We start from the raw sequence: 288,358 nt of genomic DNA, 5'->3' as shown, positions 1-288,358 counted from the left end.
GTGCGGAAAACACATCACTCTAAAGAGTGATGAGACAATGGATCTCATGCAATAAATATAGTCTCGTCCAAGGAGTAGATTGTAATCCAGGGGTCCTTGGACTACCATTATGTTCATGTGAACGGTTTTCCCTCTCAATGTTATGGGCACATTGGGAAGGATCCCTAGCGGTCGACTGGTTCCTTTATCAAAACCTGTTAGATTTCTCATCTCAGGAAAAAACGATGGCGAACCAAGCGCTTTCCAAGCAGTTGAGGAAAGGATACTCACAGAAGCCCCCTCATCTATGATGGTACCGGCCATAACCATTCTATATGTTTGAACAATGATTCGGAATGGTATACTAGCTGGTAAACGGGGTCTGCCTAGTTGATTCCAGTCGAAGGAGACAACTAGGTTGCTTGGAGGTGGGACCGAATAGACGGCCGGGTACAACTCTGACGAACTTCCTTCCTGCGATAAAGGAACAGGTAAATTGTCCCCATGTTCGTTGGAGTCTGTGCTTATGAAAAGAATTTGGACGGTGTCATCCTTGTTCTCTTCGGTGATGGTATCATCTGAAGATGGAACCTCTGAAGGCAAGACTGGGTCAACTGCCGCCTCGACCTTTTGATTTTCATCTGGTATGGGTTCATATGGTTTGTCTTCAATGATAGATGCTTCAGCCGACCACCTGAGCGGGCCAGCCAAATTTTCAACTAGTGACGGACTCGGCAAGAGTTTTTTATATCCAAGAGGAAGACGTAACGGTGAAACCGGACGATCGTCCAAAACTATTTTAGCCTCGTCTAAGAAGGGACAACGGTGGATGACATGATCGCCTTCACACAGTTTACAAGGAAATCTATATTTTCCTTTTTGTCCCGGGGCTTCACTTTCACTAGGTGACAGTGTGTTTTCAACATGATCATCAGAGGTTGATGACACCAGGTTGTGCAAACGAGGAGACCAGTCCCTTAAGATCCGAGGGATCCAAGGCCAATCTCCGTGATAGTGGTCTCCTTTGCAAATGACACATGGCGATTTAGGCCTGGTCGATGCAGTGTGTGGATTTTCGCTAGACGACACTCGTTTGCCCCCATTCGCTTTTGGCTCCTTCTTCTTTTTCTCTTTCTTCTTCTTTTCATTCTTCTCGTTAGGTACTTGACTTTTGGCTTTACCAGCCCCATCAAGCGAAGAGGAAGGAGGAGAGGAAGAATTAGAGGAAGTAGAAGGTTGGTGGGTAACTCTGGACTCGTCTAGTTGCTGGTTCGATTGTTCAGGAATTGTGGTGTTCTGAACGACAGAGGTTGAGAAGAGCCATACAGGCAAACCAATTGTCAGTCCTAGAAGTGACAATGTGGCCATATGGGGTGCACCAACATCTCCCCAAGAGGAGAAGGGACTAGGATTTCCTCCAAGGGGAATTCCTTGGTTGGTGGATTCCATTTTCTCAACCCAAGATCAACGTAGGAAAGGGGTAATGAATATTCCGTTTAAAATAAATTTTAGACGCTTTGACACAACTTGTTTTTTCAGTTTTTAAGAGTCGAGAAAAAACAAAAGATGACTCTAGTCTCCTTCGATTTTTAATGAGCCTGAAGTGACAAGTGTTCAGATGGACCTTTTCTGTTAAGGAGTCTGAAAAGGAACGAAAGGGACTGCTCTGGAAATCTAGGTAGAGGGATTACCAAACCAATCGCAAAACTGCAGAATACTTTTTACGGTACGGCAGTCAATCTTCCCGAATGATGTGTTCAGTGCATTGCGATCGATAGGGCGGCAGACACGGCTTCCTATGGATAAAGGATTAAGCCTATTTGGGTCTCCCAAAATATACTCGATGGTACGTGGGAGCACAAGTCCGTACTGGCACTTATCGTCTCAAAGTGGAGGAATCACCCAACCATCAGTGAGGACAACAGTTACCAGGCTTTACGACGCCGGAATACGTCTCTAGCCTAGACTTCTAAATGTTGTGCGTTAAGTTCCAAAGCGTTGTTAGATTCATTGAATTTATTTTAAGTTGATCTTGTTTATGAAGTTTGCCTTTCAGGTTCACCACGAGATGTAGATGTAATTCCTAAAATGCAATCTAAGATGATAAACAAACTTTTTATCTTCTTTGTGCAATGAAAATCCTAGCTACTAGGGAAAAGAAAGACAGAATCTTTTCACAAAGAGCAAAGAGCACACTCTAAATGCACTTTCCTAAATCAAGCCAATCAGACTGTCTATATGCAAATGCACATACATGTATTTAGGGTAGAAATAGTTAGAAGGAATACAATAATAAGACTGCAAAGTCCAAGAAACAAGGGACGGAGTCACTCACTATTCATATGGTGAGGGAATAAATCAAAATCATTTCAAATCTGATTGACGGTCATTGTCGATAGCCGGTTGTCATTGTTCCAAGATCCTTGCCGAGAGACGGGAGGCCTAGCCTGATCATTCCAGGTGTCTAGGAACTCCTGTTCCATATTCGTAAGTGAGGTAGAGGTTCTAGGTAGAGGGTAGAGGTGAAGCTTAAGGGTCGAGGTCAAGGGCCATGGTTGGGTCTAGGATGTTTTCGACTTTCTTAGTATATGAATGCTAAAAAGAAAGTTGATGCACAAATCTGAATTTCTTTTCAAGTGACAAATATCAACAAGTTTCTTTTTGAAATCAAAAAATGGAGACGATCACAACACCTTACGATTTTGAAATGAATACTTGTTCTAAACACTAGAAAATTACAAATTCAGACCAAAAGCAATAGTAACAGGATAATCGACCATCAACAGCAATCAAACTCTTTCCTACGATTGAAATCGACACTTGTGACAGTTTCAAATCAAAGGACGACAGTACGATTACGCTACTTTTGCAAAGGAGAACTGTAAACGACTCAACAAACACACAAAAACATCTACAGTTCTTTTGTACAAAGGAGGTGGAATAACAGCAAGGAAAAAGGGTTTCAAACAGACATATACTGATCACAGGCAGCAAAATTCAAGAATAGAACTGGAAAGAATGAATCACAGAAGCCAACACTGCACAGAGCTAATCTGATCAGCGCACCTGTAACACAGAGAATCTGAAATGTAGCGCGGCTTGTCCACTCGGGAAGTGCGATGAAGTTCAGAATCTCTGAACAGTACCTGCGCTGGGCCAGAAACGAGGCTCTGTTCGGGTTTCGGGTCACAGTTTGCAATTCATTTCTTGGGTTTTGGCCGAGCAAAAAATAATCAGTAATGCAACAATCAGGGGTAGATCTAATGAGGATCTAAGAGCTATCACAAGGGCAATCAGATAGTTTTTGAATCAGTTGTTCAAAATAAACAGATCCAGTGGATGGATTGAAGCAGCAGTTATCTACTTTGAATTTGTTATGGCAAATGTAGTTCGAATGCTACTTGTAAGTTTATGAAACCAACAACAAAGAATGATAAACAAACAAACTAATTATCTCCCCAGCGGAGTCGCCATTTTGTTACAGGGAAAAGTGTCTATATAGAATTGCTCTATCCCACTAAGATGTGACAGCTGCCTTAGAAACAAACAGAGAAAAGCTACTTTCGTTTTTCATTTATGAATTATAGATAGAGAGGAACAGAAAGACCAACCTCTATCTTGCGCTAATCTCCTGATTTGATCCCTCTCTTCTTTGATAGTCTTCAGCTACCTGCTCCCTTGGACGCCCAGCTTCACAAAGTACCTGTAAGATCACAGAAGCATAGCACTATACAAAGACATGGATCTATAATCATAAACAATCTAGGATCAGATGTAAATTGACCATACAAATGTAACAAGCATCAACGACACAAAAGCATGGAGGAAAACTTGAATAGCTTTTATTGATAAATAAGAAAAGAGCCAAGAGGAGTTACAACCAGTTTTTCTGACCCAGCATCAACCTCCCAGCAAAGAAGCCCCTCTTCACCTCAAACAAAGCTTAGATCACCCAACAATCTGATGTTTGTCTCAAGAAACCAACAACAATTCCTTACAATATGCAAAATTCCAGCCTCTGGATCTCTGGGATGAGGGATCCATATATAGATATCTGTAAGGGGGATGAGTCAGCTTGTGATTTGATTAGTGTCTTCTCTCTGATAGTTCTTGCTTCCACTTGGAGACTGATGGCCTCTTACTCATCCTTGGTCGAATTCAGTGAGGCAAGTGTCACAGGAGAAGATTCTGGAAGCTTCCATTGCCTCTCCACCTCGCAGAATGACACTGCCATTTGTCATTTCTCGCCCATCTCACCCCATAGAAGGGATTTTTGAAATGCAACGCACCCACACAGTTCATTTAGGTGAGATGCAACGCACTTAGCCAGTGGAGCAGCTGAAATGATCCTGTTTTGACCAATTCTGAGCAGTTTTTCATGGAGAACTTCTGGGAGAAGTTGTAATCTACTGACCTTGTTCCTTTAGGGGTTAGAACAACACTTTTAGGGACTTAGGAGCCCTTGGTTTATGGACATTTCATGCTTGGGGTTGTAGGGCCCAAAAATGTCTATAACAGTTGGTGAGTTGTGGCATAGGCGAATGGGTTATTTGCATCATGGGGCTTTGAAGATAATGCAACAGATATCTACAGGACTTCCCAAAGGTAAACTTGAGCAAGTTGACACATGCAAAGGTTGTACCTTGGGAAAGTACACCAAGTATTCCTTTCATGATCAAGACAGTCGAGCAGAGGCTATCTTAGAGCGAGTTCATACTAATTTGTGTGGACCATTCTCGACAGCATCCATAGCGAAGCAAAGGTATTATGTGATTTTCATTGATGACTGTTCTCGTATATGTTGGATTTATTTCATGCAGAAGAAGGACCAAACCTTCACAAATTTTTGTGAGTTCAAAGCTTTGGTCGAGAAAGAGTCAGGGAAGAATATCAAGGCCTTGAGAAGCGACAACGATGGAGAATATGTCTCTCAAGAATTTAAGGACTTCTGTGCAGCGGAAGGAATTAAACAAGAGTTGACTGCACCTCATCACCCATAAAAGAATGGGGTGGCCGAGAGGAAGAACATAATTATTGTAGGGGAAGCACGAGCAATGTTGCATGACCAAGGCCTACCACTTCACTTGTGGGCTAAGGCATGCAACACAGCAATCTATTTACATAATAGAAGCCCACATCACATACTTGGGATGAAGACACCAGAGGAAGCTTTCTCTTGTAAGAGACCAGATGTGGGTCACTTCAGGATCTTTGGCTCATCGGTATATTTCCATGTGAAAAAGGATGCACAGAAGAAGCTTGAGCCGATAGCAGAGTTGGGGATATTTATGGGGTACACTGATACACCTCACAAATATCAAGTGTACTTGCCTACCAGTCGGAGGACAGTCGTTTGCAGAGATCTCAAGTTTGATGAGTATAAGGCCATGCGAGTTTCCCTTGAGAGGGAGCTCCAACTACACGTTGTGGAGGAACTGTTGGTTCCTAAGGAGGAGAAGCCTCGGAATGATGCAGAGCAGCCGCATGCAGAGGTTCCAGGAGTTGAGACATCCACTCAAGTAGAGTATTCCAGAGATGGATGGAAGCACACAAGAGAAGCTGACAGATTGTTGGAGGATGTGAGAGAGAATGTGGGAGCACCATCTTCTCAGCGTAGATAGAGGAGGTCACTTGAGAGGTACACTGGATACATGGCCCTTGCCGGGTAATGCGTTGAGACCGAGCCATCTTCCTTTGAGGAAGCAGTGCAACAGCCGATTTGGGTTGATGTTATGGTGGAGGAGTATGACTCCATAGTTCGTAACAGTGTTTGGGACGTGGTTCCGAGACCGGAGAACAAGTCAGTTATGAGTTCTCGTTGGCTTTACAAGGTAAATAAAGCTGTTGATGGTAGTGTGGAGAAGCATAAGGCAAGATTTGTTGCCTGTAGCTTTTCACAGAGCGAGGAGGATCATGTTGCTACAGCATATTTCAACAAAGGAGCAAGATGCTGACATTTTGACAAAGGCATTGTCAAAGTGTAAATTCGAGTTCCATAGAGACAGGATCAGGGTGGAAGATAATCCCTTTCTTGTTGAGAGGGAGTGTTGAAATATGGCAACAAGAATATTCCAATTTAATTTGTCCTTGAATTAAATTGTGAATTAAAATCGAATTTAGTCTTAACAGCTACTTGGAAATAATTAATTTATTTATTTGAAATTAATTAGTTGGAGAAATTCAAGTTAGAAGTCTTTCTGAAGTCGTGCAAGAGTTATCCCTTAAATTAAGGAGATAAGATTGAGTTATATTTGAGTTGTAACTAGTTAACTTAGTTTACTGAGTTAATTCCAGTTAAATTAGTTCCAAATTGTTTGAGGAACTAATAGTGAGTTAATAGTCAGTTGATGCATTAATGCAATCAACTAGTGCTACTCCAGTTAACTGAAGATTCGCTCATTATAAAATCGTGCATGTATATTTTGAGAAAGACCCAGTTGATATTAATGTTCAAGGATAGTGTACTATTAGTTGCATATGTTTTCTCATGGAGAAAACTCATGCATGCAATCAAGGATTCATCCTTGAGGATTGCGCAGTTTTGAAGGCTTGTTTTTCACTTGGTAATAGGAAAATCATCCACAAGGAAATAGGAGCTTGGAGGGAAAAGAGGAAGGCTGGAGAGAAGCCAAGATTACCTGTGGGCATCTGTGAGGATTGTACTGAGAGCTGGCTAGCTGTCAGAGCTAAGGCTTTTTATAATTCCTATGTATTTCCACCATGTATGATAATACAATAGTGTGGGGTTTTTATCTGAGACTTTCCCCAAACTTATTTTCATGTGTATTGTGCCATTGATTCTTCTTCTTCTGGTTATATTGTTCAGCTCGATCTTTAAGCTTCCGCAAATTGATAGTAGAAGTAGGTTATAGTATTATGCTTTGGTTTATATTGCATTATCGGGTTAACCTATCACAAATTTTCTACAGCTACATCATTAGTTGAATAGGTAGACTTCATTGAAATGAAGTGTTCTACCTTTTTCAACCTATCCACCACAACCATGATGGAATCATGTTGTCTAGATGTCCTCAACAAACTTGTGATGAAATCCATAAAAATGACCTCCCATTTCCACTCTGGAATTGGAATCGAATGTAGTAAATGACCTGGATGCTTACACTCTTCTTTTACATGTTGAAAATCCAAACATATAGTCACAAACCCTGCCACTTCCTTCTTCAAATTCATCCAATAGTAGAAATTCTTCACTGATGTTAATGTCTTCTTATAACCCATATGACCTTAATACGGCTTAGCATGAAATTCCCTCAAAATAAGCTTCTTGAGCTCTCTATTGTATGACACATAGGTCATGTTTCTAAATCTGACCAAGCCATCTGTTGTGAGATGATAGTCCACATCCTGATCACCTGTACCCTGTTGTAATCTATACATAAGCTCCCTGTACCTGTCATATTGTTGTCCTTCCTATAATATTTGATCATGTAGATCTGTCTCATAAGAACTCATAGCTTCCATATGATTCACTTGCACTCTTATGCTAAAACATCTGCAACCCTGTTCTCTTTACCTTTAATGTACCTGATTTCGAAATAAAACTTACCAATCATGTCCAACCATCTAGCTTGCATGGCATTAAGATTCAGCCAATCAAACAAGTATCTCAATCCGCTGTGATCACTCATCAATATAAACATCCTGCCAAGAAGATAGTTCCTCCACATATTCAATGCATGGATGATCACTGCCAACTCAAGATCATGTGTCACATAGTCCTTCTCGTGCTCATTCAAATTCCATGATTCATACCATACTACCTATCCTTCCTGCATTAGGACTCCACCAAGTCCTCTCTTTCAAGCATCTGTACATACCACAAACTCATTGTTCGGATCTACAATCTTTAGAACTGGAGCATTTGTCAACAACTTCTTCTACTGCTCAAAACTTGTTGCACATTCCTCTGTGCATTCAAATTTCTTCTCTTTTCATTGCAATGATGTGATAGGATATGCAATACACGAGAATTTCCTAATGAACCTCTTGTAGGTTTAACCTATTAACCCCATAATTGACCTTACCTCATCCATATTCCTAGGAGCTTCCTATTCCATGATATCTCTTATATTTTCCGGATCCATTGTTATGCCTTCCTGGGAGACAACATGTGCCAAGTAATGTAACTTTCTCTGAAAAACTACGCTTTCTAAGCTTGGCATACAAATGATGCTCTCTTAGCAATCTCAACACTGCTACTAAGTGTTTGACATGCTCTTCCTCATTCTTAGAATATATCAATGAACACAATAAGAAACTTTTCCATATAATGGCGCAACACACTATTCATCAAGCACATAAAAGTAGCTGGAGCATTAGCTAAACCAAATGGAACTACAACAAACTCATAATGCCCATACTTGGTCTGAAAAGAAATCTTGTAAATATCCTCTTCTTTGATGTGTACCTGATGGTATCCAGATCTCATATCAATCTTCGATAACACTGTTGCTCCCTTCAACTGATCAAATAAGTCATCAATCCTTGACAACGAATACATGTTCTTGATGGTTACCTTGTTCAACTACCGGTAGTCAATGCACAACCTAGGAATGCCATCCTTATTCTTTACCAACAACATAGGTGCACCTAAAGGTGATACCCTTGGCTTGATGTATCCCTTGTCAAGAATTTCCTTCAACTAAAACTTCAACTCTATTAACTCTGGATGTCCTCATCCTGTATGGTGTCTTTGATGTTGATGCTGCCCCTAGTACCAACTCAATGGAAAAGTCCACTTCCCTGTGAGGTGACAACTCAAAAATATTTGCAAGAAATACATCCTGAAACTACTGTAAAACCGGGTACCTGCTCAATACCTCTACATCCTCAACATTCTTATCTTTATCACTAGAAATATGTACTGCAAATAACACACACCGTTTTCTGCGACTGTGCTTTGCCTGCGAAGCTGTAATGATCCTTACTGATGTAGCCTTCTTACCCTCAAAATTCTTTGTTCTCCATTGTCATCTAAACTTTTAGTAGCCTTGTCATAACAATCTACTTTGGTCCTATGAAGATACAACTAATCCATACCCAAAATCATATTATATGACCCCAACAGAAGTACATTTAGATGCACTGATGTAGGCATACCATTCAACTCAAATGCACAAGCTCTTACCTAATGATGAACTCTTTTTTTGTACCAATATCCAACTGCACTAACCAAGATTATGCATGCACTTCTTTCTTCAAACCACACTTATCCATCAGGTTAGGATTAACATAATTATAATTAGTTCCAAGGTCAATAAAAATAGAAATAACTTGATCACAAAGCTTAGTGTCCATCTCGATAATAGATGTACAGTGATTTGCTTGCCTATTATCCAATGTTGCATAGATCCGAGGGATGCTCGTCCCAACATCCCCAACTGTTTGTGGTTCCTGTGCACTGTAAATCTGAGGCCTACCACCCTGATATTACGGGAAATCTCTCTTGAGATGCTCCTTTCTACATATCCAACATTGTAACTGGCCCTTATCGTCACCTTTATTTGGCTTCCCTCCCGGCTGTGACCCATGTCCTTATCCAACTACATTAAAATTCTTTGAAGGAAAAACATTCTCTTTCTCACCTACACCTTGAGGTCTTGTTCACTTCGATGGCCACTTTCCCTTAACTTTTTCTTTCCCTTTCCAACCTTTTTGATATTTTTTCTTACGCTTTGATTGCTCATAATGGTGCTTCAACTTGCCAATGACTTCTTCAAGTGACCGAGGCTCATCATACTTAATCTGATCTTTAAATTCTAATGGTAATCCATTGACAAACCTCTGAACTTTGGCTTTCTCATCCTTAAGATACGGTACATACCTCAACAACTCCAGGAACTTGGTCATATACTCCTCATCTATCATCGATCCCATATTTATCTCATATAATTCCTTGGATTTAATATCATAACACCTCTTTGACAAATATTTCTTCCTGATAAGTCTCTTGAATTCATGTCAACTCAACTCTTCTATCTTGATGTCTCTAACCCGCTTCACATCTTCCCACCAGATGTTCGCTTTCCCTTTGAGGCTGAAGATAGTTATTATGGCCTTCATGTTCTCTGTGTAATCATGAAACTCAAAGAACTTATTCATACCGAGTAACCATGCTTTTGTTTCTTTCAGCCTCTTCAAATTCCCATCAAAGGTAGGTGGTTTTGCTTTCTTGAACTCATTTGGAAAATATTTCCTGTCATTCTTGCTGTAATGATGATAACAATGATGACCATGGTACCTGTCAGAACCAGAAATAGAATAGAACCTGTGTCCATTACCTCTCCTATTAGGTGTATCCAAGAACCTGCCATCTCTGATTGTGTCATCTCTATCTAACTTGTGTCCACCATGAGACCTACTACCATATGCCCCATTAGTCCTATCCTCCTAGCCATGGTTGATCCTATGCACCTTGTCTTTGAAAGTCTAGTAAACTTTGAAGGATAACTGTGTTAGCCTCTGCTTGTTTCTCCTATGCCTGAATGATTTTGTCATTATCTGCTTTGCAACTTCTTATTTTTTCCTTCAAACTTCTCAACGTGTTTTCTATGTTGGGAGAGTGCCCATCACCATGTTGTTCATATGATCTATAGGGAGAGTGTCGTGAACTATAGTCTACCATCTCGGTACTCATCTTTGATCATCTTCCTACAAGTATACCATGTTAGTTAAACCAAAATATAAACCAAATCAACATATCTCAGTATATCTCAGGGGAGGATATCTTGTCTACAAGATCAACCAGATTAGCACAATACATGTATAATCATAGTCATATCAATATATAGACACCATTTCAACCATTATCCAGTTACCATGCATGACTATACCATAACCATGACAATGCATGCATAAAGACATATAAACACTGACATGTATAACATGCATAACCGACGTGTACTCATGACAACCACATCCAACAACAACACCATCAAATTCCACGTGGTGACACAACTACAACAATGACCACCACTATGCATACACAACAAGCACATAGAACAAAAGCATAAATAACTCATACGCAACTGACATGTATGCATGACAAACACATTCCACCCATTTAGTCCAAGAGGTGAACCTTGGTCAGATACCACTCTGTAACACCCTCCTCCCACATTTACCCAAGCTAACCGGTCCATCGGGGTAAACATGTGATGAAGAGTTACTATGATATGATTCAACTCCCCATGTACAGTTAAGGAAGTGGAACCGACAAGACAATACCAATTTGACCTTCCTCAGGAGCTTCAAAACTTTCAGGATCCAACTAACCCCTCTAGGTGTCCAACCCCTAATCCAACTTGATGTTTTGTTGAACTAGACCCCAAGTTGCTCCCATGACAAGCCTTCCATTCGACTAGTGCCCTCCAGTCTCTCCCATTGCAAGGCATCCATGCGACTGTGGCCCTTTTCAGTCAGTTTTGTGCCAACGACCCTGGATTCTAAGCCACTTTTTCAGGGCTAGGAATCAAGCATTTGCCCAAAACTTCATGAAAATTTTAGATATGATAAATAAAAATGAAATAAGGTTACTAATGAAAACACTTGAACAAGGAATTGACCTAACCCCAACTAGCCATGATAGCCATTTCGTCAAACATATCATAAACATGTAATGTATAGGTCATATAAACATATTTGAACATAGGGGCCTCATACTTATTTGAGATTCGTCAAGAAGGTCTGATGCCCTCTCACAATAGTTGCATTATCGTCTATTAGGTCATACATTCATTAAAAATTCATTTACTAATCAAAACATGATGAGATCCATAACCAAAGTCTGTCATAAACCATGCTTATAACCAACATAATAACAATGATAAAACAACCATTAAAACCACATATTAACAAGTATATTTACACATGGAACACAAGAGGAAAAGAGTTGTTATTAACATATGAAAAAGCCAATCAAGTCAGGGACTTCCACCTACCACCAAACCATAAATTAGGCTAAACCAAATCTTTCTTTCCGCCAATCACCCCCATGCCATATTTTAAGCATGAATGTGGGATTCCCAACATAACCAATCAAGGCTTCCTCGAGCTTTACCGTGTATCCCACCAAGGCATGCTTAAGCCCAAATAATAAACATACACTATAGGCTTTACCGCAATCCCTCCATATACCAGTTAAGGGATCAATAGGCCCTAAGCAAGCATGGATGCCTCTTAATCTCTCCAAATAAACCGTGAGGAATTTGTCTGTTTCTACCCTATATGCTTTACCGTGTATCCCACCATTACCGTTCAAGGAATTCCTAGGCCCAACGAGGGTATTCACAACCAGGATTTACCGTGTATCATGTCATTACCAATCAAGGGATTCCTAGGCCTTGTGATTTTTCCTGAGACCACCCCACTCAGTTTTGAAACCATCCGACAATCTAGCTCAACCAAGTAAAAGAACCTCATCACACCATAGCTATTGGGAAAAGGAAAAGCAAGATTGAAAACCATTTGTCACACCCAGAAAAACCCATGTCAATGACAACAAGAGAACCAAATACACATATGCATGTACCATGCATGCCAAAACTAGCAAGGAAATCATACATTCAACTCGATACCTACAAGTAATTCTATTGTAGCCACTTGATATCACTCTTCCTTGCTTGATCTTTGCTTCCATTTTATTTCTTATCCTTCCTTTGCCTTCCTTCTTCCAATGCTAGAGTGCTCCAAGAATACTCTAAGTGTATGAGAGTATTAGAGAATAGAGTGAATAGAGAGAGAGCTCCAAAACTGAACTGAAAAAATTTTGTGAACTGATCCTTAGAAACCTTTTTATTAATGAGGCCTCAATTTTCTTCATTTTCCATCATTTTCCTCCTCACATGCAACCTTTGACCTTTCACCTTCCTTTCCCTAAATAAAATGTCAATTAATGCCTATTTTCCTTTCCAAAGCCTTTTCCATTTCCTTTGTCAATTCCCTTAGCCATAATAAACTAAATGAACACCCACACTAAGATGTTATGCCCAACATTCAGCTTGGAATACGTGTCCCATGACCTTGGTCTTATTTCTTTTATTAACTATATTACATGGACTTTTAACCTGAGGTTGTTACATGAAAAAAAAAAATTTGACTCAAAGAACCCTAGAAGCATGAAGAACATGCTTGACCTAGATAAAAATTTGACTTGAGCATGAGACCCATGCCTAAAAAATAATAATTCTTTTTCTTTGTTTTCTTTTATAAGAAATATATAATGACACATATATAATGAAAATTATGAAGACCGAACCTATTACATTTTCCAACACTCCCTCTCAACTAGGGAGTTATTCATAATTACATAATTGGCACAAGGACACTCTTAAATTGAAATATTCTCATAAGAAGATTCGAATTGATAAGACAACATCATAACCAACATTGTCAAATTGAAATATAGTAAGGCCTTGACTTGACAAGCTCTAACTTTCCACAAGACTAGACCACAATGCTGGGAGGCATACATATGGACACAAGCACCACATCCTCTTCGATGCTCGTACCCCATCCAGATTTTCACTGGGTATGTCTTTTATAGGACTATTCTTACCCTAGATTCCCAATCCTCAAAGAATATCAGTCCTCTTTTATTACTCTTATCTTGGATACCCTATCAAATCCTTCAAGAGTATCGATCCATGGGGACTACTACATATCTTGGATTCCAAATCCTCAAGTTGTACCAATCTCATATGCTTATCCAATCCTCCATTATCCCTACTAGTGCCTTCACTAGACTGATGATTGTTAGTCCTAGCCTAGTGCATGACACATGGAGAATATTATGTACCACATCACTAGCTCATCAATTAGGGAGGTAGTCCTTACTCCCTTTGAAACAAGGAAAAAATCCCTCACCCCCTCTTAACCATGGAGACATCATCACAATCCTTACCTTGTCTCATCATCAACTACTTATTCTTTCAGGGAGATCTAGATGTAGCTCCAAGGCTCCTATCTCATGTCATCATATCAATCTTGAGCTTCGACCTTCCTTGATTTTATGGAGCCAAACTCTTACGCAATCTATTTTTGTGATAGGGTTCTTGCCATCAATATTTTATATCACTTACCATTAAACATTATTTATAGTATCTTTTTCATCAAAATGTCATTTCAAACCAATCAATGTAGAGCTAATCATAGCTCCCTTTGTCTATCTAGGAAAGTGAAATTCTTCATCAAATCCAACATGACCAATAGTTTATCTCATGACTTGCTACCTTTTCTCCCTTTATGGTGTACACATTTCTACCACATATTTTTCTAAGCCACAATGTTGTCCACTCAATCCACATGTTATTTGAATTGAGTTGAATCAAATAGTTATATATTCAATTGTTATCTTTTTAGTCTATCCTTCTGCAACATGTTCTGATAGGTAGCTAAATCATTTCTCAAACAAATCGTCAATGTCAGAGTTATCAAGTCACGATAACCTCTTATCAAGTTGTTAAATTCTACTAGTATATCCCTCTGAGATCAACATACTTTTCATGGTATATCTTCATACTAGAATCTTTCTTCATGCTTTTCATCTATCAATGTGTTCATGGAACAAACCAATCAACAAGCTTTAATATTGTATCCATCAAGATCTTATGAAGTTATCATTGTTATCTTTTCTTCAAGAGACCATATCAGATGTTGATCAATACCATGCTTCATCTATCATATCTCTAAGTATATCAAATAACAATATGGAAGAGTTCTGACCTTTTCCAATCTTAACCAAAACATGCCATGCTTATGCTTTCAAGCATATTTCTACATCCAACTCTTCCTACAATACTTTTTGAAGACATGAATCTTCTTTCTAATGAAGAGCTCTTTTCTAAAGATATGCATACCTCTTCCTTTCATATAGCCATCTATTTGACTTCCTCTTGAACAAGCTTCTTCTTTCCTTGAAGATGAGACTCCTTTCTTAAGATGAGAATGCTTCAATTATATCTTCTTGATGCAACTTGACTATCTTCATACCTACAAGCTTCTTTGATGCCTACTTCCATAATCTTCTAGTAGAATATGCTTCTTTCATGTTACTATGAATCTAAATAACCTTCTCATAATGATGATTTGGTTATTCTTAGGGATTCTTGTGATACTTTCCTGCTGGAACATTGTTTCTATAACAACATAATGCCAAAAAGTAATTGTATGAAGTGCTAGATGGTCCAAATCCTTCTATCCTTTCCTTGCTAGATGACACTTCCAATAAGATGCAACTGAATTTGTAGACTCTAATCCTTCCAATGCTATATGCTTCTTTCCATGAGGCCATAATTCACAAAAACCAAGACTCTTCTACAAATGTAACTGCATATGCTACTCACTACCATCTAACAAAAGAAAACAAGTTGCTAGTAAACCTGGTAGAGGTGTAGTTCTTCAATAATAGAGATCCTTACGATCTTCATTCTATGTCTTCTTTTCAAGTTCTTAATTTTCTTCAACTATATGATCTCCACTCCTTTCCTTCCTCTTATTGTTATTCTTGTTTGGACATATCTTTTATTCCACATGGTTGGTTTTTGTAATTGTTGTTCTTTCAATGAGTTTGAAACCTTCCAAACTTTCCAGTCTTATTATTTGATCTAGTAACAAAAGCTTAGGACTTTTCATTGGGTTTGGTGTCATATTTGTCTTTCAATCTTGTCTCTTCTAGAATACACAAAGACCACAACTCATCGAAGTTTGGAGTGCCCTTTCTTGAATAGATGCTTGTCACAAAACTACTCCATTCAAAAGGTAAAGCATTGAGTATACAAGTAGTTAATTCATAATCAGAAACAACTTCTCCAAGCCCTTGTAACTGAATATTGGATTGGAGACCATGCATACCCAATTGGTATAGAGAGAGCCTTTCCCTTTTCCTCTGTATGCCCTCAAACCTTTCCTTTTTCTCCACACGCACAATGAATCTAAACTATATTTTGCTTAGATATGGTTATCCCTCCCTATCAGCAGCTCTCCAATCTATTCTCTCATTCTCCAACCAATTATGACTTGCTCGCCTGGTTCGTCAGATGAATGGAATGCTCCGATGATGAAATAAATATGGATAATGGACTCACTTAATTGATCCTTCAACTATGAGACCCTTATAAGATATGATTACAAGTCTTCAACCTTTGATAACCTAGTATTGTAAACTTGATTCCTCAAATATATTTTCCGACCCGTGGTATTGACTGAATAACGGTTTCACCAACTTGTCAAAGACTTCTTCAGATGTGCCCAAATATGCAACAAAGGGGATAAGATTATATTTGATGGATTCAATGAGAATCCTTTGAGCCCTAGCTTATCCTTTAGTGTACTTGGCCCATTCCTAAGTCTTATCCTTCTTTAGTTTTTCAACTTTTCCTAGAACATAGTCCATGAATTCAATTTCTATGAGCACCAAATCTATTATTTTCTTCCATTCTTGAAATTTTGATGACCCATTGAGCTTATTGCCTTCCTTATAAAATGAATTTATTTGATTCGAAGATTGAGACATAGAGAATAATATAGTACTTACTTTTCAAAAGAGTGACCTGCTTGATGATGATGTCTTCAAATATTTTGATGCTTCAACATTTTCCAAGATACTTTAAAGATGTCCTAAAAAGATTACTTCTAGGATGGCTAGTATGTAACAACCCCTCGTTAAAAGTTCATGTAATAAAAGTTAATAAAGGCAAAATAAGACCACATTTAAGGGACATGTACTCCAAGTTGAATGTTAGGCAAAGATATCCTAGTGGGCATCATTGGATGTGTTTATGGCTAAGGGAAATTGGCAATGGCAATGGCTAAGGAATTGAAAAAGGAAAAAAGGTATTTTGTCACATTTATTTATGAAAATAAAGGAAATTAGGAGAAAAGGAAGGTGAAAGGTCACATGTTGCATGTGAGGAGGGAAATGAAGGAAAATAATGGAAATTGAATAAAATAGAGGCTTCATTGATAAAAAGGCTTCTGAGAATCAGTTGGTAAGCTTTTGTCAGTGTTAATATTTTTCTCAACTTTGGAGCAAGGAAGGGAAAAGCAAGCAAAGAAAGGGAAAGGAAAAGAAAGGAAAGAAAAGATCAAGCAAAGAGCAGGAGGATCAAGCAGATTCAACATGAATACTTGCAACTAACATATTGTATGTGTGATTTCCTAGCTGGTTTTGACATGCATGGCTTTGCACGTTTTATATGGTTCTCTTGCTATTGGTGGCATGGTTTTGTCAGGTTATGATAGTGGTTTTCAGCCTTGCCTTGCCTTCTTCCAGATAGCCATGGTGTGATGGGAGTGTTTTCTTGGTTTTGAGCTTTGGAAATACTAGATGGTTTCTAAATCTGGGGCGAAGGTGGTCTCAAGAAAATTCCCAAAGGCCTAGGAATCCCTTGACCGGTTTTGGAAGGATACATGGTAAAGCCTGAGGGTGGAGTCTCGGTTTAGGGTCTAGTGATCCGGTGTGGATTGCGGTAAAGCTTGAGAGATTGGTGTCTTGGTTTAGGGCCTAGTGATCCGTTGTGGATTGTGGTAAATCCTGAGAGAAAAGGAGACAGAAATTTCCTCAAGGATAGTGATGGAGTCTAGATGCATTCCTAGCTCAGTTTGGTTTTGTAATCTCAGTGCTGGTTTTGGCGAGATCATGGTTTGGTGACGGTGGAGGTGGTTTAACTTCTGGATTCCTTTCGTTGTTTTTGGATTGGTTTATCCATGAGGCCCCACATTCATGCTTGGAATATGGCATGGGGGTGAATGGTTGAAAGAAAGATTTGGTTCATCCATGTCTATGGTCGGGTGGTACATGGAAGTCTCGAACCTGGTCGAATCTTACCTATGTTTAATAAAAGCTAAGTTCTCTTGCTTTTGTACTTGTTATTATGTGGCCTTAATATTTTTTATCTCATTGATGTTTACATGGTTTAATGTTCGTTATAAGCATGGTTATATGATTGGTTATTGTTATGGTTATTTCATGTATTTACTTGTAACTAAAAGGATAATGGATGCAAGACCTAATTGATGTCAAAACAGTAAAGAGAAGAGGGTGTTGATCCTTCTTGTCAATTCTCATATGAGTTATCAATCATTTATGATCTATCTTCTATTCATGTCTTGTAGATTGCATTGATACCAAGTGTTTTACAGAATGTTAGTCCTGGTTGGGGATGGTCAGTTCTAATCATGGAATCAGTTTTTGATTTGTAAGTCTTGTCATTATGTAAATTATGGATTTTGAAAGCTACATGGGTTTCTAGGCTTGAAAAGTGGCACAAATCCCGAAGTCGCAGGCACAGGTCTAAGGATAAAAGTCCCCAGACGCACGCATGCCTTGTTGTGCGAGCGTTTGGGGGTTTAACCGTTTAAAACTCAATGGGACCTAGGGGGCTGGTCAGGGGAATGACTAGGATGCATTATGGGAGTCATGTAGCAGGTGCAGAAGGTTTGGCATGGTGTCTTTATGTCAGTTCCACTTCCTTAACTAACACATAGGGAGTTGAATCATATCATAGTAAATTATTGTCACATGTCTACCCCGGTTGTTCGGCTTCTCGAGTAGATGTGAGAGGAAGGTGTTACAGAGTGGTATCAGAGCATGGTTCACCCCTTAGACTGGATGGGCAGTGTGCTGGTTATGCATTCATGTCAGTTGCATATGTGTTTCTTATGCTTGTAGTCCATGTTTTTGTTGTATTTTCATGGTGTTGATCATGGTTGTAGTGATATCTCCATGTGAAAGTTGATGGTGTTGTTGTGGGATGTGTCATCATGAGTGTATGGTTTTATATGCATTTGTTATGCATGTTAATGTCTATATGTTGTTATGCATGCATTTTCATGGTGAAGGTTTTGTGCATGAGTTCATTGCATACAATTAGGTCATCATGATGCTATTGGTATGTCATGATGCTAATGTGTTGGCTAAGACAGAGCAGGAGAAGCAAATCATCAGAATGAGGTTGCAGCATTATAATTTGGGGTAAGAGCCGGTCTCCATATAGGTATTGTACGTTTGGCATGCTAGTATGCTAGTTAATGGATTGTTATATGCATTAGGGTTATATACATGTTTGTCATTTATTGTTGTTATAGTTATGTGTATGCCTTTCATTCTATTGATGTTATAGTTACATACATGATAGATGTTAGTTGATTAGTGTAGTCATATGCACATGTCAGATAGTCATGAATGATAGTAACTTGTGGTTGTAGGAATTGCTATTATTGTTTTATGACAATTAACTTGATGATTATGTTATATGTTGTTGATGAGCCTGCTATATGTTAACTTATTGTTGTTATATGTTAGTTAACTTAATGATTAGGGTTATTGCAACTAAGATCTTGATGTTATATGTATCATGCTAAATTAAATTGGCCTATGCAAATGGTTAGGGTTATGAAATTTAGGTATGACTTAACTTATTTGCGACATTGTGTTGTATTAATCTAGATTGACTGTGCATATGTGATTTCTATGCATGAATGACAAATTTTTATGAGCTTATGATGTGAACATGTTAGCTAGTTATTGTTATGGATATCATGACCTTATTTATGTTGAGTTGATATGTTGTGAAGATATATCTTGCTAATATCGATTGATTGTGCAAAAAAGATAGCCTCCCCTGAGATACATTAAGGTATGGGTTTTCTTATGTCGTCTATTTGGTGTTTGATTTTTTGGTGTATATTATGTCGTCTAATTTATTTATCTAACATGGTACATTTATAGTTTGTTGAATGTTTGATTAATTTCATGATATGAGTATGTGTAGGATTGCATGAAAGAATGATCTTGATTTAAGATGGTTGTACTAACACATATGTGTTGAGCCAACTAATATATACTTGAGTGTAAGTAGGTGTTAGTAGTAGCATTATGTCTAATGACTATGAGTTGACTATGGATTATGACATGATTGTTAGTCTTGGTAAAGGCTGATTTCAAATTAGTAGATATGTTGCCTTGATCCTTGGAACATGTGGTCGACATGTATGAGAAGTTGCAGGGAAACATGCTTGGCGCAACAAGGTAAGATAATTGGTATGTTGTTACATTTATTTATGCACTAACAGTTATGTGTTATGGCAGTATGATACAGAGAACTGCATGGCAAAGAAATCGCCATGGAATCTTGAAGAAGGCTCGGGTTGAGCTTTCCCTTGGAAGCACTGGGAACCCATGGGGATTGAGTCATGGTGTCTATTGTTAGTCTTGTGCTTTTGATCTTTTGAGATTTGTTGAGCTTTATTTGCAGTTTTGTTTATATCTAGTGAAAGGCCTTGACACTTTGTTTGTGGTGTCATATTGTTATTGGTTTTCATGGTTTTCTCTTGCTTTCTTCTTAGTACTGCCTTTTATGTTTTGAGAGTCTTGCTAATTGGTTGGGAAAGAGAAAAGTTAATGGAGCTCGAGAAGATTTGAATGAAACCTAGCAGGTAATGAAAGACATGGATGAAGATGGTGCATGTGTAAGGACATCTAAAGGTAAGAGTATGACAATCAGCTAAGTTGGTTTGGTCCATTAGTGTAAATGGATGGTGCCAGTATAGTCATGAGCAAGGTAATCAGGAAAGGTAATGTGAATGGATGTGAGGCATTCCAATTCCTTGGCTATATAGGGAACGGTTGTTCTCAATGTTGTGCATGTTGTGCAATAATAAAGGAAGTTCTTTTAACCTTGGCCTTATGATATATAGTAATTATGTTGTCATCATGATTGCTTTATGCTAATGTTTATATACATATATGTATATATGTATGTTGTTATCTAACAAGGTCATCGAGGATCATGACTGTTTTATGTTGATGTTTATATGTATACATGTATGTATTATGTCATTGTTTGACAGGGTCACCAGGGATCATTCTTGTGAAGGAATGATTGCTTATGTAGGTGAATGGTATGAAGAGATTCTTAGTTTATGAGGAATCAAATGGGAAGAGTAGACTAAAAAATCCCTGAGGTCAATATCATGTGGATATCAATTGATAATATGTGATTATACTATGTCTATATGATGAGAGATACATCAGCAAAATGAAAACAACGTGATCCACGTCATGCTAGGATACAAATGGATGACAAAGAGACACTGGAAGCAAGGTCACTTGGTAGAGGCAGTGTGGTTTTGGATGTGTGGTACTACTATTGTGTATGGTACAGATAGGGTTGTGTGAATATTGCATATGCAGTGTTGGGTATAGATGGTGCTATGTACATGTCGGATATGTGGTGTTGTGTACATATTGTACTGAGCACACGATGGATATGTAGTGTTGTGTACATAGGGTTCTACGTACATGTTATATATGCAGTGCTATGTACCTATGGTGTTGTGTACATGTTGTACATGTGGTGCTATGTACATATGGTGTTGTGTGCATGATTGTACACGTGGTGTTGTGAGCATGTGGCATCATGTACATGTTGTATATGTGGTGTTGTGAGGAGGTGGTGGTGTGTATATGTCGTGCATATGGTGGTATGCACATGTGGTGTCGTATACATGTGCATGTGGTTTTGTATACGTCTGGCGTTATGTACACGTACAAGTGGTACGATGCACATGTGGCGTTGTGTACACGTTGTGCAGGTGGCGTCATGTACATGTGTTGTTGTGCACGTGGTACTATGTACATGTTATACATATGGTACTAGTGTACATGTAGTATTGTGCACATGTCGTACATGTTGTGTTGTGGACATGCGATACTATGTATGTGCATTGTGTAATTGTGGTATCATGACTTGTGTATTCGTTATGTTGTACTATGTGTATGTATATCTATTGTGTTGTCTTGTACATCAAAAGTAGGTGTATGTGTTGTGTTTTGTTGTACACTGGGTATAGGTGTATGTGTGGTATATCAGGTGTAGGTGCATGTATTGCATGGTGTTGCATCTCTTGTGTGGTTGTATGTGTGTGATGCACACTATGTGTATGTGCACATGGTTGAGGAGAAGGCACTGGGTGTTTGTCAGGTGTGGCAACCGATCTGATGTGCATACGAAATAAGGACAAAGGTAGAAACTAATGATCGATTAAAGCATAAGTATCAGTGTTTTATTTCAATTTTATTATGCACATGATTATGGTCTATGATGATTACATGTGATCTATGAATTTGGTTTATGATGGTTACATGTGATTTATGATTTTGATCTATGATGGTTGTGTTTTGAGCTACCCTAATGTCATATGTTTATACATGACGATTTGGTCAAAGATGATAGCTTGACTTGTTGTGACAAGAAGTAAACAGGATTGCAAGTGTACCTTATTGACGAGCTACCAATGAGGTATGATGTGAATTTATTTCAATTTATTTTAAATCTAATGGAAGTTATGTGCTTGGTACAAGAAGCATGGAAATTCTCAGTTGGGTGGTTGAAACTGAATATAAGAATTAGCAGCGTCAGTGAAAGGAATTGGAACATGCAACAATGTGTTGGTAAAGCACTTCATGAGCAAGGTCATTGTGGGACACTAGTACTCAATAGTGTCCACTGATTTCCATGAGCATGCTATGACTAGTATGACGGTTTTGAGGCAGGTATATGCCTTGTTTGTTTGAACTTTCGATGTGAGGAAGCTTTGCCAAGGGATGGATGGTCCAGTATGTTAGCACCTAAATCTGCCTTAGGCTGAAGGAAGGCAAAATTCAAGGTAACCACAAACCACGCTCAGTCTGGTAGCTAGCCCTACCAGAACAGGAAAGGGGTCTCTCCGAGTCACGCTCAACGAATAAGTAAACGGAATGGTCTGAGATGACTAATAGTGAAATATTGATCTTAGGTTAGTAAGTAAATATGGATACAAGAAGAATTTTTTTATGAATGACTGAGTTTCTGGGATGGTATGGAACCAACGAACAACAATGAGCAGAGAATTTAATACAAAGGCACAGATTATTTCGTGAGGCAAGATAGGCGGAAAGTCTAGCAATTTAGTCTGAAATAACACAGAATGAAGGAATTGCTTAGGAGGGTGAAAAGGGAATAAGTACATGTATCCTTTTCAACAGAAGAAGAACACTGAACATAAAATTTTCCCACAGGAAGAGAAATAAAAATGAATTCTACCTTATCTAACTTAGAAAATTTCACTGGAAATGAATATGAAATGAACTATGAAACATTACGAAATACATATGAAACATAAGAGACACATTTTCTACACTCACAACCACAGGAATCTCATGAAACAGAGCCGCTGCCTTTCATTAATCCTCTGTCAAAATATACAATGAAGAACTGAGTTTCTCTCCCACAGTCTCCCAGAAATTACAAACAAACCAACCCATTAAAAATAGTTTGCATACAATATATAGAATGTTCCATGAAGAGATAGAACGCCCAAGGGTTGGGGAGTTACTCGAATTATTACAAAATGGAGGTGGAAAGCCAACCATTAGCTACAGGTGCAGCGTTACAAACATGACAAATGGCTTGGGTGACTGTTCGCCTTCATTCGCCACTTGGATAGAAACCAATCTAGAGTGAAAATACTTTAAATGCCACCTTAGGTGCTGAAAAAGTGAAATGTATATGAGCGGGCCCACTTAGAGAAGTCGTGAATCGAAATTTCGCGAAACAGAGGTGAAATTGGCCTTTTTCCCTATATGCACCGCACCACTTTGGAGCCTGTTTTTAGGCACTTGCAGGAGTCCAAAATGTGCCCAAGTGTGCTTGTTGGAAAGCCTGGCCTGTCTACTTTCCAACCCAAGTGGAATTTTTGAATTTGGTGCTCATTTACCCCACCAAATATTCATTCTCCCAAGACTGCTTCCTGTGTGTCAAAATAGGGGAAGAGAGGTCATGTTTTGAGTGTTTTTGACCTCCTGGAGACTCAAATCATGTCCAAATTTCTTGTCCAAGCACTAGTAGTCGTAAATTTGCATGCTGAATCCAAAAATGCAAACCATTTGTGATTTGGAGCTCCCAATCCTAAGCGTCGCACCAGTGACATGGCGCACAGGGAGAAAAAACCTGTGTTGTGACCAAAAATTTGCCATGTGACCAAAATTGCCCCAAATTTCTTGAAATTTGGGCTAGAGGTTCTCTATGAAGTGCTATGCTAGGCCAAAGAGGCTTCGGCCAATATCTGAAGTTGATCGAGCTCCCTTTGCCTCTTTTTCTTCTTGATTGCTTTCCTCAATTTAGCCTTCAAATTCCTGATTCGGGCCTTGCATACTTTGTTTCGCGCCATGTAGTGGAAAGCCATGTGTCTCAGCAGTGCATGGTCCTTGTTGGCCTTGTCCAGCAGCCTCTCCAAGTGCATGTTAACTCTCTCGAGGTTGGCCTCCCGATCCTCATTAATCTCTTGCTCCAATGACGTGAGCTCAACTCTTCTCCTTTGTGCAGCTTGGCGATGCTCACGAATGTTTTGTAGCTCCATGATCGCTTGCTGATCCTCCAGCTGTTTGTTCCTCTGCTCTAGATATTTCATGTTCCACTTAGCCCTCTCCAAGTCAAGGGATAAGGCTTCGATCTCTGATTGCTACTCCTGGATGATCTCTTTGAGTTGTGCACTTGTCAATTCTGTATCTGTATCATCAACATGAAGGAGAATGAATTTGGTCTCTCGTTCACCTGATGGCTCACCTGAAGGCCCCTCATCCTGCATTGGCTCCTTACCTCTGTCCTATACCTGTAGTGCTGATGTTGGAAGCGAGGTCCCTTCCACCCCGGGTGGAGATAACACTCGCTTTGCTGCTGCAAACACATGTCTAGCACCCCTCTGATATGTGATGAAAACCGGCACACTACCAGTCTCATGGCACTCATACCGACGAGAAGTTTCACCCTCATGCTTAACCTCTGATAATACCTGTGAAGTGCGGAAGAATTCACGGGAGATGAAGTCATCCCAAGTAATGCCCTGCAATCCCAACTGATGATCCACCAAAATCTTAATAAGAGCAAAGTGATAAGCACTGTTAAGTTGCTACTGAAGGGTCTTATGTTGCATGAAGGTGTTCATCCTCTCTATATTCCTACAAATGAAAAATGGGATGTTCATCATCCGTACCCTGGTAAAGTGCATGAGCAACCTGATGTGATAGGCATATAGACGAGAGAACCTCCCCTCACAGCTGAAATACTTCATGATCAAACTCATGAGTGGAGCATATTCATCTTTCAAATATCTGAATGGAAAGACTCTTGTGAGATGCCTCAAGCAACTAGCCTTAATGTAAAGCTCATAATGTTTCCGATCAACTTTCTGTTTCTTGTGCCATGGTTCTCCAACATTCGGTATACCGGTTGCTAATGAGACAGTTTCGGGTGTCAGTGTGAAGGTGACCCCAGCCAAGATAGAGTGATCTCCATGTAGGTGAAGCACAAAAATATGGGCCAACTCATGATGAACTCGAACATTAGCCACTCTTTGACAAAACTCAAAACATGATGGGTGCTGGAAACATGACATAGCAAGAGGACATGCCTGCAATTCTGCGAGGGTGGTTGGCTCATCCCTAACATGTTTGCCACTCTTGTGATGTCTCCTGGGAGCCTGCTCTTCCGAGGATGAGTCACTTTGTGTCTCCATCTCATACTCTGATGAATGTTGTGATGCCATGACTACTGCGTGTATTGTATTTAGGCTGCCCTTTGATGATGGTGTGAAGCTGGGTGCTTTTGTGATATCTGCCACCAAGGGGAACAATGAAACAAAAGGGAGTATTAGGAGGGGAGTAATGTGATGGGAATAGGGGTTATGGGGAGAAGTTTGTTTAGGGATATGTAGGGGGTTTGGGTATTTGATAGGGTAGGTTTTTGGGGTGTTATGTTGACAAATAAGACGAGGGGAAAGAGAATAGGGTTTGGTAGTGTTTTAGGGTAGGGATAATAGGAAAAATGAGAAAGGGAGGATAGGGAAAAATGGTAGGTGAGGGAAAAATGGTGGGTAAAAATGGAACCTTGGCCTCAATACCACAATTATGCAACCTTAGCAACAATGGCCTTTGGTGTTTTCTTGTGGTTGATTTTATGAGTTTTGTTGCATTTCAAACATAGCCATAAACCACCATATCATTTATAAACTTTGATGAAAAAGTCATGTCATAGAACCTACCTGTCAATTTGGGGGGCTTCACAAAAAATTTGAGGTGATTTGGCATGGTTTTGGCCCTCTGTGGGTGTGCGCCGCGCGCAAAAACCAGTGCGTTGCGCCTGTTATATGTGTCGTGCTCGTTGAAAAATGCACTGAGGGATGGCTTTGTGTGCGCTGCGCCCTCTGTGTGCGCCGTACCCCTGTGTATATGCGTCGCGTCCTGAAAACTGCCTCCAACCTTGCTCCAAACACGCACGATGCACACTCAAACCCTTTGGAATGTTTCCCTATGCACTTGATTTGCACAATGAATTTTATTTTGGTGGAAACTTGTATATAAAGACTTGGAAGTCATGGGTTAAATTTTTGCTTCTTCAAAATCCCATTTTTCTAATGTTATGTTTTGACACTTTTTTCACTGACTTAAAGCAACACTGATTTTCACTTTCCCTTTGAAATTTTAGCTCAAATGATGAAATTTCGGCACTCTTTGCAGGGATTGCATGACAGGACATTTGGCCACAGAAACCATGCCTGCATCTGAAGAAATCAACTGACGACTTTTTTGAAAATTTTATCACCAATGACCCTGTTTGACTTTTCTTCAAAACATAGTTTTGAAGAACAGTCGAAGTTTATCAATATGACGATGAAACTCTCTGAATCATTACTTTGTAAGGGCCTCTCTCTGGCCTGCATGGCTTTACTGGACATATTCAAAGACAAAATTGATTAATCCCTAGACCTAATGATCGAAAATGACTTTTGTCCTTTAAAGGACCAGACCTTGACTGTCATGGAATTTAGTGATCATTGACAAAAGACCTAAGCCAGCAGGAGCCAGACATGAGGGTAAATGACTAGCATGACCTTTTCCGTCAGATTAAGGCATGCTCCTAGTGGAATGCAGCGGGGTAAATGGAGCGGGACTCCTAAAAATGAAATTCATAAAGAGTTTTGATCTCTGACAGAGGACTGACCAAACCGACTCTAACATTGGCTCCAATGGGGGATGGTAGCTCCTTGGAGGTGCCAAGAACAGCAGATCTCTGGAAGAGCTAGACAGTGCCTTCGTGCATTGGGCTATGGAGTCATTTTTTCTACAAACAACATAGGACTCTGACTCATTTATGAAACTAAAATGACCAAAAAAATTGACTCAAACTTGACATTGAAATGACTTGAAGACTAAATTGACAAAATCAAATCAAACTGAAATAAAAATGGTATTTACAATGACAATGGAAGCAACGTTAAAACTCAGAAATGGTACCACTTGAGCAGCAGACCATTGATCGGCCCTCCTGGATAATCCTCCCCGTTCATTTCCTTCAGAAGAAAGGCATTCTGACCCCGATATGCTGCAATCTTGAAAGGACCTTTCCAAAGATTTTCGAACTTACCGTGCTTACCTTTTTCCTCATTCCTTGCATCCCACTTCAGCACCACATCATCCAACTAAAATTTATCCTCCTTTGCTTTTCTGTCATAAATTTTCTTGATCTTCTCCTGCAACTTGGATGTGTTCTTGAAAACTTCTTCTCTGGTCTGTTGCAAGTGGACCATTTGATTCAACCTTCTCTGCATGGGATCTTCTTCACTGCCAGCCTCTTGAAGAAGTTTGACTATCGGGGCAGCGAGAGAGGTAGGAAATACTGTATCAACTCCATAAACAAGCTCAAACGGTGACGTACCAATGGATTTCTTCTGGCTGACCCGATCTACCCAAAGTGCATTGACCAACCTCTTATGCCAGCTCTTCTTATTTATTTCCAGCAGCTTCTTGATGATGTTGACCAATGATTTGTTCGAAGACTCCGCCAATCCATTGCCTTGCAGATGATAGGCAGTTGAGTGACCCAAAATGATGTGATATTTATGACAAAACTCTACCATCCTTTTTGATTTGAAAGTTGCTGCATTATCAGTGATTAACTTATTCGGGCAACCAAAGCGAGACAAGATGTTATTTTCAAGGAATGAAATGATTACTGCATCAGTAGCTTGTCTGGTGGGAATTGCTTCGATCCATTTCGTGAAATAATCTGTCGTTGTGAGGATCCATCTATGCTGACCGGAAGAAGCGAGATGAATTGCACCAATGAAATCCAATCCCCATTGCTGAAAAGGGGCACTCACCTCAATAGGCTTAAGTGGCAAAGGTTGTAACTTCTGCTTTCCTTCGAAAATATGACACTTATGACAGCGCTTGACCATCTTATATACATCAGCAAACAATGTCGTCCAATAGTACCCTGCTCTCAGAATTTTATTTGTTGTTGACTTCCAAAAAAGGTGACCACCACAGTCTCCTTGGTGGCAGTCCTCCATGACCTGCTTTGCTTCTTCTTCCACCAAACAATTCAAAAGAACGCCACCGGGATCTTTCCAATAGAGTGCAGAATTAAGAATGAAAAACTTGGCAGCTTTCAACTTGAGTGTTCTTGCTTTGTTTCTAGTCATGCCGGGCGGTGGTGACAAATTTTTAAGCACATATATAATGTCTGAATACCACGGAGAAAGAGCAAACATTTCCGATACCTGAATTGATGATGCTTCCTCATTCTCATCGGACATAGTAGCGATCAGATTTATGTCCAAGGCGTGCAAGTTCGATTCGACCATTAATTTTGCCAATCCATGTCCTTTAACCAGCTTTGTGGGCTTTATTTCCACATCATATTCTAGCAAGGCTGCAATCCATTTGCCTCGTCTTCCTTCCGGATCGGTCTGCACTAAAACATCTTTGACAGCAGCGTTAGGAACATAGGCCAAAATATGAGAATGTAGAATATATACCCGGAAATCTTTCAATGCCTTCACAAGTGCAAAGGCTTTCTTCTCAATGATGTTGTATTTTAAGGCTGCATCTCTTATAGCTCTGCTGAAGAATGCAATGGGTCTTTCATGATCATCTCTTTTCTGCAATAATACAACTGCCATAGTGTGCTCTGAAGCAAATGAAAACAATATGAAATCCTGAGTGTAGTCCGGGCTGACTAGAACGGGAGCCGAAGAAAGAGCCAATTTGACTAAATTGAAAGATTTTACTGCCTCCTCCGTCCACTTCACTTGGCTATCCTTCTTAAGCATGTTTTTCATCTCTCTTAGGTGCTCAACAAGGTTAGGCACAAAGCGGCATAGAAAATTCATTTTTCCATTGAAATATTGTATCTCTTTCTTATTCCGAGGCAGATTGATTTGTTGAATTGCTTGCACACGTGCTGGGTCAATACGAATGCCATCTTTTGAGATAATGTTCCCGAGTAGTTTTCCTTCCTCCATGGTGAACAAGCTCTTTTTCGGATTTAGTGACAAGCCATATTTTCTACACTTTTGAAAGACAGTTTTTAGATGGTACATGTGCTCTTCATCAGATTTGGAAAACACTGTTAAATCGTCCAGGTACACAACCAAAAAGACATCCTTCTCATTCGCAAAAGCCAAGTCCATTGCACACTGAAATGTGGCACCCGCATTCTTTAAACCGAAAGGCATTTTAACGTAATGAAAGGTTTCTGATGGAGTGGTGAACGTTGTCTTGTCTAGGTCATCTTCATGGACAGAAACTTGGTTATATCCGAAATAACCATCAAGTAGTGACATACGAGATGCTCCCACTACTCGCTGAAGTATATGGTACATTTTGGGCAGCGGATAATTATCTTTCAACGAAACTTTATTGAGATTTATAAAATCAATGCATAAGCGAATCTCACCTGTCTTCTTTCGTACATGCACCAAATTATAGATCCAATCTGAAAATCTGATGGGAACAATGATCCCTGACTTGTACAACCTGTTTATCTCCTTTTCAATAGATGGCAGCAACTTTGGATTAGCCTTTTCAACTTCTGTCTGAATGGTTTTTGATTGGGCTTGATGGGTATAGTGTGTTGAATTATATTGGTATCATACGTCTTTAAGTCAGAATAGTCCCAAGCAAACACATCTGCAAATGAAGCCAGCAAACTGATGTATTTGTCCTTGATCTTTGGTGGCAATGCTTTGGACAATTTTACCAACTTAGGATTAGCAGTTGTTCCGATGTTGACCTCTTCTACACCCTTCTTTGTTGGCTGCAATGTTGGCTTGCGGGCTACATCATCTTGATCAAAAAGTTCTTCTAAAGGTATCAAGCCTTTAGGAATAACGTTATTCTTCAGCTGCAACACATCCATTTCATTGATCTGCACCTCATCTGTACCATTACCTTTACCATCGTCATTTTCTACATCAATTGAGGTCTCTTTGAACTTGCCTTTGTTTTGCAGAAAATCATCAATCTCCTCATCATCTTGGAACACTTGCCAATATCTCTGATTGTCTGGAACAGTTGGACGATGCTTGACATGGATTTCGAATTTATTGCTAGAGTTCATTGGGATCTTCAAACTACTTGCTGCCTTGGCAAGAGCGTCAGCAATACTATTTTGTATACGAGGCACACATGTCAAGGTGTATTTTGAAAATAATTTTAGGATGTCTAGAACTGCATTACGGTAAGCCCGCATCCTAGGATGCTTTGCTTGATACTCACCTCTGACCTGCTTAATTACCAATTCAAAGTCGCCATATACTGAAATCCTCTTAGCATTCAACTTTCTTAGAATCTTTAGGCTAGCAATCAGAGCTTCATACTCAGCTTCATTGTTTGAACACTCAAAAGCCAACTTGTAAGAGCATACCCGCACGTTACTAGGCACTTTGTTTGGGGCGGAGAAAGGACTGCGTACCCAAATTCCAATTCCAGCGCCATCATTTCCCACTGCTCCATCGAAATCCATGGTCCACAAACCTTCTTCCTCCTCTTGCAAGTGCTGGAAATCTGTTTGATGTGCCTTGTCTACTTGTTGTCCATTACTTTCAGCTGATTGCCCAACAATGTTCTGTTGTTCTTGTCCTTATTTCTTTAAAATTTCTCTGAAATTTTCTGTTATTTCCGGAATATCATCTGCTTCAACTAACTGACTATCTATATCATTGAAACTATCTGAATACAAAACAAAAGACTCTAAATCTGTATGTACATAGTTAATTGGATGATTTATTGGTTTCTCCTTGCTTGTGATCATGTATTTCATTTTTTGTTCCCGATACAATTTCCTCATTTGTCCAAACACTAGAATCATTGCATAGGAGAAATCTAGCTGTAGTGTCCCTTTCAATTTTGCTACCCAAGACCTGGAAAGAAGCATGCCAAACCTGGGAGGAATATCTGCTACAACAACATCCATCAAAACATTCTTCATTGGGAGCTGATCCAGACTCACAACCAAGTCTTTGATGAGTCCTATACATCTTACTCTACTGGAATCAAACGAATAGAGATCATGGTATTGCCGGGTGATGTCCAGACCAAGCTTATCCATGATAGCCTTGGGCATGAGATTGTGAGAAGCTCCGGAATCGAACATGGCATTATGTAACACAAAATCATGCAACCTTAAACTGATATAAAAGGGTGGCACATCACTATCAGGAGACTCACCATTCGATGCTGGCCCAAAAATCATTTCAGGTTGATCGTCTTCGACATTCACCATGTCGGACATTGGGTCCAAATTCAACATTTTAGATACTTGCCCTCTATAACTGTTGTTCCTCATTATTTCAGTCAAGGGGATGGATATCTTTAATTTAGAAATCTCATTCTCTAAATTAAAAGCGGGAATCTTTTCTACCTCTTTGACTGGGATTTCTTTCTTTTCCTTTTCTTTCGATGCAACTTGCTGATGTGATTGTTCTGCTGATGGTGATTTGCTGCTCTCCGGACCAACCGCCTCCTTTCCTTTCCTTTGTGTAACTGATGAATCATTATTTGATGCCTCAACATCCTTCCTTTTCTGAATTGGTTTGACCGGCACATCTCTGTTTCTAAGTGAATATCACTGCTGTTGGGCGGACAGAGCATTCATATAGCCTCTTTGGTACTCATCTGATTCTTCCTCCAAGACGGTGTCATTGGCTAGAATGAAATCTACATCTTTGTGTGCAGCCGAACTTTCTGCATACTCCTCCTCCTCAGTGAGATAAATAGGCAAATCATCAGGAGTAAAGAGGTGGTTTTCTTCACCTATTATATTCCCGTCCTCATCTGACTCCGGTCCATGCACAAATTTTTGTTGCAAAGGTGTTTGTACTGGCTGTTGTGCTGTCTGCTCTTGGGCTCGCTGATCTCTCTGTCTTATTCTATATTATGGTTGTTGCTGACCACGAAAGTTAGGATTTCTAACTTATGGCTTCGGCTTGTCAAGTTTCACCCTTTCAAGCATCTGCTCTACCTTCTTGAGTAATTTATCCATCGAGGAAGACTCTTCCTTGACTATGACCTTCTTTTCTGCTTTCGCTCTAGCTCTTTTGGACAGTAGATTTGCTTCAACTCTGACTGCTATCTTCTGCATGTCTTCCATTGTGGCTGATTCTCTCTCTCTTAATTGATAAGCCATGTCAGCATCAAAACCATTTGGGAACTTCACCATGGCTAGTCCCACAGGTGGCCTTAGATGATCTGGAATTTCGTTATAAACTGAATTGTATCTAACGCAATAGTCTTGGACCGACTCACCAACGTTTCGTTTGATTTTCTCATATTCAGCCAGAATTTGAAGAGGATTCTTTTTCACTTCCCATCGGTTTATGAATTGTCTTTGTTGGTTGGCCAAGGTAGCGATATTTGCCACAAGCAAACCTCTGAACCATTTCCTCACTTCACCTGCAAATGTCTGTACAAAGAGTCTCATTGCCACATTCTCCGCATCGATCTCATGAAGTTCATAGAAATCTGCCATTCTGTCCACATGTTGCTGAGCGGTAATGCTGTTAGGAGTGCCATCAAAAAACAGGATTTTGCTTTGATAATTTGAGGGCATATCATCTAGAACTTGAGGCAGAACCAAGGGTGCAAAACGGGCAGCCATCACTCTTGGTGGATTTGGCCTTGGAGGTGTTGGAGGAGTGTGCACAGTTTATAAGGGGCTAGCAATTGGAGTTTGAAGCTGAGCTATAATGTAATTATCAATTGACCGGTTAGCCCTTTCCGTCTCCAAGTCTACAAGGAATTGTGGATTGGGGACAGTATAGTCAACAACCCTTTCGGATTTGGTCTAGAACAACAATAGTTCAAACTGCTCATCAAACTCAAGCTCTTCAAGATACTCAAAAATGTCAGGACATGAATGGGATTTGAACACGGGAGTTATAGTGCTCTCTTGACGAAGGAGTCTTGGAATCAAGTTGGGGTTTTCATAAATATGAGGAGGATCCGGATCTGGATTGGCTCTGGTATATCGTCTCGAAGCCAGCATGCTATTTTCGAAAAAATCAGAAGGACATGAACAACTTACTCAGCCTATCAAATCCTAAACTTATCATCTGGAAGCTTAGAATTATCAAGAAGTAAGGGGATTAATTTCGTCCCCAGTGGAGTCGCCACTATGTTAGCACCTAAATCTGCCTTAGGCTAAAGGAAGGCAAAATTCAGGGTAACCACAAACCACGCTCAGTCTAGTAGCTAGCCCTACCAGAATAGGAGAGGGCTCTCTCCGAGTCACGCTCAGCGAATAAGTAAATGGAATGGTCTGAGATGACTAACAGTGAAATATTGATCTTAGGCTAGTAAGTAAATATGGATACAAGAAGCAATTTTTTATGAATAACTGAGTTTCTGGGATGGTATGGGACCAATGGACAACAATGAGCAGAGGATTTAATACAAAGGCACAGATTATTTCGTGAGGCAAGATAGGCGGAAAGTCTAGCAATTTAGTTTGAAATAACGCGGAATGGAGGAATTGCTTAGGAGGGTGAAAAGGTGTTAAAATTGGAAACCAGGGCAAAACTTCATGTGGGTCATCTTATTCATGGCTAATAATATTTTTATTAGATTCCTATCATTGAAAGGTGTAGGATTGATATAAAGATCATCCAATTCTGATAAGTATTCATGGAGATATGAATTTATTTTGATTATGGAATTATTATCAAGCCGACCTACAACTCATGTAGGCTCAGAAGCCCAACAGTCGCATCTATTCACCCACCAACGTTGTGTATAAATATAAGAGGACTTTTCCTCATTTAGACTCACTCATCTCATCACATCTCTCTCTCTCTACTGCGCAGATATGAGTCTCTTCTCTACTGCGCTAAAATGGGTCTCTCTCTCTCACACATGTGAAGCCGGAAGCTGTTGAATTTGAAGCTACAACTGCAGAAGTAAAGATTGACTTCTGTGGCCTAGAAGATCTCCTCTTTGGAACTGTGCTGTAGGTTCATCTGAACCTCCTCTGAAAGCCGCAACTTTTGGTGGTGGAATGAAGTCAATCCGATGAACGGTTTGCAAGATATCGACTGCCCTAGTTTGAAGCCGGAAACTGTTGAAACTGAAGCTGCAACTGCAGAAGAAAAGATTGACTTGCGTGGCCTAGAAGATCTCCTCATCTGAATTGCGCTATAGGTTCATCTAAACCTCCTCTGGAAGCCGAAACTTTTGGTGGTGGAATGAATTCAATCCGACTGTCGGTTTGTGAGATATGGTCTACCCTAGTTTGATAATGAAGCCGCTAATGCTGATGCTACTGATCTAGAGTTTGCTACTGCTGATATGAATCAGATTTATTGTACTATTTCTCTCTACTGAATTATTGAAGATAAAAGAAGATTTGATCAAAGGGTTTCCCCACACATTGTGGAGTTTGTCCCTGGCTAGCCGCCACATCTTGTGTCTCTTGTCTTGGCTTGTTTTCTGTCGATTATTTAATGTTCTATCTGCACTTTACTTTATGTACATGTGATTGCTAATCGGTGGAATATAATAAGAAAAAGAAGTAAATTGTTATAAGCATAGAACATACCATAACTTAACAAAAGGGCATAAGTACATGTATCCTTATCAACAGAAGAAAAGACTGAACATGGAATTTTCCCACAGGCAGAGCAATAAAAATGAATTCTACCTTATCTAACTTAGAAAATTTCACTGGAAATGAATATGAAATGAACTGTGAAACATTATGAAATACATATGAAACATAAGAGACATATTTGCTACACTCACAACCACATGAATCTCATGAAACAGAGCCATTGCCTTTCATTAATCCTCTGTCAAAATATACAATGAAGAACTGAGTTTCTCTCCCACAATCTCCCAGAAATTACAAGCCAACCAACCCTTTGCAAATAGTTTGCATACAATATATAGAATGCGCCATGAAAAGATAGAACGCCCAAGGGTTGGGGAGTTACTCGAATTATTACAAAATGGAGGTGGAAATCCAACCATTAGCTACAGGTGCAGCGTTACAAACATGACAAATGGCTTGGGTGATTGTTCACCTTCCTTCGCCACTTGGATAGAAACCAATCTGGAGGAAAATACTTTAAATCCCACCTTAGGTGCCGAAAAAGTGAAATATAGATGATCGGGCCCACTTAGAGAAGTCGTGAATCGAAATTTCGCGAAACGGAGGTGAAATTGACATTTTTCCCTATATGCGCCGCACCACTTTCTATATGTGCTGCGCCACTTTGGAGCCTGTTTTGAGGCACTTGCAGGAGTCCAAAATGTGCCCAAGTGTGCTTGTTGGAAATCCTGGCCTATCTACTTTCCAACCCAAGTGGAATTTCTAAATTTGGTGCTCATTTGCCCCTCCAAATCTTCATTCTCCCAAGACTGCTTCCTGTGTGTCAAAATAGGGGCAGAGAGGTCATTTTTTGAGTGTTTTTGACCTCCTGGAGACTCAAATCATGTCCAAATTTCTTGTCCAAGCACCAGTAGTCGTGATTTTTCATGCTGAATCCAAAAATGCAAACCATTTGTGATTTGGAGCTCCCAATCCTAAGCGTCGCGCCGCACAGGGAGAAAAAACCTGTGTTGTGACCAAAAATTTGCCATGTGACCAAAATTGCCCCAAATTTCTTGAAATTTGGGCTGGAGGTTCTCTATGAAGTGCTATGCTGGGCCAAAGAGGCTTCGACCAATATCTAAAGTCGATCGAGCTCCCTTTGCCTCTTTTTCTTCTTGATTCCTTTCCTCAATTTAGCCTTCAAATTCCTAATTTGGACCTTGCATACTTTGTTTCACGCCATGTAGTGGAAGGCCATGTGTCTCAGCAGTGCATGGTCCTTGTCGGCCTTGTCCAGCAGCCTCTACAAGTTCATCTTAACTCTCTCGAGGTTGACCTCCCGATCCTCATTAATCTCTTGCTCCATTGACGTGAGCTCAACTCTTCTCCTTTGTGTAGCTTAGCGATGCTCACGAATGTTTTGTAGCTCCATGATCGCTTTCTGATCCTCCAGCTGTTTGTTCCTCTACTCTAGATATTTCATGTTCCACTTAGCCCTCTCCAAGTCAAGGGATAAGGCTTCGATCTCTGATTGCGGCTCCTGGATGATCTCTTTGAGCTGTGCGCTTGTCAGTTCTGTATCTGTATCATCATCATGAAGGAGAACGAATTCGGTCTCTCGTTCACCTGATGGCTCACCTAAAGGCCCCTCATCCTGCATTGGCTCCTTACCTCTGTCCTGTACCTGTAGTGCTGATGTTGGAAGTGAGGCCCCTTCCACCCTGAGTGGAGAAAACAATCGCTTTGCTACTGCAGACACATGTCTAGCACCCCTCTGATATGTGATGCAAACCGGCACACTAGCAGTCTCATGGCACTCATACCGACGAGAAGTTTCACCCTCATGCTTAACCTCTGATAATACCTGTGAAGTGCGGAAGAAGTCACGGGAGATGAAGTCATCCCAAGTAATGCCCTGCAATCCCAACTGATGATCCACCAAAATCTTAATAAGAGCAAAGTGATAAACATTGTTAAGTTGCTGCTGAAGGGTCTTGTGCTGCATAAAGGTGTTCATCCTCTTTATATTCCTGCAAATGAAAAATGGGATGTTCATCATCCGTACCCTGGTAAAGTTCATGAGCAACCTGATGTGATAGGCATATAGACGAGAGAACCTCCCCTCACAGCTGAAATACTTCATGATCAACCTCATGAGTGGAGCATATTCATCTTTCAAATATCTGAATGGAAAGACTCTTGTGAGATGCCTCAAGCAACTAGCCTTAATGTAAGGCTGATAATGCTGCCGATCAACTTTCTGTTTCTTGTGCCATGGTTCTCCAACATTTGGTATACCAGTTGCTAATGAGACAGTTTCGGGTGTCAGTGTGAAGGTGACCCCGGCCAAGATAGAGTGATCTCCATGTAGGTGAAGCACAAAAAGACGAGCCAACTCATGATGAACTTGAACATTAGACACTCTTTGACAAAACTCAAAACATGATGGGTGCTGGAAACATGACATAGCAAGAGGACATGCCTGCAATTCTGCGAGGGTGGTTGGCTCATCCCTAACATGTTTGCCACTCTTGTGATGTCTCCTGGGAGCCTGCTCTTCCGAGGATGAGTCACTTTGTGTCTCCATCTCATACTCTGATGAATGCTATGATGCCATGGCTGTTGTGTGTACTGTATTTAGGCTGCCCTTTGATGATGGTGTGAAGCTGGGTGCTTTTGTGATATCTGCCACCAAGGGGAACAATGAAACAAAAGGGAGTATTAGGAAGGGAGTAATGTGATGGGAATAGGGGTTATGAGGAGAAGTTTGTTTAGGGATATGTAGGGGGTTTGGGTATTTGATAGGGTAGGTTTTTGGGGTGTTATGTTGACAAATAAGAGGAGGGGAAAGAGAATAGGGTTTGGTAGTGTCTTAGGGTAGGGATAATAGGAAAAATGAGAAAGGGAGGATAGGGAAAAATGGTAGGTGAGGGAAAAATGGTGGGTAAAAATGGAACCTTGGCCTCAATACCACAATTATGCAACCTTAGCAACAATGGCCTTTGGTGTTTTCTTGTGGTTGATTTTATGAGTTTTGTTGCATTTCAAACATAGCCATAAACCACCATATCATTTATAAACTTTGATGAACAAGTCATGTCATAGAGCCTACCTGTCAATTTGAGGGGCTTCACAAAAAATTTGAGGTGATTTGGCACGGTTTTGGCCCTTTGTGGGTGTGCGCCGCGCGCAAAACCCAGTGCGCCGTGCCCGTTATATGCGTCACGCCCATTGAAAAAATGCACTAAGGGATGGCTCTGTGTGTGCTGCGCCCTCTGTGTGCGCCGCGCCCTCTGTGTGCGCCGCGCCCCTATGAATATGCACCGCGCCCTGAAAACTGCCTCCAACCTTGCTCCAAACATGCACGATGCACACTCAAACCCTTTGCGATGTTTCCCTTTGCACTTGATTTTCACAATGACTTTGATTTTGGTGGAAAATTGTATATAAAGACTTGGAAGTCATGGGTTAAATTTTTGCTTCTTCAAAAACCCATTTTTCTAATGTTATGTTTTGACACTTTTTCACTGACTTAAAGCAACACTGATTTTCACTTTCCCTTTGAAATTTTAGCTCAAATGATGAAATTTTCGCCACTCTTTGCAGGGATTGCATGACAGGACATTTGGCCATGGAAACCATGCCTGCATCTGAAGAAATCAATTGACGACTTTTTTGAAAATTTTATCACCAATGACCCTGTTCGACTTTTCTTCAAAACAGAGTTTTGAAGAACAGTCGAAGTTTATCAATATGACGATGAAACTCTCTGAATCATTACTTTGTAAGGGCCTCTCTCTGGCCTGCATGGCTTTACTGGACATATTTAAAGACCAAATTGATCAATCCCTAGACTTAATGATCGAAAACGACTTTTGTCCTTTAAAGGACCAGACATTGACTTTCATGGACTTTAGTGATCATTGACAAAAGACCTAAGCCAGCAGGAGCCAGACATGAGGGGAAATGACTAGCATGACCTTTTCCGTCAGATTATGGCATGCTCCTAGCAGAATGCAGTTGGGAAAATGGAGCGGGACTCCTAAAAATGAAATGCATAAAGAGTTTTGATCTCTAACGGAGGACTGACCAGACCGACTCTAACACAGTATAAGGGATGACGGGGAACTTGGAAGGTGGGTGGCTGCACGGAAGGGGGTGACCGGATTGCCCGAGGGACTATGCAGTAGAGAAGGGAAGGTCAGGGATGGATTTTTTTTTCATTAGAATTGCCAAATGAAATTAGATGCACATTGGGAGTGCTCCTAGAACAATGAGTTGGTAACTGTTCACTGAGAGGACAAGTGGCGCGGGATTATAACACTGATGCAGATTTGACCTTGCAGTGGATTCTAGACTTCGTGGGAAGGAGGTGAATCCTAGTATTACTTTGAGGGTGGAGGTGTGGCCCTCAGGATTCCCTTATTGCAAATGCAGACATTGTATCATTTTATTTGTTGGTTGAGAAAATGTGCATATGTGTATATGTGTGTATTATTGTAAATATTGTATCGAGTTGTATTTATAAAGCTCCATAGATAATATGATTATTTGTTGGGTGAAGCAAATATGTATGTGTGTAAATGTGGTTATTATTGTAAATACCATAATGAGTTGTGTTATAAAGCTCTAGTAAAGGTATGTATGTCATGTTTTAACAGATGGACATTGTAAACACTATAATGAGCTAAGTTATAAAGCTCCATGAACAGTGTGTTTTCTTTTCAGTGGTTTTCCTGAGGTCTTGGTGTGGTTTAACACCAAGGATAGTGTTTCCGAAGGGGAAGGGGTCTGTAACAACACCTAGTTAAAATTTCATGTAATAAAACTTAATAAAGGCAAAATAAAACCACGGTTAAGGGACACATATTCCAAGCTGAATGTTGGGCAAAGATATCCTAGTGGGCATCACTGGATGTGTTTATGGCTAAGGGAAACTGGCAAAGGCAATAGCTAAGGCATTGAAAAAGGAAAAAAGATATTTTAACACATTTATTTATGAAAATAAAGGAAAATAGAAAAAAAGGAAGGTGAAAGGTCACATGTTGCATGTGAAGAGGAAAATGAAGGAAAATAATGAAAAATGAAAAAAGTAGAGGCATCATTAATAAAAGGGCTTCTGAAGTTCAGTTGGTAAGATTTTGTCAGTGTTAAGCTTTTTCTTAGCTTTGGAGTAAGGTGTTATGAAACCAGCTCAAGAAAAGATAGAAAAGATAGATCAACGCCTTAGAATTCAGCCTCTTCGAGGGGGCAACCTCCTTTACATTACATAAATGAACAATTCTTGGATGATTCAAATCACAAAACCTCCTTTCTATATATAAGAGTCTAAGGAGTCACAATATAATCCAGCCGACCTAACAATAATAATATAAAGCCACAAAAGATATTTTAACACATTTATTTATGAAAATAAAGGAAAATAGAAGAAAATGAAGGTGAAAGGTCACATGTTGCATGTGAAGAGGAAAATGAAGGAAAATAATGAAAAATGAAAAAAGTAGAGACATCATTAATAAAAGGGCTTCTGAAGATCAGTTGGTAAGATTTTGTCAGTGTTAAGCTTTTTCTTAGCTTTGGAGTAAGGTGTTATGAAACCAGCTCAAGAAAAGATAGAAAAGATAGATCAACGCCTTAGAATTCAGCCTCTTCGAGGGGGCAACCTCCTTTACATTACATAAATGAACAATTCTTGGATGATTCAAATGACAAAACCTCCTTTCTATATATAGGAGTCTAAGGAGTCACAATATAATCCAGCCGACCTAACAATAATAATATAAAGCCACAAAAATAACAATAGAGGGATTCTATGGGGCACAAAAATAACAATATGGGGGTAATAGGGGCACAACAATATAAATAAGGGGTATAACTACAATAGTAATGGGGTAATCACTAGTATTATAGGGACCCAACATGCCCCTCTCCTTCAAAAAAGTGTTGTCCTCAACGCTTGAGTAGTTCTGGATACTTCTGCATAAAATTCTCATCCTCCCATGTGGAATCTTCAGCGGATAAGTTCTTCCACTTGATAAGATACTCTGAAATTGATCGATTTCGTAGCTGTCGAGTTCTTGTTTCTGTGACTGCTTCCGGTTCCAATATAATTTTTCCTTCCTCGTCAAGTTCTGGCAATATTGTTTGAACTGGGAGCTTGTCGCCTATAACCTTCTTTAAACATGAAACATGGAAAACTGGGTGCAATCGAGAAGCTGCAGGAAGCTCCAATTTGTATGCCATAGTACCAATCTTTTGCAACACCTTGTACGGACCATAATACTTTGGTGATAATTTATTATCCTTCTTAGCTTGCTTTAGGGACATTTGCTTATATGGTTGTAGCCGTAGGAATACCCAATCACCTACATCAAAACTTCTTTCACTGCGATGTTGATCTGCCTGTTGTTTCATTCTATTTTGTGCCAACACGAGGTTATCCTTTAAGAGTTGGAGGACTTGTTGTTGATGTTCGATGTGATGTTCCACTGCCTGAACCTTAGAATTTTCTCTTAAATATGATGTGATGGATGGTGGTTGATACCCATAAAGTGCCATAAATGGGGTCATTTTTGTTGCTGTATGGAAGGAAGTGTTATACCACCATTCAGCCAGAGGCAACCATTTGACCCATTGTGTCTGTTTATCAGATACAAAGCAACGAAGATATCCTTCCAAACATTTGTTTACTATCTCAGTTTGCCCATCAGATTGAGGATGATAAGATGAGCTATGAGCTAACTGAGTACCAAGACAAGAAAATAATTCTGTCCAAAAATTTCCAGTGAAAATGGGATCTCTGTCACTTACAATAATCTTTGGGTTTCCATGTAGCTTTTGAATTGTTTCCATAAATGCAGTAGAAACTGTACTGGCTTTAAATGGATGTGATAATGCACAAAAGTGTGCATACTTGGTAAGTCTGTCAACTACCACCATGATGACACTCTTTCCCTCAGACTTGGGTAAACCTGTGATAAAATCCATTGAAACCTCCTCCCAACGTTGGCTTGGAATGGATAAAGGTTGTAATAGACCCGGTGTCTTAATTGTTTCAACTTTATTTTGTTGGCAAACCAAACATTCCGCCACAAACTTTTGAATATCTGATTTAAGGCCATCCCAAAAAAATTCCTTCTTAACCCTGTGGTAAGTTTTTAAAAATCCTGAGTGCCCTCCTAAGGGAGAAGTGTGCAATTCCATAAGAATCTTTTGTTTTAGCTGGGAATTCTTACAGAGGTATAAGCGATCTTTGTACCATAACGAATCATTTTTCCAGCTAAATGTATCAGACGTACTGGAATCTTGTTGTAGCTTTCGAATAAGTGCCCACACTTCTTCGTCATTCTTCCATTCCTCCCTTGCTTCGTTTATCCAATCTGGTTGGATAATAGAAATGGCGCACAACAATGCTTCCACATCCTCATCCTTTCTTGAGAGTGCATCTGCCACCACATTTTGCTTCCCTTTTTTGTAGATGATTTCAAAGTCATAACCCAACATCTTTGTGACCCACTTTTGTTGCTCTTCAGAGGATAATCTTTGTTCTAAAAAGTATTTAAGGCTATCATGATCCGTTTTTACCTTGAAGTGTCTTCCCATTAGGTAGGGTCGCCATTTCTTAAGTGCATGGAGTATTGCCAACATTTCCTTCTCATAAATAGCTTTGCTTAAAAACTTTCCCTTGATTGGACGACTTTCAAAAGCAATGGGTCTTTCATCTTGCATTAGAACAGCACCAATTCCATTTCCTGAAGCATCACATTCCACAATAAAGGTTTTTGTGAAGTCCGGTGTAGCTAAGACCGGTGCTTGGCACATTGCCTCTTTAAGATGTTCAAAGGCCTTTGTTGCTTCCGGAGTCCATGAAAATGCATCTTTCTTCAATAATGTTGTTAGAGGTGCTGCTATTCTCCCATAATTCTTAACAAACTTGCGATAATACCCTGTCAACCCAAGAAATCCTCGCAGATGCTTTATGGATGTGGGGATTTTCCATTCCTTAATGGCTTTAATTTTGCTAGGGTCTACCTTAACTCCTTCATGAGATACAATATGACCCAAATATTCCACCTCCTGGACTCCAAAGAAACATTTGGATCTTTTTGCATATAATTGTTTCTCCTCCAATAGTTGTAGCACCCTGTCAACATGTTCAACATGATCCTTCCAAGACTTGCTGTAGATTAGTATATCATCAAAAAATACTAACACAAATTTTCTAAGGAATGGTTTGAAAATTGAATTCATCAAACCTTGAAATGTTGAAGGTGCATTGGTAAGGCCAAAAGGCATGACCAAAAATTCATAATGACCCTCATGAGTTCTAAATGCTGTTTTCGGAATGTCTTCAATCTTCATTCTGATTTGATGATATCCCGAACGAAGATCCAACTTGGTGAAGTAAATTGATCCATGCAATTCATCCAGTAATTCATCAATGACAGGAATGGGGAACTTATCTTTAATAGTGAGCTTGTTGAGCTCCCTATAATCCGGACACATGCGCCATGATCCATCCTTCTTGTGCACCAATACTACTGGAGCAGAGAAAGAACTTTGACTCGGTTGAATTATACCAGCCTCTAGCATTTCTGCAACCATACGTTCAATTTCACTTTTTGGACATAGGGATATCTGTACGGCCTGATGTTTGGAGGAACACTTCCTGGAATCAGATGAATAGCATGATCATGATCACGCATAGGTGGGAGACCTTTGGGAGTCTCAAATACCTTGGAATGATTGTCCAGGACTTTTTGGAGATCTGGAGAAATAGATGATTCCGATGTGGAAACATCTAGCGAACATAATTGTGCAATTACACCTCTTTGCTCCTTTTTTAGAAGCTTTGTCATACCATTAGAGCTGATTATCTTTCCTGGTTTCCCTGCAATACCCCTTAATTCAACTTCCTTTCCTTCCGTAGAAAATTTGATGAAAAGTTCTTGAAAATTAAAAGCTATTGTACCCAAGGATTGTAGCCATTGGACTCCTAGTACAACATCAGCACCTCCCATTGGAATGGAAAGCATTGGGCTAGTCAATACATATTCTCCCATGGATAGCTTGATATTATGGCACTTTCCAGAGCAATTTATTGTTCCTCCATTTGCAATCATCACTTGACACTCTGGTGCTGGATATAGGAAGCAATTCAATTCTTTTGCTACCCTACAATGAATAAAATTGTGGGTGCTTCCTGAATCAATCAACACTATTACCTTTTTCTTCTTGATTTGTCCTTCTATCTTGATGGTTTGAGGAGTGGTAATTCCCGCCAATGCATTACAAGATATGGTCGGATTTATTTGTTCTTCATCTAGGCTTTGTTCCTGGAGTATATCCTCTTCTTTTGACCTTTCTTGCTCCTTTTCTTCTTCCTCTTCACAATCTATGTAGAATAATTTCTTCTCAGCACACTTATGACCTTTAGTGTATTTGCTATCACAACTGTAACAAAGCCCTTTTGCTCTTTTTTCTTCCAATTGTTGTGGTGTCAACCTTATAGGTTGTGGAAGACTAGGGGCAACAACACTTCCATCTTTATAGTTGTGAGTGGTATGCTTCCTAGTTGCCATAATTTTGCTTTCCATTTTTCTTGCTAACCTGAATGCCTTCTCTAATGAATCAGGTTCCCAAAGGCGAACATCATGTTGGATATTATCCTTTAAAGACCCTATGAACACATCAATCCTATGCTCCTCTGGAATATCTTTTACCCTTATGTTCAATTTTTGGAACTCCTCAATGTGCTCCATTACTGAACCCTTTTGTTTGAGACTTATCAATTGGCTAAAAAAAGTGTTGCTTTTTGTATCCTCATAATGTGCTATCAATTCTTCCGTAAAAATTGCCCAAGTGATAATTTTTTACGAGAGCAAAGCCATTGATACCATACAAACTGATTTGGTTCCAAATATACAGTTGCCATACGTACCTTTTGTGTGTTTTGCACATTATTGAGATCGAAGAATTGCTCCATCTGTAATATCCATGTGGCAGGATCCTTGCCATCAAACTTCCTCATATCGATTTTTGGAATATGGTGAGTCTTCGATCCAACATTAGCATCTATGGAATCATGATTAACATTTCTTTTGTTCTCATCATGAGTTTCCTTTACTACCCTTTCACCTTAGTGCCCATTTCTTGTAGCAACTTATTCATATTTATCTTCAATTCGTCCATGTCTGTCTTCAAATCTGCCATGTCTTTCTTCAAATCTGTGTTCGAATCATCCATCTTAGCTTCCATGCCCTTTATCTTAGATTCCACACCATTTATCTTAGCTTTTATTAGCTTTTGTGAGCGTGACATTTGTTGCACTTGTTCTTGTAATTTTGATATATCATGTAGCATTTCTTCCTCTTCTTCATGAGTCATGCTAGAGCTTTCAGGTTCCTTACTAGGTGTTTGCATTTTCTTTCCTCGGGGCATCAGTTACCGATAATAATGCTTTACTATGCCCTTTGAATTCCTTCAAACCAAGCTTATGCAAAAATTTAAGAAAAAAACTACACACCTTTTTTCACTTTGTAGAAGCCTGATATTGAATCTGATGTATCTCTGTAATTTCGGATCATTCAATTCTGAAATTTTGACCTGTAGTAGCCTTCTGAGTCCTCTTTCCAATGCCACAAGTCTGACCCAAATTGGTTTCTCCAAGGAAGAGTTATGCGAAATCTCTCACAGTGACTTGCTTATAGACTAGTTCAGTAGAGTAAACTTGTACGACGTGCCACGAGTCATTGTTTCGACCTATGGATCTGAAAAATGCATACAAGAAACTACAGTCCGTCCTCTTTCTGTACCTTCTTACTAAATTTCAATCCGATCTTCATAAAGAAAGTTATGACGATTTTCCCCAGGTCACCTGTTTTGAATGTAATTCAGGAGTCTGCAAAAAGACCAACTTCCTCAGATCATATCTCCGAAAATATCGCGTGAAAAGCTCTGAAATTCGGACCCAAGGTTCAGCGCGATTTCTTCTCAAATGGGTTTTTTTTGCGACTTCTGAAACATCACAGAAAAATAGTTATAGCAAAAATGCCACGATGACCTGTTTGGAGCAGCGAAACCCTAGAATCCAAAGCTCTGATACCAAATGTTATGAAACCAGCTCAAGAAAAGATAGATCAATGCCTTAGAATTCAGCCTCTTCAAGGGGGAAACCTCCTTTACATTACATAAATGAACAATTCTTGGATGATTCAAATGACAAAACCTCCTCTATAATCCAGCCGACCTAACAATAATAATATAAAGCCACAAAAATAACAATAGAGGGATTCTATGGGGCACAGAAATAACAATATGGGGGTAATAGGGGCACAACAATATAAATAAGGGGTATAACTACAATAGTAATGGGGTAATCACTAGTATTATAGGGACCCAACATAAGAAAAGGAAAAGCAAGCAAAGGAAGGACAAGGAAAAAAAAAAAAAGAACAAAGATCAAGCAAAGAGGAGTAGGATCAAGCAACTTGAGTAGGAATACTTGCAGGTAACATATTGAATTTGTGATTTCCTAATTGGTTTTGACATGCGTGGCTTTGCATATTGATATATGGTTTTCTTGTTGTCATTGGCATGGTCTTGAAAATGGTTAAATAATCAACATTTTAAAAAAAAATGTGCATACTTAAGACAGAAGAAAATTTAATGTATAAAAAATATGCCTTAAAAAATGTTGATGTTTTTCAAAATCCGCATGAAAATCACCATCATTTAAAAAAAATCATCCACACTTAATATATTATAAAATTTAAAATGTCAAAAATAAGACCTCTAAAAAAGGGGGTTGATGTTGCATCAACATTTTTCAAAATCAGCATGAAAATCACTAACATTAAAAAAAAATCGTTCATACTTGATACATAAAAAGATTTATATGCTCCAAAAAAAAATGTATTCTGAATCAACACGTTTCAAAATCGGATGAGTTTTTGCTACGTCAAAAAAGAGGTTACTTAATATTGTTCTCGTTTGATAGTTTACATTATGTGTTGCAATTTCATTAGCATAGATATATGTTTTTCAATTCTATCAACATATATTCATCTTAGTTTGGATAGAGGAATTAAATTTCTTGAGGTGCAAACCCCTTTTAGAATGCAAAATTTGAGAAAAGGTTTGCACCTTTGGAGGTTTGATAAATCCGAGGTAAAATAAATTTATGATATATGTAAATATACATGAAATCTATATTTCAACTCTATAAAAAGAATTCCATGTCTCTTTCATTTTGAGCAACACGCTAATAAAATGTTATAACCATAAGAATTATTTTACTTTTAATTGAGTAAAAAGTAAAAGTCAATAAATGTTTTTTTTTAGGAAGGGATTGAACCTATCATTTTTTGGGGAAGGAGAACTCTTAATTTTAATTTTGGAAGTACTAACTGAGAAAATAAAGCATCAAACATAATAACTAATAATCAATTTTTTACTAGTACTAATAGTGTTAAAAAAAAATTGTAAAATAAAAAAATTATGCGTATTGCAATTCTATCAACAGATATTCATCTTAGCTTGAATTGAAGAATTAAATTTCTTGACATGCAAACCTCTTTTAGAAAGCATGTAATAGGATATGTGTGTAAAATACTACATGTCAACTCCATATTAAACATCCAAGGTGAGCATTGAAATATTTTATTTATGGTAACATTAAAATATTTTTTTGCTCTCTCTTTGCAATTGATATTGAAATATTAGTTAATAGGGAGGTTTAAATATTTTATTCAAAGTACACATTGAATAATGGAGGAATTACTCAACTAGCTCATATTGTAAAAGTAAAAATATAAGATTTTTTTAATTTTTTTTCCATTTAATTTATGTATCTCTCTATATAAAGTTTATATAAAATTATGTTACTTAATATGGAAATTGAAATGTTATTGTAAAAATAAAAATATAATTTTTTACATTCATTTTTTTTTTTTGTTATTAATATTTTTTTCAAACACTAATGTTAACTCTATGTTGAGCATGGAATGAATTTCACATCTCTTTTAATATCAAATATTATTCTAAATGTCATGTAATCTCCATGTTGGGTAGTGAAGGAATTATAGATATACCCCATTAAAATGTTGAAAACACTTATGGATGAAATTATAACTTTTTTGCTATTAATTAATTTATCTCCCTATATATAAAGTTGATGTAATTATGTTATTTACTATGAAGATTGAAGTGTTTTGTTTATGGAAACATTGAAATATTTTTTTTTTAATTAATATTTATGTTATTATCTTTTTTTTGTTATTTATTAATATTTTTTTGTTATTAACATTTTTTAATTTTTCAAATATCATTTTATTTCCTTTAATGCAAGGTTACATGACTATTAGTCAAGAGGTTTTCAAAAACTACATGTCATTTGACTAAGAGAGGCCCTCATAAATTAACTACATACCCAGTGTACAAAGGAACTAAACAGAGTGTGCCATGCAACATTGTCAGCTAAGAAATGGATGAAAAAAAAATATGATCATACAACTTCTCATAAAACAGTGCCTTGTAAAATAGTGCTTCTACTTACTCCTTAGAGCTTAAAAGAAGTAAGGAACCATTAGAGGAGCTATAACGTGAACTCCATGGACTTATAAAGAAATTCATAGATCCCAAAAGAGGCAACAAGAAGAGACAAAGTTTTTTTTAAAGCTTGTAAGCTTTCAAGTTTAATTTCATGTAAATATGCCTAAATGAAAGCCAATCAAGGGACATAAAGGATTCCTAAATGATTTGTAAAAGAGGGCCTAGAAAAAAAAAATCCAACGAGGTACTCTTGAAGACCCATTTAATGACTAGCTATGAGTAACCTAACACTTAGAACTTCTTGATACCTTGTGTTTGGCCACCTCAAGCAAAGTCCATAGAACCAATAATTTGCCTTGTTATTGGAACCCCTACAAGGGGCATATCTAACATGGACATAGTGAGATTGAGACAAGAAAAATACCACACCAATCCCATCGAAGAGAGGGTACCATTGGCTTGCATCATCACAAAAACTCCAAGGAATATTTGCAACCAAAGTAGGCATGACCAAAGTCCTTGGCTTCTTGATTTTGAGATGAATCATATACTCCAAAGTCATTCTAATAATCGAACCATCTAATGATCAAACTAACTTTACTTTTGAGAAATGTTTGTAAGGACCCATTCCAAGGTCCTCAAACTTCGATAAATTTCCATAATTTCACAACAAATAAAGAAAAATAACATATCTAATAACAAAATTGACAATACATAATTAAAAATTCATTTATGGGTATTTTACATAATTAAAACAAGAAAAATACCTAGTTACAGTGGCTCATTTTTAGTTGTCACATTGGGACCACCAAACTGAATATGTCAGCTCGCCAACTAGGAAGGCCTATCAGCGTTCCTAGCCCAGGGAACCTCCATAGCTTCTTCAACCCTCTGAGCCCAAGTCCAAAACACAATTATAATGTGTTTGAGTTCCCTGTGTCAACACCCCTATGGTGTCCAACAACAATAGCCACCACTCTCTATGACACCTCCAAAATCCTATCCAACTCCCAAGTTCCTAAAACCCTAAATCATTCCCCCTCCCCCTCCAAGTTTTCCCAAAATCCATCGAACTAATGGTCCCCCTCTCCCAAGATTCCCTGCACTTATCCTCCCCAAATCCCTTGGTATACCCCCACACCCCCAACCCCCCATCAAAGCCACCAACCTCCATTCCCTTCTCAAACCCACAAACCCTCATTCATCACTCCAACCACCCCAACCTATCCTCTTATCCTTAAAATAATTTGGAGGTCAAACTTTTCAAGCCATAAAGAAATGATAAAATAATAATAATAATATTTACTTTAAGGGTCAATCATATCAAAATGGATTCTTGAGAATCCTAATTAATTCAATATTGAATTATTTATAATAATTATAAACCATTGTTTAATTATTAATCAATATTAATGGTTAATCAATTAATCAATTAATCAACCACTAATTAAACTTAACTATTTATCAAGCTTAATACTAATCATAGGATACTAATGTATCTATGTGAGGTGTGGGTATGTTGCTCACATACACATACCTCATATGTATACTACTAATACTTGTAAGAATTAGTCACAGATGTAAATCACTCAACGAATGATTTAATAACCTAACATAAGATAATAGGACCAAGGATTGGGCATTACATACACCCCTCATTCAGAAAAATTCATCCTGAAATTAGAGTTAAGAGGATACAATCAATCATAAAGCAATTTGACAATCAGACATAACAAAATAGTGATAAAGTTGTAGTACCCAAAATTTAAGTAAATCAAACAAGAATATCACTTCCCATATAATTTTTCGACTAACGTATAACCTCCTATCCTCCCTAACCTACTTTTTCCCCCATCCTATCTATCCTCTGTTGTAACTTCCCCAGTAAGCAACTGGAAATCACCATCACATGTTTAGGGGAGTGTGTCCATCACCAACCTCCCACGATTCTAGGCTTGGAGGTCACATGGTGGGAAACACCTCCACCCCTCCTTAAGTACTAAGATGAACACCCTTTTATGGACCACACTACAAAGTTAATTTGGATGCTTGTCATCGAATAATTCAATTGTCTAGGATCATCCTGATTACAATAGATTATTGGACACATGGATGAGATTCTTTCATGGATTCCTGAAAGTAGAACTACTTGAAAGTATCGATATGGAAATCTTATTGCAATAACGAAGCTAAAGAATTACAAGGGGTATCATTTCCCAAGTGAACCATATACAAGGTGTGAAAAAGATGATTGTCCAAATGAATTAGGCCAAATCAAACAGAGTGCAAGTAATAGTTGTTATGAAAATGTCAATACAGGTAAACATGCAAGTAATAACAAGATTAATGGGCAAGTTGGACATAGTAGTGGTGAAGTACTGCCATTGTCACATGAATGAATGGAGAAAGTGGGATTGTTAATATGATGCCTACTACAACCATAAGTAGGCTACATTTGAAAAGTTAGACGACTCTTTGTTGTCAACCCTATCTTGTTTACATGGAGACATGCATATGTGTAGACATGGGGGATCTGTTGAGTCGCCAATTTGACATCTTTTTCAACATCCAAAACACCCATTTTATGTCATTTTATCTCGCTTCTTTACTTGTCTATTACCATTCTTAATGCATTTCTTCGTAATTATACCATGACAATCTTACAAATGTTAATAGCATTATTTTCCTTCATTTTTAATGAATTAGAGATGATTATGCTTAGTTTTACTAATGAAGGTTTTGTCTAGCTCTATTCATGTAGCTTCTATGTAGTTCTTTTAACCAACCTCTAATATATGTAGCTCTAGGGGGGGATTCTGCAACATGGGATTTGTTTCTAGGAACAATTACATGGTTTCATGTTATCTACATTGCACCTAGGTCGATTCTAGAAGCCTCCAAGTTATGACCCACATTTCAGTGAGTTTGTGCCAAGAAGAAATGAGTAACAAACTTTGGACACGATTTCTAAAGCAATAAAGAAAAATCTAGAAAATCCACGACATGGGTTTTCTTTAAAATAACCCCAATTAGGTGACAAACTGACATACTCTCCAAAAAGTGTGTGAATTAGAAGATACACACAATTCTTTCAAGGATATATTTCTTGTTACGGACATTTCCAAATTGTATCCCAAACAAAACAACTAGCCAACAAAACAAACCAAATCAAGCTATTCTTAGATGGTTTTAGGTTAGATGAATCACATGTAATATGATGTTAAGTTGTTTTTGTTGGAAAATGTAACTAGTTTCGGTCTTCATAATTATCATTGTAGTTACATTGTCAATATGTATATCTTATGTTACAAGAAAAAGAAGAAAGAAAAATATCAATTTTAAGCATGGGATTTAAGCTTATTTTGATTGGTCTTCTAGGTAAAGCATGTTAATCAAGCTTTTAGGGTTTGTCATGTCATAATCTTTATTGTCATGAGTCAAGAGAGTCAATATCATTTGTACAAGACCCTATTGGGCAATATGTAACTTGTAAAAGAATTTATTTTGAGTCTAGAAAGTCCTATGAGCCTCTAAGCACAAGTCGGCCTAGGAGAGGTTATTCAACCTCATGGAAAGCCTATAAATACAAGCAGCTTCGACCTCATTTGTCACCAATTTGACCTACACAAGAACAAAGTTCGATTTGAAGCTGGAAACAAGAAGGAACCAAGAGCGAAGGTCTAGAATAAGAGAACATCCCAAAGAGAAACCAAATTTTGATTTTTGTGACTATCTTTCTCTCACACATGCAAAGATCTAAGGGTTTTGTTGCAGCTACAAGGTAGAAATTGCATATATTGTTGCAGGTCCGAAACTTTGTAAAAATGTCAACACTTGAAGCTAGAAGTCTACAAGAAAGAGAGCAAACTAAAGTGAAGGAAGGAGACCTATATTTGATCTCTTCTACCCACACATGTGGTAGGGTTTTTGCAACTAATACAGGGCTAAAGATTGCAGGTTGAAGTTGTAGACTTGAAGCTAGGCGCTGAAGTTGAAGTTGGAAGTTGATTTAAGAAGAATTAACCCTTGTTGAATTGGTTGATCTTCGATCTAATTGGAAGGGATTCTTGGAGGGTTGACTTGGTGCTTTAAGGAGGACTTGGTCTAGGGTTTTCAGTCTTGGTTTTCTCATTTAAAGCAGATTCTATAAGAAGAGTAGATTCTTTCTAGGTTTTCCTCCTAGAGGGGTTTGCCCTGATTTTGAACCTACTTCTTGCATCTATTGTCCTTACTATTTTTTCTCTTGATAATTGTTTGATGAAAAGATCTAATAAAGAAGCATAAGAAGATGAACAAAGTTCACAAGCAATTATTAAAGGAGAATTTGAATTAATAGTTTCCCTACTACATTCTCCAACAGTTTCCAACCAAGATATACTAAAAACATAGAAAGGGTATTTTGTAAATTTGTCCAAGATTGATAGTCCAGATTTGGAAGAATTAGTTCCAATTCATCCCCTCCCTCTTTTGAGTAAATGTATGGTCAGATAGCAAGTTTAGCGGAGGAGAGGTCAATCTGTAATGTCATTATTGTGACTCAGTTTCGATCAATCCAATCATTAGGGATTTGTTTACACTCTATTGATATGTAATTTTTTGAGGCAAGCTAATGATATGCAATGCATTGGTGTTATCTTGAGTATGTTCTTTATGTAGATCCATGCATGGTGTAGCTCTTTAGAATAGGTGATATAATTGGTTAAGGGGGTCACCAATCCAACTATGTTTTCCTTATATTATATCACTTGTTAATTTCTTGTGTATGCATGGTAATACCCTATTCTTATGCTCAATTTTGATTTGATTCTAATAATAGTTATATGCATGGTTATCTGACTTTCTACATGTTTCTTATATCATTATTGTTTTGTATGAGTATGTACTAATGATTTTGTGCTTGCAGGTATATGATGTCAACACTTTATCTTTTCCAAACATAGTACAAGTGTGTATAACCAAACTATGTATGATCTTTGTAGTGAAACCTTGGTCAAGCCTCTCTTTTCCCATGCATGGATAGATAGGTTTACTTTCCTTGGGAAATTTGGTGTTACTTCAAGTTACATAGGATTCCATTTAAAATTGCAAAGTGTGAAGTGTACGCACTGAGGGAATTATCAAGCTTTGCTTCCCTCACGGTTGTACAATGGCCTTCTAGCCCAATCAGTGTGAGATAGAGATCGTGTCAATTAGGGACATCATAGGCAACCCTTGTGACCTCGGTAGATTTAGGATCGTCTCCCTTTCCCTACCTTGTTTGGTGTGAATCTAAGGACCTTTAGCTTCCACAGTGAATTGAATTCATTTGAGATTGAGTTTAAGGTTATGTGAATGAGATATGCATCCAACTCTGGATCCACACAATACGATTGTCTCGTGCAATACATATAACAATATTCCTTAAACTGACTTTCCAAAGGGGGAGTTGTTTGTGGCTTTATTTTTCGCAAAAGTGTTTTTATATAGTTGCTACTATTGGGCTAGGTCTCATTAAGGATAGGGTTTGAGCTTGCTACAACGAGGTACAATGTAATTGCCCAAAAGATCTTGTGAAATCTATATAACAATCTTCCTTAAGCTTATTTCCTATTGTAGCCTTGGTTGGAATGTTGCTCAGTTTTATTTATATTATGCAACGATTAGTTACAAAGACTAGAAATTCTCTAAACTCTGCACATATAATGTAGCATCTCTAAGTTTACGAACTCCTGGTTAAAAATTTAATATCGAACATTTAAGCAATTAAATCATCAGGCATTATTCATATGCAACATATTTTTGTTGGACATTGGATAAACCAATGCTCCCCATGTGTTTAGCGACATTGACTAATCGCCTCTCATGGATCCTTGTCTCTAGCGATGCGATCATTGACTAACACTTGCGAGTTTTGGTCTAACAACAATCGTGATTCCCAACAATTGGTATCAAAGTGTAGGTCACGAGTTTAATACATACCTGGATCGCGTTTGGGGGGTATTGTTGGACATTGGATAAACCAATGCTCCCTGTGTGTTTCACGACATGGACTAACCGCCTCTCATGGATCCTTATCTCTGGCTATACTGATCCGAATTGGATCCTAAAACACTCTCTAAGTTTTCATGAACTCTGTAAAATTCATGCCAAAGTTTCAAAGTCTTACAAAGAACGAGCTTATCAGAAATATCCTCGAAACAGTTGTAATTTGTGAACAACGTGGAGCAACGAGGACCCTCAGTGAAGCGCATAGACCATTGGCCCATGGTAACGCGCGTTGTCACGAATTGGCAAAACGGGAGGTCATTTTGAGAAACGGGGATGGTTTTTGATATGTGATTAGCGACAAGTCGTTAATCGCATATCGTCGGGCAAACCCCTTAGAGAAGGAAAAGCCCCGAGCGACCCAGACCCGAAAAGTTATAAAACATAACAGATATCGCATCGATTCCGTCAGAGGCGAGGTCGCACAAAACCGACAGGATATCGGAAGGGCTTCGAGGTGGTAAGTGGTTTCAACCAAGTCCCGCCTGATGCCACACAGCGAGTGACACACGTCTGGCAGAAGAGAGAGAAAAACCGCTCACATCGGACAGGAAAATGTCGTGTTACTTACCCGCCCGATATGAACAACGACCGTAGGATCTGGAGGCTCCAGATCGACGGCGGAGACGCAATCCGATGGATGACTGGATTCAACGGGGTAATCAGTCAAAGTCGTATAAGATTTGAAGTCCGACGTGGACGATGCTTTGGCAAAAGATCGTGTTCGCGGGCATTCTTGGAGTTAACGGTAAAAACGGTCGTTTCAATGACGTCCAAAAGAACTGACACTCAGTTCATTATGAAACAAGTGGCCACCTCCCTGTGAGGCATTATACAGTGATGATGACGCATAACAGAGGAATTCAAACGGACAGAGGCAGGGGAACCGGAAAGTCGGGAAGCGGAAACGAACAGTCGAAAAACAAAGTGGCTTTAAAGCCACAGACTGACAGAGAAAGAAGGAAGCGAGTTAGCGAGAGTTAGTTAGATGCAAAAAGCTGAGAGCAGAGAGAAGAAGCCAAGCTGACCTGCAAAAGCAAAGGTAGTATCGAGCCAGACAGAGATAGAGAGAGTCAAAGAGTCTGTGTGCTCCAGAGAAGGCTTGAGAGGTTCAAGCGAACTCCTCTGTATATGCCTGTCATGTGTGAGTCTCAGATTGGGCTCATACTACGGTGACCAATAGAGGTCAAGTTTTAGTAAGGAGAGTTTATGTACTCCAGAGACTTGGGGAATCCAAGTACAGTCTTACTTAATTGAATCTGCTATGTGAGACTCAAATTGAGCTCACTGTTGTAAAAACTCTGCTTTTGAAAACATAATAGAGAGGCCACCACTGAAGGTTGGACCAGGAGACGTAGCCCAGGAGTGTTGGTTGAACTCCTTATTAAACTTGTTGTGTTTACATGTTTGCCTGTTATGTTTTTTCTAACTGCTTCAGTGCCTGTGTATTTCGCAATCTTATCGATTCGTTGCATAAAATAACATAGGCACATCCATGCACATGAGTCTGTAATACCTTAATTGTTTATCTTCGATCAATTTCAGATCAAGTGGTATCAGAGCTCTAGGTTACTAAGGTTAGACAAGCTTGTGCTGGATTCTTTTGTTGAATGATAACTAAATCAAAGCTTAAATTAGGAGGAGTGTTGGTCGAAACTAACCCATAAATCAGGAGAGTCTATCCTACGAGGAAAATGTCAGAAGAAAGTCCCTTGGAATCAGACTCCCAATTCATGGATAGTTTCATGACCATGAGAGCCATGGTTGAAGAAATGTATAGGGAATTTAAGAAAGGTAGAGGTGAAGATTCATCAACCTCCAAACAAGATAAAGGAGTAGAAGAACCTCTTCTAGTTGCCCACCCAGAAGGCAAAGGAAAAGAAGAGAAAACCTCTCCACCATCTCCCCCATCATCACCTTCATCGTCCTCTTCTTCACACAAAGAAAGCCTTGAAAAGAAAAAGAAGAAATCTTCTTTGATTAAATTTGATGTGAAGTTTGATTTGCCAATTTATGACGGAGAATTGAATGCAAAAAAGCTAGATAACTGGATTAGACAAATTGATGTATATTTCAGAGTGCGGAACATCGATTTAGAAAGGAGAAAGATTCAGCTGGCTAGCCTACGCCATGGTATGGTGGGAAAGCAGGACACAAGCTGATCTAAAGAAACATGGTAAAATTCTTTCTACCTGGAATGAATTTGTTTTTTCAATTAAAAAACAATTCTATCCACTAGCTTATATGCAGCAAGCTATGATGAGTTGGCAAACTCTTCGCCAATTGAAAGGGCAAAGTGTACAAAGTTACACCCAAGAATTTAGGAAAAGAGCTTTGATTCTAGGCATTTCTTTAGACTCACCTGAAACTTTGCTGAAGTATATAGGTGGTCTACATAGTTATTTAAGACATACCATTCTCATGTTTAATCCCACTAGCATAGATGAGGTATCTATTCAGGCTACACATCTAGAGGCTAGAGGCAAGAATGTGAACCCAGAAGTTGGGGGATCATCAAAACCCACTGAAAGCAAAAGCAAGGAAAAGAGAAAACAAAAATGGAAAGAGAGGAAGACAAATGTTGTGCAAAAGACCAAGCTTTCATGCACTCACTGCAAGAAGGATGGACATGATGATAAACACTGTTGGATTCTGCATCCAGAGCTGAGACCCAAGAAGTTCGATGGCAAAAAGAAGAAGATTGTTGCAGCTATTCAAAAGGATTTGGGGTCAGGCTCAGGAGATGAAACAACAATCGCAACCACAGGTATAAAAGGTAAAATTTTTGAAGCATCTACTAGTAATTTTTCACAAGCTACTGATAATGAAGAAAACGAGAGGAAAATACATGAGCTTTTTCATATTCGAGTTATTTCCAAGCATCAAAAGATTGATACTTTGTTTGATAGTAGCTCACAAGTAAATTTAATTTCTAAAGCAATTGTAAAGAAGCTGGGATTACTAACCACACCTCACAAGAAGCCATATCCATTGGGTTGGTTATGTGATAAAGCAAAGCTACAAGTGACTAGACAATGTAAACTTAAGTTTTCTTTTGGGTCAGCATTTGTAGATGAGGTTGAGTTAGATATAGTTCATTTAGATATATGTGGAATTGTTTTAGGAAGTCCTTACTTGTATGATAGGAAAGCTATTTTATATAGAGATGAAAACAAGTATCAATTCGTTAAAGATGGAATCGAATATATTGTAAGAGCTCATAAACTCAAAAATAATTATACTCTCATAAACTCAGGGCAGATGAAAATAATTGTAAATTCATGCAAACAATTTTTACTGATGGTTGTAAAGGAAAAGAAACCTGATAAAACCAGTGCATTTGAGAGCTGTAATGCTAAACAGCAAGCTAATTTAGAAAAAGTTGTTTTAGAATATGATATACTATTTCAAGAACCTAAAAGTCTGCCACCCCAAAAGGAAATAGTACATGATATTAATTTGCAGCAAGATGCTCCATTGCCTAACATCGAAATGAACAGGTTGTCCGCTTTAGAGAACGCAGAAATCAAGAAGCATGTACAGGAGCTACTCGAGAAAGAGTTTATAAGACCTAGCACAACACCTTGTGGGTCTCTAATTGTCTTGGTGAGAAAGAAAGATGGCTCATGGAGAATGTGCATTGATTACCGAGCACTGAATAAGATAACGATCAAAAATCGTTATCCCCTTCCTCGCATAGATGATCTATTAGATCAATTAAAAGAATTTGTTTACTTTTCCAAGTTGGACTTACATAGTGGCTACCATCAAGTCAGAGTTGTAGAACAAGATGCATGGAAGATTGCTTTCAAAACAAAGCAGGAATTGTATGGGTGGTTAGTTATGCCTTTTGGCTTAACTAATGCTCCTGCTACTTTCATGAGAGTAATGAATGATGTACTCAGGCCTTTTATTGATGATTTTGTCATTGTATATTTAGATGGCATTCTTATATTTAGTAAAACATGGGAAGAACATTTGAAGCATGTCACGCAGACTCTAGATGTTTTGAAAAGAGAAAATCTCTATGTTAAGCTCTCAAAATGTGAATTTGGCAAAACATCTTTGAATTATTTGGGTCATATTGTAGGGGGTGGTAAATTGAAGATAGATCCCTCTAAGATTGCAGTCATTGTAAATTAGCCTAAACCCAAATCTGCTACAGAAGTTAGAAGCCTCTTAGGAGCAGCACAATATTGGAGAAAGTTTATTGCTAACTTTTCTTTGATTGCAGCTCCCTTACATGCTTTAACAGGATTGAACAAGATATTTCAGTGGGGAGACAAACAGCAGAAATCTTCGACAACTTAAAAGAAAAGATTAGTATAGCACCAGTACTAGCACTGTCCGATCTTCAAAGACCATTTGAGATTGAAACGGATGCAAGTGACTATGCCATGGGAGCAGTGTTGATGCAACACGATAAACCCATATGTTATCATTTTGAGACATTTAATTCTGCAGTAGTTAATTATCCCACATATGATAAGGAATTGTATGCATTAGTACAGAGTGTGAAAAAGTGGAAACGTTATTTAATGGGAAAAGAGACAGTTATACATACTGATCATCAACCACTTCAATATTTACACTCACAAACTAAGTTGCAGCAATCAAGACACTATAGGTGGATGGGTTTTCTACAACAGTTTCATCTTGTCATCAGATATAAAAAGGGCATACACAATAAAGTTGCAGATATGTTGTCCAGACCAATCATAAATGCATCTACTATACTTGAGCATAATTCAGTATTGCATGAAAGCTACATTGAACAATATGCTCAAGATATAGATTTTAAAGATGTATACGCAACTTTAAGTCATGGCAAACAAGTAGAAGAATTGGATTATCATGTTAAGGACCAACTCTTGTATCATTTGGGAAAGTTATGCATTCCTCAAACTGAAAGAGTAAAGATAATTCGAGAAACACACACTTCTCTAATATCAAGTCATTTTGGTGTATGTAAAACAACTGCACAGCTACAAAAATTTTGTTATTGGCCAAAAATGAATGAGACAGTTTCTAGATATGTAAGAGGATGTACTATGTGTGCTAAAAGCAAGCCCAGCAATAGAAAACTAAGCTTACACACTCCATTACCAGTTCCTTCGCATCCTTGGGAAAGTATTTCCATGGACTTTGTTGGGGGACTGCCTAAATCTAGAAAATGTCATGACTATTTATATGTTATTGTGCTTAGGTTCAGCAAAATGTGTATTTTAATACCTTGTAACAAACATATTACAGTTGAACAAACAGTAAAGTTGTTCATTCAGCATGTATGGGTTCATTTTGGATTACCCACTTCCATTGTATCCGATCGAGATACCTGATTTGTTGGGAAATTTTGGTCGAGTCTGTGGGAATTGATGGACACCAGACTAAAGAAGAGCACAAATTTTCATCCGCAAACAGATGGCCAAACAGAGGTGGTCAATAGGACAGTGATCCAGTTGCTCAGAGGATATTGCAGCAAACATCCCAAGCTTTGGGATAAACATTTATGTTATGTGCAGCATGCTTACAACCGTGCTAAACATTCCTCTACACAGAGATCTCCTTTTGAGACCTGTTTTGGTTTCATACCAAGGTCTCCCTTGGATTTTGTCTTTGGTAAAGACATAACAGTTGATGGACACAGTGATGTGGACAAGGCAACCAAGTTCATTGAACAAATCCAAGAGATTCACCAGGCAGTACAGGAACAGCTGGAAAAGAGCCAAGCCAAGTACAAGGCAAGGCATGATAAGCATCGGACTGAGCATAGTTTCCAAGTTGGTGATCAAGTATGGCTGTATATCAGCAAAGATAGAATGCAAGGTGAAGGTGAGAAGCTAAAGCCAATAAGGTATGGACCTTTCAAGATACTTGAGAAAATCGGTGAGAATGCTTTTCGCCTTGATTTACCAGCTTACATGCACATCTACTCAGTTGTCAATGCAGATAGCTTGAGACTATTTGAACCTTCATTGATTGAAGATCCTGAAGAGCAGAGTCAGTTGCCTTCTATTGATGATCTGTTGCCTGAATATCTCAATGAGTTGCAGGAAGATATAGTTCTGGACAAGAAGATGAGAACTACTCGCAGAGGGGGCGTTGAATACCTTAGGATTGGGCTCAAAGGTTCAAAACCAAGCAGTGCAAAATGGATAGAAATTGGGCAAGAGAAGAATCTATACCCTCACTTGATTGATGCTTAAAAACCAACTTTTGGTGGTCGAAAAGCTTTTTCAGTAGGAAGGCAGTGATCCGAATTGGATCCTAAAACACTCAAAGTTTTCATGAACTCTATAAAATTCATGCCAAAGTTTCAAAGTTTTACAAAAAACGAGCTTATTAGAAATATCCTCGAAACAGTTGTAATTTGTGAACAGCGCGGAGCAACGAGGCCCCTTGGTCAAGCACACAGACCGTTGGCCCATGGTAACGCGCGTTGTCACGAATTGGAAAAACGGGAGGTCCTTTTGAGAAACGAGGGTGGCTTCTGATATGCAATTAGCAACAAGTCGCTAATCGCATATCATCGGGCAAACCCCTTAGAAAAGGAAAAGCCCCGAGTGACCTAGACCCAAAAAGTTATAAAACATAATAGATATCGCGTCGATTCTGTCAGAGGCAGGGTCCCACAAAACCGACAGGATATCGGAAGGGCTTCGAGGCGGTAAGTGGTTTCAACCAAGTCCCACCCGATGCCACACAGCGAGTGACACGCGTCCGACGGAAGAGAGAGAAAACCGCTCACATCGGACGGGTAAACGTCGTGTTACTTACCCGCCCGATATGAATGATGACCGTAGGATCTGGAGGCTCCAGATCGACGGTGGAGACGCAATCCGATGGATGACTAGATTCAACGGGGTAAACAGGCAGAGTTGTATAAGATTTGAAGTCCGACATGGACGATGCGTTGGCAGAGGATCATGTTCGTGGGCATTCTTGGAGTTAACAGTAAAAACGGTTGTTTCAAAGACTTCCAAAAGAACTGACACTCAGTTCATTATGAAAGAGGTAACCACCTCCCTATGAGGCATTATACAGTGATGATGACGCAAAACAAAGGAATTTGAACGGACAGAGGCAGGGGAACCGAAAAGCCAGGAAGCGGAAACGAACAGTCGGAAAGCAGAGTGGCTTTAAAGCCACACACTGACAGAGAAAGAAGGAAGCGAGTTAGCAAGAGTTAGTTAGACGCAGAACGCTGATAGCAGAGGAAAGAAGCCGAGTTGACCTGCAGAAGCAAAGACAATATCGAGCCAGACAGAGACAGAGAGAGTCAGAGAGTCTGTGTGCTCCAGAGATGGCTTGAGAGATTCAAGCGAACTCCTCTTTATATATCTTCCATGTGTGAGTCTCAGACTGGTCTCATACTACAATGACCAATAGAGGTCAAGTTTCAATAAGGAGAGTCGGTGTACTCCAGAGACTTGGGGAATCCAAGTACAGTCCTACTGAATTGAATCTGCTGTGTGAGACTCAAATTGAGCTCACTGTTGTAAAAAATCTTCTTTTGAAAACATAATAGAGAGGCCACCACTGAACGCTGGACCAGGAGACGTAGCCCAGGAGTGTTGGGTGAACTCCTTATTAAACTTGTTGTGTTTACATGTTTGCCTGTTATGTTTTCTCTAACTGCTTCAGTGCCTGTGTATTTCGCAATCTTATCGATCCATTGCATAAAATAACATAGGCACATCCATGCACATGAGTCTGTAATACCTTAATTGTTTATCTTCGATCAATTTCAGATCATATATGATAGTTGACTAACACCTGCAGGTTTTGGTCTAACAACAATCGTGATTCCCAACATCTGGTATCATAGTGTAGGTCACGACTTCGATACACAACCAGTTCGCGTTGTGGGGGACATTGTTGGACATTGGATAAACCAACGCTCCCTGTGTGTTTCGCAACATGGATTAACCGCCTCTCATGGATCCTTATCTCTAGTGATGTGATCGTTGACTAACACCTGCGGGTTTTGATCTAACAACAATCGTGATTCCCAACAATTTCTTGCTAGCTATAGCTCCAAGTAAGAAATCTTTAACAAATTTCATCTTATTAAATATAAATTTCCTTACCTAGATTATTTAAGTAACTTGTGAACTAACTGCATAATCCTTTGGGATATGATAAGGATATTGTTGTAATTTAGTTATTATATTACTTATTTATACTAAAAAATTATTGACGTTCCCAAAAAAAAATGAATGTGGAAAGAAAAACCAAACATGAATCTATGTTAGCATTTTCAACTACTTTTAATTGATTTTAAAGAATTTGATATTTGTTTTGAGTTGTCCCATCTTGCAACAAAAAATGTATAATAAAATTCAAATATTACTTAAACAAAAAGACTAATATGAAGAGCATCCCTTAAACAAAGAAACTCCTCATAAGATTCAAGATAAAATACATTGAATAATGCAAACAACATTAAGGAAATTCTAATGTGCAAAGAATAAATTATCAAGTTTATAAAATATGTAAGCCATATAGGCATTACCTTTCCTTGAATGGGTAAAATAAATAAGAAGATGTATGTATAAACTAAGAGCTAAATGTCATACACCTCATAAAGTATCTTCTCATTAACAATATATTTGGTTATTTAATTCAATGCATCTTAAACTTTCAACAAAGTATTCAACATTGTACATACAAATATTTTGAGAAGTTTTGTATAGTATTAAAGAGAGCAACTATTATTTAGTAGTCAATGTCTTTGCAAAAACATATAGCTTCTCTTTGCGTAATTTCATTTATTTTGAAAATCATATCAATAAAATGATAATGTAATAGAACATGTACCATAAGTTGATGTGTATGTCTCAAAATAGATTTCAATAAACTGGGTTAACAAATTTGAAAATTATACAAGTTTTATATTTCAGAAGTAAAGATGGCTCTATATTGGGATATGAAGAGATGCATTCAAGAATACTTAGGAGAGAACATTCCACCAAGTTTTCGAGACAAGGAGATGTAGAAACAAGGAGATGCACAAAGGGACATATAAGAGCACCCCCCAAATTTTAAGGAAATTCAGGGAGACGTAAGAATGGGGAGACACATAGGGGAGATGTGTGAGCACCCCTAAATTTTAGGGAGATTTTAAAATTTTACCAATAAAATGATAATGTAATGAACATGTACCATGAATTGATATGAGTATGACACAAGACAGATTTGAACAAAATGGGTTGACAAACTTGAAAATTATTCAAGTTTTATATTTTAGAAGCAAAGATGGCTCTATAGTTGGATATGAAGAGATGCATTCAAGAATCCTTTGGAGAGAATATTCCACAAAGCTTTCGAGACGAGATGTAGAAATGTGGACCCCTAACTTTTAAGGAAATTCAGGGAGATGCATGAATTGGGACACACACAGGGGAGACGTGTGGGAGCACCCCTAAATTTCGAGGTGTGTGTGTGTGTTAAAAACATCATTCAAATTCAAATTCAATAATGAACTACATGATTCATACATCATAAATGTTTCAATGATATAGAAATAGTAAATTGTATGCATTGATTTAAATTCATCATTCATTATTCTAGAATCTGATTAGTAATAAGAAAATAAGTAAATATTAAAGTCTGAAGAATGGAATAGTAAATTGAAATTATTAAAACTCAAAAATAGTAAAGAGTAACGAGTCAATGACTCAGTGTGAGGCCTTCAGTATCTAGTGTCAAAACTCAAAAGTTAAAATTGAAATTAACAATGGACAATGAACTAATGTTATCAGAACTACACCGGTCATCAAACTAGTCAATGCCAAAATAGGAACTGGAAAAAAACTAGAACTAGACTGGTCATCGAACTAGTCAACACCAAAACTAGGAACTGGAAAGAAACTAGAACTAGACTGGTCATCGAAGTAGTCAACGCCAAAACTAGGAACTGAAAAAAAAACCAGAACAAAAACCCAGTGGACCAATAAATACATAAATATTCATGCGCATTCATATGTATCCAAACCATTATACACAAATACACAAATTTTCTCATGTATATAGCAAGGGTGCATATAACCAAAATAGCATAAAGTACAATCCATCTTTGAAACAAAAAAATTACATCAACAAAGAGGTTCTCGATGACCTCTATAGTCCAAAAAAAAATCATGCTACAACAAATATTTATATATCATCAAAACCATTGCCTATATTGGGATCCTTATCATCAATATCACCCTCTAAGCATTAAAATAAGATAGAAAATTCCTAACAAGTCAAATTGAGATTTTACTTAAGTGAGAGGTACATTTTTACTAAGGTCACCCTCTAAGCATTAAAATAAGATAGAAAATTCCTAACATATCAAATTGAGATTTTACTTTTCGTTTCATAAAAGCGTATGCACTCTCTGTTCTGCTAATGGATTCTAAGCAGTTCCTAACCACTATTTTGTCATTTTATTTTTGATCGAATGCTTAAAAAATCATTAGATGGTTGCATGTTAGACTTTAAACTCACGTATTGTGGTTTTCAAAGGAAAGGGAAGTCAAAACCCAAGTTCCGTGCAGTCTGCCTTATCTCTCTCGCTGTCGATTTTGCCACTGCTACATGGGGTTCATCTTCTTCCACGCCAATTATGTTTGCACAGAAATCTATCCCAAGACTTCTCGTAGCTGCATTTGCAGCTATTAGCCCAGAGACATAAGATTTCTCCTGAGACAATCCTCGAGCTCCATGTGAACCCGGGCCTTGCTTCAGCCAATCACCCGCAATAAATAGATTTGAGAAACTCGTCTTAGTAGATGCCATATACTGGTGTGAACCAGGCCCAAAAAGAGTAACAGCTTCTTTGTATCGAAGCACACTACTGTCCACAATTTGAGTGTCCCCAAAACGTTCGTCACATTGACTCAAATACTTCATGATCTGGACACAGAAGATGAGTTATAACTATCTCAGCAAGAGTCGTGAATTACATTATTTAATAGACCGAATGCATCAGAAAAGGGAAGAACGGAATTCTATACCTTCTCAATAACCACCTTATCTGACAAAGGCATAAATGGATTTGCATGATACAGATCAACCTCCAGGACACTTCCCATTTCTTTTGCAAACTCTTCCTGACAAATGCAATACTCAAGTGGCATGCATATCATATATGCAGCGTAGTAATGAGGCATTCAGTTAGTTCTCAATAAGGGGTGAAGTTCGAACAATGTCATTTTCTTTTAAATACTAAGATTTCTAACAGATTACTGTTTTCATATTTTTAACTAAATTTTGCTTAATACTGCAAAGTAGAAAGAGAAACCCCAGTTTGGTACCTGCAAAGTATTAAGGTCAAATAATGTGGCACCAATACCAGGTCCAATGCCAGAAAGAACATTAGAAGGATTTTTAAGTTGAATAAATGAATCCAACCATAATCGAATAGCCATTACATCTACTGTCCCAATATTTGTGGTTGAAGAAAACTCATGACGAGCTGCTAAAGCACCTGATGAGGCCACAATTTTCTGCATGATGACATGGCAAATTAATTAGAAGCACTCTCCTGCAGCTCTGTGCATGGTTATCATATTATAATTTCCCTTTTCTGTAACTCACTTCTATACATCGAGATCACTTTGTGAGTTAATTTTTGTGTGATTCAAAAGTACAGTAACCACAAAGAAATGAAATGAACCGCTGCATGGGAACATATGGTCAACCACCTACGTTGCAAGTTCAAATCTTTAAAAATAGCATCTTCTGGATTCTGTGTTTGATTTTCCAACTGTATTTTTATTCCTGTTCATGACCTGTAGATGGATTGCAAGAAGCCATGTTTTGGTGACAAATATCTCTTGCTATTTTTCTTTTCTAAGCTTATCACTTAGATATCTTTCTGTATTTTTTGAAAATCACACCCTTACTCCTAGTGTCAAATATAATACATAAAGAAAGTACAAAAATATGTAAACAGTACAATTAGATGCATCTGTATTGACAGTTTCATTGCCCAGGAAACTCGTAGCTTGTTTTATGCAGGATCATGCACTCAGCAGCAATGTTACGATAATCGCGATCGGGATTAAATTGGCGAGGGTCCAGAAAAAGAAAAAAGGGTAAAAATCGGGATAAAATCAGTAAAAATCAGTAAAAAAATCGGCAAAATTTAAAAAAATACAAAAATTAGGAGTCCTTTTTACAACTTTTACTGATTTTATCAGCAGTCACGGCCTTTTCTTTAGGAGTTTTAGCCCTTGAGAGTCTTGAAATTTGAAATTCTGAATGAAAGTCAAGTCCTTTTGGTAACTGCCCTCTTAATGATGGAAATGGACAGTTAACAGTTGCACATGCATGGGTTCCTCCACTAGATAGCTCTAATAGGTAACGGGTCATTGTTCATTAACTACTCATCCCATAAACCTTTTCTAGTAGATGTTCTTTCAGCATCCAACACACTTACGCACCCAAAAAATGATCCACAATACATTTCCAGGATGCTGGAAAGGCTCTGCCTGTTTTTGGCTGTTTCGAACCACTTGAACCGTTTCTTGGTTGCTTCTAGAAACAACCAGAAGCTGCTAGGCATTTCCAGCAACCTTCTTTTTCAGTTAGAGAAAATGTATCTAACCTAACCCAAAAAGGCTATTCTAACCCTAACCAATGAAAATAAAGGCCTTTTAAGCCAAAAAAATGTCTCAAAAAGGAGAGGACAGATTTCTGATTTCACAAAAAATAAAAAATAAAAAAGCAGTTGACAAGCAAACAAGAGTGCTCAACCAGGTTTTTGGGTAGAATTTTCAATTTTCATAGAAAGAAAAAAAGAAGGGCATAATCCTCTCAACAAAGGGTTTAGGAATCAAATGCATCAGATTATTATCTAATTTCAGAAGGGAAAAGTATGAACCAAGGAACACCATTGATGAAATTTGTGACCAAGGTGACCATAAGGCCAAGAATACAAGGGGCACCAACTTGTATAGGTGTACTTGTATAGGTGTAAGTCTTGAAACGAGGAATTTCAAGGAAGCTATACAAGACTAAAAAACCCATTTGATACATGAAAAAGGGTTTGTACTCTGGAATTAAAGCTTCTGAGAAGATTCCTCAAGGACAAGTGCTAGGAAACATCATGCAAGATTACCTATTGCACAACAATAATTTTGAGTATGTAACTAGGTTCAGTCTTCATAATGTCCAATGTAATCTTGATTTTATGTACTTGATGTAAAGAGAAAGAAAATTTATTATTATTATTTTGTAGCATGGGTTTCATGCTCAAGGTCATTTTATTTATAGGTCAAGCACCCATTGAGTGCTTCTAGGGCTTTCTCATAAGGTCTAGGAGTCAAAGAGTCATTGTAATATGTAAAGACCCGATTGGGCATCATTTATGAAGTCAAAGAAATTTATTTGTGTCACAAAGACCCTCCAAGATCAAGTCGGCCTACAAGAGATGTCAAGCCGGCCTATTTAGGGCTCCCTAGAAGCCTATTTATTAGAAGCACTCGACCTCATTGATAGCTAATCCAATAAACTCGTTGAAAAACAAGGAAGATATCTAGAAGAAGAGCGAAGAAGAGGAGAATAAAGAGAAGATAAGACCGAAGTTTTAGAGGACCGTTTTGGACTATTCCTACCACACGTGTGAAGATAATTAGGGCATTTTTTAGTGGCAGCAAGACCGAATTGCAGTCACATAAAAGGAGCGAAAATAAGGTGTCAAGAAGATCAGTTTGCAAGCCGAGTTACCTAGGGAAGAGGATCAAGCCAAGTGAATGAGAAAAGGAACATAATTCTGCCCTAAACCACTCACATGTGCGAAATTACATAGATTGTAGGAGGGCCGAAAAATGCAGACTTGAAGCAGTGACCCTAAAACTGAAGAAGAGGCTGAAATCTGAAGTGTGAAGCTAGTTTGACTTGGGTTGACTTTGTGGAAGAGAAGTTTCATCTAAGGAGACGCTGACTTGGTCTTGGAGGGGTCATTATCAAGGGTTTTAGGTCTTGGAATTCGTCATTTGAATATTCTATAAGAAGAGAAGAATTCTTGTGGGTTTTCCTCTCAAGAGGAAAGGTTTTGGACTTGGCTATCAGCCTATATCTTGTGTCCTCTTGTCTCATTGATGACAATTGTTTGGTAGTTGTTTGATGATAAAAGAACACTATAATAATCAAGATAATAATAAGTTAACTACAAGTACATCAAGTAAAAGAACATCACAAGCAGTGATCAAAGTAAGAGAAATCACCCTAATCTAGCTGCCCTTGATTTCTCAACATGGTATCAAAGCTAAGGTGACAAGAAGAAGAGGCAGCTTCAAGATCATCCAATCAAAGAAGAATACATAAAGGCCGAGCATCAAGGAAATCAACAAGAAGAAGAGCATCAAGGAGGACTATCCACCACATCACAAGGATCATCACAAAAGAAGAAGAAGACCTCAAGGACCCTACCTCTATTCAAGAAAGAAGAACTCTACACTTAAAGTCTTCCTGGAACCCTCCACATGCTACAATCATCAACCAAAGGAAGCAAGAAGAGCACTTCAACATCATCAAAGAAAATCAATGAGATCTCCCTCTTATTCCTCTTATTGAAGAAAGGATCTCATCTCAAACATCTTTGAAGAAGTTCATCTCCTCTTTATCTTGAGTAAGGAGCATTGCCATCTTTGAAGAAGGAAGACATCATCAAGGAAGCAACTAGTGGAAGAAAACATGAAGGAGGTATCTTCATTTGAAAAGTAAGTACTTTATATTTTATGTCTCAACCTACAAACCAAATGACTTCTTTCTACAAGGAGAACAACAAACTTGTTGGGACATCAAATTACTTTGCATGGAAGAAGAGAATAGATTGAATTCTCATGGAGAATGAAGTTATTGAATATCTAAAGGGTTCAATCACCAAACCATCACAAGAGCAATCTCAAGCACTATCAAAGTACATGAAAGGAGAAATAAGGGCTCAAAGGATCCTCATAGAGTCAATCAAGGATTCTCTCATACCTTATGTAGCAAAGTTGAAGAAAGCGAAAGATATCTATGAAAAATTGGTGGAATTGTTCTCTGTAAGAAGAAATTATATCATTAAGAACCAAACTATACAAGATGAAGGTATCAAAGGAAGAAGGGGTAGCCTCATACCTTATGAGGGTATCTCAAATAAGAGATCAACTACAAGAGCTAGGAGAAGTAATGTTTGATCGAGAGATGACCACCATTGTGCTCAATGCACTACCTAATGAATGGGGCAACTTTGTATCAAGTATCTATGAAAAGAAGGAAACTACCCCATTCAATGATCTATGGTCATTATGCAAAATTGAAGAAACCAGATTGAAGGCAAAGAACGACATTGGATCAAGTGATCAAACTCAAGCATATGTAGTGTTAAATTTATGAGGCAACTTAGGGAAGAATTTCCCTTGATTCCCTAAAGTGAATTCTATTTGATTGACAAAGTTTTGAATTTAAATTATTAACATCTCCAGCCTAAAATATGCAAAGTCATCTTCAATATGTAATTGGAGGGAAATCTTTTAATTTTAAAATTCAAATTTAAAGGTCAGCTTCAAGATCAGCTCACCCAAGGGTTGTGACCTTTCATCTATAACAAATCGTTATATATACCCCATTAGGGTGCTCCCTAAAAGTGCGAATTTGAATTTGCAATTTCGGATATCTACCTCAGAAATTTTGGGTGACTCTTTTATGTGCATACCTCTGTAATTTCGGATGGCAATCTTTGTGGTTCAATAATTCTAAGGGTTTGATAGCTTCCTCAGAGCTTGAATGACTCTGATATTTTTTATGACTTCTTTGGACCTCGCTTCCTACAGTATCATGACCTGTTCTTCGCATTCTCCTCTGTCACGAACTCCATAGTGTCTCGACATCTCAGGCTACTCGCATTCTATGAAAAGCTTTCTCGCTCTCTATAAATGGTCTAATATATTTATTGTGTTGATTTATGTAGCATTGGATGTGCTCTAGCCTCGAGAATTTGCAAAGAGGCTCAGACACATGCATTCTCCAAGGCCCAGAAATCATTTGGGAAAATTCCACCTAGAGATGGTTTAATTAAAATAATTAATCATTTTTAACATATTCCTAAGTTTAAACTTAGGAAATGTGATTAATTAAAGGATATTAATTACATCTAGTGCGAATCTTCTAGAAGAAGACAAGGATCAACTCTCAGTTAATATTAGCCTTTGATTATGTTTTAATCTTGGCCATTGAAGCCTCAACGAGAGATTATAAGAAGGATCTTGATGGGCACTTGGAGAACACACTGAGATAGTGAGATCTAGAAATCAAATTTCTCAAGAGTAGCAGCGCCGAGTTGCTAGAGAGAGATTGAGTGATCTTCTTGTAGTGAGGGGCAGGGATAGTAGACCAGAGGGGCTTTTTCCAATTTCGGATAGTGCAAGGCAGAGAAGGCATTGAGAGGTTCAGAGAGGCCGCGCAGTGCCACGCAGAGGCAGTGCAATGCTTCAAAGGGAGTTTGTACTTTTGCTGGGAGCAATCGAGATCTAGTGTCAAAAACTAGGGTGTGAGACCAAAGGGTCAGAGAGTCAAGTTCCAACCAGCAAATCAATCAGCTAGAAGGGTGACGCAGCTCCTAGAAGTTGTGACGCAGAGGCAGCGTAAGCCCATGCAGAGACTACACAAAGATAGTGTGGGGCTAGCCATCCAGAGCCTGGATCAGATTCAGATCGCCTGTAATAGTGTGAGAATATTTCTCACTACCTCTTTGCCAATTTATTCTCTATATTCGATTGCTAGTTTGGGCATCTAAAGATTTGTACTCAGAAATCACTACATAATAATAAAACCCTCGACTGTTGCACCAACTTTCCCACATTGGGTTTTTCTGGGGACATTGGTCCAAAAACAATGGTGTAATTGTGTGTGTGTGTGTATTTCTCTCCTATGCAGTGTTTTGTTTCCATAGTATTTTATGTTTTGAAGGCTGCAGTAGATTTTATTTCGATGTTTACTGTGTAACACTATAAATAATTTGATTCAAAAATTAACAAGTAGGAGAAATTTAATCAATTTTGCAATAGGAAATCGGGTCACAGATTTTTCACATGGTATTAGAGCACAAATCGTAAGCAGGAGAGCTCAGCGCAGAAGGAAGGAGGCAGTTCAAATTTCTGCATAGGCAGCAATTCGAAACCCTCAAGGATAGCATATTTCTTTGGCCAAGAGGGTCAGTTTTTCATGGAAATGTTACTTCTCTGAGTGAGTCGACAAAGAATAAAATTTTCCAGATTGAAGAGTACCAGAGGCAGAGGGAGTAGCAGCGGTTTCCTTGCATAGCAGATCTTCAGCTAGGATGCAAATTTTTGCACCAGTTTGCTAGTGCAAAGAGCATCTGGAGGAAAGAAGAGCACACACTGAGGGAATTCTTTCCTCAAGGGACTTCTAACCAAGAAGTTCGATTTTTCCAAGCAAAGCAGCAGTAGCTATGTGCGGGATTTCTCACTCCAGAAGGGACTGTGAATAGTTGGGCAACAGCTGCGCAGAGGAGAAGAGGAGGAATTCAACATTTTCAGAGAGATGGCATCAATTGGGTTGAGAGATCAAGATCAGTTGGACAGAACCTCCAACTATGTGATCTGGAAGGCTAGAATTTCTTGCCTTCTAGATGAGCATGATCTCAAAACTTATATCGATAGTTTGGTAGCTGTACTCGCAATACAAATATACTTAAGAAAGACACCAAGGAGATGGCGAAAGTTAAGAGGTTGATTCTCGATGGGGTTCGAGATCACATGGTATCTCACATAGCTAACAAAGATACCGCCCGATAGATGTGGGAAGCACTAGCTACACTATACGAAGGCTCTTCCGAGCAGCGGAGGATGTATCTTGATGAGACGCTGAGATGCACGAGGATGCAAAAAGGGGAGCGTATAGACGCCTTCCTTACTAGGCTTCAGGATGTCCAAGATTAGCTGGCTTCAGTAGGGACAACGCCCCAGCCTACAGAGTTTGTACAATTAGCTCTGAACAGCGTTTCCGAAGAATGGCAAGTTTTCGTCCAGAGTATTCTGGGCAAAGAGAAACTGCCATATGGGCTGATCTGCAGCAAGAGGAGATGAGGCGAGATTTGGTGAAGAGCACCATCAGTGGTGCTAGCAGCAACAATGGGATGAACCAAGTAAAGGAAGAGGAAGACGTGGCCCTCGCATCTAAGGGGCAACAGAAGCAACACAGGAGGAAGAAGGACATTTCAAAGATCAAGTGTTTTAGGTGTGGTGAGCTTGGCCACTACAACACTCAATGTCTTCTCAGAAAGAAGGACAAGGAGGAGAAGCAGGATCAGCAGGTTGCATCTATTGAGATCGACAGGCTGTCCTCCAGATGGGAGGACTAGTTTGTCATGATCATCGAGTTACCTCCAAGGGTGAGGTGGGGTGATTTCGAGTTGTAGCCCCAAAGAGCTACAAGATGGTCAGGATTCTTGAGGAGGTCCACTTCATGAATCAATACCTTGCTATAGGAACCCATAGTATGCAGTAGCAGGGTGGATCAGTGGCAGTTGATGCAGTCAAGTGCCAGAGTGATAGATGCAATAGCTAGTACCCGACCAGAGATTGAGCAGCGCAAAGCAAAGTTGGCAGCAATGAAGATGGCACAGAGTAGAGTCAGCAACAACGCAGACGCTTCTATGACAGTGCAGTGTCTAGCAGCAATTAGGACTCAAGTGATAAATGCATCGTACTGATCACATTTGGTTCAATATTTTGGATGATTTTCCGTTGCAGTTGCAGTAGCAACAGATGGAGAGAGAGTTACAGTGTAGATGCAGTGTTGGCAGCAGTTCAACAAGGCCAGGAGCAGTACAGATGCAACATTTATCAGAGTTGCGTAGTAGTTGATGGGCAGCAGAGCCAGACATCAACAGCGCAACAGGAGATGGTGCAAAGACAGAGTGATGCTTCAGTGGGTTGCAACACTAGAGCACATTCCTCGCTAAGAGGAAGTGTTGATTTTTGTAGCATCGGATGTGCTCTAACCTCGAGATTCTGCAGAGAGGCTAAGACACATGCATTCTCAAAGACCCAGAAATCATTTGGGAAAATTCCACCTAGATATGGTTTAATTAAAATAATTAATCATTTTTAATGAATTCCTAAGTCTAAACTTAGGAAATGTGATTAAGTAAAGGGTGTTAATTAAATCTGGTGCGAATCTTCTAGAAGAAGACAAGGATCAACTCCCAGTTAATCTTAGCCTTTGATTATGTTTTAATCTTGGTCGTTGAAAACTCAATGAGAGATTATAAGAAGAAGCTTGATGGGCGCTTGGAGAACACACTGAGATAGTGAGATCTAGAGATTGAATTTCTCAAGAGTAGCAACGCTGAGTTGCCGGAGAGAAATCGAGTGATCTTCTTGCAGTGAGGGGCAGGGATAGTAGACTGGAGGGGATTTTTCCAGTTCCGGGGAGTGCAAGGCAAAGAAGGCATCGAGAGGTTCAAAGAGGCAGCGCAGTGCCACGTAGTGTGAGAATTCGATTACTCGAATCACCACTGCAGCAACTGATTTATTTTACCTACTTATTCTTCAATAAGTTATTTACGAAATCCCTTCAATAAATATTAAAATAAATTCTACTGCAAATATCACACCATTATACAAAAAGAAATACATGCACAAGAATCAAACACATCAGCACAGTAATTTTTGGACGATTGTCCCTGGAAAAACCCAATGCGGGAAAACTAGTGCAACAGAGGAGTATTTTATTAATCAACTTTTCTTGAGTACAACTAGGGTGCCAAATTGGCTCACCCATCAGAGATAAATTCTTCAGCGCCTTCGTTAGGCTCAGCATCAATACAGCTAGCCTCCACGCAGATCCTAGTCCCTTTGCATCAGCACTCTGCCTCTCTACGTCAGCACTTGGCCTCTCTGCATCACCCATACAGGCCCTCCAATGACTGTGCAATCCTGCTGCCTCTGCGTCTCCCTGAGTGGCTCCCCGTCTGCCTCTCTGATCTCTGTCTAGTCCTCCAGCACTGTCCCTGCCTTTCTGTTACATACTCGCTACCTCTTGCTGCAATCTAGTCTTCTAGTTCGAAATTCTCAGCAAGCCCCGCTTCAGAAATCGAACTAACTGGTCTCCCTTAGTGTATCTCCAACTGACCCTCAAGTCTTCTCTTATACTTTTCCTGTTGATGAATCAACGGCCGAGATTAAGTCCCTAATAAACGGCTAAGATTAAAATAGACTTGATCTTCGTCTCTTAGAAGCTTCTCATCCTTATCTTTATTAATACCCATTAATATTTTTATTTTCCTAAGTTTAGACTTAGGAACCCATTAAAAATATTAATTATTTTAATAACTCTTCATTCGGATGGAATTTTCCAAAATGATTTCTGGGTCTTGGAGATCTCATGTGCTTTAGCCTCTCCACCAATTTTCATGGCTAGAGCACATCCGATGTTACCCCAAATCAACACTCCCTCTTAGCAAGGAATGTGCTCTGGTAATACTCCACCACTGAGCATCACCCTGATTATATGACACCGGTTCCTGTGTTGATGTTCGGCTTTCCTGCCCAACATCCTCTGCATTGTTGCATCCTGTACTGCTGCCCATGGCTCTACCACTGCCACTGCTACATCTGTACTGCAACTCCCTCTGTATCCGTGCTGCTGCTGGTCCTTCCTCCCAACACTGCAACTCCCTCTACATTCGTGCTGTTGCTGGTCCTTTCCAACACTGCATCTGCACTGCAACATCATGCCCATTTCTTCTACTAAAATGGATTCTTTATCATCCCCATCTTCTCCCTGAAATAAGCAAACTTTGTTCTTCCAAGGGCCTTGGTAAGGATGTCTGCCACCTGTTTTCTTGTAGGAGTGTAGCTCAACTGTACAGCTCCTCATTGGACACAGTCTCTAACAAAGTGACATCGAATATCAATGTGCTTTGACCGATCATGAAATACAGGATGCTCAGAGAGCTTGATGCAACTCTGATTATCACACATGATCCTGGTCGCTTCCATTCTTCTTCTGAATAGGTTCACAAGTAGTTTTCTAAGCCATATGGCTTTGCACGAAGTTGTGCTAGTAGCCATATATTCTGTTTCAACTGAGCTCAGAGCTACGGATTTATGTTTCCTACTGCACCAGGAGGTCATTCCCGAGCCAATGTTGAAACAGTACCCAAAGGTACTTCTCCGATCCACTGAAATTCTAGCCCAATCTACATCAGTAAATCCACTCAATCTGATATCCTTACTCCTGGTGTACAAGAGTCCATAGTCGACTGTTCCCTGTATATATCTGAGAACATGTTTGGTTGTTGCCAACGACCCTACGAGATGCCTATATAAGGTGGGATCAACATCCTTGTCTTCTGATGCATCAATTTTCTTCCAGCTGGTGATCATTAGAGTAGCCATAGTCCTAAAGCCCTGCATCCTAAATCTCTTCAAAATTTCTGTAGCATATCTCCCTTGTCCAAAGAAGATCTCCCCCTTCTACTGCCAAACTTCCAAGCCTAGGAAAAAGTGCATCTGTCCCGAATCCTTCATGTCGAATTATGTGGCTAGATTCTTCTTGCAGTCCTCGATGAGCTTGGATGATCCTGTCGTGAAGAGATCATCCACATATAATACTAGGATTAGAGGTTCATTCTCTACAACCAAATAGTAGAGATTTGGATCTACGTTACTCTTGACGAACCCCATCTTCTGCAAGTAGCCATCAATTCGACCATACCACACTCTCGGTGCCTGTTTGAGCCCATACAAGGCTTTCTTTAATTTGCACACATGAGACTTCTTCTCATGTGTCTCAAATCCTTATGGTTGTTCAATGTATACTTCCTCTTCTATTACTCCGTTCAAGAATGTCGTTTTAACATCCATCTAATGAATTTCCCATCCCATCTGAGCTGCAAGATATATCACAGTTCTAATAGATGGATACCTGGCTACTGGGGCGAAGGTATCTTCGTAGTCAATTCCTTCCTTTTGAGCATACCCCTTAGCCACAAACCTGGCTTTGTATTTTTCCACACTGTCGTTTGCAGTGTATTTAATCTTGTACATCCATCTCGAACCTACCACCGATCTGTCTTGAGGCCTAGACACTACTTCCCAGAGATCATTCACCATTATAGAGTTGTATTCCTCTACCATCGCATCCATCCAAACTTGATGTTGAGCGGCCTCCTTAAAACGGGAAGGCTCCCCATCCTGAGCTACTAAGGCCTGATATCTATCTGGCTGTTTTCACTCCCTTTTATTGTTTCTCAATGAAATCTTCTGCATCCAGTCTGTCGAAGTTCCCGACTCGTTCTTCCTCTGATAGCAAGTGCATCTGTTATCTCCTCCTCTTCTTGTGATTCTTCCCGTTCTGAGGGAGAATTCTTGGCTTCCGCTGGTTGAAGTGGTTTGACCAATGGCTCATATTTTGACTACTCCTCGGAAGGCATTTCTCGAGATTTTCTGAAGGCCCTATCTTTCATGAACTTCACATCTCGTTGAACTACTACCTTCCTGCTCCCTGGAAGATAGATTCTATATGCCTTAGCGTTCTCGCTATATCCCACTAGATATCCTTTCTCTGTAGTTTGATCTAACTTCTTCCTTTTCTCCTCGGGTATATGGCAATATGCTAAACTCCCAAATATCCTGAAATGGCTAACTTCAGGTGTCTTTCCGGTGAAGACATTATCCGGAGTAATCTTGCCCAATGCCCTATGAGGATTTCTATTCTGGACATAGACTGTTGTGTTGCATGCTTCTGGCCACAGGAATTTTGGCATATCTTGACCATACATCATGGCCCTAGTTGCTTCCACGATAGTCCTGTTCTTCCTCTCTGCTACTCCATTCTGCTCCGAATTGTAAGGAGATGTCCACTCTCTTCTGATGCCTTCCCTAGCGCAAAAATCAGTGAAGTCCTTATCGACATATTCTCCACCATTGTCTGAGTGCAAAACTTTTATTTTCTTCCCTTTCAAATTCTCTACCAGAGCCTTGAACTCTTTGAATCGACAGAAAACCACATCCTTGGTTTTAAAAAAATAAATCCAAGTTCTCCTGGAGTGATCATCAATGAAGGTGACGAAGTACTCGGCACCACTAAGAGCTTTAGTGGACATTGGTCCGCAGATATCTGTGTATCAATCCTAGTACATTCTTGGCCCTGTTTTTACTCCTAGGAAAATCTATTTTGGCACACTTGCCCAGAGCACATCCTCTGCATACATCATCTCGTTCTGTACTAAGATCTGGAGCTCCTGTTACAGTTTTCTTGAGAATTCTCAAAGCCCCATGGTGCAAATGTCCCATTCTTTTGTGCCATAGTTCATTCAAATCCTTGTCTCCATTACTGCCTATCAGTGCCATTGGTGATTCTAGTTGTAACTTGTACAACCTGTTACTTCTGATTTCGATCTGCACTTTCTTTTTCCAACTTGGGCGTTTGATGTATACTTTCTCTTTGATAAAGAAAATGTCATAGCCCTTGCCTTGAAGTTGTGATACGGAAAGTAAGTTCATCCCCAATCCTGCCACATGCAACACATTGGTAGCACAAAACCGCTCTCTTGTTTCTGTTTGAAAAACTATGGTACCCTTCCCTATTGGAGTACACTTTGCCTTATTCCCCATGATGATCTGAAAATTCATCCTTTCCTCCTGATAAGCTGAGAAACATTCCCAGATTCCTGTCATATGCCAGGAGGCTCCACTGTCTATATACCATACCTCTGATGATGCAGAGCTTGTCACACAAGCAACTTCTGCTTCCAATCTGGAAGCCAGCGTAGAGAAATAATAATCATTATCTCTTGTGCAATTTTCTGAAAATCTGCACGAGTCTCCTAACGTAGATGCCTCTGCAACATGATCTCGACCCATAATTGATTTTCCCTTCCTGTCTGTGATTCCTTCCGCTCTGATACCATGTGAGAATTCGATTACCCGAATCACCACTGCAGCAACTGATTTATTTTACCTACTTAGTCTTCAATAAGTTATTTATGAAATCCCTTCAGTAAATATTAAAATAAATTCTATTGCAGATATCACACCATTATACAGAAAGAAATACATGCACAAGAATCAAACATATCAAAACAGTAATTTTTGGACAATTGTTCCCGCAAAAACCCAATGCGGCAAAACCGGTACAGCAGGGGAGGATTTTATTAATCCGCTTTTCTTGAGTACAACTAGGGTGCCAAACTGGCTCACTGTTGGGTCCCCATAATACTAGTGATTACCCCATTACTATTGTAGTTATACCCCTTATTAATATTGTTGTGCCCCTATTGCCCCCATATTGTTATTACTGTGCCCCATAGAATCCCTCTATTGTTATTTTTGTGGCTTTATATTATTATTGTTAGGTCGCCTGGAATATATTGTGACTCCTTAGACTCCTATATATAGAAAGGAGGTTTTGTCATTTGAATCATCCAAGAATTGTTCATTTATGTAATGTAAAGGAGGTTGCGCCCTCGAAGAGGCTGAATTCTAAGGCGTTGATCTATCTTTTCTATCTTTTCTTGAGCTGGTTTCATAACATTTGGTATCAGAGCTTTGGATTCTAAGGTTTCGCTGCTCCAAACAGGTCATCATGGCATTTTCGCTATAACCTTTTTTCTGCGACGTTTCAGAAGTTGCAAAAAAAACCCATTTGAGAAGAAATCGTGTTAAACCTCGGGTCTGAATTTCAGAGTTTTTCGCGCTATATTTGCGGAGATATGATCTGAGGAAGTTGGTCTTTTTGCAGACTCCTGAATTACATTCCAAACAGGTGACCTGGGGAAAATCGTCATAACTTTCTTTCTGAGCATCGGATTGAAATTTCGCAAGAAGGTACAAAAAGAGGACAGACTGTAGTTTTCTTGTATATATTTTTCAGAGTCAAAGGTCGAAACAGTGACACGTGGCACTTCATACAAGTTCGCTCTACTGAACTAGTCTACAATCAGGTCACTGCGGGAGATTGTGCATAACTCTTTCTTGGAGAATCCAATTTGGATCAGACTAGTGGCATTGGAAAGAAGACACAGAAGGCTACTATAGGTCACAATTTCAGAACTGGATGATTCGAAATTACAGAGATACATCAGATTCAATATCAGGTTTCTACAAAGTGAAAAAAGGTGTGTAGTTTTTTTTTAAATTTTTGCGTAAGCTTGGTTTGAAGGAATTCAAAGGGCATAGTAAAGCATTATTATCGGTAATTGATGCCCCAAGGAAAGAAAATGCAAACACCTAGTAAGCAACCTGAAAGCTCTAGCATGACTTATGAAGAAGAGGAAGAAATGCAACATGATATAGCAAAATTACGAGACCAAGTGCAACAAGTGTCACTTGCACAAAAAGGAACAAAATCTAAGATGGATGGTTTAAAGAAAGATGTAGAAGCTAAGATGGATGGTTTAAAGAAAGGCGTAGAAGCTAAGATGGACGATTTGAAGATAGATTTGAAGACAGACATGGAAGAATTGAAGAAGTTGCTACAAGAAAGGGTCACTAATAGTGAAAGGGTAGTAAAGGAAACTCATGATGAGAACAAAAGAAATGTTAATTATGATTCCATAGACTCTAATGTTGGATCGAAGACCCACCATATTCCAAAAATCGATATGAGGAAGTTTGATGGCAAGGATCCCGCAACATGGATATTACAGATGGAGCAATTCTTCGATCTCAATAATGTGCAAAACACACAAAAAGTACGTATGGCAACTTTATATTTGGAACCAAATCAGTTTGTATGGTATCAATGGCTTAGCTCTCATAAACAATTTATCACTTGGGCAATTTTTACGCAAGAATTGATAGCACATTATGAGGATACAAAAAGCAACACTTTTTTTAGCCAATTGATAAGTCTCAAACAAAAGCATTCAATAATGGAGCACATTGAGGAGTTCCAAAAATTGAACATAAGGGTAAAAGATATTCCAGAGGAGCATAGGATTGATGTGTTCATAGGGTCTTTAAAGGATAATATCCAACATGATGTTTGCCTTTGGGAACCTGATTCATTAGAGAAGGCATTCAGGTTAGCAAGAAAAATGGAAAGCAAAATTATGGCAACCAGGAAGCATACCACTCACAACTATAAAGACGGAAGTGTTGTTGCCCCTAGTCTTCCACAACCTATAAGGTTGACACCACAACAATTGGAAGAAAAAAGAGCAAAAGGGCTTTGTTACAGTTGTGATAGCAAATACACTAAAGGTCATAAGAGTGCTGAGAAGAAATTATTCTACATAGATTGTGAAGAGGAAGAAGAAAAGGAGCAAGAAAGGTCAAAAGAAGAGGATATACTCCAGGAACAAAGCCTAGATGAAGAACAAATAAATCCAACCATATCTTGTAATGCATTGGCGGGAATTACCACTCCTCAAACCATCAAGATAGAAGGACAAATCAAGAAGAAAAAGGTAATAGTGTTGATTGATTCAGGAAGCACCCACAATTTTATTCATTGTAAGGTAGCAAAAGAATTGAATTGCTTCCTATATCCAGCACCAGAGTGTCAAGTGATGATTGCAAATGGAGGAACAATAAATTGCTCTGGAAAGTGCCATAATATCAAGCTATCCATGGGAGAATATGTATTGACTAGCCCAATGCTTTCCATTCCAATGGGAGGTGCTGATGTTGTACTAGGAGTCCAATGGCTACAATCCTTGGGTACAATAGCTTTTAATTTTCAAGAACTTTTCATCAAATTTTCTACGGAAGGAAAGGAAGTTGAATTAAGGGGTATTGCAGGGAAACCAGGAAAGATAATCAGCTCTAATGGTATGACAAAGCTTCTAAAAAAGGAGCAAAGAGGTGTAATTGCACAATTATGTTCGCTAGATGTTTCCACATCGGAATCATCTATTTCTCCAGATCTCCAAAAAGTCCTAGACAATCATTCCAAGGTATTTGAGACTCCCAAAGGTCTCCCACCTATGCGTGATCATGATCATGCTATTCATCTGATTCCAGGAAGTGTTCCTCCAAACATCAGGCCGTACAAATATCCCTATGTCCAAAAGAGTGAAATTGAACGTATGGTTGCAGAAATGCTAGAGGCTGGTATAATTCAACCGAGTCAAAGTTCTTTCTCTGCTCCAGTAGTATTGGTGCACAAGAAGGATGGATCATGGCGCATGTGTCCGGATTATAGGGAGCTCAACAAGCTCACTATTAAAGATAAGTTCCCCATTCCTGTCATTGATGAATTACTGGATGAATTGCATGGATCAATTTACTTCACCAAGTTGGATCTTCGTTCAGGATATCATCAAATCAGAATGAAGATTGAAGACATTCCGAAAACAGCATTTAGAACTCATGAGGGTCATTATGAATTTTTGGTCATGCCTTTTGGCCTTACCAATGCACCTTCAACATTTCAAGGTTTGATGAATTCAATTTTCAAACCATTCCTTAGAAAATTTGTGTTAGTATTTTTTGATGATATACTAATCTACAACAAGTCTTGGAAGGATCATGTTGAACATGTTGACAGAGTGCTACAACTATTGGAGGAGAAACAATTATATGCAAAAAGATCCAAATGTTTCTTTGGAGTCCAGGAGGTGGAATATCTGGGTCATATTGTATCTCATGAAGGAGTTAAGGTAGACCCTAGCAAAATTAAAGCCATTAAGGAATGGAAAATCCCCACATCCATAAAGCATTTGTGAGGATTTCTCGGGTTGACAGGGTATTATCGCAAGTTTGTTAAGAATTATGGGAGAATAGCAGCACCTCTAACAACATTATTGCAGAAAGATGCATTTTCATGGACTCCGGAAGCAACAAAGGCCTTTGAACATCTTAAAGAGGCAATGTGCCAAGCACCGGTCTTAGCTACACCGGACTTCACAAAAACCTTTATTGTGGAATGTGATGCTTCAGGAAATGGAATTGGTGCTGTTCTAATGCAAGATGAAAGACCCATTGCTTTTGAAAGTCGTCCAATCAAAGGAAAGTTTTTAAGCAAAGCTATTTATGAGAAGGAAATGTTGGCAATACTCCATGCACTTAAGAAATGGCGACCCTACCTAATGGGAAGACACTTCAAGGTAAAAAAGGATCATGATAGCCTTAAATACTTTTTAGAACAAAGATTATCCTCTGAAGAGCAACAAAAGTGGGTCACAAAGATGTTGGGTTATGACTTTGAAATCATCTACAAAAAAGGGAAGCAAAATGTGGTGGCAGATGCACTCTCAAGAAAGGATGAGGATGTGGAAGCATTGTTGTGCGCCATTTCTATTATCCAACCAGATTGGATAGATGAAGCAAGGGAGGAGTGGAAGAATAACGAAGAAGTGTGGGCACTTATTCGAAAGTCACAACAAGATTCCAGTACGTCTGATACATTTAGCTGGAAAAATGATTCGTTATGGTACTGTTGACCACTACCGGTCAACTGCCCATAGCAGTACACCCCCTTTTTTCGCAAAAGGGATAGCGCTTGATCGACATGTTCGTGCCATTCTGCAGTCATCAACAGTTTGATCAATTTATTTGTAAACCCAGTCTGCATGTATAAATTTGTAAATAATCTTAGCAGATGTGAGTCATGTATGTAAATTGCCTAGGTGGACCTAATTTTCTAGGTGATAATCTACGTCCCGGAAGGTTTTTCGTCTCACCGATCCATGATCGGCAGAGTTTTCCTTCAGCGTAACCCCAAAGCCGGGATGGATTTTGTCACTAGAATCTTAGGAGAATCCTAGTGAGTTAATCTGCTAGATTATAGTTATGTCGCAAAACTGGGTGGTTTATGAGGGTCTATGTCAAATGGGTTTTCCCCCCTTGGGATGTAAAGTTGTAAAAGTCATGATGTAAAGTGTCTTGAGGGTTGGAAAATGTTTTAAATCCCCTCATGAGTCCTAAGTCCTAGGTCCTAGGTGATTTTTCCAAAGGCTAAGTTCGAGGATCCATTTAAAAATAAATAAAAATAAATAAATAAATAACTAAAAAATAAAATAATAAATAATAAAATAAAGCAAAAACCCTAAAAATAATAAAATAAAGCAAAAACCCTAAAAATAATAAAATAATAATATTTTGAGTAAATACATGCAAAATATCATTTTTTTAATAATTAACAAATTCGACGGATGAGATTAAGAGATGTCTTGATCCTCATCGACAGTGGAGATCATTTCGCCATGGATCACTCGAACTAGCCGTTGGGATCTTTTCCTTTAAATAGGGTGCTAGGGGTCATTTGAGATCATTGGATCTGTGAGTCTTGTGCTGAAGAAGCTCTCTTGTAGTTCATTTTTTTGTGCAATAAAGAAGACTTTGGGGTTAAAAATCTTGCTGGTGTTACTCTTCTGAAAATGTTGTAAGATTGTTCTATTTGTTCTGCATAATTTTATTTTCAGCCATTAATGATAGCTTAATGAAGATTGATCTAGGCACAGGTATCTTGTCTAATCTTTGGGGTTTGAATGATAGTTTAGATTCTGAAATATATTGGCAGGGATCTCCATTTGATCAGGGTTTCACTATTGTTTTCTCCTTCTACGTTGATGGTTGATTTTAAGCTGTGCAGGAAATCCTTTTTTCAGATTACCGGGCGTTAGGGGAAGTTCTCGGTTGAACCAGCCAACTCCCGAGTTGTGTTTTCTGAAAGAGCCTAGCCAGTTCTTGATCCCGGGCTTATCATTCGAAATATTTTCCTTATGAATGCATGCAGGGTTTTCTGAAGCATTTTACATTTAAATTAAATTTTGATAATATTACTGTGATTATTGATAAATCCGGCTGTTAAAGGGCCAAAATCTGTAAATTACTAAGCTGATCTGGGGTTTCAAATTTTTTGCTTTATACAGTTTTCATTAGGCTTTTGTTGTCTATTTGCAAGTTACAGGCCTGAGATAAGATCTGGAGGAAAAATTAAGTTTTGCGGGGTTATCATTTCGCTGTCCAGGGTTTTGCAGGTCTGGAAAAATTTTCAAATCAATTCATTTGCTGCGAAATCTTCCATTCAAACCCTCTTCCTCCCCAGCTCAGCCATCCACAAACTGTCTATCGATTTCCCCTGCCCAGTAATTACGCTCAAAACAAAGGGAAATGCAATGAAATTAAACGTTGTTCAAAAGAGGAGCACAGCTGCATAAATTAAATCGATATCCTTGATATTTCAAATCTGCCTAGACCTGCGTATTTTACGCCCATCAAATTCATTTTAAAATTTGCTGATCTACCCACCAGCTTTCGTTGGTTTCAAATCTGCATTTTCATTACAGAGAAGAAGCGTCCTTTTGATACACACTGTCCAGTTTTCTGAGCCATCATTTCATGCATCGGTGCGTTGGCTGTGCAAAGATAAACACGTTTATTTCACCAGCGTGAAGCAGCATTAGGCATTTTTACACGAAAACCAGTTGACGTGAGGCATCGATTTTCATTTTCCATTCGTGGGTATGACTGCGTGTGATGCCAGGCTGCTTGAAAATTTTCCGGCGTGAAATATTCCGCTCCAGGTAAGAAACCCGGTCTCAAGCAACTCGTTCCAGCCAGAAACTCTCAGGTAACAACTGCAATCTGTCCGCCGTCTTCACTCTCGGGCCAGGTAATGACTGCGTATCATTTTTCTTATTTGTCTCAACGTGAGTAAGTCGCATTTCAGTCCAGGGTTTCGATTTCGTTTTGATGATAAGCGTTCAGTGTTTTGGTAGATCTATTCTTAAATCTGACGTTATGATATTTTATTGCATAGTTTGTAGTTTAGCAAATATTTACTTGCTTAGATTGTAGTTTAGCATTAGAAAGGTTTTCCCTTCCCTTTTTTTTTTTAATTTAGGATTCGATTTAGGTTTATTTTAGTTTCTCTTTAGTTCTAATTTAAATTTTAGATTTATTACAATAATTTTGTATTAGCTTTTAGACGTTAATATTAGGTTTTAGTTTGTTTTTTTTTTAATTTTAGCAATTAATTTTAGCTTAGTTTAAAAAATTAAATTTTATTATTTGTTAAGTTTCAACTTTTTTTTTAGATTTTATAATTTCAAAAAAAAAAAAAAATCTTTAAGTATAGATTTAGATTTAGCATAAAAAAATATTGTGGGAAATTTTGTCAGATTCACTGTTTCTCGGGAAATTATCACGTCATATTTTTTCACGCTGAGATTCAAATTTATTGATGTGGAATGAATTTTTATCATTTTAGACAAGTCTGTACATGAATGATCATCTTAAAGATTAGCTGCATATGATATCTGGTTAATGATTCATAATTGCGTGGTTGCTTAAAGCATTGATCTTTCTCCAAATTTTTAATTGCTGGATATCGTTATTAAGATTTGGTCATTATAAGAGCTTCGTGGATATCTTGCACTGTTCTAAGTTATTTGATGACAAATGATTGCTGTTCATGGTTTATATTTCTATATCATCTAACAAGTAATCGTTTAAATATCAATCTCTTAAGGCACTGGTCCATTTACTTCTAAATCAATTAAGTGCTTGTTCCCTATCGTGTCTCCCAACCCAACTGGTCGACAGTTGGCCTTCATCACCTCATAGGGTCTACCCCCCTTAGCCGCAGGAGAAAGGCTTAAACGGAGAGATCGGGGATCAGAGTGATAGCCCCCGGTCTGAGCGTTGTCGTGTCAATCTGTGCGACAACAGGTACAAAGATCGCTTATACCTCTGTAAGAATTCCCAGCTAAAACAAAAGATTCTTATGGAATTGCACACTTTTCCCTTAGGAGGGCACTCAGGATTTTTAAAAACTTACCACAGGGTTAAGAAGGAATTTTTTTGGGATGGCCTTAAATCAGATATTCAAAAGTTTGTGGCGGAATGTTTGGTTTGCCAACAAAATAAAGTTGAAACAATTAAGACACCGAGTCTATTACAACCTTTATCCATTCCAAGCCAACGTTGGGAGGAGGTTTCAATGGATTTTATCACAGGTTTACCCAAGTCTGAGGAAAAGAGTGTCATCATGGTGGTAGTTGACAGACTTACCAAGTATGCACACTTTTGTGCATTACCACATCCATTTAAAGCCAATACAGTTTCTACTGCATTTATGGAAACAATTCAAAAGCTACATGGAAACCCAAAGATTATTGTAAGTGACAGAGATCCCATTTTCACTGGAAATTTTTGGACAGAATTATTTTCTTGTCTTGGTACTCAGTTAACTCATAGCTCATCTTATCATCCTCAATCTGATGGGCAAACTGAGATAGTAAACAAATGTTTGGAAGGATATCTTCGTTGCTTTGTATTTGATAAACAGACACAATGGGTCAAATGGTTGTCTCTCGCTGAATGGTGGTATAACACTTCCTTCCATACAGCAACAAAAATGACCCCATTTATGGCACTTTATGGGTATCAACCACCATCCATCACATCATATTTAAGAGAAAATTCTAAGGTTCAGGCTGTGGAACATCACATTGAACATCAACAACAAGTCCTCCAACTCTTAAAGGATAACCTCGTGTTGGCACAGAATAGAATGAAACAACAGGCAGATCAACATCGCAGTGAAAGAAGTTTTGATGTAGGTGATTGGGTATTCCTATGGCTACAACCATATAAGCAAATGTCCCTCAAACAAGCTAAGAAGGATAATAAATTATCACCAAAGTATTATAGTCCGTACAAGGTGTTGCAAAAGATTGGTACTATGGCATACAAATTGGAGCTTCCTGCAGCTTCTCGATTGCACCCAGTTTTCCATGTTTCATGTTTAAAGAAGGTTATAGGCGACAAGCTCCCAATTCAAACAATAGTGCCAAAACTTGACGAGGAAGGAAAAATTATATTGGAACCGGAAGCAGTCACAGAAACAAGAACTCGACAGCTACGAAATCGATCAATTTCAGAGTATCTTATCAAGTGGAAGAACTTATCCGCTGAAGATTCCACACGGGAGGATGAGAATTTTATGCAGAAGTATCCAGAACTACTCAAGCGTTGAGGACAACACTTTTTTGAAGGAGAGGGGCATGTTGGGTCCCCATAATACTAGTGATTACCCCATTACTATTGTAGTTATACCCCTTATTAATATTGTTGTGCCCCTATTGTCCCCATATTGTTATTACTATGCCCCATAGAATCCCTCTATTGTTATTTTTGTGGCTTTATATTATTATTGTTAGGTCGGCTGGATTATATTATGACTCAGACTCCTATATACAGAAAGGAGGTTTTGTCATTTGAATCATCCAAGAATTGTTCATTTATGTAATGTAAAGGAGGTTGCCCCCTCGAAGAGGCTGAATTCTAAGGCGTTGATCTATCTTTTCTATCTTTTCTTGAGTTGGTTTCATAACACTCACCCAATAGAGATAAATTTTCCGGGGCCTCCCCTAGGCTCAGCGTCAGTCCAGCTAGCCTCTGCGCAGCTCCTAGACCCTCTGCGTCAGCACTCTGCCTCTCTGCGTCAGCACTTGGCCTCTCTGTGTCACCCACACAGGCCCTCCAGTAATTGTGCAGTCCTGCTGCCTCTACGTCTTCCTGAATGGCTCTGCGTCTACCTCTCTGATCTTTGCCTGGTCCTCCGGCACTGTCCCTGCCTCTCTGTTACGTACTCACTACCTCTTGCTGCAATCCAGTCTTCTATTTCGAATTTCTCAACAAGCCCTGCTCCACAAATCGAGCTGACTAGTCTCCCTCAGTGTCTCTCCAATTGACCCTCAAGTCTTCTCTTATACTTTTCCTGTTGATGAATCAACGGCCAAGATTAAGTCCCTAATCAACGGCTAAGATTAAAATAGACTTGATCTTCGTCTCTTAGAAGCTTCTCATCCTTATCTTTATTAATACCCATTAATATTTTTATTTTCATATGTTTAGACTTAGGAACCCATTAAAGATATTAATTATTTTAATAACTCTTCATCCGAATGGAATTTTCCAAAACGATTTCTACGTCTTGGAGATCTCATGTGCTTTAGCCTCTCCAGCAATTTTCATGGCTAGAGCACATCTGATGCTACCCCAAATCAACACGTTGAGGTAGCGCAGTGCTTCAAAGGGAGTCCGTAATTTTGTTTGGAGCAGTCGAGATCTAGTGTCAGAAGACGGGCTGTGAGACCAAAGGGCTAGATAGTCGAGTTCCAGCCAGCAAATCAATCAGCTGGATGGGTGATGCAACTCCTCAAAGCTGTGACGCAGAGGCAGTGTGGGGCTAGCCATCCAAAGCCTGGATCAGATTTAGATCACCCGTAATAGTGTGAGAATATTTCTCACTACCTCTTTGGCAATTTATTCTCTGTATCAAATTCCCAGTTTGGGCATTTAAAGATTTGTACTCATAAACTACTGCATAATATTAAAACCCTTAGCTGCTACACTGGTTTTCCCACACTGGGTTTTCTAGGGACATTGATCCAAAAACAATAGTGTAATTGTGTGTGTGTTTATTTCTATCTTGTGCAGTATTTTGTTTTGCAGTATTTTATGTTGTGAAGGTTGCAATAGATTTTATTTCGATGTTTACTGTGTAACACTGTAAATAACTTGATTCAGAAATTAACAAGTAGGATAAATTTAATCAGTCGCTACAGTAGGGAATTGGGTCACAGATTTTTCACATATCGATCTTTCTGCATCGCAGTTACCTCAGTAAGGCATCTACGTCATGGCATCGATGGCTCTCATTTAGACATATGCTTTGTAATTTCAGTTTGTTGTCTCTGTGTTATGATCACAGTGATATTTATATAGAGGTCTCAATCTACAAATCTCTGCTACACATATATACATACAATAGTAAATATGGTTGGCGTTACTCTATTGTATAGCTTTGTCTCGACAACATCACTATTATATGAATTGGTCTCAGCTCTAGATGAGTCATGGATTTGCTTTATATAGACTGTATGTATGGGATGATCAATCACATAAGCATCACAGACGTATGATATTAGTATAGTATATATGGCTCAGTTATATATGTGTCTCAGTTCGGTTGTGTGGATAAGCAACATTGGTTTTTCATTCATTTTCATCGCAATTATAATGTATGTGTGGCTCTATTGTCATCTATTAGCATTTTAGTTCAAGAATATATATGGGATCGTTCAGTCTAGAGGCAATGATGGTGCTACTACCGTAATATCAGTATGGCAGTGGAGAGTAACAATATTCTCGATAATACTTTTTCACAAACATAGTTGTGAACAAGTCTCATATAGGTCTTGAGCAACCCTATGATGATATTTGCACTTTGTATCTCTTTGTTGAACTTTCTATGACAATCTAATTGAAGAAGAAGAATTTGCAATGGGTTTTCCCCCTTGTGAGGTTTTTCCCTAGTCTCTGACCAACTCATGGTGTCCTCTTTGTGCATGTTTTTCTTCGTATGAACTTTTATGTTCTACTGCTATGATATCATTGTTCTTTCTATATAATTGCTAATGGTGACTAAATGTTATGGGGTGAATATGATCTAAAATAATGATATGCAATTATCCCAAGTCACATGACACGAGGACATGAGACACGGAGGACACGTAAATACGACTATTCAATACGAAACACAGCGACCCGGAAACAGGACACGAGGGACACGTTTTATATATATATATACCAAAATATAGTTTTTGATCCATATTAAATTGCAAGCTGCAGCTTATCTAATCAAATTAAAATATAATTACTTCAAAGTTCATAGTTCATTTTAAAAAAATAAATAGAATCGGAATTTACTATTTAGAAATTAGAATGTGATATGCTTGGTCTTGATTCTTGAATATTCAATGTTCATTGAGGAAGATTTGATGAATCTGGGAGAACTGGGAAGATGACTGCCGCCTTCAATGCCACTTTTATAGCCCTAATCTTAAATCTGATGATACACAAGTACACAAGTAGAAATTTGTTTTACTCGAATTATAGGTGAGAAAGTCAAGAAGTTTGCATTTTATGATATTATAATCATACATTACTCACAAAATAAAATTACCATAGAAGTTCCCAAATCTTAAAAGATGACAAGATGGGCAACTACTTGAATTCACACTTCATACACGCTGCAAGCATTAGGAAAGAATTCTTCTTCTGTCCATTCTAAGATGTATTTTGTTTTACGACCGAGCAATTACAAAGTTATAATTACAAACCACATTTATGAATTGCCCATCTCGAAGAATAGTCTGATAGACTGACACAAGTTTTCGAAGCGCATTTCTTTAAGGCTTAAATGTCTTTTAGTGATAGCACATTCAATCCATTAGAAATAATAATCATTCACATTCACCAAAAAGATAGAGAAATAACTGAACCATCTAGAGTGATATCAAGCTACCTAAAAGAAAACCTGTGTGAGAGCCAGCATCGCTTCTAAAGCAACTAACACAATTTCTGTAAGCAAACACGTCACGATGAATATACAATAACGGACCACGGTTTACCTAAACGTTGTAGCCTGCCAAGTTGCCAAACCTCACACATGCTATGACCAAACAGCTCCACGAGTCCACAGAGATGACTCAGTCCACACTCAGCTCCACACGACAAATATACAGCGACAAAGAGCGACAGCAGAGGAAAACGGCAGAGGAAAATAGGAAAAGAACCCCGAAAAAATAATTGCGTGGGCTTTAAACCAGTGATTTCGTGGGGTACGTATTCAATCGGAGAAAAAACGTTAGGGCAACGTATTCTAGACACCGAATACTCGTTTTCCTGGAGTAGGACATGACTAAAACGCCCGAATACGTTTTACGTTTTATAGGACACGATAAAAAACATTTTCGACACGTTTTAGGGCCGTTTTCGTGTCCGGCACGTTAAATACGGGACACGGGACCTTGGAGGATGTGTCATGTGACTTAGTAATTATCTAAAGCAAAGAACAATTTGGCTCCTGAAAAATTAACATGGTATTAGAGAAAGGATGAAGAAAAGTTATTGACATCACCCCTATAAGGACACCTGTGAATAAAGGGAGGACTAAGACCTAAAAGAATGCCAAGGTTTGAAGAAAACCGTAGGCACCCTTGGAAGAAGTATGGTTTGGATGATCAGGGAAAAATTTGTGATACATTTTGTATGTTTGATTGGTTGTTGGTCATTGAAATTTCTCCTCCTATGTCAATACTTGTGATACCACATGATTATAAAGGAAAGGACTTGGAACAAGGATTCTGCGAATGATTGCATCTCCTCTGAAGACCCTTGGTGACAGGTTTAAGAGGGAGTTGATCACTCCCTTCAAAGATAAGTACCTTCTACACATTATTATCTCTTTATGACACTACTCTCATATAAAATTATCACTTAGATTATTCCTGCATGATTATTCCTGCATGAATATTTGAATGTTGCTAAGATCCTTCTAAAGGGTCATTTGGATGCTAAAATTGTTAGTGCAGGAAAAGGAAGCTAGAGCAGTATGCAAGCTCTATAACTGTCCATGACAAACCATATATCCGAGGGCTACAAGTGGTGTAAGGTTACAAGGTATGAAGTTATAATTTAGCCCTGAAGAATGCCAACCACATTCATATGAAAGACTTTTGATGAAAACAATTACACAACGAGATTTGATATGGAGATACACTTATTGCATGATATTAACCCTTCATGAATGATTGATGCTATGTATGAAGTCAAACTGAATAGTTGATGATGACTCGTCATGACAATGATACTTATGTGAAACTGATATTGTATGATTTGATATATAATAGTCTTGTATGAACTAATATGGATATGACGTGAAGCAAATTATGATCTTAAAGCAATAATGATGACTGAAGAGATTCCAAAGGGAGTTGACTATCAAATTCGTGAGTTGAGAGTATCATGCAAGGATCTTTCAAATTGTCCAAGATGTTGTAGTGCCAAATGAGATTTTAGCTCCCCTTGCCCTGATGCATTATTGCCAGATATATGTGAAGTGAGTTTCCTTCATGCACTCAAGAAAGATGTTCAAGACTATGTGGTACATAAGAGACTCATGATTTCTGACTTAGATTGACGACCATCTGCTTCAGACTCCAATCTCTCCAAGGTTACAAGTATGACCTTGTCATTTGATTTTATATACTGACTATTTGTTTCTGACAGGATTGGATCCCCTCAGCATTCAGTGCCATAGGGAGTTATCTTGTGATTGGAACTACTGAGATCTTCCTTGTTAAAGGAAATATGCTAAAGTAGTTGATAAAGACTCCTCTTTAGTTTGAGAATAGATGGAAACCATGATGAGCTAGCAGTAAAATGATTCTTTCTTTGCAGTTGTGCAAGATAGAATGATCATGGACACAAACTGTCGAATTCTTGATGGGTACCTTGATATTGACACCATTATTGACAAGAAAGCACATCAGGGTGCAGATCGGCCTTGATCTCTAAGAAAGCTGGGACACAAATATAGTTGCTAGCATGATTAGCCATGAGACTGTGTGTTTGGACAGCTTTGCATGGGCATGTACTGAACTTCATAATGACATACTGTGGGTTTCAGCATACATGGCAGGTCCTCACATCACCATATTTGGCAACTGATTCAGGGGGAGCTATGGTTCAGCTATAATGATTGGTTTGTGAAGATGCAAGTATTGATGATGTTTGTCCAACAGATGATGATCCTCTCATTTATCAACACAAGAGAGATTTGACTTTTAAAGTCAAGATGAAAGACCTAACCTTGATACAATATCCTAAGCTTAAAGGTATGATAAAATGGAAAAGATGTTGATCCATATTTAGACAATTTATGGGGGACCTAGTGTTATTTTTGGTAGCATAGGATGTGTTCTAGCCACGAAATTTAGGGGAGAGACTAGAATACATGTATTCTCCAAAACCCAGAAATCGTTTCTGGAAATTCCACCTAGAAACGACTTAATTAAAATAATTAATCATTTTTTAATGTTTCCTAAGTCTAAACTTAGGAAATATGATTAATTAAAGGGTATTAAGAAACGTTCATTATTAATTTGTTATCAATGACTGGTGTTTCAGTCAAAGTCAAACCCAGTCAAACCCTAGCGTTGACATCAATGACAACACCATCCAACAATTCCCCCTTCATCATTAATGGCAACATACATACTCCTGCTGCAATTATAACTCCTAAATTCATGCTTCCAACTTCTTCTCATGGCTCCGATCTTCTTCTCATGATTTCTCTCCCCCTTTGACATCAATGGCAAAGAGTGACCCCCCTTAACAATCTTCTTGCTTCCTGTGTGTTGTCGCACAAAGTGTCTAGGCACCACGACAACACTCAGAGTAAGGATTGTCACTCTTAATCCTTACTCACTTCGTTTAGACTCTCTCCTAGACAAGTCAAGGGGGGTAGTCCCTAAGGTAAATGGGCGAGGATAGCCTGTGAAATACAAGCTCTAGGAGACTTAAAGATGGACAACTTGACAAATGTAAATGAATCTCGACTAACTCAGATGAATAGATTAAACACTAATGTAACCAAGACACGACCACTAGATACAAATGATTATAGACCAGTGCCGTTAATTTGAATTAACCATAGATTAAGTAAAAAAAAATTATCCAGAACAATTTTCCAATATGTGACAAATAGTGACAATCATGAATGATCAATGTAAACGCCCAAAACTCTATCATGCAAGAGATTCCAGATTTAAAATGATTTTCGTTAGGAATTGAGATCTAGAACATTTAACTTTCTCCTATAGCCAATATGATTTAAAACATTTATCGCACCTTGACCATAGAAAAATCATGAAAATTGCACCAAATGACACCAAGGAAATTTAAATTTGCATTTCAATTTAGCCAATTGCTTTAATGTGAAAAATAAATAAGTAAAACAAATCAACGAGTTAATAAATCGAATTTTTAATGGGCCACAGGCCACATTAAAAAATTTTAATGTTTAAGCACAAATCCCTTAATTTATTTCATTCTTAATTCTCACGTCACCAAGAATTTAAAAAAAATTAAATTTTTTAATTTTTTAGATTTTTTAGATTTTTAGATTTTTCAAAATTTTTTTGATTTTCTAAAAGTTTTAGATTTTTTAATGTTTTTTAAATAAAAATAAGAAAAATCAAAATAAAAAATCAAACAAAAATAAAAATCAAATCAAAATAAGCAAATCGAAAAAGAGAAATATAATGAAATGATTTAATGAGAAACCTAAAAAATAAAATAAAAATCTAACTCATAACAAACAAAAGAAACCAAATCGAAATTAAAAAAAAAATGGATCTGACTAACGTAAAGAATAAAAATCAAATATCAAACCAACCTCAATCTAGACTAATTCATAACAATGAAAATAAAAAGAATAATCAATACGCTAACCCTAACCAATTAAAAGATAAAAGGTGAATAAAATGAAACAAATCGAAATGTTTTGTTGTTTGTTGTTGCAGGTGAGACAGAGGTGAGCGCTGCAGCGAAGGGTTAATGGTGGGTAGTATTGAAGGAAAGAAGTTGTGTGGAGAGGAAGAGAGGGAGCCGCAGGTGATGGTTGAGGAATGGAGGACAGCGAGGGCAAGGACGAATTGCGGCTACAGGGAGAAGGGCTGCAGGAGAAAACGCAGATCAAGTTAGACGCAAGTTTGAGGAGCGATAGCAGCAAGGAGGGAAGTGAAACCACATGGAGGTGCAGCAATGGATGGGCAGGGAAAAACGCAGGAGAAAGGAACCTGTTTTGCATACTAAGGGCAACGCATGAGAGGGATCCGTTAGCGGATGAGGGAGCTATAGGTGGGTATGCAGAGAGCAGCGAAACGCTGGCCAGAGTGAGGAGGAGATGCAGCAGAAAACGAAAAACCCTAGGTAGCGAAAATACTTCGAAAATTTTTCAGAGAAAAAAAAGTTTCGAATCCAGCAGATGATAGCTCAAAGAATCCTTAAAAACTTTCCAAGAAACCCCTGATTTAGTTGATTTGTTCTGCTTCAGATTTATCAATAAAACCCTTATAAGATTTTATCCAGAAATAATAAAAAAAAAATTAAAAACCTTGGACTACAAAATCTTTTAAATAATCTCCTTGCAAAATTATGCAAATAAAAACCCCAGAGATCCAGATCTTACTCTCCAGGGCCTAGATCTGTACTCTACACAGATTTCCTCCTCAGATCTATAGCTGCAAGGCAAAAAAAAACACCCAAACAATATATACAATGATAAAACTAAAACCCAAAACAAAACCCAAGTCAGAAAACCAAAAATAATTACAGATCTATGTACAGGAATGACAGATCTATCAGATCTGAGGAGTGTGAGTCCAACTCCGCTTCCAGATCTAATAATCTAAGGCTCTCAACAACTAGATTTATCAAATTCGCACAAAAAAAATTAAAATTTTTTAATTTTAAAGGAGGTGCTTAGCTCAAAACCCTTCATGCATCACCACTAAAAATCTTATGATAAGCCCGAGATCAAATTAAGCTGGGCTCTTCAGAAAACACAGATCGGGAGTTGGTTAGTCCAACTAAAAACTTCCCCGAACGCTCAATGATCTAAAAATCAAGACTTTCCTGCAAAACTCAATTCAGCCATCAACATAGAACACGAAAACAATAATAAAACTCAAACAAATAGAGATACCTGCTATTACGTTCAGAATTTAGATTATTATTCAAACCCCAGCGACTGAGCAAGATACCTTTACTCAAATCACTCTTCAAAAGCTATTATCAATGGCTAAAAAAACTTTATGCATGAAAAACAACACATCTTACAGTATTTCCATGAAGAGTAACACCGGCGAAAATTAACCCCAAAGTCTTTCTTTATTATCCGAATAAAAATTACACGAGAGTTTTTCACTTAGCACACGACTCAAACCCCGGATGAATGGACTGACAAATGACTTCCCATTTAAAGATAAATCCTCCAATGACTAGTTCGAGCGATCCTCGTCAAAGCAATCTCGACCGTTGATGAGGATCAAAATTTCTTTTAATCTCATCTATCGAAATTTTAAATTCTTGAGGAAATTCGAATTTTTCAATTAAATGCATTTTAATTAATTTAAAAATTAAATTTTTGAATTAATTTCCTCAAAATTTTAACTTTGACTTAAACCCAGGGATCAAACGCTTAAAATTTATCAAAATAATTAATTTACCTTAGTCCCTGGTACTCATAAAATTTAATTTTTAATAACCAACGAATTTTGCCTTCGGAGAATTTAAATTTACCTAGGACCTAGAATTAATTAAATTTTTGGCTTAGGTTTTTAATTAATTTTTTGCCAGAAAAATTAATTAATTAACCTATGAGAGGATAAATTATTTTTCCAACCCTCGAAACACTTTACATCATAATTTTCATATTTTTTACATCTCAAGGGGGAAAACCCATTTATAAAAGACCTTCATAGACTACCCATTTTGCGACACAAATATAATCTAGCAAACCAAGCAATTTGTAATAAAATAACCTAACCAAATAGTCAGGATTATTCCCAAATCACTTTTACATACACTCGACCTAGAACACTAAGACTCAACTAAGATTCCAATGACAAAATCTATTCTGGATTTAGGGTAAGGCTGAAGGAAAACTCTGCCGACCATTCGAGAATGGATCGATGAGACAAAAAACCTCCCGGAATGTAGATCATCACCAGAAAAGTAGGTTTACCTAGGCAATTATATACACGACATGGATGTGCTGAAATTATTTACATCATATACATGCAGAATGGATTTACATTATAACATGTGATCGGCCGATGATTATAGCTGGACGACACGAACACATCGATCAAGTGCTATCCCTTTTGCGAAAAAAAGGGGTGTACTGCTATGGGTCGTTGACACGTAGTGGTCAACATCTGGCGCTACCTAGAGACACGTTGCTGCACTGGAGGAATGTGAGAATCCAGAATTTGCATCCACGCAACACACAATATAACATAAGTAGTGTCCATTCAAAAATCATCATATACCATTAAGCACATAAAAGATATAAGCTCTTCATTTATTAACGATCCTAATAACATGAAAAACACAAATCTAACTACAAATGAAATACTGAAATAACAGGGTATAAAGTTAGAAATACAATACAAAGATGCCCCATGGCATCAGATGCGTCCAATATAGTGCATACTGAGCATTTGCCTGCTTTCAAGCAAATCTGTCGACTATTTCTCAAATGTGCCCTGTCTAATCTTGCACATGGTAGGACTTCTTCGTATCCGAAAATCAAGCTGCTCGCGACCATTAGATGCATCAAACCGCTTTCTCATTCTCTTTCTCTTGCGTCTTTTCTTTGTGGCAGGCTGTATCACTGATGATGTGGAACATTCTGCTTCAAAACTCTTAGATGAAGTATGTAAGATATGCATGACATGCCTTTCTTCATTCTGATTCTTATTAATTTCCATTTTATCCGAGTGTTGTAGCGGCTACAACCACCCTCCAAAATTTTTCCTTAGCCTGTTTTGGAGCCTACCTACCAACCTTACATAGCACTTTGTCTTTCTTCGTCAAGTACTCAAGCTTCAGTGTTTTCCTCGCACAAAGGCAGCCTGTCAATCACAGTTGATCCATTCCCCTCACAAGCTGCTCACCCGGACTTGGTCCAGCTGCAGGCAGAGCAGCTTCCCCCTGCAAATTGCGCATTTCTGTAGGGCAACCATCCTTCCCTCTAAGAATTGCGCAATCCTCTCTGACATCCTACTGGGCTCCAGGATTACGCAATCCTGCCAGCCAGCCCTCCCAGCAGGATTTGCACAAATTTTCCCAACAGCAGGCTGTTCAGCCCAAGATTTGCGCAAATCTGGGTAGCAGTCAGCTGCTTTGCCCAGAAATTGCGCAAATCTCCTAGGCAGCTAGCCCAGCTCCCAGCCAGAAATGCGCATTTTTCTCCAGCAGTCGAGCAGTCGCTTGCATGTGCAGCTAAGTTGACTGGTTCCCTCAGGGATCGAGCAAAACAGACTTGCATGCATAGGCTGCCTCTCCCAAGGTAGCATGCAAAGGCATCCCTTCTTTTATGGATCTATGTTTAGCAGTTGGAGGTTACATGCAAGGCGCAATTTAGAAACCTCCCACCAAGTGTCGCTTCCCCTAGATTTGTGGCATGCGCGTCACAACCTCGATGTTATCAAAACTCATTAACGGTACGGTGCAGAGCTCATTCCTCACATCAACCTTGCAAATCTGACATCCCACATCACATCTAGGAGCAGTCGACACATTCAGCTCAGCTGTTTTGGCATAAGCCCACTTCCCACGCTTTGTGTTGCATTTCTGTCGCTTTTTGGGTTTTCGCCTGTATGAGTATTGTTTGCTTGATTTCTTTGAACGTTGGCTGTCGTTTACATGTATACTAGCTTGTTCTAGCTCAGTTTCAGTTTTCGTTGTTATCTCACTGTTGTCGCATGCATGAAATTGTTTTGCACAGACGTTCACCCAACTGGCGAACTACCTCACCCACATGCATGTTGATCTATTTGCCGAATCTTTCATTCATGTTTTGCATGCACTGTTAATCTCTTCTGCTATCACTTAGTGTCGCCATGCATTCATTGATTTACTTGCTTTCAGTTGCCCGTCGGCGAGTCGGGCCAACCTTGGCCCGGGCTCTGCCTTCACCAAGACTGCATTACACAATCTGGGAAAGGAAGGCTCACCTTCCTCTCCAGATTTGCGCATTCCTGCCCAACACCAGACTTCAGGACTGTTTTGCGCATTTTTGGAGAACAGTGGCTGCTTGGCCCAAGAAATTGTGCAAATCTGTCTCTGGGCCAACAGTTCTTCCCAGCTGGAATTGCGCATTGCGCAATCCTAGCAGTCAACAGCCAGACTGGATTGTGCATTGCGCAGTTCCAGTGACCCAGACTGTGCCCTATGCAGTCTTGGCAGTCGGTCTCCCAACCTCCCAACGGAAATTGTGCAACCTTCATGATCATTCACCCAGGTATGTTGCAAGTCAGTGCTCATGTTCATTTTGGTTTTCGACTAACAGATTGCTTGCTATGAGTGTTGCCATGTCTCCAGGTATCACAAGTGTTCATATGCCTCTAAGTAGTACATGTACAATGGTTTCCAAGAGAGTAGAGACGAAGACACCGTTCAAAGCACGCTTGGGGATGCAATCGATCAAGTGTCCATGGGCTTACCTACTCACGAAGACATCAAGTTGTTCATGGACAAGGACATCAAGCATCATCATGAACAACAACTGAAGGCAGCATACTGAATGCAGTGAACGCAAGAGGAAGGTTGTTGACAACATAGAGGCAGAGCAAAGTTGCAAGATCAAGCAGATCCATTGATAATGAAAGCAACTTTGGAGACTCAGGTTATGAAGTGACGGCGCGACATGAAGATCGCGCGAAGGCAGAAGATGGAACAAAGGAGTTGCATGTGTTGAAGAAACAACTCAGGAAGAACATGAAGCTGCACAAACAGTCCAATGAGTTGCAGCAGGAACAAGAACAACAGTGGGCGCAACATGCACTCGTGGATGAAACTGCGCCAGTATGAGTTAAGGATCTATCCCAGCAACTGACACAGAGCAAACATGGTGAGCAATGTTGTTGATCGCATGCAAGGGATCCAGCAGCATGCATGCCGTTGAGCGTACACATGCAATCCAACCCATTCAACACACTCACCAAGGCGAAGACACGAAGCAAGTCCAACTGGGGCTGAACATGTACTTCAGCAAGTTGATGCGCATGACCACCATCACACACTTGAAGATCAGCACGGACACTATGCATCAATGTGTTGTCGGTTCAACCATACCCAAGAAGACCATGCGCATGTTAGCAGACGAGTTGGATGAAGGGGCCGAACCAATGCACAGGTTGCAAGGAAGGCAAAAGTTCAATTCAGCAAGATGTCACCATGAGGTGGATGCACATCATCACAGACAACCAAGCTTAGCATCAGCTCACCACCTTCACCATCACAAGCATGTCAAAGAGTTGGTCTCATCACAGCAGATCGAGTGTCAATGATGCCTTGCAAGGCTTGCTCAAGCCATGTTGTCTCACATGAGTACATGTGCATTGTAATGTTGAGTCATGTCAAGTGTAAGTCGAGTGTCAACAATTGGATGTAACAGTCATAGAGTAGGTGAAGAGTCATGAGGGTAGTTGAACTGTCACAAAGGGGAATGTCAAGGGTCACCCCACCCTTTGCTATAAATAATCCCTCATAACTCATTGTATAGGCTTTTGGTCAGCCAAGCTTCTACTAAGACTATCTTGAAGAAGACTTGGACAGTATTGTAACGTGCCTTGGCTTCTCCACTACACGGAGCTAGTACATCTCTTTGGAGGAGCAGGCAGATGTGGCTGTAACATTCCACTGTTGGGGCTAGCAGGTTTACATGGTGTATTGTATGATTGTGACTTACACTTCTTTAATAATAAGAGCCAACACATTTTCATGCATATGTTGTTATTGTAGTTGGACTGTTCTGGTTGCCTTAATGATATATGTTGTTTAACTTACGTACTTGTATATGAATTGATTTATATGCAATTATATGAATCTTGTTGTTAATGTGTTGCATATGTTGTTAATGTTGTCACCGTCCGTGTCGACTGCTCTGTCGGACATCAGACAAACCTTTCTCATGAACCTTGCTATATCAACCGTCACACTCATCTCGAACTGATCTGTGAGTGTTGTTCGTGTTATCTTACCTTGTTGTTGTGACTGTCGCATCCAAGTGGACTACTCCGCCGAAAGTTGTGCATGTCCTTTGTGTGGTGTGTTCCTAGCCGAGTTGGGACTGATCCCTTTCAACCTGGAACTCACCTTCACCTTCCTCTCCCTTCAAAGTGTTGAAACTTCTCGTACACATTCCTTGACTCTCTGCATCAGTCACACCCTTGCTACTAACAAAGCTATCTTACTTGCCTCTGTGTGACATCGCGGTCAAGGCATTACCTTACGACCCACTGCTAGGACTCCTACACCAAACAGTCTGAGGTCTAATTGGGACTTCTTACTGGGGAGATCCCCTTGACATGTTGGCGAGTCTAGCACCGTCAACATTTTTGGTGCTAGAAGGAGGGCCTAATGACAAGCAGTGTCCTCTCATCCAGTTTTGAACCTTTGCATATCTTTCATGGAGTCTTGCATTCTTCTTCCCCCAAGGTGTTTTTCGAATCGTGAAGATGTCTCCATCTCGGGGAAGTTGTTTGATCTCTTGTCCACTCACACGTATGATGGTGAAGGTGAAGTGGCCTGGCCTGAGCACTTACATAACTTTCTTTCCATGATTTATGAGGAAGATGAGTTTACTGACGAACAGGCCGGGTTGTTGCTCGCATACACACTTCATGAATCTCCATTTCGTTGGGTGCTCAGCCTACCGGCTGACACCGTGCACTCATGTGAGCACTTCTGTGATCTTATTGAAGACACGTTCTATCATTTTGATCTAGACCATCTTGACCGGAAACTGTTACAGCAACGGAAGGCTCCACATGAATCCGTTATTGATTTTTGGCAACGCTTCTGTGACTTGCAGTTTCAAGCTCCGAGGAGCCAGATGAAGTTCGCTTATCTTTGGGACCAGTTCAAGTACTGTCTTAAGAAATTTGCCCATCCCAAGAGGAAGCTTGATGTCAAGCCTCACTCAACCTTCTTCGTTGATGGAACTGCGCAATCCCATGTGGGAGCAGGCACTGTCTCAACGAACTATCCACCTCCCTCTCATTCTACAGTTCCGCCATCGCCCAGTGATGCTGAGGATCATGTTCGCACATTTGTTCATTCTTCACACGCTCCCAACATCACTCCACTCCATTTTTGCGCAGTGTTGGTTCTGAGTCCTTCAAGTTCCCATATGCATTCTTTTCTTCGACCTCCGTCTTCGCACTCAGGTGTTCCTCCGGATGATGTTGTCTTGTGTTCGTCCATTCTGGACTCTTCACTTATTGTGAACGAGGAACAATCCACTAATGGAGTTGGTGTTGCACAACCAACATGCGCTGTCATTCATGAAGAGTATGAGTGGGAGCTTGAACATCAACACTTAGTGAAGGATGACTCCCTTCCGTCCGAGCCCCCTCCGTTCTTTCCTAGCTTCTTTGGTGAACCTGCCATCCATGATTTTGCATGTGTGTCTTCATCCACAGATGCACCCATTGTTGATCACTCGCAGGACTCACCGAATGCTAGTCCATCATTCGACAACAGAGAGGATAAGTTATTCATTGAAGATCCACTTGATCCTTCATTTGTCTTTTCCGGAAACACAGAGGATGAGTTCATTCACTTTTCATCTACCCCTCTGTTTGATTCATCTGATCATGAGGATGCCGAAGAATTCATTGATTTTTCTGATCGTGGCAGTCGTGATCCATTTGCTTCCATTTTTTATCACAATCATGAATCTATCGCAGTTGATCTTTCGAAGCCACCGGTTTATGATGATCTACCTGATGATGAAGTTGAGATTATTAATCAAGGTTGTCATTGATGTCAATATGGCATTGTCGAGATGGAAAATATTCTTGTGATACATAACCCAAACCCTAGATGTTGTGTGAACCCCAAGTGAGCAAAACCTAAATCCTGAATACATGAAATCAGGACATTGATGAAATAATATTTCTTGAACATGAGCCTAATTAAAGATTTTCCCTTAACCCTATTTCATAAAATCCCTAACCTTGTCAAAATCCTAAAGTCTTAATCCCTAAGCCCTAACCATACTTTTACCTAAAATACATTACATTATCTTATGCTACCATACATCACCTTACATTAAACTAAGATACATTATTAAAAAAAAAATTGTTTTATAAAGTCACATAATACCTATGTACATGCACATAAATTCCTTCCAACATATACTATTATATTCCTAAAAAAAATTCACTCATTATGTTGTCCTTTCCACTGACATGTCGATTATCCTTTCCACTCATATCTCGACTATCCACTCACACACAAATTCGTATATAAATTCTTTCAACTCATATCTCGACTATCCACTCACACACAAATTCGTATATAAATTCTTTCAACTCATATCTCGACTATCCACTCACACACAAATAAGTATATAAATTAACTTAAGAGAATTCAATAAATGCATTGAATATACTTCATAGCATTTGATCATAAAGTGTTTTGGTCAAACAAATTCACAAAACAAATTACACGTTGTATGTTGGATGTACATGTTTCAAATTAACATTGACTGTTGGATGTATTATTTATTTAATACTAGTCGACTCCACTAATTCATAAGTGGGCTCCTATCAAAGAATGTGATTGTTCAACTTGAAAATGCGTATATATACATGACCTGGGATCATTCGATAAAACACACATTTCCAAGTTAATCAAGCAATCATTGGAGATACAGTGCAAAAGGAATCTCAGTAATAGAATGAAGACCATCTGAACAACAATTCATAACTCGTAAACTCAAGAGGATATGTTGGTTAGATTATACTTCTATTCTGGTTAGATTTTAACTAAAGTCAACAATACGAATACTTGGTCCTATTGAAGAAGCCTTTGATTTGTTAAATAAATAAATCTCAGACCTATTGAAAAAGTCTCGAACCTGTCTCGAATCTGTTGAAGATCTCTCAAACCTGATGTTTTCAGATTTGTTGCTACACTCCTAGAAATATCAACCTGTGGAATTGCAGACTTTGAAGCAGTATTTGTCGGGCATACATCTATGGTGGTTCCACACCTCAAATAGTGATGGTAATCTATAGTATTTTAGACCAGTAATAAGGAGCAGACATGGAGGATTGAACAAAGAATTAGAAGCTCAGTTTTAAGGCTTGAAAATGTATCCTCGAATTGTTTGCATAGTGGATGGATCTGTCACTTGGAAGCTCTGATACCAATTGTCGGAAATACTGAAAGGTGGGGTGAACCAGTATTTCTTTTCAATTGTTACTTTTACTAGTTAGATCACTTATATTTAGAACACAAAATGAACAATAGAAATAACTGCTTTTATTAATATAATATTTACAATGAATCAAGTACAATATAGGTAGGGCTCCAACCCTTGATGAAGACACCCAGGCTCCAACTTGGGATGTGCCAAGCACCTACTTGGACTTTAGTGAGGCTCCGACCTCTAAGGCTTTGATCCTATCTTATCCAAGGCACCAACCTTGATTTTAGTAGCACCAACTCCAAGGACATCAATCCTATATTTTCCAAGCACCAACTTGGACTTTCCAAGGCACCAACCTTGTCAATTCTGAGGCACTAACCCCAAGGGCTCCAACCCTATAGCTTCACTTTGTCAAGGTATGCTTGGCTATAACTTGTACTTCACGGATCCCAAGGTATTTTTCAACAAGTACAAGGAGCTGAGAAGCAAATGAAAGCTTTGGCATTCATAGAAGGACAAGTTGATGAAGCAAGAAAAAAAAGAAATACGGTGACATGTCAACTAAAAGAAAAGGATGAAGAGATTTTCCTACTAAAATCAAATGTTATCTCTCTAAAAATCGAAGCACATGAAGTAACAAGGATGACGGAAGAAATGAAAAAACAACTAGTTATGAAAGATGAAGATTGTGAAAAGTTGAAAGAAGAAATTGTCTTTCTTAAAAAGTAAGTTGACTTGCTAAATAAGAACTTGAAAAGTTCTCAAACCCTAGATGACATTCTAAGTCATCAAAGGTCTCCCCTTGATAAATCAAGTCTTGGCTATGCAGGTGAATCCTCAAGCAAGAATGATGCAAACCCTAATGCTTCAAACAACAAGGATGTGAGGAAGCTAGAAAGAAATGTTGATGCTCCCAGTTCCAGCAAAGGCAAGAGTCGAGACAACTATGGAAGAAACCCTCCTCCAAGAAGAAATGTAGATGGTGTCAAGGATGCAAGAAGCAATGGTTATCATCAAAGGATCCCAAGGCAAAAAGACTTCAAAAGTACATCAAGGAAACCTTGTTCTCCCAGGTACCAAAGTATATTTCTTGGTTATTACTACTCTTGTACAAACTTTGGGCACATGGCAAAAGATTGTAGGGCATATCACAAAGATAAATATAATGGTCTCTGTCAATCTCCGAGAAGCAATTTTGCAAGAAGTCATGAATTCTTATTCATGAACAACATAGAGTGCTTCAAGTGTCATAACATTGGACATATGGCACGTAATTGTAACTTGACTTGGGCACTTACTCAAGCTAGAACTATGCCAGAAAAGAAAGTTATACAAGTATGGAGAAGGAAGCAAACACAACCCGAAAATATCTTGAACTCTCTAGCCAACAACACGTGTTGTTGACCTGATCCTTGATAATCTAAGTATTTGATGGGGAGACTCTGTTAGAAAGAATACCACACATACAGTTAGGGGGAGCTTATGATGATTAATCATTCTTGCAGAAGCTAGTCATGGATGAATCCTATGACAACCTTAATGAGTCACACTTGCACAATCATCCGTTGCTAGATCATCTCTCGGGAGTAGCTCCATTGAAGAACATGATCTCTTATCTATTTGATGGATTGTTGTTAAGATGTATTCCACTTGATCAACTAAGCAGGTAATCTTTCCTGAGCCAGAGGAGGTTGTGCAGGCAGAAGAAGTTGGTTCATCACATGAAGAAATGCAAACACAATTATGATGGACCATATTGCCAGAAATAAAAAGCACCATGATAGGGGGTGTAACATACCTATGAAGAACTACTATTGATAAAGAAAAAAAGCAGCGTGACAGGGGGAGTACTTGGCACCCCATTTGCCATTGATGTCAAAGGGGGAGAGAATGTTGAAAGGGCAAGAACATTGCCATCAATGACAAAGGGGGAGATTGTTAATCAAGGTTGTCATTGATGTCAATATGGCATTGTCGAGATGGCAAATATTCTTGTGATACATAACCCAAACCCTAGATGTTGTGCGAACCCCAAGTGAGTAAAACCTAAATCCTGAATAGATGAAATCGTGACATTGATGAAATAATATTTCTTGAACATGAGCCTAACTAAAGATTTATCCTTAACCCTATTTCATAAAAACCCTAACCTTGTCAAAATCCTAAAGTCTTAATCCCTAAACCCTAACCATACATTTACCTAGCATACATTACATTATCTTATGCTACCATACATCACCTTACATTAAACTAAGATACATTATTAAAAAAAAAAATGTTTTATAAACTCACATAATACCTATACCTATGTACATGCACATAAATTCCTTCCAGCATATACTATTATATTCCTAAAAAAAATCACTCATTATGTTGCCCTTTCCACTGACATGTCGATTATCCTTTCCACTCATATCTCGACTATCCACTCACACACAAATTCATATATATATTCTTTCCACTCATATCTCGACTATCCACTCACACACAAATAAGTATATAAATTAACTTAAGAGAATTCAATAAATGCATTGAATATACTTCATAGCATTTGATCATAAAGTGTTTTGGTCAAACAAATTCACAGAACAAATTACACGTTGTACGTTGGATGTACATGTTTCATATTAACGTTGACCATTGGACGTATTATTTATTTAATACTAGTCGGCTCCACTAATTCATAAGTGGGCTCCTATCAAAGAATGTGATTGTTCAACTTGAAAATGCATATATATACATGACCCGGGATCATTCGATAAAACACACATTTCCGAGTTAATCAAGCAATCATTGGAGATACAGTGCGAAAGGAATCTCAGTAATAGAATGAAGACTATCCGAACAACAATTCATAACTCGTACACTCAAGAGGATATGTTGGTTCGATTATACTTCTATTCTGGTTAGATTTTAACTGAAGTCAACAATACGAATCCTTGGTCATGTCGAAGAAGCCTTTGATCTGTTAAATAAATAAATCTCAGACCTATTGAAGAAGTCTCGGACCTATCTCGAATCTATTGAAGATCTCTCGGACCTAATGTTTTCGGATTTGTTGCTACACTCCTAGAAATATCGACCTGTGGAATTGCAGCCTTTGAAGCAATATTTGTCGGGTATACATCTATGGTGGTTCCACACCTCAGATAGTGATGGTATTCTATAGTATTTTAGACCAGTAATAAGGAGCAGACTTGGAGGATTGAACAAAGAATTTGAAGCTCGATTTTAAGGCTTGAACTTGTAACCTCAGATTGTTTGCATAGTGGATGGATCTGTCACTTGGAAGCTCGGATACCTTGTGGAGGATTTGACAGTGACAAATAAAAGCTCGGATTTGGTGCAGACAGAGAACAAGTTTAAGAGCTCGGACCCTTGGATTGGTCACCTATGTAGCTTAGTTTGTTGACCTGTAAGGGCTTAACACTTGTGCATCGAACCTATAGCAAAGAACCTATGGCATATCTCTCTATTGCAGGAATTAAGGAGCACCCATTGAAGGATTATTGAAGTACTATTTGAGGGAAGCCTTGAAAATCACTACTGGAGTCAATTCTGGAAAGCATCTTGAAGTACTATTGAAGGGTGTCTTGAAAGCATCTTGTGAAGAAAATCTATAGACACCTCCAAGAAAGCATCCTTGAAGAAAATCCTTGGAGCCTTGCCAACCTATTTGGAGTCAACCCTTGAAGTTGTTGTTGAAGAATAAGTGCAGAACTTGGGACAGCCATTTTAAGACATTTTGTTAAAAAGCCCTGACTAATCTTGGAGATAGTATTGAAGACCATGATGCATCGTTGATGTCATCATGAGGTGACTTGGAGAAATTGATTGGGTAATATGAAGAACAATGGAGACACTTTCACGTGAAGAACAAGGTTGTCATTGATGATGTGATGTGGAGACTAAGTGAAGGGATAGCTGAAGACTGACAAGTCTTGTTGAAAAAGACCTTGGGATCTGTGAAGTACAAGTTACAACCAAACATACCTTGAAAAAGTGAAGCTATAGGGTTGGTGCCTCAGAATTGACAAGGTTGGTGCCTTGGAAAGTCCAAGTTGGTGCTTGGCAAATATAAGATTGGTGTCCTTGGAGTTGGTTCTCGTAAACTCAAGGTTGGTGCCTTGGATAAGATAGGGTCGAAGCCCTAGAGGTCGGAGCCTCACTAAAGTCCAAGTAGGTGCTTGGCACATCCCAGGTTGGAGCTTGGGTGTCTTCATCAAGGGTTGGAGCCCTACCTATATTGTACTTGATTCATTGTAAATATTATATTAATAAAAGCAGTTATTTCTATTGTTCATTTTGTGTTCTAAATATAAGTGATCTAACTGGTAAAAGTAGCAATTGAAAATAAATGTTGATTCACCCCCCCCAGTATTTCCAACAGAGACACCCAAGACTGTCGAGGCACTTCAGCTCGAGTTGATGGTTATGTCAAGCCCTCGCTCTCTTGGGGTTAGTCTCACTTTCTATCATGAAACTGTTCAATCACCTAAGGCTCCTCATCACTTGTCTGTATGCATTGAAGAGCCATCTCACACACAGATCACACTTCTTCCACTCGAACTGCACGATCCCATTACTCATGCTTTGGAGGAGTCTTACATTGCAAGCACTCGTTCGCGACACAAGTTATCTTTGTTTCTTTCGTTTGCTTGCATGTCTCAGTCAAGAGTGTGCTTTTGCTTCAAAGTTGCACGTAGTGTCACACAGCACCATGATAAGTCCACGGATTGTCTGTCATGCACATGCACTCACTTATGTCCCGTGGACACTTTGAAACACGAAGTGTGCCTGTCTTCACTATTATATCTTTCTTGTATGCTGGTCCGCACAACTGGGTTACTTGCGGACCAAGCCTTCACCCACATGGGTCTACCAATGCGCTGGTGGCTGCATTGGAAGTATCACTTCACGTGATCAGGCCCATGCATCATTAGTGTAGGAGTAGGAGTAGTGTTTGCTTTCAGTTGTTTGCTTGCATGCTTGTTTGCTTTCATGCTTTGATTGCTTGATTGTTTGCTTGCTTGTTTGTTTGCTTGCTTTGCTTTCACTTTTTCTTCTGCTTTTGCTTGGCTTTGTTGTTAGTTCATTCGTTTGTTTCGTTCATAGGTTAGTTCGCATGAAACCATGTGTGACTCATGAAACGAGCTAGGTAAAGTACAAGAGGGTTTGTACAGCTATCGCTACTTGGTTATCTGTCATCTTGCCTCTGTATGATGAACTTGTTACTCTTAGTCCATGATACGTCGAAGGAAAATACATACTCTTCGAAGTGAACCTTGGTGTAAACACAACGCTCGCGCGCTAACCAATGTCACCTTCTCTTGTCGATTGTTTTGAATTAACCCTTGTCAGCTCAATCAAGTAGAGTAAGGTGAGGGGGAAAACCTTAACAGGCACGTCAGAGATATAATAAACTACTTCTCTGCTGGAATAACCTCCTCTGCTCTCAATAAGTCGAGATCCCTCTACTGCCTCTAAAATGAATAAGTGTTATGCACAGTGAAAATGAAAAATGAAAAAAAAAATGAAAAGTCAAAAATTCAAAATGAAAATGAATAAGGCGAAAGAAGAGAAAGGCTTCCTGCGAAGGGAGGCAATGCAAGTAACTCCGCCGAGGTACTGACCAGGCTCACTGGCAACGAAGCCATGCTCGTGTTCCTATGTGACTCCACCGGGATACTGTCTAGGCCTGCTAGCAGTGGAGCAACACCAGAGATGAAACTAAGACTCTGACGACTATACTGCTTGTGCACTTATATACCCCTCAACCCCAATCGAAACATTTGTGTTGCCTTAGCTTGGAATGTGTGTCAATCAACCAAGAGTCTGGCAGATGCTACATTTTACATAAAGCTAGTGTGAAGCCAAGATGAGCTAAGAACTGAACAATACTTCCGGAGGTGTTAGACTCGTTTTTCACGAACAAGGTCCATTCAGAGAGCTGGAGTTCTACCAGTGTGTCGCCAAGTGTTGTAGCGGCTACAACCACCCTCCAAAATTTTGCCTTAGCCTATTTTGGAGCCTCCCTACCAACCTTGCACAACACTTTGTCTTGCTTCGTCAAGTACTCAAGCTTCAGTGTTTTCCTTGCACAAAGGCAGTCTGTTGATCACAGTTGATCCATTCCCCTCACAAGCTGCTCACCCGGACTTGGTCCAACTGCAGGCTGAGCAGCTTCCCCTTGAAAATTGCGCATTTCTAGAGGGCAACCAGCCTTCCCTCCATGAATTGCGCAATCCTCTTTGACAACTTGCTACGCTCTAGGATTGCGCAATCCTGCCAGCCAACCCTCCCAGCAAGATTTGCACAAATTTTCACAGCAGCAAGCTTTTCAGCCCAGGATTTGCGCAAATCTGGGCAGTAGTCAACTGCTCTACCCAAAAATTGCGCAAATCTCCTGGGCAGCCAACCCAGCTCCCAACCAAAAATGCGCATTTTTCTCCCGTAGTCGAGTAGTCGCTTGCATGTGCAGCTGAGTTGACCGGTTCCCTCCGAGACCAAGCAAAACAAACTTGCATGCATAGGTTGCTTCTCCCAAGGCAGCATGCAAAGGCATCCCTTGTTTCAGGGATCTATGTTTAGCAGTTGGAGGTTACATGCAAGGAAAAATTCAGAAACCTCCCACCAAGTGTCGCTTCCCCTAGATTGGTGGCATGCGCGTCACAACCTCGATGTTATTAAAACTCATCAACCGGATGCTGCAGAGCTCATTCCTCACATCAACCTTGCAGCTCTGACATCTGACATCACATCTAGGAGCAGTCGACACATTCAGCTCAGTTGTTTTGGGGTAAGCCCGCTTCCCACGCCTTATGTTGCATTTTTGTCGCTTTTTGGGTTTCCGCTTGTATGAGTATTGTTTGTTTGATTTCTTTGAACGCTTGTTGTCGTTTACATGTATACTAGCTTGTTCTAGCTCTGTTTCAGTTTTCGTTGTTATCTCACTATTGTCGCATGCATGAAACTGTTTTGCACGACGTTCGCCCAACCGGCGAACTACCTCACCCACATGCATGTTGATCTGTTTGCCGAATCTTTCATTCATGTATTGCATGCACTGTTAATCTCTTCTGCTGTCACTTAGTGTCGCCATGCATTCATTGACTTGCTTTCAATTGCCCGTTGGCGGGTCGGACCAACCTTAGCCTGGGCTCTGCCTTCAAGAAGGCTGCATTGCGCAATCTGGGAAAGGAAGGCTCACCTTCCTCTCCAAATTTGCGCATTCCTGCCCAGCACTGGACTCCAGGATTGTTTTGCGCATTTCTGGAGGACAGTGGCTACTTGGCCCAAGAAATTGCGCAAATTTGTCCCTGGGCCAGCAGTCCTTCCCAGCTGGAATTGCGCATTGCGCAATCCCAATAGTCAGCAGCCAAACTGAACTGTGCATTACGCGGTTCCAGCAATCAATGAGTCTCCCAGTGGCCCAAACTGTGCCCTATGCAGTCTTGGCAGTCGATCTCCCGACCTCCCAGCCAAAATTGCGCAACCTTCATGATCATTCACCCAGGTATATTGCAAGTCAGTTCTCATGTTCATTTTGGTTTTCGACTGACAGATTGCTTGCTATGAGTGTTGCCATGTCTCCAGATATCACAGGGGTTCATCTGCCTCTCAGCAGTACATGTACAATGGTTTCCAAGAGAGCAAAGACGAAGATACCGTTTAAAGCATGCTTGGGGATGCAGTCGATCAAGTGTCCATGGGCTTACCTACTCACGAAGACATCAAGTTGTTCATGGACAAGGACATCAAGCAGCAGCATCACAGCAAGCAACATCATGAACAACAGCTGAAGGCAGCATACCGAATGCAGTGAATGCAAGAGGAAGGTTGTTGATAACATAGAGGCGGAGCAAAGTTGCAAGATCAAGCAGATCCATTGATAATGAAAGCAACTTTGGAGACTCAGGTTATGAAGCGACAGCGCGACATGAAGATCGAACGAAGGCAGAAAATGGAACAAAGAAGGAGTTGCATGTGTTGAAGAAACAACTCAGGAAGAACATGAAGCTGCACAGACAGTCCAATGAGTTGCAGCAGGAACAAGAACAACAATGGGCGCAACATGCACTCGCGGATGAAACTGCGCCAGTACGAGTTAAGGATCTATCCCAGCAGCTGACACAGAGAAAACATGGTGAGCAATGTTGTTGATCGCATGCAAGGGATCCAGCAACATGCATGTCGTTGAGCGCACACATGCAATCCAACCCATTCAAAACACACACCAAGGCGAAGACACGAAGCAAGTCCAACTGGGGCTGAACATGTACTTCGGCAAGTTGATGTGCATAACCACCAACAAACACTTGAAGATCAGCATAGACACTATGCATCAGTATGTTGCCAGTTCAACCATACCCAAGAAGACCATGTGCATGTTAGCAGACGAGTTGGATGAAGGGGCTGAACCAATGCACCGGTTGCAATGGAGGCAAGAGTTCGCTTAAGCAAGATGTCACCATGAGCTGCACGCACATGATCACAGACGACAAAACTTAGCATCAACTCACCCCGTTCACCATCACAAGCATGTCAAAGAGTTGGTCTCATCACAGCAGACCGAGTGTCAGTGATGTCTTGCAAAGCTTGCTCAAGCCATGTTGTCTCACATGAGTACATGTAAATTGTAATGTTGAGTCATGTCAAGTGTAAGTCGAGTGTCAACAGTTGGATGTAATAGTCATAGAGTAGGTGAAGAATCATGAGGGTAGTTGAACTGTCACAAAGGGGAATGTCAAGGGTCACCCCACCCTTTGCTATAAATAGTCCCTCATAACTCATTGTATAGGCTTTTGGTCAGCCAAGCTTCTACTAAGACTATCTTGAAGAAGACTTGGACAGTATTGTAACGCGCCTTGGCTTCTCCACTGCACGGAGCTAGTACATCTCTTTGGAGGAGCAGGCGAATGTGGCTGTAACGTTCCACTGTTGGGGCTAGCAGGTTTACATGGTGTATTGTATTATTGTGACTTACACTTCTTTAATAATAAGAGCCAGCACATTTTCATGCATATGTTGTTATTGTAGTTGGACTGTTTCAGTTGCCTTAATGATATATGTTGTTTAACTTATGTACTTGTATATGAACTGATTTGTATGCAATTATATGAATCTTGTTGTTAATGTGTTGCATATGTTGTTAATGTTGTCACCGTCTATGTCGACTGCTCTGCCAGACATCAGACAGACCTTTCTCATGAACCTTGCTATATCAACCATCACACTCATCTCGGACTGATCCGTCCGTCTATGTCGACTGCTCTGCCAGACATCAGACAGACCTTTCTCATGAACCTTGCTATATCAACCATCACACTCATCTCGGACTGATCCGTGAGTGCTGTTCGTGTTATCTTACCTTGTTGTTGTGACTGCCGCATCCGAGTGGACTGCTCCGCCGGAAGCTGTGCATGTCCTTTGTGTGGTGTGTTCCTAGCCGAGTTGGGACTGATCCCTTTCAACCTGGAACTCACCTTCACCTTCCTCTCCCTTCGAAGTGTTGGAACCTCTCATACACATTCCTTGACTCTCTGCATCAGTCACACCCTTGCTACTGACAGAGTTATCTTACTTGCCTCTGTGCGACATCGCGGTCAAGGCATTACCTTATGACCCACTGCTGGGACTCCTACACCAAACAGTCTAAGGTCTAATTGGGACTTCTTATCGGGGAGATCCCCTTGACATGTTGGCGGGTCCAGCACCGTCAACACGGGTCACCTTCAATTAGCCACTTTTCAATGGAACAAATGACCTCCTCATAATAAGATGGAGCTTGCTGCAGCAGACAAGGAGGCTTATGATCTGTTGATGTTTCCTTGTTTCTTTCATCCTCTCACTGATGCTGAAATTTTTGTACCTGTATTGTTATGGCATTCATCTGGTTAGAGTGTTCAACCTTCATAGCACTGACTTCCTTGGCATGGTTTTCTTCCATGGTCAATAACTTATTCTGAAGACATATTTGACCAACTTCCATATCTTTTATTACTTTGTCATTGTCTGCTTTTATGGTCATCAGGCAATTTTGCATAAAGCTCATTTCTCTATCATGATTAGCTTTCATGGTTTCCATTTCCATAGCACGCTAACTCTACATGTCGGTCCTCATAGCCTCCATATTCTGAGCACACTTTTCTACTACGGTGGCTACGTGATCGGAGTGTTTAATTTTCATGATTTCCATCTCCTCATCATGTTTTTCCAGTTGAGTGTACAAAGTTCTCATATCCTTGACGTAATCAGTTATAATTTTTTCTTGATTAAGCTCCATATTTTTTACCAGCTGTGTTTCAGTGAACTCCATGTCTTAAACCAATTGCTTTAGTTTTTCTATAAGATGCTTATCATTTTCCCTTTCATTGTCAACATTGATTTGACAACTTGTTTCTGCTTTTCCACTATCATGGATTCATCTTGCAACAGTACAAGTGGATTCATCATGAGAACATTCACAATGCGTGCAATATGATGCATTTTGATATGGAGAATTGTCTTGAAGTATTTCATTGACAGTTGGATCCTTTACAAGATCACTTTCATCCTGTTGCATAATATTAGGGGCACAAGGCGAGCTACTTTGATCTTCATACTTATCTTTAAAAGCATTGATGATGTCTTGTAAAGAAGCGAAAGAACCTTCAGGACAATTATGAAACCAATTCAAAGCATCACCTTCTAAAGAAAAGGCAAATAGACGCATCTTGACATCTTCATGTTTATATTTGGAAGAACTACAATATCTGATTATTGTATGAGTAACCCTGCATAGATGCTTTCTAGCAGTGGTTGAATCACCACCTGAAAACAAAGGCAATTTATGAATGGCATCTTCCGGCATATCATGGAGAAAGTCAGTAAAATGACACGAGGTAAACAAATCATCCATGATGACTTGCTTGAAGGGATAAGGAGGGACCAAATGGATGCTAGAGAGAGACCCCTGCTCAAGAAAATCAAGAGATCCACAAGAAGCGAGCTTCTAGTAGAAATTCTTGTAAGAAATGAAAGAAGTGGAGTTGCCACTTGAACATGAATCTAGCTCTAAGATCCAAAAGGAAAACAACTAGATATAAGGGAGGTTTTCTTGTCTAAGAAATAATAAAAGAATAAGTGGAGTCGCCACCCAAACAAGAAACAAACCGATATGTCCAGGTGCTAAAAGTGCAGATGAAACGATTAATGAGATGACGAAAGATGAAGCGATGAAAAGATCAAATGACGCCAAAAAATGTTGTGCCGCTTGACAAGCTAATGAATGGCAGAAAAGATGAGATGATTAAAACGATGTCGAGGAAACCAAGGACAGAAAAACTCTATCCCCGTCAACGGCGCCAAAAATTGTTGGCGTTGCCGGCTAAAATGAATCATAGAAAGACGAAAGATGAATGTCGTAGAGCCAAGGCCCAATAAATCGGTCCCCGGCAACGGCGCCAAAAAATGTTGTGCCGCTTGACAGGCTAATGAATGACGGAAATGATGAGATGATTAAAACGATGTCGAGGAGACCAAGGACAGAAAAACTCTATCCCTGGCAATGGCGCCCAAAAATGTTGGTGTTGCCGGCTCGAATGAGAGATGAGAAATGAGAAGAATGACGAGGAAATGCCGATGAAACGCCGAGAATAAAATATCCCCAGCAACGGCGCCAAAAAATATTGTCGCACAAAGTGTCTAGGCATCGCGACAACGCTCAGAGTAAGGGCTGTCACTCTTAATCTTTACTCTGTTTAGACTCTCTCCTAGACAAGTCAAGGGGGGTAGTCCCTAAGGTAAATGGGTGAGGATAGCCTAAAAAATACAGGCTCTAGGAGACTTACAGATGGACAACTTGACGAATGTAAATGAATCTCGATTAACTCAGATGAATAGATTAAACGCTAATGTAACCAAGACACGACCACTAGATAGAAATGATTATAGACCAGTTCCTTTAATTTGAATTAACCATAGATTAAGTAAAAAAAAAATTATCTAGAACAATTTTCCAATATGTGACGAATAGTGACAATCATGAATGATTAATGTAAACACCCAAAATTGTATCATGCAAGAGATTCCAAATTTGAAATGATTTTCGTTAGGAATTCAGATCTAGAACATTTAACTTTCTCCTATAGCCAATATGATTTAAAACATTTACGCACCTTGACCATAGAAAAATCATGAAAATTGCACCAAATGACACCAAGGAAATTTAAATTTGCTTTTTAATTTAAGCAATTGCTTTAATGTGAAAATAAAGAAGTAAAACAAATCAGCGGGTTAATAAATCGCATTTTTAATGGGCCATTGGCCACATTAAAAAATTATAATGTTTAAGAACAAATCCCTTAATTTATTTCATTCTTAATTCTCACATCACCAAGAATTAAAAAAATTTAAAATTTGTTTGATTTATAAGATTTTTAGATTTTTCAAAAATTTATGATTTTCTAAATGTTTTAGATTTTTTTATGTTTTTAAAATAAAAATAAGAGAAAGCAAAATAAAAATAAAAAATAAAAAGTAAAACAAAAAATAAAAATCAAATCAAAATAAACAAATCGACAAAGAGAAATATAATGAAATGATTTAATGAGAAACCTAAAAAATAAAATAAAAATTTAACTCAACAAACAAAAGAAACCAAATCGAAATTTCAAAAAAATGAATCTGACTAACATAAAGAATAAAAATCAAATATCAAACTAACGTAAATCTAGACTAATTCATAACAATGAAAATAAAAAGAATAATCAATACGTTAACCCTAACCAATTAAAACATAAAAGGTGAATAAAATGAAACAAATCGAAATGTTTTGTTCTTTGTTGTTGCAGGTGAGAAGCAGGTGAGTGCAGTGATGGCGGAGATGAGAGCTGTAGCGAAGGGTTAATGGTGGGCAGCGTTGAAGGAAAGAAGTTGCGTGGAGAGGAAGAGAGGGAGCCGTGGGTGATGGTTGAGGAATGGAGGACAGCGAGGGCAAGGACAGATTGCATCCGCGGGGAGAAGCACTACAGGAGAAAACGCAGGTCAAGTTAGATGCAGGTTTGAGGAGCGATAGCAGCAAGGAGGGAAGAGAAACCACGTGGAGGTGTAGCAATGGATGGGTAAGGAAAAACGCAGGAGAAAGTACCCTGTTTTGCAGGCTGAGGTCAATGCATGAGAGGGATCCGTTAGTGGATGAGGGAGCTACAGGTGGCTATGCAGAGAGCAGTAGAACGCAAGCCAGAGTGAGGAGGAGGAGATGCAGCAGAAAACGGAAAACCCCAGGCAACGAAAATACTTCAAAAATTTTTCAGAGAAAAAGAAGTTTCGAATCCAGCAGATGATAGCTCAAAGAACCCTTAAAAACTTTCCGAGAAACCCATGATTTAGTTGATTTGTTCTGCTTCAGATTTATCAATAAAACCCTTATAAGATTTTTTCCAGAAATAATAAATAAATAAAAATTTAAAAACCCTGGACCGCAAAATCTTTTGAATGATCTCCTTGCAAAATTATGCAAATAAAATCCCCAGAGATCCAGATCTTACCCTCCAGAGCCTAGATCTGGACTCTACACAGATTTCCTCCTTAGATCTATAGCTGCAAGGCAACAAAAAACACTCAAACGATATATACAATGATAAAACTAAAACCCAAAAAAAACCCAAGTCAGAAAACCAAAAATAATTACAGATCTATGTACAGGAATGACAGATCTATTAGATCTGAGGAGTGTGAGTCCAACTCCACTCTCAGATCTGATAATCTAAGGCTCTCAACAACAAGATTTATCAATTTCGCACAAAAAAAAAAAAACAATTTTAAAAGAGATGCTTAGCTCAAAACCCTTCATGCATCACCACAAAAAATCTTATGATAAGCCCGGGATTAAATTAAGCTGGGTTGTTCAGAAAACACAGATCGGGAATTGGTTGGTCCAACTAAAAATTTCCCCAAACGCCCGATGATCTAAAAATCAAGACTTTCCTACAAAACTCAATTCAGCCATCAACATAGAGCGAGAAAACAATAATAAAACTCAGACAAATAGAGATACCTGCTATTACGTTCAGAATTTAGATTATTATTCAAACCCCAGCGACTGAGCAAGATACCTTTACTCAAATCACTCTTCAAAAGCTATTATCAATGGCTAAAAAAAATTATGCATGAAAAATGACACATTTTACAGTATTTCCATGAAGAGTAATACCGACGAAAATTAACCCCAAAGTTTTTCTTTATTATCTGAATAAAAATTACACGAGGGTTTTTCGCTTAGCACACGACTCAAAGGTCGAATGAATGGAATGACAAATGACTTCATATTTAAAGATAAATCCTCCAACAGCTAGTTCAAGTGATCCTCGTCAAAGCAATCTCGACTGTTGATGAGGATAAAAAAATCTTTTAATCTCATCCGTCGAAATTTTAAATTCTTGAGGAAATTCGAATTTTTCAATTAAATGCATTTTAATTAATTTAAAAATTAATTTTTTGAATTAATCTCCTCAAAATTTTGACTTTGACTTAACCCCAGGGATCAAAGGCTTAAAATTTATCAAAATAATTAATTTACCTTAGTCCCTGGTCCTCTTAAAATTTAATTTTTAAGGACTGAAGAATTTTTCGTTTGGAGAATTTAAATTTACCTAGGACCTAGAATTAATTAAATTTTTGGCTTAGGATTTTAATTGATTTTTGGCCAGAAAATTTAATTAATTAACCTATGAAGGGATAAATTATTTTTCCAACCCTCAAGACACTTTACATCATAATTTTCATATTTTTTACATCTCAAGGGGGAAAACCCGTTTATAAAAGACCCTCATAGACTACCCATTTTTGCGACACAGATATAATCCAGCAGACCAAACAATTTATAATAAAATAACCTAACCAAATAGTTAAGATTATTCCCAAATCACTTTTACATAGACTCGATCTAGAACACTAGGATTCGCCTAAGATCCCAGTGACAAAATCCATTCCGTCTTTGGGGTAAGGCTGAAGGAAAAGTCTGTCGACCATTCGAGAATGGATCGGTGAGACAAAAAACCTCTCGGAATGTAGATCATCACTAGAAAAGTAGGTTTACCTAGACAATTACAAACACAAGACGAATTTGCTAAGATTATTTACATCATATACATGCAGAATGGGTTTACATTATAACATGATGATCAGCTGATGATGATAGCTTGACGGCGCAAACACATCGATCAAGCGCTATCCCTTTTGCGAAAAAAGGGGGTGTATTGCTATGGGTCGTTGACACGTAGTGGTCAACACTGTGGACCTATAACTTGCTATTTCTCCCCCTGACAGGAAGCCTTCCTCTGTCTTACTTCAAAGTACTTTCCTCAATCCTTACTGCACTGACCTATCTCCCCCTGTCATAGATTGGGTTTGGTGAATATGGATGACCATCTATTATTTTGTATTGTTAACCTATTATCAAATGCTAATGACTCTAATGAGTTAATGATCGATCATTGTGGACCTAAAATCCTTTAACTGCTCTTTTTCCCTAAACCTGTTATGGATTTGACACATTTGTCTTGAAGTTTCTATTCTGTCCATAATGCTTTCTTATTTTTCAGCGGTAGAGCTATGCCACATACTATTGCATAGTCACCCCGTTTTTAAAATTTAGGGAGTCAATAAGTCGAGGTCTTTAAAATAATGTATCACCCAACTCTTCAGTTGGACCTTCTTGGCTCATGTCATCATCTAATGTATTTGTTGCTTCATCATGATCTTTTGCATTTACAAAACTTGAAAGCATGAGTGTCAAGAACTTTTTATCTGATTAATCTTCCTATACCTAGGTTTCTTCTCTAAACTTTCTCATACCCGCAATCTCAAGGTATGCGTACATAGTTATGACACTTGTAGCATTCACTGTTGAGGTCATACTTGCACGCTCAAGCTACGTGCCCATAATTATGACATTTGAAGCATTCAATGTCATCCATAGAAGATTCCATCTGATATCTACAATCGCAAGCTATATGGCCATAGTTATGGCATTTGAAAAATTCAATATTTAGCCCATCTGGCTCGTACACTCTGCTGACAAAACCATCGTGAAACCTGTCTCGTGATCTTGCACACATGCTTCTAGGGTTTTGCAGATGATAATGGTATCTGCCAAATGTAAGAATTTACAAGGTATGTTCCTCAGATAGAGCACCAAAGGACACTGCTCACAAATAGATCACAGATCAATACACCAGTATTCTTGACGTGGTTAAAACCCTTAAAGAGGGAAACAGTCCACGGCCTAAGCCAACGTAGCCACTTCAGGCAATTTATTAATAAAAGAAAGAAAATTTACATAAGCTTCTCTCATGAACGGTCACCCTACAAATGACCCTCCATGCTCTTTAAATAGAGATTATGGACCAATCGAGTGTGAAGCCATGGATCAAGTGTCGGTAATACCGAGGAGAGAATGAATTGTCGGATCACTTCATGTCTAGAATAGATCGTGACCGTCGGACTGTAAGTTACAAATGTACATAGTAGAGAAACACACTTTACCTAACTCTACACTAGACCAAGTTATAATTAACTACTTCCTATGTGTCAAAATATCCTAACATCCCCCCTTAAGAACAACTTGGGATAGGATTGAAGGATGTACAAATATGACACAATAGGAGAAGGAAGGAGGCATTAGAACCTATCCCCCCTTAGTGACAACTTCCTGAACTCCAACCATAAATCGAAGTTTAGTAAACTTCGCCTCTGTGAGAGCCTTTGTAAAGATGTCTGCAACTTGATCATCGGTTGAACAATATTGCACTTCAAGAACATGGTCATGAATGAGCTTTCTGATGAAGTGCATGTGTAGTTCAATGTGTTTGCTGCGCTAATGTTGGACTGGATCTTTGCATAGTTGAATGGCACTTTGATTATCACACCAAAGTGTAGTCAGATGTTGCCGCTGAAAGCCAAACTTTGACAGGATCTGACGAAGTCACAGGGCTTCCTTACTAGCTTCTATGGTGCCACGATACTCTGTTTCTGCTGAAAAAAGAGAAATGGCACTTTGTTTCTTGCAAGCCCACGTAATAGATCCAGAACCATGAGTGAAGACATAACCTGCAGTAGACTTCCGATCATCAAGGTCACTAGCCCAATCAAAATCAGTGAAACCAACCAATAGAGGAGATTATTCTACACTATAATGAATCCCAAACTACACTGTACCTCAAACATAACGAAGTATTCTTTTAGCTGCTTTCCAATGACTTTCATGTGGGTTTTGCATAGACCGAGCAATAAGGCCAACAACAAAGGAAAAGTCTGGATGGGTATGGGTCAGATACAAAATTTTTCCTACAAGCTTTCAGCAGCCGCATCCGACTACACTTTGGTGTGATAATCAAAGTGTCATTCAACTATGCAAAGATCCAGTCCAACATCAACGCAGCAAACACATTGAACTACACATGCACTTCATCAGAAAGCTCATTCATGACCATGTTCTTTAAGTGCAATATTGTTCAACCAATAATCAAGTTGCAGACATCTTTACAAAGGCTCTCACAGAGGCGAAGTTTACTAAACTTCGATTTATGGTTGGAGTTCAGGAAGTTGTCACTAAGGGGGGTAGGTTCTAATACCTCATTCCTTCTCTTATTGTGTCATATTTGTACATCCTTCAATCCTATCCCAAGTTGTTCTTAAGGGGGGATGTTAGGATATTCCGACACATAGGAAGTAGTTAAGTATAACTTGGTCTAGTGTAGAGTTAGGTAAAGTGTGTTTCCCTACTATGTACATTTGTAACTTTCAATCCAACGGTCACAATATGTTCTAGACATGAAGTGATCCGACGGTTCATTCTCTCCTCGATATTACCGACACCTGATCCGTGGCTTAACACCCGATTGGTCCATGATCTATATTTAAAGAGCATGGAGGGTCATTTCTAGGGTGACCGTTCATGAGAGAAGCTTATGTAAATTTTCTTTCTTTTATTAATAAATTGTCTGAAGTGGCCGCATTGGCTCGGGCCATGGACTATTTCCCTCTTTGAGGGTTTTAACCACGTCAAGAATACTTGTGTATTTATCTGTGATCTGTTTGTGAGCAGTGTCCTTTGGTGTTATATTTGAGGAACTTACCCTGTAAGTTCATTTTGGCAACAAAGGAGAAGGTTTCAGTATAGTCAATGCCTTCAACTTGTGAGAAACCGTTAGCAACAAGACAAGCTTTATGTTTATCAACTTTTCCATCTGGTTCATACTTGGTTCTGTAAACCCATTTACATCTAACAAGTTTTCGTCCCTTTGGAAGAGGAACAAAATCCCATGTATCATTTGCCAATAATGAACGATATTCTTCATTCATAGTTGCGTCCCAATCTGGATGGCCTAAAGCTTCTGCAAAGGTGTCAAGATCATAATTCGTTGAAGCTTGAGCCAGTAAAGAAGAGGCTCTATCGAACTGAGAATGTGTACGTCGTTGATCTGTAGGATCACCTACAAGAGCACCTGCTACATCCCGAGTAGCACGGACCCATTTTGGAAGCTGAGGAGCTGAAGGAGGATCCTGAGAAGGTGGGGGAGGATTGTCATCCTCGTTGTCATCATCTGAAGAAGAAATATTTTCAGAAGTAGAAGGGATAGAGAGAGGTGGCACATCCGCCGAACTAGACTCGTAGGCCGATATATTTTCAGCAAACTTTACATCCCTTCTAATGATAACATTTTTGGACTTAAGTGGAATAAGTCTATATCTTTTGACATCTTCAGAATATCCAACAAAAATACATTTTTCACTCTTAGGTTCTAAGGCTTTATGTTTCTCATCGGGAATATGGGCCCATGCATCACTTCCAAAAACACGAAAGTGACTTACATCTAGTTTAATTGAGCTCCATGCTTCTTTTGGAGTGATATTCTTTAAAACCTTAGTAGGAGTGCGATTTACTACGTAAATCCACAGTTAATTACTTCTGCCCAAAAATTAAGACTAAGTCCTTTAGATTGAAGCATACAATTAGCCATTTCCTTTAAGGTGTGATTCTTTCTTTCAGCGACACCATTTTGTTGTGGAATATATGCAACAGTATGTTGCATTTGCATTCCATGCTTAGTGCAAAACTTGATGAATTTGTTGTTAACATATTCTCCGTCATTATCAGATATTAGCTTAAGAATTTGATGTCCAGATTGTTTCTCAACAAAGGCCTTAAGGCCAAGAACATGTTAATGTTGAAGTTTCTAAGTTTACTTAGTTTAGAAACCCTTCATGCACTTTTCCTGATTTATTCCTACCTACTTGTTATTTTTCTTTAACAAGTTATTTACAAAGTAAATACTGAAAATAAACACCAATGTATGCTTAACATATTACAGATCAGCGACTAAAAGAAACAAGAACAAACACACCACATGACACCATTATTTTTGAACCAATGCCCCCGGAAAAACCCAATGTGGGAAAACCGGTGCAGCTATCTGAGGGTTTTCTTATTAAGCAATATCAGAGTACAATCTGGGTGCCAAAACTAGCCTACACAACAGAGAATTTCCTTAGCAGCTATACCTCACAGTTTGAGAGAAATCTCCTGGCTGAAACCCCAAAAAACCCTTCCAACAATTCCTTAGCACAAAACTGCTCTGCAACCCCAGCGTTTGCCCAATTTGGTCTACATCAGCCTCTCCTAGCCCAGAGTCGGCCCTGCGTCAACCTTCCTTGGCCTGCGTCAGCCACGCTGGCCCCTCTGGTTCTCTGTGCAACACTTGGCTGCCTCTGTGTGGCCTTGCGTGAGCCCTTGCTGGCTCTACGTCACCCTCCCTGGTTGTTGCGCTGCTCTGCCAGCACAATCTCTGCCTTCTCTGTTCCTCTATACTCAATGCCCCTCAGTTGCTCTCCCGATCACTGATACTATCTCTCTTAGCAACCTTGCTCTAGAGAATAGAATGACTGATCATTTGGTGTTCTCTCCAAGTGACCCTCAAGCCTCCTCTTATACTTTTCCTATTGGCATCTCAATGACCGAGATTAAATCTCTAATCAACGGCTAAGATTAGATCTAGATTGATCCATGTCTTTTGGACCACTCCAACACAGATTCATATTAATACACATTAATATTTTATTTTCCACAAGTTTAGACTTAGGGACTCCATTAAAAATATTAATTATTTTAATATCTCTTGATCTGTTTAGAATTTTCCCAAACCCTTTTTGGGTATTAAAGATCTCATGTGCCCCAACCTCTCCACCAAATTTCGTGGCTAGAGCACATCCAATGCTACCCCAAATCAACACTCCCTCTTAGTGAGGACTGTGCTCTAGCAATACTCCTTACTGAGTATTACTCTGATCATCCGGCTCTGAGTATTACCCTAAATCAACACTCCCTCTGAGCGAGGATTGCGCTCAATCTCCCTCTGCATCCGTGCTACTGCTGGTCCTTTCTCCCAACACTGCATCCGCACTGCATCTCCTCTCATCATGCTACATCGTGCTACCCACTGCTGCACTGCAACTCAGTTACTGAGAAGTAAGTAACTGATCTCCCAACCGACCTCCCAGTTGGGCTAGAGACACCCACTGATGCTGAAGCTCCCTCTGCCACTGACAAGTGCTCCCTCTCTCTAACCTCTGCGCTACTGCAACAACTCCCTGCATCTCGCACCGTTGCACACCTTGTTGTGCCTTCCTGCACTAGTGCAACACTCCTGTGCCTCTCGCACTACTGCAGCCTGCTAGCTTTGTGCTATCTTGGGACTCCTGCACTGTAGCTCTCTTTGTCGCTCCATCCGCATCCGTCTCTACCCACCCAGCAAGTCCGGCTACACCTCGTCGGGGCTCCCGTAGCAAGGTCTAATCCAAGAGGTTGGGTACCTCAAGGATCCTACCCCTCATCGCCTGTAGTCCGCCTGACTACAGCTCGATGTCTCCACGTTTCCGCTCAAGTGATGCATGTGCACTCATGGCACAGTCATCGTCTGTCAAAACTTCCTTCTCTGCCCGTGCTGGCACTGCCTTAGTCTCGGAAGACTCTCCCTTACTCTTCTTCCTTGGGCATTGGATCGCATAATGACCCATCTCCCCACAGTGGAAGCACTTGATCTTGGAGAGATCTTCTTCCGCTTCTCCTGCTTTCCCTCAGATGCTAGGGCCACATCCTCCTCCTCCTGCTTGACCTTGATCCCTTCGCTGCTGCTACCTGTCTTTGACTGTTGTCTGATCTCTTCCTGGCGAAGAGTTGCCCACATCTCGTCCCAAGGTAGGAGAGTCCCTCTGCCCAGGATGCTCTGGACAAGCACTTCCCACACTTCTGAGGCAGCATTCAGAATTGTCCTCACCATAAGCTCCTGATTCGGTGTCACTCCCATAGAATTCAACTGATCTCAGATCTCATTCAGTCCTCCGAGGAAAGATTCAATCGTTTGACCCTTCTTCATCTGATACAACCTCATCTGGTTCTCGAGCAGCATTTTTCTCCGCACAGAAGTATGCTGGTACAGCTTCTTGAGAGCCTCCCACATCTCAACTGTCATTTCCTTCCCGACTATATGTGGTACCACATGATCCTTGACCCCGTCAAGGATAATGCACTTGGCCCTCACCATCGCCTCTTCGTACTTGTCATTATCATTTGGGTCGACTGGGATAGCTATTGTCTTCAAGGCGAAGTTCTTAACACAATTCCTGTCAAGCACTGATAAGATTTTGGCCTTCCAGACTGCGAAGTTCGATGCTCCATCCAGTCTATCCTGGTCTCTTACCCCGTGTAGTGCCATGACGCTCCTCTACTTCCCTCATGGAAGTTCTCTGTTCGACTCCTTTGAGTCTCTACTTCCCGTCTGGAAGTTCTCTTCTGGACTCCCTCTGAGTCCTAATTTCCCTCCTGGAAATCCTTTGCCGCTTGTCGAGATGCCCCCTACTCTAATCATCTTATGCAACTGCACTGCTGATCCAGGTTCCTCGGCTAGAAACCCTCGGTAACAACTCTTCTGGCCTTGCTCTGTTAGGTACTGTTCTGACTACAGTACCTCACCAGCGCCACTCTGCAATATTCCTGCAGCCTTCTAGACTCCAACAACTACCTCTCTATGAACTGCGTTAGCCCCTCTCTGCCCCACACTGGCTCTGCGTCACCCCGGATGGGTCTGCGTCAGCCCTGGGATGCCCTACGTCAGCCCTCTGGCCCTCTGCGTCAGCAACGCTGGCCTCTCTCAGGCTCTGCGCAGATCCCAGCTTCTTTTGCGTGGCTCTAGCTAGCTCTGCGTCACACTTCTTGGCTTTTGCGTTGCTGGGAATAGCTTCTATCACCTCAGGACAGTTGTTTTCTGCTGCTATTGCTCCGCTCAGCTGATGTCTTTTAGTCTTCCTGTGATCTGCACTCACGCTCTGATACCATGTTGAAGTTTCTAAGTTTACTTAGTTTAGAGACCCTTCATGCACTTTTCCTGATTTATTCCTACCTACTTGTTATTTTTCTTTAACAAGCTATTTATAAAGTAAATACTGAAAATAAACACCACTGCATGCTCAACATATTACAGATTAGCAACTAAAAGAAACAAGAACAAACACACCACATGACACCATTATTTTTGGACCAATGTCCTCGGAAAAACCCAATGTGGGAAAACCAGTGTAGCTATCTAAAGGTTTTCTTATTAAGCAATATCAGAGTACAATCTGGGTGTCGAAACTGGCCTACCCAACAAAGAATTTCCTTAGCAGCTATACCTCACAGTTTGAGAGAAATCCCCTGGCTGAAACCCCAGAAAACCCTTCCGGCAGTTCCTTAGCACAAAACTACTCTGCAACCTCAGCGTTTGCCCAATATGCACTGTATCAGCCTCTCCTAGCTCCCGTTTTCGCTCCCGCTCCCTGCTTTTGCTTCCGCTCCCAAGTAACATTGTTCCTGATGATATGGGTCTGAACACCACTGTTGAGTTGGCATTGGCCAACATGGATCTCAATGATCCAGTGCTAGAGCCTGTTAGATTTGATGACTTAGAGGGGTCAACCTCCATACCAGCAGATGCAGAGGCGACTATGGATACAGGGGAGGAGGAGGATGCAGAGGAGAGCAGTGGGGACCATGATGATGGGGACAGCGATGCTGATTGATGCCTTGAGGCTTGTATACCTATAGTTGTTTTATATTTTCTATTTCTATTTGCCATTGGCATTGCACCAATACTATCTATGTAACACATTTTGATTTGATGACTTAATGAGAAAACTACAATTGTCTTAAAATTTGTGTAAGAAATATGATAATATCTAATTTTTAATATATATATATATATATATATATATATATATATATATATATATAGTTTAATAAAATAATATATAACGTGTCCTGTTCCGGGGGGTTAGCGTGTCTGAATCCGACACCACGAATCTCGAATCCCACGTGTCCCGAATCCCCGTGTCAGGTGACTTAGGTTATTTGATATACAGATAGAAGGTTGCAGGATAAAGTTGGAACACAAAATACATCATTAAATTGACCATTGTCTAGATGAATAGTTCCAATCCCTACAACACTAAGAGATCTATCATCACCAACGTATATACTTTTGGCGTTACAATCATTTAAAGAAGAAAACATGGCTTTGTTTTTGGCCATGTGATAAGAAGCTCCAGAATCAATGAGCCACTCATGAGAATGAGAAGAAGAAGATACATTTAGTGCATAACCAAACCGAGATGCTTGACAACCACATGCAGAAAATGTTATTCCTAATGATGAAGTTGAAGTTGAAGAATGCTCCAAATGGATGTTATGCTTCTTCATTGTTGCTTCTAGGGCTTCCATCTTCTTAAAGCATTTGGATTCTAAGTGGCCATCTCGATTACAAAAGTTGCAATATAGATCAATCTTCTTCCCATTGTTTTTATTTGCCTTATCATTTTGTTGAATTGATTTTCCATTTTGAGACTGAAATTGCTTAGGACCCTTGTTTGGTTTAGGACCATTCTTTTTAGGACACTGCTTCTTAGGATTCTTTGAATTTGGTTGTTGTTGGGCGGCTAAGGCTTTCTTAGAAGAGTTTCCAAGATTAAGAAGACCAAGATGTAAGAGTTTTTCTTGTTCTCTTATTAAAGAATCACAAAAGGCATCAAAAGAAGGGGACTTGTAGTCTTGTCCTTGAGAAATGAAAGCTTCTCTAGTAGAATGGAAGGTGGAAACAAACACAGAGTAGGCTGGTCCCAACTTAGTAAGAATGGAATAGATAAGGCTACTATCTTCTTTCTTAACCTTAACACCTTCCAAGAGAAGTCTAAGGGTCTTGAACTTGGACAAAAAATCTTCAATGGAAGAAAAATTATTGGGGTCCAACGTAAGCAACTCATTTTCGAGTTGATGGGCTCTAATTTCATTTTTAATTCCAAAAACTTTAGTGAGTTGTTTCATTGCTTCATTAGCGATATCAAGTTTTGCGATATGGAATCTAAGGTCTAGAGAAATAGACATCCCTATTAACCCACGTGCTTGATCTTGCCTATTTTCCCATTTGGCTGCCTTATCTTCATCTTTAGGTTTAGTTTCTTGGCCTGAGGCTATTCTGTAAAGACCTTTACTTCTAAGTAAATCCACAATGTAGGACCACCATTGGAAGTAGTTGGTGCTGTCAAGAATAACTTGGCATGGACTTTCCATTTTAACATAAACTGAAATTGTAGATGCTGAAACTAAGTGTTCCAATGGAAAGATCTCAAAAAATTAGGCCGATTCAAAAAAAATGGCTTCCGGATGAAGAAGTTATGGCTTTTTGAAGAAAAGTTGTTGAAGATGCCGACGAAGTGCGTGAATGTGCAGAAGTGAATGATAATGTTATATTTAAAAAAAAAATCCCCCCTTTTCCAAACTTAATCTAATTAGCTCACTTTAAAAAAAAAATTATGTGACCCACTTTTATAAATAAGTGAAAGTCACTTTTACAATGGTACTTTATGAGCTACCCACTAAATTGTAACTTAAATAAAAGATAAAAAGACTTTAGAATTATAAGTGACTCACTTTTTATAATGGTGAGAACACTTTTACATAAAGTAACTTTAAAACATAGGTTACATGTGCTTTTTGAAGAAGTAACTCAACAAAAAGAAAGACTTGAACTCAAGACCTCTATTCTCATAAAGTAACTTTGAACCAAGTGAGCTAGTTGAAAAGGTTAGTAATTTTTGGAAAAGAGGAAGGGGTTTCTTTTTTTTTTAATCACTAAAGCTTTGGGGTGCATGCTTACTTGAAAAAACTATTTTTGCCTACAAAACAAAAAACCACACAACCCAACACGGACATACAAAAAAAACCAAACCTTATGGCTTGAAATTAGCTTTCGCCAAAAACTAAATATTTTCCTCAATGTTTCTGATTTTCCGAGATCACACTAAGGCGCGGTGGAAAATAGCATACGCATGAGAAAAATCCTTCATTTTTGTTTCTGATTTTCCCAGATCGCACAGAGTCATGGGGCAAAGAGCATACGCAGAAATGAAAGGTATAGATCCGGTAATAAAAAAAACAGAGAGCTAAATAAACCGAAATAAATAGAGAGATGAATAACTAAAACTACAAATAAAGACTATATACCTCCAGATCTTAAAAATGATGTAGCTAGGGCTACTGGAAACCTTTTCGCGTGAAACGAAAGGGGTTCCTCACTGGAACAAATGCTCCTAACACAATAGAGCAGTCCTCTCGGCCCAAAAGCAGTCAGAAACAGTAGATCTAGGAAACAACGGTCGCATGCACTTGTACCGGTTTCGGATTTGGATCACCAATGGATGCGGCCCTCAAATAGCTCTGATACCATGTAGGAATTTACAGAGTAAGTTCCTCAGATAGAACACCAAAGGACACTGCTCAAAAACAGATCATAGATCAATACACCAGTATTTTTGATGTGGTTAAAACTTAAAACCCTCAAAGAGGGAAACAGTCCACGGCCTGAGCCAACGCGACCACTTCAGGCAATTTATTAATAAAAGAAAGAAAATTTACATAAGCTTCTCTCATGAACGATCACGCTACAAATGACCCTCCATGCTCTTTAAATAGAGATCATGGACCAATCGGGTGTTAAGCCACGGATCAAGTGTCGGTAATACCGAGGAGAGAATGAACCATCGGATCACTTCATGTCTAGAACATATCGTGACCTTCAAATTGTAAGTGACAAATGTACATAGTAAAGAAACACGCTTTACCTAACTCTACACTAGACCAAGTTATACTTAACTACTTCCTATGTGTTGGAATATCCTAACACCAAATACTTCACAATCCCTAGCCATGTGTCCATAGTTATTACATAAAAAACAATAACCATTAAATGAACATGCATACCTAGATGATTCATTCAGAGGCAGTGGTCTTTGATAATTGTACTTGTCAACAACTTTACAGTCCCTAGCCATATGTCCAAAGTTAGTACATGAAAAACAATAACCATGAAATGAACAAACGTACCTAGATGAGTTATCTAGTCTAGAGTCTAGACAATTCATTCTTCTTCAAAGGCGGTGTAGTCTTTTGTCCTTTGTCTTTGACTACTTTGGCATCATTCTTCGGAGTTGCAACGTTCTTCTTTGGTTCAATCTTCTTCTCAATCTGACTTTGCGAAGATATGGAGCTTGTACCTTCATCAAGGCGAGCCTTACCTGCTCTTTTTGTCAATTCTTTATCTATCTTCTCCATAACCTGTAGATGGTCTTTTTGCATTTCCTTGAGCTTGTTAATCTCATTAAGCACTGCATCAAGTTCTCCTTGCTTTTGAGCAAGGTCTTCCTAAAAATTGTCTTTCAATAAGCTTCTTCTACTTGTATCTTCAGAAGAGTGATCTTCTATGATTCTTTGTTGAGGATCTGTACTATTCTTTTTGCTTGTCATTCTCTTTCCTGAGTTTGTCTAATTCTGCAACAGTTATATCCAATTTATTTTGCTTCTTATCAACTTCAATTTCATGCCTCTGACTAGTTTCCTTTAATTGGCTTGCCAGTCTTTCTTTTCAATTTTTGTTTCTTGCACTTGGAGTTTCAATAGAGCAACTTCTTCTTTGAGTGTACAATTCTCTGACTCTTCGACTTTTCTGGCTTATTCTAACTGGATTCTAAGACTACTGATAATTTCCTTAGATTTTTCATTCTTCTTATAAAGTCTTCCGACATGTCATTTCTTTATCTTCAGTTCTTCTTCCAAAAATTTAGCCCTTTCCTTTTCACTCTTGAGTTCCTTTATAACTCTGATAACTTCATTTTGAAATTTGATTTCACTCATTTCTTCAACTTCTTCACTATCATCATTGTTTGATTCCTTGATATCAGGATCTACATGATTATCACCATCTATATCTTGACCTACATTTTTCTTTGGGTAGAGATTATGGAGCCTTTCCCAAAGAATTTTGGCTGTCAATCATTGACCAACTTTTTCTTTCATGGGATCTAGTAGAACATTAAAAATGACATTCATGGCTTTTGTATTGTACTTTTTAGCTTCGTCGGTAGATGTGTTTCTAGAAACAATAGATTGCCATACATCATGAGCTTCTAGATGGACTTTCATTCTAGATTCCCATATCCAATAATTATCTTCATCAAATTCGGGAGTTGGTGTACAAAACTGATTTTCTTCAGATTTGGAGATTGTTACAGTACTTGAAACTTCCTTTGAATGTTTGGCGGCTTTCTTCTTCGATTTTCCCATCTCTATATAAAATTTGCCTTCCAGCTGTTAAGTTGCTACTAAAGGAAACCTACTCTAATACCAATTGTTGGAAATACTGAGAGGGGGCTGAATCAGTATTTCTTAGCAATTAGCACTTTATTAATCCTTTTTAGTGCATTAGTTAATCTTCGGGAATATTATTATTATTCAGTATCATATAGCAAAACCAGTAAACAACACCATACAACAATGCAAAAAGATAAAGATAGTAGACACAAGATTTTTAGGTGGAAAACCCCCTCCGAGTCAAAAACCATCGAACGCTTCTTAGTAATTGTCTTCTCCCTTTTAAAAGAAAATACTTACATCAAGTTTTCAACTATAACTGAAGGAGGCTTCAATCCCCTGAGTTTTAGGCTACAACTTGTACGACGCTACTACACCCTAATAACCTGTTGCAACCGGAAGGACAGCCCAACACCCTGTAAGTCAAGCCACAACCTGACAAGTGCCCAAAACTTTGTTTACCAACTGTTGTCAGAAAGATGCTTCGTCGCCTTGTAATTTATCAGCCCCAACTGAAAGGATGCCACAATGCCTTGTGCAAGCCACGCCTTGAGCAGGCCACGACCTGCCCTAGCACCACCCTACCACCCTGAAATGTTCTTAGGCCACAACTGAAGGTGACTCCAATCACCTTGAAGAGTCGGTGGGCCACGTTTCACAATTTTCAGACTGGATCCCCCTGCGCTCTGAATCAATATAAGAAAGTTGTAATAAAAATAACATTGCTTTGCATACGCTGCACAAAACTACTTAAACTGGCCACTGCTAACTGCTCAAACTAACCACTGCATATCATTGCTCAAACTGACCACTAACCACTATGCAAATGAAGCCACTGAACAAGATACACATCAAATGTTGTCACATCAACTGTCAACTACTCAAATTGACCACTGACCATTGTACTACTCAAACTGATCACTGCATACACTGTCATTGCACTGTACTGCTCATGAATGAATAAGCATAAAGAGCTCATAAGCATACAACCCACATTACTATACCAAACTGCCTGTCCTACTGGAAGTATCTAACGCAAGTGTTTGATAACGGCACAATCCAAGATGCCTCAAGTCATCCCTATGACCTACTTCCAATGCTCTCAAACACTGCCCACGGAGAGCTACTAGCATATGTCTTATTACTTTTATTGTTGATCACAAGTCATACACTGTTGTCCATGTCTTATGTCAATGAGCTTAGGGCCAAAGTTCAAAACCATAGGAAGTGGCCAAAAAAAACTTAGAGACTCCATAGGTCCAAGCCTAAGATAAGTTGCCTTTCAATACCTTAGAACTTCGCTCCTGCAAAAGACTGCAGAACCATAATCGAGCCCTAACTCCTGACTTTTTCGTTGTCCTTACCTCAGATAGGTCGAACAATTTCAGAGGTCTGAAATAATAAGATAAATGTGTTGAGAATGTTATGGCTTGAGGTTAGATTAAGTCTTATTTTAGAGATCAATGTAGGGGCTTCTAAAAAATGAACGTTGGAGGGGAATAAGGATCCTAGACTTCTTTTAATAATATTATCTTATTTAATTAGAATATTAATAATTAGTTACCTTGATCATAAGTTAATTTAATGTTTGGCTATCTTCTTTGATGTGATTTAGGAGGATTGAAACACTTTAATCATTTTTACTTGTTTTATTTACATCACCAAAGAGTTAACTAAAGCCCTAAACAAGGTCTACTTGCCCTATAATGAGGGAATTAGGTTGGCTAAGAGGTTGACTTCACAAGGTATGATGAGGAACCCTTAAGTTTTCCACAAGACATAATTAGGAACCCATTTTGCTTGAGTTTTGATGCCCACAACCAATAAAATTATGCCATGTCACGCCCCTTTGGGTTTTATCCCACCAACTGGGGTCATCATCTTCAAATTCAATTTTCTCTCAAACCAGGAGGAACTACGGGGCGTACCACATACGACCAGAAACATCAATCAAAGGAGAATCCAATGACGTGGATCTCCAAGACAAACTCAATAATTTTCCACTTCAAAAACCCTTGACAAAGTCGGGGTATGTCCTTAGTCCAACGAACCCAAACCCTAAGACATGAGTTTTCAACCATCCAACACTCGAGCTGCCAACTTGATGTAATCCAAACAATTATTAAGAAGCATTCATTATTAATTTGTCATCAATGATTGTTGTTTCAATCAAAGTCAAACCCAGTCAAACCCCAGGGTTGACATCAATTACAACACCATTCAACACTTGTTAATGACTTCTTGAAAATAGTGAGCATGATGGAAAGAGGGAATTGTAAGGACCCTAATGAATATGATGTGTTCATAGGAACACATTGATGATATGAAGATAAAGCATGGCATTGTGATAGTAAAATTGGAGTCTACATTATCAAGTTACTTAATCATCTAGCTCTCAAGATTAAGAAAATTGGGACCATATTGCATATTATTGTTCATCCAAATATTTTCTAACATCATGTTAGAGGGAGTCATTTTGCAAAGAAGGATCATAAAGATCCTATAAGAATCATCATTTTGGAAGATTTTTGGTAGTAGCATTATGATTAGTATATATTCCATCTAGTATGCAATCAATACTCTTGAAGGATGAAGGAATGCAAAGTTCCAAGTTCAAGAAGCAAGCTCATTCAGAAGGGATGGCTAAATGATTGTATGAAAAGCAAAGGTATGCATATTGTAAGTAACTCTTAAGGAAAAGGTTCATATCTATCAGAATGTTGCAAGAAGTGTTGGATATAAAATGTGCTCGGTAAGCTTTTCACTTGGATGCGTGATGTCTGAAAGAAGATATACTTTGGTATGGAAAGAGATCAAGGCTCTCTCACAAGATTGCATGGTATAAATATAACAATGTTGATCAACATCAAGTATAGTCTCCGGAAGAAAAGAAGGAAGATGTTACAGCTTGGTAATCAAGCTTGATCCATAGGCACTCTAATTAAAATAAATGCATGAAGAAAGATGCATGTGGAGATGGATCATGCGAAAGGATGTTGATCTCGAAGAACTCAAGTAAATTGATGCTTCCATGAGAAGGCCATCCTAATAAGGTAAGTCTGATGTCAATATTTTTTTAAAGGTTATCTGATTTCCTCAAAATCAACCCTCTTGGTAGGCATTCACTTCAATTTTATCTATGAACTTTCTTGCCCTAGTTGTTTTCCCTAGGTAACCCCTAGTTTGGTGTTGCTTCAACTTAGGGGCTTACTAGATGTAATATTCCTAACCCAGAATATTCCTCAAACCCCAGCAAAACTCCAACCAAATATGTGCAAATGATATAATAACCCAGAAGTGATAAAATAACAGTGGAACAGCATATAATAATGTAAACTGGAAATATAAGCAGATACACAAGAAATGCAGCGAGAAATGCTAAGCCATTTTATTATACTGAGCAATAAAATGAGTACAAGAGGTGATTAGACAGATGGCACCTCGACTTGCACAAGGCAAGTGAAGAAATACTCTCAGAATGACAAGAATGGCCTCTCTGCGTGGATGTTGTTGTTGTGCTGCTGCTGCTGCTAGAAAACAAATGATGATTTGGGGCTACTCCCCTCCTCAGAAAAAGCTGAAACTCTGGATTCAGGCTCTACTCAAGAAACCCAGAAAAACCCAGAAAGCTTTCCTAGAATGGCCGACCCCCGAAAAACACCCTCTTGGGGTTCTGCGCAGTTCCTCAATGCCCTGCGCTGCCACTGAAGAAAACCCCTCTAAACTCTGCCTGAAACCCTGCCAAAATCCTCCAATGAGACAAGAGCTAGACCCCTGCTCAATCTCCCCACATAACTTCACCTGCAAAACCCCAATCCAACACTACCACCAAAAAGAACTATGTCCCTCTCCAAGTGTTGCGCAATCCTCCAAAATGCTGATGAGACTGTTGTTGAAATGCTGATAGAACTACTGCTGAAATACCGATAGAAATACCTTGCCCGAGCAGGCACTCGAAGTCCCCTGGGGCTAAGGGTGAGATCTCCGAACGGAGACACTCAATGCACTAAACAGTGCTGCAGACTAGCTAAACAGCCAGCGTGCTCTAAGTCGAAATGACTATCACAAATGCACATAACTGAATGATCCAAAATGAGGGGGCTCCTCTCTATTTTATAGCCTCTTCCTCTCACAATCCCTAGGCTCACCTCCTCCTGCGTGCTCCTCCTCTTGCCACGTGTTTTTCCCTTCTGCGCAGTCTCTCCATGTGTCTACATGGGCTCCATTTTTGCGTCGCCCTTTGGCCCCCTTGGCTCCCCTTTAAGTCACAACATTGTGCTACCTAGGAAGTGACTTTTTATTCTAAAGTGAGTTATGTCCCCCTTCCTCACTTTTTATTTACAAATAACTATAGAAGGCAAAAATTAAACAAAATCGAATATTCCAATTAGCCATAGCCAATTAGGAATATCACAGTCTCCCCCAGCAAAATGTTGCTTGTCCTCAAGCAACTGAAGTGATGGATGTTGCAAGATCCTCTCACTCTCCCAAGTGGCATCCTCATCCGGCAAATTCTTCCACCTCACCAAGAATTCCGGACCGTCTTGCTACATAACTGCCTCTCCCTAGTATCAATGATAGCCTCCGGCTGCAATACCAAATGCCCCTTGTCCTTCCATGGGTGGTAGCTCATCTGTCACTGTCACCTGCTGCCCCAATGCCTTTTTTAGGCATGATACATGAAAAACGTTATGAATTTTGCTGCCTTGGGGCAGCTCCAGCTCATATGCAACCTGTCCAACCCTGCGTATCACCCTGTACAGCCCATAAAAGGCTTGAGCTTCTCAGCCCCCTTCTGCTTTAGTGACAACTGTCGGTATGGCTGTAATCGTAGGTAGACCATGTCCCCTACCTCGAACTGTCTCTCCACCCGACCCCTGTCGGCATACAGCTTCTGCTAACTCTGTGCTGTAGCCATGTTATCCTTTAGAGCTCGGAGAATATCCTGACTCTCTTGGATCCAAATCTTGGCTCTAGGAGCCTTGCTATCACCAAAAATCACGTCAGCAGAAGATAAAGGATGATACCTATATAAAGCATAGAATGGTGACATACCAATGGACATGTGATGTGAAGTATTGTAGCAGTACTCCCCTAGATGTAGCCACCTCGACCATGCTTGCTGCTGCCCACTGACATAGTTACGCAAGTAGCCCTCTAGCCACTTGTTAACTATCTCTGTTTGCCCATCCGTCTATGGGTGATAACTGGTACTCCGTGTCAACTCCGTCCCCACCAACCGAAAAAGCTCCTGCCAAAACCCGCCCATGAAACGGTTGTCCCTATCACTGACGATGGTCTTAGGAAGACCATGTAGCCTGAAGATCTCTCTAAAGAACAGCTCGGCCACCTGTGCTGCTGTATAATGTGCGGATATGGCAAAAAAATGTGCGTACTTCGTCAACCGATCAACGACGAAAAAGATACAATCCTTGCCCTGTACCATGGGCAACCCTGTGATGAAGTCCATCGAAATACGCTCCCATTTCCCCTCCGGAATGGGAAGAGGCTGCAATAATCCCACGGGATGGCTCATCTCCCCCTTGTTCCTCTGGCAAACATCGCACTCCCTGACATGTTGGAGTACATCCTCATTGAGGCCCTTCCATGAGAACCTCTCTCTGATGGCCCTGTAGGTTTTGGTAAACCCCTGATGGCCTGCCAATGGTGAGTCATGTGATGCCTGGAGTTTCTTCTTCTTGAGCTGAGACCCCTTAGTCAAAAAGATCCAATCCCTGTAATAGATGATCTCATCGATCACCCTATACCTGTCATCTGCCACCTATCCGTCCAGAATCTCACATGCTACCTGTCCTTGGAGTGCTCTACTAAGAGTCGAGCCCTCCAGTCTGTATCCAGGCTCGTAAGAGACAATGTGGCTGGTCTACGTGAAAGGGCATCTGCTACCACGTTATTCTTACCCTTGACATACTCAATGTCAAAGTCATATGCTTGGATCTTGCTGATCCACTTCTGCTGTCTCTCTTGTAGCTACTTCTGCTCCAAAAAGAACTTGAGGCTGTTGTGATCAGTCCTCACCCTGAACCTGTTACCCACTAGATATTGCTGGTACTTAGCCAATGCATGCATGATGGCTAGCATCTACTTGTCGTATATAGAATACAACCTCTCGTGCGGAAGGTGTTTCCGGCTCTCGAAGGCTATAGGGTGACCTCCCTGCATCAATACTGCGCCGATCCCCTCTCCCGACGCATCACACTCCAAAACAAAAGGCTACGCAAAATCTGGCAACGCAAGCACTGGGCAGCTGCTCATAACCTCCTTGAGCCTGTCAAAGGCTCGCTGCACTATATCTGACCAACTAAATGCCCCCTTCCTCGTCAAATTTGTCAGGGGTGCAACAAGCTGCGAGAAACCTTTGACGAACTTCCGGTAGTAAGTACAAATGCCAATGAATCCTCGAAGTTCTGTCACATTTCTCGGCTCCGACCATTCTCTGATGGCCCTGATCTTCTCCTCGTGGACCCTCACTCCGTCCACCCCTATGATGTGTCCCAGATACAACATCTCTGTCAACCCAAACTCACACTTGGAGAGTTTGGCATAGAACTGCTGCTCCTGTAAGATACACAATACTGTCTCAATGTGCTGGAGATGCTCCTCCCAAGTCCTGCTGTAAATGAGAATGTCATCAAAGAATACCAACACAAACTTCCTCAAGTGACTACGGAAGATGTGATTCATGCAGGACTGAAATGTAGCTAGGGTGTTGGTTAGCCCAAAAGGCATCACCAAGAACTCAAAGTGCCCATAGTGACACCTGAAGGCGGTCTTGGGAATGTCCTGCTCCCTCACGCGAATCTGATGGTACCCAGATCTCAAATCAATCTTTGAGAAGAAACGTGCCCCTCTCAACTCGTCCATCAACTCATCGATCCTGGGTATGGGGTACCTGTTCTTCAGGGTCTTCTTGTTCAGGGCCCTGTAGTCAATGCACATCCTCAATGTACTGTCCTTCTTCTTCACCAACACCACAGAAGAAGCAAAAGGACTCGTGCTCGGTCAGATATGCCCAAGAGCCAGCAACTCCTGGATAGCCCGCTCAATCTCATCCCGATAGGCCTTGGGGTGCCTATAGGGGGTGGTGATCACGGCCTATATGCCCTGCTCAAGCTCGATGGTGTGCTCAAACCCCCAATCCGGCGGCTGTCCTGGTGGAATCTCCCCAAACACTATGGCATATCGATCAAGGATAGACTGTATCTCTGGATGTACCGTCTTCCCTGAAGTCCCTGCCTCTGATGCACGCAACTCCACTGCCCACTCTATGTCCCCCTTTCGGAAGACTACCTCCATCCGATGAGTCGAAACAGTCTGAGGCGGATATGTGTGATGTCCCTGTATCTTCTCATGCCTCCCTGTCTTTTCATCATCCCACTCCATCTCTAGGGTCTTCCAATCTGTCGTGACCTTCCCTAGAGTGATAAGCCACTGAACACCCAGTATCATGTTGGTGTCCAGAATATCGACCACGAAAAAGTGTTCAATCAACATGTAGGGGCCCATCGTCACTGAAAGCTTTGGAACATATCGAGCACACGTCATGGTCTGATCTCCTTGGACCAAGACTGAAAACCCATCGAAGTTCTCTGTCGGTATACCTCTCCGCTCAAGCATCTGGGCATTGATGAAGTTGTGGGTCGCCCCACTGTCCACCAAAACTGATACTCGTTGGCCAGGTACTGTCCCCCGTATGCGTAGCATCAGATATTTGGGTACTCCTCGCAATGCTGCAAGGGCCCCTCTAGTAGGTGCAAATGATGCACCTCCTGCTGCTGCTGGTGGAGGTGGTAAAGGTCCCTGTATGGCATGGCTATCTCTTGCCTCCCCATCATCCTCGTCATCCTCTTCTCCACTGCTCTTGGAGAAGACCTCAATAAAATGTGCTTTACCAGCAGCACATCTATGTCCCGGTGCCCACGGCTCCTGACATGTGAAGCACAACCGCTTCTTCTTCAGCTCCCTCCTGGCATTATCATGAAGCTGTACTCGTCCTGGATTCCCCTTTGGAGGTGGAATCCTCACCTCCTTCCCCTTAGACTAGAAAGTCTGTCTTTGGGGGTAAGGTGTTCGAGTCCTAGGTAAGACATCCTGTAAGTCCCGAGTCCTATTGATAGCGTCCTGGAGTGTGTCTGGTCTAGTGGATCGGACTAGACCCCGAAGTGGCTCTGCTAACCCCTCAACATACATATAGACCCTTCGTGTCGTGGATAAGTCTGGCACCATCACGGAGACCCTCAAGAAATTTGCAATGTAGGTCTCTGGGCTCCCTCTCTGTTTGAGCCTCGTCAACTCAACGAAATGCTGCTCTAGATCCCTCCGATCAAACCGCTCCATCAATCTCCTGGTAAACTCGGCATATGTGGTCACTGTGGAGTGCCCCAGTGTAACCATCCCATGAAACCACCAATCCTGGGCCTCGCCATCCAAATGCAATGTTGCCAGCTTGATGGCCTCTGCCTTCGACATCTAGTTAAGCTAGAAATAAATGTCCAACTTCTCCACCCAAGACTTTGACGAACTGTTTGATGAGCCATCAAACGTAGGCAAGTGGAATCTACTCGCTGCACGGTGGGTGTCGCCATCATGGTAATGTCGGTACCCTCTGTGATGGTCGCGGGGTCTACTATCCCGCTGGAGCTGAACAAAATCTCTGAATGAGAGGGCTTCCCTGAACTCCTGCCCATAGGCCTGGTACTTTGCAAAATAATCGCCCATATGTCCGGGCTCTGCCTCCTGCTGAGCTACGGCCCCCGTGTCTGCTCCTAAGAAAGTGGGCATGGTAGGGCGTGTAGGGGCATGTGAAGCCACCTGCTACGCAGTATCACGATGCTCTGGAAAGTGATGGGATGCACCTGATCCCTCACCAATCTGAAAAACTCATGCGCTCTCACGCTGTCTGGCCTCAACTGCCGTGAATCTCTGCCCCATCACCTCAATCTGCCTCGACAGATCCTACACTGATTTGAGGAGCCTATTCGCAAATCTCTTCCCATCCTCATCAGCCATCTGTTCTGCGTCCACTACTGGCTCTCTCTGTTCTACGTCTACCACAGGCTCCACCTGTTCTGCGTCCACCACAGGAACATAGTCTCCCTCCCCGTAAGTATTCTCCAACCTACGTCCAGTGTCTCTGTACCTCCTACTTCTGTAACAAATGTAGAGTTTTTCCCCTGGTGTCATAGATTGCTAGCTCCACAGGCTGAGCCAGATCTATGCTCTGATACCACTGTAATATTCCTAACCCAGAATATTCCTCAAACCCCAGCAAAACTCCAACCAAATATGTGCAAATGATATAATAACCCAGAAGTGATAAAATAACAGTGGAACAACATATAATAATGTAAACTGGAAATATAAGCAGATACACAAGAAATGCTAAGCCATTTTATTATACTGAGCAATAAAATGAGTACAAGAGGTGATTAGACAGATGGCACCTCGACTTGCACAAGGCAAGTGAAGAAATACTCTCAGAATGACAAGAATGGCCTCTCTGCGTGGATGTTGCTGTTGTTGCTGCTAGAAAACAAATGATGATTTGGGGCTGCTCCCCTCCTCGGAAAAAGCTGAAACTCTGGATTTGGGCTCTACTCAAGAAACCCAGAAAAACCCAGAAAGCTTTCCTGGAATGGTTGACCCCCAAAAAACACCCTCTTGGGGTTCTACGCAGTTCCTCAATGCCCTGCGCTGCCACTGAAGAAAACCCCTCTAAACTCTGCCTGAACACCACCTGAAACCCTGCCAAAATCATCCAATGAGACAAGAGCTAGACCCCTACTCAATCTCCCCACATAACTTCACCTGCAAAACCCCAATCCAACACTACTACCAAAAAGAACTGCTTCCCTCTCCAAGTGTTGCGCAGTCCTCCAAAATGCCGATGAGACTGCTACTGAAATGTTGATAGAACTACTGCTGAAATACCGATAGAAATACCTTGCCCGAGCAAGCACTCGAAGTCCCCCAGGGCTAAGGGTGAGATCTCCGAACGGAGACACTCAATGCAATAAACAGTGTTGCAGACTAGCTAAACAGCCAACGTGCTCTAAGTCGAAATGACTATCACAAATGTACATAACTGAATGATCCAAAATGAGGGGGCTCCTCTCTATTTTATAGCCTCTTCCTCTCACAATCCCTAGGCTCACCTCCCCCTGCGTGCTCCTCCTCTTGCCACGTGTTTTTCCCTCCTGCGCAATCTCTCCATGTGTCTACGTGGGCTCCATTTCTGCGTCCCCCTTTGGCACCCTTGGCTCCCCTTTAAGTCACAACGTTGTGCTACCTAGGAAGTGACTTTTTATTCTAAAGTGAGTTATGTCCCCCTTCCTCACTTTTTATTTACAAATAATTATAGAAGGCAAAAATTGAACAAAATCGAATATTCCAATTAGCCATAGCTAATTAGGAATATCACACTAAAGGGTTTCATATGCCTTGGTCTTGTTGAAAATCATTGTTGGAAACTCTTTCTCCTTGCCTTGACCTTTGGCCATCCCAACACTCAACCTATTAATCAAGCCTTAGGTCTTGTGCCTCATAAATTCGGCCTATCTTGGAAAACCATTTTGCCTTTGTTAGTTTTTGTAGCATCAGATGGTGTTCTAGTCTCAAATTTTGTGGAGAGGCTAAAACACACAAGTTCTTCAAAACACCAAAATCGTTTCAAGAAATTCCACCTAGAGACAGCTCAATTAAATTAATTAGTCGATAATTAATTATTTCCTAAGTCAAACTTAGGAAAGTCAATTAATTAATAGGAATTAACTGAGACATATGAGAATTCTCTAGAAACTCACATGGATGAACTCAGAGATGATCTAAGTCGTTGATGAGGATTTAATCATGGTCGTTGGTTCCCCAACGAGAGATTATAAGAGGAGGTTAATGGGGTAGATGGAGAAGACAACAATTGCAAATAATCAGTGATCAAGGCAATTTGATTTTCCAGTAGCAGGTGACTCAACAGTGAGATTGAGCCAAAGATCGAGTAGGAGGTGACACAGGAGTAAGGCAGCACTCCGGTGGAGGGTTCCAGTGTCAGAAGAGTCAAATTGAGGGAGTGTGAGTTTGCCCAAAGGAACTGCGCAGGTAACAATAGCAAAGCAGTTCGATCTAGTTGGAGGAGCAATCAATTCAGTAGCGGGTGGCCGAAATTTTGATCAAGAGAGCTAGTGAATCAGTACCAGAGCTAGAGAGAAGCAGAGTTGCAGATTTCAAGAGTTTCCAAAGGCAACAACAACAAAGCATGCGCAAGCACTATGTTGGACACCTAATCCTCAATGGGTTAGTGTGGAAGCTGAATAAACAAAGTAGTCCAAGAGACCTTGGGATGTGGAACCCAACGGTCACATATTTTACTATAAATGTAAATCATTTGTTAATAAAAATTGCACTCATGTTTTATCTTTCATATTTTCTCTTGCTGTCCATGTGTGTTTAACATGGTATCAGAGCGGGCGATTGCTGGTCCTGCTCCAATTTGAGCCACTTGTTTTGTGGTCTCTATATATATGTCAGTTCTGCGTTACCTGACCTCTGACTCTACGTTATTCCCCTCAAATCTGAAATAACCTGCCTCTGCCAGCACTGCACATCTGTCCATACTGTCAATTTATTATAGCACTGTCATTTCCTGTTTTAGCGCTGAGGCCTGACGGTGCCACTGCAGAGATTCGCCACCATCGATGAAGGTCCAGCTCCTGTTGAATGCGTTATGTTCGAAGTTTGAATGCGTTATGGTTCGAAGTTGAATGGTATGCGTATGGTTTTTTGAATATTAACGATGTTGAATGAATGCGTTATGTTCGAAGTTGAATGCGTATTAACGTTGTCCATAACAGTTGAATGCGTTTGAATATTAACGTTGTTGAATGGTAGTTGAATGAGTTTGAAACGCTGTGGTATTGAATGCGTTATTGAATGGTAGTTGAATGCGTTTGAGTATTAACGCTGTGGGTTTACTCACTGAAAAACCATGGATTCCACGGCTCTCTTAATCTGGAATCGAGTTTTCTTGTTCAAGAATTCGTTACAATCGTGATCTCATCGTCCTTGTATGGCACTACGCCCTTCCGTTGCGCCAAGAGCGCTTCAAGCGTCTGCGACAAACTCTGTTTCAGTGCCCGTCCAAATCTGTATATGCGTTGAACTATACAGCGCTCTGTTGGTGGTGCATTCATCCCTGTCTGTTAAACAAAGACTGAGTTGTGTGGTGAGCATGGACTCTGGCATGTGCGTTGAAGTTGTTTTATGGTGTTAAAAACCATGTTGGTGAATTAATATATGATCTCTCTATTGTTCCTTCGTCATATCGACCACCATACCACTGCATACCACTTATCCCCGTTGAATCCCACATCACCGCACACTGTTACCATACGTTGAATGGTATGTTGAATGGTACATTGTAACATATCGTGTGACAATACACTGGATGTAAAGCTCCAGTCATACGCAAACCACCATACATTGAATCTCGTAGTCAATACCTCCCCTCTCATTATAATACCTCCCACCGCTTCGGTCCACTGCAATATAATACCACCATACCACTCGCCCTTGCAGTTCGACTACCACTGTTGTACATCCACACCTTTTGACGTTGCCATACCACTGGTTTTCATATATTATTGTGTGTTTAACATATTTCCACCACTATATAACGCCTACAAATGTGTCGTGGAATAATGAAGGAGGAGAAAATGAGAGATGCACAAGTCTTGGGAATATATCGAAGGAAACTCCCTATGGTTTTTTCAGTTCTCTCACAACAACGGCGCCTCTGATAAAAGACACAGTGTAATATGCACATGGGGAAACTCTTAGCGTGGAAGCCGAGGAAAGCAGTTTGTATATGACTGTGTTAGTTTGGTCTCAACCTATTCAGATCACCCATAAAATCAGACCAGAGTAAGTGGCTCCTATATGGCATACGTTCAACAAATAGTGCGCATATAATTGTGGCCTCTAATCATGGATCTATTCTTAAGCAGAAGAGTTGTTTTAAATTTTATTATTCATTGTTGTTAACATATTGGATAGATTTGTACGGAAGGTGTTTAGTTCCATGACAACCAATAGTGGAGAAGATGCAGAGTTCAAAAGAGCATTAAAACAACGTTGTTCCATTTGATGAGTTCATTGATGCACTAAGAGCTGAACAAGAAACAATCAAGAGAAAATGGGCGTTGATGATTAACAGCCTCAATAACGTCGCCATATTTTGAAGGAGTCAAAAACACTATTGGGCAGAAGTCTGGTTGGGAAATCCTTCACTGTGCATTCAAATCCTACTTTAATTTATGGTGATGTGTTAATTGATTTCCATGTAAAATGCATTAAAATAATTCGGTTGTGCATTCTCTTTTGGAGGTTGAGCGTTGGAGTCACTAATCATAATATATGTGCATCTATTAAATATTGTGCATACACATTCGATGCAATGAAATTATATGTAATATGGAATATAGTTAGTGCAGCTTTATGAGTTGTGATGGGTATGCGTTGATATTAAATGCCCATGACATGGTGTTATAATTATTGAAGTTCTGATAGCCATCATTTTTGAAGTACTTGAAGGATCCAAGCAAGTTTGCAGTTGCTGCTACCCCAATTGTGGCATTATCCATTATAGTTTCTGTCTACATATATATGCATTGATTCCCTGATTCATTTGTTGCACATTTATACAAGATATTGTTGTGTACTGTGAGTGGATATTACTTTTCTGCATTAAGTAATAATTGTGATCAGTTTTTAAGGTGTAAATCTGACATTGAAGAAAAATGGCTAGAATCAGTGAAGTATTAGAGTTCATGAAAACTCTTATACAATCTACTGTTGATGACACATTACAAATCAGCATAGGATCTCTCTCAGAAATTCAGACATGTCTACAAAATGCACAGGAAAAGATTGATTTTTTGCAGCTTGAATCACAGCTACAGCAAGAAGAGCTACATCAAAATAGACATCATTTTGAACCTGTTTTTGTTCAGAACATTGAGACAACCACCCATCAGCAACAAGTCAATAATGTTACAGTTCATTCAAATAAAGCAGCAATTGTACATGCAAATGCAAAAACTCAGTCTGCACTTCACAAGCCCATCATCAGACCTTGGGAACAACTTGTCCACAACAAGCACAAAACTGGTCTTGGATATGACAAGGACTTGTCCTTTCATATTCCAGACTACTCAAAGCCCATTCAATTTCAGAGTGTTGGATTTATTCATGACAGTTCCCCTGCTCCTCATGACAGTTCACCTCCAGCGGTTCCAGATTCTACTCCTCTTCCACTGCAACAACAACAACAACAGATTTATGAAATGCCAACACTGTGACCGAGTTGGCCATTTGAAAGATCATTGTTTTGATCTTCATCTATGTAAGCACTGTCATAAAACCAATCATTCTTCACACAGATGCTTCAGAAACAAACGCCCTGCAAGAACAAAGATTCATCTTGGATGGATTGCTTCTTGGCAATGGGCATCAACAGCCAAGAAGATATTCCAAACACATGTCAGAACTTGTTCCAGAGTATTGAACAATCTTGCAGTTGAGTTTTCTCCATCATCTCACCTTGTATCTGACAGGGGGGGAAATGATGGTCATCTACAAGCTTCAACGCCACATCAAGCGAGCCTGAGCCACAACCTGCCACACCAGTTTCAGAGTTGTTGCCAGAAACAAAGATGCCCGTGAACATGCCTTCAGTTGGCAATCTGGGACACTTCCTCTAGCAGAAGACTTCAGCTTCTTGCCAGTTTTGGAAGAATTCCAGGAACACAATTGAGAACACTTCCTCTAACAGAAGACACCAGCTTCTTGCCAGATTTGGAAGAGTTCCAGGAATTGCATTAAGCATTCCAGAGTTGTTGGTCATCCTTAAACCATCACAGGTTGAGACTTCCCTTTTCAGGTTGAAGTTCTCCCTTTTATGCGGGGTGAAACCTCCCTTTATTGGTTGAAGGTTTCCCTCTTCAAAACAATAGGAGCACTTCCTCTAGCAGAAGACTTCAGCTTCTTGCCAGTTTTGGAAGAGTTCCGGGAACTGCACTAAGCGTTCCAGTGTTGGTGGTCATCCTTAAACCACCGCCTTTTATACCAACATTTCAGAGAGCACATTCAGCCTAGTGCTGCCATGCATTTTTGCACATTTTGTATTACAGCTCTCTTCTTGGACTCATACATAACCCTTCGGATTAAGGGGGGAATGTTGGACACCTAATCCTCAATGGGTTAGTGTGGAAGCTGAATAGACAAAGTAGTCCAAGAGACCTTGGGATGTGGAACCCAACGGTCACATATTGTACTATAAATGTAAATCATTTGTTAATAAAAATTGCACTCTCATGTTTTATCTTTCATATTTTCTCTTGCTGTCCATGTGTGTTTAACACACTACCTAGAGGTTGTCGCAGAAGGAAGTGCGAATTGTTGAGAGCTAGTTTCGGGAGCTGAGATCAACTGTGGGGTGAGGAAAAATCCTCACAAAGGATTTTTCCAGTGATACTCTCAAATTGGATTTCCAGTTTAGCATCCAAATTATTGTACTCAGATTTAATGTTGCATAATAATGAAATCCTCATCTACAGCACCGTTTTCCCACATTGTGTTTTTCCAGGGACAATTGTCCAAAAAGAACGGTGTTAATTTGTGTGTGTGATTGCTCTAAATTTCTCAGTTCCACAAATTTTATTTCCACAACATAATTTTTATTTGTGAAGAATTGCAGTGTGAATTATTCGTTGTTTGTCGTAGAAAATAAACTGCTTAATAATTAACCAGTCAGAAGAATAATTTCCCATTGCTGCATTTCAAGGAATTTTCACAGCCTCCATTTGGTGATTGGAACCTTATAATTAAGTTGATCTTTTCCCTTAGAATCCCATTGGTCATCATATTCCTTTGTACTTAGAATTTCCATCATAGGTGACCACATATCGGGACTCCTCCCATTAGTGAAAGTCCATAAAGAACTAGGGATTTTCGTTGTGGCAAAAGTGGGCCATTACCCCATTGTTGTCTCCTAGTCTAGTAATAGCCTTGTAGGGTACCCCTCTCCAAGGCCTGCTAGATTTTGCAGCAACAAAATCATGTTGCAAATCATATCTTGTGATGAATATCACAAGATTTATCCTCATGACATATAAGGGATAACGCATCAATAGATCCATGCTTAGGCTAAAGGAGAAGTGTCCTTCTAGGTATAAAACCTTTACAATAACTTAGCACAACTTCACAAATGGTTAAGTGCAAAACCTAAGGAATCTCTAAGCCATGTGTCCCAACAAACCCATCTCAAGACCCCCACACACCTACAATGATCATAAATGATCTTTGTAAGATGTTTAGAACAAGCCATAACGGCAAGACTAGCCTTGAAATGGAATCTGAAGGATGGACCATGACCAACCACAAGGGTATAAAGAAACCATCTAAGTAAAAAACACTTTAAATAGATCGTTGGGCATGGTCTAATGAAAATACAAATGTTACACTGTCACAACTTTTGGATCATCATTATACATTACAAAGGTCCTCATACAAGAACAAGTGATCATGGAACATTGGGCTTGGACATCATTTCAAAATGTGTATAGGATCAACTTAGTTGTTGGAGCAATTTGGCAAAGAAAATGTCAACACCCGGAGCACCCCAAGCATGGTGTAAACACTGTTTGAGTATCCCAAAATCTATCAAAAACCTTACATTGAACTCGTCCCTTGACATCATATTCCAAAAGATATTCAACTAAGCTTGGTGGGGAACTCCCGCAATCCCAACCATTCCTTTAGCAAATGAATCCCACCCCTATTTATATCCTTTAGATTTGTTGGACACCTAATCCTCTAAGGGTTGGTGTGGAAGCTGAATGGTCTAAGGAAGTCCAAGAGACCTTGGAATACGAAACCAAAGGTCATATGAATGTACTATAAATGTATATTCTTGTCAATAATAGATACACACTCATATTTATCATCTACACTTTGTGTTTGCCATGTATGTGTCTAACATGGTATCAGAGCGAGCGATTGTTGAGCCTGCTCAAATTTGAGCCACTAGTTTTGTGGCCTCCACCTAGGTATGCATGTTCTGAATTTCAGTCTTGCCATTCTGATCCTATCCTAATTCTCTGCCATATTCTCTGCACATTTAATGCCCTCTGCTATTTTTCCAAGAATCTACTACACTAATGCTCCCTCATGAAATACGTTGGTCCTAATTTGAACAACGTTGTGTATTCTGACCTCTTGCGTGAGAATCGATACCGGATTCTGCCTTGAAGAGTGATTGGTCTAATATCTACGCACTGACCTATAAACAAAATTTTTATATGCCCAGTGTATTTGCAACGGTTTATCTGACTTTGCCTGGAATCTCCTCAGCGCTGTCCTCGATAGTTTCTCTGTTGGTGGAATGAGCGCGGTAGTTTCATATTGATTTTGTGGCATCTCTCATGTCAGTTATGCCCTTTCTGTTGCTTGTCAGAACTAGAGCGTTTTATTCTTCACTGTGGGCCTGCTCATCAGAACTATCACGTCAGTTCTGCCCTTTCCACTGCTTGTAAGAACTTGAGCGTTTTATTCTTCACTGTGCGCCTGCTCATTAGAACTATTATCTTACGCGGAGTTAATCTCTCTCTCTCAACAAGTTCCCCGCATTTTCTTTGGTATATTCCATCACCAAGCTTTGTTTCTCTACCACGCTCATGCATAATATTTGTTCTACACATCAAAATTGTCTATAAAAAAAAGCAAAGGTGGCATGGGTCAGGCATGTGCTCTTCAAGGTTTATCTACAAATTGAATGTACCAATTCAACCAGATCGTAGAGTCACCCAACCAATCCCGGTTAATTTAGCTAAGGAAGTTCTTGAGCCACACAGTTTTCTGAGAGGAAATGTTTGCTTTGGAAAACTGTAAATGGATAGGTAATGAATGAAGCCTCACAAGCAAGCCGTGGAACTTCAGATTTCCGAACTGGATCGGTTGGCTTAGGAAGCCTCACAGATAAGGCATGGAGGAGGAGAAATGGTGTGTAGATATTCAGAGAGGAGCGTTTGAAATATTTTGTCGAGATGTCGTTGACCCGGATTATACGCACTGATCCAATCGACTTGGAGCCTTATTTTCTTACCTTAAAGTGTCTAAGAGGCATTGGGGGCCTTGCAAATGTTGAAGTTTCTAAGTTTACTTAGTTAGAAACCCTCCATGCACTTTATCTGATTTATTCCTACCTACTTGTTATCTTCTTTAACAAGTTATTTACAATGTAAACACTGAAAATAAACACTAATGCATGCTCAACATATTACAGATCATCAACTAAAAGAAACAAGAACAAACACACCACATGACACCATTATTTTTTGGACTAATGTCCCCGGAAAAACCCAATGTGGGAAAACCGGTGCAACTATCTGAGGGTTTTCTTATTAAGCAATATCAGAGTACAATCTAGGTGCCGAAACTGGCCTACCCAACAGAGAATTTCCTTAGCAGTAATACCTCTCGGTTTCTAACAAATCTACTGGCTGAAACCCCGGATAATCCTTCCGACAGCTACTCAACACCAATCTGCCCCAGAAACCCCAACGTCTGCCCAATCTGGACTGCGTCAGCCTCTCCTAGCTCAGTGTTGGCACTGCGTCAGCCTATCTTGGCTCGCATCAGCCCCAGGAGGCCCTGTGTCAACTCTCTGAGCCTCTGCGTCAGCTACGCTGGCCCCTCTGGTGCTCTACGCAGCACTTAGCTGCCTCTGCGTGGCCCTACATGAGCACTGGCTGCTCCTGCATCTCTCTCTTTGGCTTCTCTGCTGCTATCCCGGCACTATCTCTGCCTCTTAGTGTCTCTGTACTCAATGCCCCTCAGTTGCTCTCTCGATCACTGATTCTATCTCTCTTAGCAAACCCCACTCTAGAGAATAAAATGACTGATCACTCTGGTGTATTCTCCAAGTGACCCTCAAGCCTTCTCTTATACTTTTCCTGTTGACATCTCAACGGCCGAGATTAAGTCCCTAATCAATGGCTAAGATTAGATCTGGCTTGATCCATGTCTTTTGGACCATTCTAACACAGATTCATATTAATACACATTAATATTTTATTTTCCCTAAGTTTAGACTTAGGGACTCCATTAAAAATATTAATTATTTTAATATCTCCTTATCTATTTAGAATCTACCCAAACCCTTTCTGGGTATTGGAGATTCGATGCTACCACAAATCAACACTCCCTCTTAGCGAGGATTGTGCTCTAGCAATACTCCTCACTGAGTATTACTCTGATCATCTGGCATCGGTACCTATGCTGATGCTAGGCCTTCCTGCCCAACATCCTCTGCACTGTTGCCTCCTGTACTGCTACCCATGGTTCTGCCACTGCCACTGCTGCATCTGTACAACAGCTCCCTCTGCATCCGTGCTACTGCTGGTCCTTCCTCCCAGCACTGCATCTGCACTGCACCTCCTCTCATCATGTTGCATCGTGTTGCCCACTGTTGCACTGCAACTCAGTTACTGAGAAGTAAGTAACTAATCTCCCAACTGACCTCCCTGTTGAGCTAGAAACACCCACTGATGCTGAAGCTCCCTCTGTCGCTGACAAGTGCTCCCACTCTCTAACCTCTGCGCTGCTGCAACAACTCTCTGCATCTCACACCATTGCACACCTCTCTGTGCCATCCTGCACTGGTGCAACACTCTTGTGCCTCTCGCACCGCTGCAGCCTGCTAGCCTCGCGCTGTCTCGGGACTCCTGTGCTGTAGCTCTCTTAGTCGCTCCATCTGCATCCGTCTCTACCCACATCAACGAGTCTTGCTACTTCTCGTCGGGGCTCTCGTAGCAAGGTCTAATCCAACAGGCTGGGTACCTCAAAGATCCAGCCCCTCATCGCCTGTAGTCCGCCTGACTACAGCTCTATGTCTCCCCACTTCCTCTCAAGTGGTGAGTGTGCACTCATGGCACAGTCATCATCTGTCAAAACTTCCTTCTCTGCCCATGCTGGCACTGCCTTAGTCTCGGAAGACTCTCCCTTACTCTTCTTTCTTGGACACTGGGTCGCATAGTGACCCAGCTCCCCACAGTGGAAGCACTTGATCTTGGAGAGATCTTTCTTCTTCCACTTTTGTTGCTTTCCCTCAGATGCTAAGGCCACATCCTCCTCCTCCTGCTTGACCTTGATCCCTTTGCAGCTGCTACCTGTCTTCGACTGTTGTCTGATCTCTTCCTGGCGAAGAGCTGCCCACATCTTGTCCCAAGGTGGGAGAGTCCCTTTGCCCAGGATACTCTGGACAAATACTTCCCAATCTTATGAGACAGTATTCAGGGTTGTCCTCACCATAAGCTTCTAATCTGGTGTCGCTCCTATAGCAGTCAACTGGTCTCCGATCTCGTTCAGTCCTCTGAGGAAGGAGTCAATCGTTTGACCCTTCTTCATCTGATACGACCTCATCTGGTTCTCAAACAACATTCTTCTCTGCACAGAAGTATGCTAGTACAGCTTCTTGAGAGCCTCCCACATCTCAAATGTCATTTCCTTCTCAGCTATATGTGGTACCACATGATCCTTGACCCCGTCAAGGATAATGCACTTGGCCCTCGCCATCGCCTCTTCGTACCTGTCATTATCATTGGGGTCGACTAGGACAGTTATTACCTTCAAGGCGAAGTTCTTGACACGATTCCTGTCAAGCATTGATAAGATTCTGGACTTCCAGATTGCGAAGTTCGATGCTTCGTCCAGTCTATCCTGGTCTCTTACCCCGTGTAGTGCCACGATGCTCCTTTACTTCCCTCTTAGAAGTTCTCTATTCGACTCTTCTGAGTGTCTACTTCCCGTCTGGAAGTTCTCTTTTGGACTCCCTCTGAGTCTTCATTTCCCTCCTGGAAATGCTTTTGTCGCTTGTCGAGATGCCCCCTACTCTGATCGTCTTGTGCAACTGCACTACCGATCCGGGTTCCTCGGCTAGAAACCCTCGGTAACAACTCCTTTGGCTCTGCTCTGTCAGGTATTGTTCTGACTACAGTTCCTCACCAGCTCCACTCTGCAATATTCCTACAGTCTTCTAGACCCCAGCAACTGCCTCTCTATGAACCGCGTCAACCCCTCTCTGCCTCACGCTGGCTCTACGTCAGCCCTGGGATGCCCTGCGTCAGCCCTATGGCATTCTATGTCAGCAACGATGGCCTTTTTGGGGCTCTGCGTAGCTCCCGGCTTCCTCTGCGTCACATTCCTTGGCTTTTGCATTGCTAGAAACAACTTTTGTCACCTTGGGACAACTGTTTTCTGCTGCTATTGCTCTGCTCGGCTGATGTCTTTTAGTCCTCCTGTGATCTGCAACCTCACTCTGATACCATGTTGAAGTTTCTAAGTTTACTTAGTTAGAAACCCTCCATGCACTTTATCTGATTTATTCCTACCTACTTGTTATCTTCCTTAACAAGTTATTTACAATTTAAATTTTAAAAATAAACACTAGTGCATGCTCAACATATTACAGATCAGCAACTAAAAGAAACAAGAACAAACACACCACATGACACCATTATTTTTTGGACTAATGTCCCCAGAAAAACCCAATGTGGGAAAACCGGTGCAGCTATCTGAGGGTTTTCTTATTAGGCAATATTAGAGTACAATCTGGGTGCCGAAACTGACCTACCCAACAGAGAATTTCCTTAGCAGTGATACCTCTCAGTTTCTGATAAGTCTACTGGCTGAAACCCTAGATAATCCTTCCGGCAGCTACTCAGCACCAATCTGCCCCAGAAACCCCAGCGTATGCCCAATCTGGACTGCGTGAGCCTCTCCTAGCTCAGTGTTGGCACTGCGTCAGCCTATCTTGGCCTGCATCAGCCCCAAGAGGCCCTGTGTCAGCTCTCTGAGCCTCTGCGTCAGCTACACTGGCCCCTCTGATGCTCTGCGCAGCACTTAGCTGCCTCTGCATGGCCCTGTGTGAGCACTAGTTGCTCCTGCGTCTCTCTCTCTAGCTGCTTTGCTGCTATCCCTGCACTATCTCTGCCTCTCTGTGTCTCTGTACTCAATGCCCCTCAGTTGCTCTCCTGATCACTGATTCTATCTCTCTTAGCAAACCCCGCTCTAGAGAATAGAATGACTTATCACTCTGGTGTATTCTCCAAGTGACCCTCAAGCCTCCTCTTATACTTTTCCTATTGACATCGCAACGGCCAAGATTAAGTCCCTAATCAATAGGTAAAATTAGATCTGGCTTGATCCATGTCTTTTGGACCATTCTAACACAGCTTCATATTAATACACATTAATATTTTATTTTCCCTCAGTTTAGACTTAGGGACTCCACTAAAAATATCAATTATTTTAATATCTCCTGATTTGTTTAGAATTTGCCCAAACCCTTTCTGGGTATTGGAGATCTCATGTGCCCCAACCTCTCCACCAAATTTTGTGGCTAGAGCACATCCGATGCTACCCAAAATCAACAGCAAAGAGAAGGAATGAGAAGCGGATGTCAGTAACTTCTGGAAATACTATTCTATACTCGAAATTTGATGTTTTCTGGACACAACATTGACAACATCGGTTGCTGGGGCTTTGTGACCTATGTCTCTGATGGTGGCAAATTCTACCCCATGATCGGATCTTTCATCTACATGATGTTGGCGTTGATGCAGTGATCGTTGTCACTTATCTTGCAGTGTCACTAACGCCGGCCATGAAATACATGAATCTGTGTCGATTCATTCCTTTCTATTGCAGCGTCTCTCCCTACCTGTTATATACACTGCTCCCATATACACTACTCCCAATACGTTGTACGTTGCTCCTCAGATATCCATTCGTTGCTCCTGTTATAAAAATTCGCAGCACTGCCCCTCCATACAAATGCGCTCAGGCATAACATTTGCAGCGCTGCCCCTCAATGTGTCCACACTCATGTTTTGAATATCAAAGTGACCACTAGGTAAAGTTGCAATATTTGGCATAGTTTCTAGATTTTCAACAAGTTCCTTGGGCAAGTCCTTGGATTTGCTTAGTTGATGCCTGTTCTGAGAACCCAGTTTATCCTCATCCTCTTCTTTAGCATTGTCACCAGAGGAAGGTTGATCTGGGCGAAGCAAGTCATTCATGGCAGTGGTTTTCTTTGACCCTTGCCTAGTTTTTTCCTACTCTGTGGCTCATTTGATGTAGTAATAATAGCCTGAGAACGCCTAAGTGCACAATGGAGTTTGCAGCATAGTATTAGGCGAGAGAGCGCAGAGAATAGAATAGATGGACAGTAACTATCATATTGGTCTGAAGATTGGAGTTAGAGAGTTTCAATGTTGCCATTTATTGCTCCCTATCTGACCTGCATTCAATTCATGTGCAGAATTTGATTTATTAGGTCGCTATATTCAACATGAAGTTCCAAATCGATGTAAGCAAATCTTAATGCTAGTTGAGGCATATTCATGTTGATTCTTCATTAAGATTCATTACAATGTTTGAGTAGTCGTATTAAAAAAATAAAAAAAAAGAGTTATAGTGATTGCAGTTATAGTCCATTTGGTCTTCAAACTTGCAAATTCTCATTTAATCAACCAGTTTTGTGTAAATTCTAGCCTAAGGTATTAATAGTATAGTTGGAGAAAATGGCTAGATTTGATGATGCATTAGAGTTACTGAATACACTAATACATTCCACTATTGGTGGGATGGTAAATGTCAGCAAAGACACTCTCACAGATATTCAAACCTCTCTGCAAAATGCACAAGAACAGATTGATTTTTTGCAGCTTGAATCTCAACTGCAACGGGAAGAATTACAACAATGGAGTCATCATTCTCAACTTGTCTCTGTTCAGAGCATTGAAACAGACACCCTTAAGCAACAAATCAATAATGTTGCAGTTGATTCAGATCTATTTCCCAATGAAGCAACAAAATTGCATGCACAAGCAAAAGTTCAGTTTTCACTTCCCAAGCCCATCATCAGACCTTGGGAAGATCTTGTCCACAACAAGCACATAACTGGTCTTGGATATGACAAGGACGTGTCATTTCATATTCCAGATTACTCAAAGCCCATCCAGTTTCAAAGTGTTGGATTCCTTCATGACCGTTCACCTTCAGTTGTTCCAGATTCTGCTCCTCTTCCACATCAACAACAACAGATTGTGAAATGCCAACACTGTGACCGAGTTGGCCATATGAAAGATCATTGTTTTGATCTTCACCCATGTAAGCACTGTCATAAAACCAGTCATTCTTCAAACAAATGCTTCAGAAACAAACCTCTTGCAAGAACAAAGATTCATCTTGGATGGATCGCTTCTTGGCAATGGGCTTCAACAGCCAAGAAGATATTTCGTTCATACAACAAGATTTGTTCTCGAATATTGAAAAGTCTTGCAGTTGAGATCTCTCCATCATCTCACCTTGTATCTGACAGGGGGGAAATGATGGTCATCTACAAGCTTCAAAGCCACATCAAGCGAGCCTAAGCCACAACCTGCCATACAAGATTCAGAGTTGTAGCCAGAGACAAAGATGCCCCTGAGCATGCCTTCAGTCAGTGATACCTCTTCAAAGAATTGGGGACACTTCCTCTAGCAAAAGACTTCAGCTTCTTGCCAATTTTGGAAGAGTTCCAGGAATTGCATTAAGCATTCCAGAGTTGTTGGTCATCCTTAAACCATCACAGGTTGAGACCTCCCTTTTCAAGTTGAGGTTCTCTCTTTTATGTTGGGTGAGACCTCCCTTTCATGGTTGATGGTTTCCCTCTTCAAAACATCAGGAGCACTTCCTCTAGCGGAAGACCTGAGCTTCATGCCAGACTTGGAAGAATTCTGGGAACTGCACTAAGCGTTCCAGTGTTGGTGGTCATCCTTAAACCACCGCCCTTATACCAACATTTCAGAGAGCACATTCAGCGTAGTGTTGCCATGCAATTTTTCACATTTTGTATTAAAACTCTCTTCTTGGACTCATACATACCCCTTCGGATTAAGGGGGGTAATGTTAGACACCTAATCCTCTAAGGGTTGGTGTGGAAGCTGAATAGTCCAAGGAAGTCCAAGAGACCTTGGAATACGAAACCAAAGGTCATATGAATGTACTATAAATGTATATTCTTATCAATAATAGACACACACTCATATTTATCATTTACACTTTGTGTTTGCCATGTATGTGTCTAACAAGATCAAACCCTAATTCATAAAATAATATTTATTTTTAGATTTCCCTCAAATCCTCCTTGAGTTTTCCTTTTGAGTGAATAAAATAGGCCCATGTTGCCACTTTTCATCTTTCTATTTCATGATATCCTTTTAAAACATGCATTTATTATTGATTTGAAGGTTTAACCATGTCGACAATGCCAGATGGAATCTCCTCATACAAAAATCTCTCCTCCAAATATGTAGAAAATGCCTCAAACAAAGTGTTCCCAACCCAAAGCCATCCTCAAAGGTGAAATGCACCTCTAAATATGTGTAAATGACCTTGAACAATGTATGTTTACCCTTAAATATCTCAAAAAGCGACAAATGCCTCTAGATATGTGAAAATGGATTAAACAATTTGTCCTTACCCCCAAAAGCTATCCAAAAAGGGGAACATGCCTCCAAATACATGGAATATGCTTCAAATAATTCATAATGCCCCATAAATTCACTTTATTATGTTTTTTAAATGTCTTCTTGTATAAAATGTACCTCTTAAAGGAGGTACATTCATCATCAAACAACCAAATGCTTTTTTCCCATGAGTGGGATACTCCATATTAAAAGAGCTTTATTTGACCATCCAAATGCCTTCAACATCACATGTCATGATTCTAAGCAAGGCCTTCAATCTTTTTCTTTGTTCACCATGTATCATGCCCCAAGCTTCCTCCAAGGTGGATCATTTGCTCCTCTAGGTTTTTTCTTGACACAAGTCATCCTTTGAACCTCCTACAATGTAGGGCGTGCCCTTTCTGGGGTTGTATTTGGTCCTTATTGTGAAAATTTTTGAATCTAATAAACCAAAAATCCTACTGCAGTAAACCGATGTCATGTCCCTTCTCAAATACATTTGTAACAGGGTGCTGCTACACAATTTTGCACAATTTTGGCTAAGGGAGAGAACCCATTATTTTTGACTTAGGGACTTAGGAAGCAATTCGACTTTATTTGACTACTAGAGGAATGTTGGGACCACCCACATGAGAATTCGAACTGGGCCATTCGAATGGCTTAGAAGGATGTCAAAGAGGTGGATGGAGGGGCCCACATGAGGCAAGGGAGGCCAAAGGAGTTATAAGGAGGAAGCAGTTCTCATTTTGGCTTCATTCTTACATCTTGCTCTCATTTTGGCTTCACTCTTACATCTTGCAATCAAACTTACTTGATTGTTCGCTCTGTTGTTTAGCTGAGTCAAACGATTGTTTAGCCACGAATCTCTCAAGAGAGAGATTCAACCTCTACTTCGGGGGACCTTTCGTGGCCGCCCTACAGAGGCGGTTCCATAAGTATTTCAGGAGTTCTGGGAGTGCGTTACAACACTACCATTCAGCGATAACAGGAAGTGTGTATTTTTGGCTACCTGGAGAATACGCAGGGGGAGTTTGGAGCCATCAGTGATCAAGCATTTGCCAGGAGAGTCAGAGAATTAGGAGAGCAGCAAAAAGCCAACCTTTCTAGGGAGTTCTGGACCCAGCAGAGCCAGCATCCCAACGGTTCGAATTGTTGGGCTTGGGGACTGCGCAAAGGGCCAGTCCAGCACTTTCGTGGAGCTAAGGAGCAGGCGCCATAGGCCAGGAGCCCATCTAGGAAGTCAGGGGATTGATAGCAGAGGTCAACCCAACACTTTGGGGACCATTTCCGGGAGGATTTACAGGCAGATTCCAGCAGGTCGAGTTTAACAGTTGCAGCCGAAGTTGGGCTCCAAGGGGGTCGAATTTCATAAGTCTAAACCAGCCAAAATCCTTCGTGGGTTTCTTTGGGTTTAGGCCAAGGAGTCCAGGCTTAAACGCATATAATATTCTGGGCATAGGAAGTGGACCTTTCAGCCATTTGAACTTCAACTCAGCCAGATTGGGCAGCGCGGTGCAGATTGGTGCAGCAGTTGAACAACCTTCAGTTTGTTGAATTTTCTAACTCTACTTTAGTTTAGAAACCCTTCATGCACTTTTTCTGATTTATTCCTACCTACTTGTTATTTTTCTTTAACAAGTTATTTACAAGGTAAATACTGAAAATAAATACCAGTGCATGCTCAACATATTATAGATCAGCAACTAAAAGAAACAAGAACAAACACACCACATGACACCATTATTTTTGGACCAATGTCCCTGGAAAAACCCAATGTGGGAAAACCGGTGCAGCTATCTGAGGGTTTTCTTATTAAGCAATATCAGAGTACAATCTAGGTGCCGAAACTGGCCTACCCAACAGAGAATTTCCTTAGCAGCTATACCTCACAGTTTGAGAGAAATCTCCTGGCTGAAACCTCGGAAAACCCTTTCGGCAGCTCCTCAACACAAAACTGCTCCTACAACCCCAGCGTCTGCCCAATCTGGATTGCGTCAGCCTCTCCTAGCCCAACGCTGGCCCTGTGTCAGCCTCTCCTAGCCCAGCACTGGCCCTGCGTCAACCTCTCCTAGCCCAGCGCTGGCCCTGCGTCAACCTTCCTTGGCCTGCGTCAGCCCCAGGAGGCCCTGCGTCAGCTCTGGGAGCCTCTGCGTCAGCCACGCTGGCCCCTCTGGTGCTCTGCGCAGCACTTGGCTGCCTCTGTGTGGCCCTGCATGAGCCCTTGCTGGCTCTGTGTCACCCTCCTTGGTTGTTGCGCTGCTCTCCCGGCACAATCTCTGCCTTCTCTGTTCCTCTATACTCAATGCCCCTCAGCTGCTCTCCCAATCACTGATTCTATCTCTCTTAGCAACCCCACTCTAGAGAATAGAATGACTGATCATCTGGTGTGCTCTCCAAGTGACCCTCAAGCCTCCTCTTATACTTTTCCTGTTGACATCTCAACGGCCGAGATTAAATCTCTAATCAACGGCTAAGATTAGATCTGGCTTGATCCATGTCTTTTGGACCACTCTAACACAGATTCATATTAATACACATTAATATTTTATTTTCCCTAAGTTTAGACTTAGGGACTCCATTAAAAATATTAATTATTTTAATATCTCCTGATCTATTTAGAATCTGCCCAAATCCTTTTTAGGTATCGGAGATCTCATGTGCCCCAACCTCTCCACCAAATTTCGTGGCTAGAGCACATCCGATGCGACCCCAAATCAACACAGTTCAGCCATTTTCTCACCTGGGTTTGGTCATGCTTGTCCATTGATACAAGCCCAGGTGCACCATCTTATTATCCATTGTATTTTTCCTTCAGAAAAGTAATAAAATGGCTCAGCGATTCCTTATTTGCAGCATTTTCATGGATGTTTAATGTGTATTTCGTTTTTATATTCTTCTCCATAGATTATTTGCTTTATATCACATGTATTCCTATTTAGGATCATTACTACTGATTTACACTACCTACTTGTATTCTTCATTTAACAAGTTATTTTCGGAAATATTCAGAAAATATAAATGTAAATACACTGCAGCCTACACCTCTATACAGATCAAGTACTGAAAAATAAATGAGACAATCATGCAAAGGACACTTATTTTTGGACTAAATGTCCCCGGAAAAACCCAATGCGGGAAAACCGGTGCAGCAACTCTGAGGGTTTTCTATTATTAAGCAGAAGTTCTGAATACAAATGTTGGTTGCCCTCCTGACAAACCAGTGACAGAGAAATACAATGGTGGAGAACCTGAGTGAGTTTTACCTCACTTCACCCAGCAGAATCTAGCTGATCCGGCAACAAATCTGGCTGGCCCCGGCTACAACTTCGCTGCCCCTTCGCAGTAACTGCGTGGGCCTGTGTGGAGCTCTCTGAGGCTCTGCGTCAACTTTCCTGGCAGTTTCCGACAGCTCCCTGTCTTTCTGCGTGGAAGGCAGCTCTTCCTCTGCGCTGGCCCTCCTAGCTCTGCATCAAGGCTGCGTGGGCCCACACTAGCCCAGCGTCAGCTCTCCCGGCTACTGCGCTGCCTCCACAAGTTTCTCTCCACCTCTCTGTCTGTATTCCCGAACTATCACTACCCCTCAGCTGCAAGATATCCCCAATCGATTTCCCTCCTGAGAACTTCTCACCTCAGAAAATCGATTTCATCAATCTCTGTCAATCTGTGTGTGTGTGTTCTCCCACTGACCCCAAGCCTCCTTTTATAATTTTCCTGTTGAGAAATCAACGGTCGTGATCTAATCTCTAGTCGATGGCTAAGATTAAATTAGACTTGATTCTCGTCTCTTAGAAGCTTCTCACCCATATTTTATTAATACCCATTAATATTTTAATTTTCCTAAGTTTAAACTTAGGAACCCCATTAAAAATATTAATTATTTTAATAAAATACAATCCGGGTGGAATTTCACCAAACAATTTCTGGGTCTTGGAGCTAGAGCACATCCGATACTACCCAAAAATCAACACTCCCTCTTAGCGAGGAATGTGCTCTAGCAATACTTCCCAGCAGAAGTATCACACTGATCCACGGCATCAGTCCTCTACGTTGTTGATGCTCGGCCTGCTACCCTTCATCCACTACGCTGCTGCAATCTGTATTGTTGCCCATGACACTGCTACATCTATACTGCAGTGTTGATTTGGGGTAGCATCAGATGTCCTCTAGCCACGACAATTGGTGGAGATGCTAAGGCACATGAGATCTCCAATACTCAGAAAGGGTTTGCGCGGATTCTAAACAGTTTGGGAGATATTAAAATAATTAATATTTTTAATGGAGTCTAGACTTAGGGAAAATAAAATATTAATGTGAATTAATATAAAACTGTGTTAGAATGGTCCAAAAGACATGGATCAAGCCAGATCTAATCTTAGTCGTTGATTAGGGACTTAATCTCGACCGTTGATTTGTCAACAAGAAAAGTATAAGAGGAGGCTTGAGGGTCACTTAGAGAATACACCAAGAGATCAAGATTTCGAATTTTTGTAGCTGGGTTTGCTGAGAAAGTTGAGAGAGTGATCAGAGTTGCCGCTGAGGGGCAATGAATACAGAAGCAGAGAGGCAGAAATAGCACCGGGAGGATCAGCGCAGTAGCCAGAGAGAGGGACGCAAAAGCAGACAAGGGTTCACGCAGAGCCAGCCAGGAGCTGCGCAGTGCCTCAGAGGGCCAGTGTGGGTGACGCAGAGGGCCAGAGGACTGACGCAGTGCCTCCAGAGGTTGACACAGGCCAAGCCAGAGTGACGCTGGGCCAGAGAGAGGCTGACGCAGTCCCTAGAGGCTGACGCTAGGGTTTCGTGGGGCAGATTGGAGCTGTGGAGCTGCCGGAGTGTTTATCCGAGGTTTCAGCCGGAATATCTGCTTCCGAGTAGAGAGGTACTACTGCCGAGATTTTTCTCTGTTGGGTGAGCCGGATTTGGCACCCAGATTGTATTCTGAAACTGCTTAATAAATCAAACTCTCAGATAGTTGCACCGATTTTCCCGCATTGGGTTTTTCCGGGGACATTAGTCCAAAAACAACAATGTCACTTGTGTGCTTGTTTTTGTTTCCTTCAGTTGATGATCTATAATGTGTTGAGCATGTACTTGTATTTATTTCCAATATTTACATGGTAAATAACTTGTTAATTAACAGAACAAGTAGGTAGGAATAAATCAGTAAAGTACATGAAGGGTTTCTAACAGTTAGGCTTAGAAATTCCAACATGGTATCAGAGGGTGGTTGCAGATCATAGGAGAACTGAGGACATCAGTCGAGTAGAGCAGCAACAGCAGAAAACAGTTGTCCCGAGTGACAGAAGTTGTTCCTAGCAGCAAGGAAGGGGTGACGCAGTGCCTGCGTCATCAAGTTCGAGCCAAGAAGAGGCAGCGCAAAGGCTGAGAAAGGCAAAGACAGCCTCACGCAGAGCCCAGGAGGGCTAACACAGCTGGCTGAGGAGGCTGATTTGCCGATGCCTGGATTGCTCAGAGCCTAGGAGCTCTAATGTTCAGTTTGCTTGGGTTTAGGAGGCTGTGGGTAAGTTTCAAAGTGGCACTAGTGGGGTACTGTAGTCAGAACAGTACCTAACAAAGCAAGGCCAAGGAAGAGGGAGTTGCTAGCGAGGATTTCTAGCCGAGAAATCCGGATCAGTGGTGCAGCTGCACTAACGATCGAAGTGGGGGCATCTTGACATTGGCAGAGGGATTTCCAGGAGGGAAACCGAGGCTTAGAAGGAGTCACATCGAGAACTTCCAGGAGGGAAGTAGAGGAGCAGCGAGATGGGAGTGAACGAGGTAAGAGACCATGACAGACTGGACAGAGCCTCAAATTTCGTAGTCTGGAAGGCCAGAATCTTATCTGTTCTAGACAGGAATCGTGTCAAGCACTTCGCCTTAAGGACGATAGCTATCCCAGTTGACCCAGCTGATAACGACAAGTATGAGGAGGCAATGGCGAGGGCCAAGAGCATCATTCTTGACGGGGTCAAGGACCATGTAGTACCACATATTGCCGAAAAGGACACTGCAAATGAGATGTGGGAGGCCCTAAAGAAATTGTACCAGCGTATTTTTGTGCAGAGAAGGATGTTACTAGAAAATCAGCTGCGATCATACCAGATGCAGAAGGGAGAACAGATCGACCCCTTCCTTGGTCGATTGAAGGAGATCCGGGATCAGCTGACTTCCATAGGGGCCACGTCGGATCAAGAATTGATGGTGAGAACAGCCCTAAACGTAGTCTCAGAAGACTGGGAGGTGTTTGTCTAGAGCATACTGGGCAGGGCGACCCTTCCAGATTGGGAGGAAATGTGCACTGCTCTTCACCAAGAAGAGATCAGAAGGCTGAGCAAGGCAGGAAGCAGCGGCAAGGGGATCAGAATCAAGAAGGAGGAGGAGGTGGATGCTGCCCTAGCATCTGAGGGAAAGCAAGAGAAACGGAAGAAAAAGGACCTCTCAAAGGTCAAATGCTTCCACTGTGGGGAGTTGGGTCATTATGTGACCCAGTGTCCAAGGAAGAAGAGCAAGGGAGAGGCCTCCGAGACCAAGGCTGCACCAGCAAGAGCGGAGAAGGAAGTGGAGACAGATGATAACTATGTCATGAGTGCTCACACGCCACTTGAACGAAAGTGGGGAGACATCGAGCTGTAGTCAGACGGACTACAGGCGATGAGGGGTAGGATCCTCGAGGTACCCAGCCTCTTGGATTATACCTTGCTACGGGAGCCCCAAAGAGAAGTAGTAGTACTGGCGGATGTTAGTAGAGATGGATGCGGATGGAGCAACAGAGGGAGCTATAGTGCAAGATTCCCAGGACAGCGTGAGGCAACAGTGCGAGAAGCACGGGAGTGTTGCACCAGTGCAAGATGGCACAGAGAGGTGTGCAACGGTGCGAGATGCATGGAATAGTTGCAGCAGCACAGAGGTCAGAGAGGGAGCACTTGTCAGTGACAGAGGGAGCTTCAGCATCATGGGTGTCTCTAGCCTGACAGAGATGTCAGAGTTGGGAGATTAGTCACTTCTCAATAACTGAGTTGCAATGCAGCAGTTAGCAGTGGCAGTGCTATGGGCAGCATGATGAGAGGGCTTGCAAAGCAGATGCAGCAGTGATAGTGGCAAAGCCATAAGCAACAACATGGATGCAGAGGGAGCTGCAATACGGATGCAGCAGTGGCAGTGGCAGGGCCATGGGTAGCAGTACAGGATGCAGCAGTGCAGATGATGGGCAGCAGGCCTAGCATCAGCACAGGGACCGATGCCGGATGATCAGGGTGATACTCAGTGAGGAGTATTGCTAGAGCACAGTCCTCGCTAAGAGGGAGTGTTGATTTGGGGTAGCATCGGATGTGCTCTAGCCACGAAAATTGGTGGAAAGGCTAAGGTACATGAGATCTCCAATACCCATAAAGAATTTGGGCAGATTCTAAACAGTTTGGGAGATATTAAAATAATTAATATTTTTAATGGATTCCCTAAGTCTAAACTTAGGGAAAATAAAATATTAATGTGAATTAATATAAAATTGTGTTAGAATGGTCCAAAAGACATGGATCAAGCCAAATGTAATCTTAGTCGTTGATTAGGGACTTAATCTCGATCGTTGATTTGTCAACGAGAAAAGTATAAGAGGAGGCTTGAGGGTCACTTGGAGAATACACCAAGAGATCAAGATTTCGACTTTCTGGGGCTGGGTTTGCTAAGAAAGTTGAGAGAATTATCAGAGTTGCAGCTGAGGGGCAGTGAATATAGAAGCAGAGAGGCAGAGATAGCACCGGGAGGACCAATGCAGTAGCTGGAGAGAGGGACGCGGAAGCAGACAAGGGTTCACGCAGAGCCAACCAGGTGCTGCGCAGTGCCTCAGAGGGCCAACGTGCGTGATGCAGAGGGCCAGAGGACTGATGCAGTGCCTCTAGAGGCTAACGCAAGCCAAGCCAGAGTGACGTTGGGCTAACGCTGGGCCAGAGAGAGGCTGACGCAGTCCCTAGAGGCTGACGATGGGGTTTCGTGGGGTAGATTGGAGCTGTGGAGTTGTGGAGCTGTTTATCCGGGGTTTCAGCCGGAATATCTGCTTCCGAGTAGAGAGGTACTACTGCCAAGATTTTTCTCTATTGGGTGAGCTGAATTTGGCACCCAGATTGTATTCTGAAACTGCTTAATAAATCAAACCCTCAGATAGTTGCACCTGTTTTCCCGCATTGGGTTTTTTCCGGGGACATTAGTCCAAAAACAATGGTGTCACTTGTGTGCTTGTTTTTGTTTCCTTCAGTTGATGATCTGTAATGTGTTGAGCATGTACTTGTATTTATTTCCAGTATTTACATGGTAAATAACTTGTTAATTAACAGAACAAGTAGGTAGGAATAAATCAGTAAAGTACATGAAGGATTTCTAACAGTTAGTCTTAGAAATTCCAACATGCAACTCCCTCTCAATATGCTGCATCATGCTGCCCATAATGCTGCGACTGCTAACTGTTGCATTGCAACTCAGTCGCTGAGAAGTAAGCAACTAGAAATCCACCCAAAAGCTGACGTGCTGGTTAGTCTAGATGCCCTGTGCTGCTGAAGCTACTTTTGCTGCTAATCTGTGCTGACCCTCTGATGCTACTGCGTTGATGTTGTATTTGCTTTGTGCCCCCCGCACTACTACAACACTCCACTACGCTGCTTCAAACTTTGGCACTCTAGCTCTGCCACTGTCGCTCCATCATCCCTCGCACCCACTGACTCTCGTCAATCTGCTATTGTCATTAAGGGCACCCGTAGCCATAGGTGATGCAAGAGTTTGGGCACCTGAAGGATCCTGCCTCCATGTAGTCCTCTCGACTACAGCTCAATATCACCCCACCTCTTCTCTAGAGGTGCATGAGCACTCATGGCACAATCCTCATCATCATCCTCTTTGTCATCTTTCGCTAAAGCAGCCTTTGAGTCAGACTTCTCTTCCTTGCCCTTCTTCCAAGGGCACTAAGTGGCGAAATGACCCAGTTCTCCACATCTGAAGCATCTGACTTTGGATATATCTTTCTTTTTCCTCTTTTGTTGCCTTGTTGTCCCGCTAATGCGAGAGCTACACCCTCCTCTTCCTCCATTCTTGACTCTGATCCCTTTGTTGCTGCTTCCTGCCTTGGTCAACCGTCTAATCTCTTCTTGTCGAAGAGTTTCCCACATCTCCTCCCAACTGGGGAGAGAAGCCCTACCCAAGATGCTTTGGACAAAGGTTTCTTAGTCTTCAGTGACTGCATTCAAAACTGTCCTAACCATGAATTCAAGATCTGGTGTAGACGCTACAAAAGTTAGCTGGTATCGGATCCCTTGCAACCTAAGAAGGAAGGGATCAATTTCTTCTCCCTTTTGCACTTGATACTGTCTCAGCTAACTCTCAAGCAACATCTTTTGTTGAACAGAAGTTCCCTCGTACAAAGTGGTCAAGGCCTCCCACATTTCCCTTGTTGTGTCCTTCTCAGCAATATGTGGGATCACATGATCCTTGACCCCATCTAAGATCATGCACTTTGCTTTTGCCTGAGCCTCCTTGTACTTCTTGAGAGGATCAACATCAACCATAATAGCAACCGTCTTAATCCTAGATGTGATTTTTGTCCAAAACTGTGAGGGATCCTAGCCTGCCAGATGAAAAAGTTGGATGCTCCATCCAACTTGTCTTGATCCCTCAATCCATTAACTGCCATCTCTGCTCAAATGAGTGTCGAACAGGTTCTCTTCTCCCTCTTTCGTTGCTGCCCCAGCAAAACTCGGATCTGGATTTCTTTGGTGCTAGAAATCCTCTAAGGAACAAGCTCCCTCTGAAATTCGATTTCCTTCACGGAAATCCTTCTGCCAACAACTGTCGAACCACCCCTCTGATCTCTCTTTGCTGTTGCTCAGCACTGGATCTAGATTTCTTGGCAAGAAATATTCTGAGGAATTGATTCCCTCTACTTTGCTTCTACCCCACTAGGTATTGTTCTGCACCAACAGAATCAACACCCCACCAACAACTCTAGATGAAATATGCGCTGCACCTCTAGCCCCGACAACTGGAAAACCGAGACTCAACAGTCTCTGCGCTGGCCCAGCAATCACTGTGTTGCTCTCTGCAGCTACAGCGTCACACAAACAGGCTGACGCAGGCTCTGCATGAGCCTCCCTTGGTGACTGTGTCACCCCTCCTTTGCTCTCTCGGCTAAAAACTGCGTTGTCTCTCAGGACAACTGTCTTCAACACAGATTATCCTTTGTCCTTTTGTTGATGGCTTCAATCCTCCTTGATTTGCAATTGCTTTGATACCATGTGAAAATTTCTGAATCTAATAAACCAGAAATCCTACTGCAGTAAACTGATTTACATTACCTACTTGTATTCTTCATTTAACAAGTTATTTTCAGAAATATTCAGAAAATATAAATGTAAATACACTGCAGCCTACACCTTTATATAGATCAAGTACTGAATACGAATGTTGGTTTCCCTCCCGACAAACCAGTGACAAAGGAATACAATGGTGGAGAACCTGAGTGAGTTTTACCTCACTTCACCGAACAGAATTCGGCTGATCCGGCAACAAATCTGGTTGTCCCCGCTACAACTTCGTTGCCCCTTCGCAGTAACTGTGTGGCCCTGCGTGGAGCTCTCTAAGGCTCTGCGTCAGCGTTACTGCACACTGTGTCAGCTTTCCCAGCGGTTCCAACAATTTTCGGCAACTCCCCGGATTTCTACATGGAAGGCAGCTCTTCCTCTGTGTTGGCCCTCCTAGCTCTGCGTCAAGGCTACGTCAGCCCAGACTGGCCCAGCGTCAAGGCTGCGTGGGCCTAGACTGGCCCAGTGTCAGCGCTCCCGGCTACTACGCTGCCTCCACAAGTTTCTCTCTGCTCCTCTGTCTGTATTCTCGAACTATCACTGCCCCTCAACTGCAAGATCTCCCCAATCGATTTCCCTCCTAAGAACTTCTCACCTCAGAAAATCGATTTCCTCAATCTCTCTGTGTGTGTTCTCCAACTGACCCCAAGCCTCCTTTTATACTTTTCCTGTTGAGAAATCAACGGTCGTGATCTAATCTCTAATCAACGGCTAAGATTAAATTAGACTTGATCCTCATCTCTTAGAAGTTTGTCACCCATATTTTTATTAATACCCATTAATATTTTAATTTTCCTAAGTTTAGACTTAGGAACCCCATTAAAAATATTAATTATTTTAATAAAATACAATCTGGGTGGAATTTCACCAAACGATTTTTGGGTCTTGGAGATCTCATGTGCTCTAGCCCCTCCACAAAATTTCAGAACTAGAACACATCTGATGCTACCCAAAAATAAACACTTACCTCACCATAAATCATAGCTTGGACACTCGTTGAGATAGGGTGTTCATCCTCTAGGCTTTGCTTGCTCGCTTGCATTCTCTATCTATGTGGTCTACCGTCCTAAGTGTAACCAGAGAACAAGGCTCATCAAAAATGATGTAGCAAACAATCTTGCAAGCCACATAACTATGCCTGCAAATCAATGTCAAATGTACCTGCATGGAACCTCATGGTGAAGCATCTCTAGAAAAGTCTCCATTAGTACCAATTTGGATTTATAAAACAAGCCATTTGTATTAGTTTATTTTTTGAGACATCCATTCAAGGAGACCCTCAATAGAAGATGGCGTACAAAGGATCATGAAAAAGAAATGAATCATATAGTTAAACCATAGGATGGGAGAATAAGGCCTCTTGCTAGGAAAGGATCTTTGCTTGGACATTTGTCTAGGTCTAACAATCAAGGCTTGGTTTTCTAAGGCTAGCCACACAAATGCATATTGTAGGCATAGAGGCATTGAGATAGTTCAACACATATATTGGAATTGTGGGAGTGTTAGAGCTTCTTGGGATTTGATTCGAACCTTCTTGAACCATATGATTTAGAAGAATTTTATGCGATAGGATGCTTTGCTAGGGAACTTTGATGCAGTTGCATTGCATTAGAATAGCGTGTTTAGACTCTGTTTGGAGGCTGAAAAACGTAATTTTGTTTTCAATAGCTCACAGTTTTCCTTAAATTCTTTTTGTGACTCGATGCATGTTGATCTCAAGACCCAACTTAAGAAGGATTTATGAAAATTGGATTAGTACATCTGGGTCCATCTAGAGGGATTGCCTCTAATGCTGTGACGGGCCAATTTAATAAAACATGCCTTTTATATCAGTTTTCTCTTTTAAGACATCCATTCAAGGAGATCCTCAACAGAAGATGGAGTGCAGAGGATGAAGAAAGGAAATGAACTGTACAGTTATGCACAACATTCGATAATACAGTCTCTTACTGGTTGAGGACCTTCAATGGATGTTGTTCTACTAAGGTCTAGCATTGAAGGCAAGGTTTGCTAAGGCTAGCCATACAAATGCATATTGTCCACATTGTGGACTCGTTGAGATAGTTCATGTCATTTTAATGGATGTTGTTCTACCAAGGTCTAGCATTGAAGGCTAGGTTTGCTAAGGCTAGCCACACAAATGCATATTGTCCACATTGTGGACTTGTTGAGATAGTTCATGTCATTTTTTGAAAGTGCAGATGCACTAGAGAATGTGGGGATTTTATTTGCACCTCCTACAGCCATATCCTTTACAGGCTTTTTATGTGGAAGGATGCTTTGTTAGGGGATTTTGAAGTGGTCGTTCCATCTCACTTTCAAGGAGTCTGGATTGCAATAGACTAGTTTTTTGATACTCCATTTATAGGCAGAGATGTAACACTGTTTTCAATAGTTTGCAGTTTTCTTTAGATGATTTTCATGAGTTGATGTATACTGATCTTAAGCCCCAGTTTATAGCTAAGGGTGCTCATCTTAGAAAATATGCTAAGGATTGTGACTGTCAATCCCAATCTCTCGTAGGGACCTTCGTGCTGTCCTTTAAATAGATATGCGCTGATTGGTGCTCTGTATTTTATTGTTCATATAAGCTGCCTTATTTCAAAAATAAAAGTAGGTACTAAAAACTTTAACCATAAACATCACTATACAAAAATTAATGAACAAAAATAGCAACTACTGGTTAAATCTTCAAGATTTTATTCCTATACAATTTCAACCTCTCTAACACTATCAATCCAAACTTCTGATAGCTATGAAGACAAAGATGTGTGCACAAGCACATGCTTGTAGCACAGTATAATGGGAGGGAAGAGGACCTGAAGGGCTTTGACTCCCACAGCAAAAACTACCACATCTGCCTCGTACAGCTCTGTATCTCCATGTTCATTCACTGCATTTTCCAAGCAGATTTGAAGATTCATATCAGCTCAATGAAAAGAAAATTCTTCCAGCATTTCAGATGTCGTATCACCAAAAAAGAGCAGTGTATCTTCATACTCAACACTTCATGTAAAGAAGGTCTTTTACATAGAATAAAATTTAAATACTTTCCAACAATTAAATAACGGCCAAAGTGAAATAATGTGTATTGTTGTCTTTTATAGATTCAAACTGAGTGGCCAATGCCTAGCCTAGTTGGCCAAGCATTCCACTGTTTTTGGGTACTATTTGCCATGTCATATCCTGTTATATGCTCTATTAGCTCCATGTGTCCAAATCTCTGCCACATCACCCTGGTCAAAACCCCATAATCATGGTCAAACTAAGGATCTCTAGCACCCTTGAGGAAGTGCAAAAACCAAAACATGGGTTTGTTCCTCTCATTAAGTAGACCATTTGATTGTAATTCATGTCCAAAACACCTCAACACTCCACCTGTTTGTCCCTTGGAAACATGTGCCACTTGTTTGACAAGCTTTGTCCAATTAGATCTTGAGCATGCCACCTCTAATTGGAAAAATTCCATGTGGCATGTCATCCTCTCACCAAGCTCTGTAATCTGAGACCATGTTGACTTTTTTATTTCTAGGACCACTTTGCATTGGAAAACATAAATTACCTTGGGAAGTGCGAAATGTTGCTGACTATGAGACCGCAATGTCTAAGAAGCATCCAATAATACTATACCAAAGCCAAGGCTACCTACGAACTCAATAGACTCATAACCATGTGGAAAGACATAAGCGCACCTAACATGGGTTGGACTGGCCCCTACAAAGTGAAGGCTCCTCTCGAACCATGAGTCCTCATATAAGCCCATCAAATGTCCCCAATCCTATCGAAGATGAAGGAAACATCAATAAACTCAAAGGGACCAACCATAATCGCAAGCTCTCATACAAATTGATATGTGCAGGAGTCAGATAAAAATGTGGAATCCTCACACACAAGGAAGTTGAAGAATGCAACTACAAAAGAGACTGCCACAATTGTACATGTAATCTACTTATTACGTATAAGTACAAAATTAATGGAGAGTGATTGTCATTGACCAAATCTTCTGTGCGATGCACAAATAAATAATACAAAGTTAAGTGAGTGATCATCTTTAAGCAGGTCACCTATGATATACTTTACAACCAGGCAGGTGAGAGAAAAAATACAAAAGGATAAAATACAAATATAATACACATAAATTAATGGAGAGTGATTGTCATTGACCAAATCTTCTGTGCGATGCACAAATAAATAATACAAAGTTAAGTGAGTGATCATCTTTAAGCAGGTCACCTATGATATACTTTACAACGAGGCAGGTGAGAGAAAAAATACAAAAGGATAAAATACAAATATAATACACATTTGGATGGGAATAAAACAAAGTCTCAACAATAATGTCAAATGTTTGGCATTAAAACAACCTTGGAAACGTAACATTCATATGCAATGCTATTTGTAGCCACAAGTTATGATGAGGTGCTGGCAGCTGCATGTTCAGAAAGCAGGAAGGATTCAAGGAAAAGATATTAGAATGCAACAGAATCAAAAAGTATTTTGTTGTAAAAAATGAAGTAACTGAGAACATACTTGCACACAATGTATTTAAACAACACAAGCATATTTTCTACACAAGATAAAGTACACATTACACAATAAATATCAAGATACCTGCTGAAACAGATGTGACTCTGTTAGAATCGCTGCACAGTACTACATCCTGTACATACTTTCCCCCAAGTATTCTTCCGCCTAATTTTTCAATTGCTTGAATCCAAGGCATAAATATGAGTTCTGCAACAGGCCCCTTGCACCAGCAAACATCAAAATCTTGTTGGTGGCCTAATGCATAATAATATAAAGTTCCCAAAGCTGCCGCAGCTGCAAACAACAAAATTGCACCTATTTAAACCATGTAGCTCAAAGAAAGCTAAATGGGGGAGATGTCAACTACCCTCCATAGCTGTCTCCATGAATATCAATAATATTTGATGTGTTTTTGATATACCTGAGAGGTGTTCTGGAGGAGCAAATAAAGTAACCAAAAGAAATGGCTCCAAAAAGTCACAATAAAGTTGTCTTGATATGCCTCCCTCACGAAGAAGTTGTCTTGCAGTCATTAGGTCATATGACATGTAAGCATTCTCATCCTGAGTAACATTTAGGAATGCTCCAATCATCAAGATAATAATGGTAATAAAAAATACCTCAGCATCATCTCTTCCATATGAAAAACCATGTTATGAAAATGTCAAGACTCGAGACTCCCTTGAAAAAGGCTTGTACAATTGGATTTCAGTGAAATCCTCACCATGAATTCAAAGAAAAGAGAATTTGAACTTTTAGCGGTGTTCATAATGTCAAGCAGACCATGGAACCCATAAAAATTGATTAGAAAAAATGAAATTATATTAAAGAAGTTTTAAACATAAATGAAATGAAGGAAGAAAAAGAGGAAAGTTAAATCATGACAGCTAACATTACGAAAGAGAAGAAAGAGAATAACTAAAGGAAACCAAAGAAAGACACATTAGTCCTTCAGATATTTGAGAAAGACAAAAAATAAAAGACATCTTACCACATCATATTCTACAAGTGCTTTGACAAGTGGGAAAGCTGAGAGACGGTCCAACAATGAAAGAGACCTAATTAAAAATGCAAGGCAATGAGTGAATTTCCATCTCATCTAGCTACAGTCAAGAATCAAGATCAATATCCAGAGTGTAACTACATATTTGGCATCTTTGCATTCACTTTGGAAAAATATGAAATTAGTTGTCACTTCAGAAACTTAAAAAGAACTGCTTGCAAACAAATTATTAAATAATTCACATTCGCCTTTAATTACTATAGCATACACATGATTTCCAAGAGCAACTGTTAGAGTGCAGTCTTATTATAAACATAATGGAATGGTAATAAAGGGTATTTAGAGAATCAAAAGTCAGTAATGTACATTTCAAGTGCATATCATACAAAACAGTTTATCAATTGGCTAGGCTATAAAGCACAGAGTGCCTTTCAAGTAACTTTCCTACCTGAAGGGTTCCAAGAAATTCTTGTCAATTTAGCAAGAAGATTGACATTGTATTTTCCAGTTGTCTTACATATCTGGAGAATAAGATTCTCTAACTGCCAAGATAATATCAAAAGATGCTATGTTATCCATCTTTAAAAGATGGATAAGGAAAGACGTTGGGAAGGAGGGAGTGAGTCTGTCTATATGCATGCGAATCCGTAAATATGAAGAGCATGCCGCAAAAGTATGATGTCCAGTCCTTCCTTGCACTAGGAAGCGCAAGCCCCTCCGGGACCTTTCCGGGACACAAAGAGAAGTACCTAGCCCATCATGGTGAACCTTGAACACAATTGGCGATTTACCAAAATAACCAAAGATTTATTTAAGCTTTTGTGCAAAATACATGTCTAGCATAAATTGCAAGAAATAGAGGTCAAGAAAGAAATATAACAAGGTATAATCAACTCTCGCAATATGGATTTCAAACCTCCATTAGGAGGCAGTTAGCCACTTATCCTAATTGCTTAACTATGACCAAGGCTTCAGATAACTAGTTAAGGAGGTGGAAAGGAAATGTTCAATGGCAAGCCCATTAAAAAACATTCAATATCTTATCAAGAAGGTCCACCTACACCTTTGAATAAGCTCTATTTACACTATGTCTTTACTTTGATGATGGGTATTTGACTTGGAACTAATGCACCCTTGCTGTTTTTGGAGATTCCTTGCATGGTTCAAGATTTGCATGGAGAGGTACCACTTTGCATAAAGGACATAGGGAGTTGGGGTGGCTGCAAGATATTGTTCATGAGTGCAAACGAATAACCAAGTATATTTATAACCATGCTTGGTGACTAAACCTTATGACAAAGTTCACATAGGGTGAGCCTAATTACCCCATTGTCACATGCTTTGCCATAAACTTTCTCTCCCTCCAAAGCATTCTAAATGAAAATCAAGCATTGAGACGAACTTTTTACAATCAGCAATGCCTATTTGGAAAGACAACAGAACCAAATGCAATTGCTATGAAAGTGTGTCTCCTTAAGATAATTTATGGAAGAAAGTCACTAAGGCTATTAGCATGATTGAGGCCCTTGTGAAAGTGTTGAGGATCATGGACGGAGACAAGCCTCCAATGGGATATGTTACCTCTGAGAGTTGTGCATTAAAATGGTGAAAGCTCCAAACCAAGTTGCACAATCTAAGTGGAAACTGGGTAGGTCACCCATTATCACCTCAACAACCTACCTTGCCTCTTTAGGTCGGTGCTTCACTAGCTTTGAGGGGTGCTCCCCTACTAAACACTAGGGTTTAGACCTAAGTTGCACGAAATGTGGAAACATCTCTCTCTCTCTCTCTCACACACACAAACATATATATATATATCAATCACAATATTCAAAACCAGCTGGTCTGAACCATAAACCGGTCAAATCGGCCAGTTCATTAGCAAAGGCCATCGGACCGGTTGAAAAACCGAGTTAACTCGCCCTCCACACAAGTTTTTTGGTCAAACTGAGCATAAATTGGCTGGTTTATGATGGAACTAGTCGTTTTTCCTATAAATCAAATGGTTTTGTCACAAACCATCATGTTTATGATGGAACCGGTCGATTTTCCCATAAATCAAACAGTTCTGTCATACACTGGTCGGTTTATTGCGAGGTCTGCTGCAAACCCCACAGAAGACTCTTTCACAATTTTTCAAGTGGTTTTGAGGGAAACTAGGGGTTACTTTCCTCCAAAAACAGCCCCTCCAAGCCTTTAAGAGGATGTCTCCCCTCTCATTTGCCTCACACATCTCATTTGGAGTTTTTGTGAGCTTGGAGAGTGTTGAGTTTTTGTTGTAGTGGAACTACAAAGAGTTTGGGCTAAGTAGTAGCCCCCATGCCTCCAAAAGCCAAGGATATTGCATGGGCTCATTGTGATATGATTGATGGCAAAATGATCTGCAAATATTTCCAAAAGTCTATTAAAGGAGGGGGTATATTAACAGGCTCGAGCAACACTTGGCTAGGATAGGACTGATAGTTTTTGGCAGCATCGGATGTGCTCTAGCCATGAAAATTGGTGGAGAGACTAAGGCACATGAGTTCTAAAGAACCCAGAAACCATTTGGTGAAATTCCACCCGAATTGTATTTTATTAAAATAATTAATACTTTTAATGGGCTTCCTACGTCTAAACTTAGGAAAATTAAAGTATTAATGGGTATTAATCAAAATATGGGTGAGAATGTTCTAGAAAGCGGATCAAGTCAAGTTTTTAATCTTAGCCGTTGATTAGAGACTTAATCTCGGTCATTGAAGTCTCAACAAGAAAAGTATAAGAAGGAGGCTTGGGGTTCATTCAGAAACACACCGAGAGAACAAATTGATCTAGAGTTCGAAATTTCTAGGGCTAGGAAGCTGAGAAGTTCGAACTAAGTGATCATTCTGCAGCAGAGGGGCAGGGATAGTTCAGGAATACTGGGCAGAGAGGTGGAGAGCCACTAGTGGAGGCAGCGCAGCACCTAGAGGGATTGACGCTAGGCCAGTCTGGGCCCACGCAGGCCTGACGTTGAACCAGGGAGAGCCAATGCAGAGAAGTTGCCCTCACGCAGAAATCTGGAACTGTCGAGGAGCTACCAGAACAGCCGGGGAAGGTTGACGCAGAAGCTCCAGGAGTCAAAAGACACAGCGCAGAGTTGACATAGAGCCTATGAGGCTGACACAAGGCCTACATAGGGCCAACGCAAAGATAGTCAAGGTTAGCCAGTTCTACTGCCGGAAACTGTCGGGTGAAGTGAGGTAATCTCACTCAGTTTTCCACCATTATATTTTTCTCTGTAACTGGATTGTCGGGAGGGCATCCAGCATTGTATTCAGAACTACTGCTTAATAATATAAAACCCTCAAAGTTGTTGCACCGGTTTTCCTGCATTGGGTTTTTCCAGGGACTATTTTGTCCAAAAATAACGGTGTCCTATGTATCTTGTTCTTTGCTCAGTTTCTTGTTTCATGTAATCAAATTAAATTGGTGTAGGCTGCAGAAGTAATTTACTTCAGTATTTTTCAGAAAATAACTTGATAATGTATATTAAAATCAAGTAGGAGAAGTAAATTCAGTTTTGTTGCAGTAGGGGTTCCTTGAGTGTAGGAATTTTCACAAGGATGCCATGTAAAGCCATGTAGAGCACCAAATGATGTAATAGGGCATATTATTGCAGAATACCTTCAAAAGTTTCAGACTCAAGTCACTCAAACAACTGAGAAGTTTGTGACTCAAACAGTTGAAAAGTTTGAAAATCGAGACTTAACCAACTGAGTTTGATCATGATGAGAAGCGATAATGTTGATCACTGATATGTAGACTTATAGTATGCCAATGGCCCCATAGCTTGTAGCAATGTTTCTGGACTCTAGAGGCCATTTAGAGCCTCATTGATTATGTATTTTGTTGGTTATATGTATTGCACTCAGTGCCATTTTGATATATTCACCTTTACATGGTATATAGATGAGCAAACTCATATTTTGTCTCTGTTGGTTTGGAATCATGGTTTTAAATCTTGAAAATAGTTTTTTTCCTTAAAAATTAGTTATTTCATGTGTTTTTTTTTAAACTAGTTCATTGAGATCTAACCAATCCCAGTTTGACTAGTTCCGATTTTGAATACTGTGATATATATATATATATATATATATATATATATATATTCCCTACCTCATTCTTGGGCTTGTCTGGCCCAAAGTAAATGTTAACCCTCATCACCTGAGGTGAGGACTCCTACTTTTGGGCATATTCAATTGACTTTTTTATGCAACAGATACAAACGGGAACCCCTATGGTCAGTAGGTTTTTCCCAATGCGCCTCCCGCCAGAGTAGTCTCGTGTTAAGGTCTTTGGGAACAAAACCTCGAAACGCTAGCCAAGATAACTGAATTCATCCCAAGTTCCCTGCCTAACACGTGAGTCCTACCTTCCAACAGACCGATATTAGAATCAAACCCATTATTATTGCAGCTAGGAAGGTGTCATCTAATGGCCTAAGGGCCATTTCAACAGACCGCAACATAGTATCTCACCCTAAAGACTAACGCGGATGGATCAACAATATATATATATATATATATATGAGTTAATAACACACACACACACACATTTATGTCCATGTGTCATTAACTCATTTATAAAGAAAATTATAGATGATTACATGATGCAAAAATCCAAAATTAGCCTTTATAGATGAGGCTTTACATCCAAGGCTCTGTTACCGACCATTTTGTGGGTGATATCCCTAGGCAAAAAAAAAAATCTCCAAGATGGTGTTGGTAGCCAGCAGCCACCAGCTAGCTCATTGTGTCATTTCTCTGCCACCTGAGTCAGCCATGTGGTCCCTCGCCCATTTCCCTGATCATATGTTTGAAGGTGGGCCTCCCGAACCTAAAATTATGCCTTGTCATTTGGTAATTGAGTATTGTAGTTTGCTTATCATGGACACTTCTGGGCATGGATTAGTGGGGGGCTTCGGCGGAGAGAATGGATTAGGTTTGTGCCCTTGTCCCCTAGACCCCTTTTGGATATTAACCTTGCATTCTAGTCCCGTGGGATCTCTTTTACTTGTGAAGTTTTTATCACTGCAGCAACTGATTTATTTTTCCTACTTATTCCACAATAGGTTATTTATGAAATTACTTCAGTAAACATTAAAATAAATACTACTGCAGATATCACATCGTAATACAGAAACAAACATATGCACAAGAATTAACACATTGACACAGATATTTTGGACAACAATCCGCGGAAAAACCCAATGTGGGAAAACCGGTGCAGTAAGGAGGATTTTATTGTTCAGCAATTCTTCTATACAACAGGGTGCCAAACTGGCTTACCCACATAGAGAAATAATTCTCCATCACTTCTCCCAATCCCAGCGTCAGCCCAACTGACTTCTGCGTGTCTCTCAAACCCTCTGCGTCAGCCCTGGGCCTCTCTGTGTCACTCACACAGGCCTAGCAAGTGACTGCGCAGTCTTCTGTTGCCTCTGTGTCTGCCTGAAAAGCCCTGTGTCTACCTCTCCTCCCTCTGCGCTGACCTCCAATGGTTAATCCCACCTCTCTGCTCCATACTTGTTGCCTCTTCACTGCTCACCAGACCACTGGTTCAATTTCTCAGCTAACCCCGCTCTAGAAATTGAATTGACTGGTCTCCCTCAGTGTGTTCTCCAAGTGACCCTCAAGCCTCCTCTTATACTTTTCTCGTTGACAAATAAACAGTCGAGATTAAGTCCCTAATCAATAGCTAAGATTAGATCTGGCTTGATCCATGACTTTTGGACCATTCTAACATAGTTTTATATTAATACACATTAATATTTTATTTTCCCTAAGTTTAGACTTATGGACTCCATTAAAAATATTAATTATTTTAATATCTCCCAAACTGTTTATAATCTGCCCAAACCCTTTCTGCGTATTGGAGATCTCATGTGCCTTAGCCTCTCCACCAATTTTTGTGGCTAAAGCACATCCGATGCCACCCCAAATCAACGTTACTAACCATTTGGCTCTAGGGATGTTATTTCATGGGAAGCCCTGATTTTGGTTTCGTGATCCCACTCCCTTACTCGCTTATATTACCCTCTTTCCACTCATTATTACCCATTCATCATTTCTCCCACCTGGGTCCACATTCCTCCACTAGATCCACATAGGGTCAAGTTGTCCCTTCCCCTTACACCTTGGGTTGTGGCTTGGAATGATGCTCAGAGGTTAATGCAGCGAAAAAGAAAGATGAAAGCATATTTGGCCACATTTAACAGTAAATTGTACCACAAAATGCAAAAGATGGTCAGGACAAACAGGTTTAGCATGTGGCCAAAAACCAATACATGAGTTGTTGATTTCTGGTACCATCAGATGTGCTCTAAGCCTCAAAATTTGCAAGGACGTTAGGACACATGTATTCCAGAATACCCAGAAATCGTTTTGGGAAATTCCACCCGGAGACAGTTTTATTAAAATAATTAATTATTTTTAATGGATGCCTAAGTCTAAACTTAGGAAATTAAAATAATTAAAGGGTATTAATTAAACTGGGGGTGAAACTTCTAGAAGAACACAAGGACCAAGTCAAAATTATCCAAGCCATTGATTAGAATCTAATCTGGGTTGTTGATTGATCAACGAGAGGATTATAAGAAGGACTTTGATGCACATTTGGAAAGCACACCAGGCAGATACTCAGTGGCCCAAGTAGATCGATTTTCTCACTGGCTAAAGTTCGGCAAGAGGAAATCGAATCAGAGGGTGAGTTGCAGGTGAGAGGGAGAGGGTATCAGCAATAGTCGAGAGTGTAGGAAACGGCAGGAAGAAGCAGCGCAGAAGAGGGACGCAGATCACCCACGTAGAGGCAGTGACGCAGGGATAGTGCAGTCACTACACAGATGCTGACGCAATGTGGCCAACGTGAGGGCAACAGGGTCTCTCAAGTGTCAGAAATTCACTGTAGAGTGGAGAAATTTGTTTGTAAAATTTCTCTCAGTAATTCTTCTTCTATTCTGCTATTCGTAGATTGTACAAGAGATTTTGCTGAAGAATAATAAATGAAACCCTCATCTACTGCACCGGTTTTCCCACATTAGGTATTTCCAAGGACAATTGTCCAAAAACAACTGTGTCAATGTGTTATTATTGTGCTAGTATTTTCCTTACATTTATTTTCTCGCAGAAATTAATTTTTGAATACTGCAGTGTATGTATTTCAATATTTTCCGTAGACAACTGCAAATAATTTGTTTCAGTAAATTAACAAATAGAAGAAATATTATCAGTTGTTGTAGTAGGATTTGGAATTTCCAAATTTTCACATGGTATCAGAGCGAAGGTAAAGCAAGAGAGCAGACCGAAAGAGCCCAGCATTGAAGAGAAGAAGGGAGATCGAAGTGTTGCATAGGCAACAAATCGAATCCCCGGAGGGATTGCGCAGTCCAAGCCAGGAGGGCAAGATTCTCGAGGAAAATCTCTCTTTGAGTGAGTTGACAGAGAGGTAAGATTTCCAGTTCGTGATTTGCCAGACGCAGAGGGAGCAGCGCAGCAATAGATCCAGTGCAGAGCAGTCTTCAGGTGGGACGCAGTTTTCTGCCGCAGATGCTGGGGCAAAAAAACAATGTTCCACCGAGTTTCCGGGACAGGGAAACGCGGGAGCAAGGATACACACAAGGGGGATGTATATAAGCAACCCCAAATTTTAGGGGTTTTTGGGGGAACCGGGGGGACGTCATAGTCATAAAGATTATAAATTATTAAAAAAATTAATATATAAAAATAAAAAAATAAAATCCCAAAAATATGTCAATAACTAAATAGAAAATCTTAATAATTATGAAATGTACATCTAAAGACTAAATATGATCATCATTACATATTAGACTATTATCATTTATGAATTATCATTTGACATTTCTGCATTGTAAATCTAAAAGTAAATTACTAAATTGAATCCATCAGTTGATGTTATGCAATGTTCCTTCTACTCATCATTTGGCGTGATGCAAGGCACATCTAAATTAAATTAATAAATTCATCATTTGAGAATTGAAATTATGCAATGCACATCAAATTTTCAAAAATGATAAAAAGTAAATTCATCATATGACAATGACATTGACATTATGTTGAAGTCTAAAATAGCCATAAAATACTAAACTAAAAGTAAACAAAGCAAGCACTGAGCAATGAAATACAAGTAAATTTCTCAAAAAATACTAAATAATATTAATAAATACTAAGTCTTAAGTTTTAATATACTTTAAGTTTTTTATTTTTGTTATTGTTTTTATTTTATTTTTTAAGTTTTAAATTTTAATATAATTTTATTTATTTATTTATTTAAAAAACAAAAAATTAAGTTTTAACAAGTTTTAAGTTTTAATATAGTTTCATTTTTTTTATTTTTCTTAAATTTTTTCATATATTTAAATTTGTATTTTTTTTAATTTTTAATGTTTTATAAAAATTATTAGACAAAAAAATGGGGGGACGCATATGCATCCCCCCGTCCCACTCAATGTTTTACAACTCGGACTCGGACTCGGACTCGGCCGAGGATCGACTCCGACTCGGACTCCGACTCGGTAATGACTCGGCCGGCTCGATTTCAATGACTCGGTCGTTGTAAAAAATACATTAAATATTTATTTTTTTTTATAAAAAAACATAATTTTAAATATTTTAAACATAATTTTAAAGATTTTCATTCAAGTTTCCAAACACACAACATTATAATATACATGGAAGACAACATATGATCAAAGTAGGCTCATGAACCAATCCATTATATCAAAATGGTACGGTGGTACCCAATGGCAATAGTAAATACATAGTCAACTGTAGTCTGTCATACATGATCAAAGACTCAAGAGTCAAAACAAAATACAAATAACCAAGGAGGCTAGTAGCTACTGCCAGAGGAGCCAAGATCATCTCGACCAATCTCTGGATCATCATCATCAGAGTCAGACAAGGGGCCCCATCAATGACCAGTACTGGCTACTGCTAGAGTTGCCAACATCATCTAGCTCAGTGTTACTTGGGAGCAGGAGCGGAAATGGGGAGCGAGAGCGAAAACGGGAGCAGAAGCGACATTTTCAGAAGCTCCAGGTTTGAGAGCGAATCCCAGAGGAGTTCAACAACCAATGTCACTAACATCAAGGTACATAGAGGGATTGGTGCTCTTGATTAAATACGAGTTCCATACCCTAATACATGACAAAATTCAATGGAAACATTGCAATCCTCCAATCCTAAAACCCTGAAAAAATGATAAGTCTGCTGGATTTTGAATGAAATCTAAAATTCTACTTTCTCCATATGAAATCCAATGAGGTTGGAACCACTCTTAAACATCCTGAGTCATTTCATGGTAATGTTAAAAATTTAAGTAAAAGGATGAAAATGAAGATTAAGGAGAATGTCACTTTTACTTTAAGAATTTAACATTACCATGAAATTTGAACATCATATCAATACTAGGAGAGGGGAATGGACCCCAAATAGCACTTAACCAATTTAGAAAACACCTTGGAGTCCCCAACAATCAGCCAAATGTTAAAAAGTTAAAAAAAAAATAGAAAAATCGTTGTTTCTTTGGGTGACTGGCTGAATTTAATGACTCGGCCGAGTAGATGTGCAAAACGGCCGGGTTGACCGAGTCATGACTGACTCGGCCGAGTCATGCAATAACTCGGCCGAGTCAGTCATGACTCGGCCTCCCGGACTGGTTTTTCTACCGGGTCACTCCTCAAGGCTTCAACTCGGTTCGACTCGGCCGTTTCGGTTTCGAAACGGCCGGTTTGTAAAACAATGGTCCCACTTGCGTCCCCCCGGCATCCCCCTTGCATCCCCCCGTCCCCCCGACATCCCCCCTGGAAAGGAGTCGCGTTTCGCCGCCAAAAAAACATCCCCCCAGAGTTTCCCCGAGTTTCCCCAAAAAGGGGACGTGGGGGAAACGTTTCCCCAAGAGTTTCCCCATCCCCGGAGCGTGGGGGAGCGTCGGGGCGCGTCCCCCACCCTAGGGGACACGTCCCCGTGCAACACTGAAAAAAACGTCAAGAGAAGGAGAATAGCACAGAACAACATGAATAGTCACGATATATTATCTTCCAGATTGGAAGAAGAATTCGCATGCTTGTCAAGTTCAGCAACAACATGTGTTTGGTATATTGATAATGGAGCTTCAGCTCACATGACTAGAGTACGAGAATACTTCTCTAGCTATCAAGAAGAGCAAATGGACTTCCAGATCACTATGGCAAACAAAATGAAGTACACTCCAGTAGGGAGAGGCACCATAGTGTTTCAGACGAAAGTAGTAACCAGCGTAAGAACCACTAATGTACTGCATGTGTCGGGATTAGGAATGAATATAATTTTAGTGTCCCAACTAAAGGACAAAGGGTACGATGTATACTTCATTGGAAGGAAAGTGTATGTCAAACATCCCAGCTAGAAGAAGAAGAGATTGTATAGATTGGAGCTCGAAGCAAGAGATTGTATAGATTGCAGCTCGAGTCTCCAATGGCACTGATAGGCAGTAATCATAATGGGGAAAAGGAACTAAATGAACTATGGCGCAGGCGAATGGGACACTTACACCATGGAACATTGAGAATGCTCAGAGAGACTGTTACAAGGGTTCCACTCAGATATTTGTGGCCTGATGTCGACGAAAGCTCTTAGCGATGGCGAGTACTTTGCCACCCTTATTGATGACCACTCTAGAAAAACCTGGATCTATTTCTTAAAGACCAAGGATGAGGTCTTTGATCGGTTTAGAGAGTTTAAGGCTCTCATAGAAAACATGACAAGAAAAAAAGATAAAGGTATTGCGCTCAAATAATGGTGGAGAATATACAGATAAAAACTTCACAGATTTTCGCACAAAGGAAGGCATCAAAAGAGAGTTGACACCTCCATATAATCCACAGCAAAATGGAGTAGCGGAGCGGAAGAATAGAACAATTGTCAGGGCAACAAAGGCTATGTTATATGACCAAGAGTTGCCTAGATTCTTATGGGCAGAGGCATGCAACACAACAATATATATCCAGAATCAGTTTCGAAAAAGTCCCGAAAAAATCGCGATTTATGGAAAAAAATCGCGATTTATTCCTAAAATCACGATTTTTTTGGCAAAAGGATTAAATCGCGCGACTTTTTGGCGATTTTTTCGTTTACAAAAAAATCGCTATGTAATCGAAAGAATCCCGATTTAATCGGGAGTCGATGGAAAAAATCGGCTTCCATTTTTTATGCGTGGATAAAATGCCACAAAGGGTGATTTCGGTTCATTTTCGCTGTCCGTTTTCACTGTTTTGGCTGCTATGGAGAATCAAGGGTTACATTCCAACTTCCGTTTGCAACTTTGCCATTGCGTGGAGAGGAGCCGACAAGGTATGTTAAACAGTTAATGTTTCAGTCAAGGACCAAGGTTAATGTTAATGTTTCAGATTTCCTGTAAATGTTAAACGTTGTTAAAAATTATTAAATCTTACATTTCAGCGGATTGTCAATGGTCATTGTATGGTAATATATGTCTACGACTCTACCAATGTGAAACCTTGTAGGTTGTAGCTACTACAAGACAGTATTATAAATTTAATAATTTATAACAAAACCCTTAACTCGCTGACAGAAAAACCCTTGTAGCAAAACTGCAATCATCAATTCATGGTTAATGAACAGTCAATCAAGATATTTTAACGCCAATATACAAAGCAATCTGCTACAATAAGAAAATACTCATGTTTTGTTGATAATTCGATCACTAGTTAGGGGCCAGGGCTTCTGAAATTTACTCAGAAAACAGTTTTGGTCACAAATAATTTTACAACAATACGCAAGTCCACAATGAACAGGACTGATTTGTCCAAGAAAACCAGTAATATACCAATTCAATACTGTATGTAAAATGAACCAGATTCACTGCCTTAATTCCTACTAACAGCTACAAAGTCTGAGCTTCTTTCTTGGCCTACTGTCAATAGTTTAGAGTAAGCTCCTGCTACAAATCTGTAGGGAACAAAGACTTGCAAAAACCCTACTGTGCTCTATGTCAAATATAGCCAAATAGGATCAACAAACATACTTTGTTTGAGTGATCTGTTTCAGGACATCATTTAGGACTATTTTGATGGATCATTGCTACATAAACGTTACTCCTATTGTTGGTCCAAGGGAATGTCGAATAGCTTTAAGCCTTGTACCAAACCAAAACAATCTTGCACTTAGTTTCTTTGTTGATTAGAAATTTAGAATTATAGCCTCTTTAAGACATGCAGACTCTATATTATATATTATATATTATATATTATATATTATATATTATATATTATATATTATATTAGAATTATAGACTCTAAGATCTGCAGAGTCCAGACTCTATATTTATTATTTCATAATCATAAATGAATCAATGATAAAAGTTTTATGTACTATAAATTTGTTTTATGTTAAATTTACTAATTTGTTTCTAAATTCTGAGTGCAATACAAATTATATTTTGTTGATTTGAAGGCTAAAGCAATTTAATTTGTTTCAATTTTTTTTGTGCCCAAGTTTAAACTTTAAATTCAAGCTCAAAGTTTAAAACAAAATGCCAAGGATTTTGAACACTGTGGGAATTTGGTGAGCCTGATACTACACCCGAAACTAGGGGGGTCAAAAGAATGTATTTGACTTGCAAGTTGTGTGGCAAGCATATGTCAGGAGGGATCAATAGATTAAAATTCCATTTGGGGCAAAATGTTGAACTTTGCACAAATACAACTCCAGAAATCATCCGACGGGCCATTCAATCATTGATGGATAAAGAGGACGGAAAAGACACCAGGGCAGCACTAAAAAACCAACTTGTAGGGGGCTCAAGAGTAGGGGGAATTGAGAGTGGCAGTGCTTCTTCAGCAACATCACCTTCCTCACCCATGGGTACTCATCCTTCTATCTCATCTTTTTTTGTTCCTAGAACAACAGCTGGTTCACAACCTGGGATCAAATCAGCAATGAAAAAAAAGGAAAAGGCAGAAGCTGACAGGTTGGTCAGTAAGTGTCTTCTATGGAGTGATGTTCCTTTCAACATTGCCAAGACAAACCCATTCTACCAACCTATGTTTGATGTTGTTGCTATTGTTGGCCCGGGGTACAAAGCCCCCACCTTTGCAGAATTGAGAGGGCCTCTTCTTCAAGATGAAAAGATTGATTGCACTGCTAGATTGGCGGAGTTTAGGGCATCATGGGAACACACTAGATGCACAGTTATGTCAGATGGTTGGACTGAACAGAAGGGTAGGACCCTTCTTAACTTCTTGGTTAGTTGTCCCAAGGGAACAATGTTTATGAAATCTGTTGAAGCATCTGCACACATTAAAGATGCACGTACATTATGTGAGTTGTTGGACCTCTTCATTCAGAAAGTAGGCCCAAGCAATGTTGTCCAAGTCATAATGGACAACGTTGCAAATTATGTTGCAGCTGGCAAGATGCTTATGGAGAGGTATCCTAACTTTTTTTTGACACCATGTGCTGCTCATTGCATTGACATGATGTTGGAGGATATAGGTAATATTCCTACTGTGAGGGATATTGTTGAATCATCCAAGAGCATAACAAAATTTATATATAATAATGCATTTGTGCTTATCTTGATGAGAAGATTCACCAACAACAAAGAGTTGGTGCGTCCTGCCATTACACGATTTGCCACTACTTTCATATCTCTTCAGTCTCTGTTGAATTCTATGTGGGATGTGCAGAGCATGTTTCTCTCAGCGGATTGGCGTTCTTTATCTATTAGCCGCAAACTGGAGGGAGAGGGCATATGCATACTAGTTTCATATGATCAGAGCTTTTGGGCAGGAGTAGAGGAGGTGTGTGCCATTTCAGAACCTTTGGTAAGGGTTCTTCGGTTGGTTGATGGAGACAAGCCCGCAATGGGCTACTTGTATGAGGCCATGGGTAGGGCCAAAGAAGCAATTCATGCTTATTATGCAGATAAGGGAGACGAGGGGTTAGAGAAACAACATGTCATATGGAGAGTGATTGATCAGCGATGGAACAATACCCTCCATCGCCCCATTCATTCTGCAGGTGTCTACCTCAAACCTGCATTTTCTTACGCTTGTGGTTTCAGATTTGATGCCGAGGTGATGGATGGATTCTTCACTTATGTTGAGAGGATGGTGTCATCTGAGCAAGAACGTGAGGAGATTTCTAAAGAAATGGAGGTCTATAGGATGGGAGGTGGCACATTTGGTTTTAACATGGCTATTAAGAATAGGACGACCAAAATGCCAGGTAAGCTTTAGTTTGTTTCAAACTTTCAAGTTTAGAATTTCAATGTTTTTTTTATGTTTTTCATTTTTCTTTTAACTTGTAGATGCTTGTGGACAAGCTATGGTGCCAGAGTACCCCATCTCCAAAAGCTTGCCATTCAAGTGCTCAGCCAAACATGCAGTTCCTCTGGGTGTGAGCACAACTGGAGTGTATACACTCCAAAAAGCGTAACAAGTAAAAAGATTTCAAATTAAATTTTTTGAATTCATTTGATTAATTTTAATATTTAAATTTTCTAAGTACTAATTTACAATCTATGACCCTAATACAGATTGGAGTCCCAACACCTCAATGACATGGTCTACGTCTACTACAATCTTCAATTGTGGATGAGACAGCTTCAGAAACCTACTGATGTGGAAGCCATCTCATTGGACAATATTGATACCACCTCTTCATGGAGAGTCAAGACTGAGAGGCCGATCGTGGACTCGATCCCGGATTGGTTAGGTGTGGATCTAGAGGATGTAGCAGTTGCAGAGGAGGGAGAGCCAGAGATAGAGGAGGAGGAGCAACATCAAGGTCAAGAGGCAGTAGCAGAGCTGGATGAGGATGCTGAGGAGGAGGTGACACCATCTAGGATGGGCAGCAACAGCAACATAGCACAGAGGCCACCTCTTCCATCGGCTTCTAGAGGACGATTGAGTCCATTTGATTTTGTATCCCCAGGGGCAGGGCCTTCTTCCTCTAGAGGAAAAGGCAAAGCCATTCCCTATTCCCGTAAAAGGGGAAGAGGATCTCAGTGACTGATTACTTGATGACTTTTAGATGACTCATGATATACATTTATTATATTTTTTGTTGATATTTTGACTCTTGAGAGTTGAGACTCAGACAGGACTCAAAATTCAGGAGTTGATTCACTATTTTGATATGTGATGTAGCACTATACTTCATATACATATTATATATTATCTTTCTTTACATGTTTATGTGGAAATGCATTTATTTGATGTTGTGGATACTCTAGATGTTAAAAAAAAATAAAAAATAAAATGAATAATTTTGTGTTTTTTTAATTTTGCCGACTTTTTGCCAACTTTTTCAAAAAACTCTCGACTTTGCCGAGTTTTTCAACTTTTGGACCCTTGACGAATTAATCCCGACTTCGACTTTTTCCACATTGTCCAGAATAGAACTCCTCACAGAGCATTGGGGAAGAAAACTCCTTAAGGAGTCTTCACAGGGAAGAAGTCGGAGGTGAGTCACCTTAGGATATTCGGAAGTGTAGCATATTGTCACATTCCAGACGAGAAGCGTAGTAAGCTGGATCAGACTGCAAAAAGGGGGTACCTAGTAGGGTATAACGAGATCTCAAAAGCATACAGAATCTACATTCCAAGCAATAGGAAAATTGTAGTAAGACGATATGTAAAGTCCATGGAAAATAGAGCTTTCAAAAAATCTCGAGAGATGCCAGCAAAAGATCAGTTAGCAGATGTTCCATTAGTCCAACAACAACAGGGACAGCAAGAAGGACAAGTAGGAGGAGAGATATCAAGATCGAGTACCGTAACTAGCACCAATATTTCCTCAAGAGTAGGAAATCCAGGCAATTCTTAGCAGATGGAACACCTGGAACAGAAGGAGGATTTGATTGAGCCTCCCACCACCAGTGGTAGAACCAGCAAGGAAGTACGGCAGACGTTGAGGGACGCAAAGGAGTTTGTCAGAGCTCCTAGAACCGAGAAGAGGCAACGTAGACAACCTGACAAGTACCAAGCCTTGGTAGCACAGGTTGAAGAACCCTCCAGCTTTCAAGAAGTCGTACAACACCAAGTTTGGGTGGATGCCATGGTAGAAGAGTATAGTTCTATCATGACAAATGATGTCTAGGAAGTGGTACCTAGACCAGAGGATAGATCAGTTGTAGGATCAAGGTGGATCTACAAGATCAAGTATGTTGCAGATGGTAGTATAGAGAAGTACAAGGCTAGGTTCGTGGCAAAGGGGTACGCACAAAAGGAAGGAATAGACTATGAGGAGACCTTCGCCCCAGTAGCTAGATATACCTCTATCAGATCTGTTATATCCCTAGCAGCTCAAATGGGATGGGAGATTCACTAGATGGATGTCAAGACATCGTTCTTGAACGAAGTGATAGAAGAAGAGGTGTATATAGAACAACCCGAAGGCTTCGAAACTCATGAAAAGAAAACTCATGTATGCAAATTAAAGAAAGCCCTGTATGGGCTCAAGCAGACACCCAGAGCATGGTATGGTCAAATTGATAGTTACTTGTAGCAGTTGGGATTCGTCAAGAGTGATGTTGATCCCAATCTCTACTATCTAGTGGTGGAGAATGAGCCACTTATTCTGGTATTATATGTGGATGACTTATTTCTAACAAGGTGATCTAGGCTCATAAAGGACTGCAAGAAGAATCTTGAAGCAGAATTCGACATGAAGGATATGGGGTTAATGCATTATGTTCTAGGGTTGGAAGTTTAGCAGAAGAATGGGGAGATATTCCTTGGGCAAGGAAGATATGCTACAGAGATTCTGAAGAGATTCCTAATGCAGGATTGCTAGCCCAAGGCTACGCCTATGATCACCAACTGGAAGAAAATAGATGCATCAAGAGACAAGGAAGTGGACCCAACCTTGTACAAACAACTCATTGGGTTGCTCATGTATCTGGTTAACACTAGGCCAAACATTTGCTTTGTTGTCAACACTCTTAGTCAGTTCATGGTGGAACCAAAAAAGGTGCATTGGGCAGCAGCTAGGTACATTCTTAGATATGTGCGTGGAACAGTGAAATATGGGTTGAAATACACCCGAGGAGATGGCGTCAGATTGAACAGATTCACAGATGCAGATTGGGCAGGTAGTTCAGTAGACCGAAAAAGTACCTTTGGGTATTGCTTTAACGTTGGATCAGGAATGATCTCTTGGTGCAGCAGGAAGCAGAAGTCAGTAGCTCTGAGCTCAACAGAAGCAGAATATATGGCAGCCAACACAGATATGTGCGAAGCTATATGGCTTAGAAAACTGCTTGTGAGTTTGTTCAGGAAGAGGATGGAAGCGACCAGTATTTTTTGCGATAATTAGAGTTGTATCAAAATCTTGGAGAGTCCAGTATATCATGATCGGTCGAAAAACATTGATATCAAATGTCACTTTATCAAAGACTGTGTCCAGCATGGGGCAGTATAGCTGCAGTATGTCCCCCCAGGAGATCAAGTAGCAGACATACTCACAAAGGAAGAACTAATTTCATCCAGTTCAGGGAGAAAATGGGTATGGTAGAGAACTCGTTTCAATAGCAGAAACAGATGGTTTCTCAGTTGCAGAAGCAGAAGACGAGAGGGAGTTGCAGTGCAGATACAGTGGTTGGCAACAGTATGTAGGGTCAAGAGCAGCACAGATGCAGCATTTGCATAGTAGTTGGTGGGCAGTAATGTCAGACATCAGCAGCGCAGAGGGAGATGTTACAGAGTCAAGATAATGCTTCAGCAGGTTGCATTACTAGAGCACATTCCTCACTAAGAGGGAGTGTTGATTTCTGGTAGCATCAGATGTGCTCTAAGCCTCAAAATTTGCAGGGAGGCTAGGACACATGTATTCCAAAATACCCAGAAATCGTTTTGGGAAATTCCACCCGAAGACAGTTTTATTAAAATAATTAATTATTTTTAATGGATGCCTAAGTCTAAACTTAGGAAATTAAAATAATTAAAGGGTATTAATTAAACTGGGGGTGAAACTTCTAGAAGAAGACGAGGATCAAGTCAAAATGATCTGAGCCATTGATTAGAATCTAATCTGGGTCGTTGATTGATCAACAAGAGGATTATAAGGACTTCGATGGGCATTTGGAAAACACACCAGGCAGATACTTAGTGGCCCAAGTAGATCGATTTTCTCACTGGCTGAAGTTCGGCAAGAGGAAATCGAATCAGAGGGTGAGTTGCAGGTGAGAGGGAGAGGGTATCAGCAATAGTCGAGAGTGCAGGAAACGGCAAGAAGAGGCAACGCAAAAGAGGGACGCAGATCACCCACGCAGAGGCAGTGACGTAGGGGCAGCGCAGTCACTGTGCAAAGGCTGACGCAGTGTGGCCAGCGTGAGGGCAGCAGGTCCTCTCAGGTGTCAGAAATTCACTGTGGAGTGGTGAAATGTGTTCATAAAATTTTTCTCAGTGATTCTTCTATTCTGCTATTTGTAGATGGTACATGAGATTTTGCTACAGAATAATAAAATAAACCCTCATCTGCTGCACTGGTTTTCCCACATCGAGTTTTTCTGGGGACAATTGCCCAGAAACAACTGTGTTAATGTGTTATTATTGTGCTAGTATTTTCCTTACATTTATTTTCCGAATAAATTAATTTGTGAAGACTACAGTGCATATATTTCAATATTTGTCGTAGACAACTACAAATAATTTGTTTCAGTAAATTAACAAATAGAAGAAATATTATCAGTTGTTGCAGTAGGATTTGGAATTTCTAGATTTTCGCATGAGCTCTACCCCATCATCATGGTTGTCACCTTGGTTTCTATAGGTTCTATGAACCTCCTTCATCATATAGGAACCCATGATTGTCCCAACCCCTGGTGGGCAATGAACCACCCTACCTTAAAAGGGGGTATTCACTGCTATATCTTATACATCATGCTCTTACCCCTTGAGCCCCGAGCAGTTAATCAAAGAAAATCATAAAAAGGCAAAAGGCATATAAAGAAGGGTGGAAAAATCAAGGTCAGGGCACCTCATGTACCACGATTGCTCCCTCCTATACATTATAAACCCAAGTGTGAGCTTCCCTCTTATTAGCTACCCTTGTACCCTAGCATGTGACCGAGGGTTGCCCTTCTCATCCGCTATTTCATTCACCTATCTATCACATGCCACCGCCTTTTGAAGGATGTACTTTGAATATATTATCTCCTTTAGAAGTAGAAACCACCTAATAGGATTCTTGGTTAATCCCATTTGGAGTTTAGGAAACATTGGCATATCTCGAAGCCCATTATGGAAGGGCAGGCCACTAAGTCACAAGACACGTCCTCCAAGGTCCCGTGTCCCGTATTTTACGTGTCGGACACGAAAACGGCCCTAAAACGTGTCGAAAACGTTTTTCATCGTGTCCTGTAAAATGTAAAACGTATTCGTCGGTTTTCATCGTGTCCTGCATCTGGAAAACGCGTATTCCATTGATAGAAAACGTTGCCTGCATAAGCTACAATTTTTTTTGAAAGAAACAAATAATTTTTGAGTGGGGCAGCTTAATGATCAAGTCTAGGCCCTAGTATTGATATGTTATTCATGGTAATGTTAAATTCTTAGAGTAAAAGTGACATTCTCCTTAATCTTCATTTTCATCCTTTTACTTAAATGTTTAACATTACCATGAAATGACTCAGGATGTTTGAAAGTGGTTCCAGCCTAATTGGATTTCATATGTAGAAAGTAGAATTTTAGATTTCATTCAAAATGCAGCAGACTTATTAGGTTTTCAGGATTTCAGGATTGGGAGATTGTAATGTTTCCAGGTGACACCACCTGCCGGGGATACCCCTGCCACCAGTAGAGGACGTGGTCTACCTCCTATAGCTCCTACTTCTAGTTCTTCAGCTTCTAGAGCATAGCAAACTCCACTGCCAACTCCACCAGCACCAGCATCTACATCTAGAGGGAAAGGGAAAGCTGTGGCATTTTCTCGCAAGAGGGGCAGAGGAAATCAATAGGATTAGACTTTAGTTATTTTCTTATGTGCTTGTAAGTTGTACATGAACAATGAAAATTGAATATTCAAGAATCAAGACCAAGCATATCACATTCTAATTTCTAAATAGTAAATTTTGATTCTATTTATTTTTTTTAAGTGAACTATGAACTTTGAGAAGTAATTATATTTTAATTTGATTAGATAAGCTGCAACCTGCAATTTAATATGGATAAAAAACTATATTTCAGTATATATATATTTTTGTTATTAAATATATATAAAACGTGTCCCCCGTGTCCTGTTTCCAGGTCACTGCGTTTCGTATTGAATACTCATATTTACGTGTCCTCGTGTCATGTGACTTAGGCAGGCCATTATGAAGTCCCCACATGTGGTACATGGTTGGTAAGCTCATTTACTCGATTTCTCTAATGACTTCTTGTACTGGAAGGCTAGAAGACGCATTGGATCATATGCAGGATTGTATATGGTCTCCATCTTAGGTTTGGTCTCCCTATACGGGGTCATAATCCTCAAGAGGGCTACATTGGCACATGTAGGGTGTGCGTTAAGAGCCATGGGCCTCCACAACAGCAGACAACACTCCATGGATCCCCACAACCATTCAGAGATTGCTCGTGGTTCACTTATTGGACGAGGAAGATGCACCTGATCCATCATGCCCAGCTGGCCCTAGATTTGCACCATACACTTGGTAGATGATCCAAGACTTGCACGATGATGTGGCATCACCTACACCATCATCTTAGCCCTTGCAAATGATCTACAGGCATCTTCAATTTGTTAGGAGACCCATGAAGACAATTGTGTGCCCCCACATGTTATTTGGAGCACCACAGGTTATTACAAGGGGCTAACCCTTTGTCCACTGCTTTTGAGGGTCCTACTCTTCATTATGGCAGCCATGGACCTCATTAGACCTCTTAGAGGGCCCTACAACATGCATGGATTATTATTTGACCTCTTGAGAGGCTTATTAATTCATTTATGAGCTAGTTTGGTGGGCTTGTCACAAAAATTTGGATTATTAGAACATTATTTTATTTTTGGGGCTTATGTAGGCCAAAGAGGCTAATTCGAACTCCTAATTAGCGTATAAATACAAATGAGATGAGTTCATTTGCTCATCATCACTTTGGATTGGATCTTTTCTCCCTCTTGAGAATTTCGCACCTTTTTTAGAGGACGAATTGGAGCTTTATGGATGAATTTTGATGTGTGGATATTGGTTTATCTTATCTTGGAGCTTCTCTCTTGTCAATTGTGGATGGTTGGACATATTCTGTTACATGTAAGTACATGCTTTTAATGTTATTCTTGTTTTACTTTGTCATGTAAATTGGACTGGGATTTTTGCTATTTTAGGGCTAATTGTTGCATGCATTTATCGCTTTAAATTGTGGAATTTTGTCTCTATTGTAGCATCTCTCAATGTATGGGTCATGTAATGCGTCGAAATCTCCTAGGACTAATTCTAACAGCGAATTGACCTTATAAGTCATCTCCTTTGTGCATCGAAGTATAAAAGCTACAAGATTGCTTCTCTTTGACCTAGTAGGCTAGCGAAGTAGTCTTGAGGCCTACTTGACCAAGAACCAAAGGTCCTCACTCATATTCATCATAGACTCCATTCTCCCAAGACTAAGGCGCTAATCTACAAAGAGGTGGTAACCTAAAATCATATCCTTTCACCTTTTCCAGGTCTAGCCAAGTTGGGTCACCTAGGGCATCATTTTCCTAGCAAACAACCAATCCAAAAAGTTCAATCTCTTAGGGTCTCCTGCACTGGTGTTTCCTCAAGACCTCCTCCGAATTTGAGGCCATTCCGATGGTGGAGTTGTGATAGAATCCAATCCCTCGCTTCGGGATCAAAATTTTCCCTAACATCCCCAAAGGCTAGTACCTTAATGGATCAATTCAAACCTTTAAGTGGATATTCTTTCTTTGATCCATTTCCATACCTTGTCCAAGTTAGGGACAATCATTGGTTTTCATACTCTTCTCTCCTACCCTAGACTGGGTCCACATGGTCCCGTGTGGTCTCGCTCCTTTGCAAAGACAATTCTTCAAGAACCATCCAGGGTATCAATTTCAATAAGGATTTTAGGGATTGGGAAATTCCTTCACAAGTCATATCACATAAACCTAACCCTCAAATCTTCCCTTCATTTCCCTAGAAGACATTGTACCTTGCTTAGAAAGCAAGAAAGCTCTATCTTTCTAACTCTTCCGAGAAAGGGATTATTTGGGTTACTCCACATCCTTTCATTGATTTATCCTTCATCAGTGACTCCATACTATATTGGGTCTCCTCCCATTAGTGAAAGTCTATAAATAGATAGGAGCCTTAGTTGAGGTGACAGTGGGCTAAGTCTCCATTTGTTGCCCTTGGCCTAGCATTTGCCCTTTAGATATCCCCCTTAGGTCCCCTGCTAGTTTGAGCAGTTACAGGCTCCAAAATCATCTTTTATATGTGAAGCTATATGTGTTAAAACTAAAATAAAAAATGATTTAAAACAATTATTAGCTACATCAACATATCATTAATCATAAAAATCCTCATCCTCATCAACAAAGATAGAACACGATCCTTGTTCAGCAAAAGAGGCAACTCTACTAGTAGTTCCACTTGCACTTGCATCACCACTGGCACTAATATCAAAAGCAGAAAGCAAGAGCTCTAAGTCTAGACATTCTACTTCCACATCCCAACCATTATGAGGTCCACTTGTATATTCCTCACCCTTATGAGACACAAGGAGTAGGTTTGAATGCACATATACAAGGTCCTCCGCCTTTTGCGATCCCAACCTATTGCACTTCACCTTATGAATGAAACTGTAGGTGCTCCAATTCCATCCTGCTGATGAATGTTTAGTTTTCGAGTGTGATAGATACAAGCACAATATTTCTCAAATACTGGTAATTACTTCTAATGATATATGTCTTCTTTTAAAAATTCTAGTTTATCATTAAGCAACCATACTTCAGAAATTCAACCTTAAACAATAAAGACAATAGAGATCACAATGCACAAAGATAACAAAAGATTTACCCTAGGAAAAACCACTTGGGGGAAAACCCAACAACCTTCTTCTTACAAAAATTCTTCAGTTCAACAAGAGAAACATCTAATGCAGCTACTCGACTATGAGGTCAAACTAACCAACAAAGCCTATGGTCAAACTTGGTCCACAACCCTTAAGTCAAGCCCTTAAACTGCCCTGCAACTCAACCCTACAATTTCGCCATGCAACTTCGACCCTGCAACTTCGTCCCTACAACTTAGCCCTGCAACTTTGACCCTGAAATATGGCCCTGCAACTCGGCTTGCCCCAAAAACTGCTAACCAAAATTCACACGTGCGAGGTATAGAAAGAGAAATGTGAGCTAGAGAGAGAGATATCTTCTTCCTTCTCCTTCGTCCTTCTTGTACTTCTTATCCTTCGATGCCCAGAAACTTCTTTCTTGTGTGAGGTCGAATGGTGCCTTTGTAGAGGAGATTGAATGCCTTTATATAGTGTTTTGCCTTCGTGAATGGGTGTGTCCCTTCACTGGGGCCGACTTGACTATTTTGTTGCCAAAAATTCAAATTTCGAAATTTTCTCCTTTAAATCCGACATGAAGAACATTTCTTACAAATTCTTTATACATTACAAGGGCTAAAATATAAATTATGAACACCATCCATAACTACAAAATTCAACAATTAAGAGCTTGCCTCTTGTGATAGAATACGAGTGGCAAGACTTTGCAAATAAACACCACTTTCCCCATGACAAGTCCACCACTTAACCAAGTTCATGGTCCTCCTCTCTTCCAAAGTTGATATGTCTACAAAATCCTCTAATCCAGTAGCAAAATAGGAAAATTTCGCCCTTACATCAGCTTGTAAAGAAGCTAGAAACAACCTCTGAAAGGCTTTCTTCACTCCATTGACCACCTCCTTGTCCTTATGTGGGGCCATATTCTTCCCATTACTTTTAGCGATGAATTCTTCATCATAAAATTTTGGATTCAGAGCATGTGCCAAAGTGTGCAATGGAGTGTTGAAGTCATTCCACCTCGTAACAATGATGGACCTCACTTGTTCAGCAAAATCAAAATCCACAAAAGGAAGAGTAGGAGCCTCTTGTGTAATAATTTCCATGGTTTTTTCAACCATGGTATCCATGGCATCATAAACCTCTCCTAGGAAAGGTTTCTCTATGTCTGCATCTCGAAGAAGATCAAATGCAGGTAATGTAAACTTGAGCAAATATTCAATCTTGCTCCACCAATCTTCATCAATCAACACCCTCCTCACCATACTTCCCTTCTCTAAATTTGTGTCTCCACTCAACCCGAGTTGAACCCACCACCATACTCATTAATGCTATTTTAACTTCAACAAGGCAACACAACACGATGAAGTTTGAGGTATAACTTGTCTCAGCAACTTTTAGTAACTCCAATTTGGAGTATTCTCGATATATTGCTTGAGATTGGTGGTGATTGGTAATGAATTTTATAATCTTCTAACTTGCCCTATGACCTCCTTAATCCATTATGTTTTTGTCGCAATCTCTTTTAAAATCATATTCAAATTGTGGACAAAGAAAGGAGTCCAAAATATGTGGTTGTATCGACTCTCAACAATTAAGCCTGCAGCTTTGCAAACAGGTGCATTATCTATAATAAATTGCACCACATTTTCTAGCCCTCCTTGTTCGATAGCAGAAATTAAAATTTCCGTAATGAACTTACTATCCTTTACCTCACCTGAACAATCTTTTGCTTTGACAAACATGGCTCGTTTTGTTGATGATGCAATGACATTAATCAAATGCCTGTGTCTTGTATCAATCCAACCATCTAAGATAATGGAAATCCCTGTACTACCCAATGAGTTACAAATTGGTTTCAAAATATCATCAAAAATTTGCCTCTTTTTCTTCAGCAAAATTTTTTTGACTTTTTCATAGTTTGGCCCATTATAACCTTGAGGGGCTTTGTTAATCGCTCTCACCAAATCCTGCTAATATGGGGATTGAACCACATTAAAAGGAATACCACAAGCAAAGATGGCCCTCGCCACTCTTGAGTCAACGTTTTCTCCCTTGACTATCAATCATTTTCAACAATCTATTGTCTTTAATTAGATTTGTTGGCTTAGATAACTCTTCTTCTACTACTAGCGCCCTCCTCTTTCTTGCTTCATGAACAACCCTTGGCTCAATGCTATCACTCATGAGGATTGGTAGTGCCTGTTGCTGCCTCACTTTCACACCTTGGTTAATGTTGGAAATATATTCAACCCCACTAGGTGTGGCCTTGATGGCAAAGCTCAGAGAAGGGGTTGTCACCTAATCCCAACTTTCTCCGTCTAGGCTCTCTCTTAGCTAAAGCCAAGGGGAGCGAAACCTAAGGAAGGTTTCGAAAGGAAAAACTTGTTGAAAACAACAAGTTCTAAGAGACTAAGGGCAAGGTAATCACTTCTCAATGCAACTTGATTTAAAATTAGCACGTACAAGAGTTAGTGAGCAATGTAAAAGATAAATTGGATTAATATCTATATGCCATTTAACAACGTAAAGATGAGAAACCAATGCCTTATAAAACAATGCTCAAGTAAAGATTATTTACTTGCAAAACGAAAATAACACTTCAAGTTACAATGATAAGCAATGCTGCAAGACAAGTGTTAGTACAAGAGATATTGAAATATGAGCCGTAAGATCCAACTTGAAAAAATAAATGAAGCTTGTACTTTTACACCAACAATATGTTTAAATGAAATGGGATAATATCAAAAGACAATGAGCAAAAATTTCGATAACAAGTACAAGATAGGTACAATATAATGTTGCAAGTAATATAAAATGCCCACAAATCAACTTGATGCAAAATGAGATGATGCCAAATTAGACTATGTGAAATGCAAGTTATCTTCGTTGACTTTAATTAAATGCCTAATCTATGGTGAGAAATCTCCCTTCAATTTCTTACAACTAGGTAAATATTGGGGTGAGTTGCAAGGAGGATGGCACGGGGGCTTCACTCAATGAACCTCTGACATATCACATGCATTCGTGACATATTAAACAATACCCTTAATTTGACTACATATTAGAAAATACCTCTAAAAATCACATTATTTAACCCCCTACCAATATGAACCCAATACACCTTCCCAATTTAAAAACCCCTACTTTTACTAGATATTGTAGGTATCCATTTTTCATTAACATTTTTTGATACCCCTTTATATTTTTTCATTAACTTTAAGCTCCATTTTTATACCTGCCAATATAAAAACTCTTTACCCCCTATATATCCCCCAATATATTATGTCATTTTTTCCTCAATATATATCTCCCAATATGAATGCACGTGGTATGATATTTCTCCCCTAGTGGAGGATGGATTGAGGAGGCACAATTCCTTCATTAATGATACCCTTCCCAAGATCCTTGCAATCCACGAGCCTTTGCTCCTGTTGGAATTTCTAAGTCTAACCTGTTAGAAATTCTTCTTGTACTATCTAGTTTATTTCACCTACTTGTTTAATTACTTAACAAGTTATTTACCATGTAAATACTGAAAATAAGCACAAGTACAGTATCAACATCTACAGATCATCAACTGAAAGAAAACAAGCACACAAGTGATACCATTATTTTTGAACCAATGTCCCCAAAAAAACCCAATGCGGGAAAACCGATGCAGCTATTCAGAGGATTATATTATTATGCAGTTTATCTGAGTGCAACTAGGTGCCTAAACCGGCTCACCCGACAAAGAAAAATATACAGAAGCAATACCTCTATATCCGGCAGCAATACCTCTATATCTGGAAATAGGTATTCAAAAAACCTGTCCCACAAAACCCTCTCCGACACAACTGAAGCTCAACGTTGGCCCTTCTGGCCACTACATCAGCCCCAGGACCCTCTGCATCAGCCCTTTGAGGCACTACGCAGCCTCTGGGACCCTCTGCATCACTCCCTCTGCCCTCTGCGTGTATGACGCAGTCTCTCTGGGCTCTGTGTAGCCTAGACTGACTACTACTCTCGCTCTCTCCGCTTTTGTGTTGGTCTCCTAGTATTGTCTCTGCCCCTCTGCCTCGTACTCACTGCCCCTCGCTGTTGATCACTGATTCAACTTTACTTAGCAACCCCGCTCTAGCAAAATGAATGACTAATCACTTTGGTGTGTTATCCAACTGACCCTCAAGCCTCCTCTTATACTTTTCTCGTTGGTCCATCAACAGCCGAAATTAGATCTCTAATCAATGGCTAAGATTAGATTTGGCTTAATCCATGACTTTGGGAACCTTCTAACCCAGTTTTATATTAATACCCATTAATATTTTATTTTTCCTAAGTTTAGACTTAGGAACTCCATTAAAAATATTAATTATTTTAATATCTCCCAAACCAGTTAGAATCTACCCAAACCATTTCTAGGTCTTGGAGATCTCATGTGCTTTAGCCTCTCCACTAATTTTCATGGATAGAGCACATCCGATGCTACCCCAAATCAACAGTTCTTACAAGGGCTCGGCTACAAGAGAACTGCAAGGTCACGTGTTTTAACCTTACTCCGTACACAAATAAAAGAAAATCAAAAAGATTTGTCCTAAAGTTTCTATTCAACCAAGCTTATGCTTACAGGTGGATTTAAAAAATGCAACTCTAAAATTTATATGTAAATGAGATGCCTAAATGTTAGTGAAATGTCTTCAAAGAGATATATTAATAACAATGTGCTTCAAATAAAGAGATAGAAAATAAAATTTGTGACCAAGATTACACTAAGCACAATATGACATAAGCTTGTCATGATGTTGAATGAAACATGTATCAATTACTCAATGAAAGCAAATGAAAGAAAATTAGCTCAATGATTAAAATACCAACTCAAATGCCTTGGATTGAAAAACGCATCTTCACTGTATCATAAAGCATGAGAAAATTTGGAGGCTAATGAGTTGCTCAAATTTGTAAATGGAATGTAAGTTGAGAAAATGAACCAAAATAGACAATTAGATTGTTCAAGTTGGTCTGCAAATAAATGAAACTTGCAAAAAATGCTCCAAGTGTAGAGATGTGCTCAAAGTAAGATTCCAAAGGAAACAAGTTGCAAGTAAACTAAACCAAATTGAGCATAAAACTATAAAGTAAGTGAATGAATGAAAACTATATTGTCACGAAATTTGCAACAAGATGAAAATGTGATGAGAGCTACAATGGAAATCTTATTAAATGAACAATTAGCATGTGTTAAGCTTGATAAATGGAAAGATAGAAGCATAAACAAATTAAAACAAACTTCAAGGAAAAAATTGAAAACTAGTCAAACACCAAGCAAGAAGAAGGTCTTCTCTCAAAAGAGAGAAGGGGATGGTTCCCAAAGCTCCAAATAAGAATGTCATTTTATTATTATGGTGTTACAAGATAAGAGAGCCCTTTTGTTAGTGAGGAAGCCTCAAGTCCTCAAGGGAGGATTTTACAATGATAATGAAATTCTACCCTCCTCAACTACAAAAGAGTGAGACAGCCTTCTAATGCCTCAAGGGCTACAAGATACCACAGAGATGTATTTGAATACAACTTCAAATTTGTTGCAGACTCTGTTTGAATCGCAGCACCTTAGGGTGATGAAAATCATGCCAAGGAAGGATGATGATCCTCCTAAGTGCACACGGCCAGATGATGTGAGAGTGTAGCCCTCACAGGCTGGCTACTTTGACGGAGAAGAACAGTGACCTCCTTGCTGACAAGATACCAAAGAGATGTATTTGAAAACAACTTCAAATTTGTAGCAGACTTCTATTTAAATCGCAGCCCCTCGGTATGATGAAAATTGTGCCAAGGAAGGATGATGATCCTCATAAGTGCCCATCTCCAGATGATGTGAGAGTGCAGCCCTCAAAGGCTGGCTGCTTTAACAAAGAACAACAGTGACCTACTCGTCCTTGAATGAGAGGGACAACAGCCTTTTATCTGCTCATGGCTAGTGAAGGAGCTGCAAACAAATTTAGAAATAGCTTCCAGCCCTTTGACTCTTGTGTTCCTGCCAAAAGAATGTGAGATAACCACTCAACTATGCTCTTATTTCTCTACAGTACAGACCCAAGAATTAGTGAATGATAAGAAGAGAAAAATGCAGAATCATATACAACTAATATACAAGAGCTACACCAAAGAATGGGAACATAGCTCCTCTCTTTGACTAGCCCAAAAATTTTGCTCTATCTTAGCAGATCTTTTCAAGTAGAGGCACAATATTTAGAACAATTGTATTGAAATGAATTATGCCACAAGCCATGGCCAAGGAAACCCCTGCAAAATAAATCAAATGTTAAGATGGGAAAAAACAATGTCAGTTCTTCCACTTTTATCCTCAAGAGTGGGCTAGTCCAACCGAGAACATCCCCTCACACTTGAGATCTGATTTAAAAGAAGTTCTACACAAGCTCAAGATGAATTGTTAGATCCATTGAGGTTAGATAATATAATAAAAAAATAATTCTAGCAATTTAACCAAAAATTAACTAAAATGTCCAATTCTAAAATAATTCTCCAACCCAAATACTAGTGCAAGGTAACTAAACACTAGTAAATCTATGATGGAAATGACAATAGAAATTATAGTAAATATAACATAAGCACATAACCAGAAATCATACCATGTCTATGGAAGAAAAACACCACATATGTACCCCAAAGTCTTGTTATCACATCAAAATGTAAGTATAAAAAGAAAGATAATCTTCCCAAGCACAAGAGCTTGTTTTTTCATGAGAGCATAGGAGCCAATGGCTCATTTACATAGGAGAATGGGAGCAAATCCCAAGAGAAAACTCATATGACAAGTGGAGAAGGAGACAATCCCAAGAAGGCAAGTTGAATTCGAAGTGTGAAGCTGATATGACACGTGCAAACAAGCAAGTTGAAATCCTCTAGTTGGCCCAGCATATTTCTCATGTGTAGAATTCAAACTGCCACGTGTGAGGATTTGTTGGTGAAGAAGGAGCCAAATCCTCATCAAATCTCATCAATAGGTAACTCAAGTATTGACACCTGGCAGCTCGTGTTCGTCACCTGCTGTGATAACTGTTGTTAAGGATTGCATGGAAGCTGCCATGAAGAAATAAGTGGAGCTGGACTGAAAGTAGATGTACAAGTGTGAGGGAAGGTGGAGTTGTAGTGGAGACAAGACTCCACTAAACTCTCAACAAAATATCCAATCAAATATTCCCTATCATGTGTTCATCTTCAAGGTACCTCAAACTGCCATGTCATCAAATCAAATCTCTCAATTTGGCCCAGAAACTCGACTTCTTGGAGTGAAATAAATCCCAGTTGATGTCATGTGCCTTATCATCATTTGAATACCTTTGGACTTTCCTTTTGACTTGAGAGAAGTTCCAAGTCATTTCCACATCATTTTGTCACATGGAGTTTTTTGTATTTTTCTCCATTTTATTTATTTCTGGATTATTTTATTGCCACATTTTCCCCTAGACTTAGGAAAAGTGGGTTTTGAGGGTCTATAAGTGATTTCTAACCCCTCATAGTGTGTCATAGTAAAAATTTAAGGAGTAGAGGTTCAATTTCGACTACTCATACCCCCTACAACTTCTCTAGACATCACTTATTACAATTTACATAGAAAATTTATTAAAAATCTTGTTTTGCAGGAAATTTTAATAATTTAAAAAATGATACCTAGACCTAATCAAATTCCGTGAAATTTTACAAGTAATATAACATGGTAATATACATTGACTCTAGACACTAGGACTCACTTAAGGCCTCACAATCAAGCCGCACTCTAGCTTTGGGGTTATAACTGGGAGAAAAAACTCAATTAATAATTAAGCGTTGAAAAACGCAAATAATTAATTAAGTGAAAAAAAAAACTCCCTAAAGTGAACTCACTTGATAGCAAAGTCCTAAGCTACCTAGGCCTTGTTACCCACCACCTGTGGGTAGTATCCATAGGAGAATTTTTTTCTCCTAGATGGTCCTCAATCAACAAACAGCAGCCCCTTGCAGCGACTAGATAGCACGATGTGCCACTATCTCCACCACCTGAACCAGCCATGTGGTCCCTCACCCATCTATTATGATCGTATGTTTGAAGGTGGGTCTCCCGACCCCGAAGGTATGGCTTTTCATTGTGTAGTTGGTTAATGTTGTTTACTTATCATGGACACTTTTGGGCTTGGTTTGGTGGGGGGATTCCGCAGAAAGAGTGGGTTTGGTTTGTACTATTGTATCCTCTGTCCAATTTGATGGTTAGCCTTATATCCTAGTCCCGTGGGATCTCTTTTATTGGCTACTAGCTCAATGGGTGGCACGACATGGGAAATCTTGATTTTGGTTGTGTGGTCCCGCTGCCTGACACCATATACATCGCACTGCTCTGCTCATTAAAACCCCATTCACCATATTTCCCATCCGGGTCCACATTGGTCCATTGGGTCCATAAGGAGTTAGCCTTCCCCTCCCCTTGTCCACACTGTGGGTCGAGCCTGGAACGATGCCCTGGAGGTTGATACAACTAAAAAAAAAAAAGCATAATTTGACCACTCTCAATAGCAAAAGTACCATAAAATGCAAAAGATGGTCAAGACATACACATTTAGCACGTGGGAAAAAGCCAAACATGAGCTCTACCCTTTCATTATGGCCATCACCCTGGTTCCTAGGGTCCCTCATATTGACCCCTTTCATCATCAAGGAACCCATGATTGTCCCAACCCCTGGTGGGCGATGAACTGCCCCACCTTAAAGGGGTATCACTACTATATCCTACACATCATGCTCTCATCCCCTGAAGCCCCAAGCAGTTATAAAAGAAAAATCAATAAAAGGCAAAAGGCATATGAAGAAGGGTGGAAAAACAAAGGTCGAGGTAACTCATGTACCACAATTGCTCCCTCCTACATTCATACACCCAAGTGTGGGCTTCCCTTATTATGGCTACCCTTGTACTGTGGCATGTGGCTTGGAGCCTTCCCCTAATGCCCCATTTCGTTCCACCATTATATCACATGCCACCTACTGTTTGATGGATGTACCATGGACATGTCACCCCCTTTAGAGGTAGAAACCACTTAATAGGGTCCTTGGTTAACCCCCTTATTGAGCTTGGAGACACCTGTACATGCTAAAGCCCACTATGGAAGGGCATGCCACTATGAAGTGTCCATTTGATTCCATGATTTGTAAGCTCTTTTACTCAATTACTCTAATGATTTGTTGTACTAGAAGGAGAGTGGACGCATTAGATCATATACATGATTGCAGGTGGGTCTCCATTTGGGGTTTGGTCTCCCTATACGAGGTCCAAGCCCTCCACGGGGTCATATTAACACTCCAAAGGTGAGCTTTGAGAGCCATGGGCCTCCACCATAGCAGAGAGCAGATTTCCACTTCATGGATCCCTCGGCACCATTCATTGATTGCTCGTGTTCCACCTTTTTGGATGAGGATGATGCACCTGGACCACCATGCCCAGCCGGCTTCACACTTGCACCACACACTTGGCAGATGTTCCAAGGCCCAGATGAGGATATGTCTCACCATGGGAGACAGAGGGAGGGCTTATGTCATCATTCTAGCCCTTATAGATGGTATACAGGCATTATCGATCCACTTGGAGACCCATGAGGATGTCATTGTGCCCCCACACCCATTTGGGGACACCACATTTGATTTTCTTGGATATCAAGGGGCCACCCCCTTGGTCACTATGTTTGGAGCCTATTCTCTCACCTTGGCACACTTTGGACTCCACTAGGCCTCTTCAAGGGCCCAACGACTCATTGTATTTACTATTTTGCCCTCTTGAGTGGCTTATCTTTGTGTTATGGAGCTATCTTGGTGGGCTTGTCACCAAGTCATGTCATTATTGTACATTATTTTATTATTTGGGGCTTAATTAGGCCTAATTAGGCAAATCGAACTCTTTAGGAAGGATATAAATTGATGAGAGCTCATTTGAATCTCATCATCACTTGGATTTGGATCATTTGTTTCTTTTGGAAATTTCACTGGGCCTTTTGATGGATGAATTGGAGATTTAATGCATTTTGATGTTTGGAAGAGCTTAATTTCTTGTCTTGGAGCTTTGATTTCTTTGCATCTTGATGATTGGAATAATTTCGCTATACTTGTGAGTACCTTTTTCATGCTTATTTGTAATTTTGTCTCATAAAATTGTCTATGGAATATTTTCGTTCATGAAGTTGGTGTAGCTGCTCTTTAGCTTATGCAAAGTTGTTGGGCTTGTCTTTGTGAGGGATTTTTCATACGATCATTTGAAGTATGGTGAATTATTGTCCTAGGGGTACATGAATGTTCATGAATTGCCTTGATAAGTCATCATTTGCAATATAAAGAAGTATAAATTTCCCTTTGTAACCTAGTTGTTGCTAAGGCCATACGAAGTTGTTGGGGAACTCCTTGATTGGAATTAAGCCTATCTAAACATTGATTTCATTTGACTCCATTCTCCCAATTGGCTAGGCACTAGTCTAGTCCTAAGGTGATCACAAAAGAATATTCTTCTCACCTTCTCTTCCTCTTTCTAAGCCCTAACCTAGTAGGCCTCCTAGGGCATCATCTTAAAATCATTTTTAACCATTGAAAATCCTTGAAAATTGGTCCACTACTGTGTTGGGGTCTTCTTGAGAGGTCCTCCAAATTTGAGGTCAATCCCACGATGGAATCTCGAGATATTCCAAGCCCTCGCTTGAAGAGCATTCTCTTCCTTAGGTGTCCTTTGGTTAGTGGCTTCACTAGGATCATTGCAGTCAAATTCCACGAAGAATTCAATTCTTTTGATCCTATTCTCCCCCTTAACTTGGTCAAGATCATCCATCTGTTGTTCCAATCCAACCCCTTGACCTCGTTCAGGCCCACTTGGGCTTTTTTGTGGTTCCACTACATTATAACTTCAATTTCACAAAGGTCACTTAGAAACCCTAATCTTCTAAGATTCCTTGATCTTGGACCCCTCTTTCAAGTAACACTCCTCAAACCCTAGGTCTAGGCATCTTCTTAGCCCTTCTAAGAGAGCCACCCGGCTTGCTTCTATAACAAGCAAACCCATTATTTGAGCCTCTTGTGAATATGCTTCAAGAATCACCCCACATCCTATCATTGATTCATCCATTCTAGTGATTCCTCTCATACTAGGACTCATCCCATCAGTGAAAGTCCGTAAAGAGCAAAGAGCAAAGAGCTTTAGCTGAGGTGACAGTGGGTTATTGCTCCATTGTTTCCACTTGACCTAGTAGTTGCTCTATAGGATCCCCTCCTAGGACCCTCGCTAGTTGGAGTGGTAACAGGCCTGTTACATGACTCTATTTCATCATGCTAGCATCACTTTAGAATATCCCCGTAGGGTTGCAGAATTTGAGTACAAAGAAGAGGAAAGAGAAGAAGGGGCTTAGAAGCCTAGATGATATCTGGAACTTCGTAAGTGTGGGAATGCTCTGACATATCCTTGGGCACGGAGTCTTCAAGTGTACTTCAATGGTCAACATTTGGCTCCACATGTGGATGTGTGCTAGATAAAACATGAGAGCATGCAAGAACCTGGAATCTGCATCCACAAAAGGTATATATCAGTAGTGTTCGCTCAAGAAATCATCATATAAAATCAAGTACTAAAATCAAATACTAATCTAACATGCTGAAATAAAAAACTACTCTAATAACATGAAATGGAAACTAATCTAATAGCATAAAATGAAAACTAATCTAAGAACAGAACTGACAAAGAGTAGGGTAAGAGATATAATACAAAGATGCCCTATGGCATCAGATGTTTTCCTTGTAGAACAATTTTAGCATTTGGCCATTCACTGGAAACTCAAATGGTTCTCCATCCAAAGTGCTCAAGTGATAGGAATTATGCCTCGTTGCTCCTCTGATGATGTAAAGTCTAAGCCATAAGCTGTCAAGCTTACAATGGTTACATGGATTCTCCTTCCTGCGATCCCACAACAAAATCATATCCCCATGTTAAAAAGGCCAAACTCTAAATGATTTATCAAAATTCTTTTTAACCTTTCTCTGATTCCTACAACTATGCTCAATGGCCCTTCTCTTGGTTTCACTAATCAATTCTATGTTGCACAACATCCTTTTCAAATATAAATTTTGGAGGAGTTGGTAAGTGAGAACCCTAAGGTGCACACGTAAGGTTGCATTCAAGCCATACACTAGTTCATAGGGACTCTTTCCAGTAGAACTCTTCTTTGTTATTCTGTTTTCCCACAGCGCATACTTGATTTTGTTATCCCAAACCTGTTACCCACTATTTGTGGGTGGTATCATAGGAGATAGAATTTTCTCCTAGATGGTCCTCAACCGACAACTAGCAACCCCTTGTAGTCACCAAATAGCTCGAAGTGCCACTATCTCTGCCACTTGAGCCACCCAAGTGGTCCCTCACCCATCTATTATGATCATATGTTTGGAGGTGGGCCTCTTGACCACGAAAATATGGCTTTTCATTAGTATAGTTGAGTAATTTTGTTCACTTATGATCAACACTTTTGGGCATGGATTGGTGGGGGGGTTCGATAGAAAGAGTGGGCTAGGTCTGTACTCTTGTCTCCTCTGCCTGATTTGATGATTAGCCTTGTATCCTAGTCCCGTGGGATCTCCTTTGGTTGTGTGGTACTGCTTCCCGACACCATATACATCACTCACCTCCACGCATTACAACCCCATTCACCATATTTCCCCATCCGGGTACACGTGTCCACTGGGTCCACGAGGAGTTAGTCTCCCCCTCCCCTTGTCCACACCTTGGGCCGAGCCTAGAATGATACACCAGAGGTTGATGCAGCTAAAACAAAAGAAAAAACATACTTGGCCACTCTCAATAAGAAAATTGTACCATAAAATGCAAAAAATGGTCAAGACATACACATTTAGCACGTGAGTAAAATCCAAGCATAAGCTCTACCCCTCATCTGTGGCCATCACCCTAGTTCCTATGGGCCCTAGACGAGCCCCCTTGCACATTAAGGAACCCATGACTATCCGAACCAGTAGTGGGCGATAAAATGCCCCACATTAAAGGGGGTATCTATTGTTGTATCTTGCACATCATGCTCTCATTCCCTGGAGCCCCGAGCAGTTATGAACAAAAATCAATCAAAGACAAAAGGCATATGAAGAAGGTGGAAAAACAAAGGTCAGGGTAACTTTTGTACCATGATTGCTCCCTCCTACACTCATATACCTAAGTGTGGGCTTCCCTATTATAGTCTATTGAAGTAGAGGCAATCAATGGATCTCAGAAGAAGGGACGTACAGATCATGCTATCTTGACTCCTATGCCTCTAAGGCAAGTAGTTCAATCTGCTCATTCAATCAATGGGACGAGGTAACGGAATCCACCCTTGCTAACTCCATCTCATAACCTTGTACGATGGCATGTGGCTTAGAGCTTTTCCCTTGATCCCAACTCATTCCATCATTATATCGCATGCAACCTACCACTTGATGGATGTACCATGGACATGTCACCCCCTTTAAAGGTTGAAACCACCTAATAGGGTCCTTGGTTAACCCCCTTATTAAGCTTAGAGACATGTGTACATGCCAAAGCCCACTATGGAAGGGCATGTCATTATTAAGTGCCCATTTGATTCCATGATTTGTAAACTCTTTTACTTGATTACTCTAATGATTTGTTGTACTAGAGGGCAAGGGGATGCATTAGATCTTATACAGGAATGCGAGTGGGTCTCCATTTGGGGTTTGGTCTCCCTATACAGAGTCCAAGCACTCCAGAGGGTCACATTGGCACTTGTAGAGTGAGTGTTGAGATCCATGGAACTCCACCATCGCAACGAGAACTTCATGGATTCCCAACACCATTCAATGATTTCTCGTGTTCCACCTTTTCGATCAGGATGATGCACCTGGATCACCATGCCCAACCGACTTCACACTTGCACCATACACTTGGCAGATGTTCCAAGGTCCAGATGAGGATGTGTCTCACTGCGGGAGACAAAGGGAGGGCTTATGTCATCATCCTAGCCCTTACAGATGGTTTACAGGCATTATCAATCCACTTGGAGACCCATGAGGATGTCATTGTGCCCCCACACCCACTTAGGGACACCACATGTGACATGCTTGGATATCAAGGGGCCAACCCCTTATTCACTATGTTTGGAGTCTATTCTCTCACCTTGGCACACTTTGGACTCCACTAGGCCTTCTCAATGGCCCAACGACTCATCATGTTTACTATTTTGCCCTCTTGAGAGGCTTATTTTTCTATTTTGAGCTATCTTGGTGGGCTTGTCACCAAGGAATGTTATTGTTGCACATTATTTTATTATTTGGGGTTTAATTAAGTCTAATTAGGCAAATAGAACTCTTTAAAGACGATATAAATTGGTGAGAGGCTCATTCATTCCTCTCGTCATCACTTGCATAGGATTAGTGGCTCCTGTGAGAATTTTGCATTCCCCTTTGGAGGACAAGTTTGGTTTCATGGATGAATTTTGATGTTTGGATACTATTCTCTTGATCATGAAGTTTCAAAATCATGTTGATTTGATGATTGGATATACTCATTGTACATGTAAGTGCTCTTTTTCATGTCTATCTTTATGTTTCTCTTGTCACATGATTAATGTATGGGATTTTCGCTCTCTAGGTCTAAAATTGCCTTTAATTTATGCGAAATTGTGGAATTTTTTTATCTCTTGAGGTGTTGCATATATTACATGTGTCATGTATGATGTGTGTATGTTCCTAGAGGTTTGATTTCATTAAATGCACCTTGATAAGTCATCAATTCATGCACACTGAAGTATAAATTCCTTTGTAGTTGCTTGCATGCCCTAATTTGTCGTGCGATGTTGCCTAAAGGTCTCCTTGATTGGGTAAAGTCTCTCAAAATCACAAAATCACCTTGACTCCACCTCTCCCAAAGGCAAGGCATTGATCTAACCATTGATGGTCACCTAAACAAATATTTTTCTCGCCTTTTTCCTCTCCTTCTAGGCCTAACCTTAGTAGGTCACCTAGGGCATCAAGTAAATTTCATTGTATCCATCCAAAATACTTGATTTTTGGTCCACTACTGTGTTGGAGTTTGCTCAAGAGGTCCTCCAAGTTTGAAGCAAATCTGACAGTGGAATCCCGAAATATACCAAGCCCTAGCCAAGAGACCATTCCTTTTCCTAGGTTGATTTGGGCTAGTGTCTTCGCTTGGATAATTGCTTTCAAATCTCAAAAGAAAATGTCCTTTGATCCTATTCTTTTCCTGAATTAGGTCAAGCCTCTCTTTGGTCGATCAACTCCATACCCTTCACCTAGTCTGGGTCCGCTTAGGCTCTTTGTGGTCTCGCAACTCTATAACTCAAATTCCACAAGGATTCCATAGAATACATTTCTCCACAAGGATTCTTAGGTCTAGGAAGCCCCTTGTCAAGGTTTATCCTCCAAACCTATGTTAGTATTTTGTAGCATCGAATGTGCTCTAGCCATGAAAATTGGTGGAGAAGCTAAGGCACATGAGTTCTAAAGAACCCAGAAATCGTTTGGTGAAATTTCACCCGGATTGTATTTTATTAAAATAATTAATATTTTTAATGGGGTTCCTAAGTCTAAATTTAGGAAAATTAAAGTATTAATGGGTATTAATCAAAATATGGGTGAAAATGTTCTAGAAAGCAGATCAAGTCAAGTTTTTAATCTTAGCCGTTGATTAGAGACTTAATCTCGGTTGTTGAAGTCTCAATGAGAAAAGTATAAAAAGGAGGCTTGGGGTTCATTCAGAAACACACGGAGAGAACAAATTGATCTAGAGTTCAAAATTTCTGGGGCTAGGAAGTTGAGAAGTTCGAACTAAGTGATCATTCTGCAACAGAGGGACAGGGATAGTTCGGGAATACTGAGCAGAGAGGCAGAGAGCCACTAGTGGAGGCAGTGTAGCACCTAGAGGGACTTACGCTAGGCCAGTTTGGGCCCACGCAAACCTGACGCTGAACCAGGGAGAGCCAACGCAGAGGAGAAGTTGCCCTCACGCAGAAACCCGGAACTGCCAGGGAGCTGTCGGAACAGTCGGGGAAGGTTGACGTAGAAGCTCCAAGAGGCAGAAGACACAGCGCAGAGCTGACGCAAAGCCTGTAAGGCTGACGCAGGGCCTACACAGGGCCAACGCAGAGATAGTCGGGGTTACCCAGTTCTGCTACCAGATCAGCCGGAATCTACTGGGTCAAGTGAGGTAATCTCACTTAGTTTTCCGCCATTATATTTTTCTCTGTAACTGGATTTCCAAGAGGGCATACAGCATTGTATTCAGAACTATTGCTTAATAATATAAAACCCTAAGAGGTGCTGCACCAGTTTTCCCGCATTGGGTTTCCAGGGTTATTTTCTACAAAAATAATGGTGTCCTATGTATCTTGTTCTTTGCTCAGTTTCTTGTTTCATGTAATCAAATTAAATTGGTGTAGGCTGCAGAAGTAATTTACTTCAATGTTATTCAGAAAATAACTTGATAACGTATATTAAAATCAAGTAGGAGAAGTAAATTCAGATTTGCTGCAGTAGGGGTTCCTTAAGTATAGGAATTTTCACAACCTAGGCCCAATTGTCCTCTTAGCCCTTCCTAGAGAGTCTATCACCTTTGCTTCTCAAACAAGTAAGCTAGTAAATTGAGTCTCTCATGTGAATAAGCTCTAGGAATCACTCTCTATCCATTCATTGATCCATTCATCCTCGTTATTCCTCGTATGTCGAGCCTCCTCCCATCAGTGAAAATCCGTAAAGAGCAAGGAGCCTAAGTTGAGGTGACAGTGGGCTTTCACTCCATTGTTGCCACTTGACCTAGTAGTTGCTCTATAGGAAACCCTCCTAGGACCCCTGCTCGTTTGAGCGATAACATTTTGGCGTCGTTTATGGGGAGGAAGCATGTCTACCACCTTAGTGAATCATTGAGGAATTGATTCATAAACGACAATTCAAATATTCCTATGGAAACTCCATTCATTTTCCAATCCCCTAGTCTACTTGGAGGTGACAACATTCCTCCTTTAATGAGGGTCGTTGCAAGAAGGGGAGAACGAACTCCATCACCTGTTAGAAATAGCCTTCTCCCTAAATTTGAAAAGGTTGGTGATCACACCCCCAAGATGGCAACCGACTCTACTACCGACCTAAACCAAGACCAACCAAAAATGTCACGAAGTGAGAGGCATTTGATTAGTATCTTTGCCCCTCTAAACTTGAGTAATGATTCCAAGCCTTTACCCTAAGAATATAAAAATTGGCTACCCAAGTTCAAGGGTGATGCTACTATAAGTGCTCGTGACCATGTTGAAGAGTTCTATTGGAACATTTCTCCTAGATTGGTATTCGATGAAGATAGGATCATGATGCTTTTTGCATTATCCCTTGAGGGGCAAGCTAGGGAATGGTACCTGAGTCTTCCCCCAGGATGCGTAGAAAACTCTGACCAATTTGAGGATATGTTCATGAGAAGATGGTCATGTGATGCATAGGGAACTTTCAACATTAAAAAAATTTACCAAAGAAGTAGGGGAAGGGAAGATATCAAAGAATTTATCCAAAAATTTGATAGGCTAGTTAGGGATATCCCTGACCATTTAAGACCCCCTTATACTAGTATACTTGACAAATTCATTAAAGTTGTGGGTGGTAATCTGACATGCATTAAGGGATAAGAAACCTAAGACCTTGGCTGAGGGTAAGGAATTAGTAATGGAAGTTGAAAAAAACCTGTTATTGCTAAAACTAGCAAGGATCCTAGGAGGGGATCCGATAGAGGAATTACTAGGTCAAGAGGCAACAACGAAGCAATAGCCCACTGTCACCTCCGCTAAGGCTCCTTGCTCTTTATGAAGTTTCACCGATTGGAGGAGTCCCGGTATGAGAGGAATCAGGGGGATGAATGGACCAACGAATGGATAGACAGTGATTCCAAGAGCCTATTCACAAGAGAGACTCAATTAAATAGCTTGCTTGCTTGAAAAGCAAGGTGATGGGCTCTCTAAGAAGGCTAAGAGGACACTTGGGCCTAGGGATGGAGGATATGCCTTGACAAGGAGCTTTCTAGGCTTAAGGATCCTTGAGAGGAAATGGATTCTATGTAATCCTTGTGGAATTTGAGTTGTAGAGTTGTGGGACCACAAAGAACCCAAGTGGACCCAAACTAGGTCAAGGGTGTGGGGTTGATCAACCAAGGAGGGTCTTAACCTAATGAGGGAAGAGAATGGGATCAAAGGAGCAAATTTCTTTTGAGAGTTGAATGTAATGATCCAAATAAGGACACTAACCCAAATCAACCTAGGGCAAGAATTGGTCTTGTAGCTAGGGCTTTCTATACTTCAAGATTCCATTGTTGGATTTGCTTGAAACTTGGAGGCAGTGTAGCACCACCCGCATAAGACCCGCGAGTACCCGCGGGTCTTGGCAAGTTCTATAGAGAGTCGGGTCACCCACATAGAACTCGCGCTTAAGACCCAGACTCGGCGAGTATTTCATTAAACCCGTCTACCCGTATAAGACTCGCAAGTTTGGCATAAGACCCGCATCGGACCCTTATAAGACTCGTCGACCCTTAGAAGGCAAATTTTTTTTTATTTTTCTTTTCTTTTTTGGAAATGAGGTGGAGGGAAAGTGAAATTGGAGGAAATAAAATGTTTTATAAGCACCTCTCTCCCTTCCATTTGTCATTCACTTGTCATTTGAGTGTTTGGCTCATTTCTATGAGTGTTGAACGACTCCATTGCATAGTGAAGGAGCTGTTGGAGGAGGCTAAAGGAGGCTTCATTAGATCAAACCCAACTTCAAGGAGGCTTAATGAACCTTGTTTGAATGTTTTCCATGTAATTTTTTTTATTTTTTGTATTCAATTTAATTTTTTTTCGTTTTCATTTTCTTTTTAATTTGCAATTTTTTTTGGGCCTATGGTTGAGTTTCTCAGCCACACAGGGCCCGTGTATCGCTGAGAAACTCAGCCACAAGACTTGCGGATTGAGGGTGCAGTCCTCCTCAGCCCGCAGACACTATGGCTGAGTTTCTCAGCCACGCACGAGCCCTGTGTGACTGAGAAACTCTGCCTCCTCAACCCACAGGCCCTGTGGCTAAGTTTATCAACCACACACGGGTCCTATGTGGGTAAGAAACTCAACCACAAGGCCCAAAAAAAATTGTAAATTAAAAACCAAAAACAAAAATAAAAAACAAAAAAAATATCAATTAAATTTTAAAAAATTATTTTTTTCTTTCAGATTTTGTCACCATGCCATCAAAGGGTTCTAGAAAGTCTCGTGATTTGGCATGGACACATGCTCAACGAATCATTGTCGGTAATAACCACCATGTCAAGTGCAATTATTGCAATGCCACAATTCATGCAGGCATAAACAAGCTAAAATACCACCTAGCTAGAATTCCTGGGAATGGTGTGGGATGTTGTCAAAAATTAAAATTGCCCTGATGAAGTCACTATTGAAATGGCAATTGCTTTGGAAGCCAGTAAAAAGGAAGGATGAGATTGTTGGGATAGGTAGATCTTCATCTCAAAGTGAAACACAGATTCAAAGTCCATGTATTGGTAACTCCTCTGCAAGTTTTGTGGCAAACAGGAGTATAACCTCTTCTTTCTTCAGTCCTCGTACAACTCCAGCATCTCAACCAACCTTGGATAGTTTTAATGAAAAAAAGAGGAAGGAGGCAGATATGGCAATGAGGAAGTTTTGGTACCATAACAGTGCTTCATTCAACTATGCAGATTCTTATTTTTATCAACCCATGGTGGATGTCATTGCAAGTGCTAGCCCTAGATACAAAGCCCCATCTTATAATGCACTAAGGGGGGGAGAGTTAGATGAGGAGCTTGAGTGTGTCAGGGAACAATTGGAGAGCATTAAAAGCTCATGGAAATTTACAGCTTGTACAATTATGTCTGATGGGTGGACAAATCAAAGGGGTAGAACAATAATAAATTTTGTTGTAGCTTGCCCTAAAGGAACCATGTTCCAAAAATCCATTGATGCCTCTGCACATGTAAAAGATGCACATTTGATTTTTACATTGTTCGCTGATGTGGTGGAGGAAGTTGGGGTTGCAAATGTTGTCCAAGTAATCACGGACAATGCATAAAATTATGTGGCAGCTGGAAGGTTGCTTTGTGCCAAATATCCCACCATTTTTTGGACTCCATGCGCTACCCATTGCATAGACTTAATACTAGGACATTGGGAATTTGGAGTTGGTGCAAGATGTTGTGCAGGAATGCAAGCAAATTACCAAGTATATTTATAATCACGCTTGGGTGTTGAACCTTATGAGGTAATTCACACAGGGTGAGCTTAGTCGCCCAGCTATCACACGGTTTGCCACAACCTTTCTTTCCCTCCAAAGCCTTTTGTATGAGTACCGAGTCATGCGAAGAATTTTTTGTAGCCAGCAATGGGTATTTTGGAAAGATAGCTCAAAACTAAAAGCATTGTCTATGAAAGCATTTGCCTTTGGTGATAGTTTGTGGGACAAAGTCACTGAGATTGTCAACTTCATTGAGCCCCTTGTGAAAGTCTTGAGATTGATGAATAGAGAGAAACCTGCAATAGGATATATTTATGAGGGAATGGCAGGGCCAAAGAGGCCATCAAGACCTTCTATAAGGGAAATGAATCTAAATATCTCTCGATATGGAAAATTAATGATTCTAGGTGGGACAGGAAACTACATTCACCATTGCATACAGCAGGAGCATATCTCAATCTGAACTTATTCTATAATGAGGGGTCTAATATTCAAAGAGATCCCGAGGTGATGAGAGGTGTCATGATATGCATTGAGAAGATGTTCCCAAATCAAGATATTCAAGACAAAATCAACATACAATGAGATATGTACAAGGAAGCATCAGGCATGTTTGGATTCAGCGCAAGCCAATGTCTCCAGGACAAGAAAATGCCTTGAAAGTGCAAATTGTTAGAACTTGGCTTCTAATTTTACTAGTTCTCTTTTATATGTTCAACTTGCAAACTGATAATCTTTGTTGTTATTTTTTTACAACTCATTGGTGGATAGATTGTGGCACTGAGGCACCACAATTACAAGAATTTGCCATCAGAGTTCTGAGTCAACCCTGCAGTGCTTCTTCTTGTGAGCGCAATTGGTCAGCGTTTGAGCACATCCACAGCAAAAAGAGAAACAGGTTGGAGCATGAGAGGTTCGAGAATTTGGTTTTCATCTACTACAACCTTCGAATGCTCACAAAACAAGTGCAACCAAAAGATACAGATCCAATTTTATTGGATACTATTGATTTTGATTTTGATTAGGTTGTGGAGGAGTCGTCCTCTAATTTGAGTTGGCTTGATGAAGAGACTGAGGATCTCTCTAGTTTGCCATCTCAAATGGAGACTCCAAATACATCTGCCTCATAGTTGCTTCAACCTTCCGATGTTAGCACTAGTTCCACGAGGACTTATTGTAGGCACAGTCATCCATGTTGGAATTTCTAAGTCTAACTCGTTAGAAACCCTTCATGTACTTTCTGATTTATTCCTACCTACTTGTTCTATTAATTAACAAGTTATTTACCATGTAAATACTAGAAATAAATACAAGTACATGCTCAACACATTACATATCATCAACTGAAGGAAACAAAACAAGCACACAATTGACACCGTTGCTTTTGGACCAATGTCCCCGGAAAATCCCAATGCGGGAAAATCGATGCGGATATATGACGGTTTTATTATTATGCAGTTTCTGAATACAATTTGGGTGCCAAAACTGGCTCACTTAACAGAGAATAATCTCGGCAGTAGTACCTCTCCTTCGGAGACAGATGCTCTGGCTAAAACCCCAGATAAACACTCCGGTAGCTCCTCGGCTCCAATCTGCCCCACGAAAAACCCCAACGTCAGCCTCTTCTGCCCTCTGTGTCAGTGTTCCCGGCAGTTCCAGTTGTTACCAGAAGTTCCGGCTTTTGCCCTTTGCGTCAGCTTTCCCGGCTGTTCTGGCAGTTCCCAGCAATTCTGGCTCATCCTGGAAGTTCCGGCTTTTGCCCTCTGCGTCAGCTTTCCCAGCTATTCCAGCAGTTTTGGATGGTCCCGACAATTTCGCTTTTGCCCTTTGCGTCAACTATCCCAACAGTTCCAGCTTCTGCTCTCTGCGTCAGCTTTCCCGACTGTTCCGGCAATTCCGACTTCTGCCCTCTCTGCTTCTGTATTCACTGCCCCTCAGTTGCAACTCTGATCACTCTCTCGCCTTCTTCAGCAAACCTTGCCCCAGAAAGTCGAAATCTTGATCAACTCGGTGTGTTCTCCAAGTGACCCTCAAGCCTCCTCTTATACTTTTCTTGTTGACAAACCAACGGCCGAGATTAAGTCCCTAATCAACGGCTAAGATTAGATCTGGTTTGATCCATGACTTTTGAACCATTCTAACACAGTTTTATATTAATTCACATTAATATTTTATTTTCCCTAAGTTTAGACTTATGGACTCCATTAAAAATATTAATTATTTTAATATCTCCCAAACTGTTTAGAATCTGCCCAAACCTTTTCCGGGTATTGGAGATCTCATGTGCCTTAGCCTCTCCACCAAATTTCGTGGCTATAGCACATCCAATGCTACCCCAAATCAACACTCCCTCTTAGCGAGGACTATACTCTAGCAATACTCCTCACTGAGAATTACTCTGATCATCCGGCATCTGTCCCTGATGATAGGCCTGTTGCCCATCATCTGCACTACTGTATCTCGTACTGCCACCCATGGCTCTGCCACTATCACTGCTGCATTTGTATGACAACTCCCTCTGCATCTGTGTTGTTGCCCATGGCCCTACACTACCACTGTTGCGTCTGCACTGCATCCCCTCTCATCATGTTGTATCGTGCTACCCATAGCATCGCCACTGCTAACTGTTGCACTGCAACTCAGTTACTAAGAAGTAAGTAACTAATCTCCCAACTCTGACATCTCTGTCAGGCTAGAGACACTCCCGATGTTGAAGCTCCCTCTGTCACTAACAAGTGCTCCCTCTCTAACCTCTGCGCTGCTGCAACAACTCCCTACATCTCGCACCGTTGCACACCTCTCTGTGCCATCCTGCACTGGTGCAACACTCCCGTGCCTCTCGCACTGTTGCAACCTGCTAGCCTCGCGTTGTCCTAGGAATCCTGCACTGTCGCTCCCTCTGTTGCTCCATCCTCATTCGTCTCTACCGACATCTGCCAATACTATTACTCCTTATCGAGGCTCACGTAGCAAGGTATAATCCAAGAGGTTGGGTACCTCGAGGATCCTGCCCCTCGTCGTCTGTAGTCTGCTTGACTACAGCTCGATGTCTCCCCACTTCTTTTGAAGTGGCACATGAGTACTCATGGCACAATCGCCATCCCTCAAGGCGAACACCTTGATACGATGTTTATCTAGAATGGACAGGATCCTGGCCTTCCAGACCACAAAGTTGGACACTCTGTTCAGCCTATCCTGATCCCTCATCCCATTCATGGCCATCTCTCTACTCTTCTCTGTCGACTCCTCTGAGTCTCTCTACTTCCCGCCTGGAAGTTCTTGGTTCGACTCCTACTAAGTCTCTCTACTTCCCATCTAGAAGTTATTTGTTCAACTCCTCCGAGTCTCTCTACTTCCCGTCTGGAATTTCTCTTCTAGACTCCCTCTGAGTCCTGATTTCCCTCCTGGAAATCCTTCTGCCAACCGTCAAGTTGCCCCTCTCTGATCATCTGTGCAACTGCACCACTGATCTGGATTCCTTGGCTAGAAATCCGCCTCGGCAACAACTCCCTCCCCTTGGTCTTGCCCTATTAGGTACTGTTCTGACTACAGTACCCCACCAGCTTCACTTTGCAACTTACCCACAACCTCCTATACCCCAGCAACTGAAGGATTGAGCCACTTGGCTCTGCGCAATCCCGGCACCGGCAAATCAGCTCCCCCAGCCCACTGCATCAACCCTCGTGACCTCTGCGTGGCTCTGCGTAAGCCTGATTCTGCGTCCCTTAGCCTCTGCACTGTCACTCCTTCCTCTGTCACCTTCTGCAAGGATCATCTCTGTCACTCGAGACTGCTGATTTCTGTTGCTGCTACTCTGCTCGGATGAGGTCCTCAGTTCTCCTGTGATCTGCAACCACCCTCTGCTACGATGTTGGAATTTCTAAGTCTAACCTGTTAGAAACCCTTCATGTACTTTCTGATTTACTCCTACCTACTTGTTTTGTTAATTAACAAGTTATTTACCATGTAAATACTAGAAATAAATGCAAGTACATGCTCGACACATTACATATCATCAACTGAAGGAAACAAAACAAGCACACAATTGACACCGTTGTTTTTGGACCAATGTCCCCGGGAAAACCCAATGCGGGAAAACCGGTGCGACTATCTGAGGGTTTTAATATTATGCAGTTTTTGAATACAATCTAGGTGCCAAAACTAGCTTACCCAACAGAGAATAATCTTCGGAGACAAATGCTCTAGCTAAAACCCCGGATAAACACTTTGGCAGCTCCTCAGCTACAATCTACCCCACGAAAAACCCCAGCGTCAGCCTCTTCTGCCCCCTGCGTCAGCTTTCCCGACAGTTCCAGTTGTTCCCGGCAATTCCGATTGTTCCCGGCAGTTCCGGCTTCTACCCTCTGCGTCAGCTTTCCTGGCTGTTCCGACAGTTCCCAGCGGTTCTGGTTATTCCCGGCAATTCTGGCTTCTACCCTCTGCGTCAGCTTTCCCAACTATTCTGGCAATTCCCAGCAACTCTGGTTGTTCCCTACAGTTTCGCTTCTACCCTCTGCGTCAGCTTTCTCGGCAGTTCCGGCTTCTGCTCTCTGCGTCAGCTTTCCCGGCAGTTCCGACTGTTCCCGGAAGTTCTGGCTTCTGCCCTCTCTGCTTCTGTATTCACTGCCCCTCCGTTGCAACTCTGATCACTCTCTCGACTTCCTCAGCAAACCCTACCCCAGAAAGTCGAAATCTTGATCAACTCGATGTGTTCTCCAAGTGGCCCTCAAGCCTCCTCTTATACTTTTCTCGTTGACAAATCAACGACCAAGATTAAGTCCCTAATCAACGGCTAAGATTAAATCTGACTTGATCCATGACTTTTGGACCATTCTAACACAGTTTTATATTAATTCACATTAATATTTTATTTTCCCTAAGTTTAGACTTAGGGACTCCATTAAAAATATTAATTATTTTAATATCTCCCAAACTATTTAGAATATGCCCAAACCCTTTCTGGGTATTGGAGATCTCATGTGCCTTAGCCTCTCCACCATATTTCGTGGCTATAGCACATCCGATGCTACCCCAAATCAACAATCCATGAGTGATGAGACTCAAGATTGTTATGAGACAATCATTTATCATTTATGACATATGTATTTGAATTTTGAACCTGGCGACATTTTTTATTTTAATTATGGAATCGTGAGTCCTTTTCTTATTCAATATAGAAATGTCTTGCTTACAAAAAGCGAATAAGTTACGTTGTACTTTTATAGATATGAGATGATGTTATGAATTATTGCATACATTTTGGTTTTTATAACTTATAAGGATTGGAATTGTCATTAGTTTCTTTTTTGCACTTAAAATTTACCATATTTTAAGTTTTTTTTTTTTGTATTTTGACGAGTCTTAAACGAGTCTTATGTGGGTCGTTCCCGAGTCTTATACGGGTTGACGAGACTTATACGAGTACGAGTCGTGCAACATTGCTTGGAGGACCTCTAGAGAAAACCCCAACGCAGTAGTGGGCCCAAAATTGAGGTGTTTGGATGGCTAGAAAGGAATTTGATTGATGCCCTAAATGACCTATTAGGGTTAGGCCTAGAAGTAGAGGAAAAAGGCAAGAAAAATAATCTTTTAAGTCCACACCATTGGTTGGATCAATTCCTTGCCTTGGGAGAGAGATGGAGTCAAGGTGAAATTGTGAATTGGGAAAACTATACCCAATCAAGGAGACTTCTAGGCAACTTCACATACCAATTAGGGCATGAGAGCAGCCAGAAGATTTTAAACTTCGACACGCAAGAATTGATGACTTATAAAGGTGTATTCAATGGAAATTAACCTCTAGGAACATTCATTCATTATGCGTGACACATGTAACATATGCATCACTATAATAGATCAAAAATTCCACAATTTCGCATAAATTAGAGGCAATTTCAGACCTGGATAGCAAAAATCCCAACAAAATTCATGTGACAAGATAAAACTAAAGAACAAACATGAAAAGAGCACTTACATGTACAACGAGTATATCCAATCATCAAATCAAGACAAATTTGAAGCTCCAAAATCAAGAGAATAGTATCGAAACATAAAAATTCATCAATGAAACCAAACTCGTCCTCCAAAAAGGAATGTGAATCCTCACAAGAGCTACTAATCCGAAACAAGTGATGATGAGGGGAATGAATGAACCTCTCATCAATATATATCCTCTTTAAAAAGTTTGTTTTCCCTAATTAGGCCTAATTAAACCCCAAAATAATAAAATAATGTGCAATAATAACATCCCTTGGTGACCTAGCCCCAAGGGATAGCTCAATTGGTCGAGTTCACGTTGCTAAGTACCTTTCCAATTGGGAGGTCACGAGGTCAAATCTCCTCGATGCCCTTGGGGTTAGGCCCGACCAGATAAGACAGCGGATAGATCCCTTCGTGTGGATCTACCTGGATTATTACCTGTAGATGTAGCATCCACTCAGTGACCATGAACCACAATTTTAAAGAAAACATCCCTTGGTAACAAGCCCACCAAGATAGCTCAATAACATAAAAGAAGCCTCCCAAGAGGGCAGAATAATCAACATAATGAGTTGCCGGATCATTGATAAGGCCTAGTGGAGTCCAAAGTGTGCCATCGTGAGAGAATGGACTCAAAACATAATGGACAAGGGGTTGGCTCCTTGATATCTAAGGAAGTCATAAGTGGTATCACCAAGTGGGTGGGAGGGCAGTATGACATCCTCATGGGTATCTAAGTGGATCGATGATGCCCATAAACCATCTGTAAGGGATAGGATGATGACATAAGCCCTTCCTCTATCTCCTGCAGTGAGACACATCCTCATCTAGACCCTAGAACATCTGCCAAGTGTATGGTACAAGTGTGAAGCCAGCTGGGAATGGCAATCTAGGTGCATCATCCTCATCCAAAAGGTGGAACACGAGCAATCAATGAATGGCGGTGGGGATACATGAAGCACTCTCTGTTATGGTGGAGGCCCATGGCTCTCAACACTCACCCTACAAGTGCCATTGTGGCCCATTGGAGGGCTTGGACCCTATATAGAGAGACCAAACCCCAAAAAGAGACCCATCTGTAATCCTACATAAGATCCAATTCGTCCCCTTGCCCTCCAATACACCAAATCATTAGAATCAAGTAAAAGAGTTTACAAAATCATGGAATCAAATGGGCACTTCATAATGGCATGCACTATCATAGTGGGCTTTGGCATGTACAAGTGTCTCCAAGATTAATAAGGGGGTTAACCAAGAAACTTATTAGGTGGTTTCGCCCTTTAAAGGGGGTGACATGTCCATAGTACATCCATCTAATGGTAGGTGGCATGTGATATAATATTGGAATGGAGTGGGGATCAAACGTAAAAACTCCAAGTCACATGTCATGGTACAAGGGTAGCTATAATAGAGGAAGCCCACACTTGGGTATATGAGTGTAGGAGGGAGCAATTGTGGTACATGAGTTACCCCAACCTTTGTTTTTCCACCCTTCTTCATATGCTTTTTGCCTTTAATTACTTTTTCTTCATAACTGCTCGGGGCTCCAGGGAACACGAGCGTGATGCATAGCATGTAACAATAGATACCCCCTTTAAGGTGGGGCAGTTCATCGCCCACCGAGGGTTGCGACAATCATGGGTCCCTAAATGTGGAGGGGGCTCATCTAGGGCCCATAGGAACCAAGGTGATGGCCATAGATAAGGGGTAGAGCTCATGTGTTTCGTTTTGCCCACATGCTAAATTTGTATGTCACGACCATCTTTTGCATTTTGTGGTACATTTCTTATTGAGAGTGGACAAATATGTTTTTTCTTTTCTTTCTTAGCTGCATCAACCTCCACGGCATCATTCCAGGCCCTGTTGCCACTCAAACCAACAAGAGACCTAAAGGGGTTCCTAAGAGGGCAACTGCAGAAGCTTAGCTCACTGTCGCCACAGCTAAGTCTCCCTGCTCTTTAGGGCCTTTCACCAATGGGAGGAGTCCCGGTAGGGTAGGGATTCACTTGTAAAGTATATGTCAAAGGATAGGTGAGAAGTGACCCCGAAAACCCTTTACCAAGGATGGATTGAAGAATGGAGCTTGCTTGCTCTTTAAGCAAGAGACTTGGTCCGCCAGGGATAAGGAGTGAGGATTGGAGGGTTGAGGGAGAAAGGATAGGCTTATGAACAAGTTCATCAATCCCTATAATCCTTGCGAAACTTGGATTCCGAAATGGTCCTTAACAAATAGTCTTTATTGAGAAGTGGGACCACACGGGGACAAGTGGACCCAGCCAGGTTCGGGGATGAAATGTAGCAACCAATGATGTTCCTATACTGGACAAGGTGAGGGGAAAGGAACAAACAAGAGTACATTCTTCAAAAGGTTGAATTGATCCTATCGAGGTCTAGCCTTGGGGATGCCTAGGCACAATTCGATCCTAGGGCTAGGGCTTGAGATTCCCGGAAATTCGATCATTAGAATTGCCTCAAATTTGGAGGAGAGGGAAGGGACCCACCAGCGCAGTAGCCTACAGGAGATCGAATTTTTTCCTTGGGTCAATTCCCAGGAAATTGATGCCCTAGGTGACCTAATGGGGCTAGACTTGGGGAAAAAGGGGAAAATGGTTAAAAGAGGGTTGAAATGATCACCCTTTTGGAAGGATCAGTGCCTAGTTCACTTGGGGATATGGAGTCAAGGATAATGATTAGTAAGAACTTCGTTTCCTAATCAAGGAGGCACAAAAAGTCAACTTCGTCCAATGTTGAGAGAAAGAAAAGAAAAGTGACCTTCAAGCATTTATACTTCAAAGCAAATGATGCAAGATTCTCGAGATAAATAAATCTCTAAGACATTTCATTCATATAACATTGGCCCATACATTAAATTAGCTAAAACATGCTCAATTCTGCATTTCGACAATGCAGCAACTAGCCCCTAATTTTAGCAGTATGCAGCAACAAGAATAATAGCATCAAAATTTAATTACAATGTTATAGAGTATATCCAACCAGCATTTCATTTGCTCAATAAAGCTCCAATACAAGAGAAATAGCCCAAATCCATACATCAAAATTCATCCATCTCCAAAAATATCCACCAAGGAAAAAGTGCAAAAATGCTCCATGATTAGAGAAATTCCAAGTCAAGTGATGATACAAATGAATGTAGCTAACATCAATATATAGCCTCCTCAGGAGTTCGAATTAGCCTATGGGCCTACACTAGCCCCTAATGATAAAATAATGTGCAAATAAAACCCCTATTGGTGACAAGCCCACCAAACTAGCTCATAAGTTTAGAAACAAGCCTCACAAGGGGCCAAATAATGATATGTGCATGTTGTAGGGCCCTCTAAAGGCTCAATAATATCCTGACCTGCCCTATTGAGGAATAAATTCCTTGGAATATGATGGACAAAGGGGTGGCCCCTTGTTCTCCAAGTAGTAGACCTGTGGTGCTCCCATTTGGTATGAGGGCACATAGATGACCCCATGGGTCTCAATATGAATCGGAGACCCTCTACAAGGGTCCAAGTGGTAGAATGAATGTTGTCATGACATCGTACAAGTCCTGGGACACCTGTCAAGAGTGTGGGGCTCCTGTGGGGGGGCTGCTAGGCATAATGTACCAAGCATATCATCATCATCCCAAAAGTGGATCACTAGTAATCTCTAACCATCCATGAAGATCCGTGGAGTGTTGTCTACTATTGTGGAGGCACATGGCTCTCTATGCGCACACTACATGTGCCAATATAGACCTCTGGGGGTTAGAATCCCATATAGATATACCAAACCCAAATGGAAACCACCTGTAATCCTGCATAAGATCCAATGCGTCCCCTAGGCTTCCAGTACAACTAGTGATTAAAATAATTAGGTAAAAAGCTTACAAATCATGGATAACAATGTGGGCACTTCATAATAGCATGCCCTTACGTAGTGGGCTTTGACATGTGCTAGTGTCTCCAAGCTCCTAAGGGGGTTAGCCATGTACCTTATTAGGTGGTTTCAGCCCTTAAAGGGGATAGTATGTCCAAAGTACATCCCTCTAATGGCGGTGGCAAGTGACAAATAAGTGAAATGGGATAGGGAATGAGAGGGGCAACCCTGGGCCACATAGTGGGGTATAGGGGTAGCTAGATAAGGGGAAGCCCACACCTGGGTATGTAATGTATAGGAGGGAGCAATCGTGGTACATGAGGTGCCCCAACTTTGATTTTTCCACCCTTCTTCATAAATGTTTTGTCTTTTATGAATTTTCTTTAATTAACTGCTCGGAGCTCAAAGGAAAAGAGTATGATGTGTAAGATATAGCAGTGATTACCCCCTTTTAGGTAGGGCGATTCATTGCCCTCCAGGGGTTGGGACAATCATGGGTTCCTGAATGATAAAGGAGGCTCATCTAGGGCCTATGGAACTAGGGTGATGGCCAATGATTGGGGTAGAGCTCATGTAATGGCTTTTGCCCACGTGCTAATTATTTTTGTCCCGGCCATCTTTTGCATTTTGTGGTACAATTTCCTGTTAAATGTGGCCATTTATGCTTTTCACTTTTTCTTTTAATTGCTTCAACCTCTGAGGCATCATTCTAGGCCTGACCCAAGGTGGGGGCAAGGGGATAGGGAGGCTAGCCCTATGTGGACCCAGAATGGGAATGTGGACCCAGGTGGGAGAAAAGATGAATGGGGGTATAGTGAGTGGATAGGGAGTAATATGTGCAGATAAAGGAGCGGGACCACACACCCAAAGTCAGGGTTTCCCAAGTACTACCACCCTAGAACCAAATGGTTAATAAAGGAGATCCCACGGAACTAAGATCCAAGGGTAACAACCAAAAAAGATCAAGGGGACAAGAGCACAAACTAAGCCTGCTCTTCCGCCAAATCCCCCCATCAATCCATTCCCAGAAGTATCCATGATAAGTAAACCCAATAATCAATTACCAAATGACAAGACATACCTTTAGATTCGGGAGGTCGACCTTCAAACATACGATCAATACAGGTGGGTGATGGACCACATGGCTAGCTCAGGTGGCAAAGAAATGGCACAACGAGCTGGTAGGAGGCATCAAGGGGTTGTTGGTTTGGGCTCATCGTGCAGAAAAATTTCTCCTAGGGATATCACCCACAAAGTGGTGGGTAACATCTGGCTCCAACTAGGACACGATCTCTCGAAGAAGTGGACGAGGTTGCTCGAACGAGAGGTCACGAGAACTCCAACAATCTCTTGGTCACCGTAGACCTGTTATCTGCACATGTCAAAGATCAAAGCCACGGGGCAACATTTTTTTCACAGTGTCTAATGATCACCCATGCTTAATGTTAACCCACAAACCAATAAAATATGCAATTTTTTTTTCCTTTTTTTTATATCCATGTAATCTAATCTATCATGAGAAACATCATATGCAATTAGTTCTAATGCAAAAATAGTCATGCAATGCATCCTACCCTAACATGCATATGGTGATGTTAATACTAAGTGTATTCATAAAGCCAGTGCAACCAACATATCATCACATCAATATACATATGCCTGCCAATATGATTACTTATGTAGCAACCCCCAAATCGAATGTGGACATAGTCACATGGCGGATGAGGCGGGAAAATATGATCTCCATTCGAGGTAGAGGGAGGTCCTTGGAGAAAGAAAACTGGTCATTCTGGAGGTCCAAGGCTCCCCTTCTAGGTACAAAATGGAGGAATGAATGATTACTCTCGAGAACTCCTCATCACAATCATTGCTTGCAATATCATGCTTTGAGGATGTCACATGGTTGTGATGAGAGGGGAACGAAGGGTGAGAGAAAGAAGGAATGCAACAAATAGGTCTCTCAATGTGATGGTCACAGCGAGGAGGGGAGGACGCGGAGTGATCATAATCCTGAGGATGGGTCAAAGGGGATAAGGTATATTCAATGAAGGGTTCCTCCTTGACACCATATTCAAAAAAGGGAAAAGGGGCATGGTCACTCGAGGTGATACCAAAAGGGATGAGGGACGTACTTGAGAAAGACTCAAGGTGATGAACAAGAGGGAAAGGCAAAGGGGAGGGTGAAGTGTCATATTCAACGGGATTTCCTTCCCACAACCTAAAGGCTCAAGTGATTTGAATACATAATCATAAGGTGGGTTGGTAAGAGCCTCGTTGCTTTCCTCATTATAAATATTAAAGATTGGGCCTTCATCAAAAGGAGAGTCAAAGATTGGGCTTTCATTAAAAGGAGAGTCAATCACTTTCATCAAAGGTTGTCCTTCTTTATGCAAGGGAAAGTAACAATTCTCCTTCCCAAGGGTATCAATGAGTATGTCATCATAAATAGTGCCTGAGGGGAAGGAAAGACCAATCTCATCCTCATCCTCCTTCTCGGTGTCATAAATGGGAGCACAATCAAATTGAGGACCAACAATTTCCCATTTCTCCCTTTCAATGTGGAAATAATCTTCAATGTCATTTTTCAAGGGGCTAATGGGGTCATCTCTCTCAAGGTTTTCAAAAGAGGATTCATCAGGAGTAATATCCTTGAGAAAGGTAGGGTTGGTCTCAATAAATTCATCCTTCCCAACACAGGTGTCCTCAAAATCATCCTGCCCGTCTTGCAGTCCCCACGAGGACTCATCTTCCTGCTCATCACCGAGGTCCTTGAGGTCATCTTCATCTAGGTTGGTTGACAAGCGGGACCTCTCTTCTTCTCTCTTCTCTTGAAGAACAATGGCTAAGGTATTTGTTACATGATTCTGGTAGTATGCTTCTAGGAGGAGAGCATTAGTAGGGTTCTCTTTATATTCACATTTCATCTTATGAAGCTTCACTTCTTCATCATATAAGCAGGAGAAAACTTCATTAAAATTATATTCCCTTACTACCTCTCTGCATGACCTACTATATTCATCCATTCTTTCTTGCGTGATTTGGAAGCTTGCGGGGTCCAACTCTTCGTCATCCTTAGAGGAGGTATTCCTATTGTTATTGATGAGGTTATCCAAAATATTCACAGCACAGGTTATGTGAGCAAGGTCACAGAGACGACTAGGATCCTCTTCATAAGCATGCCTTATTATGTCAAGTTGTACTTCTTGTGACCTATTTCCATCCAAGCTCTCCAACATATCTTGAAAGGATTCTTCATATTCCACCACTTTCCTTTGCAGCTCTTGAATCTCTTGTTTATTGAGCTTTTCAAATATAGGACCGAGAGAAATCTCCATCTTCTACGATTTTGCATATTAAGATTATAATGGAGTCGCCAGGGTGAATTGAGGTGCCTTGATAGATGCTTGCTTCACCCTACAAGCATTAATTTTAATGCTCAATGAAGAACTAGGGCTTCATTCTTCTAGTGGAGTCGCCAATAATGATATGTCAATATGTCATATGGGGAACAAAACACACGCTTCGTGTCCCCAGCAACGGCGCCAGAAATGTTACCACTCAAACCAGCAAGGGACCTAAAGGGGTTCCTAAGAGGGCAACTGCTAGGTTAAGGACAACCGTGGAGGCTTAGCCCTCTGTCACCACAACTAAGTCTCCCTACTCTTTACGAACTTTCACCGACGGAAGGAGTCTCGGTAGTGTAGGGATTCACTTGTAAAGTATATGTCAAAGGATAGGTGAGAAGTGACCCCGAAAACCCTTTCCCAAGGATGGAGTGAAGAATGGTGCTTGCTTGCTCTTTAGGCAAGGGACTTGGGCCGCCAGGGATAAGGGGCGAGGATTGGAGGATTGAGGGAGAAAGGATAGGCTTATGAACAAGTTTCTCAATCCCTATAATCCTTGGGAAACTTGGGTTCCCAAATGGTCCTTGACAAATAGTCTTTATTGAGAAGTGCGACCACACGGGGCCAAGTGGACCCAGCCCAAGTTTGGGGATGGAATGTAGGAACCAATGATGTTCCTATCCTGGAAAAGGTGAGGGGAAAGGACCAAACAAGAATACTTTCTTCAAAAGTTTGAATTGATCCTATTGAGGTCTAGCCTTGGGGATGCCTAGGCCCAATTCAATCCTAGAGCTAGGGCTTGAGATTCACCGAGATTCCACTGTTAGAATTGCCTCAAATTTGGAGGAGAGGGAAGGGACCCACCAGCGCAGTAGCCTATAGGAGATCGAATTTTTTCCTTGGGTCAATTCCTGGGAAATTGATACCCTAGGTGACCTAATGGGGCTCGACTTGGGGAAAAAGGAGAAAATGGTTAAAAGAGGGTTAAAATGATCACCCTTTTTGAGGGATCAGTGCCTAGTTCAATTGGGGATATGGAGTCAAGGATAATGATGAGTAAGAACTTGGTTTCTCGATCAAGCAGGCCCAGAAACTTGAAATTCAACTTTGTCGAATGTTGAGAGAAAGATAATAAAAGCGACCTTCAAGCATTTATACTTCAAAGCAAATGACGCAAGATTCTCGAGATAAATAAATCGCTAGGACATTTCATTCATATAACATTGGCCCATACATTAAATTAGCTAAAACATGATCAATTCCGCATTTCGACAATGCAGCAACTAGCCCTAATTTTAGCAGTATGCAGAAACAAGAATAATAGTATATCCAACCAGCATTTTGTTAGCTCAATAAAGCTCCAAGACAAGAGAAATAGCCCAAACCCATAAATCAAAATTCATCCATCTCCAAAAATATCCACCAAGGAAAAAGTGTGAAAATTCTCTATCATTAGAGAAATCCCAAATCAATATACAAATATAGAGAAATATACAAATGAATGTATTTAACATCAATATATAGCCTCCTAAGGAGTTCGAATTAGCCAATGGGCCTACATTAGCCCCTAATGATAAAATAATGTGCAAATAAAACCCCTATTGGTGACAAGCCCACCAAACTAGCTCATAAGTTTAAAAACAAGCCTCACAAGGGGCCAAATAATGATATGTGCATGTCGTAGGGCCCTCTAAAGGCTCAATAATATCCTGAAGTGCCATATTGAGGAATAAATTCCTCGGAATATGATGGACAAGGGGGTGACCCCTTGTTCTCCAAGTAATAGACCTGTGGTGCTCCCATTTGGTATGAGGGCACATAGATGACCCCATGGGTCTCCATATGAATCGGAGATCCTCTGCAAGGGTCCAAGTGGTGGAATGAATGCTGCCATGACATCGTACAAGTCCTGGGACACCTGTCAAGAGTGTGGGGCTCCTGTGGGGGCCTATTGGGCATAATGTACCAAGCATATCATCATCATCCCAAAAGTGGATCGCTAGTAATCTTTGAGAATCCATGAAGATCCGTGGAGTGTTGTCTGCTACTGTGGAGGCCCATGGCTCTATATGCACACCTTACATGTGCCAATGTAGACATCTGGGGGTTAGAATCCCATATAGAAAAACCAAACCCAAATCGAAACCAACTGTAATCCTGCATAAGATCCAATGCGTCTGTTAGGGTCCAACCCTAACCCCCTTATTTATGTAATAAGCCCAATGGGCCAAGTCATAGTCATAGTTAGTTAGAGAGTAAATAAAGCTCGCATTAATAATTGTAAGTGGTTGACCCGCATTAGAGAAAAGGGACCACAGTTAGTTGTAAACGGGCCATAGTTAATAAATAAAGTGGTTAACCCGAGTTATGCAAGGGACCACTAGTAGTTAGGGTTTTGGATGTCATTTAGCTATAAATAGTCTTAGTAAAGGAAAGATCATCGAGTCTTATTGTAATTGAGCTCTGCTCTGCTGGAGGTTGCCCCCTCGAAGAGGCAAGTGAACATTGAATCTATTTTTGAATAATAAAATACTTGCTATTTTTCTCATTTTATTCTGTGTTCTAGGTTATATTTCTTCGCATTTCTGGTATTCTAGCATTTCTCGCAGGTCAAGAGCATAACAAGTGGTATCAGAGCACTTTCCAAGGCCAGTTGTACCTCCATATTTCGCAGAATTGTTTCTAGGCTAGAGACGTGTTCCAACGTCTTTAAACCACGGGATCTATCATTGAGTGCATAAACCTACGAATTTGGGGAGGCATGCACAGAGGAACTACAAGAGGTGGTCACGCTTGTTGGACTCCCTTGTAACTCCTATGGGTACCCCTTCAAGTAGTGGCGCATTAAACAGTATCGCGCGTGGACTGCGCTTCCACGTATCCTTGGGTATATCGGAAACCCCCTAGGCTCCCCTAAAACCTAGCCTTAGATCAGTTGTCGATCGTCTTGCTGCTACAGTACACTGAGAACAGCACTCAGGGAGATTACTCGCGCGTACGATAGGGTAGTCGAGTAGTACGACTAAGGGTATGGTCGATCCTCCTTAGTTAGCGCCCTGAAAGATTGGGCCGAGTACTATTGTTGGACCCTTGTGTATATTGCGATCTGTAGCACCTGACACTCCTTTGTGACCATAGTTCCCTCTGCTATCTGAAGATCGCCCACTACCTTATCTTCCAGATCAGATCCAGCAGTTGGGGTTCTGCCACCACAATGCAAATTAGATCCAACAATTGGGGTTCTTCCACCGCCATACAAATCAGATCCAACAATTGGGGTTCTGCCGCCGCCGTGCAACTCACATTCAGCAGTTGGGGTTTCACAGTGCCAATCAGACTCTTTGTGCAGTGAGGCTTGCTGCTACTATAGTTCGGGCCCTATTTTTGCAGGACATTGGGCAGGATCAAGTTTTCTGGAATTCGACCACTGCAGTATTGATCAACGGGGAGTAAAACTCCTTTTGGAGTTAAAAAAAAAGTCTGAGACCATCTCGGGACGCTTGCAAGAGACTTAGCCCATAAGCTTCAGGACGATGAGTTGATCGCAGTGGTACCATTCACTTGTCAGCCTCAATTTTCCGGTGGTCCCAAATTTTTCCGAAGTGACTTCAAGTGATCCCTGCCAATAGATTCCTGAGCTCGCCTTCTTTCCAAGAAGACTACTCTTAAGTAATTGACCGGGGTTTGTGTATGGTAGGTACCAGATCTCAAGTCATGGCCTATGAGAAGATCGAGAGCCTTGAAAAAAGGTTGGATGAGTTTCAGGGCAATATGGAACAAATTACCTCACAGCTTTCACTGCTCACCAATATGATGCAGAGGCCTCATTGGGAGGAGCATAGTGTTGATGAACACCTCGAAGGAGAATCTAGCCATCATATTCACTTCCATGGAAATCACCAACATTCCCACCCTCGGCCACCCAAGCTAGACATGTACAAATTTGATGGCTCTAATCCTACAGTATGGGTAGCACAAATGGAACAATATTTCTCCCTTAATGATATCTATGAAGATCAAACTAAACTACGTGTGGGAGCCCTTTACTTAGACAAAGAGAGATGGAAATGGTCGCAGTGGCATCAAAAAATTTATCCCGGGAACATAATTTGCCACGTGTTCTCAAAAGCCCTATGTGACCGCTTTGACAGGGAATCTAATTTTTTGGGTCGTCTCACTAAGCTTCGGCAGACAGGCACAGTAAAAGACTACATTGCAACCTTTGAGACATTGGCCATCAGAACTGACAGTCTAGGAGATGACTTCTACTTGGAGTGTTTCATCAGTGGTCTCAAAGAATCCATCCAAGCCCATGTCCGGATGCACCACCCAGCTACGTGGATGGACGCCTGCAAAAAGGCCATCGAGGTGGAACTCGCCTTAGCTGCCCAATCCACTCATCCAAATTTCGTAGCCAAGGGGCGTCCCACCCAGGCTCAGGGCCCTACCCAAACACTTAAGGTTCAAAAGGTGTCTCCAGCAGAAATGGCTGAAAGAAGAAAACAAGGATTGTGCTACTATTGTGATGACAAATACTCCCCGAGGCATAAATGCAAGGAACCAAAATTCTTTCAAATTGATGCTACTGATAACAGCTCATCTGAGGAAGCCCCAACCCTTGGTGGGCCCGAGGACAAAGTTGAGGAAACCCATCCTGACAATGATCTCACAGCTATGCCAGATGAACCAGTTATCTCACTACATGCTTTGGCAGAAATTTCTTCGCCTCAAACTCTCAAAATCCAAGGCTTTCTTAAACATCGACCAGTAGTGGTATTGATTGATAGTGGCAGCACTCATAACTTTATCCATAAGCAAGTCGTCGAAGCTGTTCATTGTTTTGTGCGGGTAGTCTCTAATTTCCAAGTCCTTATTGCTGATGGGGGGACCATGAAATGTGAAGGCTGCTGTGAAAATATTAAACTTCAGATGGGAGACTACCACCTAAAGACCCACATGTTTTCTATTGAAATGGGTGGTTGTGACATTGTCTTGGGTGTTGAATGGCTTCGCACATTGGGCCCGATCACAATGGATTTCCAAGAGTTATATATGAGCTTTAAGTAGAACGACCACATTCATACATTACGTGGACTCCAGGCAAGTGCTCCTACTATCATCAGCTCGCATCGAATGGAAAAGCTTTTGAAAAAGGGCCATCACAGAGTCATCGCCCAATTTAATTCCATCCAGGCCATTGACTCCACTACTCCTCATATTCATCCTGAGATGCAACAGGTCTTAGACTGCCACCAGCAGGTATTTGACAAACCTAAAGGGCTTCCACCCTCTAGGGGTGAACATGATCATAACATCCCTTTGGTCCCGGGGGCCCAACTGCCTAATGTGCGCCCATACCAATATCCTTTCGCCCAAAAGAATGAAATTGAAAAAATCATCAAGGAACTCCTCGAAGCCAGTGTTATTCGTCCCAACATCAATCCTTATTCATCACCAGTGGTCATGGTGCTAAAGAAAGATGGTGAATGGTGCATGTGTCCGGACTTTCGGGCCCTCAACAAGCTCACTATCAAAGACAAATTTCCTATTCTGGTTGTTGATGATCTTCTTGATGAACTACATGGTGCTCAATTCTTTACCAAGCTAGATCTTCGCTTTGGCTATCACCAAATACGCATGAAGGAAGTAGACATTCCCAAGGCTGCCTTCCGAACTCATGAAGGCCATTATGAATTCTTGGTCATGCCATTTGGTCTCTGTAATGCTCCATCTACTTTTCAAAGCCTCATGAACCACCTGCTGAAACCATATCTCTGAAAATTTGTCCTCGTCTTCTTTGATGACATTCTCATATATAGCGTAACCTGGGACAAACATCTTCAGCATGTAGACTTGATCTTGCAACTGCTCCAGAATCAAAAATTATTTGTCAAATTGTCCAAGTGCTCTTTTGGCGTGGAAGAAGTCGAGTATTTGGGACACATTGTGGGTCGTGAAGGAGTGAGGGTTGATCCAAAAAAGATACAAGCAATGCAAGATTGGCCCCAACCAAAAACCTTGAAGAGTTTGAGGGGATTCTTGGGTCTCACTGGCTACTATCGCAAATTTGTCCGCAATTATGGTCACATTGCTAGACCCCTCACTAATCTTCTCAAGAAAAAATCATTTCTCTGGACTGATGCAACTCAGCAGGCATTCGTGGCTCTCAAACAAGCCATGTGCTCCACTCCTATATTGGCCCTACCAGACTTCACCAAATCTTTTGTGATTGAATGTGATGCTTCTGGTACTGGTATTGGTGTTGTATTAATGCAAGAAGGTCGACCATTGGCCTTCACCAGCCAACAACTGAGTGGAAAACATCTGGGTCAATCTACCTATGAGAAAGAAATGATGGCCATCTTACATGCAGTAGACACCTGGCGACCATACTTGTTGGGGTGACGTTTCCAAATCTGCACGGACCATCAAAGCCTAAAATATTTTTTGGAGCAACGTCTATCATCGCCACAACAAAATAAATGGCTGACCAAAATGTTGGGATATGATTATGAGATAATTTACAAGAAAGGGTGTGACAATGTAGTAGTTAATGCTTTATCACGCCAATTTGAGGATGAAAGTAACCTGCTATCAATCCCTCTTCCCATACCAAATTGGATTGAAGAGGCCCGCAAGGAATGGTTATCACACCTGTCTCCCTCCCAACTTATTAATAACTTGAGTGAAGATCCTAATTCCTCAGCCGACTACACTTGGAAGGATGATATTTTTTGCTACAAGGATTGAGTAGTTATATCACTGGCATCCATCCTCAAAACCTGCATTTTGGAAGAGTCGCACTCATCTCCAACTGCAGGGCATTCCGGCTTTCAAAAGACTTATGCTCGTGCTCGTCGTTCTTTCTTTTGGACTGGCATGAAAAACGAAATTCTTACTTTTGTAGTTGAATGTGATGTGTGTCAACGCAACAAAGGAGAAACAGTCAAGTTACCGGGAACCTTACAACCATTGCCACTCCCTACCTCTGTCTGGACAGATGTTTCCATGGATTTCATCATTGGTCTCCCAAAGTCGGGCAACAAATCCGTCATCATGGTGGTTGTGGATAGAGTTTCTAAATATGCTCATTTTTGCGCTCTACCCCACCCATTTACCCCCACTTTGGTGGCTCAAGCTTTCATGGACCAGATTTTCAAACTGCATGGCATGCTGACTTCCATTGTGTCTGATCGCGACCCCACTTTCACCAACAAATTTTGGAAAGAACATTTCAAGCTACAAGGCACGCAACTCCAACTAAGTATCACCTATCATCCCCAAACCGATGGTCAAACAGAAGCAGTCAAAAAATGTTTGGAGACATATCTAAGGTGCTTCACTTCTGAAAAGTAGCATCAATGGGTACAGTGGCTACCTTTAGCTGAATGGTGGTATAATACTAACTATCATGAAGCCACCAAGATGACTCCATACGAGGCAGTGTATGGCCAACTCCCACCTTCACCTATTTCTTATATCCCTGGATGTTCTAAGGTGTAGGCAGTTGATCAACTCCTACAGAACCGTGCCGCCATGATAGCTCATCTCAAAGATAATCTACATCAAGCTCATAATCGAATGAAGCAACAGGCAGACCAGCATCATTCCGAGCACACATTTCAAGAAGGGGATCAGGTATTCCTGCAACTGCAACCATATAAGCAAACATCTCTCAAAGAAAAGGGTTGCCAAAAACTAGCAACAAAATTCTATGGACCTTATCAGATACTTCAGCGCATTGGAGCAGTTGCCTACAAATTGACCTTGCCACCAACTTCAAAAATCCATCCGGTCTTCCATGTATTATGCCTCAAGAAAGTGGTGGGGAACAATTGCAAAATTCAAACTAGTCTATGCGAATTGGATGAGGAAGGCTCACTCTGGCTCCACCTACAACAAGTCCTCGATGCCCGTGATAGACATCTCCGCGGCCATACGATCAAGGAAGTCCTCATCAAGTGGAAAGACACCTCACCAGAAGATGCGACCTAGAAACCAGCCACTATTCTTCAGCATTTTCTGCAACTTCAACCTTGAGGACAAGGTTACTTTTGATGGGGGAGGGCATGTTAGGGTCCAACCCTAACCCCTTTATTTATGTAATAAGCCCAATGGGCCGAGTCATAGTCATAGTTAGTTAGAGAGTAAATAAAGCCCGCATTAATAATTGTAAGTGGTTGACCTGCATTAGAGAAAAGGGACCACAGTTAGTTGTAAATGGGCCATAGTTAATAAATAAAGTGGTTAACCCGAGTTATGCAAGGGACCACTAGTAGTTAGGGTTTTAGATGTCATTTAGCTATAAATAGTCTTAGTTAGTAAAGGAAAGATCATCGATTCTTATTGTAATCAAGCTCTACTCTGCTGGAGGTTGCCCCCTCGAAGAAACAAGTGAACATTGAATCTATTTCTGAATAATAAACTACATAGTGTTTTTCCCATTTTATTTTGTGTTATAGGCTATATTTCTTCGTATTTCTGGTACTCTGGCATTTCTCACAGGTCAAGAGCATAACAGCGTCCCCTAGGCTTCCAGTACAACCAATCATTAAAATAATCAGGTAAAACACTTACAAATCATGGATAACAATGTGTTGATTTGGGGTAGCATCGGATGTGCTCTAGCCATGCAAATTGGTGGAGAGGCTAAAGCACATGAGATCTCCAAGACTCAGAAATGCTTTGGGTAGGTTCTAACTGGTTTGGGAGATATTAAAATAATTAATATTTTTAATGGAGTTCCTAAGTCTAAAATTAGGAAAAATAAAATATTAATGGGTATTAATATAAAACTGGGTTAGAAGGGCTCAAAAGTCATGGATCAAGCCAATCTAATCTTAGTCGTTGATTAGAGATTTAATCTCGACCGTTGATGGACCAACGAGAAAAGTATAAGAAGAGGCTTGAGCGTCAGTTGGAGAACGCACTGAGGGAGACTAGTCAATTCGATTTCTGGAGCGGGGTTCGCTGAGAAATTCGAACTAGTGGTCTGGAAAGCAGCAGGAGGCAGCAAGTACAGAACAGAGAGTCGGGAACGGCACCAGAAGAACAGTGCAGAGGTTGGAGAGGCAGAGGCAGCAGCAAACTACGCAGTCACTGGAGGGCCTACGTGGGTGACGAAGAGAGGGCTAGTGCTGACGCAAAGAGGCAGGGGCTAACGCAGAGTGTCTGGGAGCTACGCAGAGGTCAGCGAGGCTGACGCAGAGACTGGGAGAAGTGTTGGAGAATTTTTTCTCTCTGTTGGGTAAGCCAGTTTGGCACCCTGTTGTATTGAAGAATTGCTTAATAATAAAAATCCTCCCTTGTTGCACCGATTTTCCCACTTTGGGTTTTTCCGGGGACTATTGTCCAAAATATCTATGTCGATGTGTTGATTCTTGTGCATGTGTTTTGTTTCTGTATTATGGTGTGATATCTGCAATAGAATTTATTTTAATGTTTATTGAAGGAATTTCATAAATAACTTATTGGAAAATAAGTAGGTAAAGTAAATCAGTTGTTGCAGTGATAGAATTTTCACATGGTATCAGAGCAAGTAATCAGAGACAGGAAGGGAAAATCAATTATGGTTCAAGACCATGATGCAGAGGCATCTACATCAGGAGACTCGCACAGATTTTCAGACAATTGCACAAGAGAAAGTGATTTCAATTTTTCAATGTTGGCTTCCAAGCTGGAAGAAGAAGTGGCTTGTATGACTAGTTCTGCATCATCAGAGGTATGGTATATAGACAGTGGAGCCTCTTGGCATATGACGGGAATCCGAGAATGTTTCTCAGATTATTGGGAGGAGAAGATGAACTTTCAGATCACCATGGGGAACAAGGCAAAGTGTACTCCAGTAGGGAGGGGTACCATAGTTTTTCAAATAGAATCGGGAGAGCAGTTCTATGCTACCAATGTGTTGCATGTACCAGGATTTGGGATGAACTTACTTTCCGTGTCACAACTTCAAGGCAAAGGCTATGACGTTTTCTTCATCAAGGAGAAAGTATAAGTCAAACACCCGTGCTGGAAAAAGAAAGTGCAGATCAGGATCAAAAGTAACAAGTTGTATAGACTACAACTAGAATCACCAATGGCACTAATAGGCAGTCATGGAGACAAGGATTTGAACGAACTATGGCATAGAAGAATGGGACATTTGCACCATGGGGCTCTGAGAATTCTTAGGAGCACCGTAACAGGAGTTCTGAATCTTAGTACAGAACGAGATGATGTATGCAGAGGATGTGCTCTAGGAAAGTATGCCAAAGTAGCATTTCCTAGAAGGAAAAACAGGGCCAAGAGTGTACTAGGATTGATACACTGAGATATTTGCAGACCTATGTCCACTAAGGCTTTTAGTGGTGCCAAGTACTTCCTTACCTCCATTGATGACCACTCAAGGAAAACTTGGATTTATTTTCTGAAAACCAAAGACGAAGTTTTCTATCAATTCAAAGAGTTCAAGGCTCTGGTGGAGAATCTGACTGGGAAGAAAATAAAAGTTTTGCACTCAGATAATGGTGGAGAGTATGTCGATAAGGACTTCACTGGTTTTTGCGCTAAGGAGGGCATCAGAAGAGAGTGGACAGCTCCTTACAATCCGGAGCAGAATGGAGTAGCAGAAAGGAAGAACGGGACTATTGTAGAAGCAGCTAGGGCCATGATGTATGATCAGGATATGCCAAAATTCCTGTGGGCAGAAGCATGCAACACAGCAATCTATGTTCAGAACAAGACTCCTCATCAGGCATTGGGCAAGATTACTCCAGAGAAAACACAGTTGTCTATGTTCAGAACAAGACTCCTCATCAGGCATAGGGCAAGATTACTCCAGAGAAAGTTTTCACAGGGAAGACATCTGAAGTCGGTCATTTCAGGATATTTGGGAGTTTAGCATATTGTCACGTACCTGAGGAAAAGAGAAAAAAGTTGGATCAAATTGCGGAAAAAAGGATATCTAGTGGGATATAGCGAGAATGCTAAGGCATACAGAATCTATCTTCCAGGGAGCAAGAAGGTAGTGGTTCGACAAGATGTGAAGTTCATGGAGGACAGGGCTTTCAGAAAATCTCGTGAAATGCCTTCTGAGGAGCAGTCAAAAGAGGAATCGTTGGTTAAACCTCTTCAACCAATGGAAGTAAAAAATTCTTCCTCGGGTCAGGAAGATTCACAGGATGAGGAACTAACAGAAGCACCTACTGGCAGAGGAAAAACTAGTAGGGAACTTCGTCAGATTCTGCGAGATGCAAAGGACTTCATCGATGCGCCAAGAAACAATAAGAGGGAGCGAAAACAGCCAGATAGATATCACGCATTAGTAGCTCAGGATGGGGAGCCTGCCAGTTTCTAGGAGGCAACTCAACATCAGGTTTGGCTAGATGCGATAGTAGAGGAGTACAACTCCATAATGGTGAACGATGTCTGAGAGGTAGTGCCAAGGCCTCAAAACAGATCAGTGGTAGGTTCGAGATGGATCTACAAGATTAAATACACTGCAGACGGCAGTGTTGAGAAATATAAAGCCAGGTTTGTGGCTAAGGGGTATGCTCAGAAGGAAGGAATTGACTACAAAGAGACCTTCGCCCCAGTAGCCAGGTATACATCTATTAGAACCGTGATATCTCTTACAGCACAAATGGGGTGGGAGATTCATCAGATGGATGTCAAAACGAAATTTCTGAACGGGGTGATAGAAGAAGAGGTATACATTAAACAACCAGAGGGCTTTGAGACACATGAGAAGAAGTCTCATGTATGCAGGTTGAAGAATGCCTTGTATGGGCTAAAATGGGCACCTAGAGCATGGTATGGTCGAATCGATGGCTACTTGCAGAAGATGGGATTTGTAAAGAGTGACGCAGATCCAAATCTCTACTATCTGGTTGTAGAGAATGAGTCGCTAATCTTAGTATTGTATGTGGATGATCTCTTTCTGACAGGATCATCCAGGCTCATCGGGTTCTGCAAGAAGAATCTAGCCACAGAATTCGATATGAAGGATTTGGGACGAATGCATTATTTCCTAGGATTGGAAGTTTGGCAGCAAAAGGAAGAAATCTTCCATGGGCAAGGGAGATATGCTACAAAAATCCTGAAGAGATTCAGGATGGAAGCCTGTAGACCCATGGCTACTCCAATGATCACCAACTGGAAGAAGATTGATGCATCAGAAGACAAGGATGTTGATCCCACCTTATGCAGGCAGCTCATAGGGTCCTCGATGTATCTGGTCAATACTCAGCCAGACATTTTCTCCGCTGTCAACACCCTCAGTCAGTTCATGGTGGAACCGAAGAGTGCGCACTGGGCAGTAGCCAAATATGTTCTCAGGTATTTACAGGGAACAGTCGATTATGGACTCTTGTACACCAGGAGTAAGGATATCAGATTGAGTGGATTTACTTATGCAGATTGGGCAGGAAGTTCAGTGGATCAGAAAAGTACCTCTGGGTACTGTTTCAACATTGGATCAAGAATGACCCCCTGGTGTAGTAGGAAACAAAAGTCCGTGGCTCTGAGATCATCTGAGGCAGAATATATGGCGACGAGCACAGCTTCGTGTGAGGGCATACGGCTTAGAAAACTGCTTGTGAATCTATTCAGAAAAAAAAAAATGGAGGCGACCAGGATCATGTGCGATAATCAGAGTAGCATCAAGCTCTCTGAGAATCCAGTGTTTCATGATCAATCAAAGCATATTGATATCCGGTGTCACTTTGTCAGAGACTGTGTACAACGAGGAGCTATACAGTGGAGCTACACTCCTACAGGAGAACAGGTGGCAAACATCCTCACCAAGGCCCTTGGAAGAACAAAGTTTGATTATTTCAAGGAAAAGATGGGGATGATAAAAAAATCCATTTCAGTAGTAGAAATGGTGAAGATGTTGCGGTGCGATAGTAGTCAGCAGTAGCACAATGCAACGTGGCGAGAAGAGATTGCAGTGCAAATACAGTGTTGGGAAGGACCAACAACAACACGGATGCAGAGGGAGTTGCAGTGTTGGGAGAAAGGACCAGCAGCAGCACGGACGCAGAGGGAGCTGTCGTACAGATGCAGCAGTGGCAGTGACAAGGCCATGGGCAACAGTGCAGGATGCAGCAGTGCAGAGGATGTTGAGCAGGGAGCCCTAGCATCAGCACAGGGACCGATGTTAGACGATCAGTGTGATACTCAGTGAGGAGTATTCCGAGAGCACATTCCTCACTAAGAGGGAGCGTTGATTTGGGGTAGCATCAGATGTGCTCTAGCCATGAAAATTAGTGGAGAGGCTAAAGCACATGAGATCTCCAAGACCCAGAAATGGTTTGGGCAGATTCTAACCAGTTTGGGAGATTAAAAAAATTATTATTTTTAATGGAGTTTCAAAGTCTAAACTTAGGAAAAATAAAATATTAATGGGAGTTAATATAAAATTGGGTTAGAAGGGTCCAAAAGTCATGGATCAAGCCAAATCTAATCTTAGCCATTGATTAGAGATTTAATCTCGGTTGTTGATGGACCAACGAGAAAAGTATAAGAAGAGGCTTGAGGGTCAGTTGGAGAACACACTTAGGGAGACCAGTCAACTCAATTTCTGGAACGGGGTTAGCTAAGAAATTTGAACTACTGGTCTGGAGAGCAGCAGGAGGCAACAAGTACGAAACGAAGAGTCTGGAACGGCACCAGAAGAACAGCGCAGAGGTTGGAGAGGCAGACGCAAAGGCAGCAACAGACTGCGCAATCACTGGAGGGCCTGCGTGGGTGACGCGGAGAGGCCCAGTGCTAATGCAGAGAGGCAGGGGCTAACGCAAAGTGTCTAGGAGCTACGCAGAGGTCAGCCAGGCTGACGTAGAGACTGGAAGAAGTGCTGGAGATTTTTTTCTCTCTATTAGGTAAGCCAGCTTGGCACCCTGTTGTACTGAAGAATTGCTGAATAATAAAAATCCTCCCTTGCTGCACCAGTTTTCCCACATTGGGTTTTTCCGGGGACTGTTGTCCAAAATATCTGTGTCAATGTGTTGATTCTTGTGCATGTGTTTTGTTTCTGTATTATGGTGTGATATCTGCGGCAGAATTTACTTTAATGTTTATTGAAGGAATTTCATAAATAACTTATTGGAAAATAAGTAGGTAAAGTAAATCAGTGGTTGCAGTGATAGAATTTTCAGACAATGTGGGCACTTCATCATGGCATGCCCTTCCATAGTGGGCTTTGGCATGTGCTAGTGTCTCCAAGCTCCAAAGGGGGTTAGCCATGTACCTTATTAGGTGGTTTCAGCCCTTAAAGGGGATAGTATGTCCAAGGTACATCCCTCTAATGGGGGTGGCAAGTGACAAATAAGTGGAATGGGATAGGGAATGAGAGGGGCAATCCTGGGCCACATAGTGGGGCATAGGGGTAGCTAGATAAGGGGAAGCCCACACCTGGGTATGTAATGTATAAGAGGGAGCAATCGTGGTACATGAGGTGCCCCAGCCTTGATTTTTCCACCCTTCTTCATATACCTTTTGCCTTTTATGAATTTTCTTTAATTAACTACTCAGGGCTTAAAGGACAAGAGCGTGATGTGTAAGATACAGAAGTGATTACCCCCTTTTAAGTAGGGCGGTTCATTGCCCTCCAGGGGTTGGGACAATCATGGGTTCCTTAATGATAAAGGAGGCTCATTGATGGCCAATGATTGGGGTAGAGAACATGTAATGGTTTTTGCCCACGTGCTAATTATTTTTGTCCTGGCCATCTTTTACATTTTGTGGTACAATTTCCTGTTAAATGTGGTCATTTATTCTTTTCACTTTTTCTTTTAATTGCTTCAACCTCTGGGGCATCATTCTAGGTCTAACATAAGGTGGGGGCAAGGGGATAGGGAGGCTAGCCCTATGTGGACCCAAAATGGGAATGTGGACCCAGGTGGGAGAAAAGATGAATGGGGGTATAGTGAATGGATAGGTAGTAATCTGTGCAGATAAAGGAGCGGGACCACGCACCCAAAGTCGGGGTTTCCCAAAAAGTACCACCCTAGAACCAAATGGTCAATAAAGGAGATCCCACAGGACTAAGAACCAAGGGTAACAACCAAAAATGATAAAGGGGACAGTAGCACAAACTAAGCCCGCTCTTTCCGCCAAATCCCCCCATCAATCCATACCCAAAAGTATCCATAATAAGTAAACCCAATACTCAATGACCAAATGACAAGACATACCTTTAGATTCTAGAGGCCCACCTTCAAACATACGATCAATACAGGTGGATGAGGGACCACCTGGCTACCTTAGGTGGCAGAGAAATGGAAAAACAAGCTAGTAGGAGGCATCAAGGGGTTGTTGACTATTGGCTAGAGCTCATCATGGAGAAAAATTTATCCTGGGGATATCACCCACAAAGTGATGGGTAACAGGCCCGACCCAAGGTGTGGACAATGTTGATTTGGGGTAGCATCGGATGTGCTCTAGCCTTGAAAATTGGTGGAGAGGCTAAGGCACATGAGTTCTAAAGAACCCAGAAACCGTTTGGTGAAATTCCACCCGGATTATACTTTATTAGAATAATTAATATTTTTAATGGGGTTCCTAAGTCTAAACTTAGGAAAATTAAAATATTAATGGGTATTAATCAAAATATGGATGAGAATGATCTAGAAGGCGGAACAAGTCATGTTTTAATCTTAGCCGTTGATTAGAGACTTAATCTCGGCCGTTGAAGACTCAATAGGAAAAGTATAAAATGGAGTCTTGGGGTTCACTTGGAAACACACACACAGAGATTCAGGAAGTCAATTTTCTGAGGTGAGAAGTTCTCAGGAGGAAAATCGATTAGGGAGATCTTGCAGCAGAGGGACAGTGAGAATCCGGGGGAAGGACTTTCCGGAGAATACTGACAAAGAGGCGGAGAGAGCTTGCAGAGAGGCAGCAAAGAAGCTGGGAGAGCTAACGCAAAAAAGATGTCTGTCACGCAGAATCCAGAACTGTCGGGAACTGCCAGAACTGTCGGGAACTGCCAGAACTGCCGAGAGAGCTGACGCAGAGGCAGCGCTGTAGCCGAGAGAGTTGATGCAGAAAAGTTGCCTGTCACGCAAAATCCAGAATTGTCGGAACAGCCGGAACTGTCGAGAACTGTCGAAACAGCCGGGAGAGCTGACGTAGAGGGCAGAGAAGGTGACGCAGAGCCAGCGCAGAAATAGCCGGGGTTAGCCAGTCTTGTGCCAGATCAGCCGGAATTCTGTCGGGTGAAGTGAGGTAAAACTCACTCAGATTTTCCGCCAGTATTTTCTCTGTAAAGGATTGCTAGATGATCATCCTAGATTTGTATTCAGATATTTCTCCTGCATAATAATAAACCCTCAGAACTATTGCACTGGTTTTCTCACATTGGGTTTTTCCGAGGACTATTATGTCCAAAAATAGGTGTGTCCTATGTATCTTGTTCTTTGCTCTGTTTTCTATTTCATGAGATCAAATATTTAAATTAATGTAGGTTGCAGAAGTAATTTGTTTCAGTATTCAGAAGAATAACTTGGTTAATGTATATTAAAAATCAAGTAGGTGAAGTAGATTCAGATTTGTTGCAGTAGGGGTTCCTTCGAGTCTAGGAATTTTCACATGAGCCGGGGCCAAAACCTCTCACTCTTTGAGAGGAAAACCCGCACAAATTCTTCTTATAGAGATTCCAATTGACAAATACCAAGACCAAGACCCTTAACCTATTAGCCACTCCAAGACCAAGACACTAGTTCTCTTGATTGTCTTCTACTCTTTTCTTCTTCTTGACTCCTCTTCCGCTTTGACCTTCTTAGCACTGAGACATAGTTACAATGATAGCATGAACTGAGATCATCTCCTATCTAAGCATAGCAACGAACTATAGACACACTAGAGATGGCACCGAAACACATCACTGTAATGTCACCAAAATGTGATCACTGTAGCAGCACCAAAGCTGAGATAGCACCAAATCCATGAGCCTGAGATAGCACTGAATTACTGTGATGTATCACTGAACTATCTCCACTGCAATATTTAGTCTATATGCCAAGATTGTCACGAAGTTATCCCTGAGATCACCGAAACTGAGATCACAAGAATGTTACCGCAGTGTTCCCTGAAATCTGAGCTTGTAGACTATGTCATAGTTCTGAAACTTCTCTTCTCTAAGATCTGAATGCGTCACTGTGATCTCCTATCTGAATTTACAGAGGTGACAGGTTAAATATGGGTTCCCCGAAGACTCACACGGAACCAAAGCACGAGATCCACCTCAGTAACCCTTTCAACAACAGAGGACCTTCCAGTTACCTCCGCCAGTGCCTTAACCAACCAGAAGAGACCTATAGCCCCAGAGACATTGCCATGGAGTCAGACTTCGCCTTCTGGACATCTCAAATCAAACAATTGTTACGTCGAGTTGATTCCCTTGAAACCGAGAATGACAAGCTCCGGGCCGAAGTAAACACACTCAATGACAGAGTTTCCTTTGTGGAAGGGGAAAACTTATCCCTTCGGGAATCAGTGCAAGAAGACCCCACAGAGACAACTTTGCATGCAGAAATCCAGGAGATCAGGAACAAGCAGGAGGAGATTATATCACAACAGGTTTCCCTCAGACAGGAAACAGAAACACACATCAGCTCATGGGCACAGGTGGTTCGGGGGAAAGACAAATCCCCTCCTATCACAGCAGTAGAGGAAGTTGTACAGGCCAAACTCGTGGAAGAACGATCCCGTAGAGCGAGAGAACTAAACCTCAAAGTGAGAGGTCTCCCTCTCCCTCTTTCTTCAGCAGATCCGATGGAGGTGGCCACAGGATTCTTGAGAGACACCCTCGACATATCCGATATAAGATTAGACAGAGCTTGGCTGGGACAGGACTCCACCTTATTTATCCGATTCCATAACACCACAGATCGCCTTTATGCTCTTCGAGCTAAACGGAAGCTATTCGGCCTTCCTCACAGGATATTCCTTGATGAGGATCTCACTCGGGCACAGGTGGCTGAACTCAAACAGGCTAGGGAACAAGTGGTTGCAGCAAGACAAGCGGGAAAATGGGCAGTCATAAGGAACCTCCGGGCGGTCATTCGAGACTCCTTCCCCCCAGGATGGACACCTCGATCAGGCAGTTCCAAATGACGGGTCCGCCTGGGGAGGCGCCGAACAACAGGGATTTCAATTCATTGCTGGAACGGAAATGGGTCTTTTTGGTCCTCGCCTGGGCTACTCTACGATGCCCTTGAGTCAGCAGATATCCTTCTAGTAACAGAGACCCACGAGAGCCCAGTTCGGCCTCTCCCAGACATAACAGGGTACCAATGGCATTCAGTATGTAGACAGGTGACAAGGAGCTCAGGGGGAGTCAGAGGATCAGGGGGAGTAGCGTGCCTAGTCAAAGACGAGCTCAGAGACAGAGTCACAATGGCAAATACAGATGAGTACGCCAGATACATGTGGATCCGAATCAGAACTGGAGCCCCACCCCTGAGGGATATCTTTATTGCAGCTTGTTACTTCCCCCCAGCCAAATCTCCGTTTGCCATCCACGACGGTGTAGAAAGGGACCCCTTCACCAACATATACCCAGACATCACTAAATACTCAGCTGATGGAGAAATTATCATTATGGGGGATTTCAATGCCCGTACCAAGGACCAGCAGGTCCCACTCCATGACCGATCAGAGGATGTGTTCTGCACTAGGGATGTTGACGTGGCTTCAGTAGGCTTGCAGAGGACCTCGAAGGACGCTCTGGGCCCCATCACAGCCTACGGTAGACATCTCATGCAATTGGGCGAATCACATGATCTGATAATTCTGAACGGCCTCTCGCGCTTCCCAGAATCCCACTTCTTCACGTGTAGGCCTCACAGTGGAGGGGCTAGTGCGGTGGATTACGCCTTAACCGGTCGAACACTGCTCCCTTTTATCCGGAATCTCTCCGTATCTCCCATCCCTCTAGCCGACCACGCACTGCTTTCACTTTCTCTTCAGTTTGATCCCCCCCGAACAACCCACCCCCCACCCCGATCCCCAGGTAGAACCATCTTCCGTTTTGATGAGGGCGACCCCGACATCTTCTCCTCCTCACTCAGACAAATCCTCCCCGACTCGGATGACTTCTCCCGTCTCGAGACTGTCTCAGATAAGTACCACTGTCTCTCCTCAGCAATCTGGGAGTCGGCGCTTAAATCCTTTCCACACTCAATTCGGACCCCCTCAACCTCCCGTAAGACAGGAACTTCCCCTATGAACAAATGGTACGATACAGATTGTAAACTCCTCCACCAGGATCTCCGCCAAGCCTTCCGCCAGTCCCTTCCCTCATACTCTGCCATCCAAAAGAATTACCGTCGCCTCCTCCGTCACAAAAAACGACAGTTCATCTCCCAACAAAGACGGGAGCTTTCCGCCCTCCTTACCCATTCCCCCAAGCAATTCTGGGGCAAGATCCTCCCCCGTCGCTCTCCTCCTCCCTCCGATCTCGACCCAGTCTCCATGTTCTCACACACCTCCCGCCTTTACGACATTCCCGGACAGTCCCAGATCCAGGTCACATCTCCTCCCCTCTCCTGCCACCTGTTCACTGATAAAGATGTCAGGGAAGCCATCTGGGCGATGAATAGCAGCAAAGCAGCGGACGAGGAAGGATTCCAAGCTGAATTCTTCAAACAAGGCATCCGACCCTTAGTCGGATACCTGGCAGATCTCTTCAACCATGTGGTCCGAGAAGGGTTCCCCCCCATATGGTCCCACCATATTATATATCCCATCCATAAGTCAGGGGATACCTCGGACCCCAACAACTACAGGACAATTATGGTGGGCCATACATTCTCAAAACTCTATGCCACTATCCTCCATAGAAAGCTTTCCGGCGATTTTGAAAAAAGAGATCTCAGGGCCAGAGGCCAAGCTGGTTTCAGGCCAGATCATCAGACCATTGACCACATTTTTACACTCCGTGCTGTGATCGAGGAAGCACGCCACCGGTCCTCGAAGGTGTACTGCTGCTTTGTGGACTTCCGGAAGGCTTTTGATTCAGTCCCGAGAGAGGATCTTCTACAGCGACTCAAAGACACCAATACCCCAGACTCCCGACTGATTGCTGTTATGCGTCTATATGAATCTGTCCTGGGCCGTCTTCGCACGGTGGGGGGACTGTCTGAGTTCATCCAGAGCACGATTGGAGTTAAGCAGGGGTGCCCACTCTCCCCCACCTTATTTGGGATATATATTGATGAGCTCGAAGCCTTTCTGCGGGAACACATACAGGAGTCTGACGGTTGCGATCTTCATCAGGTTTTGATCTATATCTTACTCTTTGCAGATGACATTGCACTCTTATCCTCATCACCAGAAGGTCTTCAGAGGCAGCTGGATGCATTAGCCCTATTCTGTGATCTCCGGAAATTGTCAGTGAACCTGAGTAAGACAAAGGTAATAGTCTTCAACGGGACGAAGAAGTCTCAGGATCTCCGATTTCTCTTCAAGGGAGAGAGAGTGGAGACTACCAATAGCTACACATACTTGGGAGTACAGTTTTCGGGCCCCCGGTTCAGTATGTGGCCAGCTCTACAACCTCAGATTAATAAGGGGTATGGCTCTCTAGCCATTTTAGAGAGACAATGTTTCCGCCACCACTTCCAGGACATCTCGTCCAAATTGAGCCTTATGGACGCCCTGATCCGACCCACGGTCCTGTATGGATCGGAAATTTGGGGCCCCTCCTTGCTTGAGTCTGATTGGGCAGCAGTTGAGAGAGTCCAAACCCTTCTCCTCCGAAGTATTATCCGTTGCAAGCATACTATCCCACACCAAATCATACTGGCCGAGTTTGGTGCGCAGCCCTTCCGCCTTGAGACAGCCTTCAGACTAGTCTCTTTTCTTCACCGAGCCCGGAGCTTCGCAGATACATTGAAAGGACGCGAAAGGTACCCTTATCTAGCCTACTGCTCTTCTGAAGCCATCGACCGCACCCAACCAGGAAAAGCCAAGTGTTGGTACACAGGGGTCTCGAAGTTCCTCGAGGCAGTGGGACTCCATATAGATCATCTCCCCCCCTTTCGGTATTCCCTGAATGCCCCCAGAGGACTCCCCCCCAGGCAGGAACTAAACAAGATCATCAAGGAAGACATCTACAGGCAGTTTATCCAGGTCACATGGATTAACCCCCCGGGGGGCCTGCGCCCAAAGATGGCGTTCTATGCAGAGCACTTCTTGAGTATCAGAGACGGGCGTATAGTTCGCCCCCAGTACACGCTTCGACACTGGATGCATGCTCTTCGGATCCCCCTCGGGCAGTTCAGAGTTGGATCACATAGGCTTCGAGTAGAGACAGACCACCAGATAGAGAGAGTTGACAGGACTCGCCGGCTATGCCATACACAGGAGGTGGAAACCGAATGGCACTTCATCTTCGGTTGTCCGATATATTATGAGATCAGAGGTCGCTACCACTGTCTGTTCAGAGGACCACAGAACCTATCCAGCTTCTTCAGCTACACGGACCAGAGATGTGTCGCACTTTATATCCAGGAGACTCTAAAGCATCGGGAGCATATCCTCCAGCCTCCCGTCCGACCCAACACTACTCGTCAGATCACCTCTTTCTTCAACATACTCCCCTCAGCCCGAGGAGTCAAGAGATCAACCAGTCCAAGTACCGATCAGTCCGGCTCACACAGATCGATAGACCCTCGTTCAGTTAAGAGGAGAGGCCCCTTACTTACGAGGGCCCAGCAGCAGAACCGTTCCAGGCATCTCCCCGAGAGGCGGCCCAGGATCATTAGATCACAGAGACAACACAATGGGAGGCAACCAGCGCCCACCGCTTCAAACCAGCAAACCTTGCTGAACTACCCACAGCTCTTTTCTCTCGGCCTCGGATGCTAGGAGTAGCGGACTCCCACATCCGAAGTCCCCAGGGTCTTCTTCACCAGTGAGACTACGACGCAGTTTAGAGATCAACAGGCGTGGTCGGGATCGGAGCTCCATTCACTCTTCCCAACCCGCCTCATTTTTAGTTTTTAGTTTCTATCTTCCTTTCAGCATTTGTCTTTCTGAGGAGACCGATAGGTTCTCCTACTGGGCACGGCCCCCTTATGTAACCGACAGTCCCTTTGACCTACTTTGTGGTCATTCGTTGGACATTAATAAAATTATCTTATCTTATCTATCTGTACTTTGCCACCCGAATTTCAGAGGGATCCAAACTCCTTCACTGTGGAAATGCGAAGACCCCATCCACATATATATAGTAGTTGTCCCATACAAATAAGATGACATGAGAGTTTGAACAAGTGTGTCTCCATATTAGTTGAGCCAACATGAGTTTCTTACTTTATCTTGAAGCCAACTTGCAGAGGAGTAACACGTGCTTGTCTTGGAGGGCTATTTGACAATCCTATAGACTTAAATACATTTGTAACATGCCCAAGAAGGGTTCTTCATACATGACATTGACTGTTTTTGACAAATCCTAAAGGCTCACAATGGGAGCCATCTAAAAATAAAATCTCTTGCTCATGAAACCCATGAAGCAAGCATTACAAATAATTTTATTTTTCTTCTTTACATCATTTTGAAAAATCACAATTACATGTCATTATGAAGACCGAACCTAGTTACACTTTTCAACAACAACAATCATTGATAGTAGATACTGAAATATAATATTTGTCCTCAGTCATAAGTTCTGTAAGATAATATTTAAAACAAAATCACAATAAAACAAAAATATATGTATCTCATGAGATGATTATCATGAGGCATCTAGATCCTATAATGACAATCCAATAAGGAAGGTGCCGCCAAGCATTAGGTTTCCCTAGCCCTTGAAAAGCTTGTGGTTCCCATGAAATTCCTTAATTCCTCCCTCTAATCTCTCTTTATAGTAGTATCAAGAACTAAACTCTTTGCAATAAGGACAATGTATGGGGTAGCTATAGGACAAATATCCACTTCATGCATTGGGATTTTGGCAAGGTGGTATTTCAAGCAGCCGATTCCGCCAAACATTTCCATTCCACATAGATTTCAACTCTTCTTTGTTCTATTATCACCCCTCACATGTGTAGAGACCTCACCAAATCAAATCCACAAATTCTAACAGCGACAAATTTAAGCAAAAATTTATCATTTTAATACACAGACATCAACCTGCTTTCCTTGTTTGAAGTCGATCCTGAGATGTTGTAGTTCCAAATTTTCTCCCATTACCAAAATGACCAAATCCTCCCTGCCAAACTGGGCACAACCTCGGTACCCAGCTCTAGAATACTTCAAAATTGAAGCACTCTAGCCCCTGTGCCCAAAAGCTTCAAAAACAATCAAGGCTCAATCCTCACTCTGTCTGTAACTCTCTGTTGGAAAACTTCCTCCTTGCCTCTCTCGAAAAATTCCTCCCTCTCTGTGCATTACACCTTCTTCTTATACCTTCCCCACACCACCATCTCAATCTCCATCCACACCTTCTGTCTCCCTCGCCTTCCAACACATGGAGATCTGGCTTAGTCATGTGCCTTCTCCAAAGTTCTGAAGAGGCAATCAGATGGTTATGGGTTTCTAACTTTACTCCACAATTTATTTACAAGTTTCAAATTAAAACTTTTGTAACAGTATCTTATCCATTTATTAAGATTTTAATTCAAGTTTTATTTGTTTAATTTACACTTTTATTAAGTTTTATATTTAACTCTTATTTTATAGTTTAATTTAATTGTATACTTTTATTAAAATATTTTAATTTAATTCTTATTTATTTTTATTTTTATTTTATAAATTTAATTAATTTAGTTCACAATCTTGTATATCTATTTTATTATTAAATAATGTATTAATTATATATGATAACGGTGGTATACATATTAAGTATCCCGCTCGACATATTCACCATACTTTGGTGAGTTAGGTATTTACTTCACAAATCAATTCATTACCCTATACTTAGACATGTTCAATATTGACTAGTAGGTATACTAGTGCAGTACATGCATTGCATGCATATGTAACTATCATATGCATGTCTCATATGCATGCTAATATTCACATTTTGTTTGTAATTGTAGGTGGGTCATTACAACATGGCTCACCATACTCCCACATTTGGTCCAATGGTTTTGCCATTTTGTAGAGCTCTGATTAAATTTTTATGTCTTGGACCTACAACACAAAACAAATGTGGAAATTCAAAAGAGGGTAAGAAGAGGCAGAGTCTAAATTTATAGTATATACTAATCTTGGAAAACAAAGAAAAGGAAGGCAACCTTTTTTTACATACCTAGAAATATGGATATGGTATACTGGAGTAAATCTCCACTCCAAAAATGCTCAACTGATGGCAAAGAAAACTATAAATTTTCCCTTGTGTGCTGGACGAAAAATGGTCACAAGACTCAAACAACCATCAGAGCTCAATCTTAGCACAAGAAAAAACAAAAATAACCTTTGAAAAACCCAAACCAAAACTCTATATGGAGTTTTCCAGCAGAAGGGTGATAATTTCCTATCGACTCGCAATAATTTCAAAATTTTCACGATAATTTCAACTAGGCAAATTATCGCAATATTTTCAAGAGATAATATCAGCGAGTGTTGTTTTGGCGATCATAGCATGATGATTCCGATATTTTCAAGAGATAATATCAGCGAGTGTTGTTTCGGCGATAATGGCAATATTTGCAAAACTGATAAATAAACAACTCAAACTCCCATTCCTATCATCTCATCTTGTGATCTTCTTGGTCTACATTACAAAGTGTGATAAGCCTAAGGGCATTCATATTTGGCATTTTTCTCTTCTGATTGGCATTTTCTCTTGGGCGCACTTGTGTGAATCTTTTTTCAGCATACTTTTGCTTGGATTTCACTCTCTCTAGTGTACTAGACCTCTCTCTCTCTAGCAAACGTGTGAGGAGTCTATTTCAGAATTTGGATGGGAATTGGTTCCATCAATTCTCTTATTTACCCTTGTAAAATATCAACAAAAAAATATATCTATCAATGCCTATAGGGATCTTGTTGCAATGGTGTCTGCTATAACCACCCCTGTTTATGTATGTATTCTATTTATTTTGTGCAAGTATATTCTCTCAAAAAATAAAAGTTTCTTGCAATTTAACCGATGCAGCAAACCTGAAATATGGGGATGTGTAAATAAAAGATCCCAAGGGTGTTGGAAGTCGAGGCAATTCATTGAATACTGGAGCTTCTACTTGAATTCCTGAAGAAGAATAAAAAGAACTGCTCGTCCAATTAGTGAAGGGCCAAACCTGCAGCGAGCAATATTCTGAAAATAAATTAAAATATTTAAACTTGTCTGCCAAATAACATACAAGAAGAAATAATGTTATGGACATTTCTTCCCTTAGCATGTTACACGAGATGGCAGTATCAAAAATCAAATTGCAATATGACAAAAGTTTGGTTCTTGAACATACTTACAATGCCAAGCTCTTTCACAAGAGAAAAAATGTTGTGATACTGCCACCTGCAAAGAGAAGGAAACCGGTAATTTATAATATCAACATTACACACCACAAGACTAGCATATACCAATATTTATATACACAACACAAAGAAACCATATTTACAAACACCTCTTTCAGCGCTAGCTTACTTATAAACTCTAACAAAGCATAACGGGGAAACTACCCAGAAGCAAGCACACTAAAATGTGATCACTAGTTGTCATCACCGGAAAATGATAAATCCAATTTGCATCTCTACAGACATTTTTTGACAGCATTGCACCAAGATATTTGTATTTTGGCAGGGGTTTATGTTTTCTCTCGCATATTTGGAGACAAAGTTGCACATGTGGTAGAGATTCACATTTGGAGTCCTTATCTACAGATTTTCATGTATTTTTGTTCATTGAGGATGAGATCTCACTTTCCCTGAGGTAAAGGTTATATATGTGATGCATTGTGAAACCCTCATCACATTCCACTAGCATGGTTTTCCATATGAGGGAGAGCACCCATCATCCACGTAGTTATTATGTGGTTTATTATTGATTAAGGAGCGCCTTGGTGGCATAGTATTGCTTATTTCAAGATGAAAGGGTCATCATCAAAGATGGCATTCCATATTGGAGAATACAAGTTATATTTTATCAATAAAATAATAAAAGTTTTTATGAAGGGCGTCCTAGATCTTGGGTAATTATAACAACCCCTTCCCATTGTCGGCACATTTTTCAAGACCTCTCCATTTGTTTGGCTTATGGTTCAAACTTGGCATTGTTTAAGAAGATGCATGTTTCCCTATTTGGAGGAGAAAGCACACATCTCTAGGTCACTCCACTTCTATGTTAATGGATTCATGTGGCCAAGGGGTTGGATCCACAGATCCCCGGATCGGAGACAAATTTGGATCCGGATCCACTGGGATCCACCCATGGGACTACAGGCTTTGCATGTGATTTTAAATGCGCACGTTAATTGTTAAAATCTTATTAGAATATATAGCAAGACAACTGGTAAAAAAAGAGATTAAATTCTGGTCCCAATGGTCTATGCTCTTAAATTCGTGGTATGTATGAACTTAAACCCTAGTGTTGTTTATTAAATTCCTAGCCAGCCTCCCCCTTTGATGGTTTATGTTATTAACTTCCGTCTAACTTATTCATATTATAAATGTGATTGTTAAGTAGTTTGGCTCCGTTCCTTCATGTTATAAAGGAATGAATATTAGATAGTTTGCACCCTTTGGTTTATGTTTATAATCTTTTATAATATGTAGTATCACATTTTATACCAGCCTAGATCCATCTTAACTCCAGATCTGTCAAGCGTCAAGAGGGGTCAAATCTCTCAAGATGCTAACTTATTTTTTGAGTGCAAAACTTGACGAAACATTTGCACCTCGAGAGATTTAATCCCTCTAAGCGCTTGATATATCCGGAGTTAAGATGGATTTAGGTTGGTTTAATATTTCTATATTAAAATAACTTCAAAATCAAATTTGTTTAAAATACTATTTCTCCTCACGACAATTACAGAAATTACATATTTGAAAATTATATATCAAAACAATTCTAAAATTAACATTATACTAAGTATTAATTCCCCTAACAAGTATAGTCAGTGGGACTATCAATCATATTATGGCTTTTTGGGTTCCCAATCTCTTTATATCATTAATCCATCATCTCAATTTGATACCCATTGATCGTGGTTAAATCATGAACCACCTAAATTAAGAAAAATCATGAACCATCTAAATTAACAAACTCAGGATGGATGTTTAATAATATGTTTTAATATTTCAATACATATCACTATTTAAAACTTTAAAATCCTAATAAGATTTCAAAATAGTACCAATAATATGCAATTCATAAATTGAGATATATACCATTCAAAAGAAAAATGCATTAAATATTGTAGAGATTGAAATATCCTAATTTCTTTTGAAAAGATGCATTTATTTTTTATTAAAAATGGAATTTACCCACCAAAATTATTATGGCACCAATGCGTTATAATGAAAAAGTCAAAAATTTGTCGGTATGCCCAAAAGTGTGTATGTCGAGTTTTCAATTCTTACAACTTTGCAAAAATGAATCTTGTTCTAACAACTCCTGGTGAACAATTTGTTGAGAAATCTAGGGCAGCTCAATTAGGGTGATTCCTCCAAGACCAAGTCAACCTCTCCTTTGATGATTCTTGTCTTCCACAAAGTCAACTCAAGTCAAACACTCCTTTGGCACAACTTTTGACACCTGCAACAAATTTCGGCTCCTTTAGCAATTCTGCAATTTTTCAGCCCTTCTTGCAATCTCTGATTTTCGCACGTGTGGGTGGTTTAGTGGCTGAAATGACCTTCTCTCTCCTTCGTTTAATGTGCTTCCTCTTCCTTGATAACTCGGCCTCCTTCCTTTACCTTCTTGCTCTCAAATTTTGGCCTCTCTTGGTAGATCTGCAATTCAGTCTTGCTGCAATAACAATGATGCCCTAATTCTTCTTTGCATGTGTCGAAGATTTAGCCCTAAAACAATGCTTTCAAATTCAATTTATCTTCTTTTATTCTTCTCTTCTTTGTTGGTTGCTCTTGTCCTTCTTGTGCTTCAACGAGTTGGATGAATGATCTCTCAATGAGGTCGAATACCTTGTATATATAGCTTTTCCTTGGAGCCGAGTTGTCATCATGAGGCCAACTAGTCCTTTCTTGTAGGCTGACTTGTTGATGGCTAGGCCGACTTGATCTTGGAGGGTCTTTATGACTCAAATTGACTTACATAAATTCTTTTGACTTGATACAAAATGCCCAATAGGGTCTTTTACATATTACAACGACTCTTTGACTTCTTTGACTCCATGACATAGCCCTAGAAGCACACAATGGGTGCTTGACCTAATAACAAAATGATCTAGAGCATGATACCCAAGCTCAAAATAATAATAATAACATTTTCTTTGTCTTTTTACATCACATACAATAATCAAGATTACGTAAGACATTATGAAGAGCAAACCTAGTTACATTTTCCAACACAATTCAGGTGTGTGAAATCAGCATGGTTCACAGAAATGACCCTGAACAATCTTTCGAAAACCTTCTAGAGCTTGCTACCAGTTGTTGGAGGTTGTTTTATTGAATGCCTTTTGAGCATTGGGCATTTACAACAACTAATATATCTCTATTGGAGAAAAGTTTGAAACCCTTGTTACCTTCCTGGAATTTAAGAGTGTTATATGTAGAGGGCGGAAATTTGAAAACACACAAGCAACATGAAGCTCAAGTAATCATCTTATTTTTTTAATGTTGTTTTGGCTTTCCTTCCAATTGTAAAAATTGCTTGCATTCAATATTTCTTTTAGTATACCACAAAGCCAAAGAGTGGTCTTGCAACTTTGCCAAATCAATTTTGTGATTTGGGAAGCTAAAGCACCTCGAAAAATTGTCCTATACGCAAGTGATTTTGAAATTTTCCAAATGACAATGATAGAATTTCTAGATTCAAAGATTATCACATGATATGCGCCTACCTCATTGTAATTCGAAGAGAATAATAAGCCTATGCAACCGCTTCTCACCCAAGAATTGGTCGTATCTCCTTTACGGACATGCCATCTCACACGTGTTTGGCAATTTGATTTAAACATATATACACATAAGTGAGAATCAAAGTTTGTTAGGAGATAATAAGCACTTGAGTCTACAGTTCCCTCCTCTGGTTTCTATATTTATCTGCCCTAACTAGAGACAAGATGACAAATACGACCTATCTTTTCTTATTATTTTGCGTGGAGAGGGACAACCTATTGGTTTGATTGATTGTTGAGTCTTATGTTTTGTCTAGATGACTAACCCTTTTAAGCATGTTGCAGATGTCAGTAAGAAGGAACTGCAAAAGAAATTAAAAAGAACCCATATTTAGCTGAAATCCCTAGATATGTACTGCAATAGTTAATTCGTCCCACATATTAAGCCGACATGATAGTATGAATGGATGTGTCTATTGATGCAAGCCAACATGATCTATTTAATTCATTTTGCAGGTCGACTTCAATAGAGGAGATCTGTGCTTGTCTTTTGGAGGGCTATTTAGACATATTTATAGACTTATATACATTGACTCATGCTCAAGAAGAGCTTCTTCATACATGACATAGACTCTTTGACTCAATAATAAATCCTAAGGCTCTCAATGGGAGCCACTAACAAATAAACCTCTTGCTCATGAAACCCATGAAGCAAGGCATGCAAAAAATAATTTTATTTCTTTTGTTTCACTATTTACAAAGATCATGTCATTATGAACACCGAACCTAGTTACATTTTACAACACAGTATACTACAACTGTTGTTGCTCTTTTATGGACCCTTCCCAGCTCTGTGCAACTGTGGAGTCTAGAACTCAATATCTCCCCACCTCTCTCCTGGAGGTATAGTTACATACAGTGCGAATTGGTCCTCCAATTTGGAAGACAGTTGATCTATCTCTGGCAAAGTTGTTGCATGCTCTTGCTTCTCCTTCTTACCCTTCTTCCTCTGAGGACACTGAGTACTATAGTGACCGAACTAACCATACCTAAAGCACTTGACCTTCAACAAGTCCTTATTCTTCTTTTCTCCCCCCTACGAGCCTTGTCCCTAATTGGGAACTTCTTTGCTTTTCCATTTGATGCAAGGGCTATGTTCTCCTCCTCCTTCACAGTCTTCAATCCTCTGTTGATGCCACTAAGACTACTCTTGACTAGAGCAAGTCGCATATCCTCCTGTGTGAAATATGACCACAAGCGGTCCCATCCAGGTAGAGTATCTCGTCCAGTAATGCCTTGGACGAAGGTAGTCCACTCCTCAGAGAAACCATTGATGGCTAGATGCACTAGTTCTGCTTCTTGTGGCATCTCACCTACGGCAGACAACAAATTTCAAATATACTGAATCCTGGTAAGGTATGGAGTAACTCCCTCTCCCTTCTACATCCTGGTGGTTCTCAGCTTTTCCTTCAAGAACAGCTTCCGATTCTCAAAAGGATTTTGATATAGTGTTGCGAGCCCATCCCACATTTCTTTGGCCATATTCTTGGCCGCTAAGTGTGAGACAATATGATCCTGAACGCCATCAAGGATCAACCTCTTTGTCTTGGCCATTTCCTTTCTATAATTCTCTAGTTATTGTGGGTCTATAGGTACAGCTATAGCTCTCTCTACGTAATCCTTCAGACCATGCTCATCTAGCAGAAAGGACATCCTAGCCTTCCAAATAACGTAGTTGGAAGCACCATCCAATCTATCTTGATCATGGAGTCCTGTTGAGGCCATCTCTGCAAACTCACAACTGGGTTATAAACAGGAATCTCCTCCTCTCTTGCTCGGCTATTGCTCTGCAATTCGCACTTCCTTATGGAAATGCGCAATCCTGCTAGTTGGTTCTGCTCTTCAACTGGAAATCATGAAATTCCTAGAACAAGACACCTTCGGTGTGTGCTCTTTCTCTTCCACACAGCGTTGATTCTGCTATTGCAAAAACCAACTGCACCTAAACAAGGAATCTGATCTGCGAAAAAATACAAGTTGCTTACCTTCTATCTGTTAGAATCACTTCCTGAACAAATCGACCCTTCCTGCACTACCTTTGAGCTACGAATTTCTCCCTCTTCGTCTCTGAGCCTCCAATCTATCAACTATGCTCTGATACCATGTGAAATTTTATAAGTCTAATTGCAGCAACTAGAAATTTATTCTTCTAACTGTAAATTTAATTATGCAATTTATTTGCTATGGCAAATAACGAATAAATCACATTGTAATTTTTTACCATAAAAATACTGCGGAAAATAAAATGCTAGAAACTGAAAAAATGCTAGCACACACATAATAATTTTGACACAGTTATTTTTGGGCAAATATCTCAAAAAAAACCCAATGTGGGAAAATCCGTGCAGCAGCTGGGGGTTTTTATTATTATGCAACAGTGAGAAATTTTTACAACTGGATACCGAAAACTAGCAATCCTCTACAAAATAAACTGGCCACAAAAATTAGCAAGACAATTCTTGCCTCACCCGACACTGATCAAGCTCCACAACTAGCACAAACAGACCACACGAAAGCCCTTGCGTCATCCTCTGCGCAGGCCCTCACATGCACTGCCTGGAAGATACTCTGATCAAGCCGTCCAACCCAACTCAGCCTCTGAGAATGACTCGCTAGCCCCTCCAGAAAATCTCCCGGCCTCCAGCAACTGAATCAACCCTCACTCCAGCTAAATCGAACTCTGCCTCTGAAGCTGCCTACGCAGCCTCACTGAGGAAACTCAGCCCCCCTGTAGTTGACTATCTGGAACTGGAAAACTTCCTCCAAACTCACTGTCTTTGCCCCTCACTACCTCTGCGTCCCCTCTCTGGCTCAAACTTCTCTCTGTTGAATCACTGCAACTGGGAAACTCGATCTCTGCCAAGGAACTCGACCTCTAAGTGTGTTCTTCTCCAACCCCATCGACCTCCTCTTATAATCTCTAGTTGAATCACCAACAGCCACGATTAAATCCTTATTGATGGTTGAGATCATTTGTGAGTTGATCCATGTGAGTTTATAGAGAAATATCACCCTCCTCAATTAATTGTTGTTAATTAATCATTTTCCCTAAGTTAGACTTAGAAAAAATTTAATAACTCATTAATTAACTTAATTAAGGCATTTCTAGGTGGCTTTTCCTAACTTTTTATGGGTTTTGAAATCCTAGTGTTTCTTAGCCTCTCTGACAACTGTCGAGACTAGAACACCATCTGATGCTACAACAAATAACATTACAAGCATGCAGGAACCCACAGAATAGATGACAAAATATATGCATAGGAGCATATACAAAAATAAACATAAATGACTAACAAAGTTACAGAATATATACATAGTATTAAACATAAGCAATTCATAAAATATATGCATAATCCTTATGCACAAAAATATATGCAACATTGAGCATTTAATCACATAATTCAAGCACTTATATTATGTAATTAACCACTAGCAAGCTATAGACCTCAAACATTCCACCCAATCATAGACCACACTACTCTAAAACTCTCAACAATTGGTCACCCCCGAGCTAAGGCCATAACTCCACAAGGAAAAAGGCTCACTTAGAGCCAACTATGGACACACAGTCTGTACCATACAAGTACTTGGCAAAGTACCCACTGCAACAACATCCTTAACGACTATCCTACATTCCCCAACCTACACAACCCAAGGTAGTGCACCCCTTCTCTACCTCAACAATCCATTGAGTTGTGCCATTACTTATCTTGGGCTTCCAGCATATACTAGTCAAGAAGTCTCAGAGTTTTGTAGCTCCAAGAGTTCCATTTGCCCTCAAGAGTCTCTAAACACCTCTCAAGCCTCACATTGGGCAAATATTCCCAACCAATCCCCCTACAGGCTCCAACCTTACCCGAGACGAGTAAGGAGAATCAGCCATAAAATTCCACCATGGAATTTACAGTGATTTACCTACCAAGTCTTAGGGTCCAAGTGTTATTTAGGCTCACTCACCCTCTGGTCAATAGCATAAACCCGCAACACCCCAGTAATGGACCAATAGCGAAACAAGAATGCACCAACAATTACTTGTAGACAATTATGGTCGAAAGATATGGGGAATGATCCCTAAATGATGGGCAAAAAGACTTTTGCATGCATGTCTTATTTATGCCAAGTGTTACATGGGGAACTCACCCCCACCACTTGGGGACTCATGTGGACCACTTCCCCCTGTTAGGATATTCCGACACATAGGATATAGTTAAGTTCAACTTGGTCTAGTTTAAAGTTAGGTATAGAGTTAGGTAAAGTGTGTTTCTTTACCGTTGTACATATTGTAACTTACAATCCGACGGTCACGATATGTAGTGATCCGACGGTTCACTCTCACCTCGATATTACCGACACTTGATCCGTGGCTTGACACCCGATTGGTCCATGAGTTCTATTTAAAGCGCATGGAGGGTCATTGTTCGAGTAATCCGTGCATGAGAGAAGCTTATGTAAATTTTCATTCTTTGATTAATAAATTGCCTGTAGTACCCACGTTGGGACAGGCCGTGGACTGTTTCCCTCCTTGCACTTTGAGGGTTTTAACCACGTCAAAAATACTGGTGTATTGATTTGAGATCTGGTTGTGAGCGGTGTCCTTTTGGTGTTCTTTCTGAGGAACTTACCCTGTAAATTCCTACATGGTATCGGAGCTATTTGAGGGCCGCGTCCGTTGGTGATCCAAATCTGAAGCCGGTAGAACTGCATGCGGCTGTCGTTTCCTAGATCTGCTGTTTCTAACTGCTTTCAGGCCGAGAGGACTGCTCTGTTGCGTTCGGAGCATCTGTTCCAGTGAGGAACCCCTTTCGTTTCACGCGAAAAGGTTTCCGGTAGCCCTAGCTGCGTCATTTTTCAGATCGGGAGGTATACAGTGTTTCTTTTTCTGCAGTTTACTGTTATTTTCTCTCTGCTTATTTCGGTCTCAGTTTATTTAGCCTTTTTTTTTAACCGGATCTATACCTTTCATTTCTGCGTATGCTCTTTGCCCTGCGACTCTGTGCGATCTGGGCAAATCAGAAACAGAAAGGAAGGATTTTTCTCATGCGTATGCTCTTTTCCCTGCACCTTAGTGTGATCTCGGAAAATCAGAAACATTGAGAAAAATATTTAGTTTTTCGGCTAAAGCTAACTTTGAGATTTTTTTTTTTAAATTTCTAGTTTTTTGGCTAAAGCTAACTTCGAGCCGCAAGGTTCGTTTTTCTTTGCATATTCGTGTTGGGTTTTGTGTTTTGTGTTTTGTAGGGAAAAAGAGCTTTCTCAAGGCAAGCACGCAAACCAAGGCCCCCCCCCCCTCTCTCTCTCTCTCTCTCTCTCACAAATTTTTTGTATAGATCAATTGGTTCAAAGCTATTTTAAGAGAGTAGAGGTCTTGGGTTCAAGTCTCCATTTTGTGGGGGCGGATTTTTTCATTCCCGCACATTCGCGCACTTTGCCGGCAACTTCAACAATTTTTTTTCAAAAAGCCATAACTTCTTCATCCGGAAGCCTTTTTCAGAGCCGTTTTTTTTTAAAACCGCCTATTTTTTCGAGATCTATCCATTGGAACACTTACTTTCAGCATCTTCAGCTTCAGTTTTTTTAAAAATGGAAAGTCCATGCCAAGTCATTCTTGACAGCACTAACTACTTCCAATGGGTAGCCTACATGGAAGATTTACTTAGAAGTAAAGGTCTCTTCAGAATAGCCACAGACCAAGAGAAGAAACCAAAAGATGAAGACAAGGTTGCAAAATGGGAAAATAGACAAGATCAAGCACGTGGTTTGATAGGGATGTCTATTTCTCCTGATCTTAGATTCCACATTGCAGACCTTGAGAATCCTCATGAAGCATTAGAAAAACTCGCTAAAGTTTTTGGGATTAAAAATGAAATTAGAGCCCATCAACTTGAAAATGAGCTGCTTACTTTGGATCCTAATAATTTTTCTTGCATTGAAGATTTCTTGTCCAAATTCAAGACCCTTAGATATCTCTTGGAAGGTGTTAAAGTTAAGAAAGAAGATGGTAACCTTATTTATTCCATCCTTACTAAGTTGGGACCAGCCTACTCTGTATTTGTTTCCACTTTCCATTCTACAAGGGAAGCTTTCATTTGTCAAGGAAAAGACTACAAGGCCCCTTCCTTTGACTCCTTTTGTGATTCCTTAATAAGAGAACAAGAAAAACTCTTACACCTTGGTCTTCTTAATCTTGGAAACTCTTCCACGAAAGCGTTAGCCGCCCAGCAGCAACCAAATTCAAAGAATCCTAAGAAGTCATATCCTCAAAAGAATGGTCCTAAACCAACTCAGCCTCAAAATGAAAGATCATTTCAGCAAAATGATAAGACCAATAAAAACAAATGGAAGAAGACTGATAGACATTGTAACTTTTGTAATCGAGATGGCCACTTAGAATCTAAATGCTTTAAGAAGATGGAAGCCTTGGAAGCCGCAATGAAGAAACATAACATCCATGTGGAGCCTACTTCAACTTCAACTTCCGGAATGGCACTTTCTGCATGTCATTGTCAATCATCTCAGTCTGGTTATGCATTAAATGTATCTTCTTCTTCTTCTCATTCTCATGAGTGGCTCATTGATTCTGGAGCCTCTTGTCACATGGCCAAAAACCAAGCCATGTTTTCTTCTTTAAATGATTGTAACACCAAAAATATATATATTGGTGATGATAGATCTCTTAATGTTGTAGGGACTGGAACTGTTCATCTAGACAATGGTCAGTTTAATGATGTATTATGTGTTCCAACCTTATCCTGCAACCTTCTATCTGTCTATCAGATAACTCATTCAGGTGAAGGTAAAATTGTTGAATTTTCACCTCATGATGTTGTAATCAAGGATCTAAAAGATCCTAAACAGATTCTAGCTACTGGTCTTGCTGATGATTCCAAAAGGTTGTATAAGTTTCACAACTTTGGGTCATCAAATCTTCCCTCAGTATTTGTTGCTCATAATGATGAAGTGAGCAAACTTTGGCATGAGCGATTTGGTCACTTAAACTATCGCTCCCTTCAGCATCTATGTAAAGAAAATATGGTGACAGGTCTTCCTATGGTATCTTGCAGAGATGGTGTTTGTTCCGGATGTGTACTCGGAAAACATCATCGGGACAGTTTTGACAAACGTGCCTCTTGGCACGCCTCAGCCCCTTTACAGCTTGTGCACAGTGATTTATGTGGTCCTCTTCCTGTTGCTTCATTCTCTGGCTGCAAGTACTTCTTAACTTTCATTGATGATTTCTCCAGACGCACTTGGGTATACTTCTTAAAACTCAAGAGCGAAGTATTTAACACATTTTTGGCCTTCAAAGCCTTTGTTGAAAAACAATCTGGACATCAAATTCTTAAGCTAAGAACTGATAATGGTGGAGAATATGTTAAAAACACATTCATCAACTTTTGCACCGAAAATGGAATTCAAATGCAACATACTGTTCCATACACTCCACAACAAAATGGTGTAGCTGAAAGGAAAAATCGCACCTTAAAGGAAATGGCTAATTGTATGCTGCAATCTAAAGGACTCAGTCTTAGTTTTTGGGCCGAAGCAATTAATTGTGCAAATTATATAATCAATCGCACTCCTACTAAGGTTCTAGAGAATATCACTCCAGAAGAAGCTTGGAGTTCCATTAAACCAGATGTAAGTCACTTTCGTGTGTTTGGAAGTGAAGCATGGGCCCATATTCCAGATGAAAAGCATAAAGCTTTAGAACCTAAGAGTGAGAAATGTACTTTTGTTGGATATTCTGAAGATGTAAAAGGTTATAGACTTATTCCATTTAAGTCCAAAAATGTTATCATTAGAAGAGATGTAAAATTTGATGAAAATAAATCGGCCTGCGAGCCTAGTCCGGCGGATGTGCCACCTCTTCCTATCTCTTCTACTTTTGAAAAAATTTCTTCTTCAGATGATGAAAGCGAGGATGATAATCCTCCCCCACCTTCTCAGGATCCTCAACTTCCAAGATGGGTCCGTGCTACTCGGGATGCAGCAGGTGATCTTGCCGGTGATCCTACAGATCAGCGACGTACACGTTCTCAGTTTGAAAGAGCCTCTTCTTTACTGGCTCAAGCTCCAGTAAATCATGATCCTGACACTTTTGCAGAAGCTTCAGGCCATCCACATTGGGAAGCAGCTATGAATGAAGAATATCATTCATTGATGACAAATGATACATGGGATCTTGTTCCTCTACCAAAGGGACGCAAACTTGTTAGATGTAAATGGGTTTACAGAACCAAGTATGGACCAGATGGGAAAGTTGATAAACATAAAGCTCGTCTCGTTGCTAAGGGCTTTTCACAGGTTGAAGGCATTGACTACACTGAAACCTTCTCCCCTGTTGCCAAAATGAACTCTATCCGCCTTGTTCTTTCCCTTGCTGCCTCTTTAAAATGGGAAGTCCATCAGATGGATGTTAAATCTGCCTTCTTGCATGGGGACTTGCAGGAAGAAATCTATATGGAACAACCCATTGGCTTCATACAAACAGACTCCAGCCTTGTTTGTCGACTTAAGAAATCCCTTTATGGCCTCAAGCAAGCTCCTCGGGCTTGGTATGCCAAAATGGATAGCTTTCTTTTAGAATCTGGCTTTTCTAGGTGTCATTCTGACAATACTGTCTACACCAAGAAAGTGGGCAACTCTCTTATCATCCTTGTTCTTTATGTTGATGATCTTATTCTTACTGGTAGTGATCCCAACCTTATAAACCATGTGAAGTCCAGCCTTAAAAAGAAATTTGAAATGACAGACTTAGGACACTTACACTATTTTCTCGGTCTTCAAGTCTTGCAATCCCAGGAGGGTATTTTCCTTTCCCAGTCCAAGTATGCTTGTGATATTCTTCGTCATTTTCACATGGAAGACTGTAAGCCAGCCCCTTCTCCCTTTCAGTCTGGAGTCAAACTTTCAGTCTCTTGTACTTCTCCTGAAGTTGATGCTACCTTATACCGTCAACTTGTCGGAAAACTCTTGTATTTAACCCATACTCGTCCTGATCTTTCCTTTGTTGTTGGCCTTGTTGCTCGTTTTATGCAAAACCCCCGTGAAAGTCATTGGAAAGCAGCTAAAAGAATACTTCGTTATGTTCGAGGTACAGTACAGTTTGGGATTCATTACAGTGCCAAAGCAGCTCCTCTGTTAGTTGGTTTCACTGATTCTGATTGGGCTGGTGACCCTGATGATCGGAAGTCTACTGCCGGTTATGTCTTCACTCTTGGTTCAGGACCTATTACATGGGCTTGTAAGAAACAGGCTGCCATTTCTCTTTCGTCAGCAGAAGCAGAGTATCGTGGTGCCGTGGAAGCTAGTAAGGAAGCCTTGTGGCTTCGTCAGATCCTATCAGAGTTTGGCTTTGAGCAGCAGCATCCAACCACACTTTGGTGTGATAATCAAAGTGCCATTCAGCTATGCAAAGATCCAGTCCAGCATCAGCGCAGCAAACACATTGAACTACACATGCACTTCATCAGAAAGCTCATTCATGACCATGTTCTTGAAGTGCAATATTGTCCAACAGATGATCAGGTTGCAGACATCTTCACAAAGGCTCTCACAGAGGCGAAGTTCACTAAACTTCGATATATGCTTGGAGTTCAGGAAGTTGTCACTAAGGGGGGATAGGCTCTAGTGCCTCCTTCCTTCTCCTATTGTGTCATATTTGTAAATCCTTCAATCCTATCCCAAGTTGTTCTTAAGGGGGGATGTTAGGATATTCCGACACATAGGATATAGTTAAGTTCAACTTGGTCTAGTTTAAAGTTAGGTATAGAGTTAGGTAAAGTGTGTTTCTTTACCGTTGTACATATTGTAACTTACAATCCGACGGTCACGATATGTAGTGATCCGACGGTTCACTCTCACCTCGGTATTACCGACACTTGATCCGTGGCTTGACACCCGATTGGTCCATGAGTTCTATTTAAAGCGCATGGAGGGTCATTGTTCGGGTAATCCGTGCATGAGAGAAGCTTATGTAAATTTTCATTCTTTGATTAATAAATTGCCTGTAGTACCCACATTGGGACAGGCCGTGGACTGTTTCCCTCCTTGCACTTTGAGGGTTTTAACCACGTCAAAAATATTGGTGTATTGATTTGAGATCTGGTTGTGAGCGGTGTCCTTTTGGTGTTCTTTCTGAGGAACTTACCCTGTAAATTCCTACACCCCCTCACCTTCCAGACTTATTATGTCATGGTTCCATTCCCTTGTGAAGCAAGGTTGCGTTAAACGGGAGTGTAGCAGGAGTGTTTTTGAGAAGTGAAATGTCGGGAGCGTCATTTTCCAAAAATCCTTAGAAGCGAAGCGTCTTGAAAGTGTTTATATATACACACACACACACACACACACAGATCCCTTGTGGAGCAAGGTTGCCTGAAACAAGAGTGTAGCAAGAGTGTTTTTTAGAAGTGAAATGTTGAGAGCATCATTTTCCAAAAATCCTCAAAAGCGAAGCGTCGCGAAAGTGTGTGTGTATATATATATATATAGAGAGAGAGAGAGAGAGAGAGAGATTATTGCATATATATTCAAGATAAACATCCAAAATTCCAAATTTGTTGCAAAATATATGAAAACATGCATATTTGTACATATATCAAGATAGAATTGGCATCCACAATACATTAATGATTAATTATTCTAGCATCAACCATTTAGAATCTAGATTCTATCAATTACAAACAAACATACAAATTTTTAAGTCATATAATAGAAAGTGGACCATTAAATTATGGAATGAAATAGGTTATCTAACAATTGCCAACAATAACATGACCAAATAGTTATGTTAACAAAATAGGCCATCTCCACACCAAAATATAAAAACCAAAAAGGTCCTAAACAATAAACTAAGCTAGTTGCTAAACACCTCTCTACAGGAGAAGTGTTCACCAATTGTGAAAGCACCCATGTTGCCAAATGTTGTAACTGTGGGGTCGTACTACAATGCATGTTCCACCACTACTTGACAAACAATGTTCCACCATCACCTATATCAAGATGCTCATCATTAGTATCATCCTTCATTCTTTTCCTCTTGTATAGCCTTTGTCTCTACCTCAATTCTCTAGGGACATCAATTGACACCACCCAATTTTGATCAAACCGCCTAATGCAAGCCTTAAATATGGTAGAAAAAGCTTAGCATGTCTAATCAATGATTTTAGTTTGAATGAAGGGTACATTTTGCTAAGCCCGTGACAAGAAGTTCAACAATCAACACCACCAACACTAGGGTACATATAGGTCTTAGTGTTGTTGATTAAATGCCAATCGCATACCCTAATACGTGATAGAATCCAATGAAAAGTTGCAATCCCATTGATCTTGAAATCCTGAAAACTATTAAATTTGTTGAATTTTGAATGGGATGCGAAATTCTATTTTCTCCATATGAAATCCGATGAGGTCGGAACCACTCTCAAACATCCTGAAACAATTAATAGTAATTTTAAATTTTTTAGTAAAAAGATAAAAAGGAAAGACAAAGGAAATGTAAATGTTTACTTTGAGAATTTGATATTACCATTACAGAGTGTCCAAGAAGCGTCTAGGGAGGGTCCAGGGAGTGTGACGGGAGCATGTACAGGAACACGGTTTAGCATGTGGGAGCGTGTACAAAAGTATGATGGTTCCAAATTTCTAGGAAGCACACAAACAAGGCTCGAGCACAGTTTTGTTTTTGGGAGCGTGCTTTGAGGGGCACTCCTATAGCACTCCTGCTCAGAGCGCAGTTCCGAGGTCTAGAGCATGGCGAGGAATAGTTCATGCAACCATGTTGTGGAGTCCTAGCCCCCATCTCTTGTGTCTAACTCAATTTGCAATAGTGGTGTATTTTATTAACCATGGGTATGATTTACATATTAAATTATCAAGCTCACTGACCTTAAGTGCACAGGCACTCTGGCCTCAAAACATAAAACATAGGCACACAAGCCCCAAAACAAGCATATTCACATGGCATTCAAGCCCAACACAACCTGGTTCAACCGCATAATAGAAATATGTACAAACATAGGGGCACTCTGCCAGTGCTACAAAAGTCATTGGGAAGTGCCAATGTCTTTTAAACTTTGACCGCACATTCATTGAACGACACTCTCATGAAATAGTAATTCCATGGACAGAGTCATTGCAAAGTGCCATAGTCTTCCCTACTCCCCCATAATTGGAAACAAATTCTGACAAAAATCATGCAAGAATGTTTCTTTCAACTTTAGCGAATTCAAAATGCCGTTCTTCTCTTATGGGAGAAACAAAAGGGCCCTCCGCTAGAGATATCAAGCAACGCACACTTGTTTAGCTTCAATTAGTTTGAAACCCATACTAAGTGACAAGGAATATTTTGAATGTAATGTTCCCCTTCAAATATTGTAAAAACTAAGCAATCAAGCCCTCAAATCAAATTATAAAAACATTTCAACACGGTTGTTTACTTTGGACTGAAGCTATAATATCCACAACTCTACCAGGACAAGTAAAAATGATTTTCAGGCTTTGAAAGTCAATAACAACTTCAAAATTGAATTATTAGTTTTATATCTTAGCATTGTAGCTGTTGATAGGATTGCAGTTTAGCCATGGTAAAGGCAACATGTCAGGTCACCTACCAAGGTTCAATTAGCCTCGAGCATAAATAAATATTTGGGGTAAGGAGCAAGTCCTAGCTGATTTTGACAGAAGAGCATCCCCTGTCAGAGCAGCTTAGACGCAAAATAAATTGTTATGTTGAGTAGACTGCCCGTCAAGGGCCATTTCACCAACATAAGTGAGCAGCTTGTGATGCCACCCTCTTTGGACCAATTGTAATGCTTCTCTGAGTTTAAGAGGCACTTTAAAGAAAGGAGCTGGGTTTCTTAGAATTTTATGTGTGGTGCCAACCAATTGTTGTGTTTCTCTTTGAGTTCACAAGGAGGCACTTTAAAAAAATGAAGCTGACTTCTTAAAATTTTATCATAGTGTGGAGCCGACCTCTTCAGCCCAATTACAATGCTTCTCTGGGTTTAAAATAGAAGCACTTATTAAAAAATAAAACAAGAATTGAAGCTGGATTCCTAGAATTTTATTACGGGTAGATACACTGGAAACAATTCAGCTCATTGAATGTCAAAATTTCAGAAGAACCGCCGTCATACTTCAATAGTTTCGAGGAATTTTCTTCTCCTGTAAAATTAAGCATCGGCCGTAATACCAAATGCCCAAAGATGGAAACGTATTCAAGTAAGATTCAAAATTAAACAATTGAGGACTGTCCTTGAAATAAGCCCTCTATACAAAAAGCCCGAATGCTGAATATGTACCCGAACAGATTTGAACCTTCGGCAACGAAGCCCAACTTACTTGCTCCCCAATTATTTCTAACAGATAAAACAAGGGAGTTTTGACATGGGAAAATTCCACATTGGCCCAACATCTAATTGCATGAATACCATATACATCTATATAAATTGTTTTTTCTGAAATTGCAATACAAATCATTAAAACTAAAACTAAAACAAATTGACTTGGGTGTGAGTCTTGAGATACCAGAATCCTTTGATGCCGGCCTCAACTGGTCTCCCTTTAGCAGTCCGAAATCCAGTGCTGAGACCACCAGGAGAGGAAGCAGCATCCAGCAGAGTTACTTCCATTCCAGCTTTGGCCAAACTGTGTGCAGCGCCAAATCCAGCCCATCCCCCGCCCACGATTACTGCTCTTAATTTTTTTTTGCTGTCCATCTCCTGCTCCTTGCCCTTTTCAGGTTGAGCTGACTGAGAAGCCCTCCATGAACATCCATGACTGGCATTTACCAAGAAGCCGCTGGCCATCCTCACGGCCACCCTCCAAACTTGCAGACAAAGATAAGACACCGGCAAATTGCAAGTTTATATCCATGCTGTAAATAACCCGGCAACTCAATTTTCGCTTCTGACTTTCTAGTAATAATTCCATATAGATAACCACCGTTATCAACACAAAAAATTTTACGAGATTTGAAAGCTAGTTGAGTGTGCAACCGTTATCACATCAAATTTCGGAATTTTTTTAAATGTAGTCGAGGTGCACACTCCACATGTTTAGGATTCACGGATATCGCCGGCTTTTCAACTCACAAAGTTATTAGGGTAGAAAGAAATAAATAAATAAACTATTTTTAATGTTCTTTGATGTATTTGGTCTTTTTTTTGTGAAGCTTCAAAAGAAATGTTCCCAGCTTCTCGACAAACTCCTTGCTAAATAGATTATCCCAAGAGCTAGCTGCTAGCATATCTGCATAACTTTCCTTGTTGTCTTTGAAGGCCTCACATTCTAAAATGAAATGTTTTTATGTTTCCACTTTTCCAGAAGAACAAAAAATGCATACTCTTTCCTCCCACACTTCCTTTGGCCTTTTCCAGCGCCCTGTTTCACAACGAAGTTGATGAGAATTAGTCTTTAACTGAGCAATAAGAATTTTGGCTCTCCAAGAGATATTGGCCTCTATGTATGCTTTTGGTTGATGACTATGAGTGGGATTAAACACTTCAATATAGTAATTTTACTTTCTTCCTAGCTCATTATCTCAAGTACGCTTGTGAAACTTTTCCATAACAAAAGCTTTTATCTCTTTGTTGTTTATGGGACACGCATTCAAGCCAATACCCCATTTACTAAACCATTTGTTATTTTGTTGCATCCAAGTTTTTTGCTCTTGCACAATCTATCATTAAAGACAACCTTAGGCCATCTACCCTCTTCCATTTGCTCAATTTTTTTTAAATACCTTATGACTCGCACCGTAGCAATTGTTTCAATAGGAGCAGTCCCTGTTTCACTTAATAAGATATCATAGGGAACTGCACTTTTAATCTTAAATTTGTTTGTAATCAAATGCTTTTGAATTTTCTCAATTTGTCTCCACTGCATGTCAAATGTACTGTTGACCCATAGTTCACAACCATAGAGAATCACTGGAATCACTAAAAGCCCAAAAAGAGTTTGAGTGGTTTTCCAGTCCCATAACTTTGCCTCTCTACACCTATTTTGAAAAGCATAAAATGCTTCCAACCTCCCAAAGTTCTTTTCTTTCTACAACCATTCTAGCTTAGATTTTTGTTGAAGTCAATTCTAAGGTATTTGTAATCCGCAACTTCTTCCAGAATGTTGCCTTCAAAGAAGAACTTATGCTAGTTATGTTTTCTTTTCTTAGAGAAGACCACTACTTTCATTTTACTCATATTAACTTGCATCCCCACACTTCTACAAAAATGCTCAAAGGATAGTAAGTGTGCTTGCAAACTAAGAGTCGATTTAGCAATCAGAATAAGGTCATCTACATACAAAAGAAGCCTTATAACAAACTTGCCCAAATAGATACCATCACCCTCTTGTGAATTTAACCACTCCTCAAGCTTGTCGATATATAAACTAAAAAGGGTAGGAGACAGTGGGCAAACTTGCTTGACCCCGATATCGCTTCGAAAACTTTTAGAAATGCCTGTTGAAGTTCTAATTTTGACTTTCACCTCTTCATACAGCCTATGCACAGCTACTCTCAAATGTTTAGGAACCCAAAGTTCCTCCATTCTGTGCCAAAGCTTATCCTTAGGAACCGAGTCAAACGCTTTTCTGAAATCAACAAAGCAACAAAAGACTTCTTCCTTTTTCTCCCAAACTTTTTGAATGATGTGCCTTAAAGTTATACAATGATCAACTATGGAATGTTAAGGTCTAAAACCTGATTTCCCTTTAGCACGCTTATCTCTTTCTTCTGCCCACTTGCTAATTTTGTTTTCTAGCATGCTTCCAAATAACTTTGCAAACAAAAGGTTTATCATGATGGTCCTATAATTGGAGGGATTATTGACGTCACCGCTCTTGAAAAGAGGTATTTCCAGACTAGTTGTCCAATCTGTGAGGAGCCCTTGTTGTATGATGTTGTTGAAGATTTTGTAAAGTGAGGTGCAAGAATCTTTGAGCCCCACTTTAGATATTCTGCTTGGAGTTCAGCTAAGTCTTTTGTTTTTCCAACACCCAACTTCTTGATACCCATATCTACCTCTTGTGTCATGAATAGTTTTGTATCAGTGTTGACCAAGGGGGGAGGGTCAACCTTGGGAACCTACTCATAGAGTTGTCTTGCATAGTCAAACCATTTAGAAGCTGTAATATTATTTCCAATTTGTATCTTTTTCGGTTGGAGCTCCTTCCAAAATAATTTGGGATTATTTTTCCCAAGGAAGATTAGTTCTTCCCTCCTTGAAACCATGAAATCGGCCTTTTTCTTATTTAATAACTGCTTGTAAGCTTTGAGCTTTATGTTATCCTTGTTTGACTCTTCCCGCATTCTCCTTGCTTTTTTGTATTCCTCGTCAAACCAAGCATTAACCGGAAAGCAATTTGTTTCAGACTTCTTAATTTTTTTCTCTTTTGCACTTTACAACTGCGCACTAAATTAAATGTGTTAATTCATGACTATGAAGGCTATGAATTGTAATTTTCTCCTTCTCGAAGAGCCTCTCTAGCGTCATTTTGAAGGTATTACAATTTTCTGGGGTCATAAGAATTCTGCCCTGTGGGAGATTTTGTTGGACATGCTGATTTTTTTACTCTAATTGTTTCTTTCCAATCCAAGAGAAACATAAATAAATTGGCTTGTGATCTGATTTCAAGTCCCACAGCTGATCTCCAATCAAAACTTCCTCCATGTTCTCACACAAACCATGTAAGCAAATTACATAATCTACCACACTTGCTCCATTGTAAGTATTGCAAGTGAAATTATCGGACTTTGCCCATTGAGTCAAGCCATTACAAATGACCAAATCAAAGGCCCCACATAGAATAAGCAATTGTTCACCAAAGATATTGCGGCCCTTGGCCTCTGAAATTCTTTCCCACTGATGATTACTTTCTTCTATAAGCCAAATAGGGTCACAATCATCTTTACAACAAATAATGCTAGCTTGGGTCATAAGAATTTTGCCCTGTGGGAGATTTTGTTGGACATGCTGATTTTTTTAGTCTAATTGTTTCTTTCCAATCCAAGAGAAACATAAATAAATTGGCTTGTGATCTGATTTCAAGTCCCACAGCTGATCTCCAATCAAAACTTCCTCCATGTTCTCACACAAACCATGTAAGCAAATTACATAATCTACCACACTTGCTCCATTGTAATTATTGCAAGTGAAATTATCGGACTTTGCCCATCGAGTCAAGCCATTACAAATGACCAAATCAAAGGCCCCACATAGAATAAGCAATTGTTCACCAAAGATATTGCGGCCCTTGGCCTCTGAAATTCTTTCCCACTGATGATTACTTTCTTCTATAAGCCAAATAGGGTCACAATCATCTTTACAACAAATAATGCTAGCTTGCTCACTTGCAGTCCTAGCATTGAAATCACCTACTATAAGGACTTCACCTAGCTGCGAATATGTTGCAATATCTGCTTTTAAGGTTGCAAATGGATCTTTGTGTTCAAGCCCTCTACCTTTGTAGATTTTTGAAACCTACGGCGCAAAATAGCATGTTGCAATTTTGATGTGGTTTCCATTTTCTGATATTTTAAACCAAATGAATTGCTTATTTGAGTCTTCTTTTTCTAATTGAATCGGATGATCTTCTTTCTCCCTTATTAAAACCATGATACCCCTATGCCCTTTGCCATTCCCAGCTGCCTTGTTCCACACTGCCATCTTCCAGTATCCTTCAAACCAAGGTGTCTTGCACCCCTCATGCTCATGTGTTTCTATGAGGCAAATTTATGTCTCTAATCTTTCGCAATAGGCCCTAACCCAAGTCCTCGTCTCCATGGGTAACCTCTGTAGTTCCAACAAACTAATCTTCAGGAAATCTGGGTATGACTTGATTGCTATTTATTTTGGCATTCAAGACTCACATTTGAGTCTGTCCCTGCTTTCCCATACTGACCTTGCTTTCTAATTTCTTGTTGAAGAGTTTGTTGCCTCTTCTTTATTACCGTCTTGCTGCTCTGTTTTGGAAGGAGGTCCAAATCGCGCTATCATAGCTTTGCCTTTATAAATCCATGCTCTCTTGCCTTCATCTCTTGCTACCGTAACCTTTAAAATTTCATCCCTTCTTTCCTCTTGTTGTTTTACAGTTAAATCTTCTTCTAGGAAAAAATGAGAACCCCTCAAGAGATGTTTCTTGTTTAGAATGATATATTTATCATGCAAGCTAGGCATAATTACTTTTATGGGCTTGTCTCTCTCCCCGTTAAACTTACCCACCCTCCATGCTTGGCATATTTGTCCTTGCCATAGCAACTTGTCTTTCAAGAAGTCCCTTGCAATGTTATGAAACCAGCTCAAGAAAATATAGGAAAGATAGATCAACGCCTCAGAATTCAGCCTCTTCGAGGGGGCAACCTCCTTTACATTACATAAATGAACAATTCTTGGATGATTCAAATGACAAAACCTCCTTTCTATATATAGGAGTCTAAGGAGTCACAATATAATCCAGCCAACCTAACAATAATAATATAAAGCCACAAAAATAACAATAGAGGGATTCTATGGGGCACAGAAATAACAATATGGGGGTAATAGGGGCACAACAATATAAATAAGGGGTATAACTACAATAGTAATGGGGTAATCACTAGTATTATAGGGACCCAACATGCCCCTCTCCTTCAAAAAAGTGTTGTCCTCAACGCTTGAGTAGTTCTGGATACTTCTGCATAAAATTCTCATCTCCCATGTGGAATCTTCAGCGGATAAGTTCTTCCACTTGATAAGATACTCTGAAATTGATCGATTTCGTAGCTGTCGAGTTCTTGTTTCTGTGACTGCTTCCGGTTCCAATATAATTTTTCCTTCCTCGTCAAGTTCTGGCAATATTGTTTGAACAGGGAGCTTGTCGCCTATAACCTTCTTTAAACATGAAACATGGAAAATTGGGTGCAATCGAGAAGCTGCAGGAAGCTCCAATTTGTATGCCATAGTACCAATCTTTTGCAACACCTTGTACGAACCATAATACTTTGGTGATAATTTATTATCCTTCTTAGCTTGCTTTAGGGACATTTGCTTATATGGTTGTAGCCGTAGGAATACCCAATCACCTACATCAAAACTTCTTTCACTGCGATGTTGATCTGCCTGTTGTTTCATTCTATTTTGTGCCAACACGAGGTTATCCTTTAAGAGTTGGAGGACTTGTTGTTGATGTTCGATGTGATGTTCCACTGCCTGAACCTTAGATTTTTCTCTTAAATATGATGTGATGGATGGTGGTTGATACCCATAAAGTGCCATAAATGGGGTCATTTTTGTTGCTGTATGGAAGGAAGTGTTATACCACCATTCAGCCAGAGGCAACCATTTGACCCATTGTGTCTGTTTATCAGATACAAAGCAACGAAGATATCCTTCCAAACATTTGTTTACTATCTCAGTTTGCCCATCAGATTGAGGATGATAAGATGAGCTATGAGCTAACTGAGTACCAAGACAAGAAAATAATTCTGTCCAAAAATTTTCAGTGAAAATGGGATCTCTGTCACTTACAATAATCTTTGGGTTTCCATGTAGCTTTTGAATTGTTTCCATAAATGCAGTAGAAACTGTACTGGCTTTAAATGGATGTGATAATGCACAAAAGTGTGCATACTTGGTAAGTCTGTCAACTACCACCATGATGACACTCTTTCCCTCAGACTTGGGTAAACCTGTGATAAAATCCATTGAAACCTCCTCCCAACGTTGGCTTGGAATGGATAAAGGTTGTAATAGACCTGGTGTCTTAATTGTTTCAACTTTATTTTGTTGGCAAACCAAACATTCTGCCACAAACTTTTGAATATCTGATTTAAGGCCATCCCAAAAAAATTCCTTCTTAACCCTGTGGTAAGTTTTTAAAAATCCTGAGTGCCCTCCTAAGGGAGAAGTGTGCAATTCCATAAGAATCTTTTGTTTTAGCTGGGAATTCTTACAGAGGTATAAGCGATCTTTGTACCATAACGAATCATTTTTCCAGCTAAATGTATCAGATGTACTGGAATCTTGTTGTAGCTTTCGAATAAGTGCCCACACTTCTTCGTCATTCTTCCATTCCTCCCTTGCTTCGTTTATCCAATCTGGTTGGATAATAGAAATGGCGCACAACAATGCTTCCACATCCTCATCCTTTCTTGAGAGTGCATCTGCCACCACATTTTGCTTCCCTTTTTTGTAGATGATTTCAAAGTCATAACCCAACATCTTTGTGACCCACTTTTGTTGCTCTTCAGAGGATAATCTTTGTTCTAAAAAGTATTTAAGGCTATCATGATCCGTTTTTACCTTGAAGTGTCTTCCCATTAGGTAGGGTCGCCATTTCTTAAGTGCATGGAGTATTGCCAACATTTCCTTCTCATAAATAGCTTTGCTTAAAAACTTTCCCTTGATTGGACGACTTTCAAAAGCAATGGGTCTTTCATCTTGCATTAGAACAACACCAATTCCATTTCCTGAAGCATCACATTCCACAATAAAGGTTTTTGTGAAGTCCGGTGTAGCTAAGACCGGTGCTTGGCACATTGCCTCTTTAAGATGTTCAAAGGCCTTTGTTGCTTCCGGAGTCCATGAAAATGCATCTTTCTTCAATAATGTTGTTAGAGGTGCTGCTATTCTCCCATAATTCTTAACAAACTTGCGATAATACCCTGTCAACCCAAGAAATCCTCGCAGATGCTTTATGGATGTGGGGATTTTCCATTCCTTAATGGCTTTAATTTTGCTAGGGTCTACCTTAACTCCTTCATGAGATACAATATGACCCAAATATTCCACCTCCTGGACTCCAAAGAAACATTTGGATCTTTTTGCATATAATTGTTTCTCCTCCAATAGTTGTAGCACCTTGTCAACATGTTCAACATGATCCTTCCAAGACTTGCTGTAGATTAGTATATCATCAAAAAATACTAACACAAATTTTCTAAGGAATGGTTTGAAAATTGAATTCATCAAACCTTGAAATGTTGAAGGTGCATTGGTAAGGCCAAAAGGCATGACCAAAAATTCATAATGACCCTCATGAGTTCTAAATGCCGTTTTCGGAATGTCTTCAATCTTCATTCTGATTTGATGATATCCCGAACGAAGATCCAACTTGGTGAAGTAAATTGATCCATGCAATTCATCCAGTAATTCATCAATGACAGGAATGGGGAACTTATCTTTAATAGTGAGCTTGTTGAGCTCCCTATAATCCAGACACATGCGCCATGATCCATCCTTCTTGTGCACCAATACTACTGGAGCAGAGAAAGAACTTTGACTCGGTTGAATTATACCAGCCTCTAGCATTTCTGCAACCATACGTTCAATTTCACTCTTTTGGACATAGGGATATCTGTACGGCCTGATGTTTGGAGGAACACTTCCTGGAATCAGATGAATAGCATGATCATGATCACGCATAGGTGGGAGACCTTTGGGAGTCTCAAATACCTTGGAATGATTGTCCAGGACTTTTTGGAGATCTGGAGAAATAGATGATTCCAATGTGGAAACATCTAGCGAACATAATTGTGCAATTACACCTCTTTGCTCCTTTTTTAGAAGCTTTGTCATACCATTAGAGCTGATTATCTTTCCTGGTTTCCCTGCAATACCCCTTAATTCAACTTCCTTTCCTTCCGTAGAAAATTTGATGAAAAGTTCTTGAAAATTAAAAGCTATTGTACCCAAGGATTGTAGCCATTGGACTCCTAGTACAACATCAGCACCTCCCATTGGAATGGAAAGCATTGGGCTAGTCAATACATATTCTCCCATGGATAGCTTGATATTATGGCACTTTCCAGAGCAATTTATTGTTCCTCCATTTGCAATCATCACTTGACACTCTGGTGCTGGATATAGGAAGCAATTCAATTCTTTTGCTACCCTACAATGAATAAAATTGTGGGTGCTTCCTGAATCAATCAACACTATTACCTTTTTCTTCTTGATTTGTCCTTCTATCTTGATGGTTTGAGGAGTGGTAATTCCCGCCAATGCATTACAAGATATGGTCGGATTTATTTGTTCTTCATCTAGGCTTTGTTCCTGGAGTATATCCTCTTCTTTTGACCTTTCTTGCTCCTTTTCTTCTTCCTCTTCACAATCTATGTAGAATAATTTCTTCTCAGCACACTTATGACCTTTAGTGTATTTTCTATCACAACTGTAACAAAGCCCTTTTGCTCTTTTTTCTTCCAATTGTTGTGGTGTCAACCTTATAGGTTGTGGAAGACTAGGGGCAACAACACTTCCGTCTTTATAGTTGTGAGTGGTATGCTTCCTGGTTGCCATAATTTTGCTTTCCATTTTTCTTGCTAACCTGAATGCCTTCTCTAATGAATCAGGTTCCCAAAGGCGAACATCATGTTGGATATTATCCTTTAAAGACCCTATGAACACATCAATCCTATGCTCCTCTGGAATATCTTTTACCCTTATGTTCAATTTTTGGAACTCCTCAATGTGCTCCATTATTGAACCCTTTTGTTTGAGACTTATCAATTGGCTAAAAAAAGTGTTGCTTTTTGTATCCTCATAATGTGCTATCAATTCTTCTGTAAAAATTGCCCAAGTGATAAATTGTTTACGAGAACAAAGCCATTGATACCATACAAACTGATTTGGTTCCAAATATACAGTTGCCATACGTACCTTTTGTGTGTTTTGCACATTATTGAGATCGAAGAACTGCTCCATCTGTAATATCCATGTGGCAGGATCCTTGCCATCAAACTTCCTCATATCGAGTTTTGGAATATGGTGGGTCTTCGATCCAACATTAGAGTCTATGGAATCATGATTAACATTTCTTTGGTTCACATCATGAGTTTCCTTTACAACCTTTCCACCATTAGTATGTATTTCATGTAGAAAATTTGTCAAATCTGTCTTCAAATCTGCCATGTCTATCTTCAAATCTGTCTTCAAATCATCCATCTTAGCTTCCATGCCCTTTATCTTAGATTCCACGCCATTTATCTTAGATTCTACGCCATTTATCTTAGCTTTTGTGAGCGAGACATTTGTTGCACTTGTTCTTGTAATTTTGATATATCATGTAGCATTTCTTCCTCTTCTTCATGAGTCATGCTAGAGTTTTCAGGTTCCTTACTAGGTGTTTGCATTTTCTTTCCTCGGGGCATCAGTTACCGATAATAATGCTTTACTATGCCCTTTGAATTCCTTCAAACCAAGCTTACGCAAAAATAAAAAATAAAAAACTACACACCTTTTTTCACTTTGTAGAAGCCTGATATTGAATCTGATGTATCTCTGTAATTTTGGATCATCAAGTTCTGAAATTGCAACCTGTGGTAGCCTTCTGCGTCCTCTTTCCAATGCCACAAGTCTGACCCAAATTGGTTTCTCCAAGGAAGAGTTATGCGAAATCTCCCACAGTGACTTGATTATAGACTAGTTCAGTAGAGCAAACTTGTACGACGTGCCACGAGTCACTGTTTCAACCTATGGATCTGAAAAATGCCTGCAAGAAACTACAGTCCGTCCTCTTTCTGTACCTTCTTACGAAATTTCAATCCGATCCCCAGAGAGAAAGTTATGACGATTTTCCCCAAGTCACCTGTTTTGAATGTAATTCAGGAGTCTGCAAAAAGATCAACTTTATCAGATCATATCTCCGCAAATATCCCGTGAAAAGCTCTGAAATTCGGACCCAAGGTTCAGTGCGATTTATTCTCAAATGGGTTTTTTTGCGACTTCTGAAATGTCACAGAAAAAAGTTATAGCTAAAATGCCACGATGACCTGTTTGGAGCAGCGAAACCCTAGAATCCAAAGCTCTGATACCAAATGTTATGAAACCAGCTCAAGAAAAGATAGGAAAGATAGATCAACGCCTTAGAATTCAACCTCTTCGAGGGGGCAACCTCCTTTACATTACATAAATGAACAATTCTTGGATGATTCAAATGACAAAACCTCCTTTCTATATATAGGAGTCTAAGGAGTCACAATATAATCCAGCCAACCTAACAATAATAATATAAAGCCACAAAAATAACAATAGAGGGATTCTATGGGGCACAGAAATAACAATATGGGGGTAATAGGGGCACAACAATATAAATAAGGGGTATAACTACAATAGTAATGGGGTAATCACTTGTATTATAGGGACCCAACATGCAAGGTCAAGACTACATTCATTTTTCCCATAGTCTTTCACCCCTTTAATAATTATGTTTGTTGCCCTATTTTTTCTTTCCTTGCCTTCACTAGCTTGCATATTGCCAACCTGAATATTTGTTTCTCCTTCCTTATTAGCATAATTGCTAATAACTTGAGCCCAAGTTTTGGAAACTTTGGTGGAATCTCCTTTCGTTTCTTCTCTTGGGTTCTCTTCATGGTTGTTTATTTTTATACGGTGAAATTTTTTATTATAATGTAGCTCTCAAATCAACAGTGAAATTAGTCATCTTTGGGTGTTATTCGAGAATGTAAGTTGACTCATCATTGCTATTCAAGGAAAACCACGCCACCTGGAATAATCCAATGGTGGTCCGTAAGGGGGCAGGCTTTCACTCCTGCCAGATGCCTGTGGGTCTTGGGTCGTTAATGCTTTTCCTTACGTCCAAAAAAGATGAGCTCTTAGCCAAGCAGAAGCAGTTTTAGGGCATAGATCCATCTTAAGTCCATATCTAACATCAAATTTCTTCACATACAAACATTTTTAAAGTACAAAATACAATGTGTTATTTTTCATTGTTTAAATTGTATTTTTGAATGTTAAATAGAGTATATATATATAGCCAAATAAAAATTTTAACCATTAAAACTTGATTTGTTTCTATATACAAATATATATGAAGTTGATATCCACATAAATTGGTTAACATAGATCTTCAAATAGTTTATTTAATTCTCTTGTTGAAATATTTTTGAAAAGTATAAGATTTAAATATTTGATTCACACAATTTTTTTCCTTCTAATTACTTTACATCATATTCATTTTTTTTTAATTATAGCTGACATTATTTTTCTATTTAGAATATAATTTTTATTTTTAGTTTTATTTTAAAGGGACACAGACCGGACAAACTTACACATCCCCTCATACTAGGTTGTAGAATGAGCCTCTCGGCTCAATTATTATTGTGCGAGTTCATTGTTTATAGTTGATTTTGTTAGATTATTTTTATGGCGGAATTTTGTGAGGAATATGTCCATAAAAAAATCATGCCTCGAGTCGTGCTCAAACATACATAATCATGCCTGAGACAGGACCACAAGAGCTGTGGGGATCAAATCTCCCCACCTAACCATTCGACCACATCTTTGGGACACCTTAAAGTTCTTCACTCAAGTATAAATATTTTAGGTTTAAAAGAAAAATAACTTTGTTATAACCCCTAGCAAAGAAATATGTGAAGATGGTACCATGGAAATTAAAGATAATGGATGAAGAAGGTGGAATGGAGGTCATAATGTGTCTTCCTCTATGAATCATTCAAACATTCGAGAGACATATGAATTTATGCTAAAAAGGTTGAACATTCCCCAAAGACCCAACAAAAGATACAAGTGATGTCAAGTGTGATCAGGTGGAAAAACCATCCCCTCTACGAAGAAACCTTGAAAGTGGTTTTCAAGAGGGTGCATTTAATACTTCTCTCATCTTATCTACACCAACATTGAGATACTTAATTATCCCCATTCAAAGGGCAAAATCCCTAAATAAATTTCAATGACTTCCAATCCATGGACATAAACTTATGAAGGAGAGATTGGATATATAGTTCAAGAAAGTACTTAAATTTGGAAGACTTCCACCTAGCGAATAATGATATTGAATATCTTGAGCATCCAATCCCACATATCGAGCAAGAGATTTAAGCCAAGGGAAACCTAAACATTGTCATACAAAGATACAAGTGATGTGCTTTGAATAGAAAACCTACATTGCTTCAGTTTTTCGACATATCTTAGATTTAGAACATTAACAAAGTCTTTTGGAATTTTCATAATAAAACTAGAATTAACATTGACACAACAATGGGGATGTAAGAAAGGTGGAAATAAAAACAAGAGAAAGCAAAGAGAGGGAAACAAAATTGAGTACTAGGAGGATATGATTCAAAAAATTAACACAAACAACGGACACCTTTAGAGGTGGCAAAATGGAGTGGATAAATCAATTACATGTGCATAATATCTCACAAGATGATTGAATCACAATGGTAGAAGCTTGAGTCATGCTATTGTGAAGTTACTTGCTCCTATTCACCATTTTGATAGAACTTTGGTGGAGTAGGTTAGAGAATTCATAGTACGTATAAAGAACCTAACCCAAACCAAGGAGAGCCATACCCTTGGAACTTTGAGAAGCAACATTTTAGTTGAGCAATCCAAACAATCCAATGATGAGGTAGCATATTGATTATTTTTAGGGCTTTGTCATTCTCACTAATTTTGTATATATACTTTATGCAAAAAAAAATAAAAAATAAAATAGAATACATATTATTTACAAGGACCACTTTAGGTATGGTAGTGGTAGAGCATTAATAGGTTTTAATTCATTTTTAAAATTTTGTAAAAGAGAAGGTTTTGTTATCTCTTGGTCCAGGATCCATAAAAAAAAATTGATTATAAGTAAGGCCATTCACTATAGTATAGTATTTTCTGATTAATAAAATTCATTATTTAAAAAGGTAAAAAAAATAAATGAATTATTTATAATTATTAGTGGTAAAATTTTGGTTTTATAAACATATATAACCATTATAATAATATTAAGTATAAAATTAGATCTCACATATGTTGGATAACCTTAACATTGTAACTTAGAACCTTACAATATTGTGTAAGAATGTAGTCTAGTTTTGGATGGTGGATAACAATTCTCACTATGTTATGGCATTCAACCAAGGAATCGGGGCAACAATTCAAGCAATCAATGAAACAATAAAATGCAATGGTGGAGGCGCCAACATAATTGATAACAACATTAATTATTGCCCTAATTATTACAAGTTATTACAACCAATTGGAGGATATTTAAAATAGCTTTGGTGTTCATAAGTCATATTTTAGTGGAGACATGTACTAGATTGAGAAGATAAATGTGCATGCCCTAGATGTTTTGAGCAATAAATTTAGAAGTGTTCCTTAGGTGTCCTTATAGTGTAGATATGAGAAGAACAAATGATTCTAACATAAGGCTTCTATAGGTATATCTTTAGGAAGCAACACAAGAAATTGGAGATAAGGTTGCTTGTATCAATGATAATCCAAGAGGAAGAAGCCCTAGATTATTTGGAGGACACATTAGAGGGCCAAAAAAAATTGTATTGTCCATATTTTCACCCACTAGATGATATTTAATTGCCTCAAAGGACTACAAACATGGGTTCAAGGTTGTTGGTAGAAGATATTTTTTTCACCATCAGTGAGATGGCACACGATCTATCAGCATGTTTTATAGAGGAAGGGGTCTTATCAATTAATGTTTCAACTAATGCAGAAGGTGTATCTCTCAAACCCCTTAGCAATTGTAATGATGATCTTATGGATAATTCTAAAACAGAATCTTCATCCTCGAGTTGTAAACCCTAATACTAGTAATGCACAAGGAAAATTTTATGATGTTGATGCTTGTGACAAAGGTTTAACTGGATACCTAAGTAAGGTCTCAATAGTGAAATGTTGGAACTCCAACATATTAGTGGTAACCCTATACATGATTCAAGAAAGACACTTTCATGGGACTCTAAAGGAAGGGGGAAATGCAAATGACACAAGTGTAATAAAAAAATGTGTGAACCTATCAACCTTGTCATGGATGAGAAGACTAAATTGAATGGGAATAAAGAGATAATGGAGTAGTCCTAGTTGGGCAATTTCCAGGAAGGAGAATGTGTCCAAAAACTCTAAAAAATAGATAAAAACTAATTTTGTGCCCTTAATTGCTTAGTACCCTCAATCCTTAATTTTGGTAAGGGGTTGGATAATCTGGACCTTTCAGTCTGTAGGCTAAAAATATCTTACATACAAGGTAAGGATGGGGATCTTAACCACTTTTCCTAAAAAAATGGCACTAATTTTGATGCCAGGTTGAGTCATCTAGATATAATCCCAACTTCGGTAAGGATTTTAGGCCTTCCTCCAATTTTGTGGTCTAAAAAATTCTTTGAACAAATTAGGAATGTTTTGGGCATTTTGCTATGTAATTCACATAAAATCCAACAACAAAGAATAAAATAAAGGTAAACGATAAGAATGATCTCTTTGATAAAAGAAATAAAGAGCTTTGTTCATTTTCCTCTTCAAGGGAGCAACCTTCAAGTGTAGTGCTCCAAATACAATAATAATTTTTAACAAACATTACATAATATTCTTCTACTTTATATATAGCTACCCATAGAGAATCTTATCAATTTATGGGCACGTTATAATGACGGTTGACCAACTAATTTGGGTCTTATTAATAAAAGGACCATTTTTACAATAAATGGCTATTAAATAACTAATTAATGGGCATTATTCAAAGAAGGTGCCTTCATAAATTAGTAAATAAGTCAAGTTTGGGTAGGACCCTAACATGTCATCCCCCTTGAAAGGAACATTGTTCTCAAGGTTGAAGGTGAGGAAATTGTTAGAGAATTGTTATTAGTTCCCATGTGGTGTCTTCTTGTTACATATCTTTCCACTGAATCAATACTTCCTTGATTATGCACTAGTGCAACTAGCACCCTTTAGTATCCAATATTGCTTCTAGCTAGAGTCAAATGGATACTTCTTCATCAAGTTCTAGTAGGTTGGTTTGCACTTTGCTATTTGATCCCACAACCTTCTTAAAATAGGACAAATGAAAGGTTGGATGAATCTTGGAGTGGGTTGGAAGAGCCAACTTGTAGGCAACCCGACCAATCATTGTATGATCTGATAAGGACCATAGAATTTAGGAGCTAGCTTATGGGAAACTTTACTTTTGAGTGATGTTTACTTATAAGGCTACAAACCAAGGGACGCTTGATTCCCTTCAACAAAAGGACGTTTAGATCCATGTTGATTAGCTTGTTGTTTCATTTGATTTTGTGTCATGACCAAGTTGTCCTTGAGGACATGGATAATGGATTCTTTGGTGTGAAGCATTCTATAAACTACAAGAACCTTAGACGTGTTTGACACATAGGATGCCATAGATAGATGTTCTTGGCCATAAATGGTTTCCGTAGACAAGGGTTATGAACCTTGCACCTTAAAAGTGATAAGAAACCAATAATTGCAGTGCTCTTTGAGTAGGAAACCACCTATTATAATGAATACAATGTACAAGACAAGATTTGATGATCTTCAGAATGGGTCTCCTTAGTGTGTGGTTGTGTGTGTGTGTGTGCAAGAGACAAAGGGTACAATTATAATAAAATGGGACCATGAAAGGTTCTAGTATACATAGCAATATAAC

At 40.4% G+C, this 288,358-nt stretch overlaps 1 protein-coding gene across 1 annotated transcript; it reads right to left on the bottom strand.

The window, feature by feature from the left end:
- Nucleotides 1–64,815: 64,815 nt before the first annotated feature.
- Nucleotides 64,816–272,862, bottom strand: LOC149160061 (uncharacterized). Its single transcript, XM_089436603.1, has 10 exons — nt 272,477–272,862; nt 255,342–255,387; nt 255,033–255,169; nt 173,397–173,463; nt 172,827–172,968; nt 172,490–172,699; nt 170,698–170,771; nt 65,783–65,974; nt 65,483–65,578; nt 64,816–65,381 (listed from the first exon to the last, which is right to left on the bottom strand). Exons 1-10 carry the CDS (start codon nt 272,755–272,757, stop codon nt 64,986–64,988), a joined length of 1,641 nt encoding a protein of 546 aa, XP_089292729.1. The 5' UTR covers nt 272,758–272,862; the 3' UTR covers nt 64,816–64,985.
- Nucleotides 272,863–288,358: the final 15,496 nt, after the last annotated feature.

This window comes from Pinus tabuliformis, chromosome 5_2 (assembly GCF_031772625.1).
Source record: "Pinus tabuliformis cultivar Carrire ecotype Pingquan chromosome 5_2, CPIR1, whole genome shotgun sequence".
Lineage (NCBI taxonomy): Eukaryota > Viridiplantae > Streptophyta > Pinopsida > Pinales > Pinaceae > Pinus > Pinus tabuliformis.
The sequence above is the reverse complement of the archived record's forward strand: the minus strand, read 5'-3'. Positions and strand labels throughout refer to the sequence as shown.

Excerpts from the sequence above, each read along its gene's own strand:
- LOC149160061 (XM_089436603.1), bottom strand. The coding sequence starts at position 272,757 with ATGGCCAGCGGCTTCTTGGTAAATGCCAGTCATGGATGTTCATGGAGG. Across the intron at positions 172,969-173,396 it reads CACTTGTAGAATATGATGTG|GATGAGAATGCTTACATGTC; the intron begins GTAAGATGTCTT and ends AATGTTACTCAG. Across the intron at positions 65,579-65,782 it reads TTGACCTTAATACTTTGCAG|GAAGAGTTTGCAAAAGAAAT; the intron begins GTACCAAACTGG and ends TGCATTTGTCAG.